This window comes from Leopardus geoffroyi, chromosome D4 (genome assembly GCF_018350155.1).
Source record: "Leopardus geoffroyi isolate Oge1 chromosome D4, O.geoffroyi_Oge1_pat1.0, whole genome shotgun sequence".
Classification (NCBI taxonomy): Eukaryota; Metazoa; Chordata; class Mammalia; order Carnivora; family Felidae; genus Leopardus; species Leopardus geoffroyi.
The window spans coordinates 87,146,429-87,425,189 of record NC_059342.1 but is presented as its reverse complement, the minus strand read 5'-3'; the positions used below and the strand labels follow the sequence as shown (position 1 = coordinate 87,425,189).

Below are 278,761 nucleotides of genomic sequence, written 5' to 3'. Positions count from 1 at the left end.
ACGTTACTCAGAGAATCGGGCCTTGTGGACATTCACCTTCGCTCCTGCAGACACGTGCTTACGCTCTACCTACCCCTGCGGAGGGCGAGCACCAAGTGGGCAAGGCCCATGAGCCCTGAATCCCCCGTGCCAGCACAGGCACTGGTGTCCGGAACACTGGCCGGGTGACTTCCGGTCTTCCCCGTGTCAGCAGGCCGTCGAAGGCACTTGCAGTAACCATCCCCCCCCCCCCCCCTTTGACTCCTAAGCAACCACGAGGTAGGTAGTGGCTATTATCCCCATTTTACAGGAGAGGATATTGAAGTCACTTGCCCACTCGTCTAGAGATCAGGTGATAGGCCCTGGATTCCTTTTCAGGCCTGTGGGCCTTGCCGTAACCTTTTGCCTCTATCTCGATCTTCAGTAGGCCAGGAAAATCACTGAGCATGCCCAGAGGAGCTCAGTCCCTTCCACCTGGGAGGCAGGGCTACAGAGGGCCCAGACTGGAGGCTCAGGGTCAGGGAGAGGGAGTTCTAACCCTGGCTCCAGGCTGAGGAGGGTGAGGAGGATTGTTCCAAGCAGAGGAGACCGAAGGCAAGAGCCTGACCTGACGAAGGCTTTTCTATCTGGGTAGAACGGAGTCGGGTGCGCATGGCAAGAGGTGAGGTAGGAGAGAGGAACAGAGGCAGATTTGGGGCCTGGTGCCATGCACAGAGGAGACACGGTCTAGGTGGGTACCCGACAGGTCTCCGGCTGTAGAAGTGGAATTAGGGGGCCTAAAGTAGGGAACGGACAGGCTTGTGAAGAAACCAGATAACGTGACCTGGCACTGAGTGTGGACCCAGGGACTGAGGCAAGCCTGAACGGTGAGAGTGGCAGGAAGGGGCCTCTAGGGAACGGGAGGCCCTGGCATCCCCAGCCCCCACTCCAGCTCTAGCCTTACCTGGGCAGGAAGAGCGGCCCTGTGCACACATAGACATTTTGGTAGGTGCGGGTCAAGCTGCGGCTGTACTTTTCCAGGTTGTTCCAAGCATTCTGGTTGAGGTGGGGCACCTGGTTGGAGACGTGGGGCTCAGGGGCTGGGGCCCTTCCCCCACTGTCAGAGGGCAGGAACTGACACCAGGCTGGGACAGTCCAGCGGGGAGTGGGGTGGGCAAGCATGCTGAGGAAAACGAGGTTCAAGGAAGGAGAGATTCCTTGAGGCCACCTGGCCATGAGGGTGGAGCCAGAGAGAGCTGGGCGAGGGGTGGGGGTGGGGGGGCAGCCTGCCCCCGTCTGGAATGGGACAACCAGCATCCCAGGATCAGAAATGCTTCTCAGCTGCAAAGGGCTCTGCTAAGGAAAGGGGCACTTCTCCCTCTTCAGAGAAACAAGCCTCCCGGCCAGTCCCCAGGGGCTCCTGGGAAGGCCAGTTCTCCAACCCTACCCGCTCCTTTGAACCACATGCAAAGCCTGGCTGGAAGTCATGGATTGCTCCTGACTCCGTCCCTTGAGCTCTCCAATGTCCTAAATGAGCAGGGGACTGCGGCCCTAAAAGAGCAGAAGTCAGAAGGGAGGCTCAGACCCCAGAGGCTTCACGCAGAGCCCCAGGTCAAGTCTCCAGGCCCCGCTGGGAACAGGCCTAGAGGCAGGGCACACAGTGACTGCTAACCGCTGACTATGCTAGTTATTTTCCTTAGACTCCTGTAAGGCTGGCAGGGTAGGGACAATGGCTGAAAACCCAGGTTCCTCCAGACAGACTGCCAGGGTCTCCTGCTGTGTGACAGTGGGCCAGTCGCTTTGCCTCTCTGTGCCTCAGTTCCCTCATTACAGATAGTACTGCTTGCCATGGACCAGGAAGCGTGCTCAATACTCTTGTTTGCACTGTCTTCGGTTCCTCGGCGCTACTGCGAGAAAACCGAAGCCCAGGGAGTTGCCCAGAGGCCCACAGTTAGGGTCAGACTGCAGAGCGGGTGCTGGGCGCCCCCGTGCTCGGTGCCTCCCGCCTGGGGCGCGCGGGGTGAGCAGCCAGGCGCCTGAGCCGAGCGCGCACTCGGCAGCTCCCCCCCGCTCGAGAGGCGAGGCTAGCGCGGGTCGGGGCGCGGGCGCTACCTGGGGCGCGACGTTGCTCAGGTAGAAGGTGTCGTCCATGGCCTTCTGGCTCCAGCGGTGGTTGGCGGCGGCGGCGAGGTGGCCGCGGTCGAAGCCGCTGCCGCGGTAGTCGGCGTTGGTGGCGCGGTGGTACGCGTGCACCGAGTCGTCCTCGCGGAAGTCGCAAGAGCGGCGGTCGCCGTCGCCGAAGAGCCGCTCGGGCCGCAGCTGCTCGACCACCCAGAGCGCGCAGCGGGTGCGCGGGTCGTAGCACAGCACGTACGACTCGCGGCTCTTGAGCTGCGCCAGCCCCGGCAGCCCGTACTTGGCCAGCTCGCCGGGGCCGCCGCCCGCCGGGGTCCCGGGCTTCGCGGGCACCGCGGGCAGCTCGGCCGCCGCCGCCACGGGCAGCACGGGCAGCCGGCCCAGGAGCCCCGGCGCCGCCCTCGCGTCCGCCCGCCGCCGCCACCGCCAGCCCTCGGCCGCCGCGCCCAGCCCCGCGCCCAGCGCCAGGGTCAGGCCAGCCCGCAGCGCCCGCATGGCGGGGAGCGCGGCCCGCGGCGCAAGGGGCACCCCACGACCTCCGGCGGCCGACCCGCGAGCCTCTTAAAGGGGCCGCGCCGGCCTGCGGGGCCCACGGCGGGGCCGGGTAGGGGCGTGAGGGAGGGGTGCGATGCCCGTCGCGTCCACTCACAAACGTTTCGAGGAACAGGGGACCCCAACAGAGCGGGCCAGACCGGCGCGTAGCGTAAGCCCCGGCGTCCTTTCTTTGCCCTTTTAAGACGCGCACAGGAGGCGGGGGGGGGGGGGGGGGGCGGGGGGTGGTGGCACGTGTCACCTCTCCCCTGGCTCGCGACTGGCTGCCGCCGCCCGGCTCCGCCCCGCCCCGCTCCCTCCCAGGGCTGCCTCGAGGGACCCTCCTCCGCGCGAGCCGCAGGAGCTCCCACTTAGCGCCTAGGAAGTGTCAGGCAGCTTCTGTCGCGAAGTGACTTAATCTTCACGAGAGGAAGCTCCTAGTTGGCAGAACAAGGAAACAGGGCCATGACCCCAGGTCTGCCTGACACCAAAACCTACCCTCCCAACCATTACACCGTAAGTCAGGAGTCCTAGGACACTGGCAAGTGTTTTAACAGCCCGGGACAGGACAAGGATGCAGGCGGCTGACGCTAACAGCTGGTTGGAACAGAAACTGGCGATTCCCGAGGGCAGTTTGTATGTATAAACGCCTAAAAAAGGTTCATACCTTTCAACCCACTTAGAGGACAGAGCTGGGGAAATGAATGGGGAGTGCAAGGAGTTTAAACAGGAAAACTTCCCCACAGTATTACTCGTAATGGAGGCTGGAATAAGCAAAATATAGGGGTTTCAGACATGTTTAGCATACTAGAATACTCTATAGCCCACAAATACATTTTAAAATCATACAGCAACTTGCTTACCACCTAACATGAGAGGGGAGAGGGTACACAAAACTATCAGAAAATGACAATGTAGCAAAGACAAACGTGCTCCCAGTGATGTCTCTAGATTGTGGTTATGAATTATTTATTGAGGTTTTGTCAACCTCAAAAAGAACTTGCTGTGTCATCCACTGTGCAGTAACCCCTTCCCTGGCACCCCGCCTTTTCGTCAGCGACAAACTGCAGGTGGTTGAACTACAAGACTTGAACGGACTCTTCCAACGAGAGGTTCCTGGCCTTGTTCTCTGCCCACTTTCAAGAGCCTCTTGCTCCACCCCCACTCAGATTTCCCCTGAGGTCTCAAAGGTGTCAGCCCGTCACAGCACCAATGCCCAATGCAAAGAACACATGATTTATTAAAGACAACTTGTCATCAACAGCATTGATTCAAGGAATAAAACAGATGAAAAAACAAAAGCAGACTTCCATTCTGACCCTGGAGTGAGACCTGCAGAATTCTTACAGCCCAATCTCTAAGTGTCCAAAGTCCTGGGGGCAGCTCCCAACCAGGAAGCCCTGGGCATGCTGGCTCTCAAGGCACCTCCCTTGAGAATCTGGGGAGGGGAAATCACCAAGGGCCTGTCCCTTCCTCAGGCAGTATCCCGCTGGGGAGCGCCGTGTAATCTGGACATGGTCCCTGTGCTCCCGATCCTCATCCCAAGGTCAAGGAAAGAGCACTGGACCTAAGTCTGCCACTGAGGCAAATCAGACGCAGCGACTCAAGTAGTATGGCCCCAGGAGGGTAGGCGGGGGACAGGCAAGAGGGAATGCATCAGGTGTCCTGAGCAGGCTGCTGGGCCCCAGGCTGTGGCCCAAGCCTCAGGCTGTGAAGGGCTCAAAGTTGGAACTGAACCACCAGCTGACCAGTTCTGGGAAGAGGCTGAGCCAGGCTGGTGGGAAGCAGGGTCTCTGTGCCATGCTGGGGTCTTGCAGTCTGGAGACGACACCCACCCTGTTGTATCCCTTACACTCAGTTGCAGTACAGAGCTCAGAGCCCTCCCAGCCAGAACCTGCTGGAAAACCAGGAAGATCCCACAGACAGGTGGAGAGGATGCTGACTCTGACCTTGGAAGGTCAGGAAGACCTCCAACTGCTTGTATACTTTCCCAGCCCCACCCTTCATCCCCAAACCAAGCACTTGCCAGTCTGCAATAAATAACTAGGAGTCTGAATAAATACAGTAAAAAAATCTCCCAAGTACTGTATGTTGGGAGGGGTGGCGGCAAAAAGGCAAGTGCGTAAAGTCCCAGCAGCATCCAAGGTACAGCCTGGTACAGGAGCCACTTGGGGACAGCTCTTCCTGGGCCCCACAGCCGGGCCCGGGAAGGCAGCACAAAGTCCTGGCTGCCAGACTCGGGAAGGCTTTGGGGACAAAAGGGCCACTGCTGGCCAGTCTGAGGCGGAGGCCGCTTGCTGTATCGCCCAGCCTTCCAGATCCAAACCACCTGTCTCCTCACAGGAGGGCGGGCCTTGGTCAGAACGTGCCCACTCCTCCCACAGCCCCGCGGCAAGAGTAGCCAGCTGCTCCTGCTCCGAGTGTCCCTGCCCCAGATCCTGGGAACAGCCCAAGCAGGTGACCAGGGAAGGGCCAGCACCTCCTTCAGCCTGCCTGGGGGAGACATGGCTCTCCTGGCACCAAGAGGATCCAGGGCCTTTAAGCTCAGCTACACCTGGCCCAGGGAGACTCCCATTGGTCCCACTTGCCCTTTATGGGACTCACTGCCCTGGGCTAGGACCTGGGAGCCACAAGAATGACGACTCTTCTGAAACACTTGGATCCCAACCCCTGGTACACGATCGCTTTCAGGTCCTTTTCCTCTGGGAGAGAAGGGCCTTTTGGGGGAATCTCTGGAAGCCCCAGCTCTCCCTCTTCTCCTTCCTCCATCCCCTGGGCAGAAAGGAGGGTAAGGGGCCCAAAGCCTTGCGGGCCATCATTTCTCAGCTTTTGGTTTCCAAGATTTCTGTTGGGAGTCAATTCAGGACCCTGCGCTGAGGCACTGTGGACTCCCTCCCCGTCTGTGCGACCTGGGGGCCCAGGGCTGGGAATGTGAACAGGGTGCAAAGGCCAAGGTTGACCCCCAGGGATTTTGCTGAGCCAGACTCCTCATTCTGTTTCTGGGGTTCGTGGAGGGGAGGAAGGGGAAGAGCTGGGGATAAGGCACCCCAAGAGAGAAAGACAGAGGAAGAACGACAGAGGGGCAGACAGAGCGAGAGTGAGTCACACACCCCCTCTGTGAAAGAGGCAGAGGGAGAAGGGGAGGAGAAAGAGCCCTCGAGGGACCAAAGACACCCCACCCCCCTCACATACACATGGACACACACACACACACACCACACAGGAGCAGCAGACACCCGGGAGATGAAGAGACACACACACGCCCACCCAGGACTACAGACAGAAACACACTCGCGGGGAGAGGGACAGAGAGTTTGACCTGGGCCTGGCAGCTTCTTAGCTCCTTCACAGTGTCACCTTCCCCATGGAGAAGCCTAAGCACCAACCCCCAGAAGAAGTGGTTTCTGGCTCATTTGCCAAGCACCTCCCGAGACCAGAGCCCAGAAGACCAGAGCAGGAGAACAGGAAGGGAGCAGCCGAGCAGAGGCAGGGAAGGACCCTTGCCGGCCCCCAGTGCCCCCAATGTGCCCCAGCCCCGGAAAACCACCCCATGAGCTCCAGCCTTGCTCGGCAGCCTGGGCAAAAGGTCCCCAGGATGAAGAGCAGGGAGAGAGCTAGGGCTGCATGGTTAGGAAGGAACATGGCACAGTGTGCCCCCAGCGGGAGCGGCCGAGGGGGAGGGAGCCGGGTGAGGAGGCCTGGAGTGGGCCAATCCCGCAGTTTCCCCTCAGGCTGGCTGGGATCCCACAGGCTTCTGCGTGTCCCAGAAGCCAGGGCACAGGGGTCGGTGTCTTCTCTCCCAAACCTGGGCCTCTTGCCAGGAGGCTACTTGGAGTCTTGGAGTTCCTTGGCTTTCTGAAGGATCTGGCAGACATCTGTGATGGGGTAATCCTGGGTAGGGGAAAGGTCAACAACATGCCTCTTAAGTCAGCTCACCTTTCACCACTGCATGCCCTTCCTTCCCACTGGGCCCTGTCACCATGCTGGGCCCCGGGCCGGAGGGACAGGGGCCACAGGCCAAAGACACCTGCATGTCGCCCAAACCTTTGCTAACGCTACACCCGCTGCAGCACTAGCTTACCCGACCCAATCAGCACCGACCAGTGCCACAGCCCCTTCCTTAGGACTCAGGCCACCCTCCCCCCCCCCCCCCCCCCGCCTCCTGCCATCAAACCCCAAGCACCGTTCATCCCGAGCCTGGTCGTGGACCAGATGCTGCTCATGCATTAGCTCAGTGGGTCACCTCGTCAGTCTGGTGAGAAAGTTACTGTGACTGTGTCCATTTTACAGACCTGGTCAAATTACTGAAAACCAACCCCAGGCCAGGCACTGGAGACACTGAGGCCTGGAGAGGTGATCGCTTGGCTCGGGTCACATGACTACCACAGCAGAATAAAGATGTGAACCCAGAGCTGTTTACTCTTGAGCCTACGTTCTGAACCACTGCGCCCCAACCTCCTCCCCCAGGTCTCAGCACTTTCACCAACAAGCACCACAATGTACCGGGCGCCGCCGGGCCCCGGGTAAGATGAACTCAGGTAGAACATCTGGGTTGGGGACGCCAAGTCATTCATTCAAGGCGACACCACTCAAGTGGCAGGACCAGAATTCAAACCCAGATCCTAACCCAGATCTGCCTCAGGAGTCTGGACTCTTCTGCCCTGTTCCTGACCCCAGCCTGAAACAGCGGCTGGCAGCGGTGGGTGCTTGGTAAGTACCTGCCTCACGACCAGAGCCTGAGCTGGGCCCCCTGAACCCCATTACCTGCAGGAGCCGCATGTTTACGGTGAAGTCCCCTTCCAGCAGCTGCTCCCGGATCAGTCTAAGGAAAACAAGCAGAGGGGCGCCTGGGCGGCTCAGTTAAGCGACTGACTCTTGATTTCAGCTCAGGTCGTAATCTCACCGTTGGTGAGATCAGGCCCTGAGTCAGGCTCTGCGCTCACAGCACAGAGCCTGCTTGGGATTCTCCCTCTCTCCCTCTCTCTCTACTTCTCTCCCTCTCTCTGCCCCTCACCTGCTCATGCGCATACATGCTCGCTCTCGCTCTCAAAATAAATAAACTTTAAAAAAAAAAAAAAAAAGAACACAGCAGCAAAGCGCTAGAGCCCTGGGCCACCGAGCGCGGGCCCAACAGGCCCCTTCCTGCTCCCGCCTTACCACCCGCAGTTTGACACCCGCCCAAGAAATCCAGAGGCTCACTCCCCACGAGCAGCCCCGGCCCTCCACTCGCGGTCTACTCACATGAGCATGGCACAGCACACCAGGAGGAGGAAGTCGAAGCGGTTGTCGTCGGCGAAGAGGGAGTCCCAGATACGGATGACGTCAGGCAGCAAGAACTCCTGGGACAGCAGCAGTGTCAGCCAGCGGAAGGCAAAGAACTGGGGCTTGATGTTCTGCTCTTGCTGGGGAGACAAGGCGTGGGCATGGCGGTCAGCTGCCGTGCAGTGTCATGTGGCCTATCAGACTGGCCGCGCGTCTGCGCCGGGCATGCTGGGGGGCGGGGGGGAACGGCACTGGGGCCGCCCGCAGAGCCGGGCTCGACCAGAGGGACGGCTGCTGTTGTGGCCGGCCAGTGCTGTCAGATCTTCGATTTTTCAAGAGGAGCCAGAAATCCGTGCTTTTATGTAAGCTCTCTAGATTTACAAATGGCTCAGATTCTTTTAAAATGCAGTATGGGGGCGCCTGGGTGGCTCAGTCGGTTGGGCGTCCGACTTCAGCTCAGGTCATGATCTCACAGCTTGCGAGTTCAAGCTCCGCACCAGGCTCTGTGCTGACAGCTCGGAGCCTGGAGCCTGCTTCAGATTCTGTGTCTCCCTCTCTCTGCCCCAACTCACTTGCATTCTGTCTCTGTCTCTCTCAAAAATAAATAATAAAAAAAATTTTTTTTAAATGCAGTATGGATTATAACCCTGGATTTATGGACAGACAGACTATTATGGGGCACTTATGATAAGCCCAGCCTTGTGCTTCACATGTGAAGTATATTATTTCATTTATTTACTCTCCGTACAACACCTTGTAAGACAATTACTCCCCATAGAGATGAGCCGTCTGGTCAGCCAGTGAGTATTACTAACTGAAAAACCATGTTACAAAATAACAAAAACATAATTCCAAATCTGTTTAAAGGGATCTGTTTATATGTATTTTCTTGTTCACAAAATTGTTTTTATATAGTTTCTTTTCACAAAACTGTTTTCTGAAATAAATAGGGAATGACACTCCAAGAACTTTTTAGATCATTTTTAATTTTTAAAAATGAAGTTCAGGGGCGCCTGGGTGGTTCAGTCAGTTAAGCGTCCCACTTCGGCTCAGGTCATGATCTCATGGTTCGTGAGATCTCACGTCCCACATACAGCTCTGTGCTGACGGGTCAGAGTCTGAAGCCTGCTTCGGATTCTGTATCTCCCTCTCTCTCTGCCCCTCCCCTGCTCACATTCTGTCTCTCTCTCAAAAATAAACATTAAAAAAAAATTTTTTTTTTTAAATGTTTTATTTATTTTTGAGACAGAGAGAGACAGAGCATGAATGGGGGAGGGTCAGAGAGAGAGGGAGACACAGAATCTGAAGCAGGCTCCAGGCTCTGAGCTGTCAGCACAGAGCCTGACTCAGGGCTCGAACTCACGGACCGTGAGATCATGACCTGAGCCGAAGTGGGACGCTTAACTGACTGAGCCACCCAGGCGCCCCCCAAAAAAAAAAAAAAAAAAATTTTTTTTAAATGAAGTTCAGAGGCGCCTGGGTGGCTCAGTCAGTTGAGCGTCCCACTTCGACTCAGGTCATGATCTCGCGGTCCGTGGGTTCGAGCCCCACATCAGGCTCACTGCTGTCAGCACAGACCCTGCTTCGGATCCTCTGTCTCCCTCTCTCTCTCTGCCCTCTCCGCCCCCCCCCCCCCCCGCTTGTGTCTTCCCTCTCAAAAATAAATGAACGTCTTAAAAATAAATAAATAAAAATAAAAATGAAGCTTGCACTTTGTTTCTCAGAGGACTGCCACCAAGCTAAAGTCATTCAGTCTACAGTGAACACACTGCATCATGCCTGGCCCACGACAGGCACCCTATCAACTTCCTCTTCGTGCCCAGCCTGCTAGGTTCCCACGTCAACTGCCGCCTCGGTCTCCCGGTCGAGCCCCAGCTTTCAGGCCAGCTCTCCCCAGCGGGAGCAGCCACTCTCCATTCCCGGACTCAAGCCAGAACTTGCCCCGGGCCTGGGGTGCTGAGGAGGCCTGCTATCTGTGCCCCTTCCCGTCCGTCTGCCTTGGCCCCGTGGTCCTCACCAGTTTCAGGTAGAGTTCCATGTCTTTATCCTTCAAGGTGGAGTACACCTTTTCCATCTTGTAGGTGATGCCACATTGTGAGTCGTCCAGGCTCTTGATGAAGTTGTCCCGGATCTCAGCCATGAGGTTGGTAAAGCAGAAAAAGGTGTCTGCCTCGGCGTGCTCTGGCGATGGGTGGGGGAAGGGGAGGCAGCTGCAAGGGAACTGATGCCCTCCCGCGTCGCACCCCACCTCTCCCGTGCACGATGTCTCCCCCTTTGCCTCTGAGCTCCTCTGGGCCGCCCACCCTCCTGGTCCGGCCCGGGGCCCTCCTCTATCCTTGACCACGCTCCGCCCCCAGACTAAGGACACCACGTCTTTCTTCTCACACCTTCGGGCAACACTGTGCATTTCACTTAGTAACTGATTACATGCCTTGTCAGTCATTCAGCTTCCGGAATGTACCGGTCATCTCCTTTATCAGAACTTCCGTTACCCGCGCTGAGAGCTCAACACACTCCCCACATCCTAGAAGGCCTGAACTGGAAAGGACCTCAGAGATGATCCAGGCTAACCTCTCACCTCTGACAGAGGGAAGAAGAGGCCCAGAGGTGGGGCGCGAGTCGCAGCGCCTGAGGCCCATTAGCCAGGCTTTCCTGGGCCCCTCTCTCTAGGGAGCCGCATGAGGGATGTGGGCAGCCAAGAGGCCTTTTACCTTTCCACTCGCTGTTGGGGTCGGTGGCAAAGGTATAGTAGAGGGGCCCCACGATCTCGTTCATGCCCTGCACGTAAGCGATGCCAGGATTGAGCTTGGCGTAGATGAACAGGATGCGCTCTACCACCTCCCAGTGGGCCTCGCAGCCGTTGGGCAGCACCTCATACTCGTTCAGGGAAGAGGGCGTGGAGTTCTTGTGTGGGGAGCACATCTGGGGAAAGAGGGGAGGAGCCGGTAAGGCGGCGAGGGTAGAGATAACACGTTCCCGCCAGAAATGTTTGCCGTTCAGGCAAGACTCAACTTCCAGCTTATGGGGAATACACAGCACAGTGGAACGCATCCAACGCCACAGGGAGAAACAGGCAGACAAACCCAGAATGTGGGGTATTCCACAAGGCAGCGGGGCCGAAGCCTAATTTATGGTGCTAAAAACCAGAACAGCGCTTACCTCTGAGGTGAGGGGTACTGACTGGGAAGGGGCGTGAAGGAACTTTCTGGATGATGGAAACGTTCAGTGTCTTGACTGGGCGTATACGTAACTAAAAGTTCATCTAGTTGCGTACTTGAGATCTGTGCATTTTACTACATGTAAGTTATTCTTTACTTTTTAAAAAACCTGTAAATATGTCAAAAACAGACAACTGGCCAAGATCCTTCAAAAAGTCAAATGCTGTGGGGGAGGGGGGCGGAAGTGGAGGCCTCCCTGAGATCAAGAGACTAATGAAATATAACATCTCAATACCACACATACACCTTAATGGGTCTCGGATGCAAAGTCAAATAACTAAAATATTCTTGGCACAACTGAGGACATCCGATCACGGGCTGGAAGTTGGGTGTTACTGTGGAATTATTGTTAATCTTCGTATGCGAGGATGGTGACAAAGGAGGATGTTCTCCTTCCCAGGAGACGCCCACAAGAGTACTCGCGGATGAAGGGTCGGGGCGTGTGCAACTTACTCTCTCTACATATAATACACCCACAAATATGGCAGAACATTCACAACTGTCGAATCTAGGTGGAGAGTATACAGTTGGGAATCGTACTCTTCTTTAACTTTTGCGAACGTTTCACATTTTGCATTACAAAAAAGTTGGGAGATAAACAGAAGAGGGACCCCTGCTGAAGAGGGATCCTCCTGCGACAGAGCAGAGGTCTCCAACAGCGGTGCTGGCAGGAGCCCCCAGGGGCGTCGCAAAGATCCAGATGCCGGGGGTTCCCTGTGTGAGAAAGCTGCAGGCAAACGCAGGCAGGGCCAGCGTATGAAGCCATCTGGGAAGCACGGGATCCTGAAGACAAAGTCCCTCCCCCATCATACACACACGTGCAAACATATACACGTGTGTACATGTGCGCTCACACGCACACATCGCTAACATTCGCTGACAGCTTTCCATGGGCAAGACCGTGCTCTGCAAGCATTCCTCCATGAAGTCCTCTGAACAATCTAGAATGCCTGCTCAACATCATTTTGAAGACGAGGAAACTGAGGCTCAGAAATGTTAGGTCACTCACCAAAGTCTCACACTACATGGTGACAGTAGGACTTGAGCCCAGACTTGCTGACTCCATAGCCTATAGCCCAGGCCTCAGAGAAACGCCTTGCAGCCTTCCCAAAATCTGCAGAGCCGTGACCTCATTTCAACCTTCTGGTGATTCAAGAGCCAGCATGGTAGAAATGATCCTGCCCAGTTTACAGGGGAGAAGGTGGAGGCCCAGGAAGGTGAGGCTGGTGTTACTTCCCCCGAAGTCAAACAGATGTTCAACTTGAACTACATGGCCCAACCGCAGGTCCCGAGGTCTAGGGATGCAGCTTCTGGTCAGGTTCTCTGCCACCAGGACCAGATCAAGACCTAAAATGGGGAAGAGCTCCGCTCTCAGACCCCAATTACTGCAGTGAAATGAGTGAAGCCAGGTCCGCACCTTGCCCTGTAGCCAGGACATCAGCGGCAAGTAGGGTCGCCCACGTGGCCAGCCAAGCATTCTGCACCCCCTGGCACATGTCACTCTGTCCCGGGCACATGGGCCCCTGGGATCAGCTGTTAACTGCCCGTGTCACCCCTGCAGCAGAAAATGGCTGCTATCCGAGAGACACAGAGATGTGATCAGTCATTCTACCTGAGGGAAGAAAGCTTCTGCAGTATTATATGTCATGAGTCTGTTGGAGGTTACAGAGAAGGATTTTTCTACTGTTGGAGGACAATGAAAAGTTTTGAGGAAAAAGCGGGAGTTCCATGTACTCAAACATAGGTGTAAATTCAGGAAGAAGGTAATACGCTTCATTTGGCTACAGGCTGCTTCTCAGAGTTACAGGAATCTGCTAGAAGACTGGGGTTCAAACGCTCAGTGTGACTTGGCCAGCACAAGTCCTAGCAATTCCAGCTCCTAATCTCTCAAGTCTACCCACATTTCACCCCGGCCCCCACCTGCCTGCGCCTGGACAGTGCGGCTGCCTCCCATCCTCCATTCCTACCCTTCCAACACCCCCACGGCAACTGCCCACGGCAATCCTTCACAAAAGCAGACCGGAATCATGTCCCTGCATTGCTTAGAATGCTCAGAAGTCCCTAGGTGGCCTCACAGCCGCTGACCTTGCCAGCATCCTCTGGCAGTGCCCCCCTCTTGCCTGGCTGGACTCTGCTATTCCCTGAACACCCACACTCACTCCTGCCTGAGGCCTCCACTATGCCCTCCTCCCCACCTGGAACGCACTTTCCTGCTAATTCCTGGCCGCTTAGCTGAAATGTCACCTCCTCGGGGAAGTCTTCCGGGACACCAAGGCCAGGTCAGCTCCTCACTGCCTCACTGCTCCAACACTTTCTCATTAGCGTGTAATCGTTTTTTCAAGAGCCATCTCCCCTGCTGCTCCTTCAGCACACGGGAGGACCCTCCCCCAGCCCCCCACACCCCCAGACCAAAGCTGACTTGCAGAAGAGCCCAGAGGTGGACGTGGCAGGACCAAGGTCGCTTTGGGTAGCTGTCAGGGCAGATGGCCGGTGGCCAGTGCTCCGAGGGAAGCAGGAAGGAAAAGGCTGTCACGGGGCGTCCCTGGGGCCCCCAGGCTGGCTCTCACATTTGTGACTCCGCTCCGGTTCCGGGCCACTGTCTGCGATTTCAGCGTCGTCTGTTCCACCCGTTTACGAAGGGTCTCAAACTCATTCTGGGGGTCCAGGATAAGGAGGCAGGGGTACTCGGTGGCTCTCTGGAAGAAAGATATATCTGGGCACAACCTCCTGTCAAGAGGGAACAGGAGAGAGCACTGTTACTCAGGATGAAAGTTTGGAGCATTTCATCAGCACTCTGTTGCCGGGTGCTCCACTATTCCAAAAGGCATTTTTTGTGTTTTTTAAAAAATTAGTAACATTTGGGGCGCCCGGGTGGCTCAGGTGGTTAAGCATCCGACTTCGGCTCGGCTCAGGTCATGATCTCACCATTGGTGAGTTCGAGCCCTGCATCGGGCTCTCTGCTGTCAGAGCAGAGCCCACTTTAGATTCTCTGTCTTCCTCTCTCTCTGCCCCTCCCCTGCCCTCTCTCTCTCTCTCTCAAGAATAAAAAAATAAATTTAAAAAAATTAGTAACATTTTTGGGGGAGGGGGAGACATAGAAAGCAAGCAGGGGAGGTGTAGAGAGAAAGAGAGGGAGGCAGAGAATCTAAAGCAGGCTCCACACCATCAGCACAGAGCCCAATGCAGAGCTTGAACTCATGAACTGCAAGATCATGATCTGAGCCAAAATCAAGAATCGAACACAACTGACTGAGCCACCCACACGCCCCTGTAACATTTTACTTTTTTTTTTTTTTTTTAATTTTTTTTTTTCCAACGTTTATTTATTTTTGGGACAGAGAGAGACAGAGCATGAACAGGGGAGGGGCAGAGAGAGAGGGAGACACAGAATCGGAAACAGGCTCCAGGCTCTGAGCCATCAGCCCAGAGCCCGACGCGGGGCTCGAACTCACGGACCGCGAGATCGTGACCTGGCTGAAGTCGGACGCTTAACCGACTGCGCCACCCAGGCGCCCCACATTTTACTTTTAAGAATTTAGTTGTTTCTTTTTTTTTTTTTTTAACATTTATTCATTTTTGAGACAGAGAGAAACAGAGTGCAGCCGGGGGAGGGACAGAGAGAGAGGGAGACACAGAATCCGAAGCAGGTTCCAGGCTCTGAGCCATCAGCACAGAGCCCGACACGGGGCTCGAACCCATGAACCATGAGATCATGACCTGACCCAAAACCAAGAGTCAGATGTTTAACTGACTAAGCCATCCACGTGTCCCTAATATATCCACATTCTTATTTGTATTTCCATACAGATACACACACATATAAAATTTTAAGTGTCCTTATGGTCTTATAATCCAACTCTCCTCTTTAACCACAACCATCTTTCCATGTCAAAAGTATTTATCTAAAAAAAAAAATTATCTAATACATATAGGGTGTTCAGTGCAGTGTGGTTTAAAATGGTTATGTTGATAAACTAACTTAAATAAAATGGTTATGTTGCACGTTGTGTAACAGGATAGTATACAGCCGACACAGGAAGATGTCCAGGACAGAGGGAGAGGAAAACAAGGTGGGAGACCGTCTCTACGATGCGATCACATAGGTTTGGTTTCGTTTCGTTTCCAGTTTTACTGAGATGTAATGGACCCACATCGCTGCCTCACTTCAACAGGTAAAGTTTTTCTCGTGCACGTTACTGCAGCACAGGCACGCTTTCCAGACTTCTTACACCTAGCACGTTGCAAACTTGCCCCCCCAAAAACACTGAATGACATGCTACAATCGCTCCCAGTGTGAGACAGAACCTGTTTCTCTAGAACCGGGTTCAAGACATGGTTCTTGACGCAAACTGTTAAGACGCCTCGTGCACAGAGGCCGCCCCAACTCCACCCTGAGAATCCAGGAGGCGAGACTCTCTTTTACATCCTGGCTGAGCCACGCTGGGCTGGGTGTCCACCTGAGGCCATCTGAAGATGGGGCCGGACAAGCTGAGCACGGACAGAGGAGCAGCGCCCAGGGCCACGAGGGCCTGGAAACACGGCCGGCACCCGGTGAAAGTGGAACTGAAACCCGGCAAACTGACTGCAGATCTCCAGCTCCAACCACTCAGCCCCACTGCAGGGAGGCCTCCCTTCCAGCTCCTCACACAGCCTTGTGGGAGATCCCACCCACTGCCAGACTCGCCAACCCCACAGGAAGCAGGAGTGTGTTTCCACGTCTCTCTGCCAAGCGGAAAAGCACGCCCAGGCACACACTGAGGCTCACAAGTTTTCAAAAACCACTCATCTGATCCTGTCACTCCTATGCTCAAAACCTCTGCATGACTGCCCCATGCCCTTGGGATCAAGTCCAAGGTCCAACCCCCGCCTCCCTCCAGTGTGGCTTCCACCACTGCTCCTCGAACGTGCCTCCATGCACTTTCGGGGCCTTCCCGCAGGCAGCTCCCCACCACCACGGCCTTTCCCTCCCTCTTCCCCCAAGGCCTCTCACTCCTGAGACCTCAGCGGAGGCCTCCCCCCAACCCTTAAAGCACCCTGAACTCTTCCCTCAGGGCACTGACCACAAATGCTAATTACACGGAAGACCCATCTTGCTGAAGGACTATCTAACCATCCTCCCCACCGGGTTCTAAGCTCCTTAAGAAGGGGACCACGTCTGTCAATTCTATGCTCAACCCTGAGCTCGGCACTGAGCTCGCCATAGAGCGGGATCTCAGTATCTGTCGCAGGAAGGATCCGATGAACCCATAAACACCTGCGGCACGACAGAAACTAAGGCAGGGAGAAAGGAGAGCCAGGCACTCGACTCGGTCACTGGCCCCCTTCATAGGCCGACATCACTGGGGCTTGGACCCACCTACCAGACCAGCCTCCAGCCATTCCTCAAACACCCGCCTGTGGGCGTGGGCCGCAAAGGGAAAGGACAGGACTGGGAAACCCCCCAGAAGTCCCACGGGCCAGCTCCTGACCCCCAGTGCCCTGCTTACCGGACGTCTTTGTCGATTTGCAGCAGCACCTCGTTGTCCTTGAAGTATGTGTTCCAGCGGCTGTCGGGGTTGGGGTTGAGTGGCTGAGGGGAGAGGATGGGCTGCTCTGTCCCAGGTCCAGCCAGGGCCCCAGGGGACAGATTCCAGTCTGGGGGGGGGGGCCTGAGCAGAGGCCCAGCGGGGGCTCTGAGACAGCCTGTGAGCTACTTGGGGAGCCTCCGACATCACGTTCTGCTCTGAGGACACCCCTGCTGGGCAGGGACCACCCTTTCTGTCTCAAATGTTGCATATACCAGGTGCTCACTAAATGCTTGTTGAATGAACGCATGTTGTATTATCAGGTCTCTTCGAATCTAATTCACCTTGTTCGGAATCGCCAAGTCTAAACGTTGGAGGACGGGCCTGGGTCCATCCATCTCCACTTTCTGCACAAGCGGAGGGGCTCAGTATCTGAGGAGAGCATGAGGCTCCCTCCAGGCCACAGAAAGACCATTTATTCTCACTCCTGCCCTGCTCTCTCTTCAATTATAAAATCACAGAAATTTCCCCAGGGAACAGAGGCGAGGAGGAAAGGAGACACAGCACACACAGAGGACTTGGCTCAGTTCTACACACACACTCAGACCCCAATTCATGGCCTACGTTCCTGACCAGGCCCAGCGCCTGGGAAGGAGAAGGGAGAGATGACGGCCTCCAGGGGCTGAGCGGCCCAACAACAGAGAGGAGGTACTGGATGGTCCAGAGGGGACCCAGACTGGCCACATCTGTCCTCTGGGGTAGACGGAACTTCCGGCTCCAAAGCCTGCATCCCTCCCTACTCTGTAGCCTTGGCCCCTGCTGAGACCCTTACTCACATGGTCCTCAAAGGTCACATCCTCCCTGGACACACCCATGTTGGCCTTGGCAATGCCAGGTTGGATAATCATTTCCCTCAGGAACTGAGAATACAGCTCCCTGCAGGAGAGAAGGGGAGAGAGGATGATCCCAAGGGTCTCGTCCAGGGAGCCTGGACCAGAGAAGCAGCAACAGGAGGCAAGGCAGGCCCAGCACCACCTGCTGTCTGATAGGAAGGCCCTCCCGTCACCCCCCTTTCTCGTGGTCTCACCTCTGCTTGGCCAGAATGGAGGTCCATGAGGCTCTCTCCAAGGGGAGGTAGTTCAAGAGAATCTGCACAGAGGGAGAGGAACAAAGCTCTGTCGACTCCTGGGCCCAACCCCAGACAGTAGGTGGAGGCCGACAGGCCTCAAGGAAAATGTCTAATGAAGGCCAGAAGACCAGATGGGCTGAAACCCACGCGTGCAGGTGTGGGCTAGGGGTAGCCTCCCCTTTCCTCTCCACTTTATCCCAAACCCACCCTTTCCTCTGCTTGTCCTCACAGAGACCCTCGCAAAGGATAAGGAAACCTGGAGCTCAAGAGGCTGGAAACCAAGACATCGGGTTTCTGCTCCCACCTCGGCTAATAGCTTTGGGCAAAGCGTGGCCTCTTTCTGTCCCATTGAGCATCACTTCTACTGCCCTGTGCGGACCAGGAAGCAGAGAGCTTCACTGCCACTGCTACGTGTTCCTGCCCCAAGGGAATCCTGGAGGGGATGCCAAGAGGAAAAGAAACCCAGAACTTCCCAGAAAAGTCTCCTCGGACAAGCAAGGAAAGGCGCAGAAGAAGGGGAAGGGGCCAGGGCGGGGGCAGGCCATGCAGGAACCCAAGGACTTTTGGCAGAGCAGGCACCCCACCCCAGGCACACCCACCTTCCAGCAGAGGCACCGAAGTCCGCCCTCACAGGGGATGCCTGTGGACACAGCAGGCAAGAGTCACGCCCCAGGCCAGAGCCCCCAGACCCCCCCAGCCCTCCACCTCAGAGCCAGTGGGCAAGGAATGGAGTGCGAGAAGTACTTCCTCGAGAATCATCTCCTGTCAGAAAAATCATTGGACTACAGGCTAATCCTGTGTATTTCTCTCCATGACCCCTGCCCCCACCCCAGAGCTCCCTCTGTGGGGAATGTTCTTTTGAGGATAACGCCTTCTCATCCTTGGTATTTCTTCCTCAGAGCAGCACTTACCCACCACCACCATCTCTGCCCAATCGGAGTCAGGTTTCTCATTATAAACGATAATGGCTCCATGAATTGTCCTTCATAGCATCCAGCCCAGTTGGGACTGTATAACATGGTTTGCAGATTTATTTAACCTCTGTAACACCGACAGCTGGGTGAGCCCCCGAAAGAGAAGAACCAAATCTGCCTTATATTCCCAGCCCCTAGCGTGGGGCACAGCACACAGCAGGGACACTGTAAATATTTGCACAATATAAACTAAGCTATAAATGCTAAACACTCTGTGCCTTATGGACATTACTTCACTTGACCCTCATTACAACCCTAGTAAGTAGAGAAGATTAGCACTGTCATCCTCACCTTCCAGATAAAGAAACCTATCCGTAATGACAGAGCAATCGGGGACTCCAACACAGGTCTGTCCGTCTTAACTCTACAGCCCAAACTCAACGCACAATGGCTTCCCCGAGGCCTGGTAGATTCTTCAGCTCAGTACACACCCCATGACCCCTCAAGATCTTCAGGGTTTAAATATCACTCTTGAACAAAAGACAAACATCTCCTGCGATATTGTCAGGAGCCTCACTAAAGCAGCTGCTGCTACGGTACCCCTAATACCGTGAGTGGGAGCTGATGCTCACCTCCCTCAGAATCTGCATGGGGACAAGAAAAGCAACTACAAGAACTCCTTGCTGACAAAGTCACAAGGGCAGAGCAGTAACAAGAATCCACACAAAACACCTTAGGATATTTTAAAAGATAAGCAAAAATCTCTGTGCTGGAAGGTTAACCATGCCAGGGAGGGCAAAGTCAAACACTGCTGGGGTTCAGCTCCTTAAAGTCAGGGTCTCAAGGCTAGAATTTTACCATTAACCAAAGTTCACCATTGCCTGAGTCAGCTGTAATCCCCAAGCCTGGGAGAGAATCAGGAACTGCTCTGCAGCTAACCAAATTCTACAACACAGGAAGTTTGCTGAGGAGTGAGGCAGACCCCGAAGCGGCTCGAGTCTCTTCCCCGCTCCAGGCTCCCGCATTCGATCCTCTCCAGTAACCCTCAGCCAGCAGCAAGCACCGCTTACACCCCAGGAAGCATCCTAAGGCCGAGGCTTGCTCTTGGCGGTCAGGGCAGTCAGGGGTGGCTGAGAGTCCCAGAATCAGCAGAAGGCCCCACGAGGCAGGCTGGCCGCCCTAGAACTGACCAGGTGTGGCCCTGGGCACCTTCCCCTCCATCCTAACCACAATGCTGCTCTAAGGAAACCCTGAACGTGGAGAGCTGCTGCTTACCACTAAAACTGAGTTCCCGAAGCTTTTCCAAAGCGATCGTGGGCTCCTTCAGGACATCCTGGAAATCTGCAATCCTAGAAGTCGGACAGGAAGGCAAATGAAGCACATCCAAACCCCAGAGTGACAGACTTAGTGATCACTTCTGAAGCCCAGAGCTCTCATATCACCAGTCTTCAACCAGTTCCTCCCACCCCTTCAGGACATAAAGACAGCAAAGCTCAGCCTAGGTGCTGGCCAAAGGCACCTTAGGGGAACTACAGAATTACAGATCACTTCTTCCTCCAAACCCAGGAACATAGAGATATTCCTCTAGAGGTTCTCAAGCAAACACCATGGAATTAGACACATTTCTAACATTTAGTGAGCTGGCATTTATTGGGCACTTCCTGCTGGCCAGGCCCAGCCCATAGTGCCACTAGGAACCAGGAGTAATGTGATCCCTAGACAACGGACCTATGTAACCTGCACGCAGCTCCCCAGGCTCAAAAATACAACCATTAGAAGACCTCTGGGCTAGACAGTAGGCAAGGACAAAAGGTTTAAAGAACAAGCGAGTCCTGGAGAAAAACTGAAGACTTAACAAAATTTGGCCAGTGCTGTGGGATTGAGCCTGAGGGAAGGAAGACTGGAGAATCCAGGTTCTCCAGCATTCCATGTAAAAACCAGGCAAGGGGAACAGGGAGCATTTGGAGGGGACGGTACTGGGGCAGAGGATTAACAAGGGGGACAAAAACGGTGGGGAGGGGATGGGGAGCTGGAGAACGGGGCATCGAGGCCCTGGATGAGGAAGACACCAGGGGAAGGGGGAAACCCGGGGTCCAGGATGAGGGAGAGACATGGGGTGACACCGGGGAGCAGAAGAGGTGCCTCCGCTCCGGGCACCCTCAGGCCCACAAGCAATGAGGTTGGAAAGTGGGCGCCCGAGACCCGCTACACTGGGCTCCCGCTTCCTGGCCGCACCTGCGTCCCGCCCTGCAAGGCAGAGGGGGCGGCCTGGCCAGGAGTGGTCCGCCTGGGTCGGCCCCGGTGGCCCTTACCTGCTCTTGTGCAGACTCGACATGGTGTTGACTTCCGGATCCCCCCTTTGCCCTCGCCGCCGCCGCCGCCGCCCCCTAGGGACGCGGGGCTCTCTGCAAAGGCCTCCGTCCGGAAACGAAGCCGCGAATGCGCGCGTTCCGTTTCGCCCCGCCCCTCCCGCTCGGCCCGGCTCCGCCCCACTCACGTGCCGCCCCTGCCCGCCACTACCGAGGCGGAGCCACGGGGACGCCGGGAGCGCGGCCCCGCCCCAGTCTCCACCCGGCCCACGCGCGCACGAGACTGAGGACGCGCCTCTGCCCAGGTACACCGTTCCCTGTGTCTACTCTTTGCACTTCCCTGGGCTTCAGTTTATATCTATTCACTTTACCTGTCACCTTGACCTCTTCCTTACCCGTTCCTCGACGGCAATAAACTGTTACGTCATTGTTTCAAGAATGTGGACCTTCCCAGCTCAACTATACAGGCCTCCTGGCGGGTCTTTTCATTACCAAATCCTCGACGCCTATGACAGCAGCGCCCGCACCAAACAGATGGCTCAGTGACTACGGTTCAGTAACTATCAGATGGAAGAGCCGGACTACAGTTCAGTGTTTCCTTGGCTTTTGGAGTTGACAAACATGAAATTTACTTTATGAGAACAATAGAAAAAGAAAGCCAAGGTTTCAGGATCCTTCTTAAGAGATGGTTGCAGCCTTACAATGATTTTTTCTACATACTTGTGTGCACAAGTGCATAATTGTCCTTATCTTTTAATTTATCCACTGATGGGTGAAAACTTTGTCATTGCACTGGAAAGCCTCAAAACCTCCCCTTCCGCCCTCAAGACTTGTCTGTTCCATGAAGTAGGGACACAGGTACCTGTTCCTGTATTCCCTAATCCCATGATTTCTGCTCCCACTGCGTGTTAGGACTGAGCTGTTTTTGTAGAATACCAAGGTTACATTCTTGTATGAAATACAAGAAATAAATAAATGCTCTCTTAATGGCACAATAGGAAAGGAATATTTTTCCAGATAAAAAGAATATCAGTCAGCCCTTTAAAATGTTGGTTAGGAGACAGAGAAAAATGCAAATGATATGTTAGGAAAAACACATTTGACTTATCATTTGAAAAAAAAAAGTTCTATTCTTTTTTTTTAAACATCTCTTCACCTTTGAGAGACAGAGCGCGAGTCAAGGAGGGGTAGAGAGAGAATCTGAAGCAGGCTCCAGGCTCTGAGCTGTTAGCACAGAGCCAGAGCCCGACACCGGGCTTGAACCCACTAACTGTGAAATCATGACCTGAGCTAAAGTCAGACACTTAACCAACTAAGTCACCCAGACACCCCTAAAGTTCTATTTCTATCTCACATCTGACAGAAAAATAAATTGTAGATTAATTAAAGCGCTGCAATAAGAAAATCTATGGGACTAGAAGAAATATATTTAAAAATTTTTAGGGGCACCTGGATGGCTCAGTCGGTTGGGCATCCAACTTCAGCCCAGGTCATGATCTCACGGTTCCTGAGTTTGAGCCCCGTGTCAGGCTTTGTGCTGACAGCTTGGAATCTGGAAACTGTTTCTGACTCTGTGTCTCCCTCTCTCTCTGCCCCTCCCCTGTTCACACTCTGTCTCTCATTCTCTCTAAAAATAAGTAAACATTTTAAAAATTTTTAATAGGGGCGCCTGGGTGGCGCAGTCGGTTAAGCGTCCAACTTCAGCCAGGTCACGATCTCGCGGTCCATGAGTTCGAGCCCTGCATCAGGCTCTGGGCTGATGGCTCAGAGCCTGGAGCCTGTTTCCGATTCTGTGTCTCCCTCTCTCTCTGCCCCTCCCCCGTTCATGCTCTGTCTCTCTCTGTCCCAAAAATAAATAAACGTTGAAAAAAAAATTTTTTTTTAAATTTTTTTTAATAAAAAAATAAAAATAAATATTTTTATAATCTTGGAGAAGGAAAATACAAGGCCCAGAAGCCATGAAAGATAAGACAGATACATAATTACTTAAATTTTAAAATCCCTATATGGCGGGGCGCCTGGGTGGCGCAGTCGGTTAAGCGTCCGACTTCAGCCAGGTCACAATCTCGCGGTCCGTGAGTTCGAGCCCCGCGTCGGGCTCTGGGCTGATGGCTCAGAGCCTGGAGCCTGTTTCCGATTCTGTGTCTCCCTCTCTCTCTGCACCTCCCCCATTCATGCTGTGTCTCTCTCTGTCCCAAAAATAAATAAAGGTTGAAAAAAAATTTTTTTTTTTTTTAAAAATCCCTATATGGCAAAGTAAAAGGCAAGCATCAATAGGGGAAAACATATATACCCTCTGTGATAAAAGGCTAATCTTCCTAACATATACAGAGTTCTTAAACCAACAAGAAAAAACATCCCTCTTGGAAAGGAAGTAGGCATTCATTCATTTGAGAAACTTATTGAGTGCCTACAATGTGCCAGTATTTTCTAGTATTCAGAATTTAGACATGGACAAAACAGACAAAAAAAAAAATCCCTGTCCTTAGGGTGCCTGGGTGGCTCAGTCAGTTAAGCATCTGACTCTTGATTTCAGCTCAGGTCACCATCTCACAATTCGTGAGTTTGAGCCCGGAGTCAGGCTCTGCACTGACAACTCAGAGCCTACTTTGGGGATTCTCTCTCTCTCTCTCTCTCTCAAAATAAATAAACTTAAAAACTCTCTGCCCTTGAAGCAGTGACATTTTAGTGAGACAGACACTTAAATAAGTAAATAAATAAGACAAATAAGTCAGATGCTGAACAGTCCCTGAAAAGAAAAATAAAGCAGAGATGGGTAGTGGAGGGGTGTTGCAATTTTAAATAGTGGAGTCTGGAAAGCTGCTCTTAGGTAACATCTAAAAAAATATATGTGGGGCGCCTGGGGGGCTCGTCTGTTAAGTATCAAACTTCGGCCCAGGTCATGATCTCTCGGTCCATGAGTTCTAGCCCCGTGTCAGGCTCTATGCCGACAGCTCAGAGCCTGGAGCCTGCTTTATCTCCTTCTCTCTCTGCCCCTCCCTCCCCCCCCCAAAAGTAAATAAACATTAAAAAAATACAAATAAATACAAATAAACTAACATCTGAAGGAGGTAAGACAGTAAAGCTCATAAGCAGGCACTTCAAAGAAGAAATAACAATGTTTCACCAAAGCCTGAAATGCCATTAAATTGGGCTTATGCTCAGATGAGTATGATTTTGAACAACCATATTGCCTCTTGGGTGGGTAAAAGTAATCATTTATTGTGCCCGCCATCACTAGGATGTGGAAAAACAGGCCCTCTCTCAAACAGCTTTAAAGTGAGTTAAACTGGTACAGCTCTTTCCCAGAGCACTTTGACAAGTACTAATGCAATTGGTCTTAATTTGTACTTTTTTAAACTTTTTATATTGAAATACTATAGGTTCGCAGGAAGCTACAGAGATAGTACAGAGAAATCCTTTGTATTCCTCACCCAGTTTCCCCACGGGTTTCATTTTTATACAATTTTACCAGCTTTGAGACATATTTGATGTTCCATAAGCTGCCCATATTTCAAGTGCTCCCTTTGGGGCACCTGCGTGGTGGCTCAGTCGGTTAAGCATCCGTCTTTGGCTCAGGTCGTGACCTCACGGTTTGTGAGTTCAAGTCCCGTGTCGGGCTCTGTGTTGACAGCTCAGAGCCTGGAGCCTGCTTCAGATTCTGTGTCTCCCTCTCTCTCTCTGCCCCTCCCCTCCCCCCTCTCTCTCTCTTTCTCTCTCAAAAATAAATAAACATTAAAAAAAAATTTCAAGTGCTCCCTTATGTAAGTTTAGACATATGTATGTGTGTGTGTGTGTGTGTGTGTATATACACACACACACACACACACACACACACACATACATATAAATAATTGTGAAACTAGCACCACAATTAAAATAATAAGCATATCCTTCGCCCTCAAAAGATTCTTCCTGCCCTTCTGTATCTTCTCCCTTCTTCCTCTTTTGGTACACTCTACCCTCCCCCCACCCCCAACCCAGGCAACCACTGATCTGCTTTCTGTCACTATAAATTAGTTTGCACTTTCTAGAATTGTATATAAAAGGAAGCATATATTGTGTACTCATTTTTATCTGACTCCTGTCACTCAGCATAATTATTTTGAGATTCGTGCCTATTGTATGTAGCCTGTATCAGCACTCAATTGCTTTTTTTTAAGTTTATTCATTTATTTTTAAATGTTTTTAAAAATTTTATATATTTATTTTGAGACAGAGAGAGAGAGAGAGAGTGAGTGAGCAGGGGAGGGGCAGAGAGGGAGAGAGAGAATCCCAAGCAGGTTCCACGCTGTCAGCATAGAGCCAGATGAGGGCCTTGAAGTCACGAACCATCAGATCATGACCTAAGCCGAAATCAAGAGTCAGACACTTACCAGCTGAGCCACCCAGGCACCCTATCACTTGATTCCTTTTTATTGCTTTGTAGATTCCACTATATGACTACATCATAGTTTTTTTTAATGTTTTATTTAATTTTGAGAAAGGGAGAAAGAGAGAGCATGAGAGGGGGAAGGGCACAGAGAAGCAGGGTGCAGAGAGAGAAGGGAACAAAAGATCCGAAGTAGGCTCTACACTGGCAGCAGTGAGCCTGATGTGGGGCTCGAACTCACAAACCATGAGATCGTGACCTGAGCCAAAGTCAAACGCTCAACCAACTGAGCCACCCAGGCACCCTGTGAATACACTATAGTTTACCCATTTCCTGTCGATGAGCATTTGGGTTGTCTCGATTTTTTGCCATTACAACTAAAGCTACTATGAACACTCATGTACAAGTCTTTATAAGGATATATGCTTTCGAAATGAAGTGCTGGGACCTCATCAAGATAAAAAGCTTCTGCACAGCAGAGGAAACAACAAAACTAAGAGGCAACAGACAGAAAGTGAGAAGATATTTGCAAATGACATATCAGATAAGGGGTTAGTTTCAAAAATCTATAAGGAATTTACCAAACTCAACACCCAAAAAACAAATAATCCAGTGGAGAAATAGGCAGAAGACATGAATAGACGCTTTTCCAAAGAAGACACCCAGATGGTAAACAGATACATGAAAAGATGCTCAAAATCGCTCATCATCAGGGGAATGCAAATGAAAACCACACTGAGATACCACCTCACACCAGTCAGATGGCTAAAATTAAAAACTCAGGAAACAATAGATGTTGGCGAGGATGGAAAAACGGGAACCCTCTTGCACTGTTGGTGGGAATGCAAACTGGTGCAGCCGCTCTGGAAAACAGTGTGGAGGCTCCTCAAAAAATTAAAAATAGAACTACCCTACAACTCAGCAATAGCACTACTGGGAATTTATCCAAAGCGTACAGGAGTGCTGATTCATAGGGACATGTGTACCCCCAATATGTATAGCAGTTCTATCAACAATAGTCAAATTATGGAAAGAGCCCAAATGTCCATCAACTAATGAATGGATAAAGAAGATGTGGTTTATATATACGATGGAATACTACTCGGCCAAGAAAAAGAATGAAATCTTGCCATTTGCTACAACATGGATGGAACTGGAGGGTATTGTACTAAGTGAAATAAGTCAGTCAGAGAAAGACAAAAATCGTATCATTTCACTCATACGTGAAATTTGAGAAACTTAACAGAAGACCATAGAGGAAGGGAAGGAAAAATAAGTTACAGAGAGGGAGGCAAACCACAAGAGACTTTAAAAAAAATTTTTTTTAGGGGCGCCTGGGTGGCCCATTTGGTTAAGCATTTGACTTTGGCTCAGGTCATGATCTCACAATCCGTGGGTTCGAGCCCCGTATTGGGCTCTGTGCTGACAGGTCAGAGCCTGGAGACTGCTTTGGATTCTGTGTCTCCCTCTCTGTCTGCCCCTCCCCTGCTTGCACTTTATTGGTCTCTCTCAAAAATAAATAAATACTAAGTGTTTCCCTCTCTCTGCCCTTCTCCTGCTTGCACAGTGTCTCTCTCAAAAATAAATACATATTAATTTTTTTTAATATTTATTTTTGAGAGAGAAAGAACACAAGTGGGAGAGGGGCAGAGAGAGACACACACAGAATCTGCAGCAGGCTCCAGGCTCTATCAGCACAGAGCCTCATGCAGGGCTCAAACCTACAAACCATGGGATCATGACCTGAGCCGAAGTCAGACACTTAACCAACTGAGCCACCCAGGTGCCCCAAGAGTCTTAACTCCAGAGAACAAACTGAGGGTTGATGGGGGTGGGAGGGGTAGGTGATGGGCCTTGAGGAGGGAACTTGTTTGGAATAGCACAGGGTGTTGTAAGTGATGAATCATGGGAATCTACTCCTGAAGCCAAGCCTATACTGTATGTTAGCTAACTTAATAAACTTAAAAAAATTAGGACATATGCTTTCTTTTTTCTTGGAATGGAATGGCTAGATGAATTTTTAAGAAATTGCCAAACCATTTTCCAACATGGTTGTGTCGTTTTATACCCACACCAGCAGTGTATGAGGGTCCCTGTTGCACCACATGCTCACCAACACTTAGTATGGTCAGTCTTTTTAATTTTGACATTCTAGTAGGTGGGTAGTGGTATCTTATTGTAATTTTAAAAAAAATTTTTGACAGAGAGTGAATGGGGGAGGTTCAGACAGAGAGAGAAACAGAGAATCTGAAGCAGGCTCCAGGCTCTGAGCTGTCAGCACAGAGCCTAGTGCAGGGCTTGAACCCAAGAACTGTGAGATCATGACCTGAGCCAAAGTCGGACACTTAACTGGCTGAGCCACCCAGGCACCCCATATCTTATTGTAGTTTCACTGTGCCTTTCCTTGAAGACTAATGATGTTGAGTATCTTCTCATGTGTTTGCCATTCATATACGTTCTTTGGAAAAGTTATCCGTTCAAATCTATTGCCCATTTTTTATTGAATCGCCTGCTTTCTCACTGAAATTGAGTTTTGAGAATATTTTCAGGAACTCTTTTCATCTTGCAAAACTGAAACTGTATACTCCCTAAACAACTCATTCTCTCCTTCCTCCCCTCCCCCCTGCCCCTGGTAACCCCCATTCTACTCTCTGTCTTATGAATTTGACCACTCTAGATACCTCGTGTAAGTGGAATCATATAGTATTTATCTTTTTGTGACTGCTTTATTTCACTTAGCGTGCTGTCTTTGATGTTCATCCACATTGCTGCATGAGGTAGACTGCCCTTCCTTTCTAAGGCTGAATACTATTCCATTGTATGTATGTGCCACATTTTGTTTATCCGTCCATCTGTCACAACATGGGTTGCTTCTACTTTTTGGCTATCGTAAATAATGCTACCATGAATGTGGGTGTACAAATATCTCTTCAAGACTCTGTTTTCAATGCTTTGGGGGCAGATACCTAGAAGTTGAGTTCCTGGGCCATATGTAGAATTACCATTCTATTTTTCTTTATTATTTTTAAAGATTTTGTTTTTTTAAGTAATCTCTACACCCAACTTGGGGTTTGAACTCACAACTCAGATATAAAGAGTCACATGCTCTTTGGACTGAACCAGCCATGTGCCCCCATTTTATTTTTAATTTTTTGAGGAACCACTATACTTTTTTCTTTACTTTTTGTTTAAGTTTATTTATTTATTTTGAGAGAGAGAGAGAGAGAACACGAGAGTGCATGGGGGAGGGGCAGAGAGAGAGGGAGATAGAGAATCTCCACTCTGGGTTCAATCTCACGAACTGTGAGATCATGACCTGAGCCCAAAACAAGAGTCAGACACTCAACTTACTGAGCCACTCAGACACACCCCCCCTTATTATTTTTTAAATTCATCCTGCATTATGAGTTTATATATACACGTTTATAAATGCATTTTAACAGCTTTATTGGCATATAATTAATATACTAGACATTTATAGGGTAAATTTATTTATTTATTTATTTATTTTTAATGTTTATTTTTTTTTCAACGTTTTATTTCTTTTTTGGGGGGGACAGAGAGAGACAGAGCATGAACGGGGGAGGGGCAGAGAGAGAGGGAGACACAGAATCGGAAACAGGCTCCAGGCTCCGAGCCATCAGCCCAGAGCCCGACGCGGGGCTCGAACTCACGGACCGCGAGATCGTGACCTGGCTGAAGTCGGACGCTTAACCGACTCTGCCACCCAGGCGCCCCAATGTTTATTTATTTTTGAGAGAGAGAGAGAGAGAGACAGATCATGAGCAGGGAAGTGACAGAGAGAGACGGAGACACAGAATCCCAAGCAGTCTCCGGGCTCTGAGCTGTCAGCACAGAGCCAACGCGGGGCTCAAACTCACGAGCCAGGAGATCATGACCTGAGCTGAAGTTGGACGCTCAACTGACTGAGTCACCCAGGTGCCCCTATTTTTATTTATTTTTGAGAGAGAGGGCAGGGGAGGGACAGAAAGACAGGGACACATAGGATCTGAAGCGGGCTCTGTGCTGCCCGATGTGGGGCTTGAACTCACAAACCCACAATGTGTGAGATCGTGACCTGAGCCAAAGTCAGTAACTTAATTGACTGAGCCACCCAGGTGCCCCTAGAGCATACATTTAAAGTGAACAATTCAAGGGCACCTGACTGGCTCAGTTGGTAGAGCGTGGGACTCTTGATCTCAGGGTTGTGAGGTTGAGCCCCATGTTGGGTGTAGAGTTTACTTAAACAAACAAACAAACAAACAAACAAACAAACAAACAAAAACCCAGGGGATCCTGGCTGGCTTAGTTGGTTGAGCAGCCCACTTTGGCTCACGTCATGATCTCACGGTTCATGAGTTAGGGCCCTGAATCGGGCTCTGTGCTGAGAGCTCAGGCAGAGCCTGGAGCCTGCTTCAGATTCTGTGTCTCCCTCTCTCTGCCCCTCCCCCCTCCTCAAAAATAAACGCTAATTTTTTTTTTTTTATTTTAAAAATAATTAAATAAATAAAATGAACGATTCGGTGTGGCTGGAAGAATTTTCTCTGTCCTTCAAGGTCTTTCTAGCTGGACTAAGAATCAAGTTGACATGAAACATATTAACAGGATAAAATCAGATTTCATTTTGTACATGCAAGGAATCCACACAGATGTGGAAATTCCAAAAACAATGAGGCAAAGGGAGGTATGTATGTCATTTGGAACCAAGGAGAAGGGGGGTAGGAGTCTGAGACATCAAAAGAAAAAAATTAATTCATAGGAAGATGAAAAAGAGTAAATGTTTGGTAAACACGTGTTTTCTGGGCCACCCAGAAACAGTGGGACACAGAGGACTTCGATCAAGGGGGCCTTGCTAGGTTCCTCTCTGTCTACTACACCTAGCTCATAATATAGTGTAGTTGTCTATAGTGATAGCTCTCTTCCTGGAGCAGGCCCTCTATCAATTCTTTTCAAGCATTTGAGGGCAGGGAGGGGAAGTATAGAGCTTTTCCTGAATTTGCTGGGCTTTCATTGCTTTTTTTTTTTTAAGTTTATTTATTTATTTTGAGAGAAAGAGAGCACAAGTGGGAAAGGGGCAGGAGAGAAGGAGAGAGAGAATCCCAAGCAGGCTCCTCGCTGATGTCGGTGCAGAGCTTGACATGGGGCTTGAACTCATGAACCATGAGATCATGTCTTGAGCAGAAATCAAGAGTCAGATACTTAAATGACTGAGCCATCCAGGCACCCTGCCCTCCAACTGCTTTTTAATTCAAAATAATCTTCATGCCAACGTGCACCATCTTGGGGCTGCCTTCCCTTGGCCTCTACCAGTGATTTTCAGAATATTCAGTTATACACATATAACTATTTTCTATCATCACCCCATAAAGAAGCCTTGTACCCACTGGCAGTCATTCCCATTTCCCCCATCTCCTCAGCCCTAGGCAACTACTAATCTACTTTCTGTCTCTATAGAATTGTCTATTTCAACATATGAATAGGTTCATGCACTGTATGGTCTTTTGTGACTCGTTTCTTTCATTTAGCACGTTTTCAAGGTCCATCTATGTTGTAGCATATCAACACCTCATTCCTTGTTATTGCTAAATAATATTTCATTGTATGAACATATCATTCCATATCATTACCATTTACCAGTTGATGGACAGTTGGGTTGTGTCCACTCCTTTTTTTTAATATTTCTTTAAATGTTTACTTTTTTTTGAAGGAGAGAGAGAAAGACAGCGTGAGTAGGGGAGGGGCAGAGAGAAGGAAACACAATTCAAAGCAGGCTCCAGGCTCTGAGCTATCAGCACAGAGACTGATGCGGGGCTCAAACTCATGACCCATGAGATCATGACCTGAGCCAAAGTCAGATGCTCAATGGACTGAGCCACCCAGGCGCCCCAAGTTGTGTCCACTTCTTGACTATTATGAATTATGCTGCTATGAACATTTTCTTTTGGGTATACACCTAGGAGAGGATTTGCTAGGTCATATGGTGACTCTGTTTAACTTTCTAAGAAACTGCCAAACTGTTTTCCAAAGGAGCTAACCCTTCTGAAATTCCCATCAGCAACTTTCCAGGGCTCCCATCTCTCTACATCCTCAGCAATACCTGTTACTGTCTGTCTCTTTGATCACATCCCTCCTAAGAACATGAAGTTATACCTCACTGTGGTTTTTATTTTTTTATCTGAGAGACAGCGAGCATGCAAGTGGGGAAGAGGGGCGGGGGGGGGGGGAGAGAGAGAGAGAGAAAGAGAAAGAGAGAGAGAATCTTAAGCAGGCTCCACATTCAGCCTAACTCGGGGTTCTATCCCATGACCCTGGGATCATGACCTGAGTCAAAATCAGGAGTTGGACCCTCAACTGACTAAGCCACCCAGGCACCCCTCATTGTGGATTTGATTTGCATTTCCTTGATGACTAATGATGTTGAGCATCTTTTCATGTGCTTGCTGGCCATTTGTATAATTTTGGGGGAGAAATGTCTATTTAGCTCTTTTGCCTATTTTAAATTGGGTTATTTGCCTTTTTATTTTGTTGCAAATTCCTTACATATTTTGGATTACTAGTACTTTATCAGATATATGACTTGCAGATAGCTTCTCCCATGCTGTGGGTTATCTTTTTAGTTTCTTGATGTTGCCCTTTGAAGCATAACATTTTTAAATGTTTTTAAAATGTTTATTTTGATAGAGAGAGAGAATGTACACTCCACACTGTTGGCATGGAGCCTGATGTAGGGTTGGATCTCATGAACCATGATGAGATCATGAACCAAACGGAAATTAAGAGTTGGACGCTCAATGGACTGAGCCATCCAGGTGCCCCTAAAAGTTCTTAATTTTGATGAAATTCAATTTGTTTGTATTTTTTTCACTGATGCTTTTGCTGTTGTATCTAAGAGACCATTGCCAGTCACAGACTGACTCCTATATTTTCTCCTCAGTCTCATTGTTTCAGCTCTTACATACACACGCATATTTTATGTATATATAAAGGAGTAAGGGAGATACTTACCAAACTGTTAAGAGTGGTCATTTCTGGGGAAGGGAATGAAATTGGGGTTGGGTTAGGGTTTGAATGGGGATTTTCATTTTTTCCCCACCATGTGTTTCTGTACTGTTTGGATTTTTTTTTTTTTTTTTTTTTTTTGCAGGCATGTTGTACTTTGGTAATTTGAAATCATCAGTACACTTTTCAAAGGATTCAAAATCGTGCAAACATGACGCATATGGTCAAAGTCTAAAAAGTACTACGCAAAAGAAAAAAAAATTGTGCAAACCTAGGGCATTAGAATGGGGTGGGAGTGTGGGGTCATGTCAAGAAAGTAGCCTCTAACCTGAGACCAGAAGGTGAAATAGTGTGTTGGATCCAAATACGGCAAGAACTGTGTTGGATGTAGATGCGGCGAGAAGAGTGTGCAGCTGGGAAGAAATTATTTGAGCCCCAGGAGAGAAGGGGAATCATTAAAAGAACCAAAAATGTTTTAAACGGTGTGGATTGGAGAATGGAAGGGAGGGCAAGTAAGAGGAGGGGGACAAGAGGCTGGAGAGGGAGACAGGTGACAGATGACCCCAGTCATCTACGTTCAGGGTTGTAAGCAGGGGAGTGAGCTAATCAGCTCCGAGTCTGGGAAAAACCCCTCCGGGACTGTGGGGAGAAGGAGGGGAAGGCGCGTGAAGACGCTGCCGCCGAAATCCAGGGAAGAGATGATGTGGAGAGAGTCGGGCACTACTGGGGGGGAGGAGGGGGGCTCCAAACCAGAGGGTCTGAGCGATCGCCAGGACTTGGCGACTGGAATTGGAACTGAGGGAAACGCAGGGGCCAGGGCCGACTCCCAGATCCTCACCTGGCGGCCCGGGAAGCAGAGGGCGAAGCTGGCGCGCGTCGGGCCGCGTGGGAGAGCGCTACCTGCGGAGAACCCGGGGTAGGCGTTCGATGGGGCGCCCAGGCGTGGGGCGGGGGAGCGGGCGCCCAGGGAGACGTCGGCGCCGACGCGGAAGGTGGAGTTCGTCCCGCCTCTCACCACCGCTCGGGCTCCGCTGGCCCGCAGGCCTGAGCGGGCCCCGGGTCAGCGTCACACGGCGGGTCCCCCCGAGGCCAGGGAGCACCCCGAAGTGCGTGCTCGCGGCCCGGTGGGGCCCACCCGCTCTCCGCCACTCGCAGACCGGGCTCGGCCGGGAGAGGAGCCGCGGCGCGCCCCGGAACCTTCGGCCGCCGCAGCCCGTGTTCGCCGCGGGACCCGTAGAGGGGCACCAGTTCGCTGTTGCTAAGGGGCGGCCCCGGAAGTGACGCGCCCCGGGTTTGTTGACAGCGGAGGCGGCGGCGGCTGCAGGCTCCGAGCCTCTGGAGCCGGATCGGGGGAGGGGCCGGGCCCCGGAGCCAGCACCCGGCGGCCCTCGGCCCCGCCCGCAGCCCTAAGGGCAAGGTAACGGCCACCGGGTCCCACCCCCGGCGCGACCCCCTCCCGCCTGGGGCTCCAGTCCCCGGGATCCCAAGCTCCGCCCCGCCGACCCCCGTCTCCCGCAGACCCCGGCCCTAGCCTAACGAGATCCCCTGTCTCCCCAGGCGCCCTGGCCCCAGATTCTCCCGGGCCGCATCCTCCGCTTCTCCTCGCGGAGGAAGCGAGCATCCCGTCCGCTCCCGGGGCCGAGGGATTTATCTGCGTCCTCCCCCTTTCCCTCCTGCCTCAGGCGCCTCAGCATCGCCTCTGCAACCTTTTGCACAGGTCCAATTCGGCCAATGGTGGGAGGGCTCCCTTCTCTGTCCCTGCTGCCAGGTCCGAGAAACGTGCCTTTAAAACTGAGCTCCCTTTCTCCAGAAAGAAAATGACTCCCTGTCGGATGCCCCTACAAAATGGGGGATCGACCTAGGACTAGAAGGGCTACCCTCTGCCCCTCCTACCTGTTGGACGAGCTTAAGTTCCTCCGAAGCAATGCTTAAAAGCTCAGGGACGGCTGGGATTCTGGAACGGCTCCCAAAAGGGATGACAAGGTGCAGGAAATCCAACAGGATGAGAAGGGGATGGGCTGGGGTTGCAAACCTGAGGGCAAGGGGAGCCTGATAGGTGAGTTGAAAGTGAAACTGACTGCTGGCCACTATAGCTCTGTGGGTGGAAATTGACTTGGCTGCTCTTTGGCCCAAGGAGTCCAAGATTTCCAGTCTTTGCCTGTGCCTGTCAGCGTGCTTGGTGTTTGAGGGCGGAAGGCCTGATGCCTCCACAGGGCATATGATCTTTCCCACAGAATATTTCTCTTCAGGGTTCAAAATGGGTAGAAGAAGCATTGAAGACAGCTTTGAAAAAAATAAGAGGAGTCTATGCTTAGAGCAGGAGGTGGGGGCCGGTGGTGAGGGGTCTCTGTTTCAGTTCATTGCTTCATTCAGAAAGTAAGAATTATAAAATATGTAGGGTACAATAAGTGACATGGAGAAGAATAAAGCAGAAAGGGCCAAGGGAAGGTCCAGAGAGTGGGTTCACCTTTTTATAGACGTTGATCAGAGAAGGTCTCTAATAAGGTGATATCTGAACAAAAACCCGAAGGGGGGGGGGGGTGGAGGGAGCAAACCATGCATCTCTCTACAGTCAGAGCATTCAACAGCAAGTGCAAAGGTCCTGAGGTAGTGTACCTGATGATTTCAGGAAACAGCCAGAAGACAGTAGGGCTGGAGCAGAGTGAAGGAGGGGAAGTGGGAACCAGATAACGGTGGGAAGAATGTCAGGGGCTGTCCATGTGACGCAGGGTCACAGTATCTAATGGAGCATCCTTTCGGAACTGTACTAACGTGGTGTCTGGTGGTCCGAGAAAATATAGATTTGTTTTAAGTGACAAATAGCCGCTGTACTCTGGTCTGGCATTATAAGTACCCCTTTTCCATCTTTGTAATGACCCCTGATGGGATTAATACCAAAAGGACAGCCATAGAGCACTGTAGTGTTAAATCAGATCATGCAGCTGCTTCCTGGTTGTGAGAACTTGGGCAAGGGACCACCTCAGTGTCCTCATCTGTAGAATAGGCTTGTTGGGCTTAATGAGACATCATGCACTGCAGTGCTTACTTAGCACGCTATTTAGCACATATTAATGACTCGGTATGTGGCACTTGTGATGATGGCAACGGCCATGATGAGGAACTGTTTGCATGTGTCTACCTCCAAGCCTTTCTTTTTCACACCAGCTGGTGGTGCCACCAGCTCTGGCTGCCTCCCTGAGCTAGTAGAATTTTGGAGAACAGTGGGGGTGGGGAGACAAAGTGGAAACTTCCTGTCACCCTTCAGTGGGAACAATGGTTGCATATCCTACAGGGAGGACGGTAGCTTGGTCTTGGCTTTCTTGAGGAAAGCAGAAGGGGATGGGGCCTTTTACAAAAGAGCCCAGCAAATCCCCATTCTGCCACATAAAATAAACAAGATGATGGTGTTGACGTAAATATGCCATGGACAGGTTGGGAAGGGCAGTCTATGTTGGCCCCTGACGTGCCGTTGGGATGTGTGTGCGCCTGATCTGCTGATGCAGAGTGTTAATCCAAGAAGTACCCAGCAGAGGCTCAGATTTTGCAGCCTGCCTTATAGGGAGTGGAACAATGGTTGATCTCCCTCCTCACCCCCCAAGCCTGGACTATATCATCAGGCCTGGGTCATAAGCTAAGCAGGGCGACTGGGCCAGATGATTTAAAAATGAAAAGCCAGAGCTCTTAGACGCCGAGAGCCAGCATATCCGAGCAGCCGCCGTGGCTAGGACCTAGGACTAGTCATCTGGGGACCTGGGTTCAAGCCCCAGCTCTGCTGCTGGCTCACCGTGTGAACTTGGGCAAGTTCCAATCCCCTGCCTGGGCCTCGGTTTTCCTATCTGTATGCCAACTCTGAGGATGAAATGAAACACAGGTCATGAAAGAATTTGGTACACTCTAGAGCTCACTACAAAGGTAAAGGACAGTTCTGGTTATTATTAGCGCCATCGGGATTCTGCACTCATATTTTTGGGGCAGAGAGCTTTAGTACCTCAGCTGTTCTTCATTCCTGAAATGCCAGTTCAGGGACCCCAGGTGGGTCATCGATTTGGGCAGCAGCATTCTTTATCTGGCTCAATCACTAAAGCTGATTTTCCACCTTCCAAAATGAACAGAAGGGTCTCCCCAAGCATAAGTTCCTAGGAGATCACTCCATAATGATTGGTCACCACCTTCTTGACATTATCTCGTGGCATCTCCTCACTAACGCCACAAGGTAGGCGCCATTTGCAACCCATTGACCAATAAGGACCCTGACGGAATCATTGAGGCTGGTAAATATTGCTTCGGGGGGTCTTGTGCAGCTGAGGCTCCTTCATCTGCCACCAACCAGCCACACACTCACTGCGTCATGGAGACCCTATGGATCACACGAGGTCCCCGCCGAGAACCTCCCAGTCCTGTGGCCAAAATGATATATGCCCATAGGACAGTTCCCAGCAATACCCTAACATCTGTGCTCAGGGTCTGAGGACACTCAGGGTGGTAAGGAGTCAGTGAAGGCTCATCCGCAGAGAGGAGACCTGAGGCAAGGAGAAATGGTTCCTGCCCATCGCGTAGTGGTAAAGAGAGCCAAGCACGTAGTGGGGGACCTTGGACAAATCATCACACATACTTGAACCACACAGTTTGTTCCTCTGGAAAACAAAATAATGTGGCCCTCGTAGGTTATTTGTGCCTTCAGCGAGAGCATGCATGGGAAGCTTGAAGCTCTAAGTCTTGAACTAACGCATCCCTCTATGTCTATTGCCGTGTCCCCGTAGACCCTCGTACCTATACGTAGTCCATGGCAAATTACCTCACCATTCAGAGCCCCAGCCTCCTCATCTGCAAGTTGTAGGTTTTAATAACTCCTGCTTCGTGTGGTTGTGGAGAGAATTTAACGGCTTAACATGTATCAAGTACTTAGCAGAGTTCTTGGAATATGGTGCTCAGTGTGGGTGCGATCACTTAAAAAAGGTTTTTTAAATGTGTGATTTATTTTTGAGAGCAAGAGAGACAGAGCATGAGCGGGGGAGGGGCAAGGAGAGGAGGCAGGGAAACACAGAATCCAAAGCAGGCTCCAGGCTCTGAGCTGCCAGCACAGAGCCTGACGCGGGGCTCGAACTCACAAACCACGAGATCCCGACCTGAGCCAGTCAGACGCTTAACCAACTGAGGCACCCAGGTGCCCTGATGGATGTTTATTTATTTCTGAGAGACAGAGAGAGAGGCAGAGCACGAGCGAGGGAGGGGCAGAGACAGAGGGAGACACAGAATCTGAAGCAGGTTCCAGACTCTGAGCTGTCAGCTCAGAGCCTGATGCGGGGCTCGAACTCACAGACCGTGAGATCACGACCTGAGCCAAAGTCTGATGCCTAGTGCAAGCTTGGAACTCAGGTAGTAGCCCCAAGGCCTCTCTGCCTCCAGGTGGCACCAGTGAGTGGTGAGGTGCGGTCCTCCCTCATTCCATTTCCCCTGTCTTCCTATCCTAACCCACTCTGCCGATTAGGCTGTGCGGGCCAGACCCCTTGGGATGCTTTCCGATCCTGGCCGCCTTCACCTTTGCCCCTGGGACACCCTGGCACTTGCCCGGACTCCCCTCACACCAGCTTCCCGCCCCCGATATCTGGCCTGGGATCTGCTCCTGGAAAGCTTCCAGCCTCTGTAAATAGGGCATTTGTTTGGATTTTTCCCCCCCAGCTCTCGGGTTAATATTTCACAGGGTGGGCGCTGCTCCAAGGCTCAGAACTTCTGGCTCCCCCAGCCTGTCGGCCGGGTGTCAGGTCACCGCCGGGATCCCACACTCCCTTGTCTGGACCGCAGTTTCTCTTTCGCCTGCGCTGCATGGACAGAAGACTTAATGGTGTGGTGACAAGTGCGAGTTTGGTTTAGGATTGTGTCCCCTGTTGTCATTTGTGTGATTGCAGGCAAGCCTCAGTGTCTTCATCAGGAAACAGGGTATGATCAGCTGTCAATACCTCATGCTGCTGGAGTGAGGTCAGGGCAAAGGCAAACCTTTATTGTGATGCATGCCAGGCACAGGCTGGCACAGAGGATCCCGGAGCCTGCAAGCAAAAAGGATTCCCATCCTCCCAGAGCTCATGGGCTGGGGGAGGGGCTGTTAGGCAATTGTTATACAAATGACAATTAGCTTCAAGTGCGGGATCCTAGGGAATGTCATTTGTTGGTTAAATAAGGAACTATTTAACGCAGTTCAAGCGCGAGGGGCTCAGCACCCCATCTGGAAGCAACCAGCACGGAGGCTTTGGCCACTGCTTCTGTTTTCTCCCTTCTCTCTCCTCTGCTCCCCACTCCCCCACGCCACCATGTCGTAGCTCAGGATGGATCCAGTGTAAAGAACCTGCTAGAGAAGTGACAGAGGAAGACACAGGGCTCTTACTGTGTCGCAGTTGCCAGCTTGTTCCCGGTTGCCAGTATCCCAGATGGCCAGTGACTGCCGTGGGAACAAGGAGCCCTCGTGGGTGGGAGTGGGGAGGGGAGAGATGACTGTGTCTGGCGGGCGCCAGACCTGCAACCAGATGGGGCACCAGTGGCAGGGTGCCCCACACCTCTCCGCCTCCGGCCCCTTCCTCCTCCGGCTCATCTCACCCCCAAACAGCGGGGGCCACACGGCCAAAGGGCAGTTAGCAAATGGTACCATCTGCCTGGTGTGTTTCTAGGGGGCTTTGGGTGCCCTTGGTGGCTGAAAGGGTGCTGTTCCTTCCACCTGGGGAGCGGGCCTTCGTGACTGGGCTCAGTCCCGCAGACAAGCCAAAACCCCTGGTGGCGTCCTCTCGTTCCGAGTGGTGAGCATTCCCCTGTGGCCACTGGGGCCCCACAGTGTCCTGGCGTGGCCGGCAGGGAGGATACAAGAGTGTGCCTTTTCCCTGGGTGCCATGCGTGGCACAACTTACAAGTCCCTTCGTCCCTTCCACGGGCGTGTGTGGAAACCCTACGAGGTGTCAGGCCCACACAGGGTGTCCAGCAAACTGCCATGGAACTGGGCCTGTCGTACCAGGGTCTCGTCCCCTCTGGCCTCAGCCTGTGCACATCTATTCCTTCTTGCTGGAACACGCTTCCCTTCTATCCCCACCTCCAGAGTTAAGTATGACTCATCTTTTGGGTCCCAGCTGAAATGTCACTTCCGAGGAAGCCTGCCCATGACTCGCCAGTCCAGGGCAGGTCCCCTGGCACAGGCACGCGGGGCCCCAGGTGCCTCCTCCTCCCTGAGGACACTGGTCCCGGGTACGTGGCGTGGGGTTCGTGTGCTTTTTAGGTGCATGTCTGTCTCCCCTCGGAGTGAGTACGCTCCACAAAGACAGGGACCTCGTCTGGTTTCGCCCACCACTGGACCCACAGTGCCCAGCGGACAGGTACCAAGTGAATACGTAAGTGACCTGGGCTCAGCGCAGGGATGATGCCACGTAAGACAGCCAGGTTCCTGGCCTCATGGAGCTGGGCAGCTGGCAGGGGAGTCGGATAACTAAACCAGCATTAGTTCAAAGTATTAGTTGTTGTGGTGGGGCCATGGGGGCACACAGCAGGAGCACCCTGGCGGGGCAGGGAAGCGTCCCCAGAGGAAGTGAGGTCGTCACCAAGGCCCGAGGTGTACAGGCGGCAGCCAATGAAGGAGAGGTCAAAGGCGGCGTGGGCTGGAGGGGGTAGGTATGCTTCCTGGTGGAGGGGCATGAATGCGTTTTGGGGGTGGGAGTAGTATTTAGAGTAGAAAGTGGGAGAATTCGTTGAACTGGGATGGTCCTGGTTGAAAGAAAATAGACTGAGCAAAGGTCTGAAGGTGACCCTGTGCGTAGGGCCTATTGCCAGTACCACGAAGGAGGCCGGGCCAGCTGCAGTAGGGGCCAGTGGGCACTGAGTGGGCCAGAAAGCTGGCTGTGGTTCCGGAGGCCTGCGGTGCCTGCTGGAAGAGATAGGACTTGGCTTCCAGCAGGGTGGGCCTCCTTGCCAGCGGTGCTCCCCTGGCTCCTGTGGCCCCAGGAAGATCTGGGAGTGAATGAAGGCAGAGTAGGGCCATGCCTGGTGCCCGGGCAGCCTGTTTATTGTGCCTTCCCTCAAGGGTGGCACACGGCCAGTGGGACAGCTGGCACCACAGGCCTTGTGGCAAGAGACCCAGGCCTGGGGAGCACAGACCTTGAACTGGGCAGGGACAGACCCTGCTGTGTCGGGGATCACAGCAGGTGAGGCAGGACAATGGTAATGGTGACAATGACAACGGTAATAATAGCTGCTTTTTATTGAGTAGTTACCCCGTGCCAGGCGCCATGCTGGTATCTTTTGATATTCTATGTTATCTTCGCACAGTACTCCCTGTTTCAGAGGAGAAACTGAGGCACAGAGGGATGAAGACACTTGTTCACCAGGTGCACCTGCTCTCAAGCAGCAGGGCTGGGACTTGAAGCTGCGTGGGCCTGACTCCAGAGCTCTCAGCGCACTGTCACCAGTAAGCGGTGGTGCCAGCACTGAGACTTTGCAATGTCTGAGGGCACAGGGCTCTGTGGCTGCCCACTGGATTTCTGGAGCAGCCCAGAAGGCTCAGGTAGGGACACAGGGGCTCCAGGAAGCCGGGGGAAGTGCTGGGCCCTGAACTGCTTCAGAGCTCTCCAAGGGGTGATACGGTGGAGTCCAAGAGACCAGATTCAAATCCCAGTTTGGACAGAGTAGCCTCTCTGAGCCTGAGTTTTTTCATCTGGAAGGGGGGATCATAACCACCATCTATTCTACACTGAGTCTCATCAAGCCTGAGACTAAACGCTTCCCCAACATCTCATTTACTCCAACAGCCCTGTGAAGTGGGGATGATTATCCCCATTTTCCAAATGAGGAAACTGAGGTCCAGAGAGGTTAAGTAACGTACAGTGAATTGTAGAAGTGGGTTGAAACAGATCTGACCACAGAGTCTGCATGTCAAAAAAACAAAAGCAAACATCAAACCCAAAAACAACTATCGAAGTATAACCTAGATAGGGAAAAGAAGGCATGGAAAGCGTGAGTGGGCAGTTTGATGAATTTCCTGCCCCAGAGGTCCCCCGGCCACTTTCTAATCACCACGGGTTCATTTTGCCTGTCTCCTCCACCCTTTCCCATACAGACCCTGGTAGAAAGGTGGTTGGGGACTAATTCCTGATGATCCTCGGTTCTATAAGTGGTTTTTTCTATCTTGTTCACTCAGGTTGAATACGAAGGTTCAGTTTTCATCCTCAGCCACTTGTAGCTGAGGAGATACACTCTCAGAGCATCATTTAACTGAACCCTAGTCCCCTCTAAATGTAGACCTCTTTGGTGTCCAGGCCATTTTATTAACTTTTCTTGAATTATAATTTTTTAAGTTTACTTTGAGAGAGAGCACGTGAGCTGGGGGAGGGCCCAAGAGAGAGGGAGAGAGAGAATCACAAGCAGGTTCCGTACTGTCAGCACAGAGCCTGACCCAGGGCTCTATCCCATGGCTGTGAGATCAGTCGGATGCTTAACTGTCCGAACAGTCGGATGCTTAACTGACTGAGCCACCCAGGCACCCCTATAATTTACATTTTTAAAAATCACACATCATGATATACGACTCCTGAATATTCACAAAGTGAACGCTGGACATATTCAGATAAGACCTAGAATCTTCTCAGCACCCAGCCAAATCCCCAAAGTAACTGCAATCCTGACTTCTACTACCATAGATCAGATTTTTCTTTTCTTTTTTTTTTTAGGGTTATTTATTTATTTATTTAGAGAGAGAGAGAGAGAGAGCAGGGGAGGGGCAGAGAGAGGGAAAGAGAGAGAATCCCAAGCAGACTCCATACCAGCAGCATGGAGTCTGACATGGGGCTCACACCCACGGACTGAGATCATGACCTGAGTTGAAACCGACAGTAGGACGCATAACCAACTGAATCACCCAGGTGCCCCTCTGTATTTTTAAAGTTAAATTTTATCAAATTTTATTTATTTTTGAGAGAGAGAGAGAGAGAGCACAATTTGGGGGGGGGGGGGACAGAGGAAGAGGGAGAAAGAATCTTAAGCAAGCTCCATGCTCAATGCAAAGCCCGACGTGGGGCTTGATCCCACAACCCTAGGATTGTGACCTTAGCCAAAATCAAGAGCCGGACACTTAACCAACTGAGCCACCCAGGCGCCCCTATTTTATTTTATTTTATTTTAGAGAGAGCGTGCACGTGCAAACTGGTGGGGAGACACAGGGGGGAGAAAGAGAGAGAGAATCTCAAGCAGTGTCCACGCTCAGCATGGAGCCAAAATTGGGGCTCAGTCCCATGACCCTGGTATCATGACCAGAGCTGAAATCAAGAGGCAGACACTCAAGTGACTGAGCCACCCAGGCGCCTCAGATTGTTCTGTTTTTTAGCTTAGTGGAGTAAAACATGAATGGATTCATTTGGTATATAATATGGTATAAGCTCTCTTATGTCTGACTTCTTTCACTGAACACTGGGGTTCACCAAGCCATTGTGTTAACAATAGTTTGTGCGTTCTCATTGCCATTAGTATTTCGTTGGTGATCACACCGTAATTATTCATTCTGATGTCAGGGACATTCAGATTCCTTTCTGGTTTTGGCTACTCCGAATAATACTGCTGTGAACATTCTGGTCTGTGTCTTTTTGGGGGAACATTTATATGTGCACCTTTGTTGGGTGTGTACCTACGAATAGAATTGCTGAACATTGAACATATGTGCGTATTCAGCTTTGGTAGATAGTGTCATACAATATTCCATTATACTGTCGATGCACACCAATTTTCACTCCCACCAGCAGTGTGGGCGACATCCTGTTGTTCCGTCTTCACTACAGTACACGCTTGGTGTTGCCTGTATTGTTGTTGTTTCCAGTTGAGCCATTGTGGTGGGTGGGAAATGGTATCTCATTGTGATTTTACGGATTCTGATGAGGCTGAGCCCTTTTGTATATGTTTCCATATGTTCTCTGTCCCTTATGAAATACCTTTTCAAGTCTTTTGCCTTTTCAAGTCAGTGTTTCAGTTGGATGCTATGTCCTTTAAAAAAAAAAACACGATTTTGGAGCAGCTGGCTGGCTCAGTCGGTGGAGCGTGCGACTCTTGATCTCAGGGTGTGAGTTCGAGCCCCATGTTGGGTGTAGAGATTGCTTGAAAAAAATCTTTAAAAAAATGATTTGTAGAAGTTGTTTATGTATTCTGAATATGAGTCCTTTGTTGGATATATTATTGGAAATATTTCCTAGGCTGTGGCTTGCCCTTTTTTTTTTTTTTTAACTTTTTGAATGTTTTATTTATTTTTGAAAGAGAGACAGACAGCATGTGAGTGGACAAGGGGCAGAGAGAGAGGGTGACACAGAATCCGAAGCAGGCTCCAGGCTCTGAGCTGTCAGCACAGAGCCTGACGCACAGCTTGAACTTATGAGCTGTGAGATCGTGACCTGAGCTGAAGTCAGACACTTAACCAACTGAGCCACCCAGGTGCCCCTGCCCTTTCTCTTTCTTAATGATATCTTTTGATGAACAGAGTCTTAACATTTTAAGGCAGTATGATTTATTTCTATATATGGTTTCTGGGTTTTTTTGTGACCTATTTAAGAAATGATCGCCTACTCTGAAGTCATAAGATAGACTCCTGTGTTTTCTTCTAGAAACCTTATTGTTCTACCCTTCACATTTAGGCCTGTGGTTCGTCTCAGATTAATTTTTGTGTACGTACGAACAGTAGTTTCTTCACTTCAATGCAGATTGGTTTATCATTTTTTCCTTACGACCCTACTTAAGGAATCTTTACCTATCTCAAGGTCATGAAAATAGTAAGGGATTTTAGGTTTTTACTAACAGTTTTATTGAGCTACAATTCCTATACCCTACAGTTCACCTATCTAACAGAGATAATTCGTGGTTTTTAGTATATTCAGAATTGTGTGACTGTCACCACAATCAATTTTAAGATATTTTTGTCACCCCAGAAGAAACCCCATACCCATTAGCAGTCACTCCCCATTTCCTTACAACCTCCTAGCCCTAGGCAGCCACTATTCTTCTTCTGTCTCCATAGGTTTGCCTGTTCTGGCTAGACACTTCATAAAAATGGAACCATATGACCTTTTGTGTCTGGCTTCTTTCACTTAGCATCGTGTTTTCAAGGTCCACCCGCGTTGTAGCAGTTGCCAATACCTCATTCCTTTTATGGCTGAATAATATTCCATTGTACGGATAGACCATTTTTGTTTATCCATGCATCACTTGATGGACATTTGCGTTGTTTCCACTTTTGGGCTATTACGAATAATACCAGTGTGAAAACATTAATGTACCGTTTTTTATGGGGACATATATTTTTGCCACTCTCAGGAGGAGACGTTTCATTCTTTTTTTTTTTTTTTAAGTAGGCTCCACACGCAGCATGGAGCCCAGCATGGGGCTTGAACTCACAACCTGCGATCACGACCTGAGCTGAGATCGAGAGTCAGACACTTAACCGACTGAGCCACCCAGGCGCACCAGAACCTTCATTCTTAATCATATACGATGAGATTCAGTGACAACATGTCTGTAAAGCCCTGGCATGTACTAAATGCTCACACAGTGACAGCCATTTATGGGTTAGGTTACATAGTAAGAGACACCCCAGTGTAGCTATTAACGAAAGCTCCTGTTATCCTCACCCAAGCATTGAGTCCCCAGCACACGCATGTCTGCCCACGGACACTCTGAAGGCATACAAATGCTTGGAAAAGGCCCCCTGCTCTTTGCAGTTCAAGCCACACGTAGATAGTGGCACAGCAGAGAGAGCAGGCAAGGAATCAGGAGCCTTGGGACGTGCCTCTGCCAGACTGCTAATTTGAGTGTGACATCCGGGGCCTCAGTTTCCCTACTCAGAGAGTGGACCTAGGGCAGCCAGTGGTTCCGGTTCTTATGGGGGACTCACTTAGCTTCTTCCTGTTCCACAGGCTGTGGTTCTGCCAATGATCCTGTGAGTGCCGGGGAGTCACCGCTGCCCCTAGGGGCTCCTGTCGTGGAGTGCCCCCCCCCCACCGCCTGTCCCCAGCATGGCGTCCGACACCCCCGAGTCCCTGATGGCCCTCTGCACTGACTTCTGCTTGCGCAACCTGGATGGCACCTTGGGCTACCTGCTGGACAAGGAGACTCTGCGGCTACATCCAGACATCTTCCTACCCAGCGAGATCTGCGACCGGCTCGTCAATGAGTGAGCAGGCGGGGGCCGGGGCACGGGCACGAGGCTTAGCATGAGCGCGCGTGGAGGCCCCGGGACCATCGTGTGCACCGTGCAGGGATGCGGCTGGGGATACATATGTGTGAGGGGGTGTGCATGCCCTTGGGTATCTGTGGGTGCAGGAGAACACTGGTATGTTCGTAGCCATAAGGTTGTATGTGTTCATGTTGCTAAGTGTGTGGAGGGGTGTGCACGTGAAGGAATGGGTGTGTGGACACACATGGGCTGCAGCACGGGGTGTGTTTGAGTGTGTCCCTGCACGTGTGTATTAACATCTACGAGAGAGTATAGAAACTGCATTTAAGCGCAGGAGTTCTGTGCTGTTCCGTGTGCACTTGCCTGTGCCTGCAAACACGTGTCTGTGTACACGTGGGCACACACGTTTGCCCACTGGTGCACAAATAATGAACCCATGAGCAGGAATTGAACCGTTCAGAAAATCTTTGTGTGGGGGCGCCTGGGTGGCTCAGTCGGTCAAGCGTCCAACTCTTGATTTCATCTCGGGTCATGATCCCATGGTTCGTGAGTTCAAGCCCCGCATTGGGCTCTGTGCTGACAGTGAGGAGCCTGCTTGGGATTCTTTCTCTTCCTCTCTCTGCCCCTCCCCCACTCATTCTCTCTCTAAATAAATAAACAAACAAACTTAAAAAAAGAGAGAGAAAAAGAAAATCTTTATGTGGAGCCTCCAAGGACTCTCCACTCTTAGAGGTTCCTAGCAGTAAGATGTGCATTCACTCACCTCAGGGAGTCCAGTGCCCAGAAGAGAAATTGTTAGGCCAAACAGTTGCATATAAAAGCAAGAATCTGTGGGTGCACCTGGCTGGCTCAGTCAGTGGAGTGTGCGACTCTTGATCTCAGGGTTGTGAGTTTGAACCCTATGTTGCATGTGGAGATTACTTAAAAATAAAATCTTTAAAAAAAAAAAAAAAAAGTTGGAACTTGTATGTGACCTGAGGACAGAGCCCGGTTTGATTTTTTTTTTTTTTAAACGTTTATTTATTTTTGAGACAGAGAGAGACAGAGCATGAACAGGGGAGGGGCAGAGAGAGAGGGAGACACAGAATCTGAAACAGGCTCCAGGCTCTGAGCTGTCAGCACAGAGCCTGACGCGGGGCTCGAACTCACGGACCGTGAGATCATGACCTGAACCGAAGTCAGACGCCTAACCGACCAAGCCACCCAGGCGCCCCAGGACAGAGCCCAGTTTGTAATCATGTTCCAAGCATTTGAAGCGGGTGAGGCACTTGCTTGGATGCTTTGCAGACCAGAGTTATGTCCATTTTACAGATGAAGAAACTGAACGCTGGGGAAGTTCCATTTCTCACATGAAGCCGCCCACGTAGTGAACAGTCAAGCCAGGATTTAGATTCCAGAGTGTTTGACTCAAAGCCTTTTCCACCAGACCAGGAATCTTACATTAGCTGGCCTCAGCAGGGTTTTATTGAGTGCTTGCCCTGTACCCAGCTGGGATCCTTAAACTCCTTGGCTTAATCTTCCTGTTGGAAAGGGTCCTGGGAGGGGCTGATCAAGGAATCAGAAGCTGGCTTCAAGATGAGGAGTGTGGACGTGTATGTTTGTTATAGATGTGTAGGGTTTCGGGGGGAAGAGCTTGGAATTGGCTGTTGATAAGAGGCCCCTTCATCACCTTTACACCCGTGGTGCCTGGGGCCACTCTGTCTCACCTGCACAGTGCTCGGGACCCAAATAGGTACTGTTAGAAAGAGGGGCTGTGGTGGGGGGGGGGTACCTGGGTGGCTCAGTGTGTTAAGCATCTGACTTTTTTTTCTTTTAATTTATTTATTTTGAGAGAGAGAGAGAGAGAGAGCACACATATGCATGAACAGGGGAGGGACAGAGAGAGAGAGAGAGGGAGAGAATCCCAAGCAGACTCTGTGCTGACACGAGGCTCAATCTCATGGCCATGAAATCATGACCTGAGCTGAGATCAAGAGTCAGAAACCTGGGGCGCCTGGGTGGCGCAGTCGGTTAAGCGTCCGACTTCAGCCAGGTCACGATCTCGCGGTCCCTGAGTTCGAGCCCCGCGTCAGGCTCTGGGCTGATGGCTCAGAGCCTGGAGCCTGTTTCCGATTCTGTGTCTCCCTCTCTCTCTGCCCCTCCCCCGTTCATGCTCTGTCTCTCTCTGTCCCAAAAATAAATAAACGTTGAAAAAAAAAAAAAAAAAAGAGTCAGAAACCTAACCAACTGAGCCACCCTGGAGACCCAAGTGTCCAACTCTTGATCTCAGCTCAGGTCTTAATCTCAGGGTCAGGAGTTCAAGCCTCACATTGGGCCTCTCGTTGGGCCCTGCTCTGGACGTGAAGCCTACTTAAAAAAAAAAAAAAAAAATCAGTAAAAAGAAAGAAAGAAGGGCAGGGAATAGACGAGATGGAGGTTGCTGACCAGTGATGAGGGAAGGTTTCAGGGACAGGAGGGCTGGTGCTGAGCCTTGAAGGGAGAACGAGGGTCCCTGGGCTCCCCCTCAAGCCAGGCTCTCCTCCTTCCCAGGTATGTGGAGCTGGTCAACGCCGCCTGCAACTTTGAGCCGCACGAGAGCTTCTTCAGCCTTTTCTCCGACCCCCGCAGCACCCGCCTCACCCGGATCCACCTCCGTGAGGACCTGGTACAGGACCAGGACCTGGAGGCCATCCGCAAGCAGGTGAGACCGGCTTCGCCAGCCGGTGGGGATGGTCATGGGGAGGCGGCGGCCTCGAGATGACCGGTGAGTCGGGGGCCGAGCCACGCGCCTCCAGCACAAGAATCCAGTGCGTCCCCGCCTCGTACACCCCCCTCCCCAAGCTCAACTGCGGCCCAGGCCTGGGGGCGGGAGGGCAGTGCCGGTGACGGAGCTGTGCCTGCTCCCAGGACCTGGTGGAGCTGTACCTGACCAACTGCGAGAAGCTGTCCGCCAAGAGCCTGCAGACGCTGAGGAGCTTCAGCCACACCCTCGTATCCCTGAGCCTCTTCGGCTGTGCAAACATTTTCTATGAGGAGGAGAACCCAGGGGGCTGTGAAGACGAGTGCCTCGTCAATCCCACCTGCCAGGTGCTAGTCAAGGACTTCACCTTTGAGGGCTTCAGCCGCCTACGCTTCCTCAACTTGGGCCGCATGATCGACGGGGTCCCTGTGGAGTCCCTGCTACGGCCTCTCAGCTCACTGGCTGCCTTGGACCTCTCGGGCATCCAGACGAGCGACGCGGCCTTCCTAACCCAGTGGAAAGACAGCCTGGTGTCCCTTGTGCTCTACAACATGGACCTGTCAGATGACCACATCCGGGTCATCGTCCAGCTGCACAAGCTGCGGTGAGCTGCCGACCCAGAGCTCACTGGGGCGAGGGCAGGGAGGTGGGTGTTGGCAGTCCCGTGAGGCTTCGTGAGCCCCTGGCCGGGCAGAAGTGGGGATGAAAGAGACAGTCCCCTTCCTTAAACCCAGTGTTCCGGCTGCCTCAGGGCTATCCAGGGCTTCTGGGTCCCCGCAGGCTTTTTCCCAGAATGCCCTGGAGCAGCTGTGGCGGGGATGGCCCCTCCCCTGCCATGGGCTGAAGGAGCAGGGGTCTCTGAGGCGGCCCCGACCTGTGTCCAGCTCTGACCTGTGGCCCCCGCTCCAATCTCCAGACACCTGGACATCTCCCGAGACCGCCTCTCCAGCTACTACAAGTTCAAGCTGACTCGCAAGGTGCTGAGCCTCTTTGTGCAAAAGCTGGGGAACCTGATGTCTCTGGACATCTCTGGCCACATGATCCTGGAGAACTGCAGCATCTCCAAGATGGACGAGGAGGCAGGGCAGACTAGGTGGGGACCCACCTGCCATGGTTGCCGGCGGGGTGTCTGTCATTCGACAAGCATTTACCAAGTGCCCTTCTGCCGAGTCCTGTGCTGGGTGCTGGAGATAAAGAAACGAATCAGACCCTGCCCTCTCGAAGCTGTATGAGCTAGTGGGGACAGATGAGTCATATTAGGACGGTGATAAGGGAGGCACAGGGCTGTGGGGTTGCCCTGAAGATCAGGAAGGAGGCAGGAAGAAGGAGGAATGGCATCCACACTGTCCTGAAAGCTCTTTCTGAGTCTCCCAGGGGAAAGGTGTTCCAGCAGAGGGAACAGCATATGTAAAAGCTGGAAAGTGCAAGCTTGGGGAGTGAACGGGAAATTAGGACACTCAGACTGGATAGAGACGGGGTGGTGGCATTAAGACGGCCAGCAGTATCCACCGTGCATTAGTCATCACAGCAGATTAGGTGTCTTCCTGGTCTGGTTGGTTGAAAGATCTGATTCAAACCCATCCAGCTGTAATTGGCTGTAAGCCCTATCCTCAGCCATACTTTAGCGGGGTTTGGTCGATGGGCATGCCCCTTCATGACTGTTGGTAGAACCTAAGGGTGGCACATCCTCACCAGAATGGCAGGTAGTATTTCCCAAAGGTGGCTGCAACAGTGTCTCCCATCCCACATGTTATCCGATATGACCTTGGCACCTGTCCTTCAAGAGGTGGGGGGGGGGGGGTCTGTGTTTTTGCCCTTAAAAAGAGGAAAAAAAAAAAAAAGATGAGACTGGAGGGCCTAGAAGAGGGCCCCAAGTAAATGCCTAGCCACCCTCAGGGAGAAGCCCTTCTAAACGCAGGGCAGCCCCAGTCCACAGGCCACTGACCCCGGCATGCTCTTCCCCCAGCATTGAGCCTTCCAAGAGCAGCATCATGCCTTTCCGGGCCCTGAAGAGGCCACTGCAGTTCCTTGGGCTCTTCGAGACCTCCCTGTGCCGCCTCACACACATTCCCGCCTACAAAGTGAGAGGGAGTGGGGGAGGGGAGGAATAGGGAGCCCCGGGACGAGGGAAGGGGTTGGGCTGGGGGCCCCAAGGGGTCTGCCCTGGAGCTAGAGGCGGAGCTGGGATCCAAGGATCCCACCGCATGGCATCTTCCAGTGGTTCTGAGCATGTTCCATTCCCAGGTAAGTGGTGACAAAAATGAGGAACAGGTGCTGAATGCCATCGAGGCCTACACGGAGCACAGGCCTGAGATCACCTCACGGGCCATCAACCTGCTTTTTGACATCGCACGCATCGAGCGCTGCAACCAGCTTCTGCGGGCCCTGAAGGTCAGCCCTGGCCCCAGGGGTCCTCGGTCTCTGGTCCATCCCTGCCTGGCAGGTCCTGGACTTGGCTGAGCCATGTCCCCAGAGCTCCCGTCCCTCCTCCACTTGTCCTCCTCATCCCCAGGACATCGGCAGTCCTGCCCCCTGAGCCCCAGCCCCACGGTGCCTCATTCGTCCCAGCACCGGCCTTGTCCCAGCAGCGTGGGGCTGCCCTAGTTTCTGCCCCCAACCCCTCACTTCTCTCAGAGAACAGAGTCGGGGTAAGCTGCACCCCGGAGGCCCATCTGAGCCCCCTTGCAGAGCCCTAGGCATGGCCCTGTACAACTTTAACAGGACTCGCCAACCCAGGCCCGCACCCTGTCTTCATACAGCTGGTCATCACGGCCCTCAAGTGCCACAAGTATGACAAGAACATTCAAGTCACAGGCAGCGCTGCCCTCTTCTACCTGACCAATTCTGAGTACCGCTCTGAGCAGAGCATCAAGCTGCGCCGACAGGTCATCCAGGTGGTGCTGAACGGCATGGAGTCCTACCAGGAGGTGACGGTGAGCCCCCTACCCGTGACAGCCCCGCATGCTCTGGCCCAGCCGCCCCTCTTCCTGCTCGCCTCGTGCCCCAGCCTCACCAGCCGGCTTGCAGTCCCTCAGGGGGCCGTGCTTCCTCTCACCCTTTTTTGCCTGGCACTGTACTGCCCCCCTCGCCACCCCCCTTACCCACGGCATCACTCCCAGACTCTGGGACCTGGCATTCAGGGCCTCTGTAACCCAGCCCCACCTGACCAGTCCGTCACCACTGCCACCCTCCACCCAGGGATCCTGTTCTCCCGCCCCTGGGCCTCCACTCATGCTGACTCCTCAGCCCTTCTGTAACACTTGGCTGGGAGGTAATTTTTTTTTCCCGAGAGCTGCTTTTATTATACAAGTAACAAAACTATGGGGGCACCTCGCTGGCTCGGTCAGTAGAGCACGTGACTCTTGATCTCAGGGGCGTGAGTTCAAGCCCCACACTGGGTGTAGAGGTTACTTTTAAAAAGTATACATTTCTAAAAAAGAAAAATAACAAAAATTTCTACTGTAGAAAAATTATAAATACGGATATAAAGCAAAAAAACCCCCATAATCCCACCACCCAGAATAGCCACTGTTGCTGTTGAATACCCGTTGTTCAAGATTCAGCCTGTGCATGTTTACTTAGTAAATGGGATCATTCTGCACTCACTGTTTGTATAGCGTGGATTTTTATCTCAACAGTGTCTTCCAAATGTGAACATTCCCATAATCGACCAACATTTTTACAACAGAATTTCTTAAATAAGGTTTCTCTTATGCTCACAAAATTAAGACATCTAATGCTTAGAAAACAAACAAATTCAAGCACAGCTGACCTTTGAACAACACAGGTTTTAACTGCGTGGGTCCACTTAGATGCCAATTTTGACAAAGACAATGCAGTGCTATCAGTATATTTTCTCCTTCTTATGATTTGCTGTCTTTTTTTTTTTTTTTTGAAACTTCTTTTTTAAAAGCTTATTTTTTTGAGAGAGCACGTGCGTGCTCTGGCTCGTGCAAGCAGGGGAGGGGCACAGAGAGAATCCCAAGCAGGCTCCCTACTGTCAGCTCGGAGCCTGACGCCAGGCTCGAGCTTATAAACCTTGAGATCATGACCTGATCTAAAATCAAGAAGTCAGTTGCTTAACCGACTGAGCCACCCAGGTGCCTCCCCCACCTTATGATTTTCTTACTAACGTTTTCTTTTCTCTAGCTGACTTCGTTGTAACGCTACAGGATATAATACACATAACATGCAAAATATGTGTTAATCAACAGTTAATGTTATCACTAAGGATTCAGGTCGACAGTAGGCTATTAGTGGTGAAGTTTGGTGGGGAGTCAGAAGTTGTATGTGGATTTACAGCTGTGTGGCAGCCAGGGATGGGGGTTTGGGGCCCCTAACCCTCGAGTTGTTCAAGGGTCAGGCATACTATGAAAACGTGTCAACTACGAAATGGAAGTTGTTCACAATCCAGCTCTCCTCCACCCCACAGCTGGGTTTAACCATTGTTTTGTAATTGCTGGTGCCCGAATGGTGTTCAGTGTCCTCATCCAGGGAAGGTCGCTCTGGTGCTGACTGTGTGTTAGAGCTGGGAGGCGGTGGCCAAGCCCCATCCCCACAGAGTGGCAGGACGGGCCTGCCCAAAATGTCTGGGCTGCAGGTACTGAATCAGCGCCATGGTTGAACAGTTAGGTTGCTTTTTTTATTTTTTGCTATACCAAATAAGGCTTTGCTGACCATACTTAATTGATTATCCTTATAATACGTGACTGGGAATTGCAGGGACAATGGGTAGGTGTATTTTCAAAGCACTTGAGATGCATTCTCGAATTATCCTCCAGAAAGGCTATGGTGGCGATGTAGCCTCTGCAGGGAGGAGAAGGCCCGCTCTCCCGCTGCCTGCCAACTCCAGACTTGAGAGCGACTGATACACTGAGATTGATTTTATAATCAGGTCAAAGGGGTGTCTTTTTTTTTTTTTTTTTGACAAAATGCTAGTTGAAGATCCCCAAATTAATAAACTCTATCAAAGAAATGAAAATTAAAATAACAAGAAATTACATTTCATCTTGAGAGACCAGTGATCCCCAACGTTGACAAAGGTCAGGGGAGAGCACTTTTGCATGCTTCCCACTGGTGAGGTATGAACGTACAGCCCTTTTGGAAGGCAACTGGCAGAATTTGCCAAAACTGTAAATGCACCTGCCTTTGGGTCTAGGTATTCCACAGTTGAAATGTTTTTAGAAGGAACCAGAATGTTAGCAATAGAGAGACCTAGAAAAGTAACATACAGTCCACCCACACAATGGGATATTATGGTCAATCTGTACGCCCTAATGTGGAAAGATGTCCAGTGCATGTTGATAAGTGAGGAGAAGTTTCGGGCCAATATTTATAATAAATATCCTTTTTGCCTTTCCTCTCCCCCGAATGTGTGTGTGTGTGTATGTATGTATATATATATATATATATATATATTTGCATTTGCATGATAGAAAAATCTAGAAGGACGCACACCAAACTTTTAATAGCAATTTCTTCTGGGGAATAAAGGGAGAGACTAACTTTTGCCCAAATAGTACTATTTGAACTTTTTACGGTAAGTATTGCTGTCGTAACTGAAAAAAAATTTTTTTCTCAAATTAAAAAATATATGTGTATTTGGGGAAAAAAAGACAAAGAGTTAACTAAGGGTGGTACCCTCTAAAGTACGATGATCTCCCAAAATCTAATGAGAAAGGATGGCAGCAAATTAAATTATAGGCAAATGCCCTGCGAATACTTAAAAAAAAAAAAAAAAGCCCACAGATAACACAAAAAGAAATAGAAGATGTCAAGCAGCTTAAGGCCTCCTCCTCTGTAAACTGGTACGGCCACTTTGGCAGATAGTCTGGTGCTACCTGGTAAAGTTGAAGACGTGCACGCCCCGTGGCCCTGAAGCCCCGCCCTGGCGCCTGTGCCCTAGAGAAGCCCATGTACGTGGAGGCTGGGATGCGTGTACCAGACATTGAAGCTGCCGAGCACTGAAGCCCCCCTCGGATGTCCACCAACAGTGGGATGGACGAATAAATCAAAGTACCAGACCGCAACGGAAGGATGAATGCTTTTCAGATACTTATAACAACACCATTGACCTGGCACACTACGGTTGAACGAACATAAGCAGGATGCTAGAGAATGTTCCATACGGAATAGCAGGGATAGTAGTTCTCTCTAGTGGGGAGGAGGGCTTCTGATCAGGAAAGGGACCTATGGGGATTCCTGGGTGCTGGCAGGGTGGTGACAAAGTTGTTGGAAAGCTTGTTTGCTTCACACATGCTTGTAAAAAACTATACATTTGTGCTTTATGCCCTCTTCTGTATGAAGATTATATTTCATGGTTTTGTTTTTGTTTTTTTTTAATGTTTAAAAAAAAAAAAGCCCTGTAGTCTCCTCTTTCAGAAAGCCTTCCTGGACCAGCACAGCTCTGGCTAATCCCACAGCTCTAGCGAGCCCCTGGAGTCCAGCTCCCGAGTCTGACCCTGACTGCTTCGCTTGTCTCCCGGCCCGGCCCCAGGTCCAGCGGAACTGCTGCTTGACTCTCTGTAACTTCAGCATCCCCGAGGAGCTAGAATTCCAGTACCGCCGGGTCAACGAGCTCCTGCTCAGTATCCTCAACCCCACGCGGCAGGACGAGTCCATCCAGCGTATCGCCGTGCACCTGTGCAACGCCCTGGTCTGCCAGGTGGACAACGACCACAAGGAGGCCGTGGGCAAGATGGGCTTTGTTGTGGTGCGTGCCCGCAGGCTGCACCCCCTTCTCTCCCTCCCCGCCTTCCTCTTCCACAGCCCCCCTGCCTGCCGCATGAAAGATTGAGGCCAGACCCAAGGAAGAGTCTCCTAACCATGAATGTAGCTCATGTCCCTGGAGATTTCCTCCGACTGGAACACTCTGGCATCTTCTCTCGGCCCCTCCATCCGTCCATTTGGTCCCACTGTCCAAGCTGCTCCTGGCTCCTCAGACCAGGTCCCCTGTTAGGTCTTTCTAACTGGGGTTAAATAAGCCTCTGAGGGACTGCCTGCTTCACTTTGGCCTCCCCACTGGGTTGTGATTCTGCGGGGAAAGACACCATGATTGTTCCTGCTTTCGTGGTGACATCCCCAGCTCTTCCTACTGTGGTACCTGGCTCACAGGGGGGCGGATAAGTATTTGCTCGGGAATGGGAGGAAAAAATGAAGCAGAAGCATCTAGTTTCTTCATCTCACTTATTGCCGGCTAGGCTGGAGCCCACACAGGGGAGGGCCAGGCCCAAAGCTACATTGGGAATCGGGGTCGAGCCAGGACTAGCCCCCAGGCCTCCTAATGCTAATGCCAAGTCTGTGGGTTGCAGTTCTTCAGACCAGATAGGCGAATTTGGTCTTGTCAGGATGGATTAGCCAAGAACGGAACTGCTGTGCTGACTCTCCTTCCATCTTGGTTCTGGGAGGGACATGGTAGCTCTTGAGCCCTGGTCACCTGCAAGTTCTCTTCTCTGCCCACAGACCATGCTGAAGCTGATTCAGAAGAAACTGCTAGACAAGATAGTAAGTCGAGTCTTCATGAAGCTGCTTTGCCCCTCCCTTAGCCCATGAGGGGACGGTCTGCCCCTGGAGGAGACCCTTATTTTGTCAGGGGATGCCCTCACGGGTGCTGGGAGCCCGCGGGGCCCTGCAAGCGGGCCGTGCTGAGCCCCCCGTTGCCTTCAGTGTGACCAGGTGATGGAGTTCTCCTGGAGTGCCCTGTGGAACATCACGGACGAGACGCCGGACAACTGCGAGATGTTCCTCAACTTCAATGGCATGAAGCTCTTCCTGGACTGCCTGAAGGTACTGCCCGTCTCCATCGGCAGCGGCCTCCTTGGCCACCCACGTGGCCGCTCTTCTGTCCCCAGGCCTCCCACCAATCATATCTGCCAGCAATCCCTTTCCCCAGAGTTCCTGTGGGAGGTCTGACTCACAGGCCCACCCCCTCTCTTAGAGCCCTCCCTCCAAGGGAAAACCCAGCCCCATCCGTCTTGGCAGTAATTTCTAGGCTGCCCACAGTCCAGCTGGGGACCACTGAGGTATCAGCTGGGCAGAATTTTGTCCAGTAGATGGCTTTATTTTATTTTATTTTACTATTTATTTGGATGGTATTTTCAAGTAATCACTACACCCACCATGGGGCTCGAACTCACAACCCCAAGATCAAGAGTTGCACATTCCACCCACTGAGCCAGACAGGCACCACCAGTAGGATGGTCTTTTTTTTTTTTTTTTTTTCCTTATTTGTTTTTTTTAAAGTGTGTTTATTTTTATTTTTATTTTTTTAAATTTTTTTAAACATTTATTTATTTTTTGAGACACAGAGACAGAGCATGAGTGGGGAAGGGGACAGAGAGAGAGGGAGACACAGAATCTGAAGCAGGCTCCAGGATCTGAGCTGTCAGCACAGAGCCCCATGCGGGGCTTGAACTCACGAACCATGAGATCATGACCTGAGCTGAAGTCAGACGCTTAACTGACTGAGCCACCCAGGCGCCCCAAAAGTGTGTTTATTTATTTTGAGACAGAGAGAAAAACAATGCGTAAGCAGGGGAGGGCAGAAGGAGAGGGAAAGAGAATCCCAAGCAGGCTCAGCACTGTCAGTGTGGAGCCCATCATGGGGCTTGAACCCACTAACCATGAGATCATGACCTGAGCCGAAATAAGAGTTAGATGCTTAACCGACTGAGCCATCCAGGCACCCCAGAATGTTCTTTAAAAACAGGGGCTCCTGGGTGACTCAGTTGGTTAAGCATCCGACTTCAGCTCGGGTCATGATGTCACCGTTAGTGGGTTCAAGCCCCGTGTTGGGCTCTGTGCTGACAGCTCAGAGCTTGGAGCCTGCTTGAGATTCTCTGTCTCCCTCTCTCTGCCCCTCCCCCGCTTGCACTCTGTCTCTGTCTCTCAAAAATAATGTTAAAAAAAATTGGGGGGTGCCTGGGTGGCTCAGCTGGTTAAGCGTCCGAATTTGTGGTTCGTGGGTTCGAGCCCCATGTTGGGCTCTGTGCTGACAGCTCAGAACCTGGAGCCTGCTTCGGATTCTGTGTCTCCCTCTTTCTCTGTTCCTCCCCCATTCACACTCTGTATCTCTCTCTCTCTCTCTCTCAAAAAGAAATAAAGATAAAAAAAATTTTTTTTTAATTTAAAACTCATCCTGGGGGTGCCTGGCTGGCTCAGTCAGTCGGTAGAGCATGTGACTCTTGATTTCAGGGTCGTGAATTCAAGCCCCACATTGGGCATAGAGCTTACTTTAAAAACAATAAATAAATGGTAGCAATTATTAAACAAATAAATAAAACGCACTCATCCTCTATTTTCTTGCTCTAGTTTCTATGAAGTTTCCCTTAAACTAATACTTTGAGCTTTGGCAAATAGAACCTTGTTTGTCCTATTTGCAGTTTTGTAGGTCAGCTCTCCACTCAGCCTTTGATTTTGTGGCAAGGAGTCCCCACCATTTTAATCCCGTATAGAACGTACCCAGGACTGTCCTAGGTGCACTAGAAGGTATATGGCCAGCATATTGTTCCCCTTTTTTGTCCAGTCGGAATGGCCAGACAGATACCCATCAAGTTTCTAGGTTAACAATACCAGATGCTAATTAAGTACTAATTGATGTGACCCTAATGGCTCTCATTTTGTCAGGAATTCCCAGAGAAGCAGGAACTGCATCGGAATATGCTAGGACTCTTGGGGAATGTGGCAGAGGTGAAGGAGCTGCGGCCCCAACTAATGACTTCCCAATTTATCAGTGTCTTCAGGTTAGTATTTCTTTCCTTTCCCTTTTTGCCTTTGCTGCCAGGATGCTCAGAGCTCTTAGTCTATGCTGAGTTGCGGTAATTGCTCTTAGCCTAGGTTTCTGTTAGAAATGTCACCGATGGTTTCTTTCAACCCTCCATAAGTAGTCCTCTTGTAACTGTATCTTAAGCGATCTCAGATCCTAACTTTTAGAAGTCACCTGGGTATGGATAATAGGTGATAAATCAGCAGTGCATCTGGCATCTGGTTTGTAAGCTGGGGTCCAGCAGCTGGGGTCTGAAGAGGGACTTAGAGGGGTTTTTCTCTCCTCTCGGCAGCAACCTGCTGGAGAGCAAAGCTGACGGAATTGAGGTTTCGTACAATGCCTGCGGTGTCCTCTCCCACATCATGTTCGACGGGCCTGAGGCGTGGGGCATCTGTGAACCCCAGCGGGAGGAGGTGGAGGAACGCATGTGGGCAGCCATCCAGAGCTGGGACATCAACTCACGGAGAAATATCAATTACAGGTGCGGAGTGAGGAGGGGTGGGGTGTGCGAGTGGGGACTGTTTGGAGACAGGATGCTCGTTCCCAACAAGGTCTGGTGAGAACTTACCTTTCTTCTAGTTGGGGTCAGGCCTCCCTGAGGAACAGTCCACACAGGGCACACATCTCACCCATAAAGCTTGGTGCGTGTTTTATGCATATCAGCACCTGCGTGAACCCAAAGTTTCCTGCCTACAGACATTTGATATATGCATATCTGTGGGAAGAAAAAAGAAGAAGAAGAAGAAGAAGAAAAGACAGACGCACAATAGGAAACAAAACAGGAACCGTTCATGAGCTCAGTCCCTGAAAGGACCTCTACTCACAGTCTAGCACCCCTCTTCCGGCAATTTCCCTCTGCATGGATTTAATTCTGTGCAGTCCAGCGGGCATTAAGTTTTCCTATCTTGTGACTGAACTTCCAGCCACAGGGTATGGGACTCGATCACTTTCTATGTGCAGATGGGCCATCTTGTACTGACTGACATTGACGCTGAAAACCCACATTGGGAGGAAGGGGCTCATGCTTGTGGCTTTGCCAATTACCGTCATTCCCAAGGAGAGATGGAGTGAATCACTGGGCCAGGGCGTTTGCACATACATTTTTCAGGCTTTTGGACCATGAGTCCAGATGGCCCATAGAAGGCCCTCCTAAGAAGTGTAGGGACGTCTGGGTGGCCCGGTGGGTTAAGTGACTTCAGCTGGGGTCATGATCTCATGGATCATGAGTTCGAGCCCCACGTCAGGCTCTCTGCTGTCAGATGGAGCCCACTTCGGATCCTCTTTTCCCCCACCTTTCAAAAATAAATAAACACACTTACACCACAAAGGCCGTTCTAAGAAGTACACTCACACTTCTGTTTCTCAGGGTACATCTCCCTGCCTCCCCCAAGACTGAGTCTTTCCTTCTTGCCAAGGCCTCTGTTTCTGCACCACCTAATCTGTGTTCCTCCTACCTGCCTTACATGTCCATGCTCTTGACCTCTCTTACAAGGGAGCTCCCTTTGTGGAGCCTGAAGTGTGCTGATGCGCCAGATGCCCCTGTATCTGTTGTATCCTATTATCCTGCATGTGGCTTGTCTCTAGGACCCTCCAGGGAGGAGAACCCTTCAACAAGAGAAGATGCACTCCCCCAACCCCTGGCATGAGATGTGACCTTGATTTTTCTTTCTACAGGTCGTTTGAGCCAATTCTTCGTCTCCTTCCCCAGGGCATCTCCCCTGTCAGCCAGCACTGGGCCACCTGGGCCCTGTACAACCTTGTGTCTGTCTACCGTGAGTACCACTCGTCCTTTGGTCAGACACAGGGACGCTCCCCTGGCTGCAGGCAGACTTGCCCTCAGGGAATTTATAACCGGGTGAGGAACACTAAGAGCACACAGCCCTCTTCTTTCCAGAATCTTTGGGACGCCCAGCATAACGGCTGGCCTGGCCTCATCACCAGAAGCAAGCCTGGCAGGCCAGATAGCCCATCCAGAGCTCCCAGACAGCTTTCTTAATGCTTCCTGCTTCCAGACAAGTGACTAGTCAAAAATCTCCATGCCTTCTGGAGGATGGAGTAAAACCAACCCAGACAGAGAACTAACCCCTGAGGAAACAGACTTCCCAGGGAACAGGAGAGAACTTTAAAACAAACCTAACTTTATTCCGCAAAGAGAGTCCCAGCCTCCCATAGAAGCGCCTGAACCGTCCTCTGCCCCGTGGCTTTGGGTGGAGGACAGAGTTGCAGCCCTGAGAGACCTTGATGACAGGCCAGGTTTGACCCTCGTTGTCTTTCTTACTGGTCATGTGACCTCACGCGGGTTATTCAACCTCTCTGGGCCCCGGTTTCCTCATGTTTGAAATGGGATAAAAACAGGATTGCTGTAAAATGAGACATGTGACGTGCTTAGGACAGTGCTTGGCCCATACCAGCTCTCCAATAAGCATTCACCTTTTTCATTATTACTTGAGGCTAGCTTTACCAAAAAATAGTACCTTCCCTCAAAAAGCAGTGTAGTACAGAGGAAAGAGCCCTGAGCTGGGACCCCCTTGGACAAGCCTCTGTCTCTCTGAACCTCAATTCTTTCATCTATAAAATGGAGGGATAAAAATAGCTCCTACTACATAGAGCTGTGTGTGTTGGGGGTGGGGGTGGGGGGTCCACTGAAATGCCCGTGTTCTCCACAGAGTGTAAAGCCCTGGATACCGAGCACTAGAATGTTCTTTATCGGCATGAACTGTGAACCCAATAATAGGAAGGAGTGGTAGTTCCAACCTGGCTGGTCACCAGTATCACCTGGTGGTATTTTGTTAAAAATGCAAATAAATACAGGCTCCTGGGTCTGTTGAATCAGAATGCCCGAGGACAGGGCTTAGGAATCTGTATTTTTACAAAAGTTTCTCAGGGATTGGAAGCCACTGGTTTGGGTGACATTTCCCATTAGGGTGAGCCGTGGAAAGAAATGTGACTGCGGACCAAAGTAGCCTTTTCCAAGGATTCACCCCTTGCTCCCGCATTGGGCCCAGGAACTCAGGCCCTTGGGGGTAGGCACAAGCATGGCTCCTCCTGGGAGCAGCAGTGTCCTCACCAGGCTGGGTCTTCACCTCACCCCTCTGGGAGGGCAGCCCTCACAGCAAGGGTGGATTCTGGGCCACAGGTTGCCGGAAGACCTAGCCTGACCACCTGCTGTCTGCCCCTCCCACAGCGGACAAGTACTGCCCCCTGCTGATCAAAGAAGGGGGGCTGCCCCTTCTGAAGGACATGATCAAGATGGCCACCGCTCGGCAGGAGACCAAGGAAATGGCCCGGTAAGAGACGGGCAGTGTTTCCACTTGAAGCCTTGGTTTGGGGGAGTGGGGGACACTGCGGGGAGCCCCCCCTGGGGGCTAGGAATGGCTGAGATTCCCAGGGGCAACTCAGGAGTTGAGTGTGGAGGTGGACAGTGTCCCAACGTCCAGTGGGGGCCTCCCTGAATGTCATTTTGGCCAGTGTGGCTGGAAACTAGATCATCAAGCTCCGAACAGACCATCATTGCCCTCGTTTGTCAGCTTCATTCTCTCTTACTCCCAACGAATCCCATCCTCTCATTACTGGCCCTTAGCAAGTCAGGTCGGAAATCATCATTATTTATGTATTTTTTAAACATTTATTCATTTTTGAGAGACAGAGAGTGAACAGGGGAGGGTCAGAGAGAGAGGGAGACGCAGAATCCGAAGCAGCTCCGGGCTCTGAGCTGTGAGCACAGAGCCCAATGTGGGGCTTGAACCCACGAACCGCGAGATGGTGACCTGAGCCGAAGTCGGAGGTTTAACCGACTGAGCCACCCAGGCCCCCCAAAATTCATCATTACTTTTGGCCAAAGACCTTCTAACTAAAGAGAGGATGCAGTGTGGTAGAGGTCACTGTAGAGACCTGGCAGGCAAGTGTAAGTGGGTTTCCAGGTGTGAAGGCCCTGCCCATGGCAGAGCTTCCGGGCCCGGCCGCTGTGCGGTTTTCATGACTGTGTCTGACCCCTCAGCAGCCCTGGTCCCGCACCCGTCAGCGCATGAGCGACTCTCAGGGATCCTGCACATGACAGTCAGCAGTCCTCGCTTTCTCCGGGATCCATTCCAGAAGGGAGCCTGCTTGCATTTGCCCCAGCTGTAAACACGGTGTAGAACCAGGAGCATCAGGGAGGAGGGCCTGGAGCTCAGAGGCACCCAAACAAGGACTCCCTGGGCTGCTGAGGGCCGTCTGTTTCTGCAGTTTCCTGTGGCACAGGCACTTCATAAACATTCACGGACAGATTTGTCTGAGTTTGAGAATGGTAAAACGAGTGGTTCTCAAACTTAATCTCCCTATAGAATCACCCGAAAAGATTGTTAAAAATCTACAGGCCCACCCTTTCTTTCCCAGTGGGTCTGGGAGCTATCAACAGGGATCCCAGGAGATTTGAAAAGCTGGGTAAGACTGGCTCATAAACCTACCCCGGTCCCTTTGAGCATCTCTGTAAGACCTGAGATGTGTATCCGAGCTAGCCAGCAGGCTGCTCACATCTGAAGCAGGTGTGAGTGGCACTAAGAGGGGGAGCTCAGGAGTCACTCCACCCATCCTGCTCCTGTCCTACTCTGGGTGCCTCTTCAGCATATGGAGGCTGCCGTGAACACTGCTCCCGGCCCCTGACCGACCCAAAGGCTTAGTGTTGAATGGGAAGGCCATCTGGGTCCAGGGTGACTCTAGTAGGGCAGTGGTTCTCCAGGATCAGCCCGGAGCGGGGGGGGGGGGGGGGGGGGGGGGGGGCGAGAGACTGGGGCCCTGAGCGCCAGTGGTAGTTCCTGACCGCTGCCCTGGGCCTGGCCTCTGCAGGGTGTCAGGGGCCCTCGTGTACGGATGGTTGCCCTGGCCCCCACCCAGTCGCCTCAGACCTTCAGGCGAATCTGACACGCAGGCAGTTTGGAGTCCACTGGTAGACTCTGGGGAAGAAAAAGGCCCGGGTGTGCAGGGGGAAAGTAAAGAAGGAAGACAGTGCTCAAGAAAGGAGCAGCGGGTTGGGAAGGTCAGGCCTGAGCCGATGCAGGGGAGCCCCTAAGCACAGAGGCTCTGGGGCTGAGGGGGGTGGGGAGGAAGGGGGGGAGCACAGAGCACCGATGGTATTTGTGGCCACAGGGACCGTTGTCCTGGGCGTTCCTCACGGGTCGGCCGCCCCTCCAGGCCCTTGAAACGCATCACCTCAGTCAGCATCAGCATCACCGCTGACATTCGCTCACAAATACAGCAGCCTCATCAGCTGGGAGGGGCTGGGCCCAGCCCACCCCAAGGCCGCCCCCTGATCCTCTCTCCCCCATGGTCTCCAGCAAGGTGATTGAGCACTGCAGTAACTTTAAAGAGGAGAACATGGACACGTCCAGATAGAGGCCTCCGTCCCCACGGCCGCCACTGCTCTGGACCACGAGGCCAGGAGGAAGCTCTCAAGCAGCCCAGCGGGCAGACCCCCACCGGGGAGCCTTCCGCTGGATGAAGGGACACAGGGGGACTTTTGCACAACCGACGCTTTTCCTTAACATTAGTGAGATATATATATTATATATATATTATATATATATATATTATTTTTTTTGGTTAGGAAGTGTGAAGTTTTGTGTGTATGATTTCTGTACAAAAACAAAAGAAACACTCCTTGAGTCCTCGCAGCTTCCTTGGCCATTCTCAAGCCCCAACTCCAAGCCTTCATCGCTGCCACTCACTCTTGCCCCCCACCCCCGACTAAATGCCTCTAACGTTGTGAGAGTCCAGTCCTTTCCCAGTGACCTCAGACCCTGGCCTCACTTCCCATTAGGAGAGGCAGCAGGCTTTTAACAGCCCCCTCCAGCACCCCAACCCACCCCCCAAAGCCTGAGAACCCTCTCTGGGCTCCTGGGTGTGGCTGATGGCGTTTGGGATGAAAACTAGCCCCACTGGGTCTCCCAAATGCCTTGGTGCTCCCGGCCGTGGGCCATCTGGGGCGAGGAAGTGAGTGCTCAGGCCCAGGCAGCCCCGGCCCCAGAGGACCCTCAGGAGTGGGGCTCACAGCGGCCCCGCTGTTCTCTGGCCGGGCCTGCCTGAGGCCACGCTGCTACGGAGGCTGCCTCCTGGTCTCCCACCAGGTCCCAGGCTACTGAAGGCCCCAGCCCAGGGCTGGTCAGAACTCCGGCAGATTCCACTGCCTCTTCTGCCAAACAGATTCAGCACCTGCCCCAGCCCTGGAAGCCAGCACCTCTGGGACCGGGGCTTGCCCCTCACTCCCCAGCCCTTCGCCTGCCCGCAGTACCCATGGTGCCCAGGCACCCCACCAGCAGAACTGAGCCGGCCTCATTCGCCTCCCCCACCCGACCTGCCCCGCTGCCTGGAGGACCCCACCTGTCTCTCTGTGAGGCAGGAGGTCCCCACTCCAGCCGGACCTGCAGCAACAGCTAACTGCCTCCAGACCAGCACCGGGCACAGCCTGCAGTGGCCCCGCGTGGCCCTTCCGAGCCTCTCCTCCCTGTCCCCAGGCTTTACCTCGGGAACCTCTGTGCCGTGTTTCAGAGAAGTGTGAGCCGCAAATGTATCTCGAAATATCTTGTGGTCCTCCCTTGATGTAACTCCGAATTGCTTCTCGTGAGACAGGCAGTGGTAAGGATGCCCTTCCAGAACAAGGCGCTGGGGGAGCAGGGCCGACTCTGCAGGCTTCCCTTTGGGGATGACCTTTCTTCCTTCCTCCTTCCCTGGGCCTGTTCTTGGATTCTTCTAGCATTTCTGCCTCCAGGCAGGACAGGCTGGATGAGCAGCCCCCGGGAGAGGCACCGGCCTCCCCTGAAGTCTGTCCCTGCCAGCCCTGGGAAGGGGCCGGCCGCCCCGCGCTCCCCCAGCTTGGCAAACAGGCCACTTCTGCCCCTCCCTCCATGCTCACATGGCCTGAGCCAGACCCTGGGCAGAGCTCACATTGCATTGCTTTACCACCTGGGGCCTGAGTAAATGTCTGTACTTTGGGATGTCACAGAAATACATTTTTGTGCAAAGTGGAGAAGAGCAGAGTGTCGTTTTTGCAGAAGGGACGGGGTCCGGAGAGGGGCTGTGGCCAGTCTGGGCACTGGGCCTAGCGAAGGGACCTGCAACAGGGAGGGTACATCGGGTCGATCTGTGTGCCCGGCCTGGAGGCCCTGTCAGCTGCAGCCTGGGGACAGGTGGCAGATCGGGCTGAAGTTCCTGCCTCCTCTGCGTTCTCTCCCTGCCCCCATGCCGACTGACACTGGGGTACAGCTGGCAACAGCCCAACAGGGCCCCTGCCCAGGGTGGTTGCATCTGATTGTAGAGACAATGTTATGTGTGAGATTATGCCCCGGCTTACAGGGAGCAGGGAGCAGAGAGGGTGCCCCTTGTGGGCTGGTAGGAGTGGAGGGGGGCCCTGGGGAGACTGGAGTTAGCAGGACAACAGTACTGCAGGGACAGAAGAGCTAACATAGTTTCTGATAGCTCAAGGCCGCAGCCCTAAGATGACCCCGGCCCTCCTTGTTTTAGCCCCCACACACCCCGTCTTAGAGCATTTACTAAAAAGGGCCTACGGTTGCGAATTCTTCTGTTCCTTTGAAATGTATTTGTATCATCTACAACTCAGGAGACCTGAAAGCCATTCCTTCAAAGGAATGTTTGGCCTTCAAAGTATAATGCTCAGGAAGGATCAGGCCCCCGTTTCCTGGTCCGTGTGGGAGGACAGGCACCGAACTTCAATTATTGCCAGCTAGCACACACAGCTGGCCTAATCAGCATTTACACTGAGCAACCCTTTGTAATTTTTCACTTCCCCCAATCTGTTCAAGCCACTGCTGTTCCCTCTCTCCACTCCCTCGTGCTCCCTTTAAAACACCCCGTCACCTGGGAGTTCAGAGCCGCATTCAGTTCACACAGCAATAACATATTACTGATAAAATCTGTCCTTACCACTTTAGTGTCCGACTTTGTCTGTCTCTGACACCAGCACAGGGCCTGACTCCTGGAAGCTTCAGGATTGTTTCCACTCAGCACACTAACTCACCCGTTGCAGTAACCAAGATTGACTTACACGTGAAAGTCACACGACTCAAATACCTACCCAGGCTAGTCAAAGGTGGGAGGGAATTCACTGATGCAACTGGGGACCTAGAGTTAATCTCAGCTTCAGGAACAGCTGGACCCAGTCAATGTTGCTAAGATGTCTCTCACTCCCTCTTTCGTTACTGCTTATCTCTATGTCTCTATAAGGTGGCTTCATTCTCCTGCCACAGTCTGTCTCCACATAGTGTAAAGACAGCTGCCAGTTGCCCTTATAGCCTATTCTTCAAGCCTGAGATCCAGAAGAATGCCCATTTCTCAGCATTTATACAGTACTCTCATAGAATGATCCTGATTGGCCCTGCTGAGTCACATGTCCGCCACCTAGAACCAATCACTGGGGACATTAAGATAGGGAACCAAGTTGGGCCCTCTAGTCACATGCCTACGTCTCCTATCAACCTGTGGAGTGTGGGACACAGTTTCTCCAGAACCACGTGGAATGGGGAAGAGTCAGTGCCCCAACAGAAAAAGGGGTGCTGAGCTGACAAAACAGCAGATGTCAGAAGAGCATACTGTGTAGGATCTGTTGGAGAAAGAAGGTGGATGTTGGTATCCATGAGAGGTGTGGGTGGAAAAGGCAGGGCAGCACCGGGAATGCCCTGGGGACCCAGTTGAAGGCGTGTGAACAGTGAATGCTGATGAGGTTTCCTCTCAGAAGAGCCTGAAGCCTCCTGTTGGGCAAGTCCTTCTGGCAGGGCGAGGTGTTGGCTTATAGCAGGGGAGAGGTCAGTGCTAGACACTTTATTTGCATTATTTAATCCTCCCAACCACCTTAGCAGGGGGGTGCTACTATCAATCCCCACTATATAGACAGAAAACAGAGCTCAGAGTGGCTCGGTAACTTGCCCGAGTTCACACCACCTCTGTGCTGGTATTTCTGACTCCACTTCGCCCCTTCTACCCAGGATCTGCACCACGGATGACTATTTATTCTTGAGAGACAGCGAGCACAAGCAGGGCAGGGGCAGAGAGAGAGAGACAGACAGAAGGCAAAGCAGGCTCCAGGCTCTGAGCTGTCAGCACACAGCCCCACGTGGGGCTGGAACCCACAACGTGATACCATGACCTGAGTGGAAGTCAGAGGCTTAACCCACTGAGCCAGCAGGCGCCCCCATTTGCAATATCTAAAAATGAAAAGCAAGGAGGTAAGGGTGTCACCAGAGCAACCTAGGGCTAGTCCTGCCCCTCTAGAGAACTCAGTCATGTCTTCGAAACCGGCACAATCCTGCAACCTGGAGTCGCACCGAACACCTTGAGCAGAGGCACCCCGGGGGGTGCACGCATGCGCGAGGCCACGGGTTAGGGGCGGGCGGGGTGAGAGCCCGAGGGGGCGGGGTCAGGGCTCGCGCCTGCTCCTCCGCTTTCGAAAGTTACCTGGCTGGTGGGGGCTGGGGTTGGGGGAGTTACCAGCTGCGCGCGCGCCGGCCCCGCCCTCAACCTCTTCAGGCACCTGTTGGCTCGAGGGCCTCCTCGGCCGCAGCTGCTATCCAATAGGCAGCCTCCCCGACCCAATCAGGCCCCGCCCACCTCCAGGACTCACCAATCCGCGAGTAGCCGCGGCCTCTCTCCCCCAAAGGGCCCGCCCCTCCCGGCGCTTCTTCCGGGTGGGGCCCCGGGCGGAGGAGATGGCTCCCTGGGCGCTCCTCAGCCCTGGGGTCCTGGTGCGGAGCGGGCATACTGTGCTGACCTGGGGGATCACGCTGGTGCTCTTCCTGCACGATACCGGTGAGCCGGACCCCGCGCGACCCCGCCCCACCCTATCCCGCGTGATTCCCCAGACGTTTGGGTCTCACTGGATTCCCTGCTGAAGCCCCAGAAATCCTGGGATTCACCCGACTTCCGCCGGCTCCTGAGCCTCTTCTCCATCTGTCATTCCAAGAGCCACCTGCTTTCTGCCTAATACCCAGTTGATCCCTAATTAATCCCAGCATCTTCCTGATCCCTGCCAGATGCCCTGTCTATCCCAGGACCCAACCGGTGCCCACCAGATCCCGCGACGGACTTGAGCCCCCATCTCCCCTGATCCCGAGACCCACCCGGTCCTTCCCAGGATAACGTCCCTCCGTAAGATTCCGAGGATCAAGTAGATCAAGAACTGGCATCCTGCCCATCCCCATGGCCACTAGCTGCCCAAGTCCAGGCTCCCCACCTTCCAGGACAAGAGAAGACAGAGGGGGGCGGCCTGTCCCGCATTTCCCCACCCTCACTTCTTGCCCTGTAGTCCTCGTCCACCTCACTGACCCACCCCCACGAACATCCTTCCCCTCCTTACCTGGCAGGCTGCCTCCGGCCCAACTTCTCACCCTCACTGCCACTCTGGGAAGCCCCGCTCCTCCCTCCTTGCTCCAGCCTCAACTCCTGGGCTGTGGGTGTTGTCACTTTCCTCCCAAGACCTTCTTAAGTCTCCTCTACCGCTTTCACCCTTCAGCCTAAACACCTACTCAGTCTCCTCATCAGAAAGGACCCGCCCCACCCCGCCCTGCAACCCTGCTTTCCTTCTCTGCTCCTTTTCACAACCAAGGGACACCAGAGCTGTCCACACTGTTATCTAAATGCCCCTCCCTCTTCACCTCCCCCTGCCTCCCACCCCTGAAATCTTCATTTACTTCCATGAGTTGGACCCTTCCTGGCCCTGCCCTCCTCTGTCTCTATCTCATGGGCATATCAAACCTAGCTGGTCTCTCCCTATCATGGAGCCAAAGTCAGGGATCCCTCTTCCCTCTCCCCTACATCAAGTCTGGCCCCTTCACTCCCTTACCCCTTATCTATCCAGCCCTTTGTCTCCACTCCTCCTGCCAGTGCCCTTGTCTGGCTACCCTCCTCTCCCTCCTGGATAGGCTCTGCCCCAGGCCTCCCCCTGCTCCCCTATCCATCTTTCCTCCAGCAGCAGGAGGGTTTTCAGAAACAGATCTGACCCTATAACCTTCCATGGTTCCCTACTGTCCTACAGATAGAATGCAAATGAACTTTTTTTTTTTTGGTGGGGATGGGGGGGAGGGAGTGCTGGGCCCAGACTTCTCCCTCCTGTACTCTATGCAGTGGCCACACTTGACCACTCATTACACCCCATCTCCAGGCCTTTGCTCAGCCAGGGACATACTCCCCACCTCCAGATACACCCCTACACATGGCCTCCTGTTCAGCTCCGGCCCCGGCCTCACTCTCCTTCTCCGGCCTCTCCAGCACTGCGGCAGTGGGAAGAGCAGGGGGAGCTACTCCTGCCCCTTACCTTCCTGCTCCTCGTGCTGGGTTCCCTGCTGCTCTACCTGGCCGTGTCGCTCATGGACCCGGGCTATGTGAATGTCCAGCCCCAGCCACAGGTAACCAGGGGGGCCCCTGGGAGCCTGAACCCTTCCTCCCACCAATAGGATACCCAAGGCCCCTGTAACAGTCTCATGCCAGGATCTATGCAGAGGGCTTTCCTGGGGCATCTCCATGAATCCTCTTAGCAGCCCTGCAACCCCCATCCTCCAATGAGGAAACCGCCAAGGCCCAGCGAAACAACTGTGACAGAGGTCACAGCTTCACTCGGGCCAGGGCACTCTGTCCCACCCTACCGCCTCCATTACACTGGGGATGGGCCCCGCGTGCATACCCAGGGCTAAGCTAGCCCCCCAGGGAAACGCCCACCAGTGCCCTCTCCCTCCCAACCTAATACCCTGTCCCCCATTTGCAGGAGGAGGTCAAGGAGGAGCAGACAGCCATGGTTCCTCAAGCCATCCCCCTTCGGCGCTGCAGATACTGCCTGGTGCTGGTGGGTGACCAGGGACCTCTACGGGAGGGCGCAGGGGCAAGGTTGAGACTCCTTGACCTCCTGCCTCTCTCCCCCCCACCCCCTCTGTGGCCTCATCACTCCCCTCAGTCGTGGGCCCAGAGGGGAGCTGGCACTGAGCCCGCCTCCCTTTGTGCCCACAGCAGCCCCTGCGGGCCCGGCACTGCCGTGAGTGCCGTCGCTGCGTCCGCCGCTACGACCACCACTGCCCCTGGATGGAGAACTGCGTGGGGGAGCGCAACCACCCGCTCTTCGTGGCCTACCTGGCGCTGCAGCTGGTGGTGCTTCTGTGGGGCCTGTACCTGGCATGGTGGGTTCCACGGCCGGCCTGGGCATGGGGGGAGGGCGGGCAGCATGCCCCTACAAGGTGCCCCTTCGGGGGCCTCGGGCCTTCCCCCAAACGGCCTGCCTGGAGGGGCTCCCCGGGGCACCCCCGCCCTCCCCCGGCCTTGGTCTCCATCTCTGTTCCTGCCCTGCAGGTCTGGCCTCCGTTTCTTCCAGCCCTGGGGGCTCTGGCTGCGGTCCAGCGGGCTGCTGTTGGCCACCTTCCTGCTGCTCTCTCTCTTCTCTTTGGTGGCGGGCCTGCTCCTCGCCTCGCACCTCTACCTGGTGGCCAGCAACACCACCACCTGGGAGTTCATCTCCTCGCACCGCATCGCCTACCTCCGCCAGCGCCCCGGCAACCCCTTCGACCGTGGCCTGACCCGCAACCTGGCCCACTTCTTCTGCGGATGGCCCTCAGGGTCCTGGGAGACCCTGTGGGCCGAGGGGGAGGAGGAGGGGGAGGAGGGCAGCAGCCAGGCGGTGTAGGGTTGCTGGAGGCAAGGCCACCATCTTGTGCCTGAAAACCAGAGGGGCTGCCCCCAGCTGGGGTCGGCGTTCAGAGGGCCTGGGGTTCTTCATTCTCCCCCGCTCCTCCCAGGCCTCAGAGCAGAGCTGAAATGACAGAGCTCCTGCCACAATAGGCAGTCCTGCCCTCTGAAGGAAGGAGAGGAGGCAGAGGACCCGTGGGGGGCTCGGGCACAAGCGTCCTGGGCTTCCGAGACCCCCCCACCCTGCCCCCCAAAGCCAGGATGCCTCCATTGCACAGTTTTATAAGTTTAATCATCCGTAAAGCAAATCAAATATTAAAAAACCAAACCAAACTCCTCCTTGCTGTGCCGCCCTTTCTGGTCCAGGCCTCCCAGGAGGCGGGGGCGGGAGGGGAGGGGACCCTGCCCAGTGACTGAGCGAAGCCCCCCACAGCAGCTCTGCAGCTGCCACTTCGAGGCCCAGTGCCCACCGATACCTGGCAAGGCCTGGGCCTCTGGGGCAGACGGCTGGGCAGACGGGGCAGACACACCAGAGAGGCCGTCAGGGCCCCAGGAATCCCTCTGACACAAAGTCGAAGTCCCGGAAGGCAGCCTGCTGGCGGGCTGTCAGGGGGCTACGGGGGTCAGGCGGGGTCAGGGCCGGCGGCAGCCCCGTAAACTCGCCCTCGAAGTAACGCAGGTCCGTAGGGCCACGGAGGGTAGGCAGGAAGGGGGGCTGAACGGTGCGGGCGAGCAGGGCCTGCCAGTCGGTGGTCTGGGGGCGAGGGCAGAGCTGCCTGAGACAACGGAACAACGGCCCGCGTGGCCAGGCGACACCTCCCACTGTGCCAGGCACCCGGGAACACTCACCCTGAAGAAAGGCTGGGTCTTGATCTCCTCAGCATCCCGCTCACCCGCCCCGAGGCGCTGCTCCGGGCACTTCTGGAGGAGCTGGGCAAGAGGACTGGGGTTCACGGAGGGCATCACGCCCAGGCACTGCCCGCCTGCCCAGGCATCCCAAGTGAGCTGGACCACAGAGGCCCCGAGAGAGTGGGTGGTGACGGGGCAGCCGTTCAGCCCAGCCCAGCCCAGCCCTGCAGTGATTACCTTCTGAATGAGTTCAAGCCCTTGCACCGACAGAAAGCGGGGATACGGGGCGTCCGCATTGACGATGCAGTCAAATACCTCCTCCTCAGTGTCCCCGGGGAATGGACACTATGGGGAAGGGGGCTCAGCAGGCTGCAAGAGCCACCTCCACCCTGCCCCAACCTAGAGGCCCCAGCAGCCGGGGTCCAGTGCTCACCTCGCCCACCAGCATCTCATAGAGCAGCACACCCAACCCCCACCAGTCCACAGCCCGTGTGTAGGCCTCCTGGGTCAGCACTTCCGGGGCGAGGAACTCCGGGGTGCCGCAGAAGGTGCTTGTCCGGTCCCCAAAGCCGATCCCTGCAAACCAGCATCCACACTGATGCCAGCCCGACGTGTCTCATCCATATAACTTCAGTTGTAAGAATCAACAGCCAACTCTTACGACCTCAGGCACCGAAGGTCAAGCCAAGCCCTGCCCCGAGCTCTTGGAGGTGAGGACAGTTTTTTTTTTTTTACGCCATCTCACGGGAGGAAGCAGAGCCTTTGCCAAGCTCACAAAGAAGGGAGAACCCGATGCCCTCTCCCATCCTGAGTACACGCTCTCCCCTGGCTAAGGGTGCGCTGGGGCTCTTTAAGAGTCTCTAGGGCTGGGAAGGAAGAACCAGTGTGTCCAGCCGGTCCCTGGAATGCGGGCTGGGGTGAGAGGCGAAGGCCACTTGCCCACTACCCTGCTGGCCTGAGCTGGGCAAGCAAGGCTGGAGGACATGGGATCCTGGACAGGAGGCACCCACCTTCCTTACACAGCCCGAAGTCCGCGATCTTCAGGAAACCCTGGGCGTCCAGCAGAAGGTTGTCCAACTTAAGGTCTCTGAGGGTGAGGGGGACAGATCAAAGGGGCCCGGGAGTATCACAGGAGGAGGGCAGCCTCTGCTCCTTCACCTACCTCCAGCCCCAGCACCCCCAGGGCAAGTTACCTGTAAATGATTTTCTTCTCGTGTAAGAACTGTAACCCGAGGACCACACAGGCCAGGTAGAACCTATGGGTGGTGTAGGGGGTAGTTCAGGGTCAGGACGGGGGGGGGGGGGGGGGGGGGGGGAAGTGCAGGGAGGCACCAGGATGGCCACGGCCTGGGCATCCCTAGATGTCCCAGCTCTAGTCAGCTCAGACTAGAGCCTGATGCCAGGGGTAGCGGGTAGGGAGAATGGGTGTTTCTCTGGACAGTGGCCCCAAGGTTGTTGCCCACTGACAGCCTACCCTTCCTGGGCTCTTCGATGGTGCCAGGAATGATGCCACGTGTTCTGATGCCTTACCCTCCTACATCCTCCCAGCCACCTGCTGTCGAGAGTCATCATGTCTATTTTTCAAATGAGGATCTGAGACTCCAGGTAAGTGATGCACCTGGGGGTCACACAGCTCGTGGCAGACTTAAGACTCCAGAGCCTGCGTTCTGGTGGGCAAGAAAGAACTCCAGCTGCCAGTCACTTACTCTTCACTGGTTCCTGTGCCCAACAATTTAATACACATTATGTCCATCCACTCCACAAGCCTATGGAAGAGTTATTTTTAGCCCCATTCACAGCTACATAAACTGAGGCCCAAGGTCACAATGCTATGGGAGCTGATAAGACAGTTGATAACCAAGGATCTGAGCCAAGGCCTCCCTGACTCCACACTCTTCTGCTGATGGGTATCCTGGGGGAAGCAGGATGAAGGGAGAGGGCATAGGGAACCAGGGAAGGCTCAATGGAAGAGGCAGACAAGAGGGATGGGAACCCACCGGGCCTGGGGCTCAGGGAAGACGTCCTCATGGATCTGCATCATGAGGTCACCACCGGGCGCAAACTCTGTCACGAAGCAGGCGTGGCTGGAGGTCTGGAAGCAGGCGAGGAGGGACAGCAGGAAGGGGTGCCCTGTGCGGCCCACAGCCTCCAGGATGCGTTTCTCGCAGTACAGGCTGCGGAGGGCCGGGGGTGGGTGTTAGAGGGAAGAGAAACCACTGCTGGCTGCGTCCTGCCACCCGCACAACACCCTTGGCTTCTCTGGGTCTTCAATGAAAATGCCAGGCAGGTAGAATGATGGTTTCTACGTATCGGGCAGAGAGAAGAGCGGACCTGCCCAAGAGCATACAGTTAACAACTGCAGGTGCTAAAAAGAGAGCTCAGGACCGGCCCCAGCGGGTCACCTCTTCAAAGCCCCTGGAGCACTCAGCTGCCTTCTGGTGCCACTAGCCCAGGCCAGCCATCCGGGGTCCCCTGCAGGGCTAGGTGCCCACTGTCCCGACTACACACCTCTCCATCTCGTCCCGGCTCAGCACCTCCTGCTTCTTCAGCGCTTTGATGGCGTAGTATTTCCCCGTCCCCTTGAACTGGACCAGGAGGACCTGGGAACCAGAGACAGCTTGGGCTCCAGGTGGACAGCACAGGGGAGCCTTTGCTGCTCCCCGCCCACTGCCCCATGGATCACACCATCCCCCCAGCCAAGGTGCTGGGGCCTGCTCACCCCCTTCCATAGCACCCTCGTCAGCCCACTACCTTCCCGAAGTGTCCCCGGCCCAGCACGGCCAAGCAACGGAAGTCCTGAAGGCGGGGGGGTTTCCTGCAAGAGAGAGGGCACAGGATTCCCCCTGGGATAAGAGCTGGGCCTCCATGAAGAGGTGCTCCTAACCCTCCAGGGCCGGTCCTGGGCTGTCCCCACCAATAAGACTGGAAAGCCTAGGGGCTGGGGTGGGGGTGGGGGGATTCAGGGACAGTGGCTTCCTAGAGTTCCAGAATGCAGCTAGAGCTCAATAACACGGGTTTAGTGAGTAAGAACAGAGAGCAAGGAGCATCGGGTGATGTGTGAATGGACACACGAACACCCAAGTGAGCAGACAAATGTCGCAAGCACATAAGTGAGCCCGACGGGGGTACCTGGTGGCTGAGGGTGGAAGCGGTGGCCCGAGTCGAGTCCTGGGCTCCATGTGGGGGCGTTTGGTGCGCTATGAGGGTAGAGGGGCTCAGAGCAGAGCAGGGCTTCCTTCCCTGTTTCCCTCCAGCCCCGCCATCCCCACCCCAGCAGCCCCCAGGACTGCCAGCATCCTCTCACCGGTATCTCCTCGGGGGTTGGCTCCCGGGGCAGGTAGAGACGTGGGGGCTTGGGTGGGGGCCTCACCTCTTCTTCCAAGGGGCTCTTCTTGGGTGGGAAATCACTATGTGGAGAAAGCAGACACCTGGCAGGGCACAGGCAGACGGAAGAGCTGTGGGGACGGACACACAGCAATGCCAAGAGACAGACAGACAGAGGGTCAGAGGGAACAGAAAGACACCAGCTGCACCTGAAGAGAGGCAGACGTGGCAGAGAAGCAGGCAGCCACGGCGAGGGGGCTCCTCACCTGGGCGAGGCAGGGTCGGCAGCTCCCCGGGGTGTGGCTGGGGTCTGGGGGCACGCTCTGGGGGGGCTGATCGTGCTTGGGGAGCTGCAGGGGGGCAGCAAGTTCATGACCAAGCGCCCCCAGGCTGCCATGTTGAGATTCATCTGGGAAGCCCTCAAAAAGTCCTGACCTGGGACAAAAGGCGGGGCTCAGTCCCACGGCCCCCCGAGGGCCCCTGCCCTACCCCCTAATTGCACAGCCCTCTCCCGTCCACACCTCTGCGTTTAGAGAAAATGCGTTTCTGCCTCTGCAGCCGGGGCCTCCTCTCAATGACAGGGTCACAGAAGGTCACCTGCGTGGGCAGAGGGCAGGGCTGGAGACCAGTCCCCTCCTACCCCATCTGTCACCAGGGTATCTCCCCGGCCTCCAAGATCCCAGCCTAAGCCCTCAGCGTCAATGATGCAAGAGCCAGAGGGGCCCAGAGGGATCGATTCAATGTCCACATTGGTACCAGTGGGGAAACTGAGGCCCAGAGAAGAGAGACACTTGTCCAGGGCCATGCATGAGGCTAGGCAAGTCAGGACCAGGATGCAGCCTCTAGACTCCCACGCGCTCCTCGGAGAGGGGCTGGGAATCCTTAATTCTTGGAGACCTCCTCCCTCCAGGCCTCAATTTCTACTCCTATGTGTGGATGAATCAAATAGTCTCGAAGGCCCTTCTAGCTCAGATGGAACCAGGGCCCGTGTCGTCAGGGGACAGGGTAGGGAGCACCTGGGCAAAGAGCAGCCCCTGGGGCACCAGACTGAGGGAGAGCTGGTGACAAGCGTTGTCCAGGAAGTCCTCCAGCCGCAGGAAGGCCACGCCACACAGCTGCCTCCAGTCCCGCCAGTGAACCCCAATCTCCAGCTCCCGGGCCTGCGTCGGGGAGGCCAGGTTGAGGAGTGGGGCACACGTCCCTACTCGGCCAGCCTTCCGCTCCGTGGCCTAAGGTCACCCCTGCCCGCACCAGGGCCAGCCTCACCCGCTCCAGGGGCACAATAAAGGTCTGGTCCCAGGACTGCTTGGTCACTGGCCCCCAGCCGGTCTGGCCCACGACACGATTGTCCACCTTCAGCACAGCCAGCACCTCACCTGCAGGGCCAGAGAGGGAGCTCAGGGCAGGCGAGGAGTAGAGATACATCGCTGCCCCCAGCGCCCCGCAGCTTGCTACTCACTGGCCAGCTCTCCTCCGCCACGCTGCTGCTTGGCCCGGGCCCGAAGCCAGCCCTGCGAGGGGCTCCCGGCCAGCACAGCCGCCGGGGAGCGTCCGGGCACGGCTGTCAGCAGCTGCTCACAGCCCAGGAGACGGACCTCCAGCGTCCCTGCGGGGAGCATGGGGGACACACTGTCAAACCCCTGCTACATCCGGGTCCCCTGGGGCCCCAAGAAAGCTACCTTCTCCCGAAGATGGCTGAACCCAGACCTTGCCCGCATTAGGCTGGGGTGTTTCGCCAGGAGCCTGAACCAGCTGAGCGGGAAGGTGTTGGCCTCTCTAGAAGCCACTGTACTGTGTCCCAGGTGGGAAGTTCAGGGTTTCCAAAGTCAACATGCTTAGATTGTTCGTTGATTACAATTCAGCCACCACTACCGGGAGACAGATCCAGCTCAGGGATACGAAAGAACGTTCTAGGAGTCCAAACTGCCCAGGACCGGGGCCGTGAGCGCCCCTAACCCTGGCACTTGACACACTGTCACGGCTAGTCCCTTGAATAATGGCTTTGCCAATGGTGTGCCCACTAGGCCGGCCTCGCGCCTAGCGCCTCACGTGCAACAACTCACTGAATTTTCACAGCAACCCCGTGAAGGAGGTGCCGTTATCACCCCCATGTTACAGAGGGATACACTAAGGGTCCAGGGAGGGGAAGTCAGCTGCCCAAGCTCACGTAGCTAGGGGGTGGTGGGACCGGGATCGAAACTCTTCTCTGAAGTCCTCCCATCTGTGGTTCAGGGTGCTCTTTGGAAGAAAGGCAGAGCCCTGAAGTGGGAGGGACTGACTCCCGGCTACCTGTCACGGCGGTGGGCTTCACGAGCACCCCTGAAGGCTGGGGTTTCCCAGACACAGCAGTCCGCAGCTCCCGGGCCACTCTGCCACGCAGAGGGTGGGCAGGAGGCAATCCCTCCAGCAGCTGCTCCAAGGCCAGCCGCAGGAGATCCAGTTTCTGGGAGGACTCCTGGAGCTGGGCCTGAGCCTACAGAGGAGATCAGGCAGGGGAGGACAGGCCCGTGACCACTGGCGACCCACACGCCCTCCCCACAATGAGGTCTAGACAGAATGTGCCTCCTGTTTCCTCACCGCCACCCCGCACAGGCCGTCCGCGGGTGCCTCCCGCCCCGGTGGACCGTGGTGTGGAGACAGACACTCAGAGAGGGGCAGCGATGGGAGGGGACCACGGCCTGACCTCAGCCAGAGCCTTCCGGTCTTGTGTCCGCCGGGTACCCAGCAGCTTCACCACGTTCTTGGCGCCCTCGGCCACAGCGGCCTCAATGCGTAGTCGATGCCTTAGCTCCTCTGCCAGCAGCTCAGGACCTGGGAGGAGGCGGTCAGCCCCCAGGCCCCGCCCTGCCCGGCCCTGCCCGGCCCCGCTTCTCAAAGCCTCACCTGGTTCAGGGGACCCACTGGCTTCCAGGCTGCTAATCTTCATTCGCAGCAGGGCCACCTTCAGCTGGCTGTCCCGCAACATCTGCTGGGCAGCTGCCAGGAGCTTCCTCTCCTGTGGGGTCGCGCCACATGCCCATCGGACCGGGGCTAGCCCAGAGCCTCCCTGGTCAGACCAAGGTTGAAGCCAAGCCTCCCTTGGTAGGCCGGGTGCTAAAGCCAAGCGCCCCTTGTTAGCCTAGATCTAGGGCAGGGCCTCCCCCTTCACACGAGACAAGGTCTGGGGTCAAGCTTCCCACACCATGTCAGAGCCGAGCTCCCCACATCGTCCTGGGAGCTGGGACTGGGGGTGGGCCTTCCCTACTACACTGGGCTAGGACTTCCCATTAGACCGAGTTGTGCCTTGTCTGTTAGATTAGGGGTTCGAGCCGTGCCTGCCCCACCAAGCTGGGATTTGGGGCTGTGCCTCCCCCGTCAGACTAAGGGTTAAGACCGTCTCTGCCTTATGGGGTCACTGGCTTGGTTGCATTCTCCATCAGGATGGGGGCTGGGAGCTGAGAGGGGCTGAGAGCCCAGTCTCTCCCCATCAGACCCCAGGAGCCTCACCTTGGGCGTGCCACTGGCGTACGTGTGCGTCATGTTCTCCGCCCCCTGCTTCACCTTCAACTCTACCTGCAGCTGCCTCTGTAGAGCCTCCAGGTGCCGAGCCCTTGGCTGCTCTGCAGGTGGCTGGGGTCCCGTGGTGGCGGGTTCTGTGCATAGCGTGGGACACACGAACCCCTTACCCAGAGCCGAGAGACCCCTACCCTGTGACCTTGTTCTCTCCCCCGGCCCCCAGCTCCCTTCTTGTCGCAGGGGACACCTGAGGAGGCTCTGAGAGCGGTCAGGGCCAAGGTGGAGAAGCTGGGTCAGCCCGGCGCGTCCTGTCCCCCAGGGTCTGCTCAGACTCGTCACTCACCGGCCAGGCCAGGCCCGGGCAGCAGGATGCGCGCGTGCAGCGCCCTCAGCTCCCCGTGCAGCTGCTCCAGGCGGCGGTTGGAGGCCCGCAGCAGCTGCTGGACGTGGCCCAAGTGGCGGCGGTCCGTGGCCACCCTCCGCAGGTTCTCTACACCCTCCTTGATCTTCAGCTCCTTCTGGATGGCCCGGCGGATCATCTCTTTCTCATCCTCTGGGGGCTGCTGGTCGGCCCCAGACTGTGGAATGGCAGAGGAGTAATGCCCTCAGTCCCCGCCAGTGACCTCGGGTCTCCACAGACAGAGAGGAAGGTGTGCTCGGCGCCCAGGGTGGCCCCCCAGGGCACCTCTGACCTTACAGCTAGTACTCCTGGGCCAGATGGAAACCCTAGGGCTACCAAGCCTGTCCCATCTCCTGTCCCCTCCCATTAGGGAGAAGGGAGAGCGGAAAATTTTTCAATGTTTGCAGTGGACTCTTGAACAACACGGGTTTGAACTGCAAGGGTCCACTTATAAGCAAATCATTTCCTGTCCTTTTTTTTTTTTTTAAGTTTATTTATTTTGAGAGAGAATAGAGAGCATGAGAGGGGGAGGGGCAGAGAGAGAAGGGGGTGGGGTGGGGCGAGAGAGAGAATCCCAAGCAGGCTTCTTGCTGTCAGCACGAAAAGCCCAGCACGGAAAGCCCGGGGCAGGGCTTGAACTCACAGAACCGTGAGATCATGAACTGGGCCAAAATCAAGACTCGGACACTTAACTGACCAGGTGATCCTATAAGCAAATTGTTTTCAACTGTAAAACCAACTTTGTTTACAGGACTATAAATGCACGTATCGTCTCTTCCTTATGATTTTCTTAGTAACGTTTCCTTTCCTCTAGCTTACTTTATCATAAGAATACCATATAATGATACACATAACGTACAAAATATGTGTTAGTCAACTGCTGACGGTATCCGTAAGGCTATTATTAGTTAGGTTTGGGGGGAGTCAAAAGTTACATGCAAATTTTCAACTGCCTGGGCGGTCGGCACCCCTGACCCCCCTGTGTTGTTCCAGAGGCGAAGGCACAGGGTGCTACTGGGTGCCAGGGTCTGTTCTCAGAGCTTTGCATACATGAATTCGTCCATCCTCATAACAATCCCACGAGGAAGATGCAGTTACTATCCCCATGTTACCAGCCCCAGATGAGGAAGCTGGGACACAGGTTAAGTAATTTGCCCGAGGTCACAACACCGAGAGGGAGATGCCAGCCTCTCCCCGCCAGCCACGCTTAATCAGACTGCTCTGAGGTTGCGATCCCAGCTGAGATTTGGGGCCAGAGAAGAGGCTAGGGAATTACCCAAGGTCACATAGAGAGGGCAGCCAGAGGCCTGAGTCGGGGCCAGGGATGTTCCCCCAGGTAGCAAAGCGGAGGCACAGAGAGAGGCTGAGGAGGTCTCCGGGGGCCACTCCCAGCCAGCTACTGCCAGGTTGGAGCAAGGAATAGGAAAATCTCCTTCTCAGAGGCCATTTCAAACCAACCAGTGCCAAAGCTGACCTCAGCCCAGGGTAACCCACGATGCCCTCCACCCCCCATGGACCTCCACCTTACCTCTCGGCTCTCCATCTCCTGAGGCCAGTGTGAGGGGTGCCACCCCAGCCTCAGGGAGCCCCCCCCACCCCAGGTCTCTGCTGGCCCTCTGGCCTGGCTGTCAGAGGGCAGGGGCGGGGCTCAGGAAATCCTCTGAGGGCCCTAGGCCAGAGGGCCAGAGCCAAAGGCCTGAGCAAACAAAGATCCCATGGAGCGGGGGGCCCGGCCACCGGGGTCCTGAGTCACCCAGCTGCCGTTGCTGGGCGGAGGTTCACAGGAAATCGGAAAATGTGTACAAGTCACTGCTGGAACAGGAGGGGGGGAACCTCCGGAGGAAGGGGGTGGGAAGGGGCAGACGCAGTGCCTAAGGTTGTTCCCGCGGTTGGGGTGGGGGCACTCCAGGAGTCTTGTGGAGGACATTTTGCCTTTGGGTGTACCCCCTGGCCCTGTCTGCTCTGGGCTGGAATCCTGCCATGTGCACACACGCCTCCCCCTTTCTGCTCTACAGCTGGGACCCTATCTTCTACACAGATGCAATGACCCCACCCCATTTGCTCTGGGTAGACCTGAACCCCTCCCTCCTCAATGACAGACAAGCACACAGCTTTGGCCGCTGTGTCCACCAGCACGTATCTCCAGCGCTGGCAGGAACGCCGCCCCCCTCGCCATTTGGACTAGAACCCTCTGTGTACCCGGAGGTTCCCGCCCAGGTGCTGGGCCAGGTCCCCCATCTCCATGTGCCCAATCCCCACATGACTCTGTGATCTGGGAAGGACCCCCACAAGTGCGCAGAGATTGGCCCCTTCCCGGGCCTTCCTCTCCCTGCACGCACGTTCCTCTCCCCCCCAGGACCTGTCCCAAGCTGCCCCCCACGGTCCCCTTTGCTTTCTAGGCAGATTCCCACCGGTCTTAACAGTCCTGCCTGGAAGAATGGATTGGGGGAAACTTTAGGGCCCATGCCGGTGGCCCTGACTGCGGATTCAGACGTGCTCATGCGCTGGCCTGACTAGAGGCTCTGAGTCACTTGGGGGTAATTTGGGGACGTTTCCAGGGGGCACGAACGACTCCCCCCGCGCTCCCCCCCCCATGCTTAGGTCTGCCCCGCGAGGTTAGCGAAGCCCGGGGCAGGGGCTGGGAAGGGACCCGGGAGGGGGTGAGGGTCGGATCTAGGGGACGCGACCGGAGCTCGCGGCGCCCGCGGCGTAAATGAGACTCCCCGACCCCCTTGGCCCGCGCCCGCAGCCCGGCCTCTCCGGGCGCCGTTCACCTGCCGCGGCGCCCCCTCCTCCATGGCTCCGCTCGGGCCGCTCCGCCCCTCCTCTCGACCACTGCGGTTCCGGAAGCCCCGGCCCCTCCGCCGGGACTTTCAAACTTGAAACTTCCCGGGAAGCGGAGCCGGAGCCGCGAGATCGGGCGCCCCCTCCCGAGGTCCGCTGGCCCTCGCGGGACCTGGGAGCTGCGCCGCCTCTCGGCCGCGAGGGGCCGGCGCCGGGGACCCCACTCAACCGCAGGCCCCCGCGCCTCGCTGGCTGCGGTGTTCCGCGGGCTCTGGGGCCCCGCGCCCCTTTTCTGAGGCCGCCGACCCCCGTCCCGCGGTAGAAGGGCAGGAGGGACATTTCTCGGGCCGGGGCTCTCTAGCTGCCCTAAGGGCCGGCGGGGGGGACGATAGCGCCGCCTGCCGGCCGCGGGACGCCGCCAGGGCGTCCCGCCCGCTCCCGGCTGGGTCAGCCCCCTTCCTCGGAGCCCCGCCACCACCGGGTTCCCGCCCCTAACTTTCTCTTCGTCTTAGATCATTGGTGTAAAATGGGCTAGTCCCCAGCCTGTGGCCCCCAAGGAGGCTTGGCCTTATCTAGAGTCACTATAAGAACGTAAAGCCTCATCCAAAGCTTGCCAAATTACAAATGACAGATGAATAAACCAAACATCTCTCAGGCCACCGCTGCTCAGCCAGAGTGGAGTTTTCTGTTTCAGCCAGAGCCACCGTTCTTCCCTTGTCCTACAGAACCCATCTAAACAGGAGACACAATGAAACCCCAGGAAATAGCCCTGACTTCAGGAAAGCCAACCAGTGGGCACTAACTGCCCTGGGAACGGCTTGCCATTCCTGCGTAAGGAATCCTAGTATCCTGGGCTAACTAGCACTGTGCCAAGACTTCACTGAAAGGAGCCGGGTCCAAGGGGCTGCAAGTGAGTAGGGGGCAAATATTGAAGGTGGGTGATTTGCCGACTTGGAATAGGTGCCTTCTAGTGCTTTCACTGAGAAACTATGCCCGGTCCACTTTGCTCTGACCGCCTCCCTCACGATGCAGTGGAAAAAGTGATAATGGCAGACTGCGGGCAATCCTGCAATGGGAAACCAAATGACACCAACATAAGCAAAGGCAACTCGGTTCGGTGGGGCACATGCCTACACTTCATAATCAGAGACAAGTCACGCCACTTTCACACATATGCACATCAGAGTTGCCAAGGGCTTAGACAAGAATGGCACGTAGTAGGCTCTTCTAAATGAGGATTATCATCAAGGTGCGCTGAGCTGAAGGTTAACCATAATTTAGAAGTCAGCTTCTGACTGCAGGTCATAGGTTTCGGGGAAAGAAAACACAACTGGCAAAGCTTCCCTTTTCAGGAGAGTGTCTATCTCCCATCTTGAGAATCATTTGTCTACTCCTACAGCCCAGAAAGTGGAATTCTGTGGAAGAACTCAGAAATGATTCCCCAAGTTCGCTGTGTGTTTCACTGGCTCACTGGTCAAAAAGGGAAACGAGTTCAGAGGTAGCAGGATCCAGGAACCCCAGGCTGGGCAAACCCACAAGAAACCTCCAGGCTGGAGGAATCTGACCAGAGAGCTGCATCCTATGCCTGAGGTGATAGTGTAACTTACGAAACAGTAACCCCTTGGAAAACTGATGTTCCCTTCACATTCAACATCCAGTGGATGGTGAATGGTGCAAACAACTCTCCAGCTAACTGGCTGTTAAAACTGTAAACATCAACCCAAAAGGAACGAAAACACTTCCTAGCAGGGCACATTAAATTCTTTTGTCCTTTCTACACATTTCTTTTTTCCTTCCCCCATACTGCAAACATCAATCCATCTACATTTTAGATTCGCCTTTCTTCCGTAGTATGAGTACACAACGCCACCAACTAATCAGCTTGGCACATACCCTCCACTATTCTAATCACAAAGCGGCAACCCTCTTCCCCTCCGACCTGTTAAAAACTCAGCTTGTAAGTCTTCATGAACACAGTCACACATTCAGGAGGAAATGGTCACTGCAGGGGTGGGGGCTGGGGGAGGGAATAGACTTTTCAAAAATGACTAAGATGTCCTCTTTAAAGAGTTGAAATGGCTATTCATTTGACTCCTGAGAACTTGTCCTGATCTTCAGGAAATCCTGAAAAGTCTACCCTTTGCAACAGGATTCCATTCTTGCATGAGCCAGAAAGAGTTCATAGTAAAACCTAACAGAAAAGGCAGAAAAACCAAACCTATGTTTCTGGGGCCAAGTGAAACCATGAAACCATTATGAAACAGTAATGATAATAAAGATTACCAAAAATTAATCTAGAAACACCAGTGACTAAGAATCCTCTGAAGCCCAAAAGGCCCCCCAAATCCATCAAGTCAAAAATCTGCAACTTAAATTTAGCAGCCAGAGAGCTAACACAAGTGAAACAGGCTTTAGCAGATGTCAGCCCGACAAGACAGGCAGGCTTATGGATCATTTAAACCCTACATCCTAGAGCCTGAGCTGGGCGAAACTGTAGGGGCAGGTCACAGAGGTCAGAGAACAGTTAAGTCTTTTAGAAATCAGGACATCGAAGGAGAAACGATCTACCAACTGGAGGGAGGGTCTAAAATAGAAGATTCCCTTAGGTTTGAAATGAAACGTAAACATCTATTACCAGCTACTACCCTCCATGCCCCAGTTCATTTAGCTATTCCCTCATAAACAGAGTTTGGCACAGCTTTGAAGTTTGGAAGAGGGAGTCCCCTTCCCAGAGAAACTACCTCAACAGCCACCATTTATTTACCCCTTTCCTTTGAAATGTCCTTGTAGCAAAGGAGCTTTAAGCCATTCATCGGGCACTTTACAACACACGCTTGCTCGAGGGCCAGCCCAGAGCTCCTTTTGCAGTCGGGCCCAAAGCACACCTGCTACACTGTAGCCACTTTCCAGGACATTAACGTTGCCACTTTCCTTTCTCCTAGCATTCCCCTCACGCCCTTTGCAGGCACAGGGCAATCTAAAAGGTGATTGCAATAGTTGGGAGGACTTTTATCTTTTAAGGGCTGATTTTTTTTAAACCACATTCCCAAAAACAAAAGAACATTCTATAGTCTGACTAAAGGGACCTATAACCGGACAGCCCTACTCAGCGGCCCGTAAGTCAGTTTTCCTAAAGATGTAACTCTGTGAAACAATAATTACAGGCCTACTGAATGAGCAATTCATTCTATTTCCCCCTCAGCAAAGAGCCCTTTAAATGTTTTGACTTCGACATGAAAAATACTCAATCCCTTCACGAACGGACTACATCCCAAAGAAGTTATTTTCCCGTGACCTTTATACATCTTTATACATACCCTTTCGTATAGATGTCGCTTCGGCTATACTGCTGGAGGATATGAAGAGTTTACCCCCTTCCCCAGTCACTATGAACACAAACCACACAGAAAAACTAGCTTATCATCTGAATCCAAAAGCAAGTAACATTTCTCTACAAAACAAGGAGAATGACCCCAGTCAAAAAAAATCTTTATGTTCCTTTATTGGAGCAAGATTCCTGACCGGTATACAGTGATGTAATTACTAAACATGACCTGTGCAGAAATTACATACTATCCATCTAGACAGGTTTTCATTACACTTTGCCTATCGATGGAATAGTTCCATTTATAAAGTTTTATACATCAAAAAGCTTTGATTTTGACCAGGCTGTCCATGAATTCATCTCTGAAAAAGTTAAGTGGCATTTAATTTTAGCTACTATAATTTACAGCATTAAAAAGCTTATGCATTAGGTAGCTTCCCAAAATGTTATTCTATGCACAACGGCATTTAGCAGAGCCGAGCCCGTCATTCTCACCCAGATTCACACAGACAGGTCTCGCTTGAGAGCTACATGCTAAATAGCTAGTACTTTGAGACAAAAGTACTCCTGAGTTTACCACCAGTACGGACTTCTTGTCTGAGAGTCTGTCTTCTCAGCCACGTTTCATGGTGCCAATGAAGGCACGCCAGCAACTGCCCTGTGTGTAATTCGGCATTAGAGCACCAGGTCTGTCTGACGGTGGCAGGCACTAGAATTATATCCAGGTAAATAAAGGCCCGTTTTCAAAAATGCCAATTCGAGATACAAATCAAGGGCACAACATAATCATAACGGACTTCTGGGCAATCTGGTACCCCGACTGAGGTGGAGAATTTCAGAAACTGACGGCAAATCGTACCCATGATGGTTCCCGGATTTGGAGACATTAATACATTGATTCAAATCCCTTTCTCAGTCCACACAAGCCCTGAGGTCACCCTGCAAAGTGCGTATCAAAAAATACGGAGTCAGGGTGACAAAGTTTGACAATACGTTACACAAGTCAAACTTGGAAAATCATAATTAAATACACCTGTTCTGAGAGAAAAGCATCAAAATCCTTTGTGTACACATTTAGTTTTATTGTAACAAAGCAACTTGTACACTTTTAACGTTTAAAACTGAGCATCTTTCCTTTCCAGTGAAACAAAAAGAAAATTTAAAAATAAACAGGAACAAAATTACAAGAGAATGTCAATTCCAGATAAGATCCTACAGGTTCTGCTGATTCTCCCATCGAGTGGCAGGGCTCAAATCATCATTAGGAGAGAATTTTATTTTAAAAGTGTCATCTTCAACTGCCAGGATGTCCGTTAAACATCACAATTAAACATGCCAAAGGAGAAGCCATGTTGTCAAAATGCCCACTTAACCCACCCAAACATCTCAAACCCACCCTTTGCTGACCTTCTATAACCCCATTTTTTTAAGTTTTTTTTTCTTTTTTTTAAACAAGAGAAAGTAGACAGATACATGTTGGTAAATGCTAACTGTCCATATTCACATAGAGACACAGTGTAATCTCTGAGCCCAATATACAGAGAAAGGAGGAAAAAAGCTAGAATTCTATGCACTACTACACAGGGGCCTAGCACCCTCCAGCTTCCAGCAGAGCTAAGGGAGCAGAAGGTTTTTCTTTTTTCCCACAGAGCACGGTGGTGTTGATTCCATAAAGTTTTTGTTGAGACAGGAAGGGGTAAAAATGAATTTGGAACAGAAAGGGGTAGAGATTCTTTTCCCACTGTATTCTGCTCAAGGTATTTCCCCCCAAAATAAGTTGAGAACCATGGTATAAAGGGAGAGAAAAGAGACTTCAAAAAACAGGGCGAATGAGCACAAGAGGAGGAGGGGGAAAAAAAAAAAAAGACTGCGAGTTGCTCCCAGGGACTGGAGAAAATTAAAAAAGGAAGGTTGGAATCCATCAGTCGTCTTCTCCTTCATCCTCCTGTAAGAAAGAAAGTGGGCAGTTAATCTCCAGGGTTCATTCTAAGGTCACTCCCCAACATTCGTACGGACACTCATGGACTTCCATAGGACACACTGATGCACTACGGGGACATGTCACCTTACGAACGAAGCCACAAATCGGTCTGTATCAAATCTCAATCGAACAACCCAGTGATACTGTTTCACATAAATTAGTTAACTTTTCAGCGCTAACCAAAATCTGACCTCTTTCACACCAAGTAAAACAAACCAAGAAACAATCTATTTCGATCTGACTAGAAGGATTTTACTGTTTGTCCAAAACATGCAAATCTGCTATTTAGATTTCTCAGAATCTGACCAGCTGCACTACCCATATCACTTTCATTAAGTACTAGTTAGGGGAAGGGCAGAACAGAGTACGAACCACAAAAGCAGAACTAGTTACAGTTAAAAATCACTGATATAAGGACTTGATTAAAATTTTCTTCCATCTCGAAAAACTAGCTCATCTCACCTACAAATCCTCCCACAGTTGGCCACACCTCTATTACACAATATATACAACCCACAAAATAACAGGGTAAGTTCTTTCAAGATTGGTCTTCTTTGGACTTAACCAAATTCTTTTTTACCTCTCCTTCCTCCCCCTCATCATCATCTTCATCTTCTTCACCTTCATCCTCATCTCCTTCTTCATCAATATCTTCCAATCCTTCTTCTTCTTCATCATCATCATCATCTTCTTCTCCTTCCCCTTCTTCATCATCCATATCAGGAACCTTCAAAAATAAACAAAAAACAAAAAACAAAAGACAAGCTACCTTAGGAACTCATTTCCCAACAAATGAGACAGATACAACCTTGAATTAAAAACACATTCTCGACTCACCAAGTAGTACTGTAAAGGATTGGGCCAAATATCGTCTTTGATGACCTCTCCTAACTCATCTGCACCCGCATCAGAATGGTCAGTAAACCAGGTGAAAAAGCTCTCTGGTTCCTCATGCTGTCTCTTCCTGCTGGCTTTATTCTGCGTTTGACTTGAACGTTTCGTCAAATCCTAAATGAAGACAGAAGAACTTCTGACATAGGTTCTCCACAACACTTAAATTTCCCTATAACTTAAGATTTTAACACAAAAGCGGGGGGGGTGGGGGGGGTGGGAATCACACTAGTACGTCATCTATACTTGTCATCTAAAAGAAATTATAAAACGTACAGCAGATAAAAACAAAGTCCTAAAATTCTAGGTCTGCAAAGACTTGTCAAATTTATACAAAAAGCTTCTCCTATAAAGGGGCCATCTAAATTTCACTACTTTACATACAAAATTAGTTCCACTTTGACAACCACTACCCATAACAGTATAATTAAAAATGGGCTCACTGCATAAATGTAGATATAAATGCAATCTGGCGAGTACCAAGCCATTTGAAAAGCTCAGTAACCCATGTAGTAATCAAAGAAATTTAGCCTGTTTCTTGAAAAACTCAACACAATAATTTGACAACTCCAAGCTATTGTATTTGGCTCTAACACAGTGGAGGGGTTTTTTTTGTTTTTGTTTTTCTTTTTCTTTCTTTTTTTTTTTTTTTACATCTTAAGGGTTTGCACTTAACACATTACCAAAGCACCAAGTATTGGTAAGAGGTTCAACTAAACCAAAATACACAAAATGATAGTTTTGCCCAACATTCCTCAAATACCTTTCCAGATTTCCATTTGATTTCAGTGGACTTTGAAGATGGATCACCACTCTCATTCAGATGAAATTCTTTGGAGAGAACTTTATTTTCGAAGTAAGGGTTTTCATCAAAATACTACAATAAAGAATGGAGAATTGGAAATCAATACAAACAGCTCTTCTAACCAAAGCTTAAATTAATTTCCACAGTGGCAAACAAGATCACTTATTGATACTTACAAAATCTATTCTGTAACCTGATTTAATATCTTCAAATTCTGTCACTTCAACTCTTGTCAAATAATGCAGGGCCTCTTCATCCTCCTCCCCAAGCAGTGCAGACACTGGACCAGCAAATTACAGGTCAAATGGATATTAAACAGACAATATTAACAAACAATTCAAGTGATGCCTTTTAAAATTTTCCAAATTTAGTGAGCGTCTTTGATTTCATAAATCCATTAATTGCAAACCAGATGGCTCAGTGTCAGGGCTGTCACTATCTTTTACCAAATAATTAAAGGGAATCTCAAGTTAGAATATAGTCTCTTCTAAATAGAGAAAGCATTAAATGCAAGCCTCTCGAGTGTTTTAATCTCTGCATGTAACGAACATGTCGGACTAAGTTCTCAAGCAAAGTCCCCCCAACCCTTTAACGAATGGACATCCCATACCCTGCAATAGTGCTCTGCCACAACATACCTTGTGGATGGTTGACAAATGTTGTTACCCAAAAATTTGGGATTTTGGCGATCAATTCCGACCTCTTCTGAAAAAATGGTTGGCGGAGTTTGTTATATTTCTGTTCTACTTTCAAAATCTCCTCACTGGCTTGTTCATTAAGTCTGAAGCAAATGAAAAACCACGTTGACAATTATGATATTTGACAAATACAAAAACTGCCGAAACTACAGAATATTTACTTTTTAGCTTTAGAACAGTACAAAGTACTCACTCATAATAACCAGAACACCTAGATTTTTGGAGTGAAAGACGTCAAAACTAAGATGACAAATTGAGCTACTTCACCAACACACACTCAACAGTTGACAGTTCCTAAAGTAGCCCAACTGAGCATTCTGGTAACATTGTATATTTAAGTTGCCAACTCTATCACCACGTTAACTTCAATTGTTTCCCTCAGGCAGATTAAGTTTACAAAAAAAAAAAAAAGAAAAAAAAATTGCTGATCAAGTAACAAAGTTATAACCCAAGCAGGAGCAACACTGATGCCATAATGCCAAACTATCAGAAGCTCAGGCACTGAAATTCAGACAACTTGTAGCCTCTGAAAGCAAACCCAAAGGTCAATGAATATACTTTCTTCAAACTTTTTGATCAACATAGAAATATTTCACAGAAAAATAACACTGACCTTTCAAAAATATTTCTCACTAAGTTGTAATCATCTCCACTTGGCCAGCGGATACAGATTTATTTGACCATAGTTTCAATGATCACCAGACCGTAAGCTGCATCTCAAAAAACTTCTCCAAAGTAAACTAAGAAAAACTTTACCTGTCTATTTCATTTTGTACTTCATCAATATGTTCAATTGCTTCTTGCTGTTCTTTTTCTGCAAGAAAAAGGTGCATAGGACTCAATACTAATTAGAACATAAAATTCGTTTTCCTGATGTTAACACGACCGGTGACGTGAGTTATACCAATAAAGCAGTTTTTTAAAAAGAAACTGCCTACTACAAGGCATGCTCTCCACGTGTTCACGCCTGTAGTTAACAAATTATTTTTTAATTAAGACTATTCACAAATCATACAGTCTGCTAAGCTACTCAAGTCTGCAGCACTTTTTCGAGAGTTCCCTTAGCAAAAAGGAGACCAATTATTAAAGTTTCTACTATGAAAGGTAGTGAATAAGCCTTATTCAGAAATTCTTACTGTTTGCTATTCATCACATTATATACCTGCTACACAATAGTGCCAGCTGTTAAGGCCAATACGGAAACTGACCCATGACAATAAGGAAAATGAGGACACCACCTCTCTCAGCGGTAGGATCACTTCTTACACAAAGTTGAAAATACTGCTCAGTATCGATCACAACGAAGACATCAGACGTGCCTGACAGATAAGGACCTCGGATCTGCCCAACCGTCGTAAACACTCGATTTTCCCTCCTTAGAACAGGAGCCCCAGGATTCGACCCTGACCTCTCTCTCCCCTCCAACCCAATTTCAGGCGGGCTTAGCTCCGATGCGGCCCCACACGATTTTGGAGCACACTTACAGGAAGCCAGCGTGGAGTCAGGAAACTACGAGCCACAGAAGGGAGAGGAGGAAAAGGGGGTGTGCTATGGAAAGGGTGCCCTTTTGTCCGGTGAGGACTGCAGCACCTACAAAGCTAAGTGGGCGTGAAGGGGCCTGATCGCGCGGTTCATTTCCGGTAACCATCCCGGGTTTTGCAGCCCCCCTGCCGAGAAAGCCTTCGCTGCCAAGGCTGGGAGGTTCGCTGCGAGCCATTGTAAAGCCCCTCCGACACGCCGGCCGCCGGGCCAGGTTTCCCAGCGCTCTGCCGCGACGGGGTGGCCACCCCACGTGGGAAGCGTGCCCGGGGCCAGCCAGAGCATCCTCCCGGGCGGCCGGGGCCCAGTGCGCGGCCAGCCGCGTGCTTCCCCGCGCCCCCACCCCGCCCCAGCTCGAGGCGGAGGGCCGCGCCGGGGCCGGCCTCCGGGTGCGGGTGCGGGGGCGCCGCCCGCAGGCCGGGCGCGCAGGGGGAGCCGCGCGGAGGCCCGGCCGCGGGGCCGCGTCCGGCCGCACCATGTGGCGGCGGCGGCGGCTGATGGGAGCGAGGCATCATGGCGGAGCACAATAAAGAGAGGCTTCTCGGGAGGGAGGGAGGGGGAGGAGAGCGAGGGAGGGGGGAGAGGAAGGGGGGGGTCTCCTCCGCCCGCGCCGAGCAGGCCGCAGCGCCCCCGCCTCGCAGCGCCGTCCGCCGCCGCGGCGCCACCCCGGCCCCGGCCCCGCGCGCACAAAAAAGGGCGCCGAGGCGCGCGCCGGCCCGTCCGCCCAGCGCCCCCCGCGCGCGCCCCGGGCCCCGCCGGCGGCCTGCGGGCCGGGCGGGCGGCGAAGATGGCGGCGCGGGCCGGCCCCCGCCTCGCCTGCTCCTCACCTGAGGTCTCGTCGGCCCCGTCGTGGTTGGAGTTGAGCTCCTTTTTACTGACTTTGGCCGCCGGCGCCGACATGGTGCTGCTCCGCGGTCGGGGGGGGAGCGGGGAGGGGGAGAGAAGGGAAGGCGAAGGGGGCGGGCAGCGGCTTCCCCTCACGCCACACGCGCGGGCGCTCGCTCGGTCCGGCCGCCTCCTCCCGGCGCTCGCTAGCTCGCTCGCTCGCTCTCCCTCCCCCTGGCTCGCGCGCGCTGCCCTCGCGGCCTGACGACGAGGGAGGGGCTGGGGCGGCGTGCCGGGCCCCGGCCCGGGCTCCTGCTCACGGAGGGGAGGCGGCGGCGGGCGGGCAGGCAGGCGGCTCGGCTCCCTCACTCACGCTCCGCGGTCCAGCTCGCTGCTCGCTCTCCCCGAGCCGCCTCCTCCTCCACCTCCTCCTCCTCACGGCGAGGGGGGGGGGGGGGGCGGCAGGGCGCAGGCGCGCCAGGCCCCGCGCGTACGCCCCGCCCCCGGCCGGAGAGGCTCGCGCCGCGTCGCCATTGGCTAGGGTGCCGGGACGAGGGGGCGGAGCCGCGGCGAGGAGACACAGGGCCTGGCCGAGAGGCGGGAGGAAGGAACGCCGCGACGTACGGGGCCGGCCCCCCGCGCCGCGCTCCCCTCCCCCGCTTTCCCCTTCTCCAGCCCGACCCGGGACATTTGCGCGCTACGGGCGCGCGGCGGCCCAAGGGGCGGGGCCTTGCCGGGCTGCGTGCAGGCCCCCCGGCAGGCGCGTCACGTGGTGGCGGAGCGGCTTCCCTTCTCCGTGGGGTGGCGCGGGGCGCAGGGGAGAGGGGTGTTACAGCCCCCCCAGAAGTGCAGGCCTTGTAGTAGCCTAGCTTCACAGCGGGGCCCGAAAATACACCCACCCCGGGTTCGGCGCCCTGGGACGCTGCTGGGGCATCATCCCTCTTCGTGGGTGAAGAAGGAAGGCGGCATCTCCATCCTATTTTCCAGTTGGGGAAGATGCCCTTCGGACTCACTCAGGCTTGTTTGTAAACCCCGAAGCTCTCCACTCCACTTAGAAGGCCTTTTCCTGGCTTCTAGTCCAAGCCTCTGCCAAGAAGGCTGTGTGCACTTGAGCAAGTCACTTTTCCCCTCTCTGTACTGGTTTCTGTTATGAAGTTACATAATGCAAAAAAAAAGGCTGAAAGGGGGAACATTGTATCAAGTGGTGACTTGTCGGCAGAGCCGCGCCAAACTGGAAGTCAGAAGGCAAGAAGTTGCCACGTTCACCCGCGGGTCTTTTTTTGCCCGAGTCGGTGTTTAAAGGCTTGCAAGAAACAGCAGAGTGCTGATCGGCCAGTCCCAGCAACAGGAGTAAATCTCATTGAGGCGCGCAACTGCCCGAAGGAAGGCCGTGGGCGTTTAGTTCGTTTCACACCTTCAGAGCTAGGACCTACAGCACCTTGCAGTAGAGTGCAAGCCTTTTGAGCCACTAAGTAAGGCCAAGGCATTTCTGGTTTGTTTTTTTTTTTTAACGTTTTTTTAAATTTATTTTTGAGACAGGGAGAGACAGAGCATGAACAGGGAAGGGTCAGAGAGAGGGAGACACAGAACCTGAAACAGGCTCCAGGCTCTGAGCTGTCAGCACAGGGCCCGACGCGGGGCTCGAACTCACGGACCGAGAGATCATGACCTGAGGCGAAGTCGGCCACTTAAACTACTGAGCCACCCAGGCGCCCCAAGGCAGTTCTGTTTAAATAAAGCTTTCCAGGGGCACCTGGGTGGCTCAGTGGGTTGGGCGTCCCTCTCTTGGTTTTGGCTCAAGTCATGATCTCTCAGTTTCTTGGGTTCAGCCCGCATTGGGCTCTTCCCTGACAGTGTGAAGCCTGCTTAGGATTCTTTCTCTCTCTCTCTCTCTCTCTCTCTCTCTCTCTCTCTCTCTGCTTCTCCCCCACTTGCACTGTCTCTGTCTCTCTCAAACAAACTTAAAAAAAAATAATAATAATAATGCTTTCCAGGTAATGCAAATGCACCACTGCTTTACTCCCTCGTCCAGAGCCCCAAGGAGGTGGACCACAAAAAGCCTGAAATCTCTCCCTGGGCCTTTGTAAGCAGAACTTGGGGTTGGATTATTTGCCTTTCAGCACTCACATTTTACTGTCGGCTCTTAAAGCTCAAGTAGTGTCTTTAATGTTCAAGACGGTCCATTGGTGGGTGATCGATAATGATAAATGTTAAATAAATGGCATACACTCCATGGGCAGAGAATACAAATGTCTTCTTAGGACTTTCCCCCAAACCCAGAAATTCAACTAATCCTTTCCCTCCAAAACCATCCTTAACTGAGCCCAGCTCAGTCCCGTACCTGTCTCAGTTGGACAGGCTTCTTAAAGGAAGAATTATGAGCACCGAAGAGAAGCTGGTAAATGTTTGACAACCAGCTCCCAGAAGAGGAAAAAACACACCAAAATGCCTGATTTGTAGCATTTGCTGTTTTCAGTGGTGTATAAATATTCTCGCCATGGCCAATTTCCTGCCACCACTGTGATGTCACTGAACAGCACTGGAATAAAATACCAGGCTCTCGTGCACGGCTGAAACGTGTACCATGGGCCGCAGGCTGTGATAAGTGCATGTGCTTTCTCCTTTAATCCTTGCAAAATACAAGGTAGGCATTAATATCCTTATCTCACAGCTAAATTCAATTTTTTTTTAAAAAATGTAAGTGGCAGAACTACAATTCTAAGCCATGCTAGTGGATAACAAGGTCCCTTCCCTAAGACCGGTTTTCCATTCTTTGACATGACATCTGACATCGGGGTTCAGTGTGCACCTAGACACAAAATAATACTTACCCTTCCTAAAGTGTGATGTGCCTCTTAATTTTCTACTCTATTTTATTTTCTTTAAATGCAGGTCAAACTCCACTAAATTGATTTTGTGACCCACTAATGGGATGAAACAGTCTGAAAAACACTGTGCTGAGGACTGCTGTTTTCAGACAAAGCCCGCTTACAGCCTTTGAGTACCAGTGACCCAAAGCATCTCCTAAGTGCTTGATCTACCTGTTTCCCACGCATCCGCAGGGACTCCGGGGAGCCTTGTAATGCCTTCTGCTTAGGCAGTGGGCTTCAGGTCTCCTTTCCAACCACCCCTAGCCCTTAGAACCATCCTGCTCCTCTTCCTGACCTCTCCCGCAACACTTCTCAAGACGAATGCAGGGAGCACGCACTAGGAAGTGGAAGAGAAAGAGAAAGCAAAAGGGCAAAAGTTTCAGTAAACAAGGGAGTGGCATGGACACACCAAGAGATAATTCACCCATGGTGAATTAGTCACTGTGGTCTCCCCCTCTCCAACATGAAGAGTTCTGCATTCTCTCCTTGGCCTCTCACCTCCCTCCAGACACTCCTCCCTCTCCTCTCCTCCCCAGCTTCCTTTGAAGAAGGAGAGCCCTGCAGCTTAAAGATTGGAGGAGAGATGCAGGCATTCTCAACCACACAGCAGTGTCCCGAGATGACTGGGAAATCTTCACTGGGATGATCTCCAAAACCTACCCTCTCCACCTCTCTGAGCCTCCTTTTTTCTGATCTGTAAAATGGGATTATTCCCAGCTTCAGTCATGAGGGCTGATGGATAGAGAAGTGCTTAGCACCGTGCCTGGCTGGCTGGTGCCCAGTTGAGTGGCATGAGCTGTCATTTGGACTTAGATGAACCACCTTGGAGGAACTATGGTTGTACCTTCCGATCCTTTCTAGTCCTGTTGATTCTCCCAAGAAGCTAAACAGAAGGCGACCAGGAGGACTCATACACATGTTACTGCTCGCAAGTGGGAAGATATTTACTATCCATCAAGAGCACTGATTATGAGCCATCCGATGTGTTGAGTGTTCCCTATCTATTTAAGCTGCACAGCAAACCTAACAGATGGGTTCTGTTGAGCCCGTCTTACAGAAGAAGGAAGCACAGGTTATGTCACTTGCCCTCAAAAATCACACAGCCAGGCGAAGCCAGGTGTCCAACCCTAGCTGTCCAGCTTTACCATGGGGGAGGGGGGGGCGGGGGGTATCAGCTGGGCAGGTCTTTTGCATCTCATTTGGAAGGGGATGGCTGGAGACCCATTCAAAGTCAAACTTGCCATGTCACCCAGCAGACCCACTGGAGCATCACGACAAGGACTCTGGGTCCAGTGCTCCTTTCCACAAGCGTGGCTGGATCTCAGCCACGTCGGCAAATTAGGGCTCCAAGCCCCTCCCCTCTGCACTTAGGTAGCCTGCTATCACGTTTTCCTAGCACATGGCTTTCCTGGCTTCTACTTATCCAAACCCAACCCCCTCGAGGTCCCCACCGTATCCCCACGCCATCGGAGAGGCCTAATCAGATGAACAAACCACACTGACTGGCTCCAAGCAGTGTGTCTGGAAAACACACCCTCACCTCCAAGTTAACAGTTAATGGGGAGAAAGGGGCAGACGTGAAACCGACAATTACAAAGTAATGAGGAAGGGGCCGGGCTGGGGGTGACTCTGGGCACTACAAAGGGCAGAAGCAGGCTCCTAACACCCAGCAGCTGTGGCTCAAAGGAGAGTGCCTGCAAGAAGTGACTTATCAGCAGAAAGCTGGAGAATGAGGAGAGGAGCACAGGTGGGGAGAGAGTGATCCAGGCAGAGGAAAAGTGGGCCTGGAGGCGAGAGAGGGGAAGAGAGGTGCCAGAGGGAGCATGAACCTGGAGAGGAGCGCAGGGACCAGGTGGACTGGTGGAGAGGTCTCTCAGTCTATATACCTAGAGGGCCGAGGGGAGGCAAAGAAGGGTTTTAAACCAGGGAGTCATGTGATTGGCTTTGCTCAGGCAGGATGGGGGGAAGGGGGAGGAGGAAGCTGGAAGCAAGAGGAGTGGCAGTAATCCCGCCAGGGTTGTGGGCAGGCAGGCGGCAGCCGCAGGAAGGAAGTGGATGGATGTGAGAGGTACTAAGAAGGAAGAACCACCAGGACTTGGGGATTTATTTGGATGAGGAGGGGAGAAGGAGAGGAAAGGGGTCGCGCGCGATCCAGCCTCAGGCTGGCTGGTGGTGCCACTTACCAAGGCAGGGAACTTGGGAGGAGTGAGTTTGGGGGCGGAGACAGCCTCGCCTAGGTGTTGGGATGGGGGCAGGGATGAGCTGCCACACGCTCCAGGTTTCTCAGTTTCGCCCGTTTTTCTCTTCACACCAACCTGATCCACTCACCCCGTGCTGCAAACCCTTCGGGGTGTTTGGGGTCTTATCTCAAAAGGCACTGGGGGGAAAGGAATCCCTTAAGTCTCCGATAAAGTGTAGTGTAGGAACGTACCTCCCTTCGGCAAGTGCTGAGAGGTGGACGTCTCCTCTGGCTTGGGGGCAGCAGGCGGTCTCGGCTTCTTCGTTTGGGGTGGGAGTGAAGACTGGCGTTTGGGGGCCATGCCGTGAAGGAAGTCCACAAAACCCGGGCAGACACCGTTCTGGAAGAAGCTCTGATGAACTGAGGCAGCCCTAGGTGGCAGGGGTTTAAATCTACTGGGAGCTGCTGGGAAGGGATATTTACATGACAGTGGGACACACACCCTGTGCCCTCCCCTCCAGCCTCTTCCCTTCCCTCCCACCCTCCCAGAAAGGTCAACTTCTTTGAATTGCTCTCTGCACTTGCCTACAGGGCATTCTCGGCTCTGGGTGGGTAAGAGGAGGTATTTCCTGTGGGAGCTGTTCCGTGTTCCCTAGGACCCTCTGGGTCTTGACTGGAAACACCAGCAGCCTTTCCCTAATCCTCTAGATAGGCAGAGTTTCTCCCATTGAGAACTGTCTGCTTCCCCCCCACCCCCCACCCCCGCCTTTGGCCTCTAGATTTAAACATGCCATTACCTCACCTCAGCCTGGAACATTCTTCAGGGCCAGTACCCTCACCCCCCATCCCCACGTCTGGCTGATTCCCACCCAACCTCCAGGTCTCAGCTTGGAGACATAAATGGATGTTGAAACACAGAAGTCCCCATCAAGAATTGCAAAGGAAGAGGGGAAAGCAAGTACGCTTGAGAAGACTTGGAACCTTTTGGAAAAGGATAGAAGGTTGAGTTTGAAAAAAACTTCAAGAGGCATCCTGTCCGGAGGGACGAGGAGAGGAGGGTCACAAACTTCAGCGTCTCTTGCAGCCCGTCAGGTAATAGCTATGCATAAGCTAGCAACCGGATTCCATAACAGCTGGTGCCAGGTGGGGTGGTACAGCCACTCGGGGAAAACTGGCCACTCCACCACACCTGAACCTGTGCTCAGCGCTTCTACTCCCGGTTGTATTCCCGCCAGAAATGCACGCCTGTGTATTCTCGTATGTGCGATGAATGTGTACAAGAATGTTCAGGGGCGCCTGTGTGGCTCAGTCAGTTAAGTGACCAACTCTTGATATCAGCTCAGGTCATGATCTCACAGTTCATGAGTTTGAGCCCTGCATCAGACCCTGTGCTGACAGTGCAGAGCCTGCTTGGGATTCTCTCTCTCTCTCTCTCTCTCTCTCTGCCTGTCCCCTGCTCTTTCTCTCTCAAAAATAAATGAATACACTTTAAAATAAAGTAAAAAGGCTTTTTTTAAAAAAAAAAAAGAATGTTCAGGGTGAGATTCATAACAGTAAAAATCTGGAAACAAAAAAAAAATATCAATGGTTGAATGAATACATTTGTGAGATATTCACACAACGGAATATGATAAAGCCGTGAAAATAAAGGAACCACAGCCACCTACCACCATGTGGTTGAAACCTACAAACGTAATGTTGAATGAAAGACACTAAACATAGAATAGGCTGTGTAATTTCATTTATGTAAAGTACAGAAGCAAGCAAAACTTATCTATGCTAGTAGAACCCCGGAATGTGGTTAACCTTGCCTTGAGGAGGGACATCATTAAAAGGGGACATGAGGGGCCTCTAGAATCCTGGTGCCTGGTTTCTGGATCTGGGGCTGGCTACACCACTGTGCTTGGTTTATGACATCTGTGTTGCCACATGTCTGGTTTTCCTAAAGAGAAGCCAGAGGTACACGTTTTTATGTGAACTCTGGATTGTTTTGGTTTGTTTTGTTTTTAGAGAGAGAGAGAGAGAGAGAGAAGGAGGGAGGGAGGGAGGGAGGGAATATCCCAAGTAGGCCCTGCACTGACAGTGCCTGGGTAGCTCAATTGGTTGAGTGTCCAACTTTGGCTCAGGTCATGATTTCATAGTTTGTGAGTTCGAGCCCCACGTCGGGCTCTGTGCTGACAGCTTGGAGCCTGGAGCCTGCTTTGGATTCTGTGTCTCCCTTTCTCTCCCTGCCCCTCCCCAGCTCATGCTCTCTCTCAAAAATAAATGAACTTGTAAAAATAAAAATAAAAAACAAACACTTTTTGGACCAAATAAAACATGTTGTCAGGGCACTTTCATTCTATAAGCCATGAGTTTGTAACCTCTGGGATAGTGCAATGACTTTCCATCTTTAAAAAACTGTTTGGGGGCACCTGGGTGGCGCTCATTTGGTTAAGCTTCTGACATCAGCTCAGGTCATGATCTCACAGTTTGTGGGTTTGAGCCCCGCGTGGGGCTTTGTGCTGACAGCTCAGAGCCTGGAGCCTGCTTTGGATTCTGTGTCTCCCTCTCTCTTTGCCCCCCTCACTTGTGCTCTCTCTCTCAAAAATAAATAAACATTTTTTAAAAATTAAAAAAAACCTTTGTTTTTCCCCACCAATTCCACCCATTTTAAAAAATGTTTATTTATTATTTGAGAGAGAGCACAAGTGGGGGTGGGACAGAGAGAGAAGGGGACAGAGGATCTGAAGCAGGCTCTGCACTGACAGCTTCTGTGCTGACAGCAGGGAGCCCCAAGCAGGGCTCTAACTCATGAACTACAAAAGCAAGATCATGACCTGAGCTGAAGTCGGACACTCAACAGACTGACTCACCCAGGCGCTGTCCCCCATCAATTACCCTCTTAACAAAATAAACCTTAGGCATAAGTCAATGATGTTAATGTTGATAAAAAGTTCAGCTCTTTCTGGTAGAAGACCCCCCCCCCTCCCCACACACACACCTCTTGCTCCCCTCCATCCCTCCATCCTTTGTCAGTTTCTGAGGGACTTTGGGCTCCTTCTAAGACACTTTGAAAGTCACAAGTGTGTTGATTTTACAGATGAGCAAGCTAAGACCTCAGAGAAGTGATTTGCCTAAGGTCCCTAAGGTCACGAGGAGAATAACTAGTAGCTAAGAACCAGGGTCTTGAAGTCACTTGATCCTGGGGATGCACCTTCTAATCAGCCTCAGTCTGTTTGTATCTTTAAAATAGGTGATAATAACGCCTGCCTCTTTGTTTTACGATTTTCAATGTGAGGACAAAGGGTCATCTTTTCCCTGTTTTTTGCCGCAGAAATTGCCCCAAAACAATAGGGGAAACAAAAATGAAAACCTTCTTTTGATGAAATTGGGAGTCAGCTCAGCCCCAAACCACAGAATAGGTGGTGGGTTGGCCAAAGCAGTGGAAAAGAAACAGGATGTGTGCAGGAAGAAAGGACAGATGCCTTGGCTACAGATTTCTGGGAGTATCAGCAAGGGACACTTCTAGAAGCTGAAGGGCAAACTCAAACTCAAAATCCCTTGGCTTATAGCAGCCACAAAGGGGTGTCCTGACAGGATGCTGCACTGGATAGGTTTCCAGAGCAAAGAAGGGGCTAAATGAGGAGTAGTCCCGAGGAGCCTCTTAAGACCAATGCAAATTAGAATTAGCTTGAGATTCCTTGTTTCTTACCCACCAACCTAAGATCCAGAAGGTTAGAAACATCTTACCTTGGGGGCGCCTGGGTGGCGCAGTCGGTTAAGCATCCGACTTCAGCCAGGTCACGATCTCGCGGTCCGTGAGTTCGAGCCCTGCGTCGGGCTCTGGGCTGATGGCTCGGAGCCTGGAGCCTGTTTCCGATTCTGTGTCTCCCTCTCTCTCTGCCCCTCCCCCGTTCATGCTCTGTCTCTCTCTGTCCCAAAAATAAATAAACGTTGAAAAAAAAAAATTCTAAAAAAAAGAAACATCTTACCTTGGAGAGGGTGTGAACAGAGGTGCTCTTTATATTAGTGGCAGCTTAAAAGGATATAGTTCCTTTGGAGGGCAATTTAGCCATCAGAGGATCTATGGAAAGTGCAAAAGTACATTACCCTTAATCCCAGGAATTCTCCTTCTAGGAATTTGTCCTACAGATTCATTGTATTGGGTGGTCGGGCACCTGTGCAAGGCAACTCATTGCAACATTGTAAAAGCAAAATACTGGAAACAATCTAACAGCTTCTTTAGGCTCCTCCCACCAAGGGAAAGATACAAACCAGGGAACCCTTGCAACATCAAAGCAAATAGGGAACCAGAGCCAGTGGTTAAGTGAAAGAAGCAAAATCTTTTTATTTATTTTTTTTTAATTTTTTTTAATGTTTATTTATTTTTGAGACAGAGAGAGACAGAGCATGAACGGGGGAGGGGCAGAGAGAGAGGGAGACACAGAATCGGAAGCAGGCTCCAGGCTCCGAGCCGTCAGCCCAGAGCCCGACGCGGGGCTCGTACTCACGGACCGCGAGATCGTGACCTGAGCTGAAGTCGGAGGCTTAACCGACTGAGCCACCCAGGCGCCCCAAGAAGCAAAATCTTAAACCAAGTAGTTAGTATGCTACTATTTGTGTTAAAGGGGGGTGGGGGTAGAAAAAGAATACATGTTCACTTATTTGCCTTGATGGCTATAGTACAGCTCTTGAAGGCTCCTATGAAGGCTATAACCCACCATCCTTGGGGAGGGGATTGGGTGGTGACAAATGAGAGGACAGGAATATGAGGGAAATATTTCACTCTTTCTTGTACGTTTTGAATTTTGAAACTTCTCAATATCTTATATATGTCTATAAACATGACAACAACTAAAGATTACCTGAGCCAGGATACTTAGCATCACTTAGATCACCTAAATACAGCACCCACTTGGTACGTGTCAGCTTACATTCAAACATGCAAGACCCCACCTTTCCTTTCCTCTACAGCTTCCAAAATTCTAATTTCCTGGATTCCCAGAGGGGTGACTAGGCAACAGTGCAACTCTGCTTCATTCCAGGACAGCTGCAGGCAAGGTGGGGGCCTCCCTCCAACCCGCCCAAAGGTTGACCGGCTCCTGATGTTCTGTAACCCTGGGGCCAGGCTCATTCCGGGAGCCAGAAGTTTCCAAAATATCCCAAATGCCCTATTGTTTAGTTATCTGCATGCACCACAAATTAGCTATAAATGGCTATCATTTATTGAGCATTGGTAGTAGGAGAGGTGTTCAATAAACATACCCTCCTCTGTGCCAGGACCAGCATCATGTACTTATTTCACAGCTAGGTGAATCAACCCAAATGAAGAATCAATACTCAAGAATCCGACCCCAAAATCAAAGGGAGAGAAGAGTCAGGATTTGAACCTGTGTCTTTCGGACTCCTCTGTACCACTTTCGGCATTGATATGATACAAACAAGTTGCTACCCGGAACTTGATCGCGAGGTGAGCCCGAGACACACCAAGGCTTGTCTCTGAGACTTGCAGAACCTCAGGAAATCATCTCTGGCCCTCTCCTGGTAGATTTTGCTTCACACTTCTTAGCACAGAAGAAGCACTCAGATTAAGACAATCTTTTTGACTTTTCTTCTCCTTTTTAAATGTTTGTTTATTCATTTTCAGAGAGAGAGTGAGCAAGCAGGGGAGGTGCAGAGAGGTGAGAGAAAGAATCCCAAGCAGGCTCCACACTGTCAGCACAGAGCCTGAGGCGGGGCTTGAACCCACAAAACGGGGAGATCATGACCTGAGCTGAAACCAAGGGTCAGACACTCAACCAACTGAGTCACCCCGGTGCCCCAGGACAATCTTTTTTCTTAATTGAGTGCCAGGGCCTGAAGGCACTTGGTTCCTCTTTCATTGCCCCTCATGCTGCTCTGGCTCCTTATACCTATTAAATTATCACAGGGGCACCTGGGTGTCTCAGTCGGTTGAGCGTGCGACTTCAGCTCAGGTCATGATCTCATAGTTCGTGAGTTCAAGACCTGCATCCGCCTCTGTGCTGACAGCTCAGAGCCTGGAGCCTGCTTCTGATTCTGTGTCTCCTCTCTCTGCCCCTCCTGGACTTGTGCTCTGTCTCTATCTCTCAAACATAAATGAATGTAAAAAAAAAAATTTTTTTTAAGAAAATTAAAATAAGACAAAAAAATTATACACCAAGACATAGCATATATAACCCACCTACATAATATAACATTTATGTCACATAACATATATTCTCGTGCATTTTTTAAAAGTTTATTTATTTTGAGAGAGAGTGAGCATGAGCAGGAAACATCCAGAGAGAGAGGAAGAGACAGAGAGGGAGAGAGGGAGAGAGAGAGAGAGGGAGAGAGAGGATCCCAAGCAGGCTCTGCACTGCCAGTGCAGAGCCCGACATGGGGCTTGAACTTATGAACCATGAAATCATGACCTGAGCTGAAACCAAGAGTCAGATGCTTAACTGACTGAGCCACCTAGGCATCCCCCTTGTGCATTTTATTGTTTAGATTTTATTTTTTAGTAATCTCTACATACAATGTGGAGCCCAAACTCACAACCCTGAGATCGTGAGTCACGTGTTCCTCCAACTGAGCCAGCCAGGCACCCCATATTCCTGTGCACTTAAAACATGAGAACTGTGAGGCACCTGGGGGCTCGGTCGGTTAAACGTCGGACTCTTGGTCTTGGCTCGGGTCATGATCTCCCAGTTTGTGGGTTCCTGCCCCATGTCAGGCTCTGTGCTGACAGTGCAGAGTCTGCTTGGAACTCTCTTTCCCTCTCTCTCTGGCCCTACCCTGCTTGTGCTCGCTCTCTCTCTAAAAATAAATAAACTTTATAAAAAAATAAAATAAAATAAAATATGGGGACTGTAGCATAAAACTGGGTGTTAGTCTAATTTTTCCCATTAACAATTTTTCTTTACCATTTTTTCTTGCTATTATATATTCTCCCATGACATTTTTCATTGCTGCATTGTTTTCTGTTTGGTAAATGTGCTCTAATTTTTTTGTTGTTCAAGATTTTTATTTTATTTTATTTTATTTTATTTCATAGAGGAGGAAAGGGCAGAGGGAGATAGAGGGAGAAAATCTTTTTTTTTTTTTTTAATTTTTTTTTCAATGTTTATTTATTTTTGGGACAGAGAGAGACAGAGCATGAAAGGGGGAGGGGCAGAGAGAGAGGGAGACACAGAATCGGAAACAGGCTCCAGGCTCCGAGCCATCAGCCCAGAGCCCGACGCAGGGCTCGAACCCACGGACCGCGAGATCGTGACCTGGCTGAAGTCGGACGCCCAACCGACTGCGCCACCCAGGCGCCCCATGAGGGAGAAAATCTTAAGCAAATTCCACACTCAACACGGAGCCAGATGCAGGGTTCTGTCCCATGACCCTGGAATCATAACCTGAGCCCAAATCAACAGTTGGATGGTCAACCAACTGAGCCATCCAGGCACCCCTAAAGTATTTTATTTTTATGTGATCAAGGCTCTCAATGTTTCCTTTTCTTCTCATCCTTGTCCTTCTTCTTCTTTTTAAAATGGTTTTTGCCTTTGGAGATGTGTGGAGAGACTCCTCCATCCCAAGGCACTGCAAATAATCACCTGTGTTTTCTTCTTGTGTTGGTATATCTTCCTTTTTAATCCTACAAGTTATAAGCTATATGAATTCATTCTGGAGTCTGATGTGAGGCACAATATAATTAGACTTTTTTTTCCCCCAAATGACTCATCAGTTGATCCAAACTTTTTTTTTTTTTATTCAATACATATCAATTAAGTCTTTTTTATGAGAAAGATCCCATTAAAAGTGATGGCAGAGGCACCTGGCTGGCTCAGTCAGTAGAGCATATATGACTCTTGATGTTGGGATTGTGAGTTCAAGCCCCACGTTGGGTGTAGAGGTTACTTAAAAAAAAAGGTTTTTTTAACTTTTTTTTAATGTGTATTGATTTATGAGAGAGAGTGTGTGAGCAGGGGAGGGGCAGAGAGGGAATGGGACAGAGGATCCAAAACAGGTTCTGCACTGAAAGCAGTGAGCCTGATGGGGGCTTGAACTCATGAACCCTGAGATCATGACCTGAGCCAAAGTCAGTTGCCCAACCGACCGAGCCACCCAGGTGCCCCCCCCCTTTTTTTTTTTTAACTTTTTAAAAAGTCATGGCAAACATAAGGATGGCTATAACCTATACCATCCCTCACTGAATAACTTTGAGATTCATAGAGCTTAATTTTACCCAAATAACTATATGCCACATTTCTTTCTTTCTCTTTTTAATTTTCTTTCTTTCTTTCTTTCTTTTTTTTTTTTTAAGTTTATTGGGACACTGGGTGGTTCAGTCAGTTAAGCGTCTGACTTCAGCTCAGGCGACTTCAGCTTGGGTCATGATCTCAAGGCTGGTGGGTTCATTGGGCTCTGTGCTGACAGCTTCAGAGCCTGGATCCTGCTTTGGATTCTGTCTCCCTCTCGCTCTCTGTCCCTCCCCTGCTCGAGCTCTGTCTCTGTCTGTCTCTCAAAAATAATAAAATAAAAGGTTTAAAAATTTTTAAGTTTATTTATTTTGCGAGAGAGAGAGAGAGAGAGAGAGAGAGAGAGGAAGAGTGAGAGCACGTGTGCATGTGCATGGGGGAGGGGCAGAGAGAGAGGGAGAGACAGAATCCCAAGCAGGCTCTGCAGTGTCAGTGCCAAACCCAACATGAGGCTCAAACTCTTGAACCATGAGATCACGACCTGAGCTGAAACCAAGAGTCAGCCACTCAAGCGACTAAGCCACCCAGGCACCCCCATATTTATTCCAATAGCACTTGTGCTGAAATCCATAATGTTGACAAAAGAAATATTGGAATTGACATATTTAGAAGAAAATTTGCTTATATAGAACCACACTCATTCATTCAATTGTCAATATTACTGAGTGTCTAATACATGCTAGGTAGCAATGATTATAAGATCTATGATCAAAATACTGATAATGAGGCAAGGCTTTTTTTTTTTTTTTTTTAAAGTGTATTTATTTATTTTGAGAGAGAAGGTGCAAGCATGAGGGAGAGAAAGAGAAGCCCAAGAAGGCTCCACACTGTCCGCACGGAGTCTGATACAGGGCTCAAACACACGAACCTGTTAGTTTATGACCTGAGCTGAAATCAAGAGTCAGAAGCTTAGCGGACTGAGCCACATGGGTGCCCCCAAGTAAGGCTTTCTTAATGACCTAGCATTTGGACAGAGGAAGTACGGAGTGTAGGCACTGTGACCTTTAGGGGAATAACATTCTAGAGACTGAAACAAGAAGGACTAAACCCTAAGGTAGAAGCATGTTCCAGGAGAAGCAAAGAAGTCAGGTTGTTGGAAGGGGGTAAGTAGAGGGAGATGGGCTAGGAGAATGTTGGAGGTTCAGTTTTGCAAGGTTTGTGGTCTTTGTCAGGGTTTCTGGGGTTTTCTACATTGGGCATACGATATTCAAAGCTGATTAAGACATGCCCGTGTCCTGAGTATTCACAGTTTGTGTCCAAAACTGTAATAGATATGAACAGAATTCTATAGGATTAGAGAAAATGGAATAAATAAATCCATTGGCAGAAATCAAAGGTGAAGGTTTAGATGGGTCAGTAAGAATTAATGGGTGGTAAGGGATTTCTTTTTGGGGTGATGAAAATGGCTTAAAATTGATTGTGGTGACTGGTTGCACATTTCTGTGAATATACAAAAGACACAGACACACTTTAAATGGCTGAATTGTACAGCATATGAGGTATATCTCAATAAAATGGTCATAATTTAAAAAAAAATGAATTCAGGTCTCAAGTAGAATGGATAGACATTTTAGATAGAAGAAAGTTTTGCTTGGGAAGAGTATTTGTGTACATTTTTCTTTTGAAAGAAAATGAGAATTCTCTTATTCTGAAACTTTGAAAATTGCAAGGAATTGACAGATAATTGGCTGGATATTGTACGTTTCTAGGCACTGAGCTAGACCTTAGGGTTGCAAAGATCAAAACAATATATCCCCATCATTCAAATCTCTAGACGAATGGAGTATGTGTGCTTGCAGAGTTACAAAGGTAACATTATTTATTGAACAACTAAAGTATTCCACCCTACTCTGAAATGTCACCTTTGACATACATTAAACATATACTTACATGTATCTGTTTCTGGGCTTTCTATTCCATTGACTAGATCTCTATGATTATTCCAATCTCAAGTCCATGTTCTTTATATTATTTTTCTTGGACTGTTTCTCTCTCTGTTTCTGCCCCAACAGCTTTAGCTGAGTATAATTAACATGCCACATATTTCACTCATCTTAATTATACAATTCAATGATTGTTAGTAAGTTTACAAAACCGTGCAACCATCACCACAATCTGAGTATTTTCATTACTTCCTCCCAAAAAACCTCAATGCCCATTCCTACTCCCAGCCCCAGGCAACCACTAATCTACTTTCTGTCTCTATAAATCTGCCTTTCCTGGACACGTCGTATAAATGGAATCATACAACATGTCATCTAGTGTATATGGTTTTATGTTGTCAATTTCTTACTATGTGGTGGGGCCTGGCTTCTTTCATTATTCTTCAATTTTAGGAATTTTGGGGGGCATTCTGATGGGTTTATTCTTCCCAACGACCTGGGGAAGAGATCGTGTTCACAACTCATTCTATAAGTCAACGGAGATCACTCTGCTAGGTCCCAACGTAATCATTTATTTTGTCTGTGGCTAAATCTTGAGTCTAAAAATTAAATCCATCTTTGGGGAGCCAGGCTGGCTCAGTTGGTAGAGTCTGTGACTCTTGATTTTGGGGTTCTGTGTTCAAACCCCACATTGGGTGTAGAGATTACTTAAAACTAAAATCTTAAAAAAAAAAAAAAATCCAGGGGAGCCTGGGTGGCTCAGTCAGTTAAGCGACTGACTCAGTTCATGGTCTCACCATTCCTGAGTTTGAGCCCTGCATTGGGCTCTCTGCTGTCAGCACAGAGCCTGTTTGGATCCTTTGTCTCTCTCTCCCTCTCTCTGCCCCTCCCCCGCTCTCTCTCTCTTTCTCAAAAACAAATAAACGTTAAAATGTTATCCATCTTGAAGGGACAGAGGATAGTTTTATTTTTACAGGCTGTCAGACTAAAAAGAAAGTTCCAGAAAGTATCATACCATGTTAAACTGTGGCCCAGAATGAATACATGATAACCTTACAAGGTAACTAATAGAAGGGCACTTCATGTGTGAGTTCTGGTTTGTTTCTTAAAAACGAAACAAATCTGTATACTCAGCTGTATGGCAAATCTTTCTTTCAGAACATCAGCTGTTTGTTTATTTGTAATCTGTGTCATGGGGACTGTACCACCTACATCTTGGAGCCATGAATACCCACCGTCTCCCAAACCCGAAGAGCGTGTGTGGAACAGCCATTGTAATTACAGCCACTCTCTATTAAGCCCTTTCAGGTGCCCGATGCACTTAACTTTCACAATGACCAGCTACAGCAAGTATCATTACCATGCCCCTTTATGTGTGTTCATTTAAGGCGGGCACATATATATTTTTCCAATTTTTCAAATGTTTATTTATTTTTGAGAGAGAGACAGAGTGCGAGTGGGGGAGGGCCGGAGAGAGGGAGACACAGAATCGGAAGCAGGCTCCAGGCTCTGAGCTGTCAGCACAGAGCCCGACGCGGGGCTCGAACCCATGAACCATGGAATCATGACCTGAGCCAAAGTCCGACACTCAAATGACTAGGGCACATATTTATTGATGACCTACCATGGGTGAGCACTGACCCAGCACAGGTGGACCTGAGGCCAAGGGGACAATGGTTGCAGCACATGGGGGAATGGGACGATGCACGCAGCAAAGCAGGAAACAAACACTGAAGGCGTGAATGCCAAGCTCAGAAGGCCACCAAAAAGGCAGCCAACCAGAGATGAAGTGGAGATAACAAGGTAGGCCTTTTCCAATGAAGTCTTCAGGGAAGGCCGTCTAAGAAGCCAATCTCCAATCTCAGACTTAAAAAATAAAAAGGAGGGGCGCCTGGGTGGCTCAGTCGGTTAAGCGGCCGACTTCGGCTCAGGTCATGATCTCACAGTCCGTGAGTTCAAGCCCCGCGTCGGGCTCTGTGCTGACGGCTCAGAGCCTGGAACCTGTTTCGGATTCTGTGTCTCCCTCTCTCTGACCCTCCGCTGTTCATGCTCTGTCTCTCCCTGTCTCAAAAATAAATAAAAATGTTAAAAAAAAAAATTTAAAAAAAAATAAAAAAAATAAAAAGGAGGGGCGCCTGGGTGGCTCAGTCCGTTGAGCATCTGCCTTCGGCTCAGGTCACGATCTCACGGCTCGTGAGTTCGAGCCCCACATCAGGCTCTGTGCTGACAGGTCAGAGCCTGGGGCTTGCTTTGGATTCTGTGTCTCCCTGTCTCTCTGCCCCTAACCCACTCGCATTCTGTCTCTGTCTCTCTCAAAAATAAATAAAAACATTTAAAAACATTAAAAAAAAATAAAAATAAAAAGGAGCCAACACCTCGCAAGGCTAGGAGACAAGTATTCCAAGCACAGGAAACGGGCACAGAGAAAGACAGGAAAGGCAAGAGATTACACAGCAGCCACACTGAAGCACCAAGATTTAAAATGCTACCGCCAGATGTCAAATTCCACTCCGTGAGGTCCTAATAAGGGGCCATTAACTGGTCTCACGTGGGGGCTCACCTAAGAAAAATATCCCTCTTGCTTGATCCTGGGAGGATGGATTATCCTGGGCCTCCCTCGGGAGGGGGGTGGGAGTTTTACCCCATTGTCCTTCCCTTCCTTCCTGTTCCCCAACTCCAGCTCTGACAAGGCTGTTTTAATGAGTTTATTAAGGCTCCTTTGTTCAGTGGACCTTTGAGCTGGGGCCTCTCCAGGGGTGGGTGGGCTGGGGCCTGAGCTGGGTGGAGGCAGAGGCCTAGGGGCAGTGAGAGGGCTGGGTGAGCAGGGATTAAATTTACCTCTCAGATGTCACCTCCTCCAGGAGGCCGTCCTTTTCTTCCCTGGATAAAAACGGTTGTTTCCAGATGTGCCCCTGCCCTTCTCTTCCCTTCCCCCGCTTTGCTTTGCTTTGCTTTCGGCACTTAGCTCACAGTAGGCATCCAATTAATATTTGTTGAAAAGTTACGTCTTCTTCCATGAGAGAGGAATGGGGTTTGGCCTTTTATTACCACTTCCTTCCCACCCCACTCCCCATCTCCCCAGCGGCGACCACCTCCTCACCTTAATGACCTTCTGCTTCTTTCAAGCACTTTCCACCCTGTAATCACTTATGAGCACGGTGTCCATGCACGAAGTGTAAATTCCAAGAAAGTAAGACTGTTTGGTGGTGATGTCTGCTCTCAAGCACAGTGTCTGACACATAGGAAGTGCAGGATAATTATTTGCTAGGTGAGTAAGTGAATGAATGAATGAATGGTAAAGGCTAAGCTGGGAAGCTTGCTTGCAGGACTCTGAGGCAATGTCTACTGCTCAGAACTCCATGGGATTTTTCCTCTTCCGAGCGGCTCTTATGTCTCTGATACACCTTGACTCTAAGTGGTTCTGGAATACCTCTTGAACAAATAGGTCTTAAACTTCAGAGCACCGAAGAATGACCAGGGAAATCCCAGAGCCCACCTTAAACATAGTGAATTGGTGGGGCTGCCCTGGGCTAATAGAATCTGGCTGTCACAATCCATTTTTCATTCTGCAGCCAGGTGGCTTCCTAAAGTACATAGATCCAGTGAGGTCATTCTCTTGCTGAAAACCCATCTATGGTTCCCTGGTATCCAAACTCCTTTTACCTTTAAAGTTTTTTTTTTTTTTAATTTTTAAAAATTTATTCATTATTGAGAGACAGAGACAGAACCTGAGCATGGGAGGGGCAGAGAGAGGGGAAGACACAGAATCCGAAGCAGGCTCCAGGCTCTGAGCTGTCAGCACAGAGCCTGATGCGGGGTTCAAACCCCCAGACCGCAAGATCATGACCTGAGCCGAAGTCAGATGCTTCACCAACTGAGCTACCAAGGCACTCCTCCTTATACCTTTAACACCTGCATGATCCAGTCTGGGGTCACTTGCCACTTCAAGGTACCAGGTTCTCTCTTGTCTTGAGGACTTTCTTCAAAGAAACTACCTGGAAAACTCTCTCCCTGTTGTTACTTCCATTTCCACCTTTTAGTTCTTCCTGTGTGGATGACTTCTTTTTCTTCAGATCTCAGCCTAGAAACCCGCTCCTTCCAGAGGACCTTCATGAGCCCCAGTTTCATGAGGGTCCTTTGTTGGCCGCACATCCCTGGCATCACCAGAGTTGACTCACGGGGTATTGTTCCTGTCTCTCTTCTCAACCTGTTAGCTTGGCGAAGGCAGAACTTTCTCAGTCCCCAGAACCTAGTGTAGCACCTGGCACATAATTGGTGGCAACTTGGGGAAGACAGCATCTATTTGGATGGCCACACCCAAATGTGTATGTGTGCACATACCTAGACTGTGCTCAGTGTTACTCAGGATTCATCTCACCCATCTTTTAAGGCCCAGCCTCCCTTTGGATGGCCTCCCTGACCCCTTATGGCTTGGTGGTAATAATAATGTTAATAATTAAGGAGTAGTGGGGCGCCTGGCTGGCTCAGTCAGAGGAGCGTGCGACTCTTGATCTTGTGGTCATGAGTTCAAGCTCCATGTTGGGTGTAGAGATGACTTAAATGAATAAACTTAAAAAATGATTAAAAAGTATGATGTACTGATGCATACGAGGCACAATGCTTTGTGCTCAAGTGTTAACTCATTCAATCTTATCTCAACCCCGAAGAGATAGACACTAGCATCCCAGTTTTACAGACAAAATAGTTGAGGCACAGAGTGATTTAAAGGAAGGAGCATGGGGTGCCTGGGTGGCTCAGTCGGGTTAAGCATCCGACTTCGGCTCATGATCTCACAGTTCCTGAGTTCAAGCCCTGTGTCGGGCTCTGTGCTGACAGCTCAGAGCCTGGAGCCCGCTTCCAATTCTGTGTCCCCCTCTCTCTTTGGCCTTCTCTCTCTCTCTCTCTCTCTCTCTCTCAAAAAATGAATAAGCATGGGGCGCCTGGGTGGCGCAGTCGGTTAAGCATCCGACTTCAGCCAGGTCACGATCTCGTGGTCCATGAGTTCGAGCCCCGCGTCGGGCTCTGGGCTGATGGCTCAGAGCCTGGAGCCTGTTTCCGATTCTGTGTCTCCCTCTCTCTCTGCCCCTCCCCCGTTCATGCTCTGTCTCTCTCTGTCCCAAAAATAAATAAACGTTGAAAAAAAAAATAAAAAAAAAAATGAATAAACATTGAAAAAAATTTAAAGGAAGGAGCATGCACAGCCTTTTGAATCAGGCCGTTCTGGTGTTAACCCAACCTCCATCTCACCAGCTATGCATGACCTGGGCAAGTCAAGAGGTTCTCTGAGCCTTTGTTCTTTCCTACCTCTGTGATGGGTGGGATATAATATCTGACCTATCAGGATGTTGTGAGAATTCATGCAAAGTGCTTAACACATGGCGAGGACCCCATATTCTAGGAGGTGTTATTATATTTCTTGTTTCATCCTTGGTTCATGGTATGGACATTCAAAAGTTGAGTTGTTTATTAAATAGAACTGAACATTCCTAAAATAGTTGCCAACAGAGTTTTAAAATGGGGATGCCTTCTTTTTAAAAAAATTTTTTAACGTTTATTTATTTTTGAGAGAGACAGAGACAGAGCACGAGTGGGAGAGAGACAGAGAGAGAGGGAGACAGAATCCAAAGCAGGCTCCAGGCTCTGAGCTGTCAGCAGAGTCTGATGTGGGGCTCAAACTCACCAACCGTGAGATCATGACTGAGCCAAAGTCGGACGCTTAACTGACTGAGCCACCCAGGCCCCCATAAAATGGGGATGCCTTCTTTTTTGACTCTTTGCAAGGGCCTCTTTGAAGGCATTTGAATGTTCTCTGAACATACATATACTGAACTTTTTGTGTAGCAAGGAGTAGAGAGGTAGGAAGCAGGAAGCTTCCTGGAAATGGCCTGATAAGCCATTTGAGATTTAAAAGGGGCTCTGGCCTCCTATTAGGCTGGAAACTACTTACCAGCGACTAGGCATTCAGTTAGTCTTTGCTGTGTGCCAGGCACAGTGCTGGGCTTCTGGGGACACCAGTGGTCTCTATGGTGGTGAGGCTTGCCAAGCCCCACTGGGGCAAAGACAGGCATTAGTACCTTGTCACTTACTTACAAGTTTGAGGAGTGCTCCAGAGGAGAGAAATTTAGTCCCCTGGGAGCCAATAACAGGGGTTTGGGATCTGGTCCCTTTAGCAAGTAACACTTCCAGGGAGGACTGAAAGTTAAGAGGGCAGGGAGGGGCATCCCAGAGGCTGGGCAGAGGAGTTTGAGTTGCTGTCAGGGTAACAGAGGATGGGCTAGAGAGCCTGCTGCTTCAGGGTGAGAGAAATGAGGACTGGACAGACACCACAGGGCCACTTGCTGCCCAACTGCCCTTCTCTTTGTCCCCAAATAGGCCACATAAAACTTGAATGCCCCAAAGAGAAAAAAATGAAATTTAAATTACCCAGAGGCAACTGCGATCAATATTTAGATCTATATTCCTAGATTTTATTAGAAATATACATTGTTATAGAAACAGGATACATTATCTGTAAATTGCATTTTATAGAAACTTAAATGTGCTACACATTTTGCCACTTTTAAATGTCTATAATGACACTGCTCATAGCCACCTGAGATTCTATACCGTGTGTCAGAAATACTCCGTTAAAGGCCTACTATACATTCTTTCTCAGATATTTAGTGAACACCTGTTGTATGGCATGACTTTGCTTGGAAATTTAGGTTGACCGCAGGATCCTACTATTATCATGGTAATATTATTATAAATGATGTGTTGTTGAATATCCTTGGGGCTCAACATCTGTGCAGACCTGTAATTGTTGACACAGGAAAAATTCCCACAAGTAAGATTTTCTAGATTAAAGAGGAGACTTTAAGGTCAAATTACCCTCCAATTAGATTTTACCAATTTATATTCGTACCCACTTCCTGTGTTTAGCTGTTCAATAATGTCCATTACTTTCTCTACTTCCTTCTTTCATTCTTAAACCCTCTGCAGGCTGACTTTTGTTCCCCGTATTCCACTGAAATTGTTCTCACTGAGGTCATCAGATATCATTCAGAACGCCAGTTTCAGTGGCTGATCTATTTTCTGGCCTTATCCTCATTGACCTGTTTGGGGAATTTAATACTGTGGACCGCTCTTCTCTTCCTGAAATATTTTCCTTGGTCAGGTAAAGCAGGTCCAGTCTTACTAGCCTCATTTTACAGCTGCGAAACCGAGGCCCAGAGAATTACCAAGTCTACTAAAGAGGACACAGCACTATTCAAACAGTGTTCAAATCTAGGCCTCTTGACTCCCACAGCCTTGAGCTTCTTTTTGAGTGTGGTTTTTGGAATCTTTGGTGACGTGTACATTCTTTAGCGTTAAGAGGGCCTCACAAGGAGAATTTTGTCTGGTTCTTTTTGGAAGAAATTTCTATTGCATTCCATCCCCGCCCCCAGTGCTGTTAATCTAATCAGTCTTTATGGCCTTGGCTGGAACAGGGTCCTAAATGAGAACTCAGTTGTGTGAGGGGGGTGCAGAGTTGGTGCATCCCTGAAGAGTTCAGGGATAGAAAGAAGGCAGCGCAGAGGACCTGAAGGGAGGATACCCGCCAAGAAGCCCAGAAGCGGGCTTCGTGGCCAAGCAGCAATCTGCGGGGGCTTGTGCAAACGTGTTGTGGGCTTTATTGGATGAGCGGCGCAGTTACTTCTCAAACCACTGGCACCCTCATGGGACTTAGAGCAGTTGCTTCTTTCATTGAGTTGTTTTGAGCATTTAATAAGTTCAATATACATAAATCTCTGGGCTCTGCCCGACCGACGCACGACACACACCCAATAACTGGTAGTTACTTGGGTCTTTAGTTTCGATGTAACAAGCAGTCTTCTGTATTCGACCTCATTTGGGCCTTCCAATGATCCAACCAAACTCCCGATCCGCATATGGATATTTTAAATCACCATTCTATCGAGGCAGAAACTACGGAGCAGAGAGTGAGCACCAGGCCTCGAAGTGGCCGCAATCTGGAGCGGGATCTGCTGGGAGCGCCCAACTTTTCCGCTGGGCACTCCCAGGCCCCACAACTCATCCGCGCACTCTGGTCGCAGCCTCCAGTCTTTGCCTCTGCGCCCGGCCGCTCTGCGCCATCTTTGAGCCTGGCACGGTGCCCCACTTCCGCACTTTCCTCCCGGGCCAGGGGTACCCGCACGTGCTCAGGCGTGCCCCTCCTGGGGATGGAGTATCCAAACCTGGCCGGGTTTGTCACACACTGGCCAAAAAGAATAATTTATCTCGTTTTCTCAGGTCTCGGAGGTGGCCGTCTGACCCATTAAAAAATGGTGCCGATAGCCTCACCTCCCCAGGCTTCCGCTCTGGAGGCGCAGGGGCGAAGGTCATGTTGCAGTGCGCAGGCGCGACAGGGCGGTGCTATCTCCATGGCAACCCGCGCGCAGCCCGGGCCGTTCCGCCGGGCGGGAAGCTCGGGAGCTGAGGCGCTGGCGACAGGCGGGGCTGCGAGCGCCGGGGGGCCGGGGCGGCCGGGGCCGCTGCAGGACGAGACCCTGGGCGTGGCGTCTGTGCCCTCTCAGTGGAGGGGCGTCCAGGGCATCCGCCGGGAGACGGTGAGGGCGCGGGTCCGACTCGCGGCGACGCGGGAGGGAGGGCGAGGGTCCGTCCGCGCGCGGCCTCCGGGCCAGGTTCTGGGGTCCCCCCGTTTTATTTTTGTATTTTAACCCACGGAGGTCCGCCCTTGTGGCATTCTCGTGCCAGTCTCCCCCCCCAGACCCAACAACAAAAGGGGTTTTCCTTAAAAACATCTGAAGACCCCATGTTTTGAAGGATTTTGTGTGAACCGCAGTTTTCAGGCGTTTCAAACGAACTTTCCTTTAAGAAGAAGAAGGAAGCGCATTTAAGGTCGAGACACGCCGGTTTTCCAGTGGTTTAATGAAAAGCACACAAAACGAGGCTTTTTAGAGGAGGCAGGGCTCCCGGGTGCCAGGTCTTCTCCGGAGGGGTCTTTGTGCGGACTTTGAGGGCCTGCTGTGTGCCAAGAGCCGTTCTGGCGCTGGGGACCCGTCAGTGAATGAAGTCCCTCCTGGAGCTGACCTGGGGCCGTTTGCAGGGCACCGACCATAGGCAACTTACGCAATTAAATTTTGTCGTGTGTCAGAGGGCGAGTAGTGCCATCATGGACAAAAGTAAAAGAAGGGTGCGGGATCAGAAGGACTGGTTTGGAGAGTGAGAGGGTGGGTGGGCCTCACCGAGAAGGCGACAGTTGAGCAAAGACCGGGAGGAGTGAGTGAGCCAAGTGGATACCTGAGGTAGAACCGCCAGACAGCGCAAAGTGCAAGTGCAAAGGCCCTGGGGTTGGTGTCGGAGCAGATCTTGTGTTTTGAGGAGGTGGCAGAGCTGGCGAGGAATGAGAGAAGGGGGGAGTGGTCCCAGTTGAGGTCAGAGAGGGTAAGCCGAGGCGGGTCAGGTAGTGCCTTGCAGATCATTGTAGGGATGTTGGCGTCCCCTCGGTGAAAATGGGTATGGCGGGGGGGGGGGGGGGGGGGGGGGGGGGGGGCGTTGTAGGGTGCCGCACATTTACCAGAAGAGGGAACCGAGGCTTAGCTTGCTGCGCGAGTGACCCCATCAGCAGACCTTAGGTCCTCCCCGACACTGGGGAGTTTTCCAATGACGTCTAACTCTGGAAGACCGGTTTCTTGCTTCAGGCCAGTAGTGTGCCTGCGGGTCTCAAGCCTGGATTTGATCTACCTGGAAAGCACTCCCCACTTAACCAGGCTGCACAGAAATGGTTCTGGTGAAAAGCGAAGTGGATATTTTAGTTGATTTCCATCCTTATCACACAGCTCTTGCTTGCTGAAGATTCAGGTTTTAGAAGACTTTAGGCTGGGAACCACTGAATCGGTCTTTTTTTTTTTTTTTTTTTTTCCTTACAGAGAATGAAATTGAGGCAGGTTCATTTTCTTGTAACTATAGCTTTAAGCTGTAAGGTTCTAAGAACTAATTCTAACACTGGAGGTGTAAGCTCTCATCTGTGAGGGTGGTTCCCTTGAACTAGCATCCCCTGTCTTGCTGAAGCAGATTTTTCTGTTAAGTTGTAAGAATTTTGCAAGGGTCAGAAGAAGGTAAACGGCCTTTTCCAGAATAGTTTTTTCTCTTTATAAAAGTTGTGTGTCCAAAATTTAGAAAAAATCTGGATATGCAAAAAAAAAAAAAAAAAAAAAAAGAAGGTGGAAATAAAAATCACCCCATTCCCCAGCCATTCGACTTGTACCTGCTTTGTCTGTTTGGCCCCATTTAAAAAAATTTTTTTAAATGTTTATTTATTTTTGATAGAGACAGAGCGTGAGCAGGGGAGGGGCAGAGAGACAGGGAGACACAGAATCCGAAGCAGGCTCCAGGCTCCGAGCTGTCAGCACAGAGCCGGATGCGGGGCTGGAACCCATGGACCACGAGGTCATGACCTGATGTCGGATACTGAACAGACTGAGCCACCCAGGCGCCCCTGCCCCATTTTAAAAATAAAAATGGAATCACACTGTGCACAACATTTCATAGACCCAGTTTTTTCACTTAATACATCCTGAACAAATGTCCATGTTTAAAAAAATTTTTTTTTGTAACTTCATTTTATTTAACCAGTCTCTTTTGATGAGTTGTTAGGCAGTTTACATTTTTTTTTCTTATCAATAAGTCCTGTGATGAGTGTTTTAGCTAATTTTTAAATATAGTTTCTTAATTTTTTAAAGTTTTTTTGGAAAAGTTGGACACTGTTTTTTTGCCCATGTAGTGGTGCGATATTGTAATGTACCTCCATGTTCCATTGATGGATTTTTTTTCTTTTTAAATTTTTTTAGTTTTTTATTTTTTTCAGATTTTATTTTTATTTTTTATTTTTTTAACTTTTTTTTTTTTTTTTTTGAGACAGAGAGAGACAGAGACAGAGCATGAACGGGGGAGGGGCAGAGAGAGAGGGAGACACAGAATCAGAAGCAGGCTCCAGGCTCTGAGCCATCAGCCCAGAGCCCGACATGGGGCTCGAACTCACGGACGGTGAGATCGTGACCTGAGCCGAAGTCGGCCGCTTAACTGACTGAGCCACCCAGGCGCCCCCAGATTTTATTTAAAAAAAATTTTTTTTTTCAACGTTTATTTATTTTTGGGACAGAGAGAGACAGAGCATGAACGGGGGAGGGGCAGAGAGAGAGGGAGACACAGAATCGGAAACAGGCTCCAGGCTCTGAGCCATCAGCCCAGAGCCCGACGCGGGGCTCGAACCCACGGACCGCGAGATCGTGACCTGGCTGAAGTCGGACGCTTAACCGACTGCGCCACCCAGGCGCCCCATTATTTTTAAAGTAATCTTTACACCCAACATGGAGCTTGAACTCACGACCCCGAGATCAGGAGCCTCATGCTCTACCAACTGAGCCAGCTAGGTGCCCCCCCTTTTTTTTTTTTAATATTAATGGTCTTTGGCCTGACCTGGGTTTTCTTGTCATATTCCAATCTGTTTACAGAGGGATAGGGTCCTGGACTTTGGTTCAAGACCGGGGTGCACACCCTCTTTAGGGCTTTGGGCCAGTCACATGATCTCTTCTTCTGCAAAATGGGTCCTTGTTAGAATACTTCCTGAGGGGATGGATGGATCAACCAACTGAACCTGAGCCACCCAGGCACCCCCTTGTGAGGGGTTAAATGAGATTGTGGATAAGAAAACAGTTTGAAAGCCTAGGGCTGCTTGGATGGCAGAGGAGTGTCAGGGACCAGTCCAGCTGCCTGAGATAGAGGTGCCTAATCATCCCTCCTTGCTCATCTGCGGTTTCTCAAACCAGATGGTTGACACTGGAATGTCCTGGAGACTCCTGAAAAATATGGATGTCTGGCTCCCAGCGATTCTGGCTAAATTGGTATGTGTTGTGACTTGAGAATCTGGTTTTATTAAAGCTCCCCAGGTCGTTCTGATAGGTAGCAAAATTTGAGACCACCAGTTGAATGCATCCTCCTTTCCAGCAGCAGCATTACCTTTCTGAAGCCAGCCCAATGCTGATCCTAGGAAAATGTGGGCTGTGTTTTTTTTTTTCGTTTTTTAAAAATTGTGGTGGAGAGCCTGACTGGCTCAGTGGGTAGAGCATGTGACTTTTGATCTCGGGGTCGTGAGTTTGAGCTCCATGTTGGGTGTAGGGATTACTTAAAAAAAAAATTGTGGAAAGATACGTATAACAGAGGGGCGCCTGGCTGGCTCAATCGGTTGAGCAATTGACTCCGGCTCAGGTCGTGATCTCACAGTCTGTGAGTTCGAGCCCCGCATTGGGCTCTGTGCTGATGGCTCGGGGCCTGGAGCCTGCTTCGGATTCTGCTTCTCCCTCTCTCTCTGACCCTCCCCCGCTCGTGCTCTCTCTCTGTCTCAGAAATAAATAAACATAAAAACAATTTTTAAAAGGATACATATAATAGAGGGGCGCCTGGCTGGCTCAGTCAGTTGAGCGTCCGACTTTGGCTCGGGTCATGATCTCGCGGTTGGTGGGTTTGAGCCCCGCGTCGGGCTGTGTGCTGATGGCTCAGAGCCTGGAGCCTGCTTCGGACTCTGTGTCTCCCCGTCTCTCTGACCCTCCCCCACTCACACTCTTTCTCTGTATCAAAAATAAATTTAAAAAACGTTTAAAAAATTAAAAAAAAAAGTTTGTTAAAAAAAAAATTAAAAAAAGGGGGGGAGCCTGGGTGGCTCAGTCAGTTGAGCGTCCGACTTCGGCTCAGGTCATGATCTTGTGGTTTGTGGGTTCGAGCCCCGCATTCGGCTCTGTGCCCACGACTCAGGGCCTGGAGTCTGCTTCCGATTCTGTGTCTCCCTCGCTCTCTGCCCCTCCCCCACTCATGCTCTGTCTCTCTCTGTCTCAGAAACACATAAACATAAAAAACTTTTTCACGTTTTATTTTTATTTTTGAGACAGAGAGAGACAGAGCATGAACGGGGGAGGGGCAGAGAGAGAGGGAGTCACAGAACCTGAAACAGGCTCCAGGCTCTGAGCTGTCAGCACAGAGCCCGACACGGGGCTCGAACCCACGGACCGTGAGATCATGACCTGAGCCGAAGTCGGACGCTTAACCGACCGAGCCACCCAGGCGCCCCTTTTTTTTTTCACGTTTTATTTTTATTAAAAAACTTTTTTAAAAAAGGTACATATAATAGAAATTTCCCTATTTTTTTAATTTTTTTTTTTTTTAACGTTTATTTATTTTTGAGACAGGGAGAGACAGAGCATGAACAGGGGAGGGTCAGAGAGAGGGAGACACAGAATCTGAAACAGGCTCCAGGCTCTGAGCTGTCAGCACAGAGCCCGAGGCAGGGCTCGAACTCATGGACCGCGAGACCATGACCTGAGCCGAAGTCAGACGCCCAACCAACCAAGCCACCCAGGCGCCCCAGAAATTTCCCAATTTTTAAGTGTACAATTGAGTGTGTCAAGTACATTCACAATGTGGAACCATCACCACTATCTGGTTCTGGAACTTTTCCATCCATGGAATGCATTTTGACATTCAGGTCTGTGTCTCTGGGACTGTGAGCTCCCAGAGGGCAGGGAGTGGGTCTTGTGTACTTTTGCACCTCCCGGAGGCACCCAGGAAATACTGGGTTGAATAATCTTCTTGTGTGCTGACATCCCACATAGGCTGCAACTCTCCTCCCCTGCTTGGAGTTCAACTAGCTGCCTGCCCACCGGCTCTTCCTTGTTCCCAGGCTGCCTCTTCGCCTTGGTGGCTTCTGTAGCCAATGTCACCCCCTGCTGGAGGGCGTTTGTTTTGAACCTGGGTCTGGCCTGTTACAAATTTTCAAGGAGAATTAAATCCGTGGTTCCCTACCTTTGGGTTTGCTACACAGTTTCCATACCAGATTTTTTTTCAAGGGGCATGAGAACACACTGAAAGACCGAGACGACACCAAGGTAGTCGGCAGTAACTGCAGCTCCAAGGTTGTGTAGCCTAACGCATCTCCCAACTTCCATGGAAACGTCTGCGATTGTCCTCTTGGTTGGCTCTTGGCTCCACGCTCTTCTCTGAGTAGCTGTTTGTTGCCCCGATATACTAAGAGGCAAGTTCACATGAACCGGAGATTGTTCCGTTACTCTACGTTCTCAGAGGCCTCTGGTGACACAGTTGTCCCTGTATCCCACCACGAAACCCACTCAGCTGGAGGCGCCTGGGGGGCTCAATCGGTTAAGCGTCCAACTTCGGCTCAGGTCACGATCTCACGGTTCATGAGTTCGAACCCCGCATCGGGCTCTGTGCTGAGAGCTCGGAGCCTGGAGCCTGCTTCTGATTCTCTGTCTCCCTCTCGCTCTGTCCCTCCCCTACTCACACTGTGTGTCTCTGTCTCTGTCAAAAGTAAATAAATTAAAAAAAAAGGAAACCCACTCAGCTCAACTTCGCATCTAAGACATTCCTGTCTCACCTTGTCTGCTCATTAGCTGTGAATTGTGCCTCACACCTGGGTCAAATTGTGGTGCCCGCTCATGGGGTTTGCAGTGTGGGCCCAGAGACGCTGGCTCCGGCCGGAGTCCTCTCTGCTCCCATCACACCTGTGTTTTCATCAGGTGTGTGTGCAGGACTTGATGGGGAAGGAGGTGGAAGGGGGGAGGCCTTGGGGGTGACAGCCACCTGAGGACAAGGGAAATTCTGGGGAGGAGGATCAGAAGTGGGCCCACTGGATGTGGCAAGGTGACGGCGACAGGCCACATGCACCCCACCTGCCCGGCAGCGTCCTTCAGGTGGGCTTAACAGCATCCCTCAGCCTCCGGGATGAACCATATCTCACCCCACCCCAGGTGAAGCATCAGCTCCCAGAGTGACAGAGGTAGAAGTGGGGGGTGTGTGAGAGCATGGTCTGTGCTGTGGGGGTGGGGTGGGGGCAAGAGGTGATGGACCCTGGGCTGTGGCCCTGGGAAGCATACAGATGGGTGAGACCCACAGGTGGGGTCTGAGTAACAGCCCTCTGCACCTGCAGCCTCAGCATCATCCGGGGGCTTGTTCACAAAGCACACTCTCAGCCCCCCTGCTGGAGGTGGCAGCTTGTGTTTTAGCAAGCTTCTGAGGGATTCTGGGGCCTGCCCGTTGAGAAGTCAGGTCTAGAATGGTCTTTGAGGTCCTTTTGCACTCGAGTCAGACGTGCTGGCCCAGGCTGGTTGATGAAATGAGATGCTGTGTGCTGCTTCTATTTGCTGGTAGCGGTTAGTACCCAAGGGACTGATGGGGGCTTGGCCTCCCTTTGCACATCATCTCAGACCTTCAAAGACGCGTTCTCTCTGGATGGCGATGTTCCTCAGTCATAGGACACATCTTAAAAATCGGTGTGTTTCACAGATGGCCTGTGTATTTAATCTAGTTTTCCCCTGAAGAGCTTTATTAAACAATTGGAATGTTTTATAAACAATATATTGTAGAGTCAAGGAGATCTAGAATGTATCAAATTAAATAATCTCTGTACCCAGCATGGGGCTTGAACTCATGACCCCAAGATCAAGAGTCACATGCTCTACTGACTGAGCCAGTTTGGCGCCCCTAGAATGTATTTCTTTTTAAGAGTTTTATTTATTTATTTTGAGAGACGGAAAGAGAGAATCCTAAGCAGGCTCTGCACTGTCAGCCAGGCACCCCTAGAATGTGTGTATGTATGTATGTATGTGTGTGTGTGTTTATTTATTTACTTATTTAAGTTTATTTATTTTGAGAGGTGAAAAGAGGGAGAGAGTGTCCCAAGCAGTCTCCATACTGTCAGAGTGGAGCCTGATGTGGGGCTTGATCCCACAAACTGTGAGATCATCACCTGACCTGAAATCAAGAGTCAAACACTTAACCGACTGAGCCACCCAGGTGCCCCTAGAATGTGTATTTTTAGTAAGAAAGTGACTGTTCTACTCATGACTTTGAAGTACTCATGCCTCATAGTGATCCCCCTGAATACATTTTTCTGGCTGGCTGGTTTCTGAATGACTGAGTCACACATGAGCACAGTTAACCTGACATTGGTCAATCTCAGCCTGAACCTGAATGCAAGGCAGAGCCCAGTATTCTCTCAGCACACCCCTCGGGGCCTGGGGTAGTGGCTGATCACCTGACCCAGTGGGGCCGTTTCCTCTGTCATCACCAGTGTTCCTGAAATTGATCGGCCAGTCCTAGATGCCAGCTAGAGACCCATTATTTCAGAAGTGAGGCGTTGAGGGGTATTGGCCTGGGAGTCAGGGAGCCTTCCTAGGGGTCAGTGTAGGACTCTGATAGCAAGTGACAGAAACCAGCCCAAACCAGCTCCTGTCAAGCACTTCTCTTCAGGATGCCGGGATGTGTCCTGGGCCTCTGAAGGTGCAGCTTGTCCTGAGGAATCTAGGAAACTTTGGGGGTCTCCCACCTCTCAACTCTGATGTTACCATGTATCCCCCGAGGCCTGTCTCTGCTTGTCTCCTGGTTGTGGCCCTGGCTAATTGTTGGGGCCAACGTTTCCAGGTTTCAGTTCTAGGCATATGCCATCTTGTTAAATCTTTGTCTCTGTTGTGAATTTCCCTGAGAGAGCTTGATTGGCCCAGCCTAGGTTCGCGTCCACTTCTCATCTAGTCAGAAGCTACAGTCCTGGTATTGGGACACATTTGGTGGCTTGGGTAGGAGTCCTGACATTCTGGGTGCCTGCAGGCTCTCCTGGGGGCAGGAGAGCTGGGCTCCCACACTGGGTTCTGGTCCCTGAATCTCACTGCCTTCCTCTCTGCTGGAGGTCACTGGGACTTCAGACTCCAGAGCATGGTGACTGGTGATCTTGGTTTGGGAATTGTTCTGTTTCCCTTGGCCACACCTCCCAGTGTGATTAAAGTCTGGTCCCAGTCCCTCCTGTAGTGCCTCTGCCTCTGAGGTGTGGGAGCCCAGCATCCTTAACACTCCTCTTCCCGACCTTGCTGAGGCCCAGGAAGCAAGGATCTCATTCTTCCCTGACTTCTTCTCTGATGTCTCAGAGGGCTTGTTATGGGAGCCTCAGTCCAGCCACACACTGCCTGGGACAGAAGGTACCAGTCTACACAGGGTATCCTTGGGCAAGCCCTTCCCTTCTGGAGGCTTTGGGGCTTCATCCCCAGATGGGATGGGATGTATGGGACGGATCAGGGTCGGGCCAGATAATCAGATCTTGAACTATGGAAACTACTTAGTTGTCCCAGAGTGAAAAGAAAATAATGATAGTAGTTTCCTACCAATTCACAGAAAAAATTGTGGGTGCAGCGTGTCATTGGTTTTAAGTTTTTTTTTTTTCCTCTGTGAATTTTCCCTAGTGTTTTGACATTTGTCTTTTGTCTGAATAAGCAAGCAGCAAAGAAATATTTAAGAAAAAATTTTAATGTTTATTTATTTTTGAGAGAGAGAGACAGAGCACGAGTGGGGGAGGGGCACAGAGAGGGAGACACAGAATCAGAAGTAGGCTCCAGGCTCCAAGCTGCCAGCACAGAGCCCATCGCGGGGCTCGAACCCACAAACTGTGAGATCATGACCTGAGCTGAAGTTGGATGCTTAACCTACCGAGCCACCCAGGCGCCCCAGCAAAGAAATATTAATGGAAGTAGATGGAAAGATAACAGCTTGCTATCTTGTGGACGTTTTTGTCTTAGATTAAGTCATTGGGGTAACATTCTTTTAGAAACTTTTTCTGAGTTTATCTGATGTGATGAGTGTCCAGGATGTTAGACTGGGTGAGAACACCATGGCTGAGGGACAGTTTCGTGTCACAGGTCAGACTGCCTGAGTTCAAGCCCTACTGTGATCACCTCTTTGCCGTGTGGTCTTGGGTGAATTACTTCTTTGTGCCTTAGTGTCCTTGTTAGTAATGCAAAAATAGGAGTTTCTTCATAGGGTGGTTGTGAGGATGAATAAGACATGGGTAAAACTTTTGGGACAGTGCCTGAGTTAGCACTTAGTAACTAACACTCTTGCCATCATTGTGGCTTCTGGAAGTTTGATTTTCACCCAGTCTCTTAGAATTTTGGCTCAGGCTGTATACTTTCTTTACTTTCTTTTCTTTTTCTTTCTTCTTCTTCTTCTTTTTTTTTTTTTTTTTTTTACATTTTATTTATTTTTGTGAGACAGAGAGTCAGAGCACGAGCAGAGGAGGGGCAGAGAGCGAGGGAGACACAGAATCCGAAGCAGGCTCCAGGCTCCGAGCTGTCAGCACAGAGCCCGACACGAGGCTCCAACCCATGAACCGTGAGATCATGACCTGAGCTGAAGTCAGATGTTTAACCAACTGAGCCACCCAGGCACCCCAAGCCTGTATGCTTTCTGATCCTCATGCCCATCCACGACTTCCTCAGTGTGCACACTCCCTTGGTGGACCCCTCCAGTGCTGTGGTTTCAAGTCATGTCTCTGTCGGATGTTCTCCAGAGCCTCACGCCTTGCAACCGCTCTCAGGAATCCTCAACACCTCCATGTGGATGGGAGGCATCTCGGTCTAAATGAGGCCCAGGAGAACTGCTTCTGTGTTCTCTTTTCCCAGAATTTGCCATCATATTCCACTGGTTGTCAAACCTGTCCTCTGCTCCTCGCTTCTTCCCGAGCAGCCAAAAAGGCATGGCCCTGCTTAAAACCCACTCAGGCCACACCTTGTGGCTCTCAGACACCTCCTGGCCTTGCCCTTGTGCTTGGGCCACCCTCCTTACCCACCGTGGCCAGGCACGCCACCTGCTGTCCAGTCTCTGAGCACGGAACGTTTTCTACTGTAAGGTTTTGCTCTGGCCTCCCCCTCCCATCTCTGTCCAGGACCCTCTCCTGCAGCTCTCCCTTTGTCCTTCACACCTCAGCTCAAGTGCCATTTCCCCAGAGACCTCCCTGGCTGTTCCCTTCTCTCCCACACATCTGCTGCACTTGGCACCATAGGTAGTTGGTGGGTATTTTCTTGTTCGTGTACCCCCAACCCCTGTGGAAGCTTCTCGGGTACAGGGATTTTGCACATTTTGTTTTCTGCTGTATCCATAGTACCCAGACAGTGCCTGGCAAGTGGACACTCAGTAAATAATGTGTGTGTGTGTGGTGTAAAGAAAATATATGTAAATAGTATATGTGTAATATATATAGTCTATGTGTGTATACAACATAATATATACAGTGTAGTGGAGATAGATATATAAAAATGTATGTACATATATCTTGTCTAAATGGGCTTGTGCCGTGTGCCAAATACGTGCAAAGTGCTGGGTATGGAGATCAGACAGGGTTCTGATGCTGGAGGAACTCCATTTAATGGGAGGTGGATGAGAAAAGACAATTTAGTGGAATGTGATGGGGAGCGTGGGGACAGGTGTTTCATGTACTAGGAAGAGCTGCCCCTGTGTGGGGCCCGCTCCCTTCCTTTAGGCTTACTAGCACTGGCCTAGTGCACAGCCCTGCCCTCCCAAGCCTGAGCCAGGTGGGGGAGGTGCACAGGGGTTCCGGGCCTCGCCGTTGCCTTGCACGTTCAGGTGCCTGGTGAGGGGATGTGTGAGCAGAGCCTCTTGCAGATGACGATCTGCTAGGCCCCCTCATTTGATAAATGATGGGTCCTGTTCATAAGAAAGGGAGGCTGGTAGTTCCTTCCCTGGTCTGATGTCTATCCCTGTGGCCAGCTAAAGAGGGGACAAGGAATTGGAGACAGAGGGCAGGGTGGAGAAAAGAGGCAGCTGGGGAGAAGCCTGCCTTCTACCAACTAGCTCATCACAGACTCACCTGCTTCCTTTGATCATGGGGGCACCTTGGAAGGGGCCTGCGAAGGGAGGGAGATGCTGGTGGCCAGGTCTGCGATGCTTCCCTGTGCTGGCTGGGATGACCACTGCTGGCTGTAATATTACAGGATTCTTATTGCTGTTAGGATCTTCAAAAGGGCACTCCTGGGGAAAAAAAAGAAAAGTGACACTCCAGCATCCCCTCCAAATGGTGTCCTAGTGTCACCGAAAGTCCTGGGTCAGGCTCTTACTGGATCCTGTTGACCACCCCTGAACCACTCACTGTGGCCCAGTGCACATAGGAGGGTTGAGGGATCATCTTCACCCATAGCGCACAGATATCGGGCTCCTCCTTTGAAAGATGGGCCAGTTACAAGAGCAAAGGGACAGACTGGGGCAGGCAGGATGACCAGAGGCCCATTGGCCCGAGGGTAAGCAGCAGCGCGGGAGGGGTGCTGTTTAGTAGGGGGAACAGAGTGCCCAGGCAGGCGGTCACTAGTGACCTGGGTTGACTGGTGACCACTGACCGCTGACTGGTGACCACTGGGTTTTGATTTTCTGCAGAAAAGTTGCCAGACGGCGAGCATTGCCACTGCTGAAGCGTCTGTCCAGACCCGGAAGCATGTGGATGCTGAGGTGCAGACCGAGGTCCCTGCACCGGTCAGCGCTCGGTCTGTGGCCCAGCACGACAGCCCCAGGCTTGCAGCCTTTCTTCGGAGGGTAGAGGCCATGGTTATTCGAGAGCTGAATAAGAACTGGCAGAGCCACGCTTTTGACGGCTTCGAGGTGAACTGGACAGAGCAGCAGCCAACGGTAGGGAGCTGCAGCCTGGGACGCCCTCCTCCTCTGCTCCAGCTTGAGCCTCGCCCGCCCCCGTTTGAAGTCCTCTTAGGCCAGATGCTGTTAATAGCAATAATGGTAACTGTGTTCATGGAGGTCTTACTTTTTGCCAGGTGCTGAGCTGAGTTTTATGAGAGTAAGTCATTGAGCCTTCCCTGCTGTCAAGAAGTAGTTTGTGGTTACCTCCGTTTACAGCTGGGGATGGGGAGGCTTCTGAGTTGAAACGATTTTTCTGGGATCACATGGAGCTAGTGAGCAGTGGAGGCAAGGCTTGAACGTGGGGAGTCTGACTCTGGACCAGACTTTCTCCACTGCTCGGCTGTCTCCCCTGGCACCATGTGGTGAGGGCTCTCTGTGCCATCTCATTTACTCCTCAGCACAGCGGCATGAGGCGGTACTTGGATGATCTCTGTTTTATAGACAAGGCCCAGAGAGGCTAACTGACTTGTCCACGGTCACCCAGCTGTAACGGGCCAAGCTAGGATTTGAGCCCTGGTCTGTCTGGTTTCACTGCCATGCTCTAGTGACTTCAGTGTCTCCGAGGCTCAGCTCAGAGTGACCCTGTACACTTCGGTGTCCGGCCGCACAGGCAGGCTAGGCTTTGAGATGAATGGGGGGCTCTTGGCTTTTGCTCCGTGCTGGACCTCAGCCTCCCCTGTGGACAGGCTGCGGGCCCTCGACTGGGGAGCCTTGGAGTTCTGAGCCAAACTTTTTTTTTTTTATACAGTGCTTTCTTCCTGTAGAAACAGATGAGTAACTATGTATTCAGAGGTCATAGCCCTGTTCTAGCCCCTCCCCCTCCTCTGCCCTCTTCCCACCAAGTCACTGGAAGTCATGGGAAAATCAGTTTGAGGGAAGTCCTCAAAATCACTCTGAAATGCAGTTGCCGAGGCCACACCTCAGTGGGCAGTCACTGACTCCTTATAAGCCGGGCACAAGAAGGGCTCAGGGAAGAGGAAGAGCCCAGCATGTTGTCTCTCCTTGCCATTGCTCGTGCCCCCCGCCCCCACCACCCCACCACCCAATTTTACAGAGGTTAAGCATTTGTTCTTTATTATTAGCAAGTTCCCACATTTCTATGGATTAACTTGGTCCAAGTGTGTGTTAACTTTCTCCTCCTTTAAAAAATACGTTTTTTTCCTTTAAAAAATTTTTTTTAATGTTTATTTATATTTGAGAGAGAGAGCGAGAGAGAGACAGACCATGAGCAGGAGAGGGACAGAGAGAGATGGAGACCGAATCCAAAGCAGGCTCAAGGCCCCGAGCTGTCAGCACAGAGCCCGATGCGGGGCTCGAACTCACAAGCCGTGAGATCGTGACCTTAGCTGAACTCGGACCCTTATTAACGGATTCAACCACCCAGGTGCCAAAATATCTGTTTTCTGACTACAGAAGCAATGTATGTTCATTATAACAAGTCCAGGCAGTATAGAAATACAGAACATATACCATGTAGACAGTGGGAGGGGACACTTTGTTCCCACGCCCACACGCCTTTAGAGTCTTCTCTGTGTTACACTAACACAAGCGTCATTACTAGTGTTGTCACTGAGAACATTTTAAACAAGTGGAAAGCACTGTATGTTTTCCTGATGACCTTTTTCACTTCGAGCTTTCCATGTCAGTTCCTACAAAGGTGCTGTAGGCGTCCCAGCGGCTACACTGGGTCCCACTGCACGGACACGTCGTCCTTTATCTGAGTCCCCTGTGGGTGGATGCCCAGCTTCACTTTTAGAGAGGTATCCTCCAGAAACGGGAAGGTAGGCGGGAGATCAGTCTGCACCCTTTGAGTGGCAGCCTGGTGAGCTGGCCCTGGACAGCCCCGCATGTTAGCGCGAGCATTGGGCAGAGCAGGGCGTTAGCAGTTTGCTGTTATATCACATCGACAGCGAGTCTGTCCTCCCACTTCTTGTTTTGCATCAGTTCTTTGTTGATTCCCTCATGATGGAATTACTTACTGTCTTGGGGTTTTTCTCTCTACTTCTGTCAAGGTGTTGGCCTTGACATTTCATCATTGTCCTTGGCACTGCTGTAGTAGCTCTGGAAGGGCTGAGATGCTGCTCTTAATGAGAAACCATAAAGTCAGAATTCTAAAATCAGTGGGACCACCTTGTGGCAAGCTTAGAAATTGGAGATAAGGAAGAGACCACCCAGGGTCTCCCACTGGAACCGCTGACCTCCTGGTTCTGTTGTTTCCTGCCTCTTGTTTCACACGTGTGTTGACAGCTGTGAGTCACTGTGGCCAGTCTTGGGGTCTTTTCTGGTCGGGAGCAAAGCCTGTTCTGTGTTGTCAGGTTGCTATGGAGACTTCACACTTGTCCTTTTGAAACACCTAATTGGAGCCTGGGTGGCTCAGTTGGTTGAGTATCTGACTATTGATTTCTATTGATCTCATGGTCATGAGATTGAGCCCCACATTAGGCTCTGCACTGAGCGTGGAGCCTGCTCCAGATTCTCTCTCTCCCTCTCCCTTTGTCCCTATTTTGCTTGCACACGCTCTCTCTCGAAAAAATGAAAATAAATAAAAATAAAACACCACCTAATGTTTCATCCATACACTTTATTTTTTTGAGCCGAGTTTATCCAGGTGTGTTCTCTGTGCAGGCAGTTCACCCTTTGTGCCGGTCTGAGTCTTTTTTTTCTTTTTTCTTTTTTTAATGTTTATTTGAGGAGGCGGGGAGGAGAAAACAAGCAGGAAGGGAGGGGCAGAGAGAGAGGGAGGCAGAGGATCTGAAGCAGGCTCCGTGCTGACAGCAGAGATCCTGATGCGAGGCTCGAACTCACGAACTGTGAGGTCGTGACCTGAGCCGAAGTCAGACGCTTAACTGACTGAGCCACCCAGGCATGGCCATGCCATTCTGAGTCTTGGCCAACACGTGTCCGCCACAGTGAAGGTGTAGAGAAGTCCCTTGTCCCCCTGCTTCTCCCACGTTGTAGGTTTATCTTCAGATTTTAAAGTGCACTGGGTATAAGCAGTGGGTTGCAGGTATAAGTAGTGTGACAAATAACTTAATGTCTGTGGTGCCTTTCTGATGTACGCTTTGGTTGAACATGACGTAAAAAAGTGCACAAACCACAAGTGTCCAGGCCTGTGGCTTTCCAAAGTAAAACATTTCTGTGGAGCCAGAACCCAGATCAAGAAACCGAATGTGATCAGACCCCAAAGGTTTGTTTGTTTGCTTCCTTCCTTCCTTCCTCCCTCCCTCCCTCCCTCCCTCCCTCCCTCCCTCCCTCCCTCCCTCCCTTTCTTTCTTTCTTTCTTTCTTTCTTTCTTTCTTTCTTTCTTTCTTTCTTTCAATTTTTCCTAATGTTTATTTATCCTTGAGAGAGAGAGGGAGAGATACACAGCATGAGTAGGGGAAGGGCAGAGAGAGAGATGCAGAATCCAAAGCAGGCTCCAGGCTCCAATCTGTCAGCACAGAGCCTGGCACGGGTCCGAACTCAACAAATTGCAAGATTATCACCTGAGCCGAAGTCAGATGCCCAACTGGCTGAGCCACCCAGGCACCCCCCCCCAAAAGGTTTTCTTGAGTTCCCTCCACCTCCTACCACACTTGACAGCTTTTTTTTTAATCTTTAAAAAATTTTTAAGCAATCTCTGTGCCCAGCGTGGAGCTTGAACTCACGACCCTGAGATCCAGAGTCGCATGCTCCAGGGACAGAGCCAGCAGGGCGCCCCTGTAAATGTGTGTGCTCAGTTCTCTTGGGCGTGTACCTAGGGACAGAATTGCTGGGTTGTGTGGTGCCTCTATGTTTTAGCTTTTGAAGACCCACCAGACTGTCTCCCCACCGTGGCCTTGCCGTTCTCCGTCCTTGCTAGCAGTGTGTGAGGGTTCCCGCCATACAGCTTTTTACACGTTTTAGATTCTTTCCATTGGGTAGTTTCTTTATATGGAGTTGTAAGGTCAAGGAGTATGCAGCTTTTCACAGACGTTTTGATCTGTGTGGCACATCCCCTCCCAGAAACCTTGGGCTGATCGCTCACAGTGGCCAGCACTGCCAGCCTTTTCATTTGGTGTGCCAGGCTGCTATGGGCTGAGAGGAAGCTGCCAGAGGTTTAAAAAAAAAAAATTTTTTTTTTTTTCAACGTTTATTTATTTTTTGGGGACAGAGAGAGACAGAGCATGAACGGGGGAGGGGCAGAGAGAGAGGGAGACACAGAATCAGAAACAGGCTCCAGGCTCTGAGCCATCAGCCCAGAGCCTGACGCGGGGCTCGAACTCACGGACCGCGAGATCGTGACCTGGCTGAAGTCGGACGCTGAACCGACTGCACCACCCAGGCGCCCCCCAAATTTTTTTTTTTAATGTGGTAGAATATTCATAAAATTGTAACCATTAAAAAAACTGCTTTAATGTTTGTTTTTGAGAGAGAGACAGAGTGCAAGCCAGGGAGGGGCAGCCCAGAGCCCGACGTGGGGCTCAGACTCACGGACCACGCGATCATGACCTGAGCTGAAGTCGGACGCTGAACCGACTGAGCCACCCGGGCGCCCCCAACTGTAACCATTTCCAGGTGCATAGTCTAGTGGCACATACAGCACCATCCAGTTGCAGAAGCCAGAGCTTTTGAAACTGTGTACAGAGCAGGGTCTTACTCTGAGCCAGAACCTGGCATCTGTCTCGGTTCGTAAGATCCTTTCTTCTGGGTTTCTGGAAGTATCCTATTTGGGGTGGTGTTGGGATGAAGGCTCTACATTTCCCTCCAGGACCGGGCAGTGGACGTGGGTGGCTTTGGAGGTCCAAGCTTGTATGTAGTGTTTTTTAGGTGGCTACAAGGCTGCCTGTTGGGTGGCTCTGTGGCTCAGGGCTAGGGATGGTTTGTCTCTTGCAGGTCACGTGTCTGCACACCCTGGGCTACCCTCCAGCCCAGGGGCAGGGTCTGCATGTGACCAGTGTCTCCTGGAACACCACCGGCTCCGTGGTGGCCTGTGCCTATGGCCGGTGAGTGGCAGCAGGGGTGGCTGTGGGGCAATGGGAGGTCCTCAGACTCTGGTTTAAGCCTCTTTCTCCCTGTCTGTGTGGTGAAGGTTGGCCTGGAGCTTGGCCATTCTGGGAGTCTTTTTATTCTCGAGGCTGCCTAGGCACCAGGTTGGCTGGAAAGAGCAGCAGAGGGAGGGGCTTAGAGCCCACAGTCCTGGTGCCCACCTGCCAGCATAGGGCAGTGCGCCCTGGGCCTGCCCCCCTCTTCTCCGTGAGCCATTTCCTGATGGGCCACAGTTCCCCAACCCTGCTATCGTGTGGACCCATCTTGGTTCTCGGGAACCCTTTTCTAGAGAAGGTCCTGCCACTGTGCTATGGAGGAACCTGTGCCACTACAGCACCCAGTACGGTCTGGGTGTGACGGGGACGCAGGCTGATCTGGGGGCGGTGGGTGGGTGGCGGGTCTGGTGCTAGGAGCAGGGCGGGGACGAGATCCTGGCCTCGGGGCAGAGCCGGCTCAGGCATGTCCCTGTGCAGGTTGGACGATGGGGACTGGAGCACACTGAAGTCCTTCGTGTGTGCCTGGAACCTGGACAGGCGAGGCCTGAACCCCCAGCAGCCGTCAGCAGTGGTGGAGGTGCCCAGCGCCGTCATGTGCCTGGCCTTCCACCCCACGCAGCCGTCCCATGTCGCAGGTGAGCCGTCTTCTGCTCCCCACCCTGTGCAGGGTGCCCACAGGGGAGCTCTCCACTGGGCCCTCGGCCCCCAGGCACGGCTGGGGCAGGTCTGCTTGGGGAGCAGAGCCCTGGGCTCAGGTGAGGATGCCGTGCCAGTTGTGGAGCGTGGAGGAGGAGGATGGGGAGGAAGGGGGGGGGGAGGAAGAAGGGGAGGGGGAGGAGGTGGTGGGGGCGTTGGCGGGTCCTCGCTGAGTCTTGATGGGGTGTGGGCCATGCAAGGGTGCAGCCTGGTCAGGACTCGAGGCAGGGCGACATGGGCACCCTCAGGGAGCCGTGGGTGGTGACAGGAGCCACACGTGTTGGGAAAGGGGTTGTGCGGGAGGGCACGGCAGGGTGCCGGGCCTGGAGATCGGCCTGGCAGTGGGTGGGTGCGGGCACAGCAGGCCGGAGTGGGGGGAGGGCAGGACTTTTCCTCCCCCGGGCGACTCTGGGGAAGCGGCTCCCCGTCCTTGCTCCCTGGGCGGGTGGGGCTGGTGCTGGGTTGGGGCACCGGGTTGTTGCGCGTGAGTCAGCTCTTGTCCGGGCGCGCTTGGTCCCGCAGGCGGGTTGTACAGTGGTGAGGTGCTGGTGTGGGACGTGAGCCATCCCGAGGACCCGCTGCTGTGGCGCACGGGCCTGACGGACGACACGCACACCGACCCTGTGTACCAGGTCAGAGCAGTGGGCCGCGGTGGGGGCGGGGAGGCACCTTCCCCTTCTCCCTGAGCTGAGTGCTGCTGTCGCTGGCCTGCTCCTTGAGGTGAAACGGAAGAGAGGGGGCCTGCTCGCACAGCCACAGCAGGTCACCAAGGAGTTGGCAGTTAGGGACAGACGCCTTTGGCATTCTTTGGCATTCTTAGCTCCCGGGGCAGAAGTCACACCCGCTCCCCTGCCACGCCCAGGCCCTGGGCCATTCCCAGCTCCCCCAACTTCCGAGTGGCCATGTGGGGCTCCCAGCTATCCTGGCGTCTCAGGGAGGGAGCTCGGAACCCTCGGGCCTGCCCCCAGGTGTGTGAGGCGGTTCCGGGCCTCCCCCAGAATTCCCCCTTTGGTTTTCCCGCAAGAGAAGGGGTAGTTGGGGGATGAGGGTGACCGCCGGTCTTGCTGGGAAATGGGGGCAGCCTGGGGAGCAAGCAGCTCTTTCTTGACCTTGGTCCCGTACCCCGTTGTCCCAGGTGGTTTGGCTACCTGAGCCCCGGCACAGCCACCGCTTCCAGGTGCTGAGTGTGGCCACGGACGGGAAAGTGCTGCTCTGGCAGGGGGGCGGGGCGGGCCAGCTGCAGCTCACGGAGGGCTTCGCCCTGGTCGTGCAGCAGCTCCCGAGGAACACCAAGCTAAAGAAGGTACGTGGGGCCCCAGCTGCCGCCCCCGCCCACCCGCCTGCCCACCGTAGGACCCCCGCAAGTGGGCCTTGGTGGGTGGCGGCAGGCGGCACGGGCAGCGGTGCTAGCAACTGAGGTCCCGTGGCTCCTGCTCGCGTGACCGGGCTCTTGTGGGACTCTGACCAGATTCCCTTGGCTCTGTCTGCCCTGCCATTCATTTCTTCACAGCCTCCCCGGGGGGAGACCGAGGTGGGTGCTACGGCAGTGGCTTTCTCCGGCTTTGACCCCAGCCTCTTTGTTCTGGGCACGGAAGGTGGCTTCCCGCTCAAGTGTTCCCTGGCAGCAGAAGAGGCTGCCCTCACGCGGATGCCTAGCTCTGTGCCCTTGCGGGCCCCGGCACGGTTCACCTTCTCTCCCCATGGTGGTCCCATCTACTCTGTGAGCTGTTCCCCCTTCCACAGGTAGGGGAGGCCACAGGGCACCTGGCACAGGGAGGGTGAGGAAGCCCCATAGAGCGGCCTACAGGGCCTGTGGTTTGGCCTGGGCCCAGGTCTTCACTATTTCAGCCCTCCTACCCGGCGCTCGGGTGGTTGGCTCCCGGGGATTGGCCCTTCTCTCCCTAAGGGGATTCCCAGTTTGGGGGTCCACGGAAACTTTTCAGGAACGTGACAGCCCAGGGGGAGTTGGGCAGGACACCCGGTACTCATCCCCTTGCCTGGCTCTCTGCCCTTCATCCTGTCCAGGAATCTCTTCCTGAGTGCGGGGACCGACGGCCACATCCACCTGTACTCCATGTTGCAGGCCCAGCCCCTGGCCTCCCTGCAGCTGTCCCACAAGTACCTGTTTGCCGTGCGCTGGTCCCCAGTGCGCCCCTTGGTGTTTGCGGCTGCTTCCGGGGAAGGTAGGAAATAGGACGATAGGCTCAGATCCATTTAAGTGATATGGGCCCAGCACGTACTTGGAATTCTGAGCTGGGGAGAGGCAGCAGGTGGGGGAAGGAGGGCTAAACCGGGTGGACTTCTCTTGTACCGGGAGTTTCTCTTCCTGGGTGCACAGGCCACTGTTCTGGGCCTCTTGTCCCATGATTCTCTCTCCCTGCAGGTGATGTGCAGCTGTTTGATCTACAGAAAAGCTCCCAGAAACCCACAGTTTCAATCAAGCAAACCCAGGATGATAGCCCGGTCTACTGTCTTGAGTTTAATCGCCAACAGACTCAGCTCCTGGCTGCCGGTGACGCCAAGGGCACTGTAAAGGTGTGGCAGCTGAGCACCGAGTTCACTGAACAAGGACCCCGGGAGACAGAGGACCTGGAGCAGCTGGCAGCAGAGGTGGCCACCTGAGGACAACCGGGGTGGGGGTGGGGGGTTGGGGGCAGGAGCAAGCTGCACCTGAGCTGAGCTCTGGAGTTCCAACAGAGGCCGAATGAAGACAACACGAGCTTCTGGGGGAGTCAAGTCATTTATTTGTCTTTCACATGAAAACAAAAGGGAGGGGAGAGAACAAGAGGGGATCTGGCCCGCCGCCGAGATTGCCGAGTCGGAATGGGGCAGCGGGCTTCACGAAGGGAATCTGGGTCCCCACGGCAACGGGGCAAGTGCGACTTGACCGGAAGCGGTTTATCGAAGCACCATTTTCTACTAAGTCTTCTCCCAGGCTAAGCGGACTTAAGCTCACATTGGAAAGTAACACTGGAGTATTTTAAGAGCACAGAGAGGAGGTGTCATGCAGCAAGGCAACGGCAGGGCGGGCAGCGTGGGCCGGGCGGAGCGAGGAGCGGGATCAGTTCACGAAGAGCGAGCGGGTGAACTCCACGTAGTCGAAGGCGGTGGGGAGTTCGCGGCCCTTGCCATCCACGTAGGGCTTCATGTGGGAGACGCAGTAGTCGGCTTGTTCCCGAGTCAGGTTCTGGAGGGGAAGAGACCACACCTGTCAGTCCAGTCCGCTGACCCCCCGGGGGAGGTGCGGGCATCGGGAATGTCCCTGCCCGGAGACCACAGCCACTTCTAAGAGCCGCTTCAGACAGGTCTGGAGTGAGTTTCACTGGTAAATGGGGATAAAATGCCTGCACCCAGCAGAAGAGGGCTCAAAAGGGAGGTTTGTTAACTTAGACTCATTCTGACCCTGACCCCGGGGCAATCTCAGGCTGTACTTTCCAAAGGAAACCTCAACCCTTGTCCCCAGGGTAGGGAAGCAGAGCCCCAGACCTGGTATAGTTCCTCCTTGGTCACGTAAGGCTTTCCCTCGGAGCTCAGGGCCCGGAAGGCGCTCTCGATCTCCTCGCTGGATTTGACATTCTCCGTCTCACGGCTGATCATGAAAGCCATGTACTCTTGCAGGGAGACGTGGCCGTCCCTGGGGAGGAGCGAGTGCAGTGAGCAAGGGGGGCACAGGAGGAGCCGAAGACCGAGCTGCCTCCAGCACCATCCCTATAGCTCACCTGTTCGGATCCACAGTGTCTAGGATTGCCTCGAACTCGGGGTCTGGCTCCCCTTCCTCCACCATGGGCAGGTCATAACCCAGGGAGCGCAGGCAGGACTTGAACTCCTGGTGGTTCAGCCGGCCCGACTTGTCTTTGTCAAAGTGTCTGTAGTACAAATGGAGGACTGCTCAGCACCCAGGCCCCGGTGCTGAGCCCGCCTGCCCGGCAGGGGAGGCCATACTCACTTAAACATCATGCTGAATTCTTTGAGGGCCTCCTCAGTCACTCCTGTTGTGTTCCTAAAAGAACAGAATGGAGTTAAGGACCGGGCCTTCTGCCCCATTTGGTAGGTGGCGCGTTCTGCTCCATCCCCATAAAATGGTGGGCGGGGGACCTGCGGTCAGGTAGCTGAGACCCCCGCCTCCTCCCTTGCTGCCAGGCCTGGCTCAGGTACCTGGCCTGGATCTGCTGCTCCAGGTTGTGCTGCATGCGCATGCCCAGCTGGTCGAGCTGGTCCCACTGCTGGGCCAGGCCCACGGTGCTGTGCTCCGTGTACTTGTTGTCCAGGATCAGGGCCTCCTCCATGGCTGCCCCCAGGTCCTCAATCTTCTTGAGCTGACTTCTCATGGCTCGAATCTCCTGGTGCTTGCGCTAGAGAGGGGGAGGCAAAGGGGCAGGGGACAGGGGCTCTCAGCTTGGCGTCCAGGCCCAGGGGCCTGCTCAGCAGCCCTCCTGGCCTGACGCCCACAGGGCCGTGCGGAATGGCAACGGCAGGATGGTGTGAAGTGAAATCCAACAGCCTCCATTAAGGGAAGGACTTCAGCGTCGGTCACAAGCCAAGAAAACTATACACTGAGAACCAAAGGACTCTTTCAAGTAAGACACCCGGCGGCAACCCTCAAAGACAAATGACGGGGCTCGGGGCTGCTTTCTGCTAAAAGAAAAAGGGCACCTAACCAGCCTAGCTTCATGCCTGACTTGGAACCACATGGGCCTACTGGAGAAGGCTGCATAGAGGGTCTGAGCCTGGCCAGGAGCCGTAGGGGCACTTACTTTGGTAGCTTCCAGCTGGGATTCCAGGGTCCCCGATTCTTCCACCATGCAGGACCTAAACACAGAAGCACAGTGAAGCAGGAGGACCTGAATGGGAGCTTGAATTAACTATCCCCAGTTAACAGTACCTGCTATCTTGATTTTTTTCTTTTGGAATTTCTTTCAAGAACACGAAACGTGCTACTGGCAATCTTTTTCTAAGTGGCCCTGGGAGCCATGGAGGGCAGGTAGTATTTCTTCTGTTTCAGAGACTGCCGGCTGGTGCCCCAAGGTGTTGAGTCACCTGCCCAGGGCCAGCTGGTGGGCCAGGGCTAAGCCCCACCCATCCTGCTCCCAGGCTAGGACCTTTTCTCACGTGGCTCCTCAGGCCCAGCCAGGCTGTGACATGGCACCTGACCCAAGCTAGGCCCTCAAGGGGCACCTTAGGAACTGCGTCGAAATCCCCTCAGGAGATGACAGAGGGGCTGCAGGCCTGACAGCCTCTGCAGTCACTGGGGAGAAAGCCACTCTGTGCGACCCTGCCTCCTGCTACCCAGGAGACCTTCAGGAGGAGGAGGCTGACAAAAGGAGAGCCACCCCCTAGAAATCCCTGGGGCCTCTTGCAGCTTCCTGAGGAGGGGAGCCACATTCTAGGTGTGACAGCAGTGGAGGAGATGCAGAGGACCCCTCAGACATGAAGGCGGGGTGCTAAGAGATCATGACCAGATACGGGTTTTGAAAGGGATTCTAATTCTGCCCAAAGGGGAGAGGTGGCTGTGATCAGGCTCCATGACACAGGGCCAGAGGCTTCCAGGGCCAAGTTCTGAACAGCAGGGAGCAGGGAGCCTCCATCTAGCTGACATTACAGTGTGAGGTCACAGAAGGCCATCAGAGAACGAAGACAAGTTAGGGTTACGTGCGGGGACGAATCACACTGTGCGCATGTCCTTGGGGGGATTTTAGCCCAGCCTCCCCGGCACCCACGTGTGCCCCAACCTACCCTTTCAACACCCAGCGAGCCAGGCTTAGCTCTGAAATTTCCCCAAGTTCCTAGTGTTCGAGCAAGGCAAGGCACCAGGCTTCCTCCTACCCCAGCAGGTCAGACTCACAGTCACGCCATGTCCCCCAGAGAAAAGCAACACCCCCAGGACCCAGGGGCAGGAGGCTGGGTGCCGGTGCAGTGGGAGGAGGACAGACCCCTCCTTCCCAAGCGGCCGAGGGCGGTGGGTTAGTCAGAAAGCGGAGCCGCCTGGGGAAGTCAAGAGTGCATTGGTAAAACCACAGTGAGGTAAGAAGAGAAATAAGAGGAGAAAAACCTTCCAGACAGATCATCCCCAACTTCATACTGATAGACACGAATGACCCGACGATACGCTATGCTAGTCAAAGAAAAGAAACCAAATGAATACACCGAAGGCACGGGCAGGCAAGAGCAGACCGAGACAGACACGCGCCACAAGGCCCAAGCTGGCAGTGCACAGGCGGGGCAACCTGGCGCCCAGGCAGGGACCTGGTGGGGCTGCGCCGCCGCCGGGGAGGACAGGCGGCCTCAGGGCAGCTCACACTGCGACCAAGCAAGACGGGACAGGGCTGGGGAGGAGCCACGTGGTAAGGGGAGCAACGGCACCCACGGAGACAAGACCAGATTGGCAGACACAGCCACAGGGCTGGGGAGGGGAGCGGATGCCAGGCAGCTAATCAACTCCAGCTAGAAGCTGCAACCCCTAAATCCTGACCCCCTCTGCCTCCAGCACGGGTAGCTGGGTCAGCTGGTACTGGACCTGTTTCTCCCATTACCATACTTAGACACCCCAACTACCCGTCTGTAGAACCCCTGGAATGCTAGACTCAGCCACTGAGGTCCCCTCAACCCTGGCTTTACATGGGCCTGGGGAAGAATGCACAGGTACTGGACCCAGGCAGAGGCTGAAGCCTCAAGGAGAGGCCCCTCCCAGTGCTGGGCGGGGCCACCCTGCTTCTCCCAGGGCTCCTCCCAAGCCCCGCCTCTCCACCTCCCGGGAACCCAGGCACTTCTGCCTCCTCTGAAGGGGCAAATGATGCTATGCCCCTTCCCCTGGGAAAGCTGTGGTATGGGGCACTGGGGGAGGGGCCAGTGCACAGCTGGGAACTCACTGTACCAGCCGAAGCTCCTACTTCGTGACCATGACCCCCTAGGAGCTAAATCTGGTCCCACCGGACACAAGGGGGAAAGAGGCAGAAAAGAAGTCCAGTAAAATCCCAATGGCTGAACAAGCACTGGGATTCTCAGAGGCTTTGGACTCCAGCTCTGGCCCTCTGGCTTGGTCACATTCCCTCCCTGAGAGGGCCCTTGGAATCTGAACAGGAAGGTGGGAGTGGCTCCCCTCCCCAGACCGCAAGCTGTCAAGGACAGTGGGCTGTGAGGCAAGGCACGCACTCCTTGGAGGGGGACAGGGACAGAGGTGGGGCAAGGGTGGGACAGGGGAAGTGCAGCCCGCCTTGGGCAGCAAGGCCCATCCTGGGATCCTCTGCAAGCCAGGCCACAGGGGGACAGAGGGCAGGGGACAAGCACAGGAGACACAACCACACCACGAGCCCGGAGAAATAAGAAGACAATATTAACCCATCGAGGAGATACGTTCTGTGCAGATGGGATCCAAGCAGCCGCAAGACAAGGTGGTGTCCAGATAGCAGCGATCGGGAGGTGGGGTACAGAGACAGACACAGGAAAGAAAAGAAAAACAAAAGCGAGAACATCAGTACCTACACTGCACACGACCCTGTATCGTGAGTCCCTGAGGTGCTGCTTAGGACCGACTGCCCACCACGCACAGTCCCACCCCACCCAGGACACCCCACAACTTGACCTTTGGGAACTCCGCCCACCCCTCTGGCTGGAGCCGGCCCAGCGTGTGCCCCTAACCCTCCCTCCCTCCCTCCCTTTCTGCCAGAGCGCCTCCGCCTCTGGGGTTGCCCACAGCACGCCCTCCCCTGGAGCGGGGGATGGGGACGGGGAGCAGGGGCGACGGCACCTGGTCTCCTGGATCCACTGGTGGAATGCGTTGGCGTGCTGGGCGAACTCCTGCCGCAGCTTGTCGTTCTCCTCCTGCCGGCGCTGCTCCTTCTGCAGCTCCAGCTCCCGCTCCTAGGCCCAAGCGGAGGGGACGCCGTGTCACCAGTGCCCTCCTTCTGGGACTAGCTCCGGGGAGGGGTGGGGTGCCCTCGAGACGGACCAGAGGCCTCAGAATTTCAGTTTTCTGAAGCGGAGTATGACCAGAGACCGTTGCGCTGGGAGGCAGGGAGGACTGGATGTTGACCTCAACCCAAAGAGGGAAGCTGGCGGACATCTAGGGAGCTCAGAACCCTCAGTTCCCTGGCTCCTCGGAACCCCCCCCCCGCGCCGCCCCCACGAACTCCAGCAAGAGGTGAGGGGAAGGCACTGATGGTCGGCCTCGCATGGGCTGCTGGCCAGCACCTGCTCCGGCTTCTGGAAGTGAGACCGACCCGCCAGCCCCCCAAGCCCCCGAGTTCGGGCTGACGGCTCTGGGCGGGGCGGCAGCGGCACCTTGATGATCTTCTGCAGGTTCCTCCACGTCTCCTCCAGGGCCTCCATGGTGAACCACGTGTAGGGGTTGGAGGCCACGCGGAAGCTCTTGATCTGGCGGTCCAGCTCGGCCAGCTGGCTGAAGTCTGCCTGCGCAGAGCTGAGGGATGAGCGGAAGGCGTCGTGGGCCTCCCGCAAGGCTCTGATCTCCTCCAGGGAGTTGCAGCGCACGGGGTCGGTCAGATCCTCCTCGGCGTTTTCAAACCAGCTGTTGAAGGCAGACGCCTTTTTGGCGAAGGTCAGGAAGAGGTCTTCCACCTGGGAGCAGAGCAGCCCAGCTCAGCACGGCCTCGAGGCTGCATGTGCCACGCTGGGGCCGGAGGCTGGGAGAGGCAGGTGTGCTTCTGGGCCGTCCGGGTGGAGCCGGTGCCCCCGCTTCTCCAAAGGCCTCCGACTTCCTCCCCTCACTGCACATGAATGAGCAGCAGCCGCGGAGGCAAAGGTCCCCTTCTGCTAGGTTCAAGCCGACCCCAGGCCGCATGCAGAACGTCTGTGCGGCCGGCGGGCTTGCCCTGCGCGCCGGGCCGGCTGGGCTCCGCAGGGGCCCCGCCGCTTACCTTGCGGAAGTGACCCTGCGCCTCCAGCAGCTTCTTCTTCCGGGTGGCCGAGTTGGCCAGAAGCTGGCTCCATCTCTTCATGAGGGAGGCGTGCCGGGCCTCGATGGCCTTTGACTGAATGTGCTTGGCGGCCAGCAGCTGATCTTTGAGGGCAGTGATGTTGGCGATGCCCTCCTGCTGGAAGGCCTGTAGGCCGGCATCAAAGGTTTCCTGGAACGAGGAGCTAACGGTAAGCCAATCTGTAGGGTTGGCAGGGACGCTGGAACCTGCCCTTTCTGGGGGCCTCAGTGCGACGGCACCAGAGCACGTCTGGCCAGCCGCCCAAGCCAGACTGTCGGCCCAGAGTCCCCACCTTCTCCTGACAGCCTCCTGCCCCACAGGCAGATTGAGGTGTGGGGCTCCCTCTACGTGCCCCGCTCGCCCCACCACCTCCGCCCGGAACGAGCGCCTGCCTCCCCACCTGACTGCCTGCAGTTTACCCTTGGTGACCCAGCTGAGCCGCTCCCCTCTGGGAAGACCTTCCCCATCAGCCCTGGCTTTCTGGCACCCGAGTCAGACACCGCTGGGGTGTTAAGTCCACAGCACACCCTGCCGTCGGGCCGGAGCACGGATGCCTGGGCTGGAAGCTCCCCGAGGACCAGAACCCCACCCTGCTCACTGCTGAGCCCCAGGGGGTTTCTCAGCGAGAGCTGCAGAGCACCAGCCGCCTGCAAGGATGCGCTATCTGCACACATTTCGGTCGGGCAACAAAGGGGCCAAGACTGACCTGTTTGGTAAGGAGGGTCTGCACGGAAGACAGGTCGCGACCATAATCGTCCGTCTTCAGGCTGTTCTCCTTCTCGCCTGAGAAACCAAAAACGAGAAATAGGCCAGCCTTCTTGGTTCAGTGAGATGAATTAAGAAAACTGAGGCACGCTGTCACCCTGTGGATGTTTAAATCCCAATAACGCTAACAGCGGTCTCCGACCAAACGTCAGCCGGTTCCCACCTCCCTGTAGCCAGGCCTGTTCTCTAGCCGGGCCGAGACGAGGTCCTTCCAGCTCATCCTGAGTTGTGGTTCAATTGTCGCTTAAGTGACAGCAACCACCAGGGTCACACGGGTCCCAGAGTCTGGTCCCCTCTCGCCCAGGAGCCGGACTGCACCCTGGGCCCGGGCAGCTAGGAGACAGCACAGCTGTGTGTCCGCTGCCGTGCCATTCTGTTTGTGCTGTGACGCCTGTCACTCCCTCCTGGGCTAAGGGTTTTTGCGTTGTTAACCCTTGTGCTGACCCACGGCCCCCACCCTCAGCCTCAGGACACGGTGTCTTCTCAGACACCCCTGCAATAGATCCGTTTCTTCTCTGGAGAAGAAAACCAACTGCTGAGGAAACAGATGAGCTACGGCCCTGCAACAATCCTCCTGGCCGGGGAGGACGAGAAACTTGGGGCCAGGCTGGACGGGCCAGCGCTCACTCACCGATCCAGGACTCCACCACGTCAGCCTTCCAGTTGAACTGAAGGAAGGCCGAGTTCTCATCAAGCTTTGCCTTCCTCTGGGCAGCGGCTTTCTCCAAGTCTGACACCTTCCCGTTCAAGCCCTTCATCTTTGAAGAGATGTTCTCCTCATGGTGATTGTTCTAGGCCACGGAGAGAAGGCACAGCCTGGTCGGCCTCATCCCCGGCCGCAGCCACCACACCCGTACCCTCCCTGCCCGCGAAGGCCCTCCAGGCCGGTGAGGCGGGCCGTGCGCCCCGCTGCCCTCCTCCGGGGGAGGTACGGCAGAGAAGGCTTCTCCACAGGCAACACGGAGTAAAAGCCTTGAAAGGGGAATGCTGGCAATTCCACTCACAGGAAGGAGTTCTGAAAAAACTGAGGAACGTGCCGAAACGTCACAATGATGTATTTGTTAGTTTTTTGTTTTTTGTTTTTTTAAGTAAGGCTTCACACCCAGTGCAAAGCCTGAACTCGTGACCTTGAGATCAAGACCTAAGCTGAGACCAAGGGTTGAATGCTCAACCGACTGAGCCACCCCCTAACGAGGGAACCCCTCGTTAGCATTCTTGATAGCAAAAATGGAGAAAAAGCACAGATACTTCCAACTTACTACACATCCAAAAAAACAGCTACTACACACATGCAACAAAAACAACGTTCAGAGGGGCGCCCGGGGGGCCCCCGTCGGTTCAGCATCGGACTCCAGCTCGGGTCATGATCTCACAGTTCATGAGATCGAGTCCCGCGTCGGGCTCTGTGCTGACGGCTCGGAGCCTGGAGCCTGCTTTGGGTTCTGTGTCTTCCTCTCTCTCTGCCCCTCCCCTGCCTGCACACACTCTCTCTCTCTTTCTCTCTTAAAAATTAATATTAAAAAACAAATAAAAAAACCGAACAATTCAGAAAAAGTGGACACTGACAATTCTTGGGCCCCAAACACTCAGATTCAGTCTTGGATAAACTGCATTTGAAACCATACACAAGTCAGCATAAAACGTAGAGAGAAACTCAGGGAGGAAACAAAGACTGTTGCTGACAGCAAAGCACCGGGCTCCGCTGGAAGGCTGCAGAATATTCGCAGTCACGGCCCAGGCCACAAGAACAGAGAACACGCAGCAGGGCTGCGTGCGCGTGGAGATCGTCTGCAGGTCTCATCTCTGTTCATACGTGGTATGTTTCTGAAATCAGCTTTCCTGTTAGTTTATTGGCTCATAAGCGCAAGGGAGAAAAGCTCTGCAGTGAGCACGGACTTGAACATACTGCTACCTCCTACGGACCGGATCCCTAGTCTCAACCCCAGGCTTGGAGCAAATCCCGTGACGAGAAATCTTATCTACTTGTTGCGTTTGCAACAGGAAGCTACAGCTGTTAAAACGTACTTGTCTCGTGGTACTGAACATCTGTCACCGCACCTAAGTGATCGCGTCACTAAGTCGCGACCAATGGCAGCACCGCGCCTAGTCTGGAGCACCAATACGCAAGTGACCTGACTTCACTGCTGGTGAGAAAGCCCAAGACCCCTCCCGTCTGCCCTCCCTCAAGGGCTGCCGGACCGAAATAAACCTCGTGATTTTAACACATTTGTTTCTAAAACATCCTGGACGCAGCCAGGCTTCGCAGTGCGACGTACATCGACCGAACTGGACCTATCCTATCCAGGGGAGGCTGTACGTGTGGAGGAGTCAGGGAGGTGAGGCATGCAGACCTCGCTGGTGATCGATCCTTCTGGTGGCTTTATTTTTCTTGCATTTTCTAGTACTTCTGTAAAGAGCTTGTACCTCCCAAGAAAAACTAAGAGAGCCGCTACGTGGGCATGCCAATGTCGCAGAAAGACCATCAGGGATGCTTCTCTGCTTAACAAAGGCAGGGAATGTAAGTGCTGTAGAGTAACTTTACCAACTGGCTTCGGAAAGGGGGAGAACACCCGACCAATCATATAACCCTTCTCTTCTTTATGGAATACGGGAATGGAATCGCTACCAGTCTCTATGCAAAAACCTTTCTTGGGGGAATATTCCAGCAGAGGGACTTTGTGCGGGCATGCATCCCTCGTGTGGAAAATGAACATTTTACAGGCAGGCCAGGCTCACCTTCTTAACGAGGTCTTGTCCGTTACTGCAGACGTCATTCACACGGTCCTTGTGCACAGTGAAGTCTGTCTCAAAAGCTTCGTGTTTCTTTAGTAAGCCCTGGAGTGGAAGCAGAAAGGCCAGCTGCTGAGGGCCTGGCATGTGCCAGTACCGGGCAGGGGGCACAGAGCACAGAGCTGTAAGCCACCTGACCTCACATGCGTCCCAGTCTAGCTGGAGGCTGAGGACACAGGGACCGATGTTAACAGGTAATTATGAAGGTGGTAAAACCATGATGTAGCAAGTAACTGGCAGCGCCGGCTGAGCTTGAGAAGGGACGTCAGGGAAGGCCTTACTGAAGGGGTTAACTCCTGCTAATCAACCACTACAGCGTCCCTCTTCCCCTTACAAGACCACACAGAAAGCACTAAACCCAACACAAGCTTAAGACACACCCAACCAAATGGGGACTCTCAGGCTAAGGTTTCCCCTGGGTTCAGCTCCTAAACGACCTTCCAAGTCTCCCTCCCTCGGTACAAGTGAAGGGGCGGAGACAGGGCCTCTGCACGGGCCAGGACTGTGCAGAAGACAGACAAACCCTTTCCTCCGTCTAAACCACCCAAATAGGATGCCCCCTCTGAGAACGTGGCTCGGGGGCTACCCAGACTCTTGGGAACGCAAACTCTGTCTCCACGGCTGGTGGCCCAGATCCGGGAACTTCCGACCAGAACGTGTGGCTCCTCCCAGCAAGAGGGGAGGCGTTTATCCAGCCCGTGGCCCTGGCCTGCTTGCCACCATGTGGCGTGGATGGTGTCATGTGATGCCTGGGGCTAAGCCTCGAAGCTTTCACCTCTGCCACTTTGAATGCTGCCTATGGCAGCTGGGCAAGGCAGCTGGAGGGAGGCGAAAGGAAGGGAACAGAGATGTGCCAGCCGCCAGGGACACTGTCGTGGTTCCTTGGCCCATAGCCCCCACCTTGGGGCTGTGTGAGGGGCCCCACTTGAAAGTGGTACAACAACGGATAACAAGCCACTGCTGCCTGTATGACTGTGACATGGCCACAGCCACCCGTGTGCTCAGGGTGTGGGCTCGTGGGTCCCCTGAAAACAAGGGCGTCCTAATCCCTGGCACCTATGAACGTGGAACTGAGGTCTCTGCAGATGCAGGTATAACCAAGTTCACATGAGGTCACTGGGCGGGACCTAATCTAGCAGGATTTGTGTCATTTAAGAGGGAAATTTGGGCACAGACACAGCCGGAGAGAAAGCCATGGGAAGACAAACACAGAAGGAAGAGCCACACAAAACAAGCAGATTGCAATTCTACTGCCACGAGCCAGCCAGGAATGCCAGGGAGAAGCTAGAAGAGGCAGGAATGGGCCTCCCCTAAAAGTTTCAGAGAATGAGGTTCTGATGCACCTTGATTTCAGCCTTCCAGCCTCCGGAACCACAGGCCCATAGATTCCTGCTGCTGTACGCCCCAAGCTGAGGGCCCCAGGGGACCAATGGGCACCAATAACCCGTGGAAACGGGGCCCCCTCCGACCATGGGGCTCTGGTCACCAGGGCTGGCGGCCAGGGCAAATTTGTCCAGAGGGGCAGGGTCTCTCGCATGAGGTGGCAGGACTGAAACCAACCAGCGAGACCGTGACTGCTGGCCGAGAGCTCTCCCGGCGTGAACACAGCCACTGAACAAACCAGCAGGCGCCAGCTTCTCTGACCTGGATCGCAGCAAGAGTGTCTCCGTAATCCTCACTGGCTACCAGGGTCATTTTCTCATTGATCCAGGCTTCTTCCTCCTCCACGTTGGCTACAAACTGCTGATACTCCAAGGACTCCTCCAGCCGCTGGCCTCTAATTACAGGAAACGGAAAACGATCAGCCATTGCCACTAACTTCAATTCCGACAGCTAACATCTGCTTACAAATATTCACACGTGCGGGACATAGATGGTTCCGTCGAGCCCTCTGCGGAATATGCAGCAGAGATAGTGTTGTTCAAACGTGAAATTTGGGAACCACGTGCTGAGTTCAGATCCACATCACGGGACGAGCTGAGCACGGGCCTGTCGGAAGGGGCTCTGAATGAGCCAGCTGTGGTACTTGCACGCCCGAGAAAAAGGTCCAGGCGGTGGCAGGAGGGCCCAGAAGCTCTGAGCCCAGCCTTGCACGCTGCACCCACATGCGGGACACGCGCGCCTTCCTCTGGCCGCTGACCTGGCTGCCGCCAGCTGCTTCAGCTCCTTCCAGTGCTCCACGAACTGGGCCAGACGCTGCTGAATCTCCTCCTTCCCAATGGTGTTGTCATCAGACAGCTTCTTCCCAGTGTCCAGGACACCCTGAAGGGCGAGAAGGATTAGATCAACTGCTATCACCGGCTTCTAGACGCATCCAGGAAACACCTCAGCATCACATCCACAACTTTCTTCCAGGTTTGGAACGAGGGGTCATAAACACCGTAGGCCTCAGTGAAATGAATGAGAGCAAAAGATTTCTCTGCACGTCCCCAGGGCCCATGTCGTTCCCGCCACCGTCTCGGCCGGAAGAGGTCCCTCACCTGAATCGCAGGCTCGTGTGCAGCCAGTTCTGCCTCCAGCCGCTTGTGCTTCTTCCTCAGGTTCTGGACGCCTGTTAGGTCCCGGCCGTAGTCCTCGGAGCTCACCAGCAGCTTCTTCTCCCTGGACACAAACAGGCACTCTGCACCTCCCTGTCTTCAGCTGGACAGGTCGGTCGCGAGCTGTGAACCTACATACGCTACGATGTCCTCTGCCTACATTTACCCCTCTCTCCACAAAAATCCTTGCCTGTGTCCTGGGAGACGAAAGCCTCTATTTCCCAAACGAAGAGCGTCCACGTATGTATCTAGGAGCACCTACCCGGTGTCGCCCTGTCAATCCTACTTCACCAAGTGTGCACACATCACACGTAGAAATACATAAAGATACGGATGGAATTTTTTAAGGAAGCGAGGAACAGGAGACAGGATTTTGTCCTTAAATAACGGTGTGTTTACATAAAGCTACAGCAACTTTGTGACAGGGTAGGAATGACAAACAAAATCCTTCCTTCAAGGACTGATCCCGCTGGGCGATCAGGCTGTCGTCTCCGGAGGGGCAGTGGCCAAGTTCCCCAGGGATCCCAGCGCAGCTCTGAGGTGCTGCCACCACCCAGAGGCCATCGATGACCCTGTCACAGCACACCTGGGTGCCAGGAGAGGCCCGGCACGTTCTGCCCCACTTCCCCGGAGAGGGTGAGACTTTGTGGCCAGGCGCTCCGGACGCCCGCCCTGCCTGTGGCTCCCAGTGCCCGCCACCCAAGGCTCAGCGGGCGTCCCGGAGGACTCAGAATGGGAAGCCCCAGGGACACGTACTTGATCCAGGACTCCTCATCATCCATGTCCCGGAAGAACTGGTGCAGGCGATGGGATTCATTCAGCTTCGCTCGCCGGGAGGCCGCCATGCTCTTGATCTTCTGGAAACGACCGTTGATGGTGTCCCGCTTGTCCTTCACTTGGGACGTGTCGAAGGCGCTGCTGGTCATCAGGCTGTCTGCTTGGCTGTTCAGGTCCTTCAGGCGATCCTGGGGCAGGGGACACAGCAGGAGGGGTGAGAAACCTGGGTTTCCTGTGACCATCTTCACAGGTTGTGCAGTACCGACGATGCCAAAGTGCAACGCGTGGGGCCCTGGGGCTCTAAGGGATCAAAACTACTTTTTTAATGACACAAAGACATTTATGCGCCCCTTTCGCTGCGTGGACGTTTGCACCATGATACAACAGTGGGGGTGGGGGGGGCAGGGGGGCAGAGCAGACGCCTCGGCTCAAGGCCGTACCAGCAGGAATCCCATCCTTCCTGGGCACGCGCTTTCCCTGAGGGGCATCCTTGTAAAAGCAGAAGTTGTTAGTGTCATTAAATATCCATCTTGGAGTACAGGCCACTTTTAACGTCCTGTGTGACCAAATACTTCTGCCACGTACTCCGGCTCGAGGACCGTCCTGCAAAGCAGCACGTGTCGTGAGCCCAACTAGCTGCTATTTCACAGGCTGTCATTTTCATGCAAAAGAACGATGACCAGCAAACCACGATCATCCAGACGTCGGTATCTGACAAATACTTGTTGAGAACAAAGCAAACACTGTCACTTTCGGGAAGACGGAGTTTGCTGTGACTGATAAACCCGAACTTTCATGTGAAAATGAGGATTCCAGTAGCTGTACGTTCACCTCCACAAGCTCGACAGCTGCTCGATCTGTGAAGATTTTCCCGTTGAGACTGGCTTTGATGTTAGCAGACGGCACATGTGATATCACATAAAAAAATGTGCCAGCGTTTAGAAGTCCTGCATAACTCAGAATGTTTTCCAAACGATTTTGTAACATCACGCATGGGTAAAAAACAACAACAAAACCAAAAACCAAAAACCAAAAACCAAAACCTTTCTAAGTCCAAGATGGACCCATGGATTTTAATATTAAATGGTATGAAACACTGATCGATAGAGTTTCAGAGTCCACTTTGCAACTCACCTTTACACAACTAGCATGTACTGAGTTTGGTATTACAGTATCTGTCATCACCTGGGTTAAAACACCGTTCCCTTCCCTAACTCCCTGTGGGACGCTGTGTTTGCCCCGTATCTGACACACTCCCATAAACTGAATTCAGAAGCAGCTACAAGAATCCAGCTGTACTCCATTAAGCCGGACATTAAAGAGATTTGCAAAAATAAGGCCAGTGCCCCTCTTCTGTTTTTTTGGTTTTGAAAAATATAATTATCATCCATAAAGCATGTTACTCGTGTTAGGGGCACCTGGGTGGCTCAGTCGGTTAAGCATCTGACTTCAGCTCAGGTCATGATCTCACAGTCCGTGAGTTCGAGCCCCACGTCGGGCTCTGTGTTGACAGCTTGGAGCCTGGAGCCTGCTTCAGATTCGGTGTGTGTCTCTCTCTCTGACCCTCCCCTGTTCATGCCCTTTCTCTGTCTCAAAAATAGGTAAATATTAAAAAAAATTTTTTTAAGAATGTTATTCGTGTTAATTTTTCACGAGCTCATTATTACTTTAGGTAAATAAACTCGTTCTCAGTTTTATTCTTTTTCATTTTGAAATAATTACAGACACACAAGAAGCTTATGTAAAAGCAGTACAACTTCTCCACCTGATCTCAGCCAAAGGGCCGAGAAGTGATAAAGCAGTGCAACTTCTGTGTCCCTCATCCAGCTTCTCCCCACGGTAGCAGCGACCACGGCATGCTAGCAGAGCTGGGACGTGACCCTGGCGCCGTCCACGGGCCTTCGTCAGAGTTCACCAACTTCATAAGCGTCCACGTGTGTCTCTGGGAGTGCAAGTACCTTCCACGTAATTGGACCCTACGTGCAGATTCACGTAACCCAAAGCAAGAGACACTGTTCCGTGAGCACAAAGGAACTTCTCTGTCCCTTCCTCGTTTGCTGCACCTCACCCCTGTGCCTAACTCCTGGAGACTGCTGCTCTGTTCTCCATTTCTGATTTTGTCATTTTGAGGATGACAAAAAGCCCTTGAGACTTTTTTTTTTTTTTATGTAACTTTTTTTTTTTTTTTAAATTTTTTTTTTCAACGTTTATTTATTTTTGGGACAGAGAGAGACAGAGCATGAACGGGGGAGGGACAGAGAGAGAGGGAGACACAGAATCGGAAACAGGCTCCAGGCTCTGAGCCATCAGCCCAGAGCCTGACGCGGGGCTCGAACTCACGGACCGCGAGATCGTGACCTGGCTGAAGTCGGACGCTTAACCGACTGCGCCACCCAGGCGCCCCTTTATGTAACTTTTAAAACGTGATTAATAACAACAAATATGGACAGACAAAACCCATATAAACTTCCCAGGGCACCTTCAATCATAGTGCTGGGCATAAAATGGCCCTGAGGCCACACGCTTGAGATCGAGGCTTCAGCTGCCAGACATCACACTCCTTCCCCCAATGTGCCAGTTCCAGCACAGCTGTGTCCCCGATAGGCTGCCACCGCCCCCTCTAGTCACCTCATGGGCAGATATGTCAGCCTCCAGCAGCTGGTGCTTCTTCAGCAAGTTGTTCACAGAGGCCAGGTCTTTGCCGTAATCCTCAGATGCCAGAAGGGCCTCCACCTGGGGGTGAAACACAAAAGCGGGGGCTACCGTGTGGTGTCCAGCACTATATGATGCGTTGAGTGTTCCGGAAAACCCAGGATGCCCGGTTGTTCGGCCACGTCTCTGGACAGCTGCAAACGTGTCAATCACAGGTTATTGCTGTTACAGTGACTCTGCTTGTACCGGCCCGTGCGGCCTGAGTCCTTCTCCCCCCCTGTCAATCAAATGCAGATTCGAGAGCCTAGGACTCGAAATACTACAGCTGTAGGGTCATGGAGCCTTCACCGAGGCACAGGGGCCAAGTGAACAGCAATCCCACCTCGAGGAACCTCCCCCGAGGGAAGAACCGGCAGGAGGGACAAAGATTAATGTACAAAGGCGTTCAGTGCAGATGTCCCACCACAAAGCCAGGAAAACCTGAGTGTCCAACAGCGTGGGAATGATAAAACCACGGCACAGCTGTGATGGACTCATGCAGTTATTCCAACGTTTAAGAAGACTTTGCAGTGACAGAATAGCATGCCCAACACGTACTAACGAGAAAGGACATCGTGAGCTCAACTATATATAAAAATACAGCTACGCTAATGTTCACGGAAATACATACAGATGAGAGACAGATGTTACTAGTGGTCTCTAAAAATTTTGGTTTCTTTACGCTTCCCTTACTTCCCGTATTTTCTACCAACTCTGGCCTCCTGACCTAACTGCTACTTTGGTTTCTATCTGGGCACAGACTCTTCAGGGCTGCCAGCCACACAGACCCCATCATCACTGTCTATCTGCTTTCCCTACAGAGAGGAGTGAGCTACAGCCCAGTTCCCACCACACACACAAGCTTTTCTTGTCGCCTTCATTCTCTCTGCTAATAAATCCCCTAAAACACACACCTCTTATCTGATAATGAAGATTTCTGTGAAAAGGGGCACCAGGGGAGCCCTGCCCTTTCACGGTCTGGGGCTTACTGACTGGCCCGTTATCCCAAACGACCAGAAATCCTCCAATGGTGGGAAGGACAACCTGCCATTACCTCGGACAGCCAGAAGTCAAAGTCCTTGATTCCGGTGTTGAAGTTCTGCTGCTTGTTGGCCTCTTTCAGTTTCTGGCTCTTTTCAGCTGACTTCTGCACCAGGAACTGCCACTGGTCTGCTAAGGCCGCCAGACGGGCCTGGGGAAGAGAAAGGAGCCATGGGAGATGCTAAGCCACGGAGAGCAGCACCCTCTCCTGAAGCCGAGTGACTGGTGGAGAGGGGGCCATTCTCCCAACGTTCCCCACCTGTAACGCGCACAACTCAGTTTACGCTCTTAGGACTGTGTTTCAAAGTCATCGTCACACCCACCATACCTTGACAGCGTCCTCGCTGCCAGCACAGGCCCCGCGCTCGATGAGGGAGTTGCCCGTGTCGATGACACCGCGGATCCGGTCGGCGTTGGCGTGTAGCTCCGCCTCGAAGGCCTGGTGCTTCTGGTGCTTGCTCTGAAACACCAGAAAGACCACCTTTCAAAACCAGGTCCTGCTCGGTCGCTTCTTTTTCGGGGATGAGGGATTGTCAGGAAGAAGGGAAAAGTGGTAGAAAGCTGAAAGAACTGGGGGCAAGGGACGTTTTTTAGTGACGGCAGACACCAAATTTTGGATGTATTTTAGGGCTCAGTGTTGGGAGTTTGGCAGAAGGTCTGCACCAGGAGAAGAAATGAACCCGCTCAGGAGTAGGTGAATTGAGTCAGTTCTTAAACCAGCTGGACTGGCTATCTGGGAGCGAAGTCCTAGAATTATATACTTTTGAACATTCTGTATAAATCAGCAACAGGCAATTGCAACGTTTCATTTACTCGGACATCAATTTCTCTCCACGGCTTTCTCCTTAGCACACAGAGCATCTAACAGATAACACACATCTGGCCCGCTCCTCCTGCAAGGCCGAGATCACTCTGGACGGTCAGGCTGACCCTCCACTGACAGAGAAGAATCCATAGCTGCTGTAGGCTGTGGCTTTGCTGCCTTCTCATGAGGTAGCTGACATTAATCAAAACTTGTGAATACAGTCAACATCCAAGCTTGACAGTAGCTAGCAATTTATTTTTGCCAGGAAAAGAGAGGGCCGGGAGAATGATGGGCTCCTGATGCTGGGGCTGGACGGGATTATTAAGAATGCAAAGAGAGGGGCGCCTGGGTGGCTCAGTTGGTTAAGCGTCTGACTCTAGATCTCGGCTCAGGTCATGATCTCACGGTCTGTGAGACGGAGCCCTAGGTCAGGATTCTGTCTCTCTTCTCTCTCTGCCACTCCCCACCCTCTCAAAATAAATAAACAAACTTAAAAAAAAATCCACAAAGAAACAGAAGGTCTAGGAAACACCACAAGGAACGGTGCAAGGACACAGCTGTGGCACAATTCTGGGTGAGAAAGGGAGGGTCCAGGGGAAGGTATTATTTGGGGGAAAAAACTAAAACACAAAAAACAGCTCGGTCGGGGAAGGATTCTGCATCAAATGTTTCATTTCAGGGGCAGGAACTGTCAAAGGGTGGAGCCGCTGGGCTGGCGCAACGCGGCGCTAATGTCGAGGTGGCTCCTTTACGGACTCCGGTGCCTGAGCCCCGGCTGAGACCGAGAAGGGTCCAATCCCTCCTGACCTCAGTCCAATTCCCCTCTTCTGTTTCTCACTCCCATCACTCCTCAAACTGCACCTATTCTGTTTCTTCATTGCTTCCATCTGTTCACAGAGACATCTGAGCTCCATTTGGACTGAAAAATCCCCTTCACTAACCCCCTGAGTAATCATGTCCCCCTTCTTCCTTAACCTCTCACCCCTGGTCCCTGTTAGATTTGGAAGCAGATCATCTGCTTCTATGTGGCTCTTTAACTGTCCCTCTCCAGGGACCAGCACCTGTGGATGGCAGCCTGGGTGCGTCAGAAAACACACTGCGCTACAGACTCCATGCTCTCGGCCTCCAAGAACCGTGAGCACGAGTCTACACAGACAAAGCTGATTATTATTATTTTTTTTAAAGAAGTGCCTCTGGAAAGACAGCGGTTAACTACTGCCCCCAAATCAAACATTGCACAGAATGTGCCTAAGTGACACATGGGGAGAGGGAAGGGGGCGCAGGGCTGCAGGCTCATTAGGACAGAGAAAGCCACATCCCACAGGGACACCTGATGGAGTGTGATGGATCATTAGAAATGAGAAGCATGGGTGAGGAGACACGAGTGACTGCGCGTGGCCACAACAAGGATCTACGCAGAAGGACACAAACACTGGAGCGCATTTAACTAAAACTCTTTTAAAAAATTAAAAACTTACCAGCAGCTTGGAAAGCTACAAAAATAGATTAAAACAACAAGAGTTCAGTATACTGAGGTGAACGCACATCTCAGCCCTTAAACAGCAGCTCATTTTGCTGCCACACTTCCCCTGGGAAAGCTCAGCCTTTGGGGCAAACAGAGGGGACCCAGGAGACTTTTCAGAGCTGACACGGGGCTTCAGAGCCTTCAGAGCTGATAGGCTTCCATGGGGAAACATGAGGAAAGCCCTTTCTCACGTCTGAGAGTCTGGTGACCCTCTTCCACTGGTTCAGCTTCTTAGAATAATTTTCATCGGCTCCAGCACAGACATAGAACTGGTTTTCTAGGCACAGCCTCCTCTTCAAGACGCCTTCTCTAACAAAACCTACCCCGCTCACTGACACAGGCCATTGCAGAGACGAGCAGCCGTTCGGACCTGCTCACCTGGATGTTGGTGGGGTCCTTGTATGACTCATCACTCGCGGTCTGTAATTTCTCGCTGATCCAAGCCTCGATCTCATCCACGTCCCGGCTGAACTGCTGGAGTGTCTGCGATTCTCCCAGCTTTGATCTCTTCTCAATCATCTGGGCTTTTAGGCGTCGCCACCTGACCAAGTGAAACCGAGCCCAAAGGTGAACCTCCCTCAGAATGGGACAGGCCGGGAGGCCGGTCAGCACCACGCGACACCCACCTGTCCAAAACCTCGTTGCGCCGACTGGAGATGTCGCCCTTGGCATAGTGGCCGGCGGCAATGAGCTGGTCAGCAAAGGACTGGAGGGCGGCGATCTTCTCTTCCTGGCGGCAAATAAAGGCGGGAGGTCAAGGTGGGTGGGACGGCCCAGCCTGGACCGCAGGTCTTGCAAAGAGAATGGTTACTCTTGGGTGACTGGGAACTCGCTGTGGCAGGATCAGAATACACTGACACTTTAGAAGGCGAGTAAAAGGCCGGAAGAAAGCTTGATTTCGACCATTACGAGAGTAGAGTTTAACTCAAGAAGACGCCAGGTCACATTGGGGACAGGAGCTACAACACCAGAGAATGTCACACACAGAATCAAACTGGTGGGAAAAAGGAGTCAGATTTCAACACGATGAGTTATAAATCGAGGTTCCGGTCTTCCTGAGTTGTTTCTGTTCACGCATTCTCTTTCCTTACTACACGTTATAAATTCCCTCTCTGTGGCATCCCCATTAAAACCGCAGAAATACCAGAATTTATATACCTAAGTTTTAAAAACCATTTTTCTGTGTGTCCTTTTCCCTGGACCATACAGGTATCTGTTGGAGGTGTAGAGAGGACGGTTCTTCCTTTGTATATTCGATATCAAGTATTCCAATTTAAGGCAGGGGCCAAAACTGTGACTCACCCAAGTCAGTGACTAGTTTTTATTCTAGTCGTTATTACAGAAAGGAAAATAAGCCAACAAAGAGAGACGACCATCTGGAAAAATCTACATTTAGACCTGAAGGTACAAAGGCCTCACCTGCACGTTAATTGCTTTGTCGAAGTCCTCGTGTTTTTTGATCAGAGCCTCCACGCTGTCCAGTGAGTCTCCCTTGTCCTCAGTGTTCAAGAAGGCCTCCCGGGCGGCCATCCAGTTCTCAGCTTGCTCGCAGTCCCGATGAAACAGCTACAGAAGGGGAGGCAGGTGGGAAGATGGGGCCTCTGGCAGTGAAACCCCGGCCAGAAAGCCCGTGGCAAACAGGGCGTGATGGCCCTCACACGTACCTGCAGTTCAAGGCACTGATCCAACATCATCCTGCGCTGAGCCCAGGCCTTCTCCAGACCTGCACGCTCCCGATCGAGAATATCCAGTTTCTCCTTGACCTCTGGGCTGGCATAGTGCCCATGAGCCAACAGCTGCTGCCCAAACTGCTCAAATGCCTGGAAAGTGCCAGCCCTGGCATCAATTTCTGTTCGGTGCTCCTGCCAAGAGGAGGGAAGGGGTTAGATAACCCGCTCTAGACGCCCACCGTCGTGTCAACCACCGACTCACAGCGAAGGGTGGTGCTGGTGGCAGAGGCAAGGTCTTCCCGGCCCCGCAGTGCTACCTCCTTTCTGCTGCTCGGCCGGCAGGTCCACCTACCTGGTGTCGCTCCAGCAAGGCTTCAGCTCCGGTGACATCCTTGGCGAGCTCGTCTGAGGACACCAACCCTCGTATTCCATTGATCCAAGACATGAGGTCACTGGCAAGCAGACCCACAGAGAAATGGCTATTATATTACCTGGCAAGTAGGCTTTCTGCCCAGGAAAAAAGAGCCACGCCACTCTGGTCTCAGAACATTATTCAGGGTGAACTAGTTAACCCACTGAATGATTATTCAGGGCTAACTAGTTATCTACGAACTAGCCAATCTACTGAATGGCTAACTAGTTCATCTACATCTCTGGGCATATTTCAAATCCTCTTGTTCGTCTTACTGAGACATTAAGAAAAACTGACAAAAAAAAAAAAAAAAATCAAGCGTTCCTCAGAAGACAATGAACGAAGTTTGTAACTCAGATCTTCTGTTTCTGCAGAGGAACAGGTTCTAACAGAGACAACAGCTATGGTTAAGTTTTCCAGATGAAATCACTCTTCTTTGAGCCCACAGCTGTCCCAGGCCTCTGCACATGCTGAACCCAGGTTCTTACTGATGTCCGCACACGAGGGTGCAAAAATCAATGTGTAAAGGCACAGGTCCTAGGCTTCCTTCGATAAAATACACCCACAAGAAGCAAATCCACAGAGATGGAAAGCAGGCTCAAGGAGAGGGGAATGGGGAGTGATTCCTCATGGGGTTTGGGGTATTCATCTGGGGTAGTGCAAACTGTCAAAACTACAGAGAGCTGGTAGTGGTATAATGCTGCAAACACACTCATTATCAATGAACTATATACGTTTTAGAATACGTAACCGTATGGGGGCATCTGGGTGGCTCAGGTCATGATCTCATGGTTAATGGGTTCAAGCCCTGCATTGGACTCGCTGCTGTCAGCTCAGAGCCTTGAACCTGCTTTGGATTCTCTGTACCCCTGCTTTGGCTCTCTGCCCCGCCCCCACCAGTGCATGCTCTCTCTCTCCCTCCCTCTTTTAAAAATAAACTTAAAGTGTAACTCTATGTTATGTGACCTTAACAAAAAAAGAAAAAAAGAAAAAACAAAAAAACCCAACTCCTGCCAGAGAACTGCCTGCCCGCTCCTATCTGTACAGAGGAAATGCCTAGATAAAACACACATGTACACGCATGCAGGTATGTGTGCAAGACCCTCGTTAGCACAAAAGCATGCCACAAAAAAAAAACACCTGTCCTAAATGGGTGCCAAGGACCAAGTCATAGATCACCCACCAGTGGAGCGCTACGTAGTCTTAAGACAGGTCCCAGGTCATGGGAGATTCTGCTAGACAAGTGGTCTGGACTTTTCAAAACCATCAGGGTCATCAAAGTGCAGAGGGATACTGTTCTAGGTTAAGGAGACCATTCTATCACTGCAACAGTAATTCTCAACTGGATCCCGGACCAAAAAATAAACCCTGGCTACTGAATACACATTTGACACAACGTGGAGAAACTGGACGCGGACTGGATTCAATACTGCTGGACTGGACTGGGTTAGACCGTGGGGTGGAGGACAGATGTGCGGTGAACAGGAAACCCTTGTTTGCAGGAGACACAGGTCCAGGCACTTAAAGGTAAAGAAAGGTCCACGGATTTGCAACCGACTTTCAGGTGGGCCAGCAAGACAGAGTAATGTGTTTGGAGGTTAAGCCAAAGTCGTAAGAACTTCACTGGTGACTACAGATGAAGGATGTCATCCATGTTCACTGCTCCAGGCTATTTTTCTACAGCCTTGAAATTTCTCTAAATAAAACGACTGGAAGACACTAAGGTACATCTCTACTCTGAAAGATTTGTCTGAGGAAGAAACAGAAGAGGGTCTGGCGGGAAATGGGGGAGAGATGGCGTGCATGTGCACATCCTAGACCGGGAAGCGGACACTTATTTTTTGACTTGCTGTCATCTGCTAGTTTGAGGGCTGCACATCAGCCAACAGAGCGCTTTCCCAACAAGCACACAAACGCTTCTCTGCTCCGTACCGGAAGTCACTGAGGAAGCGCTGTAGGTCATGGGAGTCGCCCAGCTTGGCCTTGCGCTGGTCCGCGCGCTTTCCCAGGCTGCTCCACGCCTGGTCCAGCTCGGTGCACTTTTCCTGCAGGTCCTCGGCTGACTCGGGGTGGGACTGGATCAGGCGCTCGGCTGTCTCCCCCAGGGAGTTGACCTGCGGGAACAAGGTGGCAGGATGGCAAGTGAGGGAGCCGTGCTCTGCCTGGCGGCAGCTGTGCTCCGCCTGGGGCCAAGACATCAGAAGGCACTAGCACCTCTCACCTTGTCGCCAAGAGCCGCCAGATCTCTCTCGAAGCCCTCGTGCTTGCGCTGTAGGGCCTGGACGCTGGCCAGATCGTGGCCGTAATTGTCTGTGTTGAGAGCCTGATTCTTCTCTTCAATCCACTCTTTGGTTTCGTCGGCATCTCTGAGGGGAGACACACAGGCAGTTAACGACCGCTGAGCACGGCTGCCCCGAGTACAGGACGAGACAGGAAACGGATTTAGCTGTGGTGCCTGGACACCAGTGGCTGCCATGAAAAACTCTAAAAGAGCAGAAGAACACACGGTCATTCGCTCACTCACTATTTACCAAGCAGTCTACCCCATGACACGTGTCCCAGATGCCAGAGCCCAGATGTCGATCAGATCCAAGTCAGCCAGCTTAGGGACTGCCAAGGTCAACGCTCCCCCAGCCCTGCGCCGCCCTTACCTGTGGAACCTCTGCACCTCGTGGGCGCTGCCCAACAGCTGGCTGCGCTCCTCGGCCAGCTGTTGCAGGGACCGCCACCGTTCGTTCAGCTCCTGTGGGAGGACACGGTCAGCTCAGCCATCCTCTCCACCATGGGCCCAAGCCAGGCTCACATGGGGGGCAGACAACCAAAGCGCCGGGGCCTGGCTTGTGAGGAAAGGGTGGAGCCCAGATGGTCTCCCACTTCCGACCTTCCTGGCTAAGTAGGTTAGCAGACACTAGAGCGCAAGTCCAGGAGGGAAGGACCTCGCCAACGTCAGCCACGTGTGATGGCGAGAACGCTCTGTGAATATCTGACCTAGGATCACCCCTGAAGCTGCAGAGACACGCAGCCGGCTCATCTTCCCTCGCATCTCCCGGCCTGGTGCCTGCCACGGAGCGACTGCTTTGTGAGCACAGCCGTGTGGATAGATCCCAGAGCCTACTTCCCCCGGGCACCGAGGGCAGCTGCACCGCAGGCCGCGGCAGCCCAAGAGGGGCAGGAGCGCGCAGGGCCCGGTGCTGGAGGAGACCAAACACCGTGGGGACCAGAATGAGGCCAAATGTCTCCTGTAAGGAGGCAAGGGAGACATTCCCCACCTTCCACACACTACACTTCGTGCAGCTCCCAGCCCCGCTACAACCGAAGGGAAGGCCGACTTTCCCGTTAAAACCTGGCGAGTTCTTGACCAGGAAAGCCGACCACGCCGCCCTGCTGTGTGAGGAGAGTGGACATTTGCCCAGGACACACTCGGCCCCAGGAGAGTAGCAAGTGCTACAGATGTAGTCAGAAGAAGGAAAACAGTGAAGGGAAGCGGGAGCCGAGGGGGCTGGCCGTGGTCTCTTACCTTGATGGAATTAAAGGTGGCCACGGTGTGAACCATCAGGCGAGCAGACTATGGAGGGGAGGGAAGCAGAAGAGCAACACTAATCAAGTGTCCGCCAATTAAGAGACAATTTTGAGAAGTGCCATTAGGTCCCGATTATCAACCAAAATTATCTTTGAGGGACACTGTCAAAATTCTGAGCAGCCAGTGGAAACGCATAAAGCACGACGTGATTAAGTTCACTTGCTGAAGAGTTAAGACAGTGAGTGGTGACAACCACCATTAAAACAGCGGGCTGGCGGGGCGCCTGGGTGGCGCAGTCAGTTAAGCGTCCGACTTCAGCCAGGTCACGATCTCACGGTCCGTGAGTTCGAGCCCCGCGTCGGGCTCTGGGCTGATGGCTCAGAGCCTGGAGCCTGTTTCCGATTCTGTGTCTCCCTCTCTCTCTGCCCCTCCCCCGTTCATGCTCTGTCTCTGTCCCAAAAATAAATAAACGTTGAAAAAAAAAAAAAATTAAAAAAAAAAAAACAAAAAAAAAACAGCGGGCTGGCGTTGGGGGTGGGGGTGGGGGGAGGGGGCGCCTGGCAGGCTCCATCAGTGGAGCTTGGAACTCAGGACTATGAGTTTGAGCCCCATGTTGGGAGTAGAGATTACTTAAAAATAAAACCTTAAAAAGAAATAAAACACCAGCTGGCTGGACAGAAAAAAGAGCTCAAAGACTTAAGTATTCGTGTCTTCTTCCTGTTCATGCTACAGAAGAGTCCAGAAAACACCCAATTTAACAAATGCTGGCAAATGAGACTGAATAAATACACCAAGAACTTCATATCTCTTCTTGGCTACTGGGCTGCTGTTCTTTTTAACAGTGTCCCCTCTGAACAAAGGGCAACAGCCTTACCAGATTTAAACAGAACAAAACAGTGAATTAACTATCTTCTCATCAATGTAGAAATCAGATGCCCCTTGGGATCTCAGAGCCCACTTACTTTTGTCTGAAAGAAACCCCCCATTACAACGCCTGTAACCTTCAAGTATGTTGGGAAGAGGACAGGCCAGACTGGGATGCAGGTTAGTCAGGCTCCTTGGGTGTTCCTGGGACACACCCACATGACACTTCCAACCAGTGTGGGCGTGTACAGGGTTCAGAAGACGCCTTTGTGTCTCCAATCATTTTCAGAAATGGAAGGATTTTCTGGTTAATTTTAAATTTTTGAGGTGGCATTGACGTTTATAAAGCCATCTGAAATACACTTCTGCAAAAAATACCTGTTACCAGGAAACTCTGCCAAGGGTTAGACAGGTAAGGGTGTTGCCCCGTCACATCACCACTGATCATATATTGTACAGAAGAACAATTAAGGTTGAGAAAAGGGGAGAAAGCTGAATCAAGGGGAAAAGGTATTCTCCCCGGAATATGGAGCCTCTTCAATGAGCAGAATGATCAGGGCCAGGGGGCCAGAAGCAAGAGACCCTAGTCAAGCACCCTCCCTGCATCTGTTGGGAATGATGTCTACTGTGGTTGGTATGTCTTTTTGTTCCTCCTTTTACATCTGTCTGCAGCACCTGGTATCTTCCAAGAAGCATTTCGTAGACCACCAGGAAAAGTGGCTAGGCAGAGGTAATGTCCTTGTTCCTGTCCTGGCCTTGGGGACTGCAATCCTGTGGGTGGGGCCACACCTAACTACATGGGGTCACCTCTGCAAAGTTTTTTCTGGCAGCAACATGGGTCATAAATGCCATTGTACTGAGCTTTTCCATGGAATACTTTGCTCCTCTAGGTTAAGGATCACATTAAAAAAAAATTTTTTTTAATGTTATTTTTGAGAGAGAGAGTGAGAGTGAGAGAGAGCGAGAGAATGCGTGAGAGCACGTGCGCATGAGCCGGGAAGGGGCAGAGGGAGAGGGAGACAGAGTCTGAAGCAGGCCCCAGGCATTGCACTGTCAGCACAGAGCCTGATGTGGGGCTTGAAATCATGAGCCACAAGATCATGACCTGAGCCGAAGTTAAACACTTAACCAACTGAGACACCAAAGATCACATTTTAAGACCTGACAGAGTCAAAGAGTATAAGGAGAGGATCAAAAAGAAACCACCCCAAACAAGTCCAGAAATGACCAAAGACTCCCTAAATACTCAGAAACAGACCCCCCGGAAAAACACAGAAGTAGCTCTGTTCCTGAAAACCTTAGGAAATGATCATTTGCAAAGGGGTTCTCACCTTCCATGGGGAGGCTGTCTTTGAATCCGTTTCATCCTATTCAGTGGAGGAAGCAGAGTTAGACAGCCGTACAGGGCAGCAGGAAACGACACACCCCACCCTGTGCTGACTGAGGCGGGGGTCCCCAGAGCGATTAGCCAGGGTGGGATTCCCTCTGGGATCCCTGACTTATTGCTGGCTCATAGCACTCCACAAGGCCGCTTAAGGGAAATGAAGTCAACAAAGAGGAGAGGAAAATTCTAGTCGTTTATGGAGTGAACAGAAATGAAGAGAATGAGGAAATTTAATAAGAAATCCACCAACTTTTCTGTGTCCTGGTCATAGGATTCCCTTTGAAAAAGGCTAATAAACCAACCTGAACAACTGTTGTGAAAAAGTTTTAGAAAACTAAAGAGAAAAACCATTTTTATCTCTTGGAGAACGGAAACAGAAACCGATTTCTGCTATTCCCTTCCCACAGAGTTTTATAAACAAAAGGCATCTCTGAGGTTCAGGGACAGAAGTCCTTAAGCGGCTCAGGATTATATTCTTCCCGGGACCTCATCCCCATCACGATCACGTTCCACACAGACTCACCCTGGGCATCGCGCCATACACCTCCTACAAGGGGAGAAGGAAATAACTTTCACTGTCACGGTGTAAACACACCTGTCAGACCTGGACGCGAGGAGAAAATTATACAAAGACACACAAAGGCCACAGGAACTTCTTAAGAGTCTAACAGACCAAGTGTCTGTATATAAAAACTTTTACTCTGGAAGGGGTGACTTTACTATTAAGGGCTACATAAACAGTAAACAATCTTCACGACATTAAATGGGCACGTGGAGAAGACAGGAGCTATTTTCCCCACTATGTGAAGGGAAACAAATTGGTTTAGGATGGCAGAGGGGACCCAACCACACCCTGGCTCCACCTCTGCGCTGTGGGACATTACGGATCGAGGGTCATGCTAGGAAGGGACCAGAAGCAAACTGCTTCCTGCCAGGAGCACGGCCTCCGCGCCAGCCCGGACACTTGCCTGTTGCTGTGCCGCCTGCACCTCCTCTGCCATCAGACCTTCCGACTCCAGGTCTTCAGCCACCTTGTTAATGTCCTTCAGCCGGGACTCATTGGCCTTCAGATCCTTTAAAGCCAAAACCACAATAACTAAGACTCCACGAGTAATTCAAAAGAGAAGGCGGGCAAAATATGTTCATAAGCTATGGTTCGAACCTACAAATTTCTGGTTAACGGGTATCCTATGAGCTAGTTTTTCTATTACTTGGGCAGTCACCCAAATCAGAAATCCTGACGGTCACTATAAAGGAAGCCAGAAAATAATAGGGCGTTGGGAACGGTTGGTCTCAAATTTGCTACATTAATTGTAGTTCATAAACCATTATTCTGTCTGAATGGAACTCTGCTTTTACTTTTTTTTTTAAGTTTATTTATTTATTTTGAGAGACAGAGACAATGCCAGTGGGGGAGGGACGGAGGGAGAGAGAGAGAGAGAGAGACAGAATCCCAAGCGGGGTCCGTGCTGACGATCCCTTATGCAGGGCTCGAACCCATGAAATCATGAGATCGTGGCCTGAGCCGAAACAAACAGTCGGATACTTAACCGACTGAGCCACCCAGGAGTCCCCATCTTTTATCTTCCTTTGGAGGAGAGGAATGTATTTTAGTTTTTTTTTTTTTTTTTTTTTAGAAATTATTTATTTGGGAGATGGCACGTGTGCATGCGTGCAAGCAGGCAACCGGCTGAGGGAGAGGGAGAAACAGAATACCAAGCAGTCTCCGCGCTGTCAGTGCAGAGCCTGACTCACAGCTCAATTTCATGAAGCCTGAGATCATGACCTGAGCTGAAAGCAACAGTCGGACACTTAGCCAACTGAGCCACCCAGGGGCCCCGAGGGGATGTGTTTATAAAATGTGATGAGGGGCGCCTGGGTGGCTCAGTCGGTTGAGCATCTGACTTCAGCTCAGGTCACAATCTCCTGTCTATGGGTTTGAGCCCCACATCAGGCTCTGTGCTGACAGCTCAGGGCCCAGAGCCTGCTTCGGATTCTAGGTCTTCCTCTCTCTCTGCCCCTCCCCTGCTCACGCTATGTCTCTCAAGAAAATTAAAAATGTTAAAAAAAAAAAAAAAAAAGTTAAATATGATGAAATTCTGATGTCAGTTCTTGTGGAAGAAAAAGCCCCTCAACCCACATGATCTGGTACTACAACTCTTACACTGAGGAGTGGACACACAAAATGCAGTTTATGCACAACGATGGAATTCTATTCAGCCCTAGAAAGTCCTAGAATGTTGATACACGATACAAAAATGAATCTGGAAAAACATTACGCTCAGTGAAAGCAGTTAGTTGCATAAAGTCATATAACGTAGGATTCCACTTATACGAAACGTCCAGAGCGTGTAAATCCAGGGACAAAAAGCAGACTGCTTGCTGCTACGGGCTGGGGGTCACGGGGAAGGACGCTCCGATGGGTACACAGTGTCCTTCTGAAGTAGAGAAGGTAACAGTCGTCTAGCACCATGACGTGCTATATGCTTCGGAACTGCACACTTCAAAACGGTCAACTGTATGCTGTCTGAATTTTATGCCAATTAAAAAAATATTTCTAGAGGGCGCCTGGGTGGCTCAGTCGGTTGAGCGTCCGGCTTCGGCTCAGGTCATGATCTCACAGTTTGTGGGTTCGAGCCCCGTGTCGGGCTCTGGGCTGACAGCTCAGAGCCTGGAGCCTGCTTCGGATTCTGTGTCTCCCCCTCTCTCTGCCCCTCCCCTGCTCATGCTCTGTGTCTCTCTGTCTCTCAATAATAAATAAATGTTAAAAAAAGAAATTAAAAAAAACACTTCTACATGTTTTGGTATTTTACGTCCCAAAACATTCTTAGAAAAAGAGAAAACCGCACGTGTTCCCTTGAAACTAGACTGAAACAGTTTCAAGTTTTTACAGAGGGCTACACACAGCTGGCAGGGCACAACCTGTGCCACGCCGGTTCCAGGAAACTAGTCACAGACGCAGAGAACCGAGTCTCCGAATGATTTTTCAGCTCAGCTGCAAGACCTCCCGTACCTTTTGGAAGTCGTCAAACTTCTTCTGCAGCACCTCGACCTGCTCCAAGTCAGCGCCCACCTCCTCGCTGGTCAGAGCCGCCTCCTTCTCGTTGATCCACTGCTGCAGCTCGTTCGCCTCGCGGAACAGCATGAACCGCTTACAGCTCTTCTCCAGCATGCCCTTGCGCTTCTCACCCAGCTCCAGCAGAGAGCGGTACCTGGGTCATCGGACAGGGTGACAAGAGGGGGCAAGGCAGGCAGTCAGCTTCCCGTGGAGACTAACCTGAAGGCAAGTCACCGGGTGTCTCCGAGATGAGGGTCCGAGGCCATGAGTTGGTAATGACGGTGCCCAGGGGACAAGGCAGCAGAAGGCAGATGAGGATGAAGCCCCCGGGGCCCCACACCACAGCCTCAGGGATGAGCGCCACGCTGTTCACACCTGGGTGGCTCGGACAGCCCGGCACACTCATCCCGGGGCCAACGTCACGACCACAAATGACTGGGACCCAGTGTCTAGCACGGTAACACAGGGGTCATGCGAGCAGAGCTGAGAGACGAGATGAGTGTGCTGAGCACAGCGTATGCAGGGCTCCCGCTCCGCTCTGACTCTCTGAGCAGCCCCTGGCAGCGGGCGAAGGCACACCGAACTTTAAAACAGCCTCACGCAGGACGGCAGCCTCTCCGAACAGCAGGCAATTTCTAAAGCGGTATCTCTATTTCTTGGAAAGTTTTGCCAACTTCAGAAGGAAAATTAGGTCGAGTACAGAGTATCTGTACCACGTCGACAGGTGGAAGACTTCTTAAGAATCAAAGAATGCTCGAACTCTTGCGAGCTAAAACACAAAGGGCTGAACTGCTCACTACCTTCGGAGACGTGCAAATGACAAACTTAGTAAGACTAAGGTAAAGCTTAAAGAAAAGCTACCATCACCATCAAATCTAAGCTTCTCAAAGTGAAAGAAAAAAGCAACGAGCTACCGAGAATCAGAGCACTTTAAAGGGAGGCATTTCGTTCCTAGTAGGGAACACTCCGGCACCGGCCTTTGGGCTCGCTGCCGATAGTGGCCGCTCCACCACCCAAGCCATCGGGGGGAGAACCGACACCACTCTGAGCACACAGCTGCACACAGAAGGGACCCGGGGAGGCAAGCGGCCACCGATGGGGCACAGCGGCACCAAAACCTCTTTCCTAGGAGCGCAGCTGCTGCAAGGCCTCACAGTCCCCCCCACCTCGTCTTTCTGGATGAACGAGTGCCTTGGAAAGAAGCGGCAGAGGGAGAACGGGCACGGGCGCTCGGCAAGGCCGCCCGCCTACTCACAGTTCCTGCACCTGCTTCATACGCAGAGACACACTGCCGGCCTCCTTAGTTATGCGCGTCCTGCACGGGGGCACAGCAAAAGCATGCACGAGTTAGTGGGATTAATCCACAGGAAAGGACAGCGGCAGCTCCGACTCGTGCCAGGATGCTTCAAGTAGGGGCAACTGAGGCGTCCGTCAAAAGCTCTCAGAAGCAAGCCAGGCCACGAAGGACATCAGTAAAGAAAAAGCCGGCAAAGTAAATTAAAGGGGTTAGTTCACCTTCATTTTCCTGAAAAATCTGCTGTGTTTAAGGCAGACAACTTTCCTGTCCTGGCAACACCAGTCATGTCACAGAGCAAGGCCAGGGGGACACAGGACTAGCATGAGAAAGACCTGGACTGAGAGCTTCATAGGCTCCTCCAGTCACGTATGGGGCCTGCTGCTTTGCTCCCACAGTTATGATCCAGGCCCAAACTGCTCTCTTGTCTCCATAGTAACAGAAAAGGTCTGGAAGTAGACAAATAACTGATCTTTTCAGGGATCGCCAGGGTCCCCAAAATTCTGTTGTCCTAAACTCTAGCGAGACATAGCTTCTGGATATTTTTCAAGTGTCCAAAACCTTAAGGTCATCAGCTGAGCAAGACATGCCGTACGGGAGGGACACAGGTCAGTATGGGGGCTTAGCTAGAAGACAGGACGGGACATTTTATAAAAGATAACCTCCACCTCCAAGCACAAAGTACGAGAGAGAGCCGCTCTCTCAACAGCCTTTTAAAAGGCGCAGAGTTGTAGGGTTGCGGAACCTCTAAAAACCAATCCAGAGCATATCCCCAACTGGAGGACAAAGGTTAAGAGAGTAATGTTTAGAAAATGCTGTTTAGGAAAAGACTCTTACAAAAGCCAGGAAAGAAACAAAACAAAGGAAAATAAAGGTATCGGTCAATGGTTTGAGGTCCAAATAGGACACTGGAGGTTAAAAGTGACTGGGGGACAGTGGGCAGAAGGTGTCCCGGGTACACGCGGGCACCAGAATGGCCGCTCCAGAGCCTCCGGACGCCACCTAAAGCTCGGCCTGTGTGGGGTGTGAACTAAGCCCCAAGTGACCCCCGGGACCTCTGTGGTCGCCAGCGTGGCCCTTACTGGTGGTCAATCTGCTCCTGGCGCACGGCTATGCTGCCCTGCTCCTCCAGCAGGTTCTCGCGGGAGGCTGACTGCGCGGGGTCCAGCTTCTTCACGTACGCAGCCGGCACGAAGCCCTGGCGGTCGTTCACCTCCACCTTCCACCAGTCCTAAGGAAACAGACGGAGAACTGAAAGCAAACTCCCGAGAAAGGGAGGAGCCAAGGAAGCCTGTCTGCGCGCGCGTGAACACGACGGCTCTAAGCGTGTGAAGAGGATCCTGTGACCGCGGCAAAGTCACTCCGCACAAGGACGGACCTGCCGGTCCTTTGTGACTTGCCGAGCATGGAGTGGGTCCCCAGGGAAGCCGCAGTGACACCCAACAGAAAGGACACCCTCCTGTTAGACACGCCAGAACGGCACTGACGCTGCAGCCACTAGCCACACGTGACTACGTCCATTTAAATAAGTTAGAATGATAACCACTTGCACCAACAGCTACCGCAGAGCCAGCACACACACAAAATGTCCACCGTCATAGCAAGTTCCCCTGGATAATGCTGTTGGGTAAAGCAGAGTCAGACCAGAAGGTCGGTTTAGAGTCTGCAGAAAAATACAAATCACCAGGTTTTTTTGGGTTTGTTTTTCTCAAACTCTCACCATTAGGGTAAACTGGGGGTGCAGGAGTAAGGGCCCTTAACGACGGCTGTGGACATTTCTCTAGCCTTAACTAAGACCTTGTGGGAATTATCAGATGATACATGGAGCACCAGGCACTGCACTTCAAAGCCACTGTCAAACCAGCACAGGTCAAGGGAAGAAGGCTGATGAACCAGGAAACATCGAAACATTTGAGCAGACAGAGCCTATGGGGTAATGCCACAGTGCTCCTCAACTATCTGCTGTAGCCACAGAGTCTAGATTAAGAACCGACAGTTTTTAAAAGGTCCTGAAAAGATCTGGCTCTAAAGAGAGGGAATTTCACCTCAAGGTGTTCAATCTTGAAGCCAAGCCATTCTCGAGACAGCTGCTTTCGGGCATTCAGGAAGATGGACAGATTAACCCTCGGGATCACACACGGGGTGAAGCGGTATCAAGGGGGAGTCCGACTGGGAGGCTCTGGTCTCCTCGAATTCAAACCCAGCCGTATTTTAGACACGACGACTCACAGACACGCAGCTGAGCAAGACCGGTAGTGCTCGTGGAAGGAAACGCACAACCACTTTCGATGCCTTGCCTTGTTGGTGCTGTTGAGTAAGGTAAGAATATCCCCTTTCTTCATGGTGACCTCCCGAGGGCTCTTCTCCTGATAGTCGTAGAGAGCCAAGACCAGCTCCTTCCCGGTCTCATCATCCATGGGGGCCACTTGTTGCTAAAAATCCAAAGGAAGGGCACACATGGTTAAAGGCTGTCTGTGGCATGTCACCTGAGTCCACAACAGACTCCAACTTCAATGGCCGTACCAAATTTACCACACGCATATTTGAGAGCTCTTCTCTGAAGCTATCAGTAAAATCTGACCGACCCCAGAACTTAAGCTGTTGGAAATCTTTACTCATTTTAAACTGTTTACGCAGCTTTGTGTCACAGGACTTAGCAGTGAGGTCACAAGAATGTGACCTACGACTGGCACATCTGCCGGTAGTGCCCAGGCCCTTCAATTTCCTGCGCGCCCCCCCACTCCCCACCACCCCGGGCAACCGCTAACTGCTGACACGAAAGCCCGGCTCACCCGGCATGACTGAGCCTGGTCCCGCAGAGCCTGAATGCTGCTGCCATAGGCACTGAGATCCGACATCAGAGCTTCGTGTTTCTTCAGTAGAGCCTGAAACCAAAATCACACACTGTGACCACGCACAAGGAACCAGGGCGCCCCGTCCTTGCTGCCTCACCGACCTACCATCCTCCCCGGATAGCTGGTTCATTTACACGGGGATTGGATCACCTCCTGGTCCACACTTTCCCTCCCCATTTCTTTTTTTTTTTTTCTCAACGTTTATTTATTTTTGGGACAGAGAGAGACAGAGCATGAACGGGGGAGGGGCAGAGAGAGAGAGGGAGACACAGAATCGGAAACAGGCTCCAGGCTCTGAGCCATCAGCCCAGAGCCCTACGCGGGGCTCGAACTCACGGACCACGAGATCGTGACCTGGCTGAAGTCGGACGCTTAACCGACTGCGCCACCCAGGCGCCCCAAATGTTTATTTATTTTTGAGACAGAGAGAGACAGAGCATGAACGGGGGAGGGGCAGAGAGAGAGGGAGACACAGAATCGGAAACAGGCTCCAGGCTCTGAGCCATCAGCCCAGAGCCCGACGCGGGGCTCGAACTCACGGACCGCGAGATCGTGACCTGGCTGAAGTCGGACGCCTAACCGACTGCGCCACCCAGGCGCCCCTTTCCCTCCCCATTTCTAATAAACATCATATTTGGAGAAAATATACATTGGGACTTGTAGCATTATCTTTTCTCCCTGCCCCTGCATGACCATGCGGTCCTGGAAAAATACAAGGTCGATAAAGCACGGTATGGTGCACTTGGTGGCTCCCCCACCCACCTTAAGAAACAAACACTACCAACAAACCGAAGCCTGCCTCCCTTGAGGACGCTCCCCTCCCTCGCTACACGTAGTGCTTTAGCATCATCCACCACCACCACCCCCTCCAAAACTCTTCAGCTGTCCCCACCCCCATCTTCTGGGGGAATCCTGTATAGCGCATGTCACCATTCGACTCTTCTGGGTTTTGTGAAGACTGGCAAGAAAAGAGGTAGGTGCAGGGGCTGCACCTAGACCTCTATGGATAAAATCTAAGAGTTTCGCTCAAAAACACCCACTGCTGGCAAAAAGATACACCTGTGTATGTATGTGTGTACATGAGTGTGGAGAGCCAGACAAACAAGAAGGGCAAAACGCTCTCGGTGGAAGGTAGGGACGGGAGGTCTCCTCTCTCCTTTGGCAAGTTTCCATAGTGGAAAGCACAAAATACTTTAAAACACACTAAAGAGCCAACGACGCAGACGCTGCACCTTCCACACATTGGTCACCTTCCCCACGGGCCCCAGCCCAAGCCCCGGCAGACTCCCCACACGCGGTCACCTCAGCGGAGTCCTCATCCTTCCCGTAGTCGGTGCTTCCCACAATGGGCTCCTTCTCCCGCATCCAGGACTCGGCCTCGTTGGCATCGGCAAAGTACTGCTGGGCCTGCAGAGAGTCTTCCAGGTCCTGCCGCCGCTGGGAGGCCTTGGACTTGAGTGACTCCCACTTCTGATTCAGTTCGCTGAGCTTGGCTTTCACATCTTCCGCGGCAAAATGGCCTGGAAGGCAGGCAGGGGAAAGGAAGACCATGCAAAGGAGGCCGACGTGACGCCAGAGAAAAAGGTCCTCCGGGTGTCCACGGCACCTCCGCTACATCACTGTGGCAAGCCAGGCCCCTTCGTAACCCCCAGTTTTAGGAGAGGGTTGGGTCCCGGCCTTCTAAGTAATTTGTCCAACTTTTGCATCCTCAAGCCTCCAGCCATCCAGATCTCTATCTGGACCCTACGAAGCAGGTATCCCAAGCTGGCACCAGTGATATGACTGTAAAGAGCTAACTAACAACAGTAGCCCCCCCAGTCCTCAGTCACTGAGACACGTGCCAGGCTGTTCCACACTCCGCCCCACACGATCTCACTCGCTCCTCGCAACTATTACCCACAACTCACAGGTAAGACATTCGGATCTAGAGGGCAGGGTCTAGTCAAGGTCATACAGTGAGAGGCCAGGGATGGTCCTCAACCCCACAAGCCCAGTCTGACTCAAGTCCATGCACTTAACCGAGGAGCAAACAAAGACCAAAAGCAAAGCCACTCCCCGGGTGATAACCGCTTACCTTCTTCCACCATGGCGTTCCCCTTCTGAGTCACTGCCTTGATGCGGGGTTCATGCCCAGCAATTTCCGCTTGGAGGGCTTGGTGTTTCTTCAGCAGATTTTGGACTCCAATCAAATCTTTGCCTGAAAGCAGAGATCACTCCCTGGTCATCCAAGCCATCGAGAGAAAAGTCAGCCCTGTCGCTCTTTAAGATTCCACTGGGGTTCCAAGTTTACCTTAAACTTGACCCTCCTTGCTCTGATATGCACCTCCTTTACGCTATGAGGGTAGGGCCCTTTCTCAAACTTGAATCTTACCTCAGGGAGACAGACTGACCTCTGTTGGTGGACGCGGCAATGGGTTCTTTCTCCCGAATCCACGTCTCCTCATCCTCAACGTCACGGAACAGTTGCTGCAAACGCAGAGAATCTGCCAGCTTCTGCTTTCGGGCAATCATGGGTTCTTTGAGTGCCTCATAGCGAGCCACGAGGGCTTCCTGCTTCTTTTTGATGTTTTCAGCATCAAAATGGCCAGCATCCTGGAACTGGCGGGCCTGAATGGTGATGCCATCGATTCGATCCTGGAAACAGGAAGGGACAGAGTCGTGAAAGCTTGCACCAGCATGCTCTGGTCTGACTCTTAACTTCAACTGTGACTCGGTCATGTATGAAGAAAAACCAACACAGCTGTCTTCCCAGCCTGGAGAGTAATCTTTCTGCCTTCTCTTTCCCTCATCTTGGGCTCCCAGGAAACTCTGAGTGAGGAGTTTGATTTGAGAACAAGAGGGAATACACAGGGTCACCTAAGAAAATCAACACCTTTTATCCCTCAGAAAAACAGCAGGGCCTAGAAATCGCCTGCCGTTTCTCCAGCTTCACCACCACCAGCGGCCCAGGCAGCAGCCCCCGAGTCCCACTACCTGGTGAGCAGCCACGTCAGCCTCCAGCAGGGCATGCTTCTTCTGGAGGTTCTGGACGTTGGTAAGGTCTTTGCCATAATCGTCCGAAGCCAGATGACCTTCCACCTCATACAGCCACAGCTCAATATCTTCGACGTTGCGGTTGAACTGTTGCTGCTGGTTGGCCTCGCGAAGCTTTATCCCTAGTCAAAGGAGCAGGCGTGATTGTCCACCTGTTAATACTGTCCCCCGCCAGTGCTGCTCATTGACAACGGTACTTAGTGAGGAGCTAAGGGTCAGGGTTCCAGTCACTGCTTCACCCCCACCACAAAGGTAAAAACAAAACGCAGACTTGGAAGTCCTTTATTTTATTTGTATTTTTTAAATGTTTATTTATTATGGGAGAGAGAGAAGAATGCACTTGGCTTGGGCGTACACTGGAGAAGTGCACAGAGAGAGGGGAGGGGGAGGGAGAATCCCGAGATCCATGAGATCACGACCTAAGCCTAAACACGTAACTGACTAAGCCACCCAGGTACCCCCAGAAGTCCTTTAAAAAGCATCCTAACCCCCATGAGAGAAGAGCGTTCAAGAATTATTAAAAGCCCTTGGCTCTCAGCTGAACTCTGATGTTCGGCGACAAGGACCAGTTAAGGGCAGGTGACCACATCACTCCCTCTCACTCAGGCTCCCCCCACTACCCAGCACGTCAACCACATTTATCACATTACCAAAGCATCAGGATCGCAAGCAAGGAACTGCTACATGGGAGAGGAGCACGCAGGCCCGAGGCTGCCCAGCTTACCCGACCTATGTGGTTTGTGTCCCTACAACACTTCACCAGGAAGGGACACCTAACTCCCCAGTGGCCCTCACACTATCCGGGGAGGCTCCTTCTCTTACCTTTCAGTTCAGTGGCTTCCAGCAATTTCTTCCACAAACTGATGACCTCATTCATACGAGCTGCTACTTCATCCTTGGCATAGTGGTTGACATCAATCAGCTTTTGCCCCGCTTTCTCCAGGGCGTCGATGCGGCTCTGGTTGGCAGACAGCTCAGCCTCAAAAGCCTGGTGCTTCTGTACTTTTCCTTGTAGGTTGGATGGGTCCTGCCAAAAAAGGAAGAAGGGAGTTCTACCTGGAACCCGAGTATGTCAAACTACTCTGTATTACCTTCCTGCTTCTCTTTCCTGGCAGGGGGCAGGGTGCAGAGAACGATAAGCTTATGTTAAATAGTGTGATTTTCAGAGCTCCTGATTTCTTTCTTTAGCTCCAATTTATCTTTGAGAGCTACATTTAGCTTCCTAGCCAAATGCTACAGCGCCATGCTGGCAGAACATTACTTTATAAGCTTCATCTGTGGCGGTTTTCATCTTCTCGTTGACCCAGCTCTTGAGCTCATCAGAGTCGCGGAAAAACTGCTGCAAGTGGAAGGAGTCTGCCAGCTGGGCCCGGCGACACATGGCTCTCTCGTGCAGGGCATTGCGGCGGCTCAGCAGCTAGAAGACAAGGGGCCTCATGACTCTCCCGTTCCCGCTCTCCAGAGACTTCTTCCAGCTCCAGAGGTTACACGGACAGGAGAGTGAGGACGGCGCGGGGAGAACGGAACGTACCGCATCTCGGCGGGTGGCCACGTCCTCCATTGCGTAGTGGTTGTTCTGAATCAGCTTGGTTGCAAATTCATCCAGTGCCTGGAAGGGAAGAGTAAAGGGCTCTTCACCAGCAAAAGCACACGAGCACACAGCTCGGCCGCAGGAGCAAAGTAACTACCGTACAGGTCACAAAATGCTCTAAACCGAAACACAGGTCTAAGGTTTGCTGTGACAACATTTACCCCTCAACTTCTGAGTTTCTGGTTGACGTTATTAGTCAGATACGACAATGTTATGCTAGCTCCTTTCAGGACGTTCACTGCAGCTGATGTCATGACACATCTGATGTGATTGGACAGGGGGTCAGAACGGGTTAGCAGCCTGTTTGCAAGGGGAAAAATACCTCTTACGTGAGCTCCAACCACTTTTATTTATTTTTCTCAAGCTTTTATTTTTAAGTAGTCTCGACACCCAACGTGGGGCTCGAGTTCGCAACCCTGAGATCAAGAGTCACACGCGCCCCGACTGAGCCAGCCAGGCGCCCTGAGCTCCAAGTACTTTTAGTGAAAGGTAAATCTCAATGTGGAGGTTTACGCATCAGGGAAAGATCCCATCCCACGAGCGGAGGCGGGCCTCCCACCGGACCGTGAGCCGCCACCGTGAGATCTGAAGCCCCTACAGGAGCGTCTCTCACACAGATCCTCCGCTGCATCTGCGCAGAAACCCTTGAGGAGAACGGATGCCGGGCTGACTCTGAGGACCACCAGAAGGAACGAGAAGAGAGAGTCTTACTGTAATCTTTTCCTCCTGGGCGCTGAGGGACTTCTCGAAGTCCTCGTGCTTCTTGAGGAGCGCTTCCACACTATCCAAGGAGTCTCCCAGGTCTTCGTTCAACAGGAAGGCCTTGTGAAAGAGAACAAAAGCACTCAGGGTGACACCCTAGCCCTTTCATCAACTAAGGCCGGAAAGCAAAGGATATGCTGGCCAAAATACGAAAAGGAAGGAAGGAGATGCTATAGCCATAAAACTTCTCAGCTCTCTTCCAGAAAGCCTGACATCCTTTTAGATTCACTTAACATAAATTCACCAATAGTGTGAGTGCTAAGTCCCACACCCAAAAAAAAAAAAAAAAAAAGTCCTCTTCGGCAAAAGACAATTCCACAGCAGCAGACTCCTGTCCAAACCTGGGGCCGGTCCCGAGGGTCAGCCAACCCCAGCAGCGGGAGCAAGGCCGGCACAGCCGCTGGGCGCTCTTCGTCACGGCCTCGTCACCCGACTCACAACGGCAACATGGGCACAAGTCAGCCCCCCCCAGGCAGCGCGGCGGACGGAGACGACGTGGTACCTCCTGCTTGCTCATCCAGTTGTCCACCTGCTCCGTGTCGCGGTAGAAGAGCTGCAGGTCCATGCACTGCTCGTACTGCTGCCGGCGCAGCTCCCACAACTCCAGCAGGGCAGCCCGCTCCTCTGCCAGGACGCCCAGCTGCAGGGAGGAGGGGACACAGAAGCCATGAGGGAGGGTGGGTCCTGCCGTGGCCCCCTCCCCCACCAGGCCAACAGAAAGGCTGCCCTGGAATTTCTAAGCCTCGTGCTAATCTTCCGGCCTCTCCTCTGGTTTGCAAAAGGGGACGAATTGCATTCACTTGTGGCAGCCAGCTCACGGGAAACCACACAAATCCTGAGCAGTTTAGGCTACGTAGGAGGCAAGCGAGTTGATCTAGAATTAATTTACTGCCACGTTATCACAGATGACTTAAGATCAAAATGGTAGGTAAACGTTAGGTAGTAGACAAAGGGCATCTATCCAAAGGCAGGCAGTAAAAATGGAGGAAGGACTCTCAGCTGAGAAATGCCAACTCGGTGCGTCTTCCCATAAAACTGGTAAATTCAGGAATGCCCTAGAGCTAATTTTTAAGCTCCAAAGTTGACAATAAAGTGTCTTTGATTTCAAAGACTCTTTTTAGTCTACGCAGTATTAAAACAGCATCATCATCTTAATGTTACTCAGGTATCTTTACACTCAGATGTTGTGAAACTTTGAAATTATATACGCTTATATGTATAATTTAAAATTCATCTCTTTCTTATTGGCTCAACTCCCTGCCAGGTCCCCTTCAGGTAGAAAATGTACCATAAACATCCCAAATAAATGGAACTTTCTTTCTCTAATCAATCACGATACTACAAATAGGTCTTCTTCTTCGGTCTCTTAAGAAACTGCCCTTGAACTTCCTGGCACAAGTTCTACGTCAGCTTTCTCGCACACCATTGTGAATGCAGCCTGGATGCTCATGGATGGATACCAGCTTTCAGAGACTCTCAAAGAACCTCTCCTCTCTTACCTTCTCCCGCACTTCATCCGAGGCATAATGCCCAGCAGTGAGCAGGGCCTGTCCAGACTCATCTGCGGATTTAAAGCTGTCCTCGTGAGCATCGATTTCACCCTAAAGGGAAAAAAGGCATAATTTATGCCTGGCAACTGATAAAAGAAAACAGAGTGGTCGAATTTTAAACAATCGTTACAAATCAGAACATCCCATCTCCAACAAGGAGCAGGGTCAATGATGAGGCCAGGTTCCCTGACACCGGTCGGGGTTACCAACCACGAGGGCACCATTTACTGAGAAGCCTCTTTGCCACTGGCTTTTCAGGCCACCTCTGCCCAAGCCTGCCATGTTCCCACACGATTAAGGGTCCGAGCCCTGTCTTCTGTTCTACTGTCTCTGCCCTCACGGTGCCGGATGGGCGGATTTCTCAAAACCCTCAGTCTCACAAACCTCGAGATCATGACCTGAGCCAAAACCAAGAGTCAGACACTTAACCGACTGAGCCTCTCAGGTGCTCCAGAAACCTTTCTTTTTAAGGTAAAGCCTATCAAAATCTCATAAAACTAGTTTTCTGTGGAATATACTTTGGGGAAAAAAACCAGAGTAAGAAACTTACACCAAATATGAAACTCAGCATTTAAATGAAGACGGTGTTTAAGATGGTACATGACTATTGTGCAAACTACAGCACTCTATCTTGCCAGGGCACAGCCCTTCATTTTCACAGACCACAGTTAATTCCCAACATTTAACCCTCTTCACCATGTATGAGAAGCCGGCAGAGCCAGGCTCCAAAGGCAAAATCAACAATAATCCTATGGAGGGAGCCAGCTGTGAACAAAGTTTCAGCCACTCTGACTGCAAATGAGAGTGATCAACCGATGCATTACAAGCTAAAATGTCTTTCCTTCTGAAAGATGTCGGAGATGTTACCTTGTGCTCCTGATGCCTGTCGAGCAGGGCTTCAGCCCCGGCCACATCATTGGCGAGCTCATCTGCATTGATGAGGGCTTTCATTTCAGTCACCCAGCTGGTGAGGTCGCGGAAGTCAGCAAGGAAGCGTTGAAGCCTAGGGAAATCCAAGAAGAGCCATTAGATGTGCCACGTTCCCAGTGGAGAGCCCAGGATGGAAAATGCCTTCCTAAAGCTTCGAAGTCTACGTCCTCAGAGGCCTAACAAACCATGAAAACCCTAATCCTGGGATACAGAAGATTCTTCCATCTAGAGTATAAAGGAAAGTGAGAGAAGGCTGAAAGCAATCCTTTGAAATTTGGGTTCTGTCCATCATTGTAATTCCCCAATCTGGTCCCTTATTTCCAACCTCCTTGGCATTCCCAAGTTTGAGCTCTGGTTAGTAATTAGCATTCTTTCACTCCCCAATGCTTGACTTACTCAATTTTAGTGGTATATTTCCCTGGTGCTCCAATCACTAAGGAGAGATTCCCACTTCTATTGGTCATAACACAGCAATAGAAGCCGGAAGGATATTCATAAAGTCATAAACACTACGTGTGCGTGCGTGCGCACACACACTACAGAGTTGCCAGTCTCCAAATGTAACACGGGTAGGAAAGTCACTGGCACTTTCTTTGCACAGGAACTGGCAGGTGTACAGCAGCCCTCTCTCAGTGGGCAGAAGTGACCCCTAACCCCGCCTGTCCTCTTCTCTAAGAGGGGTCCAAAGGCGTGGGTCGCTGAGCCCCAGGGAGTTCTTCCTACCTGTAGGAGTCATTGAGGCGGGCGTGTCTCTCGGCTGCCAGGGTCCGGATCTGCTCCCAGTTGGCAATGAGCTCCTCTCGCTTCACTTGAATCTGCGCGGCGCTCAGAGGGTGGGACTGCTGCAGGCGGTCGGCCTCAGCACACAGGGCTTTGACCTGGAAACACCCTCCATCAGACAGCGCTCGTGCCCCTTGCTAACTTCTCTGTGGGACTGGCTACTTTCAAAACCTACCTTGTCCTCCAAAGCAGCAAGGTCTCTCTCCAAACCCTCGTGCTTCCGCAGCAGAGCCTGAACGCTTGCCAGGTCTCGGCCAAAATCGTCAGAGGCCATTAACTGCTCCTTCTCCTTAATCCAGCTGATGGTCTCGTCCACATCCCTATGGAATGGAGGCACCGGCGCAGCCGCTTACGGCGACTGTCTAGGGCTGGGAGTGCCGCCCAGGCAGCTCCAGCATCTATGTGGCACATGCCACATATCCACCAGGCCCCCCAGGTATACACCCATGCCCAGCAGCCCTCTCTGGCTCGGTACCTGTTAAAGCGCTGGACCTCTGCCGCCCCAAAGAGCTTCCCCTGTCGCTGAAGGGCCAGTCCCTTCAGCCGCTGCCAGGCCGCGTTTACTTCATCCTGCTTGGTCTTGATGGTCTCCTCCTCAGGGTGCTGCTCCTACACGAGGGAGAACACAGACCGGCCTGGGTCCTGAGCCCCGGGCTCCTGACAAGTGTCTGCTTCAGCAAACCTTCATCTTTCTGAAGAAACACTGGTTTTGTGTGTGAAATGGAGTGAAATTTGTTCAAAATGAGCTTCCGTTTCTTCTTGTATAAAAAGGGGAGAGCCATTCTCTGTCCCTCCGAGTAGTGCGGACAGTCCATAAAGCGGTTGCGGGCATCAGCACCAAAAACCTGCATGTTAACACATACCTTAACTGCAACTTTATGGTAGCTTCATCGATGCACCTACGTCCCATGCACCTGGTGCTGGAAAATCTGTCACCTCAGACACTCGGGAGCTTACCGAGCATTCCTGTCCGTACACACGGTCTTCAGGGTGCGTTCCTGACTTCAGACTGGAGCTATTTCTTTAAAAGTACCCTTCCCCATGAACTACACTTTGGTTTTTGTCTTGACAAAAATGTGAAGTAATAAATGAAGCATTTCGGGGTTCTGGGATCCATCTGCGAGATCTTAGGCTTGGCCTGACTGCTCTTGTCAGCACGACCCTGGGAGGCCCCAAGATTCTGGGGCAGGGGGTAGGGCAGAGTACATCTCTCGCTGTGGAAGGATGAGGTGTTTCTGAGGAGTGCTGGCTCTTCTTTTGTCACTGGCCAGAAAGGCAACAAGTACCAGCCCTGAAGCAGATCCATAAATTTAAGATTTATACCCTGCAAATCAAATCTCCCTGAAAGCAGAAAATCCAGTTCCTACTACTTGAAGAGATTGCTAAGGAGAGATTTCCGCTTCTATTGGTCATAACGCAGCAACGTAAGACAGAAGGATATATATACATAAAGTCATAAATACTATGTGTGCACTCTGGCGCCTGTAGCAGAAGCCGGGGATAAAGAAGCAGCTCACGGGAATGCACACGTAGGCAATGGGGAAAGGCTGCACTGTCCCCTCTCGATGGCTCAGAGCCACCAGTGGAGAGCCTATCCATTACAAGGTTCCCCAGGCTCCCAAGAGAGCCCTGGGACTTCACATCAAAATCAAAAGGGAAGGAAGAGAGCAGTCAGGCGTCAGTGGATGCCTGCCAACTCTGAGAAGCATTCACTGCCACACCCTCACCTGACAGCCCTGGACGCCCAGCTTCAGCAGCCCCGTAAAAGCATCGCTGAGCCCTACCCGAAAGTGGGTGGAGGACACAGATCAAACGAACTCGGCCCTTCCTGCCCATGGCCACAAGTTAGAAAGCAGCTTCTAACTCAGGAATAAGCAGAATTGCTGCCTTATCTAAACAAAACTCTGAGACACGCTTTCCAAACCGTGCTCACACAGGATTCAGGGAGCTGATCACCGAAATTTTCTTCTGGGAACACCAGACAATTAGTATCATGATGGGGGAAGAAGCACGTGGTGCTCTGCCACCTACCTGAATGAGTTTGGCAGCAAACTGGTTCACTTCATTAACTCTTTCTTCATGGGCAGCCATATCTGTTTGAAACTCTTCAAATTTCTTCTGTAAAACCTCCACGTGCTCCAGGTCCTGGCCCAGCTCCTCAGAAGTCACGATTGCTTCCTGCCCGGGAACCAACAGAGCCAGAGTCACCAACTGACACTCGGTAACCATGGCTCCCACTTATCATGAGCGAGGCCCACCGGGCTGGGCCGCGTTAGCTTTCGTGGATGCAGTTTTCCGTGTCCTTTGTGATCTGAGCTCCTCTCCCAGTTAAAAGGTTGAGCTCAGGGCACGTCAGGCTGAGCCTCCGGGTTCAGAGTTACAGAAGGGCGCGCGCTGCGGAGAGCAGCTGGGGCTGCGGCAACCCCACCACCAAGCATCTTCCGCTGCTCACTCCGGCCCTCAGCTGGGCACACAGACACTCCTCCCGTGCTCTTGCTAAAGCTGACTCAGCAAACCTTCCTCCTGGAAACGTACCTTGTCATTGATCCAGTCCATCACGTCCTCACACTCCCGCAAATACTGCACCAGCTTCTGCGCCTGCAGCAGTTTCACCCCCTTCTCCCGCATCTTCTCCAAGAGAAGTTCCCACTGGCGGTGCAGCTCCATCAAACGGGTCTGTGGGTGAGAAAAATCAGCCCCGGAGATCACAACCATCCCTATGGGATCTGGCTCCTCCACAGACTTCCCACAGGTCAGAAACCTCACAAGTCAGAGGTTGGAATACATCTTTTAAAAGATAATCCCCCCCCCCACCCCAAAGATCATCTCCGAAGGAAGAGGAAATCTAAGTTTGAGAACGGGAAACAGCATCCACTTCACAGTGGTTCAGTAGGTCTTAACAAAATAGGTGACCTTTCACAGGTGGATTTATTCTAGTTTACTTCAGGGGAATTATTAATCATCATCAACTATTATATAAATAATATATATAAACAATACAGAAATGCATAAATGATAATTATGTTATTTATAATTGTTATTAGTAATCAAATCATTAAGTGAGATTCCTGGGTCGGAAAACTAGTGGGGGAGGAGAGATGAGGAATTAACACAGAAACAGCAGAAATCACTGAAGAGTTACTATGAATTTGCAGAGGTAGAGGGAAAAAATAAAACGAGAGGTCCTATGGGCATCATGAATGCAAAGAAACAATGATGAGGCACAAGTAAATAGGAACACCTTTTCATATAAATTAGAAAAGATGGGGAGGGGGTGCCTGGGTGGCTCAGTCGGTTAAGCGTCGGAGTCTTGATCTTGGCTCTGGTCATGATCTCATGGTTCGTGGGTTTGAGCCCCGTGTCGGGCTCTGTGCTGACAGAGCAGAGCCTGCTTGGGATTCTTTCTCTGCCCTGCCCCCGCTCATGCACACACATGCGCTTGCTATCTCTCTCAAAATAAATAAAACACACACAAAAAAAGAGGTCCTGAAACATAATCAGCAATGAAAAGGATTCTTGGCAGAAAAGGTTTTGGCACTTCTGTGAAAAGACTGTGGTACATCTCAGGTAAGGTTCATTTCAAACCTCACCCAAGTGGTAGCCACAGGCCCAAACATAGCCACTTCCCAGCATCTTTGGGTTCTCACTGCAAGTCCTAGTAAGGACGTGTCAAGAACTGGGGGGGAATTGATCATGCATTCAAGCTGAGGAGACGCTTTCTGGTATCTAATCCAATCTTAATGTATTGACTAAGCCTCCCCCAAGATACTGGGAATTTCCGTGTTAACACTGGCAGACACAAGGAAAACAAACCACAAGGGGGGTGGACACTCACAGAAGAGAAGTCTGGGATCCACCCATTGTTGAGATGCCCCTCCCAGGCAGCTAAAAACTTGAAGGCCAAGGGGCAGCCAACATGGGTGGATTCTCTTAGAAACAAGGGTGTGGGTTTCATGTGAAAGGAGAAAACAGCAGGGGAAATAAACACACAATTCACTTCCACCACCGATGGTTACAAAGAAGCCCCGCCAACGCCAACGAGAAGGAAGTGAAAGGCATTCCAAGGCAGAGGGGAAGGAACAGGCAAGCAGCAGCAACTCAACACTCCACCTACTCGGATGTGGGACCCAATGTGGGTGGCGGTGACTATGGGGCGCCACGCCGTCCGGTACGGTGTGAAAGTCTAAACCGGCGATAGACAGGTTATCCAGGACATAGAAGCAATCCTCACAATCCACCCCCGCCCCCACGTTAGCCTGCCTGCCAAATGAGGTTACTGAGTTATGGGGCCAGATGAAGCACCAAGCCAGGATCACCATGGGAACTGGGAACAAGACAGCAAAGATTAAATGAAAGCCCTTTGCTCAAATTAAAAACAAGACCACCGAAGGCTCACCAGAAAACCTCACCCCCTAAGTCAATGGTCAGTCTCCCACATGTTTCATGTTCACGCTCTCAGGGTAAAGAACTAGGACAGGCCCCGCTCCAGGGCTGGAACAGCCCTCCTGTTCCTGGTGCATCTGACCTCGTAAACACTGCAGGCTAGAGAGCCCAGATTCTCAAGCGCACCGCAGTTTGGGAACAGGAGGGAGCAGGCAGGCAGGGGCACTTGGGAAACACTGAAAGCTGACAGGGTGGAGAGGAAATCCTGGTTCTGACTCGGGTGGCTTTCTCAATAGGGGCATGAGAACAGCAGGAGGCAGAGGCAGCTGGCAGAGAAATTAAGGAAAGCGAACAGGAATGAAATATAGCTTCGCAAAATAAAGCAAATAGTTGTCAGCAAAGAAAGGCGTAGATTGGAATTCCAATTCTGTCGCCTACTAACTGTGGGATTTGGAGAAGTTACTCAAACTTCTCTGAGCTTCAGTTTCTTCCCTTCCATATTGCGGGGATAAGGGCTACCTAGGGAGCTTCTAGTCAAGATCAGAGATTACATATGTCAAGTCCCATGGCAAAGTGTTTGCACATAAATGGCTACTCAACAAACAGTAGCTAGTAGTACTTTTAAATGTTGCTTTAATAAGATCTCCAAACAGGGAGGAGGGTATTTACTAACAGAGCAGAATGAAGTGAGCTTTGGGTCCCTCCCTCTTCAGATTAACTACTATAAAGTCAAACACTTGATCTATTTCTCCTGTTCCCTATCTGTAGCCTGGTTATACTGCTGCAGAGCAATGCCATGCACTCTGAGAAAACAACTTTTATCCAGGAAATAATAAGGCATGCCACTTTCGTTTACCATAAGACTGTATACAAAACAGCGGGAAAATGAGCAGGAAGACATTTGTACTTAACGGCAGAAACACAGACGACATTAGCCAAATGAGTCGAATATAATTAAACAGCTGGTCATATGGCATTTAGAATGTACTCTTATTTCCTATTTACAATCATTACTAGTAGTGATTATTAATAATAAGCTAACTGCAAGTCTTCAATATGAGACTGCAGAGTATATCAGTGCAAGAGAGACACTAAGTATTTACTGTTACAAAACCACTAGGCCAGACCCCAGGGGAATGGAGGCTCTACAGGGGGTCAGGAAACAAGCAGCAGAGGACGTGACACTTCTAGCTGGGCTTTTGGATGTAGCTTTCATCTAAATCTTCAAGACCGCCTCGACTGGTAAGGACTGAAAAGGCCAGTCCCTCCATGGAACATGACTTTGGATAACAAAGAACAACACACACAGACAGGTATGACGTTAAGTCAGAAACAGTTAAGAACATCTGGTTGTGAGGAACTAAGCGTGCGTACTTCACCCTCAAGAGGTCTGCTTTCCCTTTAATACCCTGGTATTGGAAATGGCAGAGCAGGGAAAGATCAATTGTTGCCCCAGCTCCAGCGAACTGGTACCAAACGAGTCAAATCAAAGAACGTGAGGACACCTGCTTCAAAGTTGGCTCTATCACCATGGTCACCAACAGGTGCCACAAGTCTCCTCTTACAGCTGGACCATAAACTCGCTTGCTCACTAGATCTCAGCAAACCAAGATCCAGACATCGAGTTTTGCCAATGGAGAACTTTATAGCATCTGTGAGTAATCCTACTGATCTTTCTGTCTTGATCTCCAAATTCACCAACTTCCCATCTAATTACCGTCTGTAAATTTAAGTTTAATTTATGTAATCTTCTTTAAAGTATAATCGCATTCTAATTTGTTCTACAAAATTTCCCCACTGAGCATACACATACTTGTTTGTATTCATACTGAATCATCATATTACAAAGGCAAGATTTGGGTAACTCCTTTCAGAGACTTCACAAATTCTTTTAAAAAGCTAGAAAAGTCTTTTTTAGAAACCCTAACTGGCATTTAATCCACACTCTTCCGCCAACCAGACAGCCACCCTTACCAGTACCAGATGGCCACCCGTACCAGGCACTACTCCTACTCACCCTTATGGTTTCAGACGCAAAATGCCCTTCTGAGATCATCAGGTTTCCAGTCTCATCCAGTTTAACAATGGCTCCCGAGTTGGCCTGCACTTCAGCTTCGAAGGCCTGATGCTTCTGAAGCTTGCCCTGTTGGTGGACCATGAAGTGAGCCACAGCTGCAACCCCACAGCATTCACCATTCTGCCCCCCACCCAGGCCCCCTTATTCCTCCCCTCCTGAATCCAACTTCCTCTAATTATGGACACTCATCATTCCCCTCATCCCCTCACCTGCTCAATTACTCAAATACTCTCACCTCATCTATACTGGCTTTCTGGAAGCTTGGCCACCAAGGACCACCAACTTTGCATTGCCTACTTTTATGGTCTACCAGGAAATTAGTCCTTGTGTGAACATCCAATCCCCTCTAGAAATACAGAGCCAGGGGTGCCTGGGTGGCTCCGTACCCAACTGAGAGTCCAACTTCGGCTCAGGTCATGATCTCACAGTTTGTGGGTTCAAGGCCTGCAACAGGTTCTGTGCTGACAGCTGGGAGCCCGGAGCCTGCTTTGGATTCTGTGTCTCCCTCTCTCTCTGCCCCTCCCCCCACTCATGCTCTGTCTCTGTCTCTCTCAAAAATAAACATTAAAAAAAATTAAATATAGAAATATAGAGCCACACCAACAACTTTCTTAGCACATACGATTTGCCCTTGAATAATAATCCTTCTGCATTCACTCATGACATGACACTTTCTCTTCTTAGACTAGTCTGGTAAAGTAAGAGAACCGTGCTCTCCACTTGATTAAAAAAAAAAAAAAAAAAAAAAAGTCTTTCACCAAAACCAATAAGGCTTTGTCCTTTCTTAAAAAACAACTTCACTGAGGCATGACTTATGCCACAAAATTAAGCTACAATTCAATGATTTTTAAAGACTTGTTTTTGATAAGACTTACCAGTGAGTTGCTTAAAGAGATACCTAACTATAAATTTCCACCAGCAACACTGTTAGTATGCCTTTCTTGAGAACACATATTCTAAGAGATCAACCCAGACCCTCCCTGAAAAATGGTGAAGGATCACCAAAGGTTGCAAGGCAGTGGTTTGAGAACCATCAGCTTGAAGCATCCAGAAAAGATAACTACCTACCAGATTCCACAAATGCCTTTAGTGTATACAGTATAATACCTACTACACCAAGGGTTTTTCAGAACAGTGAGTCAGTCCTGACTTCTGTCTGATCTACATTCTTCTTGCTGTCCAACCTCTCAAGGTCATAATTAAATGACCTTGGGTGATTTGGGGGCAAAAACATATGAACTCTTGAATTCTGGCAAGAATCTCAGGGAGATGAGATGCACCTGCAAGTTGGTTGGGTCCTTATAATTCTCATCAGATGCAATCTGAAGTTTCTCCTGAATCCATTTCTCCAGCTCCTCAGCATCTCTCTGGAAAAACTGGAATCGGTAAGAATCTTCAAGCTTCTGGCGCCTAAGGGTTGAGAGCTCCTTGAAGCGGTGGTATCTGTCGAGGACCTGCTGCCGCCTCTCCTGGATGTCCTCTGCCGTTTCCAGCACTTTGACCCCACTTGGGTCCATTTTCTGAAAAGACAGAATGCCCTGAAATAAGCACTACGAGACCAGAGTGGATTTAATGGAATCAGCCTCTCGGAAGGCAAAAATTCTCAGACAGCCCAGGCAGATGAAAAAAAGTAATCCGTCCTCAGGATAGAACAGTGAGCCCAGATTCTATTCCTTTGTAAAAATTGGTCATCTACTGGCCTGCGACACCTGCCTACATGGCTCCCTCGGAGGATGTCTAACCAACACCACAGTGAAACCCAGCAAAAAATACAACCGGGAGAACTAGAGCTTACCAGCAATTCTACAAGGGCTTTGAGAATTTAAGGGAAATGCCAAATTGGTACTCAAAGGATATACTGAGGGGTGCCTGGGTGGTTCAGTCGGTTGAGCATCCGACTCTTCATTTCAGCTCAGGTCATGATCTCACGGTTCGTGAGTTCAAGCCCTGTACTGGGCTCTGTCTGCGCTGACAGTGCAGGGCTTCCTTGGGACTCTCTCTCTCTCTCTCAAAATAATTAAATAAACCTTAAAAAAAAAAAAAAGGAATTATTGGGGCACCTGAGTGGTCCGACTCTCGGCTCAAGTCACCGGCCTCACTGTGGATTCAAGCCCCTTGTTGGGCTCTAATGGCGCAGAGCCTATTTGGGATTCTCTCTCTCTCTCTCTCTCTCTCTCTCTCTGTGCCTCCCCTGCTCATTCTCTCCCTCTCTTTCTCTCAAAATAAACGAACGTTAAAAAAGAAAAAAATTACTGAAAAAGCCATTCAAAAGTCCTTTCATCTGGTCTCTGCATTCTATCCTGTGGAGATGAGAAAGAATTTACTCTTACTTAAATCAGTTTTTCTTTCTCTCCAGTCTCAGCCTGTTATTCAATGAAGAAAAGGGGGTTACAAAGTAACCAAGTCCTTAACATCAATAACCAATAGAATTTACCTAGTCAGAGTCCCTGATTTCTCAGTTACTACGTCTTCCTCAGGCTGCCAGAGCGCCTGAGCAGAGAACAGGTTGCGTTTCCTGTGAACGTGCACAAAAGAAATTCATAGTGCATCTTAAAAATCAGAGGGGTAGTGAGAAACTAACGTAAATGGTATGTCAACCACACTACAGTTTTAAAAAAACGTAGGCTTAAGTCACAATGCTTGTGTTCAGTATATTTTACAGCAATGGGCGCTTTATCTACGTAAAAAGATCAGTAGCAATTATTAAATAGGTAGTCGTACATCTCGATCTGAATCTGATGTAATACTAAAAAACAGAGAAATCTAAAACACAAGAACAAGAAGGTGTGGTCAAAGGTGCACCCTGCTCTACTCCCGCCTACTACTGTGGACAGGACACTGCAAGTTCAGCATCAGTTTCAAATTCACCACAACTGCAGGCTGATGGAGGCAGCACTCCCCATAGCTCTCAATCGGCTCCAACTTCAAATCCCCAGATTTCTGGACACTGTCACCAAATCTTTATGTCAAAAAGAAAATCTGGCCTATTTATGGGCAAAACCCAGAATATGCTATCCATGCTCATCAGGAGTAAGCCTCTAACCGACGGACCACAGAGGGAAAGAGGTACAGACCCAGAGCTTCTAAATGTGTCAGTGCCATGTGACCTTGCACGAGTCACTTTCCTATGCCTCAGTTTCCTACAATGACCAAAATGAGGCATTCTCAGGATGTTTCCAAGTGTAAAATTACATTCTACCAGAAAGTTCAGTTTGGTAAAAAAAGCAGACCAGATAAACCTTCTAGCCTCTCTGGCAACTGTTTCATAATTTATACATGGGATAAAAACGGTTGTTGGTTACCCAGGAGACATTGAGAGCCCTTCCTGTTCACCTGGCCCGGCTAACAGGAAAGGATAAGCAGCCTGAGGATTAGGCATGGAAGTCAGTGACAGTGCCCCCACCATCCAGATGGGAGGTACACAGCACCAGCGAGATGCAGGTGAGGTCAAAGTTTCCAACTCCTTAGGAATTAAAGCAGCCTCAAGAGGTGGCGAGAAAGCACTGTCTGCACCTGATCACCTCTGAGAATTACCTGTCTATTAAGACACCATCTTCCTAACAGGGAGAACAGGAGGGGAGTCTAGCCGTGTCACCATCCCTTCCAAATTAGTCTCCATGTAGTGACCAGTTGTTTTTGTTGTATTATGGTTTCCCCCCAAAGTCTGATTTATTTATTTTACTATAAAGAGAAGTTTATTCTTTGCCAGTCACTCCCATGCTCTAAAACCTTTTATGGCTCCCTTCTGAGGGAAGAAAAAAGCCACTGCTTTAGCAGGACGCTCTAATCTGGCCCCCAAAACGTCTCTCACCCATGTCCCCTACCCTCTGGGCATACGGAAGTATTCTTTCTCTTCCAAATACAGGATCCTCTCTAAAGATTCCCAGCTATCTTTCCAGGCTTCTTTTGTGTAGAATGTTCTGTGTCTCCTCTGCCCAGATAACTCCTATTTATATCTCAACACCCAGCCGAAATGAGCAAGCTGTACAATCTTGCCTCCTCACCAAGCCGTACTCAATGCTCCCTCCTTCCCTCTTCTCAGATTTAATCACACTTTCTGCGGATTTACAAAGCACGTGTATATACTTCCCGCAGTATAAGGAGACCGACAATCTAATCTTCGTATCCCCGATTGCTGGCACACACAGCCCATTAAGAAATGGTTGCTGACAAATGACCAAGTAGATGCTGAGTGCTGTAGCTGCTACACAGATCTGGATTCATCTGTGAAGGGTGGGGTGGAGCTCTGTGATCTACCCAAGTTACCTGTCCCATACTGTGAAACGGGAATCCCACCCAGATAAAAGCAAGATTTGTGACAAGAACTGCAAAGGATGAAGCCCCACAAGTAGGTGTCAACCTACTGAACAAATGGGAGTTTCTAATCTTGGACTGAGCACGTGGCAGGGCATTGTGAGAAATGAGCTGGTCTCTTCACTCTGGCAGGGTGAGCCCTTGGTGAAACAGCTCAAGAAAGCAGTTCTGTTCCCTCCCTCTCTGTCCCCCTAGCCCCACTCGCCCTCTTTCTCTCAAAATAAATAAATAAACATTAAAAAAAAAAAAAAAAAGAGGAGGAGGGGCCTGGGTGTCTCAGTCAGTTGAGTGTCCAACTCTTGATTTCAGCTCAGGTGATGATTTCACGGTTCGTGAGATCGAGCCCTGCATCAGGCTCTGCACTGACAATGTGGAGCCCACTTGGGATTCTCTCCCTCACTAAATAAATAATTTTTTTTTAAAAAAGGAGGTAGTTCTGTTATCATCAAGAGATAGCTGTGTCTGAAAAAAATATTTTTGATCCTTAAAACCAAAACCTGAGGGTGACAGTAAAAAATTAAATGTCTGCTCGTAGTGGAATTTCTGTGACAATACTTCATTACAACAAGGCAGTTCTGGTTCACACTGCTGCCTTAAGAATCTTAGCCTCTTCAGGGGTGCATGGGTGGCTAGTTGGTTAAATGTCCAACTTCAGCTCAGGTCATGATCTCACGGCTCTTGAGTTTGAGCCCCACATCGGGCTCTGCTGTCAGCCTGTCACTGCACAGCCTGCTTCAGATCCTCTGTTCCCCTCTCTCTACCCCTCCCCCACTTGTGCTCTCCCCAAAAATCAATAAAATATTTAAAAAAAAATCCATCTCTTTGGGAGAAAGCGGATTTCTGGCAGGGATCTTGACAAGGATCACTACCATCACCAGCTACATTTACTAGAATGTAAACGTGACTTCACCCACTCCCCTGCATTGTCTGCTCCAGCCAGATCTCATATCAAACTGCCTGACCAACCCCAAGTGACAGGCCCTGCCAGGGCCCACGTCCCAGCTCAGAAGGTCTCCTTAGGCAGGAATGTCCTCTCCTACTCCCAGCTGCAGCATTTAACACCATACAAAGCTCTCCAAGTCTAAAGCAACGACCTTGTCTTCTCTCAAGTCCTAAATCAGAAGTCCTCACTGCCTCCATGCTCCTCTTAAGAGCACCCTCAACATTCTGCATCGTACTTAGTGTTTTCTCTCTGCATTTTTCTAAGTTTTTAGGAAATTTAGCGTTCCTAAGGAACTACAGAAAAAAGACCTTATTGGGTGGTTCAGTTGGTTAAGCAACCAACTCTTGATCTCGGCTCAGGTTATGCTCTCACAGTTCTCGAGATGGAGCCCCATGTCAGGCCCTGCACTGTCAGCACAGCCTGCTTGGGATTCTCTCTCCCCACCCACCCCCACCCCACCATGTGCACCTGCACTCACTCTCTCTCTCTCTCTCTCAAATACACTAAGAAAAATAAAAAAATAAAAAGACCTTATATTCCTCTTACTTTGACCACAAAACTGGGCACACATTAGAGCCAATAACATTCTGAACTTGCAAACAGAGAAACTGTGGTCACTTCATTATTAAATAGGCGGGAAGACACAGGTCATCTAATAACCAAGTCACAGAGCCCATTTAGGCTGAGCTGGGGTCCTCTGGTTCCCAGACTAGCATGCCAGAACAAGAGATTCTGCACACGATTGGAGCCAGCATAAACTTTATTGATGGCTGTTTGGTTATTAATTCCTTCCACTATCTCTCATCTTTTCCATCACCACTTTGGAGGGAAGAAAGGAAGAGAATATATTAATTATTCAAAAAATAAAAATTGGGTGTCTGGCTCAGTCGGAGGGACATGGGGCTCCTGATCTCGGGGTCATGAGTTTGAGAACCACATTGGCTGTAGAGATTACTTAAATAAAAACGTGGGGCACCTGGGTGGCTCAGTCGGTTGAGTGACTGACTTCAGCTCAGGTCATGATCTCATGGTTTGTGGGTTCAAGCCCCGCATCAGGCTCCCTGATGTCAGGGCAGAGCCCATCTGGGATCTTGTCTTCCTCTCTCTCTGCCCCTCCCCCACTCATGCGCGTGCGCGCGCGCTCTCTCTCTCTCAAAAATAAACATTTAAAAAATAAAAACCTCAATTTCTTATTTAAAAAAAATAAAAATTGATTTTGCTTATGTGAGACTGAGTCTTCTTAACTTAGTAGACAATTAAATTAGTGTTAAGAATTTATATACTTCCTTTGTTCTTACCCTTTGGGAAACAGTTTAAGATGGATAAACAGCAGGAATTTGTGTCTAATTTGCTTGCTCACAGAATTTTTTTGCAAAGAAATTTGCCAAGGAAGGTGTAGTTACGTATAAAACCACCACGTTGCACGAGTTCCTGCAAGATATCTAAGTCTTCAGATTAATGTCTATGGTGTGTGTCCTGACTCTTCACACACAGCCTTCACTGCATCTCTAAAATCCTTTAGCTGCTATGGAAATTTCTAAGAAATCACATTGGGGAGGAACCCTTCGTGATGAAGAAAAGAATCCCCAGCGCAATGCTGCCAGGGTTCCGCCAAGGCAAGTTGCCCTGCTTGGGTCCAGCTCGCTGATTTGACCCTACCAATCCAGGGAGACAGTCCAGTGAGGCCCTGCTGAAATTAACCAACCTAAAAGGCCCTCTTTGTCACCGCAGTGAAGTAGAACAAGTCAATTCTATACCAAGTGCTTTGGTCAGGCAATAATGGACTTTTCTTTCCTGCAGATCAGCTGACGTCAGTAGGTGGGAGCTCTGCCAAGCCACCACTGGCTCTCCCTGGGGAGCTGGGCATCTGAAAGTCATCAAGGCTCTCCCACTGCTGTGGGAGGTCAGGATTCTCATTTGCATGGTTACAGGAGCCTAAGATACTGAGTTATTAAGAGCTTCCCCACCCCTTAGCCTGATAGGGAGCTGTCTCTAGTTTATCTACAGAAGGTCCAGTTTCTTTGCTCCTAAAAGGGTCATCTCCATTGATTATATTAAACACGGGGAAAATGTTCACATCACCAAGAACTACTGCCACGGAAAGATGCGACAACCTCTCACCCAAAACCATGTGAGGGAGTTAATGGAATTCCTTGGGACCCTGCCGATGCACATGACATTCCCTCCAGGACTGAGGCTGCACTGCAGGAACCCCACCCCTGCCCTGAAATATGCAGTTGACTGATAAGGCAGACTCCACAGAGAACGTTCCAGGCAGTTCTCAGCCGTGATGGGATTAACGCCTTTCAAGAGCTAGAAAGGAAGACTTTGGGAAATGTGCCATTAAACAACAATCTCTAACCACACTAGCCTATCTATCTATTCCACTAACTGCCTAAAAACCCACAAAAAAAAACCAACTCCCTAAGACTGCAGTGGACTGTTTATCTCAAACCAGCCTACCAACTCTGATTTTGCCAATCAGGTCTCTGTCCACAGAGAATAAAGGAGGGGAAATGAAGTGCTAAATGTATTCTCGGTATGCTCAAGGACAGCTTCCCAATCAAGACAACCGAAGAAAAAGGTCGTATTTTCGCAAATATTCTGAGAAGACTGAAGATGTGGACTATTTATAAATGCTGCAATGCAGCAGTCAGAATGTTAGCTGCATCATTCAGCAAGAAACGTGAATTGATCTCAGGGGATAAAACAGGAATTACAACTATGTCCTCTATTGTAATAAATAAAAAGAACTTGTCAGCATTCTTATAATACTGCCAGATCTCTGGGAAGAAAAAGGGTGGGGGGGGGCTAAAGATATGAATCTTGGGTAGAAAGTTCTAGTTTAATCCAAAGATAGAACACGCCTGAGAGTGACGCCTCCTATCTGACACAAATTTACACGTATCATCAACTGAAAATGGATTTCTACAAAAGAGCTGAGACACTAATTAACAACCCCGTCTTCTTGCAAATGCCAAGAGACAGCTGTCTGAGGCAGTTCTTGGTATTTAGGGAATTTTTAAATGCCTTGACCTCATCTACAGAAGCTGCGAGGCGATCTGTCTCTGGGGAATGTGAGAGGCAGGGAGAATGACTGCAGACAGAAAGGTTCTCAGGCCAAAGGGCAAAGGCTTCTGGCTCTGAGAACCCGGCACCTGCAGTGAGTAGTTTAGAGACGCCCTCACGAGGCTCTTGGAGAGTGAAAGAATTCAGCACGATCTCTCTGTGGATCCCCCACAAGAGAATAAACCCATCGTGAAGATGAGAGGAGTCACTAAGACAAAGCACTGGGGCCTGCCACCCAACGTGCTGGATGTAAGAGGCATTTGGAAAACTCCATAATAAACTCCAATTTCACCAGATACACTGTTCTGCAAGGAAAGGCATTTGGGGGATGAAGGGGATGAACAGATCATTTGGCTCTGTGGGGAAATTCATAAACACCGCCTAAAGCGAAAGGTCAGAAAAACCATTCATCAGATTTACTTTTGTTGCTTAGTCAGAGCTCAAAGGTGCAGAACCGACAACACAGGTTTTTTCCATGGCTTGGAAAGCCAACCTATTACCCAACGTTACATGTGCAAGGCAGGACAGCCACATCCACAGATGTGGAAATTCTCCGGAGAGCAACCCCACCAAAGAACTGTTTAGCACCTATTAACGTTTTATATCCAGTGATTTTCAGATCAAGCAAATGAACTCAAAACCAGTTGAGCTGCAGATTTTAGCAGCAGGTCTGATGGTAAGCAGAGAGAGAAATAATACACAAATGAAGAGTTTTAACCATGAATAATAACAACAAATATTTCTGCTTAAGCCACATTCCAGTCAGGATTGTGGATTGGCACATCAGCCTTCAGATTAATTAATTCATTTCAACTCATTAGCGCATTTCTGCAGAGGTGAGCAGGGACTTCGCTTTCAGAAAGCAAAAAATTCATACTGCATTGCATCAAAATCCAGAAATGCAGAGCAAAGTTAAGAAAACTTACTTCTGAATGCTTCCCCAATACTATCTCGTTGCTACTTACCTCTTAACCTGTAAAATTCAGATGAGAGGTATTTAAATGCAAAATATTATTACCAACAGTCAAAACAGGAAAAGGTTGTAACATGGCCCATTTTTATAAACCTCGTTTCAGCAATTCACCGGTGTGATTTATAAAAGGGCTTGCCTTGGATTTATCACCCATAATCACTAGAAATGTGCAAAGTTTTTATTTCTCCTTAGGGGTTATCAAGACTGGAGTTTTAAGCATTTTTCTTTTTGAAAAAGGTCCAATTTAGCAAACACTCAAAAACTGTACACAAATAAGACATATATAGTGAGTTTTTTAGATGGCTTTTTTTTTTTTCTGCCAAGAAAATGCAAGCTCCATTTCATTACAAGGATTGTGACAGAAAAAAATAAGTCAATGGGAACAGGAAACAAACCCAAGTTTACGATATTTGTCCAATTTAAAGATGCTACTTTCACTACACGTTTTCAGATCATCCCCCCTGCCCCCAATATCTAGGATAATCTGTTTAGTCCCTTGGTTCTTAAGAACCAAGTAACCATCAATTAAAAAATCAGCAAACGCTACATGCAAACACCAGTAGGGTGAGAAGAAATTAATATATTCATGCCTGAAAGAGAGGAAGGTAAAAAAACAGGAGGCTTTGGAAATTTCAGAATCAATTGACTAAGACTTCCGAAAAAAAAAAAAATAGAAAAAAAAACACCCAAACCCTAACCAATTTACTTAACAGAAAGGTCATGCAGGCAGGGTTTTTTCTCCCTCTCTTTGGATCATTCAACTTTTCTGGACACCGATGTGTCTTCACTGCAAGCCAGGCAAAACCGAAAAGGCAACACGTTTGCTGCATGCTGGTCAAATACCTGGACTCTGCGCTTACGAAACGATGACAACATGATGGAGGAATGTGGAGTCTAAAGGGAGGGGGGAGAGCAAGATAACAAGCTTCTAAGGGCAAACTGAACAACGTAATTTCAAAATGGAGAAAACAGACCATTAGGAACATATGAAGACAAGGAAACCCCAAATTCCCACTGTCTTCCCAGCACCTTGCTCATTGTGGAGATTCTGCATCCCACCGGGAATCTAAAATGGGGTCTTAGCAGTTCCTATTTGTGGAAATATGCTGCCTTGGCCAAGTCACACCCCCGCTATGGGCCTCAGTTTCTCCACTTTCCAAATAAAGTAGTAATACTGACTATGCTTTCTAACACTAAACTCGCCCTCCCCAGATCCCACAGTCCAATAAATTGAGACTCCTAGGACTGGCAGATTCCTAAATCCCTTTTCATTCAGCATAAGAAAATAGCATGATTTCAGGACATCAGAGACAAGAAAGAACTCGAGCTATAGAAATCTGACTTGGGCCTGGTTTACTGGTGTACTCCCAAGACACTTATTTCCTGTTCGAAACCTATGAGAGGAATATGAAAAAAAAGGTGTGACGGAGGTAAGCAGCACAGCTGCTCCAGGCCGGTGGCCTGGGCCGGCGGCCGCCGGCCCAAGTGATCATGGGCTCTGGGCTCCTCCTCTGCATTCCCGGAGTCAGCACTTGCCATCAGGGCCGTGCATTCTTCTACCTACTCTGACCACAGCTGCAGCAGCCCAGACCGCATAGCTAGCAGAGTCCTTGCATAGCCCACGGAGGATTGATTACGAGGCCGGCCTCGTGCCTACTACCCTTCGTGCAGGTTCGGCAATGCCAGGACTGTGGACTGCTCCTGACATCCACCGCATGGGTTCGGTTCGGTAGGCAGCCCCTCCCCTTGGGATGAAGGCAGGTAAGGCAAAGTAGAGCAAATTCTAACCCAGGGAACCAAAAGATAATACTTAAACACCAGCTCTCCCCACCTAAACCTGTTCATCAGATTATTTGACAAGCTCATATCAGAGCCTGTGACAGATCAGATTTCTCCAATTGTTACATCAGTACAAAACACACTGCCAAGACCAAAAGCATATTCGAGAATGTTACTTAGCTGGTGGATTACTCTAAGAACTGCCTCACACCTGTCCAGCACAGGGCAAATCTTCCCTCCGAGGCTTGTCCCTCCATGGAGGTCCCTAGGTAACAGCTAACACACTTTGAGGGTCCCTTTGAGTAATTATTGGCCCAGTTACTAAAAAAGGCTTATTGTTAATTTCCTGCAGAGGCCCTTTACTGCAGCATTTTTCCCTTACGGCACATTTTTAAACTTTGACTTCAATTTGACCTTTGAAAATCTAAGACGTTAGTGGCAACAAAAGGGAAAATGACTAGTTTAAGGAGTTGGAACCTTGGCTCAATAGCTTCATACAGCTGAGTGTTCCCACTGCTATTCCTAAGATTTTGTTTCCTGGCTGCAAGACACCCCCCCACCCTTCCATCTTTGATACATTCTGTTTTACTTAGGTCCAATTGCTATGACTCCGCAATTTCTCAACACATTATTAAAATACTTCAGATAGTCTCTCTTCCCTACCAGCCATGATGGTTAAGTTTTTCTAAAATACCATGATGAAGACAGAACAAAGAGCCTACGTATTTTAGAATCTATTATATAAAAGAGGTCTGACAAGGTGTTGTGGCAATTCGATCATCTCGATCCAGCTTTCTGGGCTCTTGAGGTTTTTAATTTAAAACATATGCAACCCTTAACCTGAACAAGCCCCTTACTTAAAATATTTTAACCCAATACATCAAAGAGACTCTGAAAGGCAATTTTCTTTAGGAAGCACCTTACCCAATTCGCAGGGCTAGCTTCCAAACAAAAGGCTGCTCTATCATTCAACACTGGCTTGGCTGCAGAATTTTTGACAAATAATATAAGGTGCTCAAATCGAAGGACCCGGTGTCGGGTGAGGCAGGGGCAAAGAACTCGTAAGCTGTTAAGTTATTGGATTTGAGTCTCACACAAAGAAAGCGCCGAATCTACCTGTTATTTACAAGCAAATCACAACTAGGTAGGGAAGAAACGTTTATTACAAGGAAGGAATAGGAGATGGCCAGTGTCAGACCTTTCTGCGTCTAGAGAGAAGGCCAAGAATCGCCATATAGGATGAAATTAAGGTCAAACAGCCCTTTCCTCTATGCTCTTGGCTCTTCCTCCATCAAGGGTTGGGCCGGCACCGCCGTGGGGACTCAGGAAAAGGAGCTGAAGTCGCTCCCCACCCAGGAAAGGGACTGGGGGCGCTGGGGGAAGCGCTCTGCAGGGAGGGGGATGGTGACGATCCGGCCAGGAGCCCCCGCCCCACCTGCGGCAGCCGGATGGGGCAGGGCGGGGCCGCAACCAGGCTTGGGGGTGGGGGAGCGGGACGGACCCGATGGCCTCGTCCCCCCTCCGCCCAGTCAATGACATTCCAGCGGCCGGCGCCCAGGCTCGGCCGGGCGGCTCCTCCGCAGCCCACGCTCCACGGGCGGGTCGCGGCCCGCCAGCCTGGTCCCCGCCCGTCGGAGGGAGCTGCGAGGCCGGCCGGGCTCACCTGTCCGCGCGCTGGCCCCGCCCCACCCCACGGGCTGCCCCGCTCCCCACCCAGGGGTCTGCGGCCCTCAGGCCCCGCTCCCTCCCCGAGCTCCCCAGCTCCCCCTCTCACCGGCTCCAGGGGGGGGTGAGGGCAGTAGGTGCGCCGGTCTGGGGGAGTGGGGGGGGGGGGGTGCTGAAGGACCGACGCGCCTCCGCGGCCTCCCGCCTCGCCGTTCGCTCCGCAGCGGGTAGTGGCGGCGACGCGCGCGCCTCGCTTCTTTTATAGGCGGCCACGCGCGTTCCGGCGGCGGGCGGGCGCGAGCGCGGGGGAAGCGCCGGGGCGCGGCGCGAGGGGCGGGGGCGAGCGCCATCCGAGCTATGGGGGCGGAGCTCCCGCCAGCTCGCTTCCCGATCACGCGGCGGAAAGGGCCGAGCGCTCCCGGAAAGAGCCGAAGCACCGCTGCGGGGGAAGAGCCGAGTCGGGGGATCGCGGCGGGAGGATGGGAAGGGAGGGCGCGCGCCAGGGGTGGGGGCCAGTGGTGCAGTGGAGTCACTGCCACCGCCCGGGCGGGCCGAGATGCGGCAGCCGCCCCGCCCTCTCCGCACCTCGGATCCTCCAATCCAGCCCCTCCCTGCCCTGCAGAGAATCTTCGGCACCCCACCCCGCCCCTCCGCCCCTGGGAGCCCTTCCAGGACTGCAACGAAGGGCGGGGCAGGAGCCGTCGCTGCAGTCTGGCAGGGGATGCTGCGCGCCCCGGTCCGAAAAACGCCCAGTCCCAAAGGGCGAGGTCACCCACAGGATTTTCATTCTCTTGCCCCCTTTACCTAGAAGAAGACTGAGGCCGAGACCCACCCAAGTCAGCCGACTCTGGTGGGGGCTGGGGTGCAGAAACCGAGGATAATTGGGAGCTCCAGGTTTGAGGCGGTGGTAAGAAAAGGCCAAATCGGATCCTAAAAAATAAAGACTAATTTGGAGATTAAGTGTGTCATTTGGGATTTGGAGAGATAATAATTTCTTATATTCTTACCGCAAAAGCTTTCTGACAGGTCATGGGTGGAATAGGATGCATTAGTCGTATTTTATTTTTATTATTATTTTTTATTTTACGAGAGAATGAGGGGGAAGGGGCAGAGAAAGGAAAAGAGAGAGGGGGGGAGGGAGGGAAGGAGGGAGAGAGAGAGAGAGAGAGAGAGAGAGAGAGAATCCCAAGCAGGCTCCAGGCTCAGCAAAGAGCCCTATTCGAGGCATCACAGGACCCTGGGATCATGACCTGAGCTGAAATCAAGAGTCCCTCGCCTGACTGAGCCACCCAGGAGCCCCGTTAGTCCTATTTTATAAATAAGACATTAAAGTTCTTCTGGCCACAATTAATTGAACTTTCCTTATGTACCAGGTGCTATGTTAAGCATTTCATGTTACCTTTTTTTTTTTTTCTTTAATCTGCAATAATTTTATGAGGTAGGTATTCTTTCTCCATTTTAGAAGTGAGCACTGTGGCATGGAAACTAGGTCTCTTGCCCTAGGTTAGGCAGTTAGTAAGAAAAATTAGGGTTTGGATCCAAGCAGTCAGAATCTTCTTTTTAAATTTATTTTTTTTTAAATATTCACTTTTGAAAGAGAGAGAGAGAGAGAGCACTAGTGGGGGTGGGACAGAGAGAGAGGGAGACACAGAATCCAAAGCAGGCTCCAGGCTCTGAGCTGTCAGCATGGAGCCTCATGCGGGGCTCGAACTCACCAACTGCAAGATCCTGACCTGAGCTGAAGTCAGACACTTAACTGACTGAGCCACCCAGGCGCCCCAGAACCTTCTCTTAAACCGTATGCTCTGTTGCCTTCCCCTAGGAAAGGGGGCACTGCGATGATGGATGCCAAGCTGCTAAAAAAAGATAAACCAAGAGGATTTCTGGAGTTTCTGTTCCTTACAGCCTTAGCTGTTCAAGGGCCTGGCTCTAAAGTCTGTTGTGGAGCCCAAAGTCCTCTGCTGGGAAGCCCTTTCCCCACCCCCACTCCGGTGACAGCTGGGCTGCAGCCATTGGGAGTAACACCCAGATCATTCCTGTGCAGTCAGGCAGACCAGGAACCCTGCAGTCCGGAAGGCCTCAGCCTCCTGGTTACCAAGCAGCCCTCCTCTTTAAGGAAATACAAAGGCACTGGGCATTGCACCAGAACTTGGGCCCAGGCCCAGCCCTCAGCTTCCTGGTCCTCTGCAGTTTGGTCCTTCTTCCACTGTGCCTGGAATCCACAGTCTGGTTTCTAAGCTGCCCTGCTGTAGCGATAGGAAAAATTCTCCTGTCCCCTCATCCCATCAGAGTAGAGAGAAAAAAAAGGAGTGGCCACACCCCAGAAGCAGCTTTGCAGAATCTAGAGGAAAAACGTAGGAGCTAAGAGGCATTTCCTGCAATCTTCTATATAGAGAAAGCAGGACTGGGTAACTCCTCCCTGGGGTGTGCGTTTCTGGAACAGTTGATGGCGTCGACAGCCTCTTCTCCAGCGGGTAGCAGCAAAATGTTTAATCACATATTCAGCTCTGGGTACAAAATGGCTTACACAATCATAGCTCTCCAAAATTTCTAAGACCTGCTCCAGCAAGGAATGGATCTCAAGGCCGTGGGCAGGGGCTATAAAAAGGGAGGATTTTTCTTTTAAATCATTCCAGCCTCCTGGTGAAATGGGGGTTTTGTTGCTTTTACCAGATGCAAAACAGATTTGAGAGCTTTGGTATCAGTACAGAAACTAAAATCTTATTCGTTGATCCTTTGTCTGATCTGAGACATGGCCAAAACCCATTATCTCTGGCCCTCTACACGTCCCACTCACTTACCCACCCCATTCTGCACTTGGCACTGGAAATGAGACATTGCAAAAGCCATTCTTTATGTGTCCTATTGTCTGCCTACCTCACCTCCCACCAGTTTCACCAGATGCCTAACACTCTGTTAGATGTAGGGAGAGGGAGGTGACAAAGCAGATAATGGCCCTCTTTGTTTTTGGAGAGAAACTCATTCAGGGAAAAAAACCAACAGAAAACAACAACAACAACAACAACAACAACAACAACAACAAACACTGGACGGTATAGCAATCAACTCCAGGTTCTCAGTGACCTGAACAGCAGGGGGTAGGGACTGAATTCCGAGCTCCTTTTTCTATTCCCCCAGTTCTCTAAAGGTTTGATATGCACCCTACACCTGGATGCCAGGCAGTCCCAATACCTTTTCAATTCAAGAGGTCAACTGATTGGAAATACACAAAACGTAACGATGTTTTCACTCGTTCCAGCCATGGAAAATTACTCGCCCAGTCTCCCTGGAGAATCTCCCTCTGCCTCCCTCTCCCGGTCTCCATCTCTCCCTCCCAATCTACCTCCCCCTCCACTCGCAAGGCAGTCACCAAGCACCAAGCACTTCCACTATTTTTCCTCCCCGTAAAGGTATTGACTGAGAAGTTATGCGGGCAAGTGAACTGCACTTCTTCCCAGGTGACATTCTGCCTTGTCAGAACTGGCAAGGAGCACAGTGAGCGGATGAACACAGAGGACATTATGCTAAGTGAAATAAACCAGACACAAAAGGATAAATACAGCATCATTCCACTTACTTGAGGTCCCTAGAATAATATTTATAGAGACAGAAAGTAGAGTAGGGGTTGCCAGGGGCAGAGGGGAGAGGAGGATGGGGGAATGAGTGTTTAATGGGTACAGGGTTTCAGTTTTGCAAGAAGAAAAAGTTCTGGACATGGACCACCATGACAGTCAGACATCAATATGCCGGGGCTCCTGGGTGGCTCAGTCCGGTGTCCAGCTCCAGCTGAGGTCATGATCTTGTGGTTCGTAAGTTCAAGCCCCGTGTCAGGCTCTGTGCTGACAGCTCAGAGCCTGGAGTCTGCTTAGGATTCTGTGTCTCCCACTCTCTCTCTCTGCCCCTCTCTCTCTTAAAAAAAAAAAAAAAAAAAAAAAAAAAAAAAAAAAAAATTATTAAAAAAAAGAGAAACGGCTGAAATGGTAACTTTTGAATGTTGTCTATTTTACCGTAATTAATAAACAAAGCAGAGATTCCTGGCTGGCTTAGCCAGTGGAGTGTGCAACTCTAGATCTCAGGGTTGTGAGTTTAAGCACACATCTCTACATTGGGTGTAGAGATTACTTAAAAATAAGACCTTTAAAAAAAGAAAAGAGGAGCACGTGGGTGGTTCAGTCGCTTGAGCATCCAACTTCAGCTCAGGCCACGATCTCACGGTTTGTGGGTTTGAGCCCCGCATGGGGCTCTGCACTGGTGGTACGGAGCCTGCTGGGGATTCTACTTCTCCCTCTCTCTCCTCCTGCCCCACTCATGCTCTCTCTCAAATAAATAAATAAACTTAAAAAAAAGAAGAATGCTAATAATTGTAAAAAATCGAAAACAACTAGTCACCAACTGAAAAATGGTTCATTCTGATTCGTAAGTTCAACAGACCATATCGTGATACACTTCACACTGATGGACCTGAAAAGTATCCAAGATATTACCGAGTGATGGCAGGTTTCAGAACAACATGAGTACCAAGTCTATTTGCTTAAGAACTATATTTGCATAGGGGCGCCTGTGTGGCGCAGTCGGTTAAGCGTCCGACTTCAGCCAGGTCACGATCTCGCGGTCTGTGAGTTCGAGCCCCGCGTCGGGCTCTGGGCTGATGGCTCAGAGCCTGGAGCCTGTTTCCGATTCTGTGTCTCCCTCTCTCTCTGCCCCTCCCCCGTTCATGCTCTGTCTCTCTCTGTCCCAAAAATAAATAAACGTTGAAAAAAAAAATTAAAAAATAAAAAAAATAAAAAAAAGAACTATATTTGCATAAATGCGTACATACACAGAGAGAACTGAAGAAATGGTGACAGTGGGTACCCAGAATAAAGGGATTTTTGGACATTTTATTCTCATTAAAAAAAAAATCTCTTTTATAGGGGTGCCTGGGTGGCTCAGTTGGTTAAGTGTCACAGTTTGTAAGTTCAAGCCCCACATCGGGCTGGCTGCTGTCAGCATGAAGCCCGCTTCGGATCCTCCCCTCTCTCTCTGCCCCTCCCCTGCTCATGCTTTCTCTCTCTAAAAATAAATAAACTTAAAAAAAAAAAGAATTAAAAAAAATTTTTTTTTAATGTTTATTTATTTTTGAGACAGAGAGAGACAGAGCATGAACGGGGGAGGGTCAGAGAGAGGGAGACACAGAATCCAAAACAGGCTCCAGACTCTGAGCTGTCAGCACAGAGCCCGACGTGGGGCTCGAACTCACGGACTGCGAAATCATGACCTGAGCTGAAGTCGGCCACTTAACCAACTGAGCCACCCAGGCGCCCCAAGAATTGTTTTTTTTTTTTAAAAAGCTCTGTATAGCTTTAAGTATCTGGATCGAATACAGTCTCAAGATACTTTCTTGACTACCTTTACCTCCAAGTAAAGCATTTCAAAAAGTGTTTTCCCAGAAATACTAGACCTGAGAAGCCCTGGAAAAAGGAGCCCCACAGTCAGTTGGGGAAACACTGCACACTCCTGGAGGTTAACAATCCAAACAAACATAGTTACCAATAAGTCTGGCACAAGAAAGTCCTTTTGTTTTTTCCCCTTTATTATCTAAACATATTATAATGGAAGATTTCAAAGATAAAGCTAGTAAACAGGACAACGAACCTCCCTATGCCCATCACCAGTTTCAACAAATACCAATGTTTGGTCTTTCTTATTTTTTAAATTAATTTATTCTTGAAAAAAAAAGAGTGGGGGAGGGCAGGGAGAGAGAGAATCCCAAACAGGCTCCACACTGTCAGCGCAGAGCCTGACATGGGGCTCAAACTCATGAACCATGAGATCACGACCTGAGCCGAAACCAAGAGTCAGCTGCTCAACTGAATGACCCACCCAGGTGGCCTTGCCATTATTTTATTCACAAACTCTGCCTGGTTTACCTTCAGCACAGTCATTCCCAAACTTCTTTGACACCCTAACTCTTTCTTAGAATCCTGCACAAAAAACTCGAAGGGCAAAGCTGACCTAAATGAAATGGATCTATCTTCCGAGCTCCCAGAACTTTTAGCTCAAACCAGAGCTCTCCCAAGATGTAAATCACATCCTCCATGAATTAAAATCCTACCAGGGCGCTTGGCTGGCTCAGTTGGTTAAGCTTCTGACTTTGGCTCAGGTCATGATCTCGCAGTTTGAGTTCAAGCCCCATGTCGGGCTCTGTGCTGACAGCTCAGAGCCTGGAGCTTGCTTTGGATTCTGTGTGTCTCTCTCTCTGCCCCTCCCCTACTCATGCTCTCTCAAAAATAAACATTAAAAAAAAAATTTCTACCGAGTCACCTATTTCACTTTAAGTAGGAAGCATTTTGCAAAATCTATTCATTCAACTTTCACCCTGCTTATGAGATGCTGGCTTCAAGGTAACCATCACCACAGCCCTGTTCTCAGGATTGTAGGTTCTAGAGCTTGACTTTGTCACTTCATCAAAACTGTACCCATGACTTTTGTTGGTTTGGAGTTTTGGGGGGGAGGGGGAGGTTCACCTTTTACCTTTTCAAAAAATTTAAAGTTTGTTTATTTTGAGAGAGAGAAAGTGTGCGCGATCAAGCATGAGTGGGGGAAGGGCAGAGTAAAAGGGAGAGAGAATCCCAAGCAGGCTCCGCAATGCAGACACTGACTTGGGGCTAGAATTCAGAACCATGAGATCATGACCTGAGCTGAAATCAAGAGTTGGATGCTTAATTGACTGAGCCGCTCAGGCGCCCAGCTTTTTTATTTTTGAAATAATTCCAAGTTTACAGAAAGTTACAAAAATAGAAGGAAATCCCATATACCTTTCACACAGATTCCCCCCCATTTGTTAACATTTGGACACATTTGCTTTATTATTCTATGTATGTGTATACTTACATACACAGTAGACATATATTGTCTACCTGAATTGCTTGAGAATAAGTTGCAGACACATTTACTTACTCCCAAATACTTCATGAGTATTTCTTAAGGACAGGGATTTTTTTTTTAGTGTTTATTTATTTTTGAGACAGTGTGAGTGGGGAAGGGGCAGAGTGGATCCAAAGCAGGCTCTGCACTGACAGCAGAGAGCCCGATGCAGGGCTTGAACTCACAAACCCTGAGATCATGACCTGAGCCGAAGCCGGACACTCGACAGACTAAGCCACCCAGGTGCCCCAAGGATATTCATTTTTATGACCACAGTATAATGATCAAAATCGGGAAACTGATCTTGACATAATACTACTGCCTAACTCATAGACCTTATTCAAGTTTTGGGTGCCTGGGTGGCTCAGTCAGTTAAGTGTCCGGCTTCAGCTCAGGTCACGATCTCACGGTTCATGAGTTCAAGCCCTGCATCGGGCTCTCTGCTGTCAACACGGAGCCTGCTTTGGCTCTTCTGCCCCTCCCCCACTCGTCCCCCCCCCCCCAACAAACATTAAAAAAAAAAAAAGTAAGACCTATTTAAGTTTTGCCAATTGACCAAGTGTCCTTTATAAGACAACACACAAAGATTTTTTTTCTGTTACAGGTTCCAATTCAGGATCACGTACTACATTTAGTGTTAAGCATCCTGAAGAAGCTACAAGAAAAATGTTTCTTGAATATATCATCTGTATAAATGCTATTTTTTTTAATGGGGCCTAGGGGTGCCTTGGTGGCTCAGTCAATTAAGTGTCTGACTTGGCTCAGGTCATGATCTGGCTGATTCACAAGTTCGAGCCCCATGTCGGGCTCTGCGCTGACAGCTCAGAGCCTGGAGCCTGCTTCAGATTGTGTGTCTCCCTCTCTCTCTCTCTGCCCCTCCCCCACTCACACCCTCTCAAAAATGAATAAACATTTAAAAACAAAAAACAAAGAAAACGGGATGTGAGAGGCCAGGCCTGTTGAGGCGCTGTATGAAGCTCTGCGGCTCCCTTGGCTGTCCTAGCACTAAGACATAAGACATCCAAACCTAGTTAGGTCACTGCTTTCATTGCAGGAAGCTTGAAGAGTAGGGGAAGGAACTCTCCAGAACAATTCCATTCTTCTATCCAAGGGATGTGCAGGGGTTCTCTCCTGTTGGAATTTTCAACTCATCATCAAATTTGTTTTAAAATGATGTAGGGACATGGGGCACTTAGGTGGCTCAGTTGGTTGAGTCTGACTTCAGCTCAGGTCATGATCTCGAGGTTCACGGGTTCGAGCCCTGCGTCAGGCTCTGTGCTGACAACTTGAAGCCTGGAGCCTGCTTCGGATTCTGTGTCTCCCTCTCTCTCTGTCCCTCCCTGGCTCGTGCTCTCTTTCTCTCTCTCAAAAACAAATAAACATTAAAAATGACGTAGGACAATGATACAACAAAAATATGGGCAGTCAGCCTGAGAAATGAGGTCAAGCTTAAAAGGAAGCAAGCAGGCAAGTGAGTACTTGAATTTAAAAACTGGATGCAGGCCTTAGTATTCCACTCAGAGGAATCTGATGCTACTGGCCACCAGGGGTTGCATCTATCAGCTGGCAATCAGTATCTCTGAAGGCAACACTATCAGAGTATCAAAAACCTGGCTTCCCTAATGCTCTCCTTTCTTGGTTTACCATATCAGGAATTCCAAGCATCAAGTGACATGTGCAGGACTGTGAAACATGTCTGGAGAAAGAACATTCAAATAACAGGAGAGGTGTTTTCTGTGGACTAGTGGATTCATAGTGAAACAGCCTGGGGCTTCTGCGTGGCTCAGTTAGTTAAGGGTCCGACTTCGGCTCAAGTCCTGATCTCATGGTTCATGGGTTTGGGCCCCGCGTCGGGCTCTGTGCTGACGGCTGGGAGCCTGGCACCTGCTTCGGATTCTGTGTCTCCTTCTCTCTCTGCCCCTCCCCTCCTCGTGCTCTCTCTCAAAAATAAATAAACATTAAAAAAAATTTCAAAGTGGAACGGCCCTCAGCGATCATTTTGTCCGGTGATTTTTCACCTTTCACTTTTGGAGTTTTCCCGTATATGATCGTACCTAGGACTGCAATATAGCTCACATATAGCCAAAATGCTGTGGTACAGAGGATCACGGGGTTCTCTTAGGGCTCCACGTAAAGCCGTGCAGACTCTCTAGGCCCCCTGCACCTTGGGCTACCGCGGATTCGTGGTTCTATTCCAGCAGATGGCAGTAGCATCTTGAAGGAAGGGATGCCTTTTTAAAATCTGCACATGGGGCGCCTGGGTGGCTCAGTCGGTTAAGCATCCGACTTCAGCTCAGTCACGATCTCACGGTCCGTGAGTTCGAGCCCCGTGTCGGGCTCTGGGCTGATGGCTCAGAGCCTGGAGCCTGCTTCCGGTTCTGTGTCTCCCTCTCTCTCTGCCCCTCCCCCGTTCATGCTCTGTCTCTGTCTCAAAAATAAATAAACGTTAAAAAAAAAAAAAAATTTAAAATCTGCACAAAGCCTCCCTATGTTGACCTTGACTATAGGGCCGGGCCCTGTCCACTCAACACTAGGTCAGTGTTCCCTGACCTGTTTCCTGTCATGATACATAGACAATAATGCCATCTGTAAAGCACAGGTAAGAGGGCAAGTGCAAATAACAACTGGCCTTGGGGGCTCCGCCCACCTCAGGCCCCACAGGCGGAGATCTGTGCCGACACACCGGCTGGGAAGCTACAGAGCACTGAAAACTGGTCACCTCATGACTAATCCCCGTCGTGTGTTTTTGCAGGGGTGGTGATCCTGAGGTTCAGAGAATGACCCACCCAAGGGCACGAAACCCAAAAGTGAATTCACCAAGTCTTCTGACACCTTCCCCAGAGTTCATTCTGTTGTATCCACATGAAAAGACTTCAGTACTTTTCCATTTCTGCTAGATGAAACAAGGTCAGGTACATAATTCCGGAAAAGGAATGACAGAAAGAAAAATCTTCCTAGGTGAAGGTCAAGAAGACAAAATAGGGAGGAACATATACCATTCTATAGCTAGGCCTGTGCCTGACCATGCACACAGCTATGATGTACACAGCTCAGGGCAAAGGAAATTGGTCACATCAACCAGCAGTGGGTTTTTTAAAATCAAGCTTTATTACTTATTTTTTGGCACCATAGTCAACAATTCATAGAGTGTGTTACTTCAAGCCACTCAGGAGTACCAGGGAATACCCCACTCCCCAAAACACATCCCCACACACAACAGGTGGTACAGAGGGGTATATCCCTGCCTCTGCACTACAAAAGACGGCGAGTCTTTTGTAAAACAAATCTCAATTCTTATCTGAACAGCCGGGTTCTGAATTTCTGTTGTGGCTTTATTCAGGCAAATCTATCATCATTCTTCATTCAGGACATGTAAACAATTACAAAGCAGTTCTCAGTTCTTCCCGAACACCTTCATTTAACCCCTGAATCATTGCCTGTAGATGCTCGGCTCTTGTATAGTGTTGCAAACCCATCTCAGCTCAACTTAATTCAAATTCAGAAACAAACAAATAAACAAACAAACAAAACCCCACACCTGCTCTGGCTCCTGCACCCCTAGTCCTTCAGGGGGCAAAGTCCCAATTAAAAGGACAAACAGTGCTTCCTGTTCAATATAACATGTATCAACAGTCCTAATCCCGGATGCTAAACTATCTCTGATACAATTTGGGGCTTAATCCACGCCTGCATCAGGCATTTCCTCTGAATTTACGATCACTCCACAAGCTGAGAAAACAAAACCACCATAGCCCAGACTTTCATGTAAGCATTTGGGCCTCAACTATTAACCTGTACTCTGGGGAGGGGCAGCAGGGCGGGGGAGTAGGCGTGGGGGGCTTACTTCAGCTCAGAGGGAAATGGTTAAGGTACCACCTACTTTCTGAAAGACAGCAGAGACAAAGGAAATGAAGGAGGAGACCAAGAACTAAACACCTCACCATATTTGTGGAAGTGAGAAAAGCCGATTCCATTTACTCTGTCATGTGGATCCCTTAAGGACTGTCCAACCTACGAGAGACCTCCTAGATTCTGGGACCCCTGAACGATCTCCTCTCCTAGTCATGGGTACAAATATATAAAAGCACAGGTTGGTAGATTTCTAAATCTGATATGACTTCTCCCAAATGCAGCTGTTTTCAGTTGCTTTATTATTGTCCCTCTGCAACAGAACAGAGATGGTGGGCGCCGGGGTGCCATCAGGAACGCCAGAAGGAGGAGGTCAGAAAGCCCTTGGGGACAGGAATCTCCTTGCGCTGCAGACATTTCTGGTCAGGGAAAGATGGAGAAAACAATGATTTTCTGGTAACGTGCCTTCCCACAATTACCAGCTGGAAGCTCTGAGGGACAGCAAGCTTAAGTCCCACGGGACAGTGGTCAACACCGGGAAAAGACCAATGGCGGTGCAGAAGACTTCTGCTTCTGTATGAACTGCAGCAGAGGACAAGGGGAATGCTGCTGGTCATGCTGCCCCCGCCTCGTTTCCCAGCGCCCGGCCTTGTCCTTCATGACGCCCGTTTGCCCACTCGGGCTACTGGAAAGTGGAAGTCAGTGGGCTGTCTTGGCAGACCCACCAGAGGCTTCTACGGTGTCTGTCATACTTAAGCTCTTTAAAGAGGGTTTCAGCACTGAGAAACAGGAAAGGAGTCTGGCTGAAAGTGCAGTCTCTTGTCATAGAGAAAAAGTGACCAAATTTCCCAGTTCCCCTGGCCAGACACTGAGAAAGGAACCCCGGCCAGCCTGTAAAACATGTATCAGCGAGGGCGCCTGAGTGGCTCAGTCAGTTAAGCAAGGTCATGATCTCGCGGTTCTGTGGGTTGGAGCCCCACGGCAGGCTCTGACAGCATGGAGCCTGCTTGGGATTCTCTCTCCCTCTATCTCTGCCACTTCTGTGCTCATGCTCTCTCTCGAAAATAAATACATAAACTAAAAAAATCCCGCAAAACAAAAACATGTATCAGTGAGACCAGATTCATTAAGGATATTTTATTCATCCCTTAGGATAGCTTCCCCACAGGCAGTAGGGACAGTGACATCTAGGATGATGAAACAGCAACCCTTAAGGTTAAGGGGGATCCTGGACAAAAAAGTAGGGTTCAAAAAAAATAGGAAGAGACTGTAATCTGAGAGCATAGAGGTCCAGGACTTGTCAGACACAGGCGCCTTCAAGGTCAACAACAGCTCGAAACATGTTGATCTAAGGACCTCTTACCTCTAAGAACTGCTTGAGGCGTATGAAGGAACCCATCTGTCCTGAGCTTGTGATGGCTTCAATCCTGCAGGAAGAGAGAGACAATACGCAAGTGGCAGCTATGATTGCCCTGTCCCTTTTAGAAGAGTTAGGGGCACTGCTGATCTACGGGAAGCGGGAGAAGGGGGAGATTAAACGACTTGGGCAGAGGTCTTTTGGACCAAGGATGCTGTCATTCTTCCAAATGGTCTCAGCCTTCTTTTCAAAACAGGGGATAAAGGAGAGGACGTTCCTTTCCAAGATCTCTGTGAGCAGACAGGATAGATGCTGCCAAGGTATCTCCCCCACCGAAATGCCAATGTTGAGAGGAATGAGAAGGGCACCCAGAGGCGGACGCCATGACAGTCAAGCAAACTGGCCGACAGATCAGTTTCTCCAACTGATTAAGGGAGCTTGACTCTTTGGGTTTAATTCACGACCACATGTAATCACCATCCCTGATTAGCTGGGGGAGTTTGGAAAACAGAGTTAAAGACATGTCAGGTATCTGAATCCAGAATCTTCCTAATTCATTTTTTCATTTAGCCAATAATGTTTAAGAAACTCTCACTAGAGTTCAAAAGCACTTACTCAAATATCAAAAAGAAGGATAGGAGAAGATGTCACACTTAATACGATGGTCTTTTTTTTTTTTTTTTTTTGAGAGACAGACACAGAGTGAGAGAGGGGGAGGGGCAAAGAGTGAGGGACACAGAATCTGAAGCAGGCTCCAGGCTCTGAGCTGTCAGCACAGAGCCTGACGTGGGGCTCGAACTCACAAGCTGGGCTGTGAGATCATGACCTGAGCCGATGTCCGATGCTCAACTGACTGAGCCACCCAGGCGCCCCAATACAACTGCTTTTAACAGAGTCAAACCCAGAGGCACCCAAGGGCATTCGACACCATGGGTTTTACGCACTGAATCCCGTGGTGTCTGTTCAACAGGTCACATACCTGGGGAAGTAGTCCTCTTTGATGAGAAGTATCATCTTCCAGAACTGTACCTGGTACTGCTTCATGAGGGCATTCCCACACACCTCCAGGGGAAGACAGGCACCATCAGAGAAGAGAAGGCAAATTCACACTCACCCAAGAGACCCAAAGACCCATAAAGCACACCAGCCCTTTGCCTTTCCCTCCTACCAAGAGTTTCAGTCACAATGCCACTTAGCTAGCTAAGCAAGGGAACAAATGGAAAGACCCAACCTTCTTCTGAAGCATTTGTCTGTACAGGACAAAACCTCCGTGAAATAAGACAGCCAAGAAACCAGGTATTTTCACAAACCAGAGAATGTGAGTCTAACTTAATTGTTCTTCTTTGAGTCTACTGAATGGAAACCTTTCCAAAGGTGCGGTGTTCCTCCCAACCTCAGTAAGCAGGGCACCACCATGTTCTCAAATTTACTCATGGTCTAGGGTGACTGGAAGCATTTGGCATTATAGGCCCGATGGCCCACATCTGTTATGGTATGTGCCCTAAGCCTTTATCCTTTAAGAAATGTCTCCTGTCCACAGAAACCCTTACCCTCACTCTACAGTGGTGGCCCTTCATAGGCAGACAGGACCGTATAGAACCTTCTGGATGAAGGAGATATGTGGCCAAGGCTAGTTGATCATATTTGCTCTCCTGGGAATGAGGGATTACAAAAGTGAGCCGCCAGTTCCACTACACTAGGTGACCGCACTGAGGCAGAGGGCTATAGCCCAGGATGGCCACCTTCTCCACCGTGCAGAGATCTAGAGAAAACTGGCCTAAGGAGCAAGAATGAGCAGCCTACGGGAAGAGCACAAGAAGGACCGTGTGGCCCCAAAAGGACTCTTGGTACCTGGTGACATTCTAGTTCCTAGTTCCAGGCCCACACGAGGGTCAATCATACATCCTACCCTTGGTTCTGGGAGTCACTTCTCTATCCTTGAAACAAACATCCCTTTTTGCTGGTGCTGGGATGTATAGTTTTTTCTTTACAGTGAGAACACAACCACACAGAGAAGGAAAACACAGTGGGAAGAAAACCCAAAAGCCAGGTTTGTCTTTAGCACTTGGGAAAAAATGTGTAAGACTGGATCCTAATGCTGTTCACCAATAGCCTATTTCCATACTGCTTCCCGATTCACGCCATGCAGTGGCACAAGGCTGCTTCAACCACTGTCCCCCTCTCGTGTGATAACTGCATTACATACCTCCAAGAAGTCAAAGAGGAGAGTGGCTGTCACATCTGACAGGGGCTCCATATTTAAGATTTGTGCCAACCAGCGCCAGCCATGATTTAAGCCATGAGGGTGAATCTGGGAGCGAAGACACTTGGTCATGATTTGCTCTCCTTGTATCCGGAGATCTAAACTCCCAAGGTTATCATCCAGCCATTTCTAAGTGACATGAACCCCCAGATCATCTCAATCAAGCACAGGCCGCAGGGCAGACACAGCACACGCCGAACAAATTCTGTTTTCAAATGTCCCAACACACCGGAACCCACACATTGTCTACAGGATCCCTTCGGTCCACATCTGACAGCTCTGGTTTCAGGGAGTCCGCTGACCAACAATTATCCATACAGATGTTTTATTTATTATTCTTGGGACCTTGAGCACAGAACGTGGGACACAGCAGGTACACAATAAAAACCTGGATTCAATCAACTTACATTCCCTTCTCTTAGGTCTCTGAGTACATTAACTTCTCCATCTCTAATCTGTATCCTTTGAGAAAAGCACTAGGCTGGCAAGTCAAAGACCTGCACCCCAGCCGTGGCTTTGTCACTGACTATGTCACTATAGCTCGCTGGGACTCCATCTGCTCATCTGTGATGTGAGGCACCAACCAGGTCTAAAATGACAGTGACGGGGCGCCTGGCTGACTCAGTCGGTAGAGCGAGCGACCCTTTTTTTGTTTGTTTGTTTATTTACTTTTGGGGGGGCCTGGCTGGCTCGTCAGAAGAGCATGTGACTCTTGATCTCAGGGTCGTGAGTTTGAGCCCCACACTGGATGTAAAGATTATTTAAAATAAATATAACTTTTAAAAAAGTGTTTATTTTTGAGAGAGACAGAGCATGAACAGGGGACGGAGAGGGGCAGAGAGGGAGACACAGAATCGGAAGCAGGTTCCAGGCTCCGAGCTGTCAGCACAGAGCCTGAAGTGGGCTTGAACTCATGAACCATGAGATCATGACCAGAGCTGAAGTCAGAGGTTTAACCGACTGAGCCCCCCAGGTGCCCCAGAGCGAGCAACTCTTGATCTCAGGGTTGTGAGTTCAAGTCCCACATTGGGCCTAAAGCTTACTTAGAAATAAATAAATAATAAAATGACACTGTGTCATTTTTATTTTTTATTTTGAGAGACAGCACGAGTGGGGAAGAGGGACAGAGACAGAGAAAGAATCTGAAGCAGACTCTGCACTGAGCGTGGAGCCAAACGTGGGGCTCGATCTCACAACCCGTGGATCACAACCCGAGCTGAAATCAAGAGTCAGACACTCAACCGACTGAGGCACCCAGGTGCCCTGACACTGTCATTTAGACTCACTCCATCTAATAGAATCTTCTATAGAACCTTAATGACTGGTTTACAACAGACTCTCATCTCACAGACCCTCTTATAAACTCAGTTCTTTAAAGCCTCAGCTGACTCAATCACTGAACAAAAGCTTCTGATAGTCCAAAACTTCGTAATAGTTAACATCAACTTCTCTAGAACATACCTAGGGAGCGACAATACATCATCATGTAACCAGACTGCCCGCTTGGCAAGAAGGGCAATAGTCCCTGTGGACAGAATACACGAATACAGTCTGGCCTCTCTCTTGAGAGCACGTCTTTTCTACCACCTGTTGTCGGCCTCCATACGGCCACCGGAGCTGGATGATGGCGGCGTAGAGTCGGATCATCCCAGACATGCGCTTTAGAAAGTTGTCCTGCTGTTCCACTTTGGAGTCCTTCACTTGGTAGCCAAGCGTCCTGCGTGGGAAGAAAAAATTGAATGTGACAAGGCCAAAGTGAGGGTGACAAATCACTTATTTTTTATGGCTAAAAGAAACAATCTAGTACTATTACATTTAGCATTATTATTAGTATTGTTACTTTAAATATTTATTTATTTTGAGGGTAGGGAGGGGCAGAGAGAGAGGGAGAGAGAATCCCAACTAGGCTCCATGCTGTCAGCACAAAACCTGACACAGGGCTCAATCCCACAAGCTACAAGATCATGACCTGAGCCGAAATTAAGAGACGGTTAATTTTGGGGGCGCCTGGGTGACTCAGTGGGTTAAGCATCCGACTTGGGCTCAGGTCATCTCACAGCTCATGGGTTCGATCGAGCCCAACATCGGGCTCTGTGCTGACAGCTCAGAGCCTGAAGCCTCATGCTCTGACTCTCTCTCAAAAATAAACATTAAAAAAAAATTTTTTTAAAGAGTTGGACACTCAACCAACTGAACCACCCAGGTGCCCCTTATGTTATTATTTTTTTAAGTAAGCCCTAGGGCCCAATGTGGGGCTGGAAATCACAACCCCAAGATCAAGAATAGCATGCTCTACCCACTGAGGCAGCCAGGCACTCATTTTTAGCATTATTCTTCTTATATGATTACATATTATTACCTCTGCAGAAAACTTTGTTTGCAAAGCACACACATCCACAATCACATCTGTACATCATCACATAAGCCTTGTGAGGTAAACTCACAAATTTTTTTTTTAACATTCTGTTTTTAAGCATTGTCTGCACCAACGTGGGGCTCGAGCTCACAACCCCAAGATCAAGAGTTGCACACTCTCCTGAAGGAGCCAGCCAGGAGCCCCAAACTCACAGGATTGATGGATGTTACGACTCTCATTTGCAAATAAGGAAAATGATGTTCAAAGAGCTTACATGACTGCCCCACTTTGCAAATCTATTAAATGATGAAGCAGGGCCAAATTCTAAGACCCCTCCCGCCCCCTAATTCTAGATCCAATATTCTTTTCCTTAAACTATACTGACTATTGCAGCTGAATCCACAAATTCCCAAAGCAGCGAGTTTGCATGAAAGACGCTGGATTCTCTGATAGAAAGTCAAGGTACATATGAGGAATTGTGAAGGGAGGGAGAGCAAACCCCAGTTCTCTCTGTATTTTATTCAGAGACCGGGGAGACCCCGGGGAGAGTGAGTGAGGAGAAAAACTACCTCACCTCTGGTAGTCTTCCAAAGCCATTCCCTCCTTGAAAGGTGGGTAGAAGGGAACTGAGTAGGGACACTTCCTGTGGAGATGTGCAAGAATGAGGTCGCCCACTCTGGGGTGGAGCTCCCAGATCCCAGACGCCACAACCGCAATGGGGAATGCCGCTTCGTGGTGAGAGGCTACCTCCTCCTCTCCTTGTTTCTGCGGGAGCAGAGACGGGACCTCTTGGTTACTCTGGAGAGAAGCAGAAGGGCTGCACACAGGCCCATCCCCATACCTCTGGTTACAAAGTTTCTCACCACAAACTTCTCTGCCAGCTTGTACTGGACAAAATCCAGGCCCTGTGGGTTAAGTGTGACGGACACAGAGCGCCCGCCAGACTGAACTGGTTTTCCGGAAAGCAGGTTGTGGATCTTGTCAAAGATCTCCTTCAGCTTTGAGCCTGGGTATTACAGAGACAAAGTCAGTTAAAAGATTCAACTGCAGGCCACGCTGCTTCTCATCACTGCAGTAAGACAGCCTCTATGAAAACCCAGCCGTGCGGCCCCACACAAAGTCAGAGTCTAACGTCAAAATACTGTTGCAAAAAAGTACACGACATGCAGGTGTATATTGTCCAGGATGCAGGAGTACAGAAGGCATGGTACCATTTCAAAGGAATTCCTTACTTGGGAATGAACAAATTCTGAAATCGACATACCAGAGAGATAAACAGGATGGACATAGTTGTTAAATGGCCACAGATCCGGTGGGCTATAGCTGGCGTCCCTAAAGTAGTCATTTGCATCTCTAGGAAAACCGTTCTAAAGGATCTTCCCAGCTCTCAGTGACTACCCCCTCCTCTGGGACCTGCCCTCCATCCTCAAATGCACACAAGCGGGCTCCTGGCGGCTATATTTGTATTCCGGATCCTGTAAGCCCCAAGCCCACACTGGCTACAGTTTGATTAGGAGTAGACCAGCTGAGCCAATCAGCCAGCTCACAGAGTGACGTCCTAGAGATGGCTGGCCCTGCAACACACACGCTCACGAACACTGGGGACTTGCACCTGCCAAGTGGACCAAAGACCAGTGGTCTACCTAGTAAGAGATGTACGGAAGGAAAATGAAAGAAAAGAGTCTGAAGGTTTCTAGCTCCTGAGACCTAGCCCCATTCCTGCCAGTAGATTCTGAGAAACACCCCCTTATCTTTAGATTAAATGTCTTTTTCTTTTTTGGCCTATGCAGATCTGAACTGGTCTCCATTACTCAAAACTTAGTGAGCTATCAAAATAGTAGCACCCACTCCTGCTGAGTCATACTTTAGTACTACTTTACTGATGGTTTCAAAGGACCCCACTGGCCAAATTCCCTGTCAATTCCTTCCTCCATGCCTCTCCACCCCAACCCTAGGGCTGGCATGGCCTCCTACATCCCATATGCCACACCAGCACCAAAGAGATTAAATTCTGCTCCGAATCTAACCACTGCCTTTATAAGAGGCAGGAATGAGATCATTTCTTTCCCAGTCATTCAGCATGTACTGAGCACTAACTTTAGAGCAAGTCTGCATCTGGCTCTTCAAAGACTCATAGTGATGGTGCAGACAAAGGGAACATAGTCAAGAAATATGCAGAAAAGTGAAGACCAGCAAAACTAGAGCCTGATCGGATGTGGAGAATGAAACAGAGAGAGCAGTCAGGGGGAGGACTCCTAGGGTTCCGGCCAAGGTGCCGGAGTTGCCAGTGGTGCTCTGGTTCCTGAGAGCAAACAGGGGAAAAGGAGGCATAAAGGAGGATGGGGAGCTGATGTCTGCATACCCTGAATGTGGGGTAGGAGAGAGACACCGGCAGACGTCCCCCAGGGGCCGGAGCGAGGGGCTCTGAAGCTCTGAGGAAAGAGCGCACCAGAGGGACACTGGGGAGCCACCCGCACAGAGACAGCATCTGAAGCCCTGAGGGTAAGTGGACTGGGAACCAAGGGTGACAGCGGACTCCTGGAAAGCACCTCCAGTTAGGGATTAGGGTGGGGACAGGAGACTGAAGAGCCCACAAAGGAGGAAGGGGGGTGGCAGGAGAACTTGGAAATTCATGTTGCCATGGAAGCCAAAGGAACAGAGTTCGTAGAGAAGGAAATAATCACCAGGACCAAAAAGAAACCTGAGGAAGGCTAGAAAAGACAGATCTTGAACCAAAGGAAACATACTTTAGGATGTGAGTAACTCAGCATGTTTAAAAGAAAAGGAGGCTGTAAAAGGGAGTAATTTTGCAGAAACCAGGAGATTAGGTGATAAGCGATGAGGCAAGTCTTGAAGGGGATGGGAGAGCGGGGAACAAAGGCAGAGGCAGAAGGGGAAGCGTGCATGGACAATGCCTCCCTCCACATGCAGACATGGACTAAGAGGCAGGGGTACACGTTGTGTACGTGTGGAAAAGGCTGGCATCTGAGTGTCCCACCCGCTGGATTTTCCCGCTGAAGGAGGAAGCAAAGTGGTCTGTGGTTGGCTGAGGGGTCAGGACTGGGGATAACCCTAAGGACAGCAGTGAAGGGGAGGTAAGGCTGTCAGGTCAACCTCGCCCCTGTTGCTGTTGCCAGCAAAGGAAACAGCACTTTAAAGCCCAGAGGTGATATGCGGTTATTGATTTATACCTTGTCCTGATCCAGAGAGAACCAGCAGGGTGATACATAAGTTCCATCACAGGGCCTCTTGTGGGCAGGAATTATAACTTTTCTATGCTTTCCAGGCAACAAGTGAATTAGGGCAAGCAGGACCCATGCTAAGTCAGAGCAGCTTTTCAGCTGTTCGTGCTCCCCAGCCACTGGGCAGCATGGCCTGCAACTTGGAGGCTTCCACATCTTGAGCTCTACAAAAACTAACCTCTGCTTCTGAATGAAGAGAAAAAAGGGACTTCCCCCTGTCTGGTTCTCACTCTCTAAAGCTCAGTCTCTGGAGAGAAAAGGAAGATGTTCTAAAGTAGGAAGGCAGATTTAGGGGAGCCTGGGTGGCCCAGTCAGTTAAGCATCTGACTTCAGCTCAAGTCATGATCTCACAGCTTGTGTGTTTGAACGCCATGTCGGGCTCTGTACTAACAGCTCAGAGCCTGGAGCTGCTTTGGATTCTGTCTCTCTCTCCTCTCTCTGCCCCTTCCCTGCTCACACCCTGTCTCTCTTTCTCTCAAAATTAAACATGAAAAAAAAAATATTCAGGCAAGTTTCGAGCTTGGATAAGCTAATGGCTCATGTTGTAGAACAAAAGCAAAGAATGTATGTTACATCCTAGGTTCCCTGAGTGATGTTTTCAGCAGTAACTTTTTTTTTCCTAAATATGGATTCTTGTGATATATTTTTTTAATGTTTACTTTATTTGAGAGAGTGAGAGTGCAAGCAGGGGAGGGGCAGAGAGAGGGAGACAGAAGATCTGAAGCAGGCTCTGTGCTGACAGCAGAGAGCCCAATGTGGGGCTCGAACTCCCAAACTGGGAGATCATGACGTGAGCCGAAATCAAGAGTCAGACCCCAACTGACTGAGCCACCTAGGCGCCCCTTCAACAGTAACTTTCAACTTCAGGTAAGACCCTTCTTAAATAATTTACTGTTGATATACAGCTTATTTATAAATCAAGTCAACAAACACGTAATGATCGCCTTCTACATGTTGAAGAGGAAACAAAAGAGAGTAAGACATAACTTATACGTGCCTGACCCAACGTCATGTCATTTGTTGGAACAGACTCTGTCTACGGGAACCTTACAGATGAGTAGATGTGGAGTCGTACAAAATAACAAAGTGAAGCGAAGGGCCATGTTCTGAACTCCTCTGACCAACCTGCAATGGTGGAGATTTGGCTCACTGGGATGGTGGCAGCTTTCTGGAGGTCCATCTTTACCTTTTTGGCCTGCCAGGAGAGAACAGTGAGAGGGCAAATAGTGTCCGGAAGAGTTGAGTAGATGACGGCAGGATTAGGGAAGGTGACGTGCTAGCAACATTCCTCTGGGACACGGGGCTGTTCAGAGCACTCCCAGGCCCAGACAACTCGCAACTTACAGCCCTCCGTACCTGACTGTCTTTGCTGTTGGTCAGTTCCTCAAAGGCCAACACGCACTGACTGGAAACATCCTGCAGCTGGTGGTACCACCGCATTGTACTGTCTTGTACCTTTACTTGGAGGTCTGAGGAAGAGAAGAGAGGCTCTCATAATCGTACTCCCTGAACACTTCACGTGAGCCAGGCACTGTTCTAATCAGCTGATATAGGTATTAATGGCTTTCAAGGACCCTAGGAAGTAGATACCATCATTATCTTCACTTTCTACATGAGGAAATAGGCATAGAAAGGTCAATTTGCCAAAGTCGCATTGCCAGGAAGTAGAAAAACCACATTCCCATGGACCTGGCTCTAAAGCCAGCATTCTCAACCATTATGCTCGACTGATTCTCTTACATATGCAGTGAACATACACTGCGTAATATTTATTTTAAAAAGTCAGAGCAGCAAAACCTGGGATGGTACATCTACTAGAATTATACAGAATTTCAAATCCTCGTGGCAAGTGCTGGAAGTCAGGCTCCGCATCAACCAAACTGAACGTAATTCAGTAAACGTACAGAGTTTTACATTATGTTAACAGTTCTGGTAAATTGTCCTGAAGCTTAACACGATATTCAAACATATTCTTGTCCCCTTTCACATTCTGGGCTAAAGGACCGTATCCACGCCAACACCCACCTTCATTCTGTTTCCCTCCTGGGCCCTGGCTGGGAGCTGGGGTCTCTCTGTGGACCTCTGGCCCCTGCTGCATGTGTGAGTCTTGCCGCTTTACCTGGGCCTCCAAATCCTGCCTCCTCTTGTCCTCACAGGCCCTGGCGATCTCCTGCTGCAAGCTTGTAAGGAGGTCCCGCATTTCCTGCAGGGCTCTCTCAGCCACAGCCTGGTCCTCTGCTGTGGGAAAGCCGTTCTGTCAGGGTGACAGAGGCAGAGCTTAGCGTCTATTCCCCAGGCACCTGTGAAGCTGAATCACAGCTCACACAACACATTGCTAAATTGGAACTATTGCACCCAATGGAGTACCCACATTCAACATGCTGATACCTACTGCGTTCCTGTCCTCTTAAAGGTAATACTGATTAACCATCACGTCCACAGAGTATGGATTTTTCCATGCTCTCACTAACAATGCTGGGATAATTCTTTAAAAGCTTGTGACAACAGTCTAGATGAAAATGATACCATGTTGGGGCACCTGGGTGGCTCAGTTAGTTAAGCGTCCAACTTCGGCTCAGGTCATGATCTCGAGGTTTGTGAGTTCAAGCCCCACGTCAGGCTTTGTGCTAACAGCTCAGAGCCTGGAGCCTGCTTCGGATTCTGTGTCTCCCTCTCTCTCTGCCCCTCCCCTGCTCACGCTCTGTCTCTCAAAAATAAATACACGTTAAAAAAAAATTTTTAATAGCTCGGAGCTTTTTACTCTTGGCTTTCTAGGTAGACAATCATATTGTTATCAAATTACATTTCCTCAAATATTTCTCCTTTGTCTTATTACATTTTATTGGCTAAAACACGTTAACGACATCAACAATTTGTTACTATTGTAGCAGCATGGTACATTTTTATTTCTTCCCCAATTTTAATGGCATGTCTAAAATGTAGTCTATGTTTTTTTTTATTTATTTTTTTTTATTTTTATTTTTTTTTTTAATTTTTTTTTTTCAACGTTTATTTATTTTTGGGACAGAGAGAGACAGAGCATGAACGGGGGAGGGGCAGAGAGAGAGGGAGACACAGAATCGGAAACAGGCTCCAGGCTCTGAGCCATCAGCCCAGAGCCTGACGCGGGGCTCGAACTCCCGGACCGCGAGATCGTGACCTGGCTGAAGTCGGACGCTTAACCGACTGCGCCACCCAGGCGCCCCTGTAGTCTATGTTTTTAATGTTGTTTTGAGAGAGTGAGAGAGACAGAGACAAAGAGAGAATCTCAAGCAGACTCCATGCTCAGCAAGGAACCCAAGATCATGACCTGAGTCCATATCAATAAGACACTCAACTGACTGAGCCTCCCAGGTGTCCCTAAAATGTAGTCTTAAATGGATACATAATCTATCATGCTCATGAGAAACATTTTTTTTAAGTTTATTTATTTTGAGAGAGGCAGAGACAGCACAAGTGGGGAGGGGCAGAGTGTGAGGGGGAGAGAATCCCAAACAGGCTCTGTGCTGCCAATGCAGAGTGTGACGTGGGGCTCAAACTCACAAAACTATGAGATCATGACCTGAGCCGAAACCAAGAGTTGGACGCTCAACTGACTGAGCCACTCAGGCACCCAATTTACTATTATTTTTTAATAGGAAAGGATGTAGAATTTCAGCATATACTTTTACAACATCTAACAAGACAAACATATGACTTCGCTCCATTAACCTATTAGTGAAATTAAGTTCATGAAAAGACTTCATAACAATCGATCCAGCTTTTCATTATCCTTAGAATAATACCTCTTTGGTTATAGCAAATTATTGTTTTGAGGCACTGATAAATTTGACTTAACTTATCATTATTTATTTATTTATTTATAAATGTTTGTTATTTATTTTTGAGAAAGAGAGAGACAGAGCATGAGTGGGGAGGGGCAGAGATAGAGACACACACACCGAATCCGAAGCAGGCCCCAGGCTCTGAGCTGTCAGCACAGAGCCCAATGTGGAGTTCGAACCCATGAGCAGCGAGATCATGACCTGAGCTGAAGTCAGACGCTTAACCAACTGAGCCACCCAGATGTCCCTACTCATCTTTTATTTAGAATTTCTGCTCATAAATGAGAATGCATATAAGCCGGAGTGACGTTCCCATTTCTTTCAGTGTGCTATTTTGTTAGAATATGACCACCAGAATTGTAAGACGAATCGAGAAGTGCTGCCATCATTTTGTATATTGCCCTACAAATGTGTTTTGTAGTTTTGCCTGTTAAATCAACGAGGCCTCACAATTTATTAATTAAATAAATTAATTAATTACTGTGTACATCTATGTATGTAGGCAGGTGGGTCAGCAGGCTCCATGCTCAATGTGGGGCCCAAACTCACAATCCCAGGATCAAGAGTTGGATGCTCCACTGACGGAGCCAGCCAGGCACCCCTTCATTTATTTCTAAAGATTTTATTTTTAAGTAATCTCTGCACCCAACGTGGGGCTTGAATTCATGAACCGCGAGATCATGACCTGAGCCGAAATCAAGAGTCAGACACTTAACCAACTAGACCCTCCACTGACTTTTTAAAACAAAAACTTGAAAGAAAAAAAAAAAAAAAAACTTGAGAAGAAATAAGAACTAAGGGTAGGAACATAATAATCATAAAAACGTGAATTGGTACAACTTTTGGGTAAGAGTCAAGAACCTTAAAATTATTTGAGTAATTCCTTTTCTAAAAATTTATCTCAAAGAAATACAAATAAGACGTATATAGAATGGTATTACTATAGTGCTATGCATGGTAGTGAAAACACAGAAACTTAAATGTTCAACATTAAGCATGTCTTTTTCTATCGTTTTTTGGTATCATTACATGTGGGAAGTATCCAGTTCCACGTGTTCATCAAATACTGAATATTTGCCATGTGTTGTGGCAATACTTGGCACTTTTTAACACTGCTTTAACTAAAAACATCAGGGGCACCCGGATGCCTCAGTTGATTAAGCGTCCGACTTAGGCTCAGGTCATGATCTCCCGGTTAGTGGGTTCAGGCCCTGCATCGGGCTCTGTACTGACAGTTCGGAGCTTGGAGCCTGCTTCAGATTCTGTGTCTCCTTCTCTCTCTGCACCCCCCCCACCCCGCCTCTCTTAAAAGTAAATAAACATTACAAACATTCTTTAAAAAAACAAAAAACAAACATCAAAATATTTTTAGTGATTGTAGTAATTATGTGTTCAAAATACAATGTTAACTGGAAAAAAGCTATATACATTGTCGTAAGGCTTCAATTTTTACCATAGCACACCAGGTGTTCAACAAAATATTACTGAAGGAACTAAAGTATTTTGCAATCAGAATAAACAATTATTTGTTTAACCTAAGATAAGAAACTCTGGATGTATAAAAGTCCACTTTGGGGTAAGGGTAACCCCCCACATGCACACTCCTTGTCAGGGAAGAAAGAGAAAACGCTAATGGTGATTATTATCTCTAACAAATGATCTTGCTATTTTCTACAGTAAGCAAGCATTATTTTTTTTTCCAGGCACTCTTTTTAAATCAGAAAACAAATCTGCACTAAGACTGTCCATTTCCGAGCCAGAAGACCAGGTCGCTCCGAAGCTCGCTCACCTCAGAAGTGGCCCGGATGATCCCCGAGACGAGGCCGCACAGTTGGTTGCCCCGGGTCCGGAAGGCGGACAGGTCCACCTTCAGCACATCTTTATGCTGCTCAGAGGCGTCCAGCTGCTGGTTGAGGTGCAGCACCTCCTCCTGCAGGCCATAGAGGCCCCGCAGGCGGACCTGGCCCTCTTCCTTCCGCAGCCGCTCCTGCTCCACCTGCTTCAGGCGCTGCTGCTCAGCCTCCCTCAGCTTCAGGTTGAGAATCTGCAGGAGGGGTTGTCCGGTTACCTCCCAGGGGCGCTGGGCCTTCTGTTTCTACATTCCCCAAGCCCCGTGTGGGCTACATATTTTACAGATGGGCCCCTCTCCCCCCAGCAGGTAAAGGGAGTCACAGGGAGGCAAGACCCGGGTTAGAGCCACACCAGGACGCACCCACAAGAATTCTCCCAGGCTCTGACCTTTGCTCTGTGACGATGCTCAGCTTTTAGCTTCTCTTGGTGCCCCAGGGCTTCTCTGGAGCTGCAGGAAGAATGGCAGGAACGTCAGGGATGCTTCCTGAAACTGTCTCACCTTACCTCTCCTAAAAGCCTCCCTCTCCTTGCGACACCTTGGTCACCTCTCCAAGGCTGGACATTTTTCTAGGTTATGAGCTTCACTGGCTATTTTATTTCGATATTTAAAGCCTCAGTAGGTCAACTCTTTCCCTTGGGGTTTCATGCTGGGACAGAGGTCGGGCTGAGCACACGGACGTTCCCGCTCACCTCTTCTCCATCACTTCCCGTAAGTCCTGGAATTCTTTATGATGTTTCAGTTCCTTCCGTTCATCAAAGCGCTTCAGTTGTTCAGATGCCATCTCAGAGAGGGCTCGCACCTTCCTCTCCTGCTCCTCTTGCCACTGCCTCAGGCCCTCCTGAAAAGAATCAGCACCTGCTCTCTGCAGCTCTGTCGGCACCTTGCTCATTTACCCATGCGGAACATCCTCCCGTCTGTCCTTAATTCCATCAGAGATACTCAAGGGCATGGAACCAGCTGCTTAGTTCGCAGAAACCATGCTCAAGTCGCCTCTCCTCTCTGAGTGGATGTTTACACCCGGCTGTTTTGGAAAGTTCTCCCAATTTGCCCCTTGCGATTCATGTCACTCCAGTGTCAGCTGGGAATGGACAGGTATTTACCATCGTGGTGTCAAAGAGCCCCGCGCTTTTAAGCCTCCATCCTGTGTACTCTGATTTTAGAGTAATCAACAGAAATACTCATTCTAATTCCATAAACATGCTATACACATTCCTATCTACTCCTTTCCTCACCTTATCATCTCTGCTTACATTTCCTCCCCCACCTCCACTTAGGAAAGTCCCCTTCCTAGATTCCTAAAGGTATTCCATTTACTATTCATGAGAGTATTCTCATCTGGTTTTTAAGAGTAATGTGACATTTTAACTACTAAAATTTAAAGGGTATATATCCTTTGGCACTGGTTTATTTTTAAGAATTTATCCCAAGGAAATATTGAACGTGTGTGCAAAGATGTATGAACAAGGATGCTCACTGCAGTCCTGTCGATGATGGCAGTAAATTTAAAACAATTTACATTAACTGGGGATTGACTACACATATTATAGTAGGTCAGACTAGAGAACACTCTGCAGCCTTTGAAGAGGACAAGATGCTATATATACTGGCATGAAGATACGGCAAAATACATTGTTAGGATGTCACATTATTCTATTTTAAAGCTTCCACTGCAAGAAGGCAAAGTGAACACAGCATCTATAACCTCTCCTCCGAGACTCCGTTTAAATATGAGTTGGGGCGCGGCAGGGGGCGGGGGGGGGGAATAAATATGAGTTGGGAAGGGAAAAAGGACTCAACAGCAGAACGTGCATGGGATTGTCAGCAGGGAAAAATTTTCACCATGCTTCTGGAACACAACATTTCTGTGGAGGAGTGTGAACTGACAGCAGAGCTGAGCAAACGTGAGGGTGTGTGCAAACACAAGCAGACTACATCTCTCAGGGAGAGAACCAAGCTACCAGAACCTCAAAGAGGCTCAGGACTGGGCAATGCCAGATCTAAAACCAGGTGGGGTTCACAGGGCTGAAAACAGAGATATCAGCTGAATGTTTTCAGACGAAACAGTCAACTCAAATCTCCCCCCCACCCGCGTCCTCCCAAATCATGAGATCAGAACAGTCGGTAGCCAGGCATATGTGCTGTAATGATTTTTTAAAAACATCTTTTCGGGGTGCCTGGGTGGCTCAGTCGGTTCAGTGTCCGACTTTGGCTCAGGTCACGATCTCACGATTCATGAGTTGCGCATCAAGCTGTCTGCTGTCAGCACATAGCCCACTTTGGATCCTCTGTCCCCTTCTCTCTCTGTTCCTCCCCAACTTGCACTCTCTCTCAAAATAAACACTAAAAACCTCTTTTCATGTGCTTCTTTGTACCTTTGGTAAAGTATCTCTGTTTTTTGCCCATTCTGTACTGGATTTGTTTTTACTGTTGTGTACTGTGTAATGATTTAAAAAGAGATCTGCACAGGGGCACGTGGGTGGCTCAATCCATGAAGCGTCCGACTCTTGACCTCAGATCAGGTCATGATCTAACAGTTAGTGCGTTCCAGCCCGCATCAAGCTCCATGCTGACAGAGTGGTGCCTGCTTGGGATTTTCTCTCTCTCCCTCTCCCTGCTTGCATGCTCTCTCTTTCTCAAAATAAATAAATAAACTTAAAAAAAAGAGAGAGATCTGCACATTCTCTGACCCTCCCATCTCCTCCACTTCAACCTGAGCAGCCCCTCATGACTGCCTTGGCTAAGAGAATGTGGGAAAGAGAAATAATGTTACATGATTCCTGAGACTAGGCCACGCAGCTCGCAGCTCGGGCAGTATCTCTTACAATGCTTGCTCTTGGAACCCGACCTCTGTGCTAGGAGGAAGCTCCGCCACATGGAGAGGGCAGATGTTCCAGCTAAGTAACTGCAACAGCTACACAGGTCAGTGAGGAAGCCTCCGGAAGAATTCCAGACCTTGTCACTGCAGCCACAGAGACCCCAAGTGAGAACTACCTAGTTGAGCAGGTTGACCTCCAGAAACACGAAGGACAGGAATGAAATGTCAGTAGTGGCTGTAAGCCACAAGTTTGGGGGCGATTTATTACACAATCATGCATACATACTCCCAGCCAAAAAACAGAGAGTTCTTCCCTACAAGAAAATGAATAAATTATCCAGGGATAACTGGATCAGCTAGTGTGGAGGCCGGTATTCCAGAACATATACCCTAGGAATTCTGACACTTAGGAAGTTCAAAATCATAATAATTTTGTTCCTGACAATGCACCTGGAAGCCTTGGTCCAACCACTGGTAAATAAAGATCGTTAGATATTTGAGGAAATTCTATACCCTAGAATAATGAATCTAGAAAAAACAAATTATTTCAAGGAATACAAATCTGAAAAAAACTTTAGTATGATATGAAATGAGAATTAAATGCTCTGAAAAAGGAACACACGGAGAAGAAAAAGCCCATGAAAGTCAAATATATATTTTATTTAAAAAAAAAAAAATTTTTTTTTTCAACGTTTATTTATTTTTGGGACAGAGAGAGACAGAGCATGAACAGGGGAGGGGCAGAGAGAGAGGGAGACACAGAATCGGAAACAGGCTCCAGGCTCTGAGCCATCAGCCCAGAGCCTGACACGGGGCTCGAACTCACGGACCGCGAGATTGTGACCTGGCTGGAGTCGGATACTTAATCGACTGCGCCACCCAGGCGCCCCCAAAAAATTTTTTCTTAATGTTTATTTCTTTTTGAGAGAGAGATAGAGACAGAGCATGAGTGGGGGAGGAGCAGAGAGAGGGGGAGACACAGAATCCAAAGCAGGCTCCGGGCTCTGGGCTGTCAGCACAGAGCCCGACACGGGGCTCGAACTCACGGACCGAGAGATCATGACCTGAGCCGAAGTCAGACTCCGTGGCTGACTCCGTGGCTCCGACTGAGCCACCCAGGTGCCCCTAAACACATAATTTAAAAAATAGGTAAGTACATAGTTTTTCAATTAACAATGGAAGGATAAAATTAAATCTCTTGGAAAAGAGAAAAAGACAAAAGGAAAATGAGAGGAAGGATAAGAGAAATAGGGAATTAATCTAGGAGATCCAATATCTGACTAATAAAAGTTCCTAAAATGAGAGAAAAAAAAGGCAATGGAGAGGAAGAGAAACTAATCAAAGGGGAAGACTTTCCCGAAGATGAAGGGCATTAAGTGTTCAGCTGAAAAGGACTCCCCTAGCCAGGACCTGAGATTCCTCACCATCCGCCTTGCCAGCACCCAAGAGGAAGCAACCAGACCCTTTCACTCAGAGTAAAAGTCTTCTACCTACATTTTACTTATTTCTCTTGTTTACTTCGATCTCTCCTCACCAGTACAGAAGCTCTGTGAGGGCCTGAATCCGCGTCTGCTTTGCTCACTGTTTTATCTAGACCTAGAATAGTGTCTAAGTGCTCCATAAGCACGTAAGTGCTCGGTAACTATGTGTTGACTCAATGAATGAACAAACGAGGGTAGATGCCAGAAGACTTTCACATTATAAACTCACTTGATCTGTGGAAACTTTTACAAAACCATGCGTTGTCTTTCTAATTGCAAAATCATAACGTCAGCTCCCTGGGCTCAGGCTCAGTTTGAGGCAACAGGGCTAACGGCACCAGGATGGTTGGAATCCTCCATAAATACGGGAGCCATTATGGTGCCTCCCTCAGGAAAATGGTGAAGAAGACTGAAATAGGCCAGCCCCCCAAATATACGTGCTCCTTCTGTGGCAAAACCAAGATGAAAAGACAAGCTGTGGGGATCTGGCATTGCGGTGCCTGCATGAAAACGGCAGCCGGCGGTGCCGGAGCCACACGGCCACTTCTGCTGTCACAGCAGAGTCTCCCATCAGACTGAAGGAGGTGAAAGGCCGTAGAAGCTACGCCACCTGAAATACAGCCAGCCTATAATAAATGGGTTCGTTTACATAACAAAATTACTTTGGTTTGTTGTTAAATTCATTAATTAGATATTCTCACTTGTGTTACATTAGTTTTGCTCTCTCAAAAGACCTGAGAATTAAAGTCCTTCTAATTTTTTTTGAGAGAGCGAGCAGGGGAGAGGCAGAGAGAGAATCCCCCAGTGCAGGGCTCGGACTCACAAACCGTGAGATCATGACCCAGAATGAAATCAAGAGTTGGACTCTTAACCAACTGAGCCGCCCAGGCGCCCCTAAAATCCTTCTAATTTTTATTGGAAAAGCATGATAAAAATAATAAAGTCAAATAAATTATTAAAACAGAATTAACCTTTCTTCAAGAGGCTGTTAAGATCCATCTTCTCAGTATAACCTTATCTGACAACCCCAGATCATCTTCCGATTCTGGAGAAGTAAATGGAAACCAGGAGAGCCTAAGTAATTTTCTTAAAGTCACATACAACACGGAAGAGCTAGGATGTGAACCTGATCTATCTTCCTTCAGAGAGCTCTTTTTTTTTTTTTTTTTTTTTAATGTTCATTCATTTTTGACAGAGAGACAGAATGCAGAATGGAGGGACAGAGAGAGAGAAAGAGAGAGAGAGAATCTGAAGCGGGCTCCAGGCTCTAAGCTATCAGTACAGAGCCCAATGTGGGGCTCGAACCCACAAACTGTGAGATCCTCACCTAAGCTGACGTTGGATGCTTAATTGATGGAGCCACCCAGGTGCCCCAGAGAGCTCACTCTTAAATGCTACGTTACACTATCTCCCCAAGTGAATCAGGAGCTACTAGCATGTGGGGCACAATGATTAGCACGAGGTGGGCATTCATAATGCCTGAAGAACTGTATTTAAATGTGGCTGCCGTGGGTCAAGCCTACCCTACTTCATGGGACACTTACTCTTCCTCTCATTCTGTGCACCAGCTCATACATCCGGATGCAACCTTCCACTTTGATCCCCCGGGAGGACTGAAGTGCCATAGGTTCTGCATGCTGGGACTCATGTTTGTCCTATACAGACAGAAAATGGAAAAATTAAGCATTTAAGATGGTAAAGTTGATGCTACCCCTTCTACATGCAAACCACATCCCTACCTATGAACAACCACCCAGAAGAACAACAACAAGACAATTTAGGTTAGAACCAGTGTGCTTGTCATGATATTGATCTTGTTCTCATTGTTTTCCGTTGTAAAAGGAATAATAATATAAATTACGTTTATATAATAATATACAAACCAACAGATGGGTTATTTCTCTGCACAGTTTTAGTTTGCTTTGTTTTTTGGCTTGCTTGTTTTGATCTGCCCGGCAAATTGTTCCCCATTCTTCTGGTAAGAGTTAATGTGAGCTGGGGTGGTTTGAATGGAGCCATCCCAACCCACATCCCCAATTGTTCCACCCTCCTTCAAGGGGTAATCATGTGACCAGCCTACCGATCAAAGTACTCTATCCCCCTGTGCCAAGCTAGGCCAGACTCCATCTCTGAACTTTTCTGATGGAGTTATCTGGGAAGGCTTTCTACCTCTGAGGATGCTAATCTAAGAAGATGTGTGTCTACGGACACTAATGGCCATCTTGACACATGGAGTCTATAAGAAGGATGGAACCAAGAAGAGTTAAGCAGAATTGAGGGGACAGGCAAAGCCCTGTATGTGGGTCGTTGGATCAAGTCAAAAATAACGTAAAGCAGAGAGAAGCAGAAAGTATACTGCCTGGATCTAACCGATTCTATATGCATTCACAGACTTACTAGTCATGTGAGCTAATTAATTCCTTTTTCTCTTCCGTTTTGCTTAAGCTAGTTTGAACTGGGTTTCTCGCAAACCCCCGAAAATTCCTAAATGACACAATAATTCATTATACAAAGCCATCTAAAAGTTTATTTAAACCTCAAGAATGAGGGGCGCCTGGGTGGCTCAGTTGGTTAAACGTCTGACCTCAGCTCAGGTCATGATCTCATGGTTCGTGAGTTCGAGCTCCACGTCCGGCTCTGCGCTGATGGCTTGGAGCCTGGAGCCTGCTTCGGATTCTGTGTCTCCCTCACTCTGCCCCTCCTCCACTCATGCTCTGTCTCTGTCTCTGTCTCTCAAAAATAAATAAACATTAAAAAATTAAAAACACAGGGGTGCCTGGGTGGCTCAATCGGTTAAGCGGCCGACTTCGGCTCAGGTCATGATCTCACAGTCTGTGAGTTCGAGCCCCGCGTCAGGCTCTGTGCTGACAGCTTGGAGCCTGGAGCCTGTTTCAGATTCTGTGCCTCCTTCTCTCTCTGACCCTCCCCTGTTCATGCTCTGTCTGTCTCTGTCTCAAAAAAAAATAAACATTAAAAAAAAAATTAAAAAAAAAAATTAAAAACACAAAACAAAAAAACACCTCAAGAATGATAGAATTCTCTCTCTGGAGAGGACATCAGCAATTTGGCCCAGTACCAGGTTTACAGATGAAGAGACTGAGCCCTGGGGAGGGAAAGATGACTGCCTGTGGACATGTCACAGCACTGGCATGACTGGAACTGAGAAGCACTCATAGAAATTAAAAAAAAAAAAAGGGTTTTTTAACTCTATAAAAAAATAATTAAAATAATTCTAATTCACAGAAGTTGTGAAAATTGGTAGAGAGAGGCTGGTGCACTCTTCACTCAGTACCCCCCCCCCCAATAGTAACAGCCATAAATACAGTAAAATATCAAGAACAGTAAACTGATGTTGGTACACGCCACAGAACTTCTTCAGATTTCGCCAGTTGTACAGGAATTCATTTGTGTATGTGTATCGTTCCACGCAAGTTTATCTCATGCATAGATTTGCATAACTGCCATCATAATCACGGTACGGAACTGCCCTGTCACCACAGGCGTCCTATGCCACACCTGCCTCCATACCCCTAATGTGTTCTCTAGAACACTCTTATTCCATGAATGTTAAATGGACGGAATCATACAGTGTGTTCCTTTATATTTGTATGCAGATGAACTACTTCTGGAAGGATTACTCCCCATGCCCCAAAAAAGAGAAAGGAAGAACGGAACTCCACCAGTAACAATTTAACTGCTTTTAAGGAAGAGAAACAAGCAAAGGCAGGGACAAAACAGAGTAAAAAAGAGTAAAAATGCATTTTTTTCCCACAAATCACAATTTTTTTTTTTTTTTTTAAAGAACTAATGATAAGGTACATCTAGACAGCAGGTCTAAACTTTACTGTAAGCCTCCAACAGCCAACCAAAAAGGTTGGCTTTGCAATATTAGTGAGAAAAAAACAATCCAATTGCTGAGGAAATTCATTACTATCACTGATACTAAGAATAGAAGGGAATCTCTCTCCCCCCTCTTCATAAAGGGAACGCTGTGGTGTAGTAAATGGCATCCTTAAAATAGCTACAAGAAGGAGCCACCATTATTTTCCCCAGAGTAAGGTCACTGTCGTCTGACAATCTTAAACACTTCAACTTTTTTTTATTTTTATTTTTATTTATTTATTTATTTATTTTAACATTTTATTTATTTTCGAGACAGGGAGACACAAAGCATGAACAGGGGAGGGTCAGAGAGAGGGAGACACAGAATCCGAAACAGGCTCCAGGCTCTGAACTGTCAGCACAGAGCCCGACGCGGGGCTCGAACTCACGGACCGTGAGATCATGACCTGAGCCGAAGTCGGCCGCTCAACCGACTGAGCCACCCAGGCGCCCCTACTTTTTTTTATTTTTAAGATTTTTATTTAAGTTGTTTAATTTTTTAAATTTATTTTGAGAGACAGTGTGTGCATGTGTGCAGGGGAGGGGCAGAGAGAGGGGGAGAGAAAGAATCACAAGCAGGCTCCATGCTGTCAGTGCAGAACCCAATGTGGGGCTCAACCTCACAACCCTGAGATCATGATCTGGGCTGAAATCAAGAGTTAGACGCTTAACCAACTGAGTCACCCAGGTGCCCCAAGATTTTTATTTTTGAGTAATCTCTACACCCAATGTGGGGCCCGAACTCATGACTCAGCAAGAATCGCATGCTCCCCCACATGAGCCAGTCAGGGGCCTCTTAAATACTTCAACTTTTTCAGCCACCACTGCCTCCGATCTTAAGCTAATCACAAACCTTACCTCGGCTCCATCTGGTGTTGCTGAGGAAACTGGTGAGAAGGCAGGGGTTCTGACGGGAGATTTGGGAACACAGGAAGGTTGTTCAAGGTCTGAAGTGGATCTGGAGGATTCTGAAGTCTCAGAGGATGGTTGATTCTCTTGCATGTGGGGTAAGACATGGTCTACCACCCATCCGGAGTAGGAAGAGAGCTTGGGAACAGACCTACATTCTTCCAAAACATCCTAGAGAAAAGAAGAGGGTGAGGCCCAGCTTGCATGTTAACTGATCTAAGCAATCAAAAATAATTTTGTCCTGGGGCGCCTGGGTGGCGCAGTCGGTTAGGCGTCCGACTTCAGCCAGGTCACGATCTTGCGGTCCGTGGGTTCGAGCCCCGCATCAGGCTCTGGGCTGATGGCTCAGAGCCTGGAGCCTGTTTCCGATTCTGCATCTCCCTCTCTCTCTGCCCCTCCCCCGTTCATGCTCTGTCTCTCTCTGTCCCAAAAATGAATAAACGTTGAAAAAAAAAATAAATAAATAAATAAAAAATAAATAAAAGAAAAAAAAAAATTTTGTCCTTATAATCCACTACCTGCCTCACTGAAAACTCTAAGGCCTAAATACATACATACATACATACATACATACATACAAAGACCCAAACTAACTGTACTAACAATTAGAGATGAAGAGAAAGTAGTTTCTTGATAATGACCAACTCCTATCCCTTTTATTTATTTAATTTTTTTTGTTATTTATTTTTGAGCAAGAGAGAAAGAGACAGAGCACGAGTGGGGAAGGAGCAGAGGGAGAAGGAGACACAGAATCCGAAGCAGGCTCCAGGCTCTGAGCTGTCAGCACACAGCCCAACACGGGGCTCGAACTCATGAACTGTGAGATCATGACCTGAGCCGGAGTCGGCCACTTAACGGACTGAGCCACCCAGGAGCCCCATGACTCCTATCCTTTTAGAATATCAGACTAAATAACTCTAACCACAGAAAAAGGAACGATGCACAAAGATGGTCAATAAAGCATATCTGAAAGCAATTTAAAACATCAGAATGGAAAAGGACACGAGGAACTTTGAAGTAAACTACAGTATACACAATCAGTGGGATACCGGTCATTTAAAAGCATGGATTGTGGGGGGGCTTGGGTGGCACAGTTGGTTAAGCATCTGACTCTTGATCTCGGCTCAGGTCATAATCTCGTGGTTCATGGGTTCGAGCCCCACATCAGGCTCTGTGCAGATGGTGTGGAGCCTGCTTGGGATTCTGGCTCTCCTTCTCTCTGCCCCTCCTCTGCTTGTGTGTGCTCTCTCTCTCTCAAATAAATTAAAAAATAATAATAACTTAAAAAAAATTTAAAGTACAGATTCTGAATCCTATTTAACACCACACTTAAGATTCAATTTTTTTCCAGTCATTGAAAAATAATTGACATATATCACTGTGTAAGTTTAAAGTGACAGTATGATCGGTTGATTTACATGTATTTCAAATGATTACTATAGCAGGTTCAGCTAACATCCATCTTCTACTATAGATACAATAGAAAGAAAGAAGAAAAAAGGTAAAAAATTTTCTCCTTGTGATGAGAACTCTTAGGATTTACTCTTAACATCCTGTATATCACAGCAGTGTGAGCTATAACTATATTGTACATTACACCTCCAGTACTTGTAACTAAAAGTTTGTGTCTTCTCATGATCCTCCATTTCCCCTGCCCCTGAGATTCAATTTTAAGTGGAAAAAAAAAAAAAAAGGGTATAAATAAATATCTACAATTATATAAAAATAAAAACAAATGCTAATACACTATTAGACATTAAGGAAATATTCTACAGGTTGTGCTTGGGTAATGAGAGACATATTTCTCCTTGTTCTAATTTTCTAGATTCAATTTTATTTATTTATTTGCTTGTTTGTTTGTCACGCCCAATGTGGAACCCAACACAGGGCTTGAACTCATGACCTTGAGATCAAGACCTGAGCTGAGATCGAGTCAGACACTTAATCAACTGAGCCACCCACTTGTCCCTCTAGATTTCATTTTTAAATGAACATGTTATAATTTTTAAATTGAATATAGTATATAAAAATAGGCATAGAAAAGGGGTCACTGATGTAAAAGCCAATGGCTTAAAGCAAATGAGATTTAAAATAGAAACACTATAAAACAAGTTCTAGCCATTCTTACCAGTTGTGTGTGGACATCTCTACCAGTTGTGGTGTTTTTTTTTTTTTTTAATGATTTATGTTTATTTATTTATTTATTTATTTATTTAGAGAGCAAGCACGAGTGGGGATGGGGCAGAGAAAGAAGGAGAGAAAATCCTAAGCAGGCTCCATGCTGCCAGTGCAAAGCCTGTCAGGGATCCCAACGCAGAGTTCGGGGCTCAATCTTGAACCATGAGATCACTGAGACCATGACCTGAGCCAAAACCAAGAGTCGGGAGGCCCAACCGACTGAGCCACCCAAGCGTCCCTCAACTCTACCAGTTAATCATTATCTCTGTATATCTGGCATACAGCACGAGGCGGGAGGCACAGAGACAGAGGGGGACAGAGGATCTAAAGCAGGATCCGTGCTCCGTGCTGACAGGAGTGGGCCCAATGCAGAGCCCGAACTCTCGGACCGTGAGATCATGACCTGACCCGAAGTTGGACAGAGCCAACAGACTGAGCCAGCCAGCTGGCCCTGGCATACAGCACTTTAAACCAGAGCAGCTTATGCCATTTAACTACAGTTAAAATATACAGCCATTCTGGCAAAGTTTACTCCATGTCAGGAAGATATTACCAGGAAACATGGAGACACGGTATGATAGTGACCAAGAGGACTGAGTTTGGAACCTGCCTTTCTTAATCTGAATTCCATCCCTGCATTCCACTCACCTGTACAACTATGGGCAAGTTACTTCTCAAATGGAATCATAAAGGATCCACCTCAAAAGATTTGGGAAGGATTAAATGAATGACAGCTATAAAGGGCTGAGAACAATACCTGGCACATAATAACTACTCAGAAACTGCAAGTTATTTATTTTACCTAGGTCAGTGGTTTTACAGCAGGATCAGTTTTATCCCCCAGCGGATAGCTAGCAATGTCCGGAAACATTTTTTGTTGTCACAACTGGGAGGGTGCTATTGGCATCTAGTGGGTGGAGGCCAGGAATGCTGTTAAGCATCCTACAATGCAATGCAAGCATCCTACAATGCAGCCCCTCATAACACAGAAGTTATCTGGCCTAGCCCCAAATATCCGTAATGCTGCGGTTGAGAAAGACTGATCTAGATTGTAGGTACACATCCCACGTGCAACAAACAGATATTCAACCCGTGGAGAAGAGTATGGACACAGAAGCAAACAGGTTATATGCACATTTTATAAAGTAATGAAACTCATTTTCAAGACATAATAGAAATAATGTTGAGCCACACCTTTTTTTTTTTTTTCTCATTCCTTACACCAAAATATATTCCAGGGCCAAAGATTCAAATCTAAAAAATAAAACCACACATACCCAAAACACCATAAACAGGGGTACCTGGCTGGCTCAGTCAGTACAGCATGCGACTCTTGATCTCAAGACTCATGAGTTCAAGCCCCACATTGGGCGTGGAGCCTACTTAAAATACAAATTAAAAGAAAAAAAAAAAAAAAAACATAAACAGAAAAAATTCCAACTGACAAACTAGAAAAAATATATGCAATACATGTCACAGATAAAGGGCTACGGTTATCCTTAATACATAAAGAACTTGTAAAATCGGGGGGGGGGGGGGAACCCAAAAGAAAAATACAAATAGCGTGGCACCTGGGTGGCTCAGTGGGTTAAGAGTCCAACTTCAGCTCAGGTCATGATCTCGAGGTTTGGGGGCTCAAGCTCCACGTCGGGCTCTGTGCTGACAGCTCGGAGCCTGGAGCCTGCTTCGGATTCTGGGTTTTCCTCTCTCTCTGCCCCTCCCCCATTTGTGCGCATGCACACGCGCGCACTCTCTCTCAAAAATAAACATTTAAAAAAAAGGAAAAGAAAAAGAAAAATACCAATAGCAAAAGACATAAACTGTCAATTCACAAATATATAAAACTGGCTCGTGGGGGCGCCTGGGTGGCGCAGTCGGTTAAGCGTCCGACTTCAGCCAGGTCACGATCTCGCGGTCCGGGAGTTCGAGCCCCGCATCAGGCTCTGGGCTGATGCCTCAGAGCCTGGAGCCTGTTTCCGATTCTGTGTCTCCCTCTCTCTCTGCCCCTCCCCCATTCATGCTCTGTCTCTCTCTGTCCCAAAAATAAATAAACGTTGAAAAAAAAATTAAAAAAAAAAAAAAAAAAAAAAAAACTGGCTCGAGGGGCACCTGGCTGGCTCAGTTGGTAGAGTGTGCAACTCTTGACAATGGGGTCGTGAGTTCGAGCCCCACACTGGAAGCCTACTTAAAAAATAGAATGCTATATTGGGGCGCCTGGGTGGTTCAGTCGGTTAAGCATCCGACTTCAGCTCAGGTCATGATCTCACAGTCCGTGAGTTCAAGCCCCGCGTCGGGCTCTGTGCTGACCGCTCAGAGCCTGGAGCCTGTTTCAGATTCTGTGTGTCCCTCTCTCTCTGACCCTCCCCATTCATGCTCTGTCTCTCTCTGTCTCAAAAATAAATAAACGTTAAAAAAAATTTTTTTTTAAAAATTAAAAAAAAATAGAATGCTATAAAATTGGCTCTTGAATATATGAAAAAAAAAAATGTTCGATCTCAATAAGAAGAGAAAGGCATTGCAAAACCATACCGAGATCTCATTCTTACCTATTAGACAAGCAAAACTTAAAAGTATAATAATACAATTCTGTTGAATGCAAGATCATGCATTGCTGACTGGAAGGCAATTTGATGCATCCGTTGTGGGGGGTGGGGAGACATCTATGTTTGGCTTTGACCCAACGACCTCAACTCTCAGAGTTTATCCTGAAGTCGCACTTCCCACAGAATGGAAATACTCACACACCAGCTTACAAGTAATGGGTTACAACTCACAAAACAGTAACCCATGAGTACGTCGCGATACAACCAATTAATTAAACAGGGGAGAAAAGAAAGCTCTTCCTTACAGGAGAATGGCAACTGGCAAACATAGAAGGAGTGGCTGACATTCAGGAAATGCCATTCGAGTACCTCACGAGAGTGACTGATTCAGGCAGAAATAACGAATGCCAACGATGCAGGTTTGACAAGGAAACCTCGATGCAATCTTGGATTACCTCCCCACAAGATACTCATCAACCTCAGAAGAAAAATCAATGAATTTTAAGTGCGGCTATCTGGCAGATAACAATGTGAGCAGGTGATCAAGGTTAGCATCGCCAGTGCTGGGAGAGCTTGCAGTATATGCGTGCTTCCCGATATGACTGACACAGCACAGCAACATTTCTCAGGCATTCCTGCCAGAAATGCAAAACGTGAGTCTACCCCAGCCAGACCCATGTCTGTACGTATGGTCTGTATTCCCTAACATTGTCAGAGATATAAAAGATAGGGAAACGCTTTTAGAATGGTTTCCCACGTAGGTCTAAAGAGACAAGACAGCACATCCTATCTGTAGCTAATTACCAGCAACTCGGGTACTGTCTATGCCTTAATCTGTCTACACCCCTACATTCCTGTGGTCAAGTATATGGCTTTGAAAATCCTCGACAGCGGCCACGCCCCCATTCAACTTTCCAAGTCCGCCCAACGTCAATCTAAGATTTTGGTCCTTTCAGCAGGTTGGGCCCTATTAATCGTTCACCGCTAACTCTGGACCTCGCAGCACAAGAGACGGGCGGTAAATCACCTGACCCTGAAAGGGTTGCGTTGACGACAGCATAGCTGGGGCTGGGGGTGGCAACGAAGCCTTTAGACAGAAGAGCACCTCTGAAATTATGGGAGCTCGCTGAAAGGCTAGAATAGGCAGGAGAGGGCAGAAACTCTAGGACGGGGTGATGCACACACAAGAGTCGAGAAACTAATGCGGGTTGTTAGAAAGAACGCACGTGTTCACAGCGCCGGCCGAGCCAGGGGCTAGGGAACAGCAGGGTACCACCACGAGCAGCCGGAAGGGCACCGCCCACTCCGGGGCCCCCCTCACCTCGCCCCGCAGCAGCCAGTCGCGGTGGTAGCAGAGGCGACCTTTGTCGGAACTGCGCAGCGCCTGCAGGGTCTCCCAGCAGCGACCCTCGGACGGCATGGCCGACCCTGAGGGAGCTCTTCAGAGGCTCCGCTTGTGACAAAACAAGTCCTCGAATCAGCCGCCCGGAAACGGGCCCTCGATTCCGCTTCCGGGGCGCGCACGCAGCCACGCAGGGCAACCCCCGCCCCTAACGGCTGCATGGCCCCGCCTCCGGCGCCGGGCCTGGTAGCCAGCGCGCTTGCGCCGGCAGGGTTTGGTCCCTGAGGCTCCCTTGCTTGGACCTGGGAACCGGGGCTTCTGAAGGCTGGAGACTGCGGATTGCAGAAAGCCCAGTATGTGTTGATGAGGATGTGGAGAAATTGGACCATTGCTGATGGGCTCTAAAATGGGGCAGTGCTTGGGCAGTGTGGCAGTTGCTCAAAAGGGTAGCCTTACCACTGACCCAGCAATCCTCTTTTTTTTTTTTTTAAACGTTTATTTATTTTTGAGACAGAGAGAGAGCGTGAACGGGGGAGGGTCAGAGAGAGGGAGACACAGAATCTGAAACAGGCTCCAGGCTCTGAGCTGTCAGCACAGAGCCCGACGCGGGGCTCAAACTCACGGACCGCAAGACCATGACCTGAGCCGAAGTCGGCCGCTTAACCGACTGAGCCACCCAGGCACCCCATTCCACCCCCCCCCCCCCCCCCAGCAATCCTACTTCTAAGAATGTATATACCAAGAGAAATTGAAATGTGCATCCACACAGAAATTCGTAGAATGTTCCTAGCAGCATTACTCGTAATAGCTAAAAGTTAGAAACACAAATGTCCACCAACTGGTGAGTAAATCAAATAGGGTGTATTCATACAATGGAGTATTATTTGGCCATAAAATAGAATACAAATGCGTGCTACTACATGGATAAATCTTGGAAAACATTATTCTAAGTGAAAGGACTGGCCACAGTATTGTTGGATTTCATTTTTGTTAACATAACCTTGGAGACTTTGTTGCTCCCAGGGGCTGTGCGGAGGCGGGAGGCGGGGTGGCTACTAACGCCTATGGGCTTCATTTTGTGTTGATGAAAATGGTCTAGAACTGGATAAAGTTTATGGCTGCACAGCTTTGTGAATATACTGAAAACGACTGAATTACACACCTTAAAAGGATGAATTTTCGGATCTGTTTGAGGTAGAAAATAATATAAACATTTAAATTTTTTATTATCTTTTTTTTCTTTTTACAAACTCTCTGTACTGTTTGCAATAAATTACTTTACATGGGGCGCCTGTGTAACTCAGTTGGTTGAGTACCTGGCTCTTGATTTTGGCTCAGGTCATGATCCCAGGGTTGTGGGACTGAGCCTTGTGTTTGGCTCCATGGTCTGGAGCCTGCTTGGGATTCTCCCTATCCCTCTGCCCCTCTTAAAAAACAAACAAAAAACAAAACAAAAAAAGCTTTACAAAGGAAAATACAACATTGTTGAGAGTCTAGCGATAGACTCCAACAGAGGTGTTTCCCACTAGCGTGGTAAATAGCAGTGCCCTGCATGAGGTTTTCATTGGTTTGGCAAAAATATAAATGAGTTATACAGATATGTACCACATTGGTGTTTGCCACCTTCCCTTTCCTGGGGAAGGTCTTTTTTTTTTTTGGAGAGAGCAAGCAGGGGAGGGGCAAAGTGAGGGGACAGAGGATCTGAACCAGGCTCTGCCCTGACAGGCTGACAGCAGCCAGCTGGATGTGGGGCTTGAACCCACAAATCTCGAGATCATGACCTGAGCCCAAATCAGACGTTCAACTGACTGAGCCACCCAGGTGCACCTTGGGAAGCTCTTTCATATGCTGTAAGTTCAAGTCCATTGATCATGAGGGCTGTGAAAACAGGGTTGGTTTTTGTGGCAGTGGTAGCTGATGCTTGTTTTTGCAGTGATCTCCCTTGGCAAAATGAAAAGCTGGAAACTACAAATGTCCCCAGAATTTAAGGGGGAAGGAGGTTTCCGGAAGCTGGATGCCTATGTGGGGCCCATTGCCTTTGTGGACATAGGGGAAGTCTCTGGAGTTTTGTCCTTGAGTTAGAGTAGACAGAACAAGACTGCCATCGCCCGGATGGCAAATACCAGCTAAAACAGAAAGGTTGGGATTCAGCACAGCACCCCATTTGTTCACCTGTCTAAAGAATATGTTGTTCTTTCTTTTAAATATAGGGAAATGGGAAGAGCACAGAAATAGCCCATAATCTTATCATTCAGAAACCAACTAACAGGGGCGCCTGTCTGGCTCAGTAGTTAAGCATGCAGCTCTTGATCTTGGGGTTGTAAGTTCGAGCCCCACGTTGGGTGTAGAGATTACTTAAAAATAAAACCTTAAAGGGGCGCCTGGGTGGCGCAGTCGGTTAAGCGTCCGACTTCAGCCAGGTCACGATCTCGCGGTCCGTGAGTTCGAGCCCCGCGTCGGGCTCTGGGCTGATGGCTCAGAGCCTGGAGCCTGTTTCTGATTCTGTGTCTCCCTCTCTCTCTCTGCCCCTCCCCCGTTCATGCTCTGACTCTCTCTGTCCCAAAAATAAATAAAAATGTTGAAAAAAAATAAAAAATAAAAATAAAACCTTAAAATAAGTAAATAAGATCTTTAAAAAAAGAAGCCCAACTATCATTTTTAAAATAGTAATATATACACATCTTATCTCCCTCCATCCTATCCACTCCTAAAGTGCCCCTCCACCCCTACCCCGCAGACACTGAGCCAAGCCTTACAAAGTGTGTTTCCTCCAGTCATCTCACAGGATTATGTGAAGAAGGTGCACAGGGAAGAAAGAACCGACCTGGGCCAAAGTGAAATGAGAAGCCTCGTGTCCCATGTACCAAGTACTTGTTTACTGGCTCTCCTGCAGCATTGTCTGTAATCATTTTTAGAAAAGGGATGGGGTGGGTAAAAGAAATCATCCAGTGGAGTCTTACATATTGACTAGAAAAGTTTTTTGTAAAACACAACACACATTATTTCCAGAATAAAGGCATTCCATAGATACAAATCTAGCAAACAGAAACACAAACCAATGGGATTGGGATTATACTTTTAAAAGGCCACTGGACACAGCCCTGCAGTGTCTATTGTGAAGTGCTCAGGGGCAAGTGGCCTTGAGGAAACTTGGGTGTGAGATTTCCACCAGGCGTGGGAGGAGGGCCTTGGGGAAAACCACTGTACCCAAACAGCAGGTGAATGTGCTCACAGCCCAGGAGGGGTGGTGAGGACCTCTGGCTAACAGCTCCTGCTGGTGCTGGTCAGAGAAAGCCCAAGAGAGAGATTCCTCAGAAGAGGAGGGCTATAAGGGGACTGGAAGAAAAAGTCCAGTCCGGACATTTGCTCAGGAAAGGAAGGAGCAAAGTCATGGTGAGTTAAAATCTGGTACCCTAAGATCAGTAGATTTAAGGCGTCAAGGTAATTAAAATTTTCCATCAGGTGACTCTATCAGAGAGGAGAAAACTGAGTGGTTCCTGTTTCACTCCCTCTAGTGCTTTAGGGACTTTTCTGGAGTCGGTAGCTAAGACAAGATCCTGAACATATTTCATCAGTGGAAGAGAGAGGAAAGCGGCAGGCTTGCCAGCTGTGGCTTGGCCACTCTTCAGTTCCCAGGACATCAGTTCGGGCTCCTGGCCCAAGACTGGCGGGCTTAGGTGGGAGGAGATCGGGAGCGGATGGGAGAGCTGGTGAGGAAGGTAGTGTAGGGACTGTCCCCAAACACGTTGGCATAAGATGACTTGAGGAACTGGACGTAGTTCTGCATGCTGCGATTGGTGCTCTCCGACTGCTCCAGGCGATCTTTGAGGTCTTGCAGCCGGCTCTGGTAGCGACGGTCAGCCTATGAGGAGCAACAAAAAAGGAGTCAAGTGTGTGAAATGTCCAGGATGGATCCCTAGAGACTTGGTCAGGGGTTGCCAGGAGCTGAGGGCAGGAGAATGGGCGTGACTGCTAATGGGCACAGGGTTTCTTTCCGAGAAGAGTCTACACTTAGATTGTGGTGGCAATGGGGCACCTCCGTGAACACACTAAAAAACACGGAATTGTACCATTGAAAGGAGTGAATTTTATGGTATGTAAATGATATCTTAACAAAGCTGTTGATTTAAAAAAAAAAAAAAAAAAAAGGAATCTGCCTGGGATATCCCTAAGGGATTGGAAAGTGAGTTGAGAAAAAATCAAACCATGTCATATTCCTAAAAACCTCCATGAAACACCTTGCCCCGCAGGCCCCAGGAAGCTAAAATCTCAATCCACTCTCTTCTCTCCGGCCCCGCCCTCCAGCCCGACTCACGTCGTCTCGGCTCCGCCGCAGCTGGCTGAGCTCCGTCTTGGTCCTGCTCAGCTGGGTCTCAAGGTCCAGGATTTTGTTCTGGGCAGCTCGCTCCTTGGAGACTGCATGCTCCTTGGTCTGTTCCACCTGCCCAGAAGGCACGGAGGTGGGGCTGGCTTACCTGACACGGGGAGCACCTGGCACCCGGAAGGCTGAGCCACTCCCACTCTGGTCTCGCACATCACTACGGATGGTTCTCTGGTGCCTTGTGGCAGGAGCTAACTCCAGGGACTTCTGCAGCCCACTTCACCTGCCCTTTCCCCACACCCCAAGAATCATCACCTAAGCTGTGGAAAACCTGGCTGAGTCCCACGCAGGCAGCAAGTGAATGAGCCATCGTGATCAAGTGCCAAAGCCTTTACAGTAATTGCTCATTTGATCCTCGGGACAAATTCACGAGGCAGGTGCCACTACTGCACCCCCTTTTTTAGATGGGGCAATAGGCTCAGAGAGGTCCGGTGACTTGGCCCAAGGTCACAGAGCTAGTTAGCAATGGAATCAAGACTGACCTGCCTCCTAGCATCTTCGATGGCGCTCTCCAACTGCCTGGCCAGGGTCCCACATTCCCGTGTTTTCTCCTCTAGCCGCAGCTGGGACTGGTGGATCGCTTCCTCCCTCTTGGCAATCACCTGTAGGAACTCGATATTCTGGGCGCTGGTTGCCTCCAGTTTCCTAGATGGAAGCACTTAATCAGATCTGGCTTGTACCCCGACCTGTCCTGTTCCACCGCGCCAGGAGGCTGCCAGCCACCCCTGGGCTGGGGTTCTCATCATGCCAAGAGTCTCCAAGGAACCACAGGAATAAACCAAAGAAACCTGCTGATCAGCAAGGCAGCAAGCAGGGAGCCGAGAAGCCAGGGCGCTCAGGACCGTGTGGAGAGTGGGCGGGCAAGCACAGACGAGCGTGCCTGTTGTTAGTAACACAGCACCTTGCAGCTAAGGAAGGTGGGCGCCACCATTATCCCCACTTTACAGAGGAGGAAACTGAGGCACTGAGAGCTGAGGTCATTGGCCCAAGGTCAGCACAGCTGGCAGGTCTGTCACCAAAACCCATGCCCTCAACTTGTGCTCACTGCTGCCCCCTCAGCAGAAGGACATCAGCTGTTACCCCCTCTACTGCTTATGTGATCCACCGTGGGGTCACAGTGACTCCTGATGGGCACACGTGGTCCCCACTGCAATTCCAGAACACCTTCCAATTGAAAGTTCTGTAAGTCCTGCTGAGTCCAGCTGCACGTTGGAAGCCAGTGGACCAGAGCAGAGCCTAGGAGCCCAGCCCAAGTCCCCACATGCAGGCTGCACGAGCCACCTGGGCAGCCAGAGCATCCCAGGGCCAAAGGCCTTGCATCTCTAACTAAGGCTCCAGCCCTCATTTTACAGATGCTAAGAGCTCCAGAGGAGGACAGTCAGGGGGCCTATGTCGCAGCTTTGCCAAATACCAGCTGTGTCACCCTGGGCAAGTCACTTAGCCTCTCTCCATGCTCGGTTTCCTCATATTCAACATTGGGATAATAGCAACTAATATACACTAACTATATGGTGCATTTTTCTGTGCCAGATAATGCGCTAAGGCCTTTGAGGATTATCTCCTGGAAGACTTTCGATAACCTCATGAGCTAGATTGTTACCCCTACCTTGATCCCTTTCTCAAGGTGAGTAAACAGAGGTTCAAAAGAGTTCAGTGATTTGCTCAAGATCACAATGCAGGTTAAGTGGCCAAGCTGGGACCCAAGGCCAGGGCTTCTGACTCCAAAAGTTGTACTCTTCACCTGACTGCCTCTAATAGTCCATAGGTAAAAGAGAAAAATCAGATCAGAAAGGTCTTGGGGATGGGGCGCCTGGGTGGCTCAGTTGGTTGAGTGACCAACTTGAGTTCAGCTCAGGTCTTGATCTCAGCTTGTGGGTTCGAGCCCTGCGTCAGGCTCTGTGCTGGCAACTTGGAGCCTAGAGCCTGCTTGGGATTCTGTGTCTCCCTCTCTCTCTGCTCCTCCCTGACACATGCTGTTTTTTTTTTCTCTCTCTCTCAAAAATAAACATTAAAAAAAAAAAAAAAAACAGAAAAAAAGGAAGATCTTAGGGAAGGATGATCAGAAATGAAGAGCAGAATGAGGCAGGGGGTGGGGGGGGGTGGGCACGGGAATGCCCCCTCACCGTCTTATACTGGTCCTGCTGGTTTGCTCGGGTGAAGTGTGCCTTTTTGGTAGGTAGAGCCTGTGGGTGGTCTGAACTTGACCACACTGTTCCGGAGCATCCCCCAGTCAAAAGACCATCTTCCTCTCTCCCACAATGCTTACCACTGCAATGGAAGCAGCTTTTCCTCTGGGGTCTGCCCAGTACCTTCTAGGGCCTCGAGTCCCTCAAACACTTCTGCACACTAAGCCCAAAGCAGCTAAGTGGCTGAAAGTCTCAGGTCCTAGGAAGAGGACAGAGATGGGACCAAGTGCCTCTAACCTCTCCAGTTCATCCACCTTCAGACTCAGCTGTTTATTTTCCTTCTGGGAAGCCTGATGTTTCTCTCTTGCCATCTCCAGCTTGTCCCCCTGATGTTCGATCTAAAATGACAGGAACACAGACTGGTTTATGAAGGAACTTCCCTGTGCAGCCCTCCCTTCCCCCTAGGACCTGTCATCCACACCCAGGAGGGAGACACGCTGCCCTCAGCAGGCATCCAAGTCTCAACGCACAACCTGGACGAGAGAGGAGAGTGGGGACAGGTTAGGCCCGACTCCCGTGAAGGCCTTCCCGCACGTAGAGAAGCCAGGTTTGATCCCGAAGAACCACGGCGACGCTTTCTTGATCAGGAGAGGCCACTCAATGGGATCCGGGGCAGACATGAGAAGGCAGAAGCAGATGCTGGGCTAAACTGGCCCACACGACATGCCACAGAGCGTTACCAACTACACTGTCGGCACCGCTGATTTCATTCTCCCTTTAAATGGGGACAAGTACAGGCAACAGGAAACCTATCAAGTCTTTCAGGCTGGCAAGTTTGAGAAGTTATCCAGAGGGCTGCTGTACACAGAAGCTTCAGATATCAGGCTCTTGAGGCCCTGAGAATACTCAGGTTCAAGGGCAGGCAGGCAATTTAAGAGGATTGCGAATGTGGGCTTGGGAAGCAGGTGTAACTGGCTGAGTTCCAAACCCTGGTCACTAACTCTCAGCTCTGGGACCTCAGGAAATTAGGCCTCTATGCCTTGGGCTGCTTTCTGGAAAACGGAGAAAAAGAATATCTACACCTCACAACATTCCTGGGAGAATTAGGGGGGAGAATACTGGCGCACAAAGTCCGTGCTCGAAAAAACGATAGCTACTTTTGTTATTACAAGGAAGGAGGTCAAAACAGGGGGAGGGCCTCGCCCAAGGTCCCACTGCAAACGAGAGGCATGTAATTTCTTAGACTGTAGGCAGGATTCCAGTAACCCAGAGGCAGACTGCTTCTGGGAGGAAGGCAGCCCTCTTTCTGGACAGAACCTCAGGCAATGGACCTGGTAAGAGTCGGGAAAGGCAGCTGGAGCAAGAGAAAGTTGGGAGAGAGAACATCCCCCCCTCCCCCCAGGCTGGGTGTCTCCCCCTGGGGGTGTGGCCGAGCACTGCAGCAGAGCATGAAGGGCAGAGGGACTGGAAGCACAGGCTGGGGGGGGGGGGGGGGGGGGGGGCGGGGCAGCACCAGAGAGTGACGGCTCCTATAACTACAATCACTTTGTGCAAACACAAGGCATTTGGCACACCAGACTTTTATTTCACAGCACTGATGATCGCTCACTCCTTTCAGAAAGCAGCAGCCAAGAAAAAAGGAAGTAGTCCTCCCTTGGGGGGGGCGTGCAGCTCATCTTGGTAAGCGGGCCCCTGCTCTGGCCAGTTCGTGGGACCCTTTCTGCCAGTCCCTTACCCGGCTGCGCAGGTCTGATATGATGGCTGTGAGGTCGATGTTCTTCCTCTCGTAGCCCTGCAGCTGGTCTTGGCACTCTGCCAGCTTAGCCTCTGTGATCTTGAGGATGTCAGGCAGCTGCTGCAGGTCAGCCAGCTGGGACTGGAACTGCCTACGGGCCTGCAGTGGGGAGAAAAACCCACCGTTGGGAAGGGCCCCCGCTGCTTGTGGGACCAAGCAGAGTCCTTTGGAATTAGGGCAGGGCTGCCGGCGGTCCCCAGAAGAGGATCCTGTGGGAACCACAGGCAGGAATGTGGCCTGCCCTCCCCACAGGCCACTGGCAGCGGCGGGCTCTTCTCCAAGGGACACAATGGACCCTAACTTGCCACCTGAGCCTGCCACTCCTTTCGTCATTGAATAACAAAGGCAATCACGTAGCAAATACCAGGACCTAGTTACTGTTCTGAGAGCTCTCTGAAGTATTCAATGAATTCATACAACAACCTATCAGCTTGGTGCTGTTGTCCCAGTGGAAGGACTCTAAGGATCAAGGGAGCAAAGTCATTTCCCTAAGGCTGCTCAGCTAGAAACTGATAGAGACAGGGGCGCCTGGGTGGCTTAGTTAGTTAAGTGTCTTGATTTCCGCTCAGGTCATGATCTCACAGTTTGTGAGTTTGAGCCCCACATCGGGCTGCATGCTGACAGTGTGCACTGACAGTACAGAGCTTGCTTGGGATTCTCTCTCTCTCCCTCTCTCTCTGCCCCACCCCCCAAATAAATAAACATTAAAAAAAAAAATTAAAAAAACTGGTAGAGCCAGGATTAAGGTCCAGTCTAACTCCAAAGCCCCTAGGAAGGCAATCCCAATGCTACAGCTCAAAGGAGAAGGTCCGAACTCTCTGACTTAGCCCATCCCTGTATTAACAAGGAGACTGGGGGCACCTGAGTGGCTCAGTCAGTTTAGCAACTGACTTTGGCCTAGGTCATGATCTTGTGATTCTTGAGTTCGAGCCCCACATCGGGCTCTGTGCTGACAACTCACAGCCTGGAGCCTGCTTCGCATTCTGTGTCTCCCTGTCTCTCTGCCCCTCCCCTGCTCATGCTCTGTCTCTCTCTGTCTCTCAAAAATAAATAAATGTTAAAAAAAATTTTTTTAACAAAGAGGCTGAGGACCAGATGGGGCAGGGACTTGCCCAAGGCTATGACACAGGTTAGTGGCTGGGCCTGGACTACTCAGTCCATCTCTAAAGGTAACAGTAATGGGAATGCAAGCTGGTGCAACCACTCTGGAAAACAGTATGGAGGTTCCTCAAAAAATTAAAAATGGAACTACCCTATGACCCAGCAATTGCACTACTAGGCATTTCTCCACGGGATACAGGTGTGCTGTTTCGAAGGGATGCATGCACCCCCATGTTTATAGCAGCACTCTCGACAACAGCCAAAGGACGGAAAGAGCCCAAATGTCCACTGATGGAAGAATGGATAAAGAAGATGTGGTACATATAGACAATGGAGTATTACTCGGCAATCAAAAAGAATGAAATCTTGCCATTTGCAACTACGTGGATGGAACTGGAGGGTATTATGTTAAGTGAAATTAGAGAGTCAGAGAAAGACAAAAATCATATGACTTCACTCATATGAGGACTTTAAGAGACAAAACAGATGAACATAAGGGAAGGGAAGCAAAAATAAAAACAGGGAGGGGGACAAAACAGAAGAGACTTATAAATATGGAGAACAAACTGAGGGTTACGGGAGGGGTTGTGGGAGGGGGGATGGGCGAAATGGGGAAGGGGCACTAAGGAATCTACTTCTGAAATCATTGTTGCACTATATGCTAACTAATTGGGATGTAAACTTAAAAAAATTAAAATAAAAAAAAAAAAAAGATAAAGGTAATAGTAAGATGACCCCTTTGTCTCTAGAGATCCAAGCTGTCTCTAAAAGAATAAGGTTCTTTGGGGAAAGGGGAAGGAGAGGCACATCTTTGGGTTGGTGCAGAACAAAACAGGCATGGCCAAGACCTGGCAGATCTTAGCACCTGAATCCACTTGGATTTGCTCTAAGCAGGGGAGATTATTTTAAGGAAACTGAAGAAGAAAACCAGGAGGAAAGCAGCAGCAAGACAGCGAGAGAGAGAGAGAGAGAGAGAGAGAGAGAGAGAGAGAGAAGGGAGAAGGCACATACACAGTAGTGTGGACCAGCCCAGCAATGAGAAAACTCAATTTTCTGGTCGAAATCAAGGAAGCCCAGAGGGACAGACGGGCAGACACGGGACTGGATGGCGGAAGAAAGCAAGGAAGGGGAGCAGTACCGCTTCGATCTCTTTGTTCATCTCATCTTTAAGGATCTTGTTCTCTTTGTCACAGCGTTCTAGCTGGGCGGCCACTTCATCAGCCTCCAGTCTGGTCTTCATCACCTAGGAGCCACCAAAGCATTGGGCCGAGTATCAGTGAAAAACACCTTTCCACCCGACCCCTCCTGGGAGAGGCCTCCTGGCTGACCTCGCGGCAGACCACCTACCTGACTCTTATAGTTGTCGATCATCCCTTCATAGTTCTTAACCGACGCCTTCAGCTGCTGCACCTCGATGTGCGCCTGATTGAGCTTGTCCTCCATCGGGGCGAAACTAGCCTAGAAGGGGTGCCTACTGAGCAACCCGCAGGAAGCTTCCCAGAGCAGACAGCCATCCCACCCTCACCTCCCACTGCAAGTGGCCAGCCGGGGGAAGCCCTGACGCCTCACACCCACACCCGAAGTCAAGGTGTGCCAGGGCAACTCAAGTGAAGAAAGAACTTGACCATTGAGCGATGGGGGGCCTAGGGGCACCGACCTCCCACACAATCAAAAATGCACATAGAACTTTTGACTCCCCCGAAACTTAACTATTTCTAGTAACCTACTGTTGACCGGAAGACTTCCCAATAACACATAGAGTCAATTAATACCTATTCTGTATGCTAGATGTCTTAGATACTGTACTCTTACAATAAAGTGAGCTAGAGCAAAGAAAATGTTGGGAAAATCATAAGGAAAATACACATATAGTCCTGAACTGTATTTATCCAAAAAAAAAATCCGCAAATAAATGGACCCATGCAGTTCAAGGGTCAAGTGTAGATGCAAGTAAGCGACCCCTGTGTTTTCTTGTTCTTATTACAAAAGCAATACATAATTGTTAAAGACTATGGAGGTAAGACCAAGGAAAACTAATTGTGATGCATGATGATTGCACCAAGGGATGCCTTGATTTATGGCTTTTTGTCAGTAGCTGAGTACTTTTTTTTTTTTCAGCAAGAATGGGATTATATTGTACTTACTGCTTTGCAACATGCTTTTGCAAGTAACAACGATGTTATACCCACTTCTCAAGTCAACAAATGTCCTCCTACAGCCTAAATGTTCACCTCAGTAGATGGAACAAAAGAAATCATTGTATCTCAATACAGTAAAACAATATGCAGTCGCTGAAAGAGATAAAGCTAAAAAACAAAACAAAACGAAACCCAAACCTGACCTAAAAAGATATCCGTGAAGTATGGTTGAATGAGAAGCAGGCTGCAGAATAATGGGTATGTATGTGTTTGAATGTCTATATTAGTATTGGGGGAAAACAACTGGAAAAATACCTATGTATAGTTAAGGAAGAACAAGACTTCCACGTCACATTTGTGCACTGTGTTAAATTTCCACTGTGAACTTTGTAATCATCATCTAAGACAACAGACTCCTAAAAACATTATTTTGAATGGCCACACTGTGTTACGCTTCACAGACACACATACTGTAACCAACCCCCTAACCACTTGTTAGGCTTGGAGGCTGACTTTCATTTCCCCAGCAACCGCCCCTCCCCACCGAGTGGCTCCAGTGGGAAAGGCTGACGGTACCAAGTGTCCCCGAGGAGTCACGGAGCAATTCTTCCCTTTCACACATCCCTGACGGGAAGGTGAATTTGTACAACTGTCTTATTCTGTGGTGACTTCTACCAAAGCCGAATTTATGCTCACTATCTGATGACCCGGCAACTCTACCTCAAGGTAGAATTTAATTTACAAATTCTGGGTGGCTCAGTCGGTTAAGCATCCGACTTCGGCTCAGGTCACCGTCTCACTGTTGGTGGTTTGAGCCCCGTATCAGGCTCTGTGCCTGATATCGGGCTCTCTCTGCCCCTCCCCTGCTCGTTGGCTCTGTCTCGCTCAAAACATGAATAAACGTTAAAAAAAAAATTAAAAAAAAAAATACACCAAACAGGTGCACCCAAAGGTACACGAAGATATCCACTGACAGTAGAATGGATAGATCTACTGTGGTGTGGTCGTGCAACAGCAGAGCGGACAGCATTAAGAATGAGACCTGTCACACGGCATGGATTGCTCGCAACCATAATGCTGTATGAAAGCCAGGCACAAAATTCAAAACCAGGCTAGCTAACCTGTGGTGACTGAAGTCAGGATAACGGTCACCTTCACAGGGGGGCTTATAAGCAGGTGAGGTCACTGGGGTGCTAAATAAGGTTTGGGTCAAGGTGACTGATGGACAAAAATGTGTTCACTTCATGAAAATTCTAGAATGTGTGTACCTTGCCATATGTCATACTTCTTTTAAAATCAATCTGAACAAATAAACCAGTAAAAAAAAAAAAAAAAAAAATTAATCTAGGGTGCCTGGCTGGCTCAGTCGGTTAAGTATGTGACTCTTGATCTCAGGTTTGTGAGTTCAAGCCCCAAGTTGGGTGTAGAAATTACATAAAAATACGGGGTGCCTGGGTGACTCAGTCAGTTAAGCGTCCCACTCTCGGTTTTGGCTCACGTTATGAGTTCAGGTTTCGTGAGTTCGAGCCCCACATCGGGCTCTGTGCTGATGGCGCAGAGCCTGCTTGGGATTCTCTCTCTTCTTCCTCTCTCTCTGACCCTTCCCCACTCACTCTGTCTCTCTCTAAACAAATACACTTAAAAAAATTCTTTTAGGGGCGCCTGGGTGGCGCAGTCGGTTAAGCGTCCGACTTCAGCCAGGTCACGATCTCGCGGTCCGTGAGTTCGAGCCCCGCGTCGGGCTCTGGGCTGATGGCTCAGAGCCTGGAGCCTGTTTCCGATTCTGTGTCTCCCTCTCTCTCTGCCCCTCCCCCGTTCATGCTCTGTCTCTCTCTGTCCCCCAAAAAAAAAAATAAAAATAAACGTTGAAAAAAAAAAAATTAAATAAAAAAAAAAAAAAATTCTTTTAAAAAAGAAATTACATAAAAACAAAATATTTTAAAAAATAAATAAACAAGCCCACATGTTATTGTCCAGATCAATTAATAGGATCCAACCTGGCTCTGAAATATGAACCTTGGTTCAGGTGCCTCTCGTCCCTGCTGTGCTGGGTGTATAGCAAGTGGTTAAAAGCCGAAACTCCAGAACAAGAATCGGCTTCAAATCCGAACTCCAACACTTCCAAGGGCAAAATCTGGGCAACAAACCTGACCCCTCTCGAAGCCTGCTTCTTTATTCTATAAAGCAGAGACGACCACCCTATTATCAGGAGGTTAAAGGGAGAGTGGATACACATGAAGGGGCCAGCAGCCCCCCAGGTGTCAGTGTCCTCCTCCGATGGCTGAGTGTGCGTGTTAAGTGTCTCACATGCATTGCCACATTCTCACCAGGCACCCTTTCCTCCTGCTAAGGAAACCTCGGGGACAAAAGATGAACCGTCTAACCCGGGGCCTGTACTAGCAAGAGGTGGTCAGGACTTGAATCCAGGCCCGACTCCGGCGCACACCCTCCTAATCAGGCTCCTGCCTCCAGGCCCCCTGAAGAACCCCGGGTCATCCTTGGGGCCCCATCGAGAGTACCCCACCAGCAGCGCCACTGTCCTCCACCCATGGTGCCAGCCCGCTCTCACGACAGACCTTCAGCCTCTCGTTCTCTAGCTTGAATGCAGAATACTCAGCAGTCTGCCGGTGTAGTCTCTCCACCAGGCTGTCCCGGTCTTCCCGCATCTTCTCCTCCAATGTTTGTTGTTGGTTTACAAGATCTGTCACCCGGCTGGGAGGTCGCAGAGTGAAAGCAGACAAAGAGAAGCAATTGCATGGGTTCTGAGGAGCCAGGTCTTTGTGTGGCGTGGGCCCAAGGGTTCCTCCCCAGCCAGTCCCATCTCTGTGCCCTGTCTGCCACTGTGGCGTTCCCATGTACCCCACCTCTTCTGACAGCCTTCAGATTGGTCTCCCGTTCCACCCCCTCCAAAAGCCTTCTGTGTCCTGATCCTCCCATGAGGCCAAGATACTCCCTAAAGACAAGAACCAGAGACGGGGTCGCTTCCCAGCTCTCCAGGGCACCCCCTGGATCTCAGTCCAGCAGGTCTTAAAGTCAGGACAGAACTCCGAGCCTGGGTGGTCAGGGACACCCCCAGACATTACACTTCCTTGTTCACAGGTGTGAACACTCACCTAGCACGGGTGGGGACTGCAGTGAATGTATACGGCACGATGGGAGAGAAGCCAACTGCCCCTGCCCTCGCTCCCTCCCCCTTCCCCTCCATCACTCATCAGGGCTATAATCCAGTAACGGAGGACTGTGGCCTCACAGGAGCATTCGGTCTCACAGACCCAATACAGAACCTTTACACGGTATGTGCTCTCAGTAATGATCAATTACAGTTCATTCGGCAAATATTTGCTAAGCACAGACTAGGCCCAAGCAAACATATCCCGTTGTTTTACCCGGCAATCTCCTCCTCAGCCTTAAAAACCCAGTTCCGGGATGCCTGGGTGGTCAGTTGGTTGTGTCCAACTTCAGCTCAGGTCATGATCTCACAGTTTGTGAGTTCGAGCCCCACACCAAGCTCTGTACTGACAGCTCGGATTCTGCTCTGGATTCTGTGTCTCCCTCTTTCTCTGCCCCTCCCATCCTCCCTCCCTCTCTCTTTCTCCCTCTCCCTCTCTCTCTCTCTCTCTCTGTCTCTCAAAAATAAATAAAAACATTAAAAAAATCCAAAAAACCCAGTTCAGACTTCCCTTTCTCAGGGCATCTCTTCCCCAATGCCTCTCATCTGTATCACGTGTCCTTCTACCTTCACTATCTGTAGATAATGAGTAGATGCTCAATAAATATTTTTCAAACGAACGAACACATGAATATAGGTGACACTGAGGACGTTTGAATGGTCACTGGTGCCTAGTGGCGAGAAAAGTGTGAGTTCAGTCCCCGGCAACTTTAGGCCATTTTGGCCTCCTACTCTGACCTTCTGAGGACTGGGCAACACAGCTGCCGTTACTGGGCAGACGATAGAGAGAAGACATGATCCACCCACCCCCACCCCCGGGAATGAGGACACCAGTGTGCACGCCCAGTTCCCACGCTGTGCACACTGGGACCCAGCTCAGCCCGGGGACCGGCAACAGACTTAGCCCTGTGTGAGCAGAGAGTTCTGGCCCCTCCACGGCCCCCACCTGGGCCGCCACACCTCAGCCCAGTGCGGCCCCTGACTGACAACACTACATGGCAGCCGCGAGGGTGCTGGGGCCCCTCTCAGGCTGCCAGGCTCCTTCCACCCGTCTGCCTGCTTCCCTCATCAGCCCATGCACCGTCGCCTAAACGCACGTACTCATTCAGGACGATAATTTCCAGCTCCAGGTCTCCCTTGTCTTTCACAACTTGATTGTAGCGGCTCCTCCATGATTCCAGAGTGGATAAAGCTTCAGCGACATAAAGATCCTGGCAACATGGGACAACAGGGCCCGTCAGCCTGGGGTCAGCGCTGAAGCCGAGGCAGCTGGGGGCTGGGCTCACCCTGGACGACTCTTCACCCCTGCAGTCCCTTTGCAGAGAGCACCCAGGGTGATTACGTGAGCCCAGCGGCAGCTTCTCGATTTCTAGCCGTCACATGCGCCCTACTCGCAAATCCTTCCTCAACCATCATTCCCACCCACAAAACTGACATAGGCTAAACCCCCCTCTAATCTCTCGTCTCCAGCCAGCCAGCCAGCCAGCCACCCCACTTTCATCCTTTTACCCATTTACTCACCCACTGCCCCCCACCCCCCGCCCCCGGCTCATTCACCCTTCCACTATCACCATCCCTCTGCACCCCCACCGCCTGCCGCCACCCCGGCCGCCCTCAGGGAAGGCCTGCCACCTTGTCAGCAAGTTGCACATGCAGCTGCTCAGCATATTCCTCACTCTTCTCAGCTCGTTCCTTCTGGGCTCGGATGGCCTTCTTTAAGGTTTCTTTGTCCCGGTCTCCCTTTTGCTTTAATTCCTTCAGTTGCTCCATGATGGCCTCCACTTCTGCCTTGTGCTGGTTCCCACTGCGCTCCAGGTTCTGGGAAGAAAGGGCCAGGAAGGGTCGGGGGAGTGGGCCGGGGGCAGGAAGAGACAAGAAAGGCAGAGACGAGGAAAGGGGACCAGCGAAGAGAGGGGATGGGGGACAGGGAAAAAGAAAATGGGTCACCAACTGCGTGGGGCCTTAGGGCTCTCTAAATGCAGGCCAGGGATGAGGGCCATTCCCAGCTCTCCGTGGCACCTCTCTGGGTCACTGAACCCATCGGGTCTTAATGTTAGGACAGAACTCTTCCTTCAGCTCCCAGTGCTGTGGTCAGAAGGATCTCTCACTCACTCAGCAGAGCTACGACCTCAGAGGGTCCCTAGCTCACACAGGCAAGCAGCAACTGAGACCGTTCCTTCCCCTGGGGTAGTTAAAAGACCCAAGGACCTAAGGGATTAAGTGACTGGCTCAGGGTCACGGCACCAAACCCGGTCACTCCTGGGAAGGGCACCCAAGGCCTCCGGGGTCCACTGCTCTTGCCACTGTTCCAGAGTCTCTCTGAAGCAGAAGTGCCTTGGCAGCAAGTGCCCCATAAACCATTGAGGCAAAGCCTTACTGAGTGTGGCTCACCGCCCTGGGACTGCCATGTCCCGGCCCCTCCTTTCCCACCCGTGGGGCCAGCGGGTACCTTGATCTGCATGCACAGGCGACTGTTCTCTGCCTCTTTGCACCGGAGCTGGGCCTGCAAATGCCCCCGCATAGACTCCATGGATTTAGAAAGCTCGGACGCTGTCTTTGCTTGAGCCTTTGGAGAGAGAGAGAAAGTGGCAGAGCCAGCATTTGAACCCAGATCTCCAATTCCAGAGTGCATTCTCCCCACGAAACTCTACTGGCTCATAAGGAGGAGCAACTGTCAGGGATGGTACCTTCTCACATTGTATCTCCTGGAGAAGTTCTTCTACTTCCTTGTCCTTGTCTTGCAGTAGTAATAGCAGGCGCTGGAGAGAACACACACTGTCATGAGCTCCCTGGGAAGAGCAAGGGAGTCAGGCCCAGGGGGGACAGCCACTCCTGTGAGTGCCTGGGCAATAAGGCCCAAGATCCCGACTGTACCTGCCCATGTCACAGAGACCCTGGCAGGAAGCATCCAATATCTGTATTGAACGTTCAAGACAACAAATACGTATCGATCTTGCAATTTAAGATAAAGTAAAGTTAGGGGCGCCTGGGTGGCTCAGTTGGTTAAGTGTCTAACTCTTGATTTCGGCTCAGATCATGATCTCACAGGTCGTGAGTTCAAGCCCCGTATCAGGCTCCATGCCAGGCATTCTTTCTCTCCCTTTCCCTTGGCTCCTCCCCTGCTCACGCTCTCTCTCTCAAAAAAAATTAAATTAAATTAAATTAAATAATATTAGTCATGGGAAACAATGAAAACAAAACAAAATGCTAAATTAGAATCCCCATAATCCCCCAGGCAAAGAGAACCACTGTTAAAACACATTAAGAAGTCTTGGGGTGTCTGACTGGCTCAGTTGCGCATCAGACCTCAGCTCAGGTCATGATCTCACGATTCGTGAGTTCGAGCCTGCGTCGGGCTCTGTGCTGACAGCTCGGAGCCTGGAGCCTGCTTCTGATTCTGCGTCTCCCTCTCTCTCTCTGCCCCTCCCCTGCTCATGCTCTGTCTCCCTGTCTCTCAAAAATAATAAACATTAAAAAAAATTTGTTAAAAAAAAACACATTAAGAAGTCTCATGCAAAAATGTTCCTACAACATTTACCATAATGTGATTAAATCTTCTACACCTTTTGAAACAGCAAGTTAAAGTTTCAATTTACTGATGTATCATAATTTGGTTCCTGGGCTCTCAAGCTGGAGATGCAGATTTAGGCGTTATCCCCTTCATGCTGAATCCCCGACTGTCACCTTCTGAAAGGCCTCGGGGGCCGAGCGCCCAACCTTGGGAAAGGTGGCTTTCATCTTCCTTCTCCCTTGGGAGACTCGTGTGGGCATTAATACCTCAAATACTCCAAAAGGTCTTGGGAGTTAACATGGTGAATTTTTTGTGCAGGCCTGCCAGCAGTTTCCCGATTTATGTGACCACAGATCACTCCCTGCTTTTGTTTCTGGCACCCAATAACATCGTCGAGGAACTTAGGGTTCCATGGACCAGCCTTTGGAGCGTGCTTCCTTGGGAGAGATTCCCAGAACTGGAATTGTTGAACCAAAAAGTCTACCTTTGGATGGCTTTTAATCCATAATGCAAATAAGGAAATTCAAGTAACAGACTGATGGTTAGTAACTCCATCAGCACGAGCAGCATCCCTCAGGTTGGGTGTTCAGCTTGGTGGTTTCAAGCTTACAAGTGATCAACTAGACAAGCCCAGTGGAGCAGGCAAGGCAGGGGACATCAGCCCATTTTACAGATCAGGAAACTAAGACCCAAAGAAATGTCAGAGCGAGGCTGCCCGTGTCCCTCCAGCCCCTCTGCGCACTGTCGCCTAAAACCCACTAGATCCGCCAGGGGGCGCTGTGTTACCGCTTTCTCTGAGTCCGCCTCCGCCAGCCTTTTGAGTAGTGCTCCTTGTTGCTCCATTAGCCTTTCGGAATCCTTCAAGGGAAGGCACACAGGTCGTTAAGCAATGAACCCAGATGCCTACATCCTATGGATTCTTTCCCTTTTCCAAAACTTACATTTTCCAATTATAGGAATCATAAATAGATTGCAACCTCATTATAAAATAATCACCCTCATCCACCTCCAAACCCCACCCCATTGTTACTAGTTTGATGAGTGTCCTGCCTATCCTTTCTCTACGCATTTATATATAGCTACACCTAGAGAAATGTTATCTTTTGGGGGGTTGGGATGCGAAGGGACTTATGAGTGATTTGACCCAAATGATAGCATACTGTATTTTTATGCTACAACTTGGTTTTTTATAAAGAGCTTGAGGGATGCCTGGCTGGCTCAGTGGGTGGGGTGTGCAACTCAATCTTGGGATTGTGAATCTGAGCCCCATGTTGGATGTAGAAATTATTTAAAAATTTAGGGGCGCCTGGGTGGCGCAGTCGGTTAGGCGTCCGACTTCAGCCAGGTCACAATCTCGCGGTCCGTGAGTTCGAGCCCCGCGTCGGGCTCTGGGCTGATGGCTCAGAGCCTGGAGCTTGTTTCCGATTCTGTGTCTCCCTCTCTCTCTGACCCTCCCCCGTTCATGCTCTCTCTCTGTCCCAAAAATAAATAAATGTTGAAAAAAAAATTAAAAAAAAAAAAAAAAAAGAAATTATTTAAAAATTTAAAAATCTTAAAAAAAAAAAACAACCAACAGCTTTATTGAGCTGAAAATTCAGATACCATACCCATTTAAAAAGCACAATTTAGGGGCACAATTTAGGGGCTCAATCAGTTAAGCTTCCAACTCAGGTCATGATCTCGTGATTTGTGGGTTCGAGCCCTGCATCAGGCTCTGTGCTGATAGCTCAAAGCCTGGGGCCTGCTTCAGATTCTGTGTTTCCCTCTCCCTCTGTCCCTCTCCTGCTTGAGCTCTCTCTCTTTTCTCGCAAAAGTAAATAAATAAACATTTTTAAATAAATAAATAAAATGCACAATTCAATGTTTTTTTGCACTTTCCATTATTAATTTTTTAAATTGTGGTAACATATCGCTAACATAAACCATGCCATTTTACATTTGGTTAAGTGTAAAATCCAGTGGCATATATAGTATATCCAAATATCGTGCAACCACCACAACTCTCTAGTTCCAGAACATTTACATCATCGCAACCGAAAGACCTGTTAAAACACCCTCCTTTCCCTCCTCCCCTAGCCCCCTGCAGCCACTAATCGGCCTTCTTTCTCCAACAGGCCACTGTATTTTTAACCTCTCCCCTTGCACAGCCTCTGGGCAAGGAAGCTGTTCCCAGGTTGCATAAATGCAAACACTGTAGCAATGTACTGTGCTGGGCCAGACGTGTACAAAGTGTCTCTCTCTAGGGTGGAGAGAGGCGGCATGCCTGGGCCAGAAGGTCTGTGATCTGAGGCAGCTGAAATGACCTACAAAATGCCTGCACGGATTTGCATGGCCATGGGCAGGAGGAGGGCCCTGGGTGGCGGCCAGTCTTTCCAGCAGACTCCTGCTGCTTTAGCTTGCATTTCCCCCATCACTCGTAAGTTTATCAGCCACGGAGCTCCCTCTTCTTCCCCGACTGCCTGCTCACACCCTTGCCCATCTCTCCCAAACAGGCCGTGTCTGAGAACCATCTCTACTCTTCCGTAGAAGGGGGCCCAGCTCGCCTTCCCTTTTCCTCTCAGGCTCACAGGTCCCCTTCACAAGCCATGGCAGGGCTGGGAGTGGAGAGAGGCCAGCATCATGGTTTCTCCAGCAACAGGAAGAGGCAAAGAACACGGGATGAAAGTTAAGGCCTGCAGCTCCTCTCACTGTCCTTTACGCCGTGTCCTCCGAGCCTCCAGGGGGACACTACACAAACGAACACACAACTCTCACCAAATCCCCCATTCTAAGGAGCCATGGACTATGACCACCGCCATTTTAGAGAGGAGGAGATCGAGGCTGGGAGAAGTGAGGTGAGCTGCACGACATCACACAGCTGGAAATGGCAGCGGTGGGCCCTAAGCCAACCGACCCCACAGCCAGAGCAAATTCTCATCCACTGAGCATCCCGAGGAAGCACAGAGATGGGGGGTACCGTCCCAAGAGCCATGGGGGCAGGGGGAGAGGAGAGCCCAGACTGAACCGAGAGTAGCCGCTGTGGGTGGGAGTCCAGATTAGCTGACCCTTCATCTCCAACGAGAGATTCTGGGATTCTAGGACAGTAGAAGCTAATGGGTCAAAAAGGAGACAAATTGAGTAGGAAGAGGTTTGTCTGGAGGCCCCAGTCCCAGGACAAACAGCAGCAGCCCCTACCACACCAAACAGCTATCATGTGCCAGGCAGTATGCCAATCCCCCATCCATGTCCTCACGTGATACCACGTGGAAGATGCTATTCCCATTTCGCAGGTGGGAAAACTGAGGCCCAGAGAGGTTAAAAATTGTCCAGCCAGGAACACCTGGTTGGTTCAGTTGGTTAAGCCTCGAACTCTTGACCTCAGCTCAGGTCATGATCTCACGGTTTGTGAGTTCAAGCCCTCTGTCAGACTCTGCGCTGACAGCACAGAGCCTGCTTGGAATTCTGTCTCTCCCTCCCTCTGCCCCTCCCTCCCCCTCTCTCTTTCTGTGTCTCCTCTCTCAAAATTAAAAAAAAAAAAAAAACAAGCAGTTAAAAAAATTGCCCACCCAAGCATATTGAGCCAGGCATTAAACAGGTAAGAGAGTAATTTAGCTATAACTAATAAAACCGATAGAAATATATTCTAGAAACTCTCAAATACACCAGGATAGTATACATGAATGCCCCAAATAACAGTGCTTATTTAATAGCAAACAACTGAAAATACACCTCCATCAACAGAAGAAAGGATAAGTTGTGGAGTAGTCATAAAATGGAATATAGTGAAAATTAACTATCTTAGGTCTCAGGGACAAAACCGGATGAATCTTATAAAAATATCGAGTGAAGGGGTGCCTAGGTGGCTCAGTTGGTTAAGCGTCCAACGCTTGATTTTGGCTCAGGTCATGATCTCATGGTTCGTGAGTTCAAGCCCCACATCGGGCTCTGGGCTGACAGTGCAGAGCCTGCTTGGGATTCCCTCTCTCCCTCTCTCTGCCCCTCCCCCATTCTCTCGCACATGCTCGCGTGCGCTCTCTCTCTCTCTCTCTCTCCCCCCCTCAAAAATAAATAACATTAAAAAATATTTTTTGAGTGAAAAAAGCAACTCAGAAGAACACATATGGAACAATATCATTTATGTAAGGTTTGAAAACATGCAAAACAATACTATATGTTGCTCAGATATATATGTAAGTGATAAAAAACTATCAGATTGGAGAGAAAGGATCCCTCTGATAAGCTTATCATCAAAGGAGACATTTAATGACTCGGACAAGATTTCGTTTGGAAGCCTGGTCTGTGAGCACACTGCCTATATTCCTTATTTTACATACTCATTGGGGGCACCTGGCTGGCTCAATCAGTAAAACAACAACTCTTGATCTTGGGGTTGTGAGATCAAGCCTCCCATTGAATGTGGAGCCTACCTTGAAACTAAATAAACAGGGGTGCCTGGGTGGCTCAGTCGGTTAAGCATCGGCTTAGGTCTCATGATCTAACTTCAGCTCAGGTCATGATCTCGCAGTTAGTGAGTTCAAGCCCCACATCAGGCTCTGTGCTGACAGCTCAGAGCCTGGAGCCTGCTTTGAATTCTGTGTCTCCCGTCCTCTCTGTCCGTCCCCCGCTCATGCTCTGTCTCTCTCTCTGTCTCTCAAACATAAAATAAACATTAAAAATTTTTTAATTAAAAAAATTAAATAAAAATTTAAAAAATAAACACATAATGAATTAAATTAAATACTAATTTTTAAAAAATAAAACAAGAAGTTCACAATGCTAAACATAAAATAAAATTTAAAAATAAAATAAAATAAAATAAAATAAAACAAAAGACACTATGGTCTCTTTGATTTGAGCCAAACAGGAAGATGGCTGTTTTTGCCATCAGTCTTTCCAGAATCATTTGCTAATATAGAATATCTTTCAGAGACCATCTTTTAAGAAAAGTGCAGCCCTACAGTTGGTGCTAATCATTACCCGTCCTCCATTTAACCAGGGGCCGAGCCCATCCCGGACTCCTCAGGTCCTTCCTGAGCCACCAGGTCCAGCTTTGACAACCAAGACAGCACCCGTCAACCGGGGTGCCCAGCACTTCACGTGAACGTCTCGTCAGGTCAGGCCAGGCACTGATAGTACGTTCATTTCCCAGACGAGGAACAGGGGGGACGGAGGCTCCGAGCAGATGGGCCCTTGGTGCCACGGGGTGCGGCTGAGTCCGAGCTCACCTCTTTGCAGTGCTGTTCCCTCAGCAGGTCTCGGAGGGTGCGGTTGGTCTCCTCAAACGTGCTCAGCTTCTGCAGGAGAAGTTCCTTCTGCCTCGTCAGGGTGTTGATGTCCGTGCAGGTCATTTGTTTCTCCTGGAAGACAGCAGGCAGTCTTACACGGTGCCAGGGGAGAAGGGAGGAGCCAGGCCCCTTTTAAGAGGTGCTGGTGCCAGGAAGCCCAGGTGAGAAGCCCAGCGCTGTGTACAGGGCTGGAGCGGTCAAGGGCAGGCTTCCCCGAGGACGTGGGCCTGCAAGGATGGGGCAGGAGCTGAGAACGACAAGGGACAAGGGCCGGGGTGCCCAGCATGGGCAAGTGCAGGTAAGGCAGACTTCCTGGAAGAAGTGGAGGAGGAGGACGACACCTGGTGGCCGACACTCGCAGGAATCAAACTGTGGCTGACACTCGCAGGAATCAGACTTAGGCCTTGACTCCCTGTGATCCCAGGAGACCCATGATGAGGTCAACTCAGAGCCCCTGGCCACCAGAGGTCATCCTCGGGGATCAGGCCCCAGAAGTAAGAGTGGGGGTAGGGCTCGAGGAGTCCAGTGTGCCCTCCCCTGGCCTGGAGATGTCATAAAGTCAGCCTGATGACTGCGTAAAGACCCCTCCCCGGCTTGCAGCTTGCCCCTTTCTGGGCCCAGTCCCAGGGCTGAGTGGTTCTCTGCCTGCCACCTACTGTCTTCAGCTTCCCGATGGTGTCCTTCAAGGCCATGACTTGCTTGGCAGCAGCAGCCCCATCCATTTCAGCCTCTACCAACTTGGACATGAGGCACTCCTTCTCCTGCTGGAGGTGTTTCTTCTGAAGCCTGGGGCCAGAGAGAATAGGGCTCTGTGAGCCCTCCCAGGCCGCGGCCCACCCGGAGCTCTGGGCTCGCCTCACAATGCCCTGCGAGGCTCATCTCCTGGCCAGGGGACAGTGGGGGAGGGGGAGGGATGGCCCCTGGGAGGCCACCTGGGCCCCACAGCAACGCCTTCACATCAGGTGACGTTATGGCATCTGTGGCCCTGCTTGCCTCTTGGTCATTAGCATCATCTCTGTCCCTGGCCATTGCCACAGCCTCAAAGCCACCACCGTCAGATCTGCTTCTGAGCCTCCCATCCACTCTTCACACCGGAGCCAAGCCTGGCCGCACCGCGCCCTGCTTTGAACACCCCTCCACGGCCGCTCAGTGGAAACCCCTTCAAGCGACTGCTAAGAGCGGCCCCTGCCAACCTCCATGGCTCCCCTTGCCCTCTGCCCGCCCCCTCTCCTCCTTCCTGCCTGCCTTCCATTTCTCAGTTGCAAACTCCTCCCTGGGGGCTTTCACTCGAGATCCAGCATCCTTTCTTCCCCAGCACCTACTGCCCACCTCCCCTAACTACTCTACAGGACTCTCCCTAAATGTTGCTTTTTCTGGAAAGGCTTCCCCGCCCCCGCTGCACTCTATGGGGGTCCTCGTCTCCCCTCACAGCGTGAACCACGGGCGCCATAGCTTAGCTAGCTTAGCTAGCCGTGTGACTGCCAGACAGCCGTAAGCCTGGGTATGCTGTGACCCGGGGGCAGCGCCCGGGCCCGCCTGGCGGGAGGAGCACACTTTGGGGCAGGGCCGCCTTACATGGTGAAGTCCTTCTCCTCCTTGATGCGCTCGATGTTGTGCCTCAGCACCGTGTTCTCATGCTCGGTCTCGGCCAGCTCATGGGCCACCTCCTCCAGCTCCTCCTTCCGCTCCTCCAGGAACCTTTTGGCCATCTGGCGCTCACCTTTCTGCATCTTGACCTGTGCAGGGGCACGCAGGCAGGGGCCACTGAGGGGAGGTTCCTCCTCCGCACATCGCCAGGCCCATCACTTTGGACCAGAGAAGGGCGCCTCCGATTGACAGACACATAGGTCACTTAGGTCCACTTGGCTGCAATCTCAGTTAATCATCACACAGACTCTCTGGGCAGACGCTACTCATCTCGTTTCCTCATGACAGAGAAAACCGAGTACATAGAGCCTAAGTGACTTGCTGGTTGGGGACAGGGCCAGGATATAGACCGTGGTTCGGCTGGCACACCGCAGGAGAGATGTCACAAAAAGGCCCACGCCCTGCGGGCTGTGGAGAAAGGGCTTGCCGGGCGGCCAGCCCCAGGTTCCCCACGAGGGCCCACGGGCCCCAAGTGCAGGGTGGGGGATTAAAGACACAGGCCACATTAGCCCTCGAGACCCGAACTTCACGCCAGCTCCGCCACCCTCCCGGTTGGGGGCCAGGGACTTCCAGGTCGTTTCCAATTAAGGGCATGGCCCACCAACTGAGGACAAACTTCCTTCACCTCTTTGGGGCTTTGTTCTTTTTTAAAACTTTTGTGTCAACTGGGAAACAGAGGTCCCAGCGTCCCAGTCACGTCGTCTCCAAAACGGGGACAATAACACCACCGGCTTCATTTACTGTTGGGCCAGATCAAACCAGGGCTTCCCTACAGAGCACCAGGAGGGTCAGGGCCAGGCCTGGGCTAAGCGCTTGATGGAGAGGGGTCCCAGGTTGCCCCGGCTACCTCCCCAGAGGCATCTAATGCCCTGGGGCAGCCTGCTGGGAAGGGCAGGAGGCCTGCGGGCAGGCAGCCTGAAGGAAGCGGTCACCAGGACCCGCTGTCCTTCACACCCTCAGGCCCGCAGCTATTTTACCCCCTGCCTCCCTCACCTCAGACTTGAGACAACCGACCGCGTTCATTAGACTGTCAATCTTCTTATCATAACGGTTCATTTTACAGTGACCCGAGTCGTCATCTTCTGTAGAGAGGTCACTTAACCGCATCACCGAGACCAGCTTTTCTGAAGATGGTGGCGTGATCTCCAGGCAATGAGGCGGATTCTGATGCAGAGGAGGGAGAGACACGTGAACTCATAAGGCGAAGCCACAGCCATGAGCTCCAGAGCTTGTCCCGGGGAGGCAGGAAGGGCTAAAAGGCCGAGGGCCGACCACAACCACAGGGACCTCAGGACGGAGAGCACACCGCGCCTTCTCGATGGACATTACCTACCCCTGTTTACGTGATGTTTCTGAAGGTTTTCTACCAAGAAATAAGCCTGTGTTACAATGTCAAGTTTAAAAGAAAGGATAGAACAAACTGACAAAAATAGTCACAATACCCAAGATGGCAAAAGTTTGGGGCGATAGATGTTTTCATATACCAAAGGCAGAAGTGAAGTGTGTCAAAAGCCTTTTAAATGAATATGAATGCGTGACAGTGGACAGTTGCAGGTACCCCACATCTGCTATAAAAGGTACTTTAGGGACGAGTGGGTAAATGTGACGTGGACCAGTTATATGATAAGAAGAAATAAAGTTTTTAGGACTAATCATTGTTATTTTGGTTACGCAAAAAAAAAAAAAAAAAAAAAAATTAGAAACACATACTGAATACTTGAGGGGTAGAATGGTATGATGTCTGGAAATATTTAAATACATCAGCATAAAAACATATTTTTTAAACAAAATGCAAGTGCCCCCTGAAAAGATTATGTCAAGCTGTATGACTCTTTGCTTGTAAGATTCCAGGAAGAAAGACATTATAATCTGGGAGCCAGGGTTTCCATGGGTTTTGACATGTTCAACTTGACTCAGTCTCCAGGTTTATTCTGGTGCATTAAGTACTTGCTATTTCTTATTATTTGTTCAGTTCTGTGCTCCTTTTAAGCTCAAGTGCCAGATATCAGGAATAAAAGTATTCAATACTGAGTATAACTCAGGGCGCCTGGGTGCTTAGTTGGTTAAGCGTCATGATTTTGGCTCAGGTCGTGATCTCACGGTTCATGAGATTGAGCTCCACGTGAGCACAGAACCTGCTTAGGATTCTTTCTCTCCCTCTCTTGGTCCACCCCTCCCTCAAGCACACGCTCTCTCTCTCACTCTCTCTCAAAAATAAAATAAATGTTTAAAAATGAAAAAAATAAAATAAGAGTATGACTCTAATACCAGACAAGTAGGACTTTCAGGGTACAATTCTAAAAATGCATGTGGGGGCGCCTAGGTGGCTTGGTCGGTTAAGCGTCCGACTTCGGCTCGGGTCATGATCTCGCGGTTCGTGGGTCTGAGCCCCGCGTCGGGCTCTATGCTGACAGCTCAGAACCTGGAGCCTGTTTCGGATTCTGTGTCTCCCTCTCTCTCTCTGACCCTCCCCCATTCATGCTCTGTCTCTCTCTGTCTCAAAAATAAATAAACGTTAAAAAAAAAAAATGCATGTGCCCTTTGTCCCAGAAATTCTATTTCTAGGGACTTATCAAGAATGTCTAAGAATGTGAATCAATAGTTAATATCAAGGCAAGGATAAAGATAAATGTATGACAAGATAGTATTGGTTAAATACATCATGGTACAAATATACCCACAATGGAATACTGTCTTTAAAAAAAAAAAAAAAAAAAAAAAAGCAAGAAACAATATAAATCAATCAAAGTGTGTTCAAAAAGAATACATTAAGTAATCCCATTGTTACAAAAATCAAAACAAGGAGTCTCTTCGTAAGAAAAGATCAGGAAGGCTTCCACCTAGAAGTTCCAAGGCGGTCAGGCACCTGTGTGGTTAAGTCAGTTAAGTGTCTGACTTTGGCTCAGGTCGTGACCGCTGGGTCCATGAGTTCAAGCCCTGTATCAGCCACGCATTGGGCTCCCTGCTGTCAGCACAGAACCAGCTTCGGCTTTGGATCCTCTGCCCCCTCTCTCTACCCCTCCCCTGATGTGCTTGCATTTGCTCTCTCCCTCAAAAAAAAGAAAAAAAAAAAGTTCCAGAGCTCTTCTCAGAGTTTTGGGTGTGGGGATTACAGGTGTTTTTTTTTAACTTTCTTTCTTGTACTGGTTTGGATTTTCTAATTTTTCAACAGTGACTGCAGATTGCTTTTTTAAGAAAAAAAAGTTGGCAATATTTAAAAGGAGGGTAATACGGGGAGCCTGGGTGGCTCAGTCAGTTGGGCATTAGACTTTGGCTCAGGTCATGATCTCATGGTCTGTGAGTTCGAGCCCCGCGTCGGGCTCTTGCTAACAGCTCAGCACCTGGAGCCTGCTTCAGATTCTGTGTCTCCCTCTTCCTCTGCCCCTCCCCCACTGTGCTCTGTCTGTCTGTCTGTCTGCCTCTCTCTCAAAAATGAATAAATGTTAAAAAAGTTTTTTACAAATAAAATAAAAAATAAAAGGAGGGTAATAGGACAATATATAGTATGATAACAATGGTATTTTAAAACCCAAAAGTATGCATCAGAAAAAGTGTGGCAGTAAATGTACCAAAATATTAGCAGTTTCAGGAGGGTGGTTCCCCACAGGGGTGGTAATGACAGCATTAGGACCAGAGGGGAGCTTCCGGGGAAGCTCATGATGATGTGGTTTCTTAAGTGGTGTGGTAGTTAGTTACACAGATACAGTCAGTTTGTAAAACTTCATCAGTCAAGCAGTATACTTCTGATGTGTGTACTTTGCTTCACTTTTTAAGAAAAAGCTTTTAAAACTTAAACGCAGTCACATTAAAGTAGTAAAGTGACAGGTGATGGTTTATTTTTCTGAATTTTCAACTTTCCATAACAAAAACAGATCACTTTTAAAAATAGGGTAGAAGGGTGCCTTGGTGGCTCAGTCGGTTGATCGTCTGACTTCGGCTCAGGTCATGATCTCACAGTTTGTGGGCTCGAGCCCCACCTTGAGCTCTGTGCAGGCAGCTCGGAGCCTGGAGCTTGCTTCGAATTCTGTGTCTCCCTCTTTCTCTGCCCCTCCCCAACTCACATTCTGTCGCTCTCTCAAAACTAAATAAACATTCAAAAAAATTTTTTTAAATAATAAAAATAGGGTAGAGAAAAAAATCCACACCTCCTTTCTCCCAAAGGCAATCAATCTTATATATCAGAAGGGGTTTTAAAAAAATCAAACAAGGGGGCACCTGGGGGTGGCTCAGTTGGTTAAGCGACCGACTCTTCATTTTGGCTCAGCTCATGATCTCACTGTTGGTGAGATAGAGCTCCACATCAGACTCTGTGCTGACGGCGTGGAGCCTGCTTGGGATTCTGTCTCTCCAATCTCCCTCTGCCTCTCTTCCGCGCTCACTCTCTCTCTCTCTCTCTCTCTCTCTCTCAAAATACATAAACATTTTTTAAAAAATCAAACAAGGGGCGCCTGGGTGGCGCAGTCGGTTAAGCGTCCGACTTCAGCCAGGTCACAATCTCGCGGTCCGTGAGTTCGAGCCCTGCGTCAGGCTCTGGGCTGATGGCTCAGAGCCTGGAGCCTGTTTCCGATTCTGTGGCTCCCTCTCTCTCTGCCCCTCCCCCGTTCATGCTCTGTCTCTCTCTGTCCCAAAAATAAATAAACGTTGAAAAAAAAAAATTAAAAAAAAAAAATCAAACAAGAACCCCCACATGTACACAGCAGCTTCTGGGGTCCACGTCCAGCTCACCCCACATTTCCTTTCTCGCTTGCCCATAATGGGAAAGGTCAGCCTGGGTCTTCCCAGAAACACAGAGTACCACTGGGAAGGAGAAGGGCACTGGCTCAAGGGGACATCATGAAATACAGCTGCTATCTGAGACAGAAGTCACCTCTCTGAGCTCCTCCATTTCTAGGATTCTGGGGCCCCAGAACTGAAAGTAGGCATTGAACTTTCCAGGGGGGGACCATAGGTCCTAGCAACCTAGGTCAGTAGGGAAGCCAGTTTCCATAGTGGCAGATCTTTAATGCAGACTTCAAAAACTACTAAGTCTTCTGTTTTTTAAAAAAGCATTTTTAATTATAAAACATAGTATGCTTGTTATAATGAAATTCAAGCAGACAATAAAAAATAAACCTTTAAGGTTTATTTTTAAACCTTTAAGGGCCCCCCAACCCCAGAGGTAGTCACTGCTTACTACTTTTTATTTATCTTTCCAGAAAATGTTATACATATACAAACACATGTATGTACACATGGATACAGACATCCTGTTTTTTTCTTCTTTTTAAGGTAAGCTCTACGCCCAACATGGGGCTCGAACTCAAGACTCCAAGATCAAGAGTCACATGCTCTGAGGCATCTGGGTGGTTCAGTAGGTTAAGTGTCTGACACTTGATCTAGGCTCAGGTCATGATCTTGAGGTTCATTTCATTAGATCAAGCCCTGAATCGGGCTCCATACTGACAGCAGGTATTCTGTCTCTCGCTCTCTCTCTGCCCCTCCCCCCGTCACTCTCCCTCTGTCAAAATAAACCTAACAAAAATAAATAAATAAATAAATAAATAAAGAGGGGCACCTGGGTGGCTCAGTTGGCTAAGCACCCGACTGTGGCTCAGGTCATGATCTCCCAGCGTGCGACTTCGAGTTCCGCGTCGGGCTCTGTGCTGATGGCTCGGAGCCTGCAACCTGCTTCTGATTCCGTGTCTCCCTCTCTCTCTGCCCCTCCCCCACACACACTGTCTCCCTCTCTCTCAAAAATAAACATTAAAAAAAAAAAGTCACACGCTCTGCCTACTGAGCCAGCCAGGTGACCCACAGATGCCCTTGTTTGGACAAACAGGGCCAAACTCTACCCGCTGTGCAGCTCCGTGCTTCATGATCATGTATGAATATCTACGTCCATCACTGTAACAGTTGTATGGTATTCCACTGCATGGATATATCACAATTTAACCAATACTCTCCTGGTAGACATTTAGGTTGCTTCCAAAATTTCTCTCTTACAAACATCTTTATACATGATATCTGTACTCATGTGCCCCAGCTCAGTCGGTTAAGTGGTTAAGCATCCAACTCTTGATTTCGGCTGCGGTCATGATCTTGAGGTTCATGAGATCGAGCCCTGCATCGGGCTCCACGCTGACAGCAGGGAGCCTGCTTGGGATTCTCTCTATCTGCCCCTCCCCTGCGTGCTCTCTCTCCCTCTATCCCAAAATAAACTTTAAAAAAACCCAAAAAACAAAAAAATCCCTATAATATCAATTCCTAGGTATAAAACTACAGGATCCCTGGGGTGCCTGGCTGGCTTAGTGGACTGTACAACTCTTGATCTTGGGTTCGTGAGTTCCTCACACTAAGTGCAGAGATTACTTAAAAATAACAAAAATCTTAAAAAATATTTTTTAAAAATAAAACCTAGCATCAATGTTTACATACGTGCCCCAGAACTGTTAAATGATTTCACCAATCCTCTCAAAACAGTATAAAAAAGCTTGCTGACTTCTCCTACCCTTGCCAACATGAGATATCAGTAAGCTTTTCAATTACAGCATATTCCATTCAATAAAAATGAGAGCTTGTGTTTTAAAACATAGTTGTTTTTCATTTACATCTAACTGATTAGTCAGGTACATGTAGTAAAAATGGAAGACAGCGTTTTAATTCCAAGCTTTCTTTCCCTCTTGTTTAAAAGGCATTAAAATGTTTTTAAGTGTATTCATGTATTTATTTAACTTAAAAAAATTTTTTTTTTAATGTTTATTTTTTTATTTTTGAGAGAGACAGAGTGCAAGAGGGGGAGGGGCAGAGGCAGAGAAGGAGACACAGAATCTGAAGCAGGCTCCAGGCTCTGAGCTGTCAGCACAGAGCCCGATGCGGGGCTCGAAATCATGGACCAGACCGCGAGATCATGACCTGAGCTGAAGTCGGACGCTCAACCGACTGAGCCACCCAGGCGCCCCTTATCTAATTTTTTTAATGTTTATTTATTTTTGAGAGAGAGAGTGTGCAAGTGCTAGTCGGGGGGGGGGGGGGGGGGGAGACACAGCAGCCTCTGTGCTGTCAGTACAAAGCCCAAAGTGTGGGGCTCCAGAAGCCAAGAGCAGGATGCTTAACCAACTGGGCCACCCAGGTACCCCTAATTCCAATCTTTCTTATGTAAATACACACACACACACACACACACACACTGGTTAGAACACTTCTCATTTATTCCCTAGAATACCCCATTCTCCCTTTATCTCTTAGGGAAAACTGATAAATCAGGGAGTCAAACCCATGAAGTAGGACTTCAGAGTAATTACTTTCACTTTTTATTTCTACTTTTAAAAGTAATAAACTATCAAAAACAAAAAGAAGTAACAAACTACCAGCAAAAGACTGTTTCAAAATGGCAGGCATCATCCGGAAGCAGCCTCAGGTCCTTTTTACCTGCCCCAATAATGAGACCTTTGTCTAAAATGCAGCCAAAAGGTCTTGTCTTGTCACTGACGTTTCTTGTTGCAATTGACTAGAATGTAAGCCTAAGGAGGGTGCACCTGCCAGTCTGCGGCTGTCACCCCAGTGCCCGGCAGTGTCTGGCCCAAGTCTCGATAAATGTTATGCCTCAAGAATCACTGCGCGGATGGATGGACGGACGGACACGCAAAACATGTTGAGGCACGGCTAAAAAGAGGACAGTAATTCTCTTGGCACCTTCACAACTCATACGGAAGGCAATGATTAACCAGTTCCAGAAGCGGTCTGGGGGACAGCTGTGGAATACACGCATAATCTCTCGTGGGGACTGCCTCGAAAGAGGCGGTGTTTTCTTAGATAGGCACATTTCTGGTACACGTTTAAGTTACGCTTCAGATACTGTCCCAGTTACACGGGAAAAGACGTGGCTCCACACGTACAAACCAGAGAGGCCAAGGGTGCACCCTTCAGCATGAGACAGCCCTGAGCCCCAACTGAGGCTCTGCTGCTGCTTTCTCTGGGACTTCACCTCTCGGAACCTTGCTTTCCTCATCTGTACATTGGGAGAGCAAGACCTACCACACTGCAGTCTTGTGAGGACCCAAGAACATCGTGTGCCTTCAGGGTTTAGCAGGACCTACTGGACCTACTGGACATCCCTAAGAGCTACCGCCGACCCTGAATCATACCGAGTTTGAGGCCTGCTAGACCCTGACCAGTCCGAGAAGGAAAGCCTGAACGAGAATGAGCCTACCTCCCACTTGCATCCCACATGCCGGGCGGATGATTTTCCAGGGGGCATCCAAGGTACCTTGGTTTTCACCCGGACACTCCGCCGCACATTCACGGTGTCCCCTTTCATTCCGCGCTTATGAGATTTCTGTGGAAAGGGACAAACCCAGGGTCACTTCCCCACACAGCCGGCTGTGGGGTCACTCTGGTGGCACCCACTTCCAACTCCGCAGGGGAGCCTCTTCTGACTAAGGCTGCTGCTGCCGTTTCTGGATCAAGGGCCGCCTACCTTCTAAGCAGGCAGCTGACCTCTGAAAGCAAGCACATCTGTCTCGGAAACCTTTGGAGTTTGAGGCGCGAGGTGGCCAGGTTGGGAGGTGGCCCCCTGCTCCACAGCCTTAACCTCGCCCGGCCGGCAGGCTCCTACCTGGCTGCTGGTTGCTGATGGTTTCGGGAGTTTTTTTATGTGGACGTGGACAGGAGTGTTCTCATCCACGTGAACATGTAAGGGGGGAGTTGAAGAGCGGTCCTTCATGGTTCACTTCTGGCAGGCGGGGGAGGACAACACAAAAAAGGTTGATCTGTGGATGAGTAAACGGGCATAAAAACCAGAGCTCAGAGCCTCTGGGGGCCACTGAAAGCCTAGCCAGCAAGCGAGCAGGACAGCTACCAATTACTGGCATGCGGGCAGGAACGAAGGCAGCGGTGCTGTTCCCGCAGGCTGCTGCAGAGATCCCAGCTGAAGACCACTGGGAAGATCTACGTCCACTCAAGAGAGGGGTCTGCCAGACCCGCACGTTCTGCAGAAGAACCCGAACCCAGCCCCAGGGTCCTCAGCGCTGAATCTCCGTCCAAGCCTGCTGGAATGCACAGCTTTTCTTCAGACTCAGTGTAGCACAGTGGGAGAGGGCAGGAGAATCCTCCTACACGGTAATCTGGGCGGGCAGGTTAGCGCAGGAGACTCACAGAACGGTTAGAGCACAAAACAAATCAGGCAGCAGGCAGGTGAGAGAGGACGACCACAGAGAGCGATAGGAAATGGTGAGATGAGAAGGTTGCATAGATTCTGAAGAAAATAGAAGCAGGGCAGAACCCCCAGCTGCACACCCCTTGCCACCACCCCCTTGCCACCCCCCCAGCAACTATCCCGTCCCCATTCTTTGACTTTTTTCTTTTCTTCTACGTCTTTTTTCTTTTTTTCTTTTTGGAAGTTTTCTCAAGCCTTTTGGAACTGGGAAGGACTAGGTTAAGACAACCTCCTCACACCCAGCAGCTGGACCACAAGCAAAAGAAAAAAAACCATCCCAGTCAATCAGCAGGACAGGCATGGAAGCACCCAGCAGGGCGAGGGGCCACAGTGGTGCCAGCAGGGAAAGGCAGGTCCTGGAAAAGGTGTGCGAAAGCATTGGTGGTGGGGCCGCAGACCCGAGGGCTGCTCCGTGTGCGCGTCACCTACCGTCACAGTCACACTGGGCGCAACACAGGGTGTCCGCAAGACCTTTTTCTGCGTGAGACTTGTTACTCCGTTCTTCCCACACGATGGAAACCTGCACCCAGGCACAAGAACCAGATTGTAAGCGGAAAAATACGGCTCTTCTAGTCCTTAGATCTCCCGAAATTACACACAAGCTTATGACTAGGAGAACCAGTCTGGAATCACTTGGCTCCCTTTACACGAGCACCAAGCACGCCTGGTGTGCCTGGCAGCGGGATGGAAACAGGGGGTGATGGGCATTCACAGGGCTGACCCTGTAACCTGCCATTGCATCGCACATATTGTGACCTTTTGCTGAAACGCCCAGCTGTCATCCTGTCTGTCGAGTGGCAAAAAGCAGGCGGCACGGGAGCCACGGGCAAGGTACTAACTTGCCCAAGGATGAAAGTGCTCAGGGACTGTGCCTGGAGCAGAGGCAGCCCTGGAAAAATGCTCAGTGAATGACAGACATAAAAAGAAGCAGGGGAGCGTGTGGATGGCTCAGCTCACCAGCTGACTCTTGATCCCAGTTCAGGTCAAGATCCCAGGGTCCTGGGATTGAGCCCCGCATCGGGCTCCGAGCTGAGCATGGAGCCTGCTTAAGATTCTTTCCCTCTTTTTCTCTCTCTCCCTATACCCCTCTACCCTGCTTGAGAGCTTTCTCTCTAAAAAAAAAAAAAAAAAACAAAAAACAAAAACATAAAAAAAAAGACAAAAACCAAAACCCAGCAGGCCCAGGAACAAAGTCACTGTGACTCAAATTTCATAAAATTAACAAACATTCAAGTAAGATGAAGAAAAGTTACTATTTCCCCAAATATCCCTCTTTCTACCTTTTAACGTCTTGAAAAGCAGGGCTATTTTTGTTTTAGAGAGGTTTTTTTTTTAATAATATGTGCAATTCATCATGCTTACACATAAACAACCCCATCACCAGATTTGCAAATATAAAGTTTAATCTCCAATATTTTGCAGCAGAGCGTCCGAGTCAAGAATGCCATGACGGAAAGGGACTTGGAAAATTCATTTGATCCATCCCACTACCTCCTGACAGTCCCAAAATATGGCTTCGCCCTCCCCATCAATACTTCTCGGAAAATAACGTAACCTAAAGATGCAACATAAAAATTCTCGGGCACTGTAGCATGCATCTTGCTGTACGTCTATTACACTTTGATGAAAAAGAAAAAAAAAATATTTATTGCGCCCTACTAGTCATTTGGGCAAGGAATACCAAATCTGAGTAAGTAGACAGGGTTTTTTTTTCCCCCCTCCTCACTTAAAAGCCAACAGATTTGGGAAATCTCTCTCCCTCATCAGGCTTGCCATGCAATCACCTGGATTGCATCGATACCTTGCTAACTGACAAATCCACCTCCGACATCATTGTTATTTACATGCAGCCCTCTCTCAAAAAGGACCTGCATGCCTCCTACTCCAACAATGGTGACCCTGTTTGCTCCTGGGAACTGGGGCACCTGGGGAGGGAGGGCAAGAGGGAGCCAGAACTGGGATGGCCTGCCTGCACTTTTTTCCTCCTTCCCTTTCAAAATGATTTCTCAATGTCTTGGACCAGACTTTCAATCCACAGAACAGGGAAGCTGGAAAGAGAAGCCCCCGGTGAGCCTGGCCTGAGGGCCCCTGACCACCTTTCCCTGCCCTTCCGCAGTACCTGGGGGAGCCGCCTGAGGATGAGGCAGACATGGCTAGGCATCAAAGCCGCAAAGGTGGGCAATTGGGTCAGCAGGCTCTGCTCAGGGGGACCCAGAGGGGCTTGTCAATAACAATCTCAGGGGCCCGGCATCAAACGTCCTCTCTGAGGGGAGGAGGGTGGAAGCCTTGGGGGTGGCAGTTGGATGAAAACTTGGGAGGCGCTCCTCTACTGTCCAAGTCGCACAGCAACTGTCCTGCCAAAGTGGGGGAGGGGGGAGATAGGAGAGGCTGAGCGACTTGCGGGGCAGTGGATGGACGGCCGGTAGGTGGGTAGGGGGCGCGGAGGAAGCTCCCCTCCCTGGGGACGGGCGAGGGGCGGAACTTCGAGGACAAGGACCACCACGCCCAGGCCCCACCCAGGAGTGGTGGGTGGCCGTCAAAAGGAAAACCTGAGGTGCTGGCTGGCGTGCGTGGAGGGCGAGAACCGCCAGGTCCCCAAGTGGGCCCCAAAGGGCCGGAATCCGAGAAGGGAGCTGGAGGGATATTCCGGGCGGGGCCAGGGCAAGGGTCTCCTAGGAGAAGGGGGCGTTCCCGGCAGAATAGAAACCCGGAGAGGACCAATAGTATTTGAAGGCGATAGGGGCGGCAGCTGCAGGAGAAAGGGGCGTTCGGCCACAAGTGGGTACCCCCGACGGCGAAGGGAAAATCCTCCCGGGCGCAACAGCCACCGGCCGCCAGGACTTAGTAACCGAGTTAGAGCGGGTCGGACGCCGGGTGGTGCAGGAGCGGGATGGGACCCCCGGGGAGGCCCCTTGGGCTGGTGATCCCGCTCCCGCGGGATTGGGCGGCAGGGAGACGGCCCCGGGGAAACAGCACTGCCTACGAGGCGCGGACAAATAACTGCCGAGCCGAGGCCCGCAGGGAGGGAGAGGCGGCAGGGGCGACTCCCACCGGCGGACGAGGGGCGCGGGGCCAGCCTCCGACGGCGGGGAAGAGACGACGACCACCCACCAGCGGGCAGGAGGGGACCAGTTTCTGCCCATAGAGAGAAGGGCGAGGCCCCGCTGGAGGGCGGCAGAGGTGGGAGTAGAGTCCCGCCGGAGGCCAGGTCAGGTGGGAGGCGGCCGGCCCGCCCGTTAGCCGGAGGAGGAGAGGGCCCGCGCCGGGGGGCGGGGCGGGGGCCACATTCTGACGGGAGCGGGACGAGCGCGCCGGAGGGCTGGAGGCAGGGGCGGCCGGGGGGGAGGGCGAGCGGCGGGGGCCATCCCTCCCTCCGGGACCCAGCCCGGCGGCGGCGGCGGCGGCGGGGCGCCCCGAAGCGCCCGGGGTCCCGCCTGCCGGCGGCCTCTCACCAGGAGCGACACGGCTGCGCCCAGAAACGCCTCCTTATGAAGTCGTTGAAGTCGGAGGCCAGGGCCGTGCCATGGAGACGCCGCGGCGGATGCAGTGCGGCTCCCGCGGCGACTCCTCCCCGCTTCCGCCTCCTTTTCCGACACCCGGTCGGCAGCTCGCCCATTGGCCAGTTCAAACCCCCCCAGGAGCCTCTCGGGTTTCGCCATTTAGACCCAGCCCCTGGCGTCACAGAGATGCCCCGCCCCACAAGAAGCTCCGCCCTTGTCTGGGCCACGCGTCCCGTCGCCGTGGAGACGCGCGACGCCACTAGAGGGCTTTGCCGGGGCTTGCCCCGCCGTTCAAGGCCCGGCTGGCCCTCCGCCATTTTTACCCCGTCGCGGTCCCCCTCGAGTCCCCTAACTGGAAGGAGCGTTAAAACTCTACCCCGGGCCCTTTGATACGTGTTGGGAAACTGGGCTCCGACTGGGGACACAGAACGAGTAATCGGCCGGAGCGACGCGCAGCTTCTGACATCCAGCCCCTTCAGTAGTCCGCTCGTGGCGCACACCACCCAGACTCTGATATCTCGCCCCTTCCCACAGCTCCTCCTCTATCCTTGTCCAGACTGGAGGAACCGGCCGCGTCCCCCTCGCTCCTCACCGCCCTCCTGCACACTGGGCGCTGCTGTGTGTACAGACCTACTTGGATGAGGTTCTCGCTGGGCCGCCATCTTCTCAACTATGCTTCACTGTGGAGCAATCAAGGGGGGCTGTCACGTGGCTCACCGCGCCGCCCTGGATTCTGGGAGACTTTAACATCCTCAGGCCAATCTGGCCTCGGTCGCTTGACGTCCTCATGTCCATGACTTTCCCTTGAACCTCAGCCATGCACTCTCAGGGCCACACAACTGGTACATGTGAAATCTGAAATTCCAGCTTCCCGCTGTCCACATAGTACTTGCTTTTCTGGCTTCGCTTTCATTTTCTTCGCATTGGCTAATGCCCACCATATTCATTCCCCGGTGTTAGGGAGCCCTCCACGTCCATTCATCTTCTCCCTATTGAATAAATAACGGGTCTCCTGTTACCATTCAACCACCTGAGGTTCTGCAAGGATGAAACCCACACACCATGGCCTCCACCTTCAGCTGAGCCCTCATCACCACCCAAAATTGTTCCATTTGTCTCTAGATCCCTTCTCTCTCCAAGTGGCTTTACCAAACCTTTGCCTCTCCCGTCTCATATTCCCAACTCTCCTTTCTCATAGAGAAAAATAAAGCCGTCAAGAATTTCCTCTACCTTCTCCCTACCTATCTGCACTCATTTTAAGTCCCCGCCCCGCCTCCCCACCATCTTTTAGTTCCTCCCTTCAGAGGAAGTGATGTCCTTCTTGCTGCCCAAGGTAAACTTCTTACTGCCAGGCCTAGATCAAAGATCTCAGTGAAATGTCTCTTGCTACCCCCAGCACAGAATTGTTGATCATTTCTCACTGCTCCCACATTCGCTGAACCAATATTAAGTCCCTGCTATGTGCTAAGCCCAGTTCAAGGGATGCTAGACCAACACACCCTACCTAGTCTTCAAGGAGCACACAGCCAACCTCTTGGACTTGACCAGATATCATGGTTGAAACTTTCCTCTCTCCACCCACTGAAGGATTTTGCCCATGTGATTTTGTCTGCTCTTCACCCTCTGAAGAGGGCCCTTCATAGCCAGTGCAGTTCTTTGGGGCTTTTGTGATGGAAAATCTGAGAATGGACAGAATTGAGAGGTCACCACGCATGCGCGCGCGCGCACACACACACACACACACACACACACGCAGCACTGGGTGACAGGAAGGAGGAGGAGGAAACGCTTCTCAGAAGATTGGGAAGGGAGAGGTGGTGGAAGGGAGACTGAAGAAGGGCACAGGAACCTTTGTAGTGTGGGGAAGATGTGGGATGGAGAAGAAAAGGAGCATATTTTGTTTTAATGTTTATTCATTTTTGAGAGACAGAGACAGACAGAGCATGAGCGGGGGAAGGGCAGAGAGAGAGGGAGACACAATCTGAAGCCGACTCCAGGCTCTGAGCTGGAGCTCTGAACTTACCACAGAGGTCGATGTGGGGCCAGAACCCACAAACAGTGAGATCATGACCTGAGCTGAAGGCAGACGCCCAACCAACTGAGCCTCCCCATGCCCCTGAAAAGGAGCATATTTAAGAGTATAGCTGTGGTAGGGGGATCTATCCTTTTGTAGTGTTTGAGAAATGCAAGGAAAGAACTTGAGTTATTCTTATATTACTTTGTATTGCTGGACCGACCATGTTTTCTTTCTTTTTTTTTTAATGTTTATTTATTTTTGAGAGGGGGGGGGCAGAAAGAGAGGGAGATACAGAATCAGAAACAGGCTCCAGGCTCTGAGCTGTCAGCACAGAGCCCGACGTGGGGTTCGAGCCTCAAGATCATGACTCAAGCGGAAGCCTGACACTTAACCCACTGAACTACCCAGGTGCCCTGGAC

At 50.5% G+C, this 278,761-nt stretch overlaps 11 protein-coding genes, 2 long non-coding RNA genes and 1 pseudogene across 61 annotated transcripts in view; 7 read left to right on the top strand and 7 right to left on the bottom strand.

The window, feature by feature from the left end:
- Nucleotides 1-15, top strand: part of SPOUT1 (SPOUT domain containing methyltransferase 1) — a 7,745-nt gene extending 7,730 nt beyond the window's left edge. For both annotated transcript variants that reach the window (XM_045467619.1, XM_045467620.1), the window contains exon 12: nt 1-15. This exon is cut by the window's left edge and continues 726 nt beyond it. The gene's annotated coding sequence lies outside the window, so the exon portion shown is untranslated.
- ENDOG (endonuclease G) overlaps nt 1-2,847 on the bottom strand; it is a 3,432-nt gene extending 585 nt beyond the window's left edge. Inside the window, exons 1-2 of the mRNA XM_045467621.1 lie at nt 2,071-2,847; nt 923-1,032 (exon numbers count right to left, since the gene is read on the bottom strand). Of these exons, the coding sequence (XP_045323577.1) occupies nt 923-1,032; nt 2,071-2,589 (629 nt within the window). The 5' untranslated portion in view covers nt 2,590-2,847. The remainder of the gene's footprint in view (nt 1-922; nt 1,033-2,070) is intronic.
- Nucleotides 2,848-3,845: 998 nt separating this feature from the next.
- Nucleotides 3,846-21,142, bottom strand: TBC1D13 (TBC1 domain family member 13). Of its 2 annotated transcripts, XM_045467617.1 has the most exons (12): nt 20,965-21,142; nt 19,928-20,001; nt 18,338-18,378; nt 17,697-17,758; nt 17,446-17,545; nt 16,592-16,674; nt 13,673-13,832; nt 10,599-10,809; nt 9,905-10,068; nt 7,867-8,027; nt 7,390-7,447; nt 3,846-6,516 (listed from the first exon to the last, which is right to left on the bottom strand). In XM_045467617.1, exons 1-12 carry the CDS (start codon nt 20,985-20,987, stop codon nt 6,451-6,453), a joined length of 1,203 nt encoding a protein of 400 aa, XP_045323573.1. In that variant the 5' UTR covers nt 20,988-21,142; the 3' UTR covers nt 3,846-6,450. The 2 variants fall into 2 exon arrangements, with proteins under 2 accessions (XP_045323573.1, XP_045323574.1); XM_045467618.1 differs by lacking the exons at nt 18,338-18,378; nt 20,965-21,142 and having other exon boundaries at nt 19,928-19,994.
- Nucleotides 21,143-33,608: 12,466 nt separating this feature from the next.
- On the top strand, nt 33,609-64,986 carry ZER1 (zyg-11 related cell cycle regulator). Of its 2 annotated transcripts, none has more exons than XM_045467615.1 (16): nt 33,609-33,749; nt 45,247-45,503; nt 48,036-48,186; nt 48,393-48,829; nt 49,142-49,318; nt 50,192-50,306; nt 50,470-50,616; nt 50,985-51,152; nt 54,722-54,937; nt 55,687-55,728; nt 55,891-56,010; nt 57,850-57,965; nt 58,281-58,469; nt 59,663-59,760; nt 61,173-61,275; nt 63,301-64,986. In XM_045467615.1, the coding sequence occupies exons 2-16, from the start codon at nt 45,346-45,348 to the stop codon at nt 63,356-63,358; spliced, it is 2,295 nt and encodes a 764-aa protein (XP_045323571.1). In that variant the 5' UTR covers nt 33,609-33,749; nt 45,247-45,345; the 3' UTR covers nt 63,359-64,986. The 2 variants fall into 2 exon arrangements, with proteins under 2 accessions (XP_045323571.1, XP_045323570.1); XM_045467614.1 differs by having other exon boundaries at nt 33,610-33,749; nt 50,985-51,158.
- A 2,636-nt stretch (nt 64,987-67,622) lies between these two features.
- Nucleotides 67,623-70,972, top strand: ZDHHC12 (zinc finger DHHC-type palmitoyltransferase 12). Of its 2 annotated transcripts, none has more exons than XM_045467613.1 (5): nt 67,623-67,780; nt 69,239-69,375; nt 69,732-69,809; nt 69,971-70,137; nt 70,329-70,530. In XM_045467613.1, exons 1-5 carry the CDS (start codon nt 67,681-67,683, stop codon nt 70,528-70,530), a joined length of 684 nt encoding a protein of 227 aa, XP_045323569.1. In that variant the 5' UTR covers nt 67,623-67,680. The 2 variants fall into 2 exon arrangements, with proteins under 2 accessions (XP_045323569.1, XP_045323568.1); XM_045467612.1 differs by having other exon boundaries at nt 67,629-67,780; nt 70,307-70,972.
- PKN3 (protein kinase N3) lies at nt 70,910-81,869 on the bottom strand. 18 transcript variants are annotated; one of them, XM_045467610.1, is made up of 22 exons: nt 81,482-81,869; nt 78,651-78,885; nt 78,299-78,444; nt 77,696-77,807; nt 77,496-77,623; nt 77,102-77,285; nt 76,272-76,418; nt 76,079-76,188; nt 75,829-75,972; nt 75,334-75,409; nt 75,079-75,247; nt 74,793-74,895; nt 74,618-74,685; nt 74,240-74,303; nt 73,997-74,088; nt 73,486-73,662; nt 72,682-72,744; nt 72,499-72,575; nt 71,922-72,064; nt 71,726-71,833; nt 71,489-71,569; nt 70,910-71,393 (listed from the first exon to the last, which is right to left on the bottom strand). In XM_045467610.1, the coding sequence occupies exons 1-22, from the start codon at nt 81,503-81,505 to the stop codon at nt 71,181-71,183; spliced, it is 2,664 nt and encodes an 887-aa protein (XP_045323566.1). In that variant the 5' UTR covers nt 81,506-81,869; the 3' UTR covers nt 70,910-71,180. The 18 variants fall into 18 exon arrangements, with proteins under 18 accessions (XP_045323566.1, XP_045323564.1, XP_045323567.1 ...); XM_045467608.1 differs by having other exon boundaries at nt 74,793-74,916; nt 81,482-81,854; XM_045467611.1 differs by having other exon boundaries at nt 71,533-71,569; nt 81,482-81,793.
- Nucleotides 81,870-84,975: 3,106 nt separating this feature from the next.
- On the bottom strand, nt 84,976-92,036 carry SET (SET nuclear proto-oncogene). 2 transcript variants are annotated; one of them, XM_045467590.1, is made up of 8 exons: nt 91,558-92,036; nt 89,948-90,005; nt 89,132-89,274; nt 88,670-88,773; nt 88,452-88,565; nt 87,635-87,805; nt 87,378-87,524; nt 84,976-86,761 (listed from the first exon to the last, which is right to left on the bottom strand). In XM_045467590.1, exons 1-8 carry the CDS (start codon nt 91,628-91,630, stop codon nt 86,738-86,740), a joined length of 834 nt encoding a protein of 277 aa, XP_045323546.1. In that variant the 5' UTR covers nt 91,631-92,036; the 3' UTR covers nt 84,976-86,737. The 2 variants fall into 2 exon arrangements, with proteins under 2 accessions (XP_045323546.1, XP_045323547.1); XM_045467591.1 differs by having other exon boundaries at nt 87,419-87,524.
- A 23,069-nt stretch (nt 92,037-115,105) lies between these two features.
- On the top strand, nt 115,106-135,655 carry DYNC2I2 (dynein 2 intermediate chain 2). 4 transcript variants are annotated; one of them, XM_045467588.1, is made up of 10 exons: nt 115,106-115,306; nt 118,529-118,603; nt 126,978-127,226; nt 132,087-132,196; nt 132,713-132,870; nt 133,454-133,563; nt 134,067-134,234; nt 134,442-134,674; nt 135,015-135,114; nt 135,315-135,655. In XM_045467588.1, the coding sequence occupies exons 1-10, from the start codon at nt 115,121-115,123 to the stop codon at nt 135,462-135,464; spliced, it is 1,539 nt and encodes a 512-aa protein (XP_045323544.1). In that variant the 5' UTR covers nt 115,106-115,120; the 3' UTR covers nt 135,465-135,655. The 4 variants fall into 4 exon arrangements, with proteins under 4 accessions (XP_045323544.1, XP_045323541.1, XP_045323545.1 ...); XM_045467585.1 differs by having other exon boundaries at nt 134,957-135,114; XM_045467589.1 differs by lacking the exon at nt 118,529-118,603.
- SPTAN1 (spectrin alpha, non-erythrocytic 1) lies at nt 135,653-197,947 on the bottom strand. 12 transcript variants are annotated; one of them, XM_045467574.1, is made up of 58 exons: nt 197,811-197,947; nt 186,239-186,478; nt 184,899-185,024; nt 181,034-181,174; nt 180,530-180,676; nt 178,974-179,107; nt 178,674-178,818; nt 178,442-178,596; nt 177,656-177,791; nt 176,738-176,839; nt 175,741-175,878; nt 175,188-175,298; nt 174,417-174,494; nt 174,147-174,302; nt 173,708-173,912; nt 172,826-173,007; nt 172,243-172,486; nt 171,927-172,049; nt 171,155-171,372; nt 169,790-169,882; nt 169,295-169,429; nt 168,080-168,228; nt 166,959-167,018; nt 165,659-165,857; nt 163,614-163,718; nt 163,169-163,192; nt 162,593-162,628; nt 160,395-160,442; nt 159,529-159,620; nt 159,099-159,243; nt 158,810-158,991; nt 156,818-156,917; nt 156,460-156,657; nt 156,215-156,361; nt 155,422-155,525; nt 155,174-155,336; nt 154,749-154,763; nt 152,794-152,925; nt 152,479-152,616; nt 151,362-151,466; nt 148,713-148,921; nt 147,900-148,020; nt 147,560-147,681; nt 147,064-147,196; nt 145,366-145,464; nt 143,261-143,420; nt 142,571-142,647; nt 141,805-142,014; nt 141,209-141,505; nt 140,676-140,788; nt 140,267-140,284; nt 138,981-139,043; nt 137,686-137,740; nt 137,087-137,283; nt 136,878-136,931; nt 136,651-136,797; nt 136,418-136,565; nt 135,653-136,118 (listed from the first exon to the last, which is right to left on the bottom strand). In XM_045467574.1, exons 2-58 carry the CDS (start codon nt 186,473-186,475, stop codon nt 135,993-135,995), a joined length of 7,497 nt encoding a protein of 2,498 aa, XP_045323530.1. In that variant the 5' UTR covers nt 186,476-186,478; nt 197,811-197,947; the 3' UTR covers nt 135,653-135,992. The 12 variants fall into 12 exon arrangements, with proteins under 12 accessions (XP_045323530.1, XP_045323528.1, XP_045323538.1 ...); XM_045467572.1 differs by lacking the exon at nt 197,811-197,947 and adding an exon at nt 195,101-195,151; XM_045467582.1 differs by lacking the exon at nt 166,959-167,018.
- Nucleotides 136,013-138,825, top strand: LOC123592503. Its single transcript, XR_006709810.1, has 2 exons — nt 136,013-136,145; nt 138,768-138,825. It is a non-coding gene; the product is annotated as an uncharacterized LOC123592503 (long non-coding RNA).
- A 9,745-nt stretch (nt 197,948-207,692) lies between the features above and the next one.
- GLE1 (GLE1 RNA export mediator) lies at nt 207,693-238,688 on the bottom strand. Its single transcript, XM_045467571.1, has 16 exons — nt 238,480-238,688; nt 232,387-232,608; nt 229,191-229,301; nt 224,040-224,188; nt 223,737-223,797; nt 223,288-223,542; nt 219,700-219,928; nt 219,031-219,143; nt 218,800-218,869; nt 215,296-215,438; nt 215,007-215,197; nt 213,664-213,793; nt 212,020-212,124; nt 210,793-210,875; nt 209,820-209,883; nt 207,693-208,875 (listed from the first exon to the last, which is right to left on the bottom strand). Exons 1-16 carry the CDS (start codon nt 238,576-238,578, stop codon nt 208,807-208,809), a joined length of 2,094 nt encoding a protein of 697 aa, XP_045323527.1. The 5' UTR covers nt 238,579-238,688; the 3' UTR covers nt 207,693-208,806.
- On the top strand, nt 225,191-228,458 carry LOC123593553 (annotated as a pseudogene).
- A 62-nt stretch (nt 238,689-238,750) lies between the features above and the next one.
- On the top strand, nt 238,751-241,459 carry LOC123592498. The gene is made up of 2 exons (XR_006709809.1): nt 238,751-238,853; nt 241,275-241,459. It is a non-coding gene; the product is annotated as an uncharacterized LOC123592498 (long non-coding RNA).
- Nucleotides 241,460-241,461: 2 nt separating this feature from the next.
- Nucleotides 241,462-277,042, bottom strand: ODF2 (outer dense fiber of sperm tails 2). Of its 13 annotated transcripts, none has more exons than XM_045467563.1 (21): nt 276,278-276,303; nt 273,255-273,345; nt 272,226-272,379; nt 271,821-271,946; nt 264,626-264,796; nt 263,561-263,721; nt 262,642-262,771; nt 261,926-262,057; nt 257,508-257,579; nt 255,898-255,969; nt 255,660-255,776; nt 254,843-255,028; nt 254,312-254,421; nt 252,618-252,753; nt 249,251-249,361; nt 249,042-249,146; nt 246,743-246,901; nt 245,305-245,405; nt 243,364-243,526; nt 242,816-242,941; nt 241,462-242,362 (listed from the first exon to the last, which is right to left on the bottom strand). In XM_045467563.1, the coding sequence occupies exons 3-21, from the start codon at nt 272,331-272,333 to the stop codon at nt 242,174-242,176; spliced, it is 2,475 nt and encodes an 824-aa protein (XP_045323519.1). In that variant the 5' UTR covers nt 272,334-272,379; nt 273,255-273,345; nt 276,278-276,303; the 3' UTR covers nt 241,462-242,173. The 13 variants fall into 13 exon arrangements, with proteins under 13 accessions (XP_045323519.1, XP_045323516.1, XP_045323521.1 ...); XM_045467560.1 differs by lacking the exons at nt 272,226-272,379; nt 276,278-276,303 and adding exons at nt 274,945-275,179; nt 275,937-276,066; XM_045467565.1 differs by lacking the exons at nt 272,226-272,379; nt 276,278-276,303 and adding exons at nt 274,945-275,179; nt 275,937-276,066 and having other exon boundaries at nt 271,878-271,946.
- Between the last annotated feature and the right edge of the window lie 1,719 nt (nt 277,043-278,761).

Excerpts from the sequence above, each read along its gene's own strand:
- PKN3 (XM_045467592.1), bottom strand. The coding sequence starts at position 79,074 with ATGGGAGGGGACAGGAGATGGGACAGGCTTGGTAGCCCTAGGGTTTCC. Across the intron at positions 77,286-77,495 it reads ACCGGAAGGCTCTGGCTGAG|GCTCAGGCCCAGCTCCAGGA; the intron begins GTCAGGCCGTGG and ends TCTCCTCTGTAG. Across the intron at positions 71,834-71,921 it reads ATGAGATGCTGGTGGGCGAG|TGTCCATTCCCCGGGGACAC; the intron begins GTGAGCACTGGA and ends CCTTCCCCATAG.
- ODF2 (XM_045467558.1), bottom strand. The coding sequence starts at position 276,441 with ATGGGCGAGCTGCCGACCGGGTGTCGGAAAAGGAGGCGGAAGCGGGGA. Across the intron at positions 249,147-249,250 it reads TCGACAACTATAAGAGTCAG|GTGATGAAGACCAGACTGGA; the intron begins GTAGGTGGTCTG and ends GGTGGCTCCTAG. Across the intron at positions 242,363-242,815 it reads TGCGGCGGAGCCGAGACGAC|GCTGACCGTCGCTACCAGAG; the intron begins GTGAGTCGGGCT and ends TGCTCCTCATAG.
- SET (XM_045467590.1), bottom strand. The coding sequence starts at position 91,630 with ATGTCGGCGCCGGCGGCCAAAGTCAGTAAAAAGGAGCTCAACTCCAAC. Across the intron at positions 88,774-89,131 it reads ATTTGTCAACCATCCACAAG|TGTCTGCACTGCTTGGGGAG; the intron begins GTATGTTGTGGC and ends TTGCTGGTCCAG. Across the intron at positions 88,566-88,669 it reads CAGGTTACAGAATAGATTTT|TATTTTGATGAAAACCCTTA; the intron begins GTAAGTATCAAT and ends TCTTTATTGTAG.
- ZDHHC12 (XM_045467612.1), top strand. The coding sequence starts at position 67,681 with ATGGCTCCCTGGGCGCTCCTCAGCCCTGGGGTCCTGGTGCGGAGCGGG. Across the intron at positions 67,781-69,238 it reads GCTCTTCCTGCACGATACCG|CACTGCGGCAGTGGGAAGAG; the intron begins GTGAGCCGGACC and ends CGGCCTCTCCAG. Across the intron at positions 70,138-70,306 it reads TGGGGCCTGTACCTGGCATG|GTCTGGCCTCCGTTTCTTCC; the intron begins GTGGGTTCCACG and ends CCTGCCCTGCAG.
- GLE1 (XM_045467571.1), bottom strand. The coding sequence starts at position 238,578 with ATGCCGTCCGAGGGTCGCTGCTGGGAGACCCTGCAGGCGCTGCGCAGT. Across the intron at positions 232,609-238,479 it reads ACTGGCTGCTGCGGGGCGAG|GATGTTTTGGAAGAATGTAG; the intron begins GTGAGGGGGGCC and ends TCTTTTCTCTAG. Across the intron at positions 212,125-213,663 it reads CGTATGGAGGCCGACAACAG|ATTCACCCTCATGGCTTAAA; the intron begins GTGGTAGAAAAG and ends CTTCGCTCCCAG.
- SPTAN1 (XM_045467572.1), bottom strand. The coding sequence starts at position 195,133 with ATGTTGTCATCGTTTCGTAAGCGCAGAGTCCAG. Across the intron at positions 185,025-186,238 it reads AGGACCCAACCAACTTGCAG|GGCAAGCTTCAGAAGCATCA; the intron begins GTGCATCTCATC and ends GTCCACCAACAG. Across the intron at positions 181,175-184,898 it reads TTGCGTCTGAAACCATAAGG|ACCCGTTTGATGGAGCTGCA; the intron begins GTGAGTAGGAGT and ends TCTCACCCACAG.
- ZER1 (XM_045467614.1), top strand. The coding sequence starts at position 45,346 with ATGGCGTCCGACACCCCCGAGTCCCTGATGGCCCTCTGCACTGACTTC. Across the intron at positions 51,159-54,721 it reads AGTCCTACCAGGAGGTGACG|GTCCAGCGGAACTGCTGCTT; the intron begins GTGAGCCCCCTA and ends GCCCGGCCCCAG. Across the intron at positions 54,938-55,686 it reads GCAAGATGGGCTTTGTTGTG|ACCATGCTGAAGCTGATTCA; the intron begins GTGCGTGCCCGC and ends CTCTGCCCACAG.
- DYNC2I2 (XM_045467585.1), top strand. The coding sequence starts at position 115,121 with ATGGCAACCCGCGCGCAGCCCGGGCCGTTCCGCCGGGCGGGAAGCTCG. Across the intron at positions 115,307-118,528 it reads AGGGCATCCGCCGGGAGACG|ATGGTTGACACTGGAATGTC; the intron begins GTGAGGGCGCGG and ends TTCTCAAACCAG. Across the intron at positions 135,115-135,314 it reads TGCGGCTGCTTCCGGGGAAG|GTGATGTGCAGCTGTTTGAT; the intron begins GTAGGAAATAGG and ends CTCTCCCTGCAG.
- TBC1D13 (XM_045467617.1), bottom strand. The coding sequence starts at position 20,987 with ATGTCGAGTCTGCACAAGAGCAG. Across the intron at positions 10,810-13,672 it reads ACCGGAGCGGAGTCACAAAT|ATGTGCTCCCCACACAAGAA; the intron begins GTGAGAGCCAGC and ends CTCTTTCCCCAG. Across the intron at positions 8,028-9,904 it reads TGGAACTCTACCTGAAACTG|CAAGAGCAGAACATCAAGCC; the intron begins GTGAGGACCACG and ends TTGTCTCCCCAG.